This window comes from Oryzias latipes, chromosome 22 (genome assembly GCF_053564925.1).
Source record: "Oryzias latipes strain Hd-rR chromosome 22, Olatipes_Hd-rR_3.1".
In the NCBI taxonomy this organism is placed as follows: Eukaryota; Metazoa; Chordata; class Actinopteri; order Beloniformes; family Adrianichthyidae; genus Oryzias; species Oryzias latipes.
In genome coordinates this window covers 13,484,320-13,772,677 of record NC_136258.1, presented here as the reverse complement: position 1 = coordinate 13,772,677, position 288,358 = coordinate 13,484,320, and the positions used below count along the sequence as shown (strand labels likewise).

At 39.6% G+C, this 288,358-nt stretch overlaps 7 protein-coding genes and 1 long non-coding RNA gene across 31 annotated transcripts; 5 read left to right on the top strand and 3 right to left on the bottom strand.

Annotated features, from left to right (window-relative positions):
* Positions 1–24,844: 24,844 nt before the first annotated feature.
* On the bottom strand, positions 24,845–70,867 carry kiz (kizuna centrosomal protein). Of its 12 annotated transcripts, XM_078940717.1 has the most exons (16): positions 47,370–47,526; positions 46,874–46,936; positions 46,219–46,381; positions 45,229–45,303; positions 43,311–43,953; positions 42,919–43,177; positions 40,278–40,397; positions 39,502–39,666; positions 38,390–38,540; positions 36,474–36,627; positions 36,083–36,145; positions 34,230–34,334; positions 32,081–32,150; positions 31,537–31,578; positions 25,788–25,819; positions 24,845–25,133 (listed from the first exon to the last, which is right to left on the bottom strand). In XM_078940717.1, coding segments are annotated over exons 1-15 (2,148 nt in total). In that variant the 5' UTR covers positions 47,444–47,526; the 3' UTR covers positions 24,845–25,133; positions 25,788–25,818. The 12 variants fall into 12 exon arrangements, with proteins under 12 accessions (XP_078796843.1, XP_078796837.1, XP_078796839.1 ...); XM_078940711.1 differs by lacking the exons at positions 31,537–31,578; positions 47,370–47,526 and adding an exon at positions 70,542–70,867 and having other exon boundaries at positions 46,219–46,421; XM_078940713.1 differs by lacking the exons at positions 31,537–31,578; positions 47,370–47,526 and adding an exon at positions 70,542–70,867 and having other exon boundaries at positions 43,311–43,926; positions 46,219–46,421.
* Positions 70,868–85,136: 14,269 nt separating this feature from the next.
* Positions 85,137–100,139, top strand: LOC144989055 (uncharacterized). The gene is made up of 3 exons (XR_013653195.1): positions 85,137–85,356; positions 85,438–85,501; positions 99,074–100,139. It is a non-coding gene; the product is annotated as an uncharacterized LOC144989055 (long non-coding RNA).
* Positions 100,140–122,841: 22,702 nt separating this feature from the next.
* On the top strand, positions 122,842–236,851 carry ralgapa2 (Ral GTPase activating protein catalytic subunit alpha 2). Of its 11 annotated transcripts, XM_023951549.2 has the most exons (43): positions 122,842–123,424; positions 137,684–137,794; positions 138,498–138,547; positions 146,384–146,441; positions 147,559–147,602; positions 148,335–148,515; positions 148,623–148,738; positions 150,168–150,306; positions 150,395–150,603; positions 151,059–151,292; positions 151,507–151,689; positions 152,116–152,241; positions 152,927–153,075; positions 168,926–169,037; positions 170,209–170,446; positions 170,649–170,828; positions 175,422–175,568; positions 175,966–176,088; positions 176,966–177,051; positions 177,150–177,240; positions 177,407–177,580; positions 178,075–178,248; positions 178,786–178,979; positions 179,075–179,173; positions 179,666–179,821; positions 182,973–183,101; positions 185,597–185,719; positions 186,029–186,087; positions 187,451–187,559; positions 192,187–192,297; positions 192,466–192,534; positions 192,800–192,937; positions 195,509–195,686; positions 196,998–197,826; positions 199,493–199,564; positions 200,197–200,320; positions 200,406–200,561; positions 203,171–203,329; positions 204,798–204,925; positions 225,617–225,738; positions 231,132–231,191; positions 232,078–232,120; positions 234,518–236,851. In XM_023951549.2, exons 1-42 carry the CDS (start codon positions 123,319–123,321, stop codon positions 232,107–232,109), a joined length of 6,078 nt encoding a protein of 2,025 aa, XP_023807317.1. In that variant the 5' UTR covers positions 122,842–123,318; the 3' UTR covers positions 232,110–232,120; positions 234,518–236,851. The 11 variants fall into 11 exon arrangements, with proteins under 11 accessions (XP_023807317.1, XP_078796834.1, XP_023807319.1 ...); XM_078940708.1 differs by lacking the exon at positions 175,422–175,568; XM_023951551.2 differs by lacking the exon at positions 231,132–231,191.
* Positions 236,852–238,335: 1,484 nt separating this feature from the next.
* On the bottom strand, positions 238,336–241,185 carry insm1b (insulinoma-associated 1b). The gene has a single exon (XM_023951923.2). It carries the CDS (start codon positions 240,876–240,878, stop codon positions 239,388–239,390), a length of 1,491 nt encoding a protein of 496 aa, XP_023807691.1. The 5' UTR covers positions 240,879–241,185; the 3' UTR covers positions 238,336–239,387.
* Positions 241,186–257,298: 16,113 nt separating this feature from the next.
* Positions 257,299–263,179, top strand: gale (UDP-galactose-4-epimerase). 2 transcript variants are annotated; one of them, XM_004082379.4, is made up of 11 exons: positions 257,299–257,472; positions 258,000–258,129; positions 258,210–258,325; positions 258,534–258,647; positions 261,134–261,310; positions 261,382–261,495; positions 261,590–261,656; positions 261,723–261,808; positions 261,892–261,969; positions 262,097–262,211; positions 262,859–263,179. In XM_004082379.4, exons 2-11 carry the CDS (start codon positions 258,009–258,011, stop codon positions 262,921–262,923), a joined length of 1,053 nt encoding a protein of 350 aa, XP_004082427.1. In that variant the 5' UTR covers positions 257,299–257,472; positions 258,000–258,008; the 3' UTR covers positions 262,924–263,179. The 2 variants fall into 2 exon arrangements, with proteins under 2 accessions (XP_004082427.1, XP_078796827.1); XM_078940701.1 differs by lacking the exon at positions 257,299–257,472 and adding an exon at positions 257,561–257,877.
* A 284-nt stretch (positions 263,180–263,463) lies between these two features.
* zbtb8a (zinc finger and BTB domain containing 8A) lies at positions 263,464–270,968 on the top strand. Of its 2 annotated transcripts, none has more exons than XM_004082380.5 (4): positions 263,464–263,690; positions 268,926–269,788; positions 269,878–270,047; positions 270,138–270,968. In XM_004082380.5, the coding sequence occupies exons 1-4, from the start codon at positions 263,626–263,628 to the stop codon at positions 270,453–270,455; spliced, it is 1,416 nt and encodes a 471-aa protein (XP_004082428.1). In that variant the 5' UTR covers positions 263,464–263,625; the 3' UTR covers positions 270,456–270,968. The 2 variants fall into 2 exon arrangements, with proteins under 2 accessions (XP_004082428.1, XP_011488822.1); XM_011490520.4 differs by lacking the exon at positions 263,464–263,690 and adding an exon at positions 263,763–263,936.
* Positions 270,969–272,355: 1,387 nt separating this feature from the next.
* On the top strand, positions 272,356–277,218 carry hmgcl (3-hydroxy-3-methylglutaryl-CoA lyase). Its single transcript, XM_004082381.5, has 9 exons — positions 272,356–272,514; positions 272,727–272,810; positions 272,931–273,038; positions 273,127–273,222; positions 273,921–274,069; positions 274,161–274,224; positions 274,321–274,509; positions 274,640–274,765; positions 276,779–277,218. Exons 1-9 carry the CDS (start codon positions 272,419–272,421, stop codon positions 276,878–276,880), a joined length of 1,014 nt encoding a protein of 337 aa, XP_004082429.1. The 5' UTR covers positions 272,356–272,418; the 3' UTR covers positions 276,881–277,218.
* A 396-nt stretch (positions 277,219–277,614) lies between these two features.
* gjb3 (gap junction protein beta 3) lies at positions 277,615–280,235 on the bottom strand. Its single transcript, XM_004082639.5, has 2 exons — positions 280,032–280,235; positions 277,615–279,464 (listed from the first exon to the last, which is right to left on the bottom strand). Exon 2 carries the CDS (start codon positions 279,395–279,397, stop codon positions 278,537–278,539), a length of 861 nt encoding a protein of 286 aa, XP_004082687.1. The 5' UTR covers positions 279,398–279,464; positions 280,032–280,235; the 3' UTR covers positions 277,615–278,536.
* Positions 280,236–288,358: the final 8,123 nt, after the last annotated feature.

The following is a 288,358-nucleotide window of genomic DNA, read 5'->3' as shown; positions in this document are numbered from 1 at the left end:
GCACTACTGCTTTAGATTTCTTTTTTTCCTTTCTTGTCTGCCTGATTCCTTAACTGTGGAGCAAGAAAACTAACAGTTTGTCAATCCTTTGCTTTTGTGCTCATGTGATATGCCCAGGTCACGACAGAAACAGTGTGAAAGTGCATTTCCTGTTGGTTAGTTATGGAATAATATACCTCCAGAGCTGTATGATGTCAGGCGTAAACAGTTTTTTACATCAACTAAAGACTTCCCTTTTTGGAATGGCTTTTAATGCTCAGTAGCTGGTGGTATCTCAGTTTCTTTTACTCATTTTATTTATTTATTTATTTGTCTGCCTTTCAAGTATTTTACTGTCCTTGTTAATTTTTTGCTGTTATTTTTAATTTTTTGTTCTTGATCTGCCCATTTTTTTATTTTCTCTATATCTATTATTTTTGATTTAAAAACACACTATCACCCTGATGGGGTTGTAAAGTTGTTTAAAAAAAGATACATTTAATCATTCATACATATTATTCCTACTTAACTATACAATTTAAAGAAATGCTACTTCAACTCGAAAACCATTCAAAACAACTTTACACAGTTCTGGTTACAGAAACTTTGAGGTTTTGTTTACAAAAAGTTGTCACTTGCAGTTTCCAGAGGTTTTATTACAATTTTTAAGATTAACTTTGGTCCAAAACTTATAGAAATCAGTTAAATAAACATCCTTTCATTTAATCACACAATGCCGCTGTTTGTGGCAGCAAATCAGGGCAAGGTCAAAAGTATGAAAAGGTGGCTTCTAAACCTCTAAAAAACAAGAGACCAGGACGACAAATCCTGAGTTAGCTTTACAAAGAAAAATATCATTTGATACTCAAAGTGCTTTTTGAATATACATAAAAGACTTCAAGTAACAAAAGAAATGGCAAGAAACACAGATAGAGGTGCAATTAACAAACAACAACCAGTTATACTGATTAGTAAATACACTGTGGTGTGATTGTGACTGAGATTGGAACATGAACAGAAAAGCAAACAGCTTGACAAAGAAATTAAATGTATAAATCTAACAGACAACAGGAGGAAAACTGAAAAAGGTAAGAGAAAAAAAGTATCTAAATGAGATCCTATCTTTAAATTGGTGTGACTTACATGGCAGACAATTTATAGTGTTTTTACGATGCTACTGCCCTTCACACTGAAGTAATAATAACAAGTTTAAAGGAATTACGTCGTTCTAAAATCTTTGAGTCTCATTTTTGCAGATTATAGGAGTTTCCTAGTAAAAATTTAATGTAATAGTGAATGCCTGTGTGTTCTGAGTGCTACGGTGTGGTATGGGAGCTGCACTACTCAAGACAGGAAGGACTTGGCCTGGGTGGTGAAAACCGCACAGGAGATTGTGGGGGGGATCTCTTCCAAAACTCGACTCAGTGTACAACAGACGGGTCCGACAGAAGGCTGGTAATAGCTGCAGTCCCCACCCACCCGGGACACCAACTGTTTGTACCTGTTCCCTCTGGAAAGAGATACAGGAGCATCAGAACTCACACAAATAGACTGACAAACAGCTTCTTCCCAGAGCTGTGAGCCCCCCCAATCACACAGTTTTGTGCCCCCCTCCAAGGGCTTAACATAACCCACTAGTCCCCTGTCATTACACTGTGACATGCTCTGGCTGCACTTTAAATGTATGTGCAATAACCATTCCTATTTTACTGCACAGTCTTTCTTATTATGTATATGGTAGGTATTCATTGAAGAGAGCTGCTGGAAATAATTTCATTATGCACTGCATAATGTCATTAAACGATTCTGATTCCGATTCTGATTCTGATGACTAAACTTGAATCATACTGAACACTCAGAGCCTTGGACTGTAATGATACTTTCTCAAACTGCGAAAGCAGTCATAATGCATACAGTTGTTTCAGTGCAAAAACTATTTTAAATTAGTGAAAATGGTCAGCATAACATGTTTAAGAGGTTAGAGGAACATTTTTACAGTTCTGAGAAATGTGGTACTTTTGCATTAATTTCTGTTCAGGGCTGAGGTAAGAGCGCATTGTTTAGAAATCCTAAGCATGAGTAACAAAGATTCTACCCATGTTCAAAGTATCCTGCACCTGTAAAGTGTACATGCACAGTTGGATGTTATTCCAACAGTTGTTAACCAGTTTTAAACATGGATATTTTACTTCTGCTGAGATGACACCTTGTATATGATATAAGTTACCTGCACATTATGTATGTTACAAGTTTGAAACAGTGTCATTATTTTAAATGGATTATTTAGTGTCCTTCTCCCTCTGATTTTTTAAAATTATTTTTATAGTTTTAGTTCTAAATTAACACAAAGGAGTAAAGGAAACATGTCTTTTTTAAATCTCATTTTAGCAGTGAAAACCAGACAAACAACTAGTCTTTGCGAATACTATAACAACCCGAAACTGCTTAAATTGATGCAGACAATTGTTTACTTCAAAATAACTGGTATTTTTGATAATCAACAACATTACAACTCCATGGCTATGTCCGAGTTCCCACCCTAATCCCCAAGTACTAAAAAAACATATAGTGCGGGATTATGTAGTGCCCTGGATTTTAAAAACAAATCAGACACCACGCTCACAACTTTTCTAATTGATATGAGCGTTTTGCGACGGCCATTTATGAATCCACTGTGTTCTGAAGAGGACAACGATATTTTATTATAAAAAAATAGATTTAAATACATTTTTGTTGAAAAACTTGTTCCAACACAATGCATTGTGGTCTATATTTGCCAATCTGATGAGCATCGATGCACACTGGTTTTTCACAGAGTCTCCTGGGAAATTTCTGGGCACTCAATTTTGGAATTGTAGATTCGGACCGCACTACAAAATGGGAAACACATTATATAGAGCACTATGTAGTGAGTAGTGAAAGAATTCTGAGTGCCCACTCAAGCCAATGTGGGCAAACACAGGTATGGCCACCGCAGAAGCTGCTGAAAACCCCATTTTCTGACCACTTTTAAAGCACACGGGGCCCACTTGGCCTTGCTGGCTGGGTACAGACCCAACATGTTAAAAATGGACATTTGGGTGAGAAAAGGTGAAGTTCAACATTTATGTTGAGTAAATCATTCTGCCAATCAAAGAAACATTCCCATAATAACGTACACATTTGAGCTTTAAAAATATATAGAAAACTGATAAACACTGGAATTTTCTTTAAAACAAGATTGTGAATTTAACTTTTTTTCCACATGCAAGTGAATGGAAAGTTCTTCTCTTTGAAACAAGTCCCCTACGGTTATTTAGGGAACTGCAACACGACATACTTCCAGGATTATTTGAGACCTGAAGGTGTATGCCTAATCTGCCCGCAGTTCCTGCAAACATTTGGTTTGTGCATGGCCATAATCTCCAGACAAGGTGAGTACTCAACAGCATATTTGGAATTCTCTGGATGTACAATAATAAGTTCCAGTTTCTGCCAATATAGTACCTTTTTAGAGATAAAAGAGTAGACAAACATCTTATAGGCCACAATCATCAGATTAACTCTTTGCATAGGAAATTCAAAACAAATAAGTGGTCACACTGACACGTTTTCTGACTCAGAAGACGCAGTAGAGCTGCACATTTTGGAATTTTCTTTGATTTTTTTTGTCAGCACACGACTTCCTGTTAGTTGGATGCAAAGATAATTTCACAAAAAACCAACTACTCCTTGACATCTCTTGTGGCTGTAAAAAAATGTCCCCCTGTGCCTGACCTGGGACGTTTTTTTTCTTTTAAGTTTGTGTTTGCTCAGTTTTTCTGTAAGTCAATTTGAATAAAAGGATCTGCTGGATGTTGGTGAAAAAACATGCAGCCAGGTGAGGACCATGGCCATAAGGCAGTGCATGCAGCAAAATCCCATCCAACATGGCAAGCCTGAAAGTCATGCATTAGTTTAAACCCAGAACACAACAGGCTAATTCCAGTTAATGCAGGTACGAGGTGAAGTAATTATCCGATAGGGAAGAAGACCTTGACAGTATGCCGAGATCACGAGAGCTCTGAGATATAGAGATAATTACACATGCCTTATTCTAATATAAACTGAGCTGTCCCACACTCCTACTTTTTCAAGATGGATCAACATAAAGTTGTGTAATGCCGTTTAGGTTAATTACTATCTGCCTCCCATTGATTTCTTTCCTGGATTAATAACAGGAATTCACTGGGTACAGAAAATATTCACGATAGATTCAACATCTTGGTTAGTTACTCAAATGTAATTTGACCTAAATACAGTTGTAGAGGACCTTTTGTTAGTGTTGTAAAACCAAAAATAATTTTAGACCAGATATAATTTTCTTCACAAAATATACCAGACTTCATATTGTGTGCTGAAGAAGTTAATAAAGGAGGCTTTGGACCTCCACTCCAGTATGAATTTTTCAGTTCTTTTCATGGTTTCCACTTCAGGTCATTTCTCTTGGATTGTGCCTAAGCAGAAAGTAGAATTTGGAAGGAAACGAAATAACACAAAATTACTGGTTTGAAAAAGCAGTTTTTATGAGCGCAGTGATTCTGTCTGCTTGATTTTTTATGTTTTTTTTTTTTCATTTTAACTGAGGCAATTGAGCTGAATTATTAAATCCAGCAAATTTCCCCATGCTGGGTTCTCATTTTACTTCAATGTTAAAATTAGAAAGCCGTCACTGCCCTTAGTAACAGAATGGGTGTGCCAACAGGGGAACAAAGTATGAATTAGCTAATGGGTAGAAATATGAATTGTTCATTTTTATGTCACATTATAGGACGGTATTAAATATAAAGTTCTTTGATGCAAGTTTTTGTCATCATAATTATTTATAAAAAAGAGCTGTTATTCTGAAATTAAAGTGAATCCAGCAAAAACATACTGGAAATGTTTGTGATTTTTTGAAGACTCCCTCCAATGAAAATAATGTTTTTGGTCTTTTTAACATGTGAATGTGCATTTTTCTCATGATAGAAGACATGTACAAAGAAAATTAAGCTTAAATTGCATTTCTGAGTATTGCATTTTATTGAGTAGTGCAATTGCAACAGTTATGAATTCTGCTTTTATCTTGTCCTTAAATGAATTAGTAGATTCTATAAGCTCTTTGGAACCCATACATATTAAATGTAAGTACTACTTAGTTACACATTAACCTATTCAGTTTTTGTTGCTTTGTAGTTATCCAAGAGTTTTTTTCTCAGCTGGGTCAAGGCTGCTGTAATGTGATTTTAAAGCCTCTGTGTATTTGAACTTGCCTAACTTGCCTCTGCTTTTGTGCCTCACTTTTTACGTGTTTGAGAGTCAAAACTACAAAAATAATTAGTTAATTCATTTAAATTAAAACTCAGGTGTTGAAGTTGATCTTCATTTGAAGCAGAATGTATGATCTGACTAATTATACCTTGACAAGAGACTTGTTAAATAAGTGTGTGCAATGTTTCAATGTCAAATCCATTAAGAATCCTGTGGTCAACGGTTTGTATGCGAAGTCATCCATTGTTTGAGGCGTTGAACTGTGTGACTGTTCAGAATTTTGTGCGCCAAGGCCAAACTCTGACAGATATTTCAAATTATACACTTCAATCTGCTATTATTTTAAAGGTTTGCTCTTTCCTAATATTCTACTGACAACATACACTCAATCAACCTGTTTGTGTGTGTTTTCTAACAGATTTTTCTGATACAGCTAAAAATAAATGCAATTTTCAGCTATTGTCATGATTTAATATGTGAGAGAATAAATAAAGGATGTTACAATGTGCTTGCTGACAGTGTGTACAGCCAGTAAAAATGTCAAATTTGTACTCTAATGGGAAAATATTAACTCATCAAAGAAAACAGTCTTCGGCTTTGGGAAAAGCTTGTGTATGTACAGTACAACGACCACTGATGGTACTTGTGTTTTGATCCAGGGAGTATCAAATTCAGAGAGTTAATTTTTAAAATACCTCTTTCTCCTGAGCACTGCAAGACTTGAGGATACTTGTTTGCCTCTTGTGCTCCAACAACACAATGACTCCAAAACCAGTTTAAAGCCCTGGAGCGTCAGTTTTTTTATGTGTGTGCTATTGGCCTTTTATTTTTTGTTGTTGTTGTTGCTGTTATCACAGTAAGAGCTGAGGGCGCCCTGAAAGCTCTCAGAAATACTGCTGTGATCTAACACTGCATCCTTACCTTCATGTCAGTCAGTGCTTTCAGCATGTCTGATGTAGCCCCATGATTTTCCTGTTTGGTGGACCCTGGACCTTCAGACAAAAGGCTATGCCTCAGCTAAGATTTGAGTGACCCTGTTTTGTCTTTAGCAAGTACTTTGCAAGCCTGTTGTAGAAAGAGTATACCTGTTTGTGTCACAAGATAATCACCTCTTTGAAATTCTCGTAAATAAATAGCGGCATGCAGTCAGAGGTTCATCAATTTAAGTTGAGCATTAGCATTTGTGCTCAGTGTTAATGTCTGACCATGAGTTCCTCCTCTGAGCATGCCAGAGCCTAGATAACAGCCTTTGCTAATAACAAATAGTTCAAGCATTCCCTCTGCTGTGTCTTGCGCTAATCTACTTTGATCACCTTTGCAAGCATTCCTATTATCAACAGCTTTCAGTCATCAACAAGGAATTAACTCTAATGCCACTTCCTGTGACCCAGGTGCACAATGCACAGACACATTTGAGCACACGGGTTTGTTAACACATGTATTCCCCTGAGGAGAAACTAAGAGATAAAAGATGGGAAGGTGAAAAAAAATTGTGCATGTAATAACACTTTCTTGATTTAAATTATGCATTGTCTTCTTTTCAAGAGTTGGGGACAACTGACTCGCACACAGATCTCAAGGTCCCTGTATTCATGGAAAAACAAGAACCCTGCAGATCATTTAGTATTATTTGTGCATTCAGGGTCGGATGTGGAGCAGGAAATCTGTGGATGTGTGGCGGTTGGGTGCAGACGCATATCCATTGGATGTGGGAGAGTGTACCATGAATAAATTTAGTGCTGTCCCCAGGAGATTGCCTTCAATCATGGAACATAAGGTGTCAACGCGGTGCCCTGTTTGCATGCAACAAATTATCTTTCAGCAGATTGCTGAGCTGGGTCTATTAGGAATGGTCGAATAGACTGGAGAGGGCAGTCTGCTAATTACGCTGGCCAAAGTCTGGGCTCATGCCCTGGGACTGCTGGCAACACGTCAAGATGAGTTTATGGCTACATATATTATCAAATAAATTATTCTAATGCATTTTTCATCCTATAAACAGAACTAAAATGGTCTTTTTTTTTGTTTTTAAACAAATATCTGAGGATCAAGTTGCATTCATGAAATATGTATGTCTTATGCCAAATAAAAACCTAACAGGGATGTTGCCACACAGCCACTGATGCATTTTGTGTAGCAAAACAGTATCGCATATTTGCAGGGAATCCTATGGTGTATGAGCCATAACATTAAAGGCCATATCCAGTATTCAGCACAAGGAGTAATATTAGCATCTCAATTTACATACAAATTTTCATGCATCTGAAAGCGGAAAACTCTTTACCAAGCCATTTTCCCATTTTGAATAATAGGTGATTTTCTGAGATTCGACTGATTGACTAAACAAGACATGCCTAGTGCATTAAAGCAATTGTTTATTGCCTCTGAATCATGGCATATGTATAATTTTGCTGTAAACGGTTATTAACCGACAGAGAAACCATGGCTTTCTATAATAGCTGGTAATCATTCCACCTCTGGATGTGTTTTCTCCCTCATACAGGGTTAAAGAATTACAGTGTAGTCAATTACATTTAGCAGGTCACAAAAATTGATTTATTGCCTAAGGAATTTCCTTTTTTTATTTTTGCTCGGCTGTGGCTCACAGTGGCATTCTGCTCGCATAATCAAGGACAAGGCTTGCATGTCTATCCAATCTACTGCTCGGTCCCACAAGAAAAAATGACTTGCAACTGGAAAACCTGCATGAATACTAATTCGCCTACTTGGCTTTAACAGCTTTTGCAGGCCAATCTCAAAGGAATTTGTAGAATCTGATGCCTTCCCGTCTTTCCATATTAATTACCCAACTGAAAATAGGAACGGCGAAAGATGGAAATGGAAGAAGAGATCAACAGATGAGCAGAAAAACTGAATCACAAGGTAAAATTCAAAGCAGGAACTCTGTCCTTCATCTTAAATTTCATTAATTATAATTTGATTTGAAGCATCTTAAGCTGGAATCCAGAAATTTAGATTAAAAGGTCGTTCCTGGCTTTCTTCAGATTGACAAAACTGGACTTAATGTTCATAAAAATACAACAAGGATGATATTAGAACGTACCATTTTGTCAAATCAAATGTATAGTCATTAAAGTCTGAAGAGATACCTTTTCATGAAGATTCTTCAAGATTCATGCTCATTGTGTCTTTATAGGTGTTTCAAAGGATACCTCCTGTGAGTGTCAATGATCTCTTTCATGGTTTCTTGGAGAACATTCATTTTTCTGATGTGTGAACATGACACAACTTGAAAATGAACGAGCCTCTTATTGTTGATGATCATGACTCTTGCTATCTGTGTCATTCCAACAGTCATCTCTATCAAGACTGACACACAGTGAGCTATGAAGAACGGAACTTGACAAGAAGGTCAAATTTACAACAGAACTGGCAGAATAGGTATGCTGAAAATAATTTACGTCATGTTTATGAATGTGTTTCATTTAAACACAACGTCTCTCAACTCTGTTCTTTCTCTTTTACTCTCAGTTGTAATAATATTCTTTCAAGAATCTTAGGATTCTGATGCAACCTGCCTCTACTTTTTCTGCATTAATGGAGTAAAGAGCATCATATTTGTCAGGGAAGGGAGGACTGACTTCAAGTCCTTTAGGCCTTTCGCTATAAACTGCAGAAAAACAACCAACACATCTTTGTATATAGAAGCAAATTAGGCTTGCTTATGGTTGTGGGAAGGGCATCATTTCTTCATCAGTTTTGCAGAAGGAAAAAATGATTTCCTCTCGTGATAATTCTTTGGCTGTTCAATAGATCCTGGGCCTTGCACTCATGGTAACTCTCTATCCTTAGTTTGGATCTTACAAGCAAACATTTGTCTTTCTTCATATTTGTTCATGTATTAACTTAATTTAAGCATGTGAAAAACAAAGTATGATGCATTCTTTTACTTTGTAAAAACATACACATCTATTTGCATTCTGCACCACTTCAAACACATATAATATAATATAAGCAAGATCAGCAGACTTTGTTTTTGTTCTCCCAAGTACATAGAACTTTTTGATGGTATTTTGTTTTGAGGTATCTATTCCTATTACTGAAGGTATGACATATTACAAATGCAGTGCTTTTTGTTTCAAACAAACATAGTTGCAATACTATTTATACTTTGGCCCATTTTCCTTGAGTAACCCTTTTTGAGTTAATGCCAAAATATGTTTTAAAAAACTATTTGGCCTTTTGTTTGTGAGCTAAATAAAATGTCAGATATATTGGAAATTATTTTGTATTTCTTTGTATTAGAATTTGTATTATAGTTGGTGATGGCACAGTTGTTAAGGAAGAAAATCTGAATTTGCCCTTCATGTCATAAACGTTGCTGACCCCTGGTCTAGACATTTAGCACTGTGACCTCTTCAGAGTATTCTTCTTGTTTTTATCCTTATCATAAAAGCTAAACAGGTGTGCTTAACAAATTACTGTGATTCCTGTCACTGTCCGCTTATTGTGGTTACATTTTTAAATAAATGTCCACATTTTTTTAAATTGCACTATTCTTGTAACCTGGGAGGAGATTTTAAATGGTCACTGTTTATATTTGACGGCAAAAGATCCTTCCTCTGTTGTTTTAATCACTATTATTCCTGTCAGTTCCTTCTGGTTTGGTGAATGTCCTTATCCAAAAGTCATGATAATGATTCAAGCTGGCTGCTCAATGGAACTTTATCCTTAAATGGCCAGAAATGTACAGAGAGCTTTGTCAAAAATTCATCCATCAAAAAACCTCAGGGTTTGGCTCTGGATATATATTGATCATAATGAATCTAGAATATTTGTTTAATATGTATACAAATAGTAATGATTGACTGTTGGGAAGTTAAGCATTAAACATTGGCTTAGTGTTAATTAAACAGCTCAATGAGAGAGTTGGCTCCTAAATCTTTATAGACGGCATATCACTGTGGTTCAGTGACAAAAAAAATGTTGTTTGGAATGCAAACAGGAACTTCAAGCAAAACATTTTAAAAGGCTTGAAAAATACAAAATTGCAAAGCACAAGGAGAAAACAACTGGTTTAGAACAGGGGAGTGACACCTGAGGCTTTGGAGCAACATGCGGCTCTTTTAAACCTTTATTTGGGATTATTTGGGTTTGAAGAAAAATGCTAACGATTTGATTTATTTTGGTTCATTTGTTTGATTTAATTAAGTTATTTCTGTTTGTAATTTTATCATGTCAGATAACTGAGCAAACTGATGACTAACGGTTCATACTGTTTTTTATTAGAATGAGTTTAAAGCCCACATTCAACAGAGTCAAGTTGTAGTTCATTTACATCTATAGATTATTTTAAAAAAATAAATAAAATTCTTAACCAATGTTGTCATGCCTAAATTTGATAGTAAAAGTAGAAAAAGGTTGAAGGTGCACTGTTATATCCCACCCCAAGGGAGGGAGAAAATAGGTAAGATAAAGAAATAAAGTTAAGCTGGTAGGGGTTAAAAGCTGTCAGTGCAGCCGTTTATTTAATTGACAGCTGCAAAGGTGAAAGAAGGTAACAAACTCAAATGCTCAGTCACTACTGCAATAAATAACAAAACCAAAGTGGGACTTAAACTGGAGGGACATCACCAAGACACAAAACATAACCGAAAACAAAGACCACACGCAAGAGGGAAAAGCCAGGCCGTTTCCACATGCTTCTAATGCCAAGTCTGAAAGCAGGGGCAAGCTGACAAAACGGATTCCTCCCAGGAATTCAGCTGCCACTGGAACAGGGGTTGCTTGAGGCTTTTGTGCGTCCCGCCCAGCCTTATGATTGGAGGAGGGAACGAGGCTGCAATCATCTCATGCAGGAGGTGAAAGCAGACGGTGTGGTGGAGGCTTCTGTAAAGGACACACACACAAGTGCACACACACACACACACATATACACACCAAAAGGCCTGGGACCGTAACATGCGCCAAAATCATTTAATGGCTTAATGGGCACAGAAATATAAATAAGGTGTATTTTGCTGTCGGTGAGGCGGCTTTAGCTGGGTTTTGATCTGTAAGAAACTGGCCTAAATTACTCTTTCAGCAAAAAAAGTTACAGTCCCCTAGTGTAGAACAAATCTGTACATGAACAAAAGCTGGAATTTTAAGATGTCAACAAGAATCCTGAAACTCTTTCTAAAGTGTTCTGGGTTCAGGCTTCCTGGAAGACCTTTTGTGGATTTTTCATTGGCCTGGTGTAATGCCTCACACAGAGGCACTTCAGAGTACTCTAAATTTGGCAAAAAGTTTTAAAGGGTTGTCCTTTTTTCCATTGAGACAAAAAGCAGAGATGTTTGTACACAACTTTGTTGCTTTAGAATGGCCTTCAAACCCTTAATACTGCAAGGAAGAATTTCATTTGCAGAAGTATAGTCTGCTACATAACAAATAGATTACTTAAAGACTGTTATTAATCATGCAAAAAAAAAAAAAAAAAAAAAAACAGGCTAAGAGTAAGATTTTAGAAAAATGTTATCAATATTCTGGTAAGTCCCTCTTACAGTTCAGATCAATCTCTCAGAAACTGTACATTTTGTGCCAAGTTAATAAAATTTTGCACCAATTTCTTACACTTAATGAAGCTGTTTTCCAAAGGTATAAAGTTATTAGGAAGGAACAAAGAGAATCTGTTGCAGTTTAGCAACTGCCTGAGTCTTGTATAAAAAGTCAGAAAAGACTGAAGTGAAAGTATGGGTCAAAGTCTGCAAATGCAAGTTAGCTTAACAAATCAAAATTGATTATCAAACTTAAAATAGATGGTGAAATGTGGAAATTTGGAGGCCAGCTGAACAAAGACTTCTGCTGCAAATGATGCTTCTATGCCTTAATTTTCATTAAAGAATTAACAAACAAAAAAATGACAGAGCATCAAAATCCTTGAAAAAAATTCTGCAGCCTATTACTGTGAAAAGGTTGACAGATTTAAATGTTCTAAATTGTTCAACAAAACTGTGAGAGTCCTTGACAAAAAGCTGGATTGTTTTAGGTGATTTTGTTTGTCAAACTGGTAAAATGGTTGATTTAGACAATTGTACTTTAGAGTGCTTGATGCAGAGGTAGTAAAAAAACATTAAGCAATTGTTTACATATTGTTACTGAAATGGAATGGAATTGCAGCAAACCCGGACTAAATAAATGACAACCACATGTTAAGGACTAAAAATGTTGCTATGATGTAAAAAGGTTTTGCTGTCTTATTGGTGCATACAATTGGGGAAGCAAAACTTAAATATGATTATTTTTGTACCTATAATTATAAAGTAACATTACTCATGAGCGGTTTTGCTAAAGAATGAGTGGAAGGTTTGATTTGATTCCCATAATAAACTGTCATATAGTTTGCCTAATATATATGAGACATGAAGATATAATATGAAGATCAAAGCCCCATGACCAAGTGACACCAGTATGTAAACAAGTGGCATCCAGCTGTAGATAGGAAACTCTCTCTGTTTTTACTTATGTCTGCCGAAATCTTCCCGAATTCATCTTCATAATGGGAATTTTAGAGGTCTTTACGGAAAAGATTTTCTCTTGGCCCTTTGTGGCAGAGAACCTCACCTGGCCCTTGGAGTGGGGGCAGAGGGGAGCGGACCTTGTTGGCCCGAATGCGAGAGACAGCCGTCCTCTATAACACGCTCTCATTCACAGACATCATTCATGTGTAAATCATCCTTGAACCTATTGTTCACCTGGTGCGCTCTCGGATGCACGCCGAATCAAGAGATTAATATAGCAGGAGGTCTGCACATATATTTGTATTATGTTGAGGTTATCAGACTTCTCTGAGGACGATGTGTGCAAAGTTGTAATTACTACCTTTATTCAGCTAGCTGCAAAAATACCACACATCAGAGTAACTTTTTCTGTTGTTTTCACCAAACTTTTAAAAATTCTGTTGTAAGCTTAGTTGTGGTATTACAGGTTAACCACGATTAACAATCACCACATGTTATTTTATCTAAAGGGACTGCAATTGCAGGGTCTTCCTACTAAGCTGTATTTAGAATAGAACACACAATGTTTTGACAATATGTTAGGTAACTGAATACTTCATCAAATTGTGTTAGCACTTATAAGCATAAACATGAAGTCTGTTAACTCAAGCTTAAAAAATTCCGACAACAGAAAACAGTTCTGCAATAGTGTGAAAAAAATGTTTTTTCAGCTGATAGAAAAAGCCACAAAAAATCCAGAAAACAATGACTTTTCAGGACAAGAGCTAAAGATTTTATTAATTTAATTTGAAAATTCCTGCATGTCCTTTCCAATGGTATCTCTACCAAGGTGAAGTATTTATACTATTGTGATGGTGCTTTCTATTCTTTTGTTGCACTTTTTCTTTAATACATACAGTAAAGTGCTTGAATGTACTTATAAAGTCTCCAGTGTTGCCAGATTGGGCAAAAAACAGCCAAATTTGAGCAAGAACCAACCCAATTCATGTGGGAAACTGCCCAATTTGGAAATAGTGTTTGTGTAAACAATGCACCTCTGTGGTTGGCCCTTTTTACATCAAATCAACACCCTGATATCAGGCATTTTTAACCTAAGCTAGTAATGTCAAAAGCACAGTTAGTTAACTTGAGACAGCCAAAAATGTGAACTACTGGTAGTTTAGTAATGTTTAAAAATGTGCATTAGTTTATTAGTGGGCACTATTTGTCATTACTAGTTAATGAGTGACAATCTAAAAAGGCCAAAAAATAAGACAGCCTGATTCCAAGGATATCGATTTGATGTTAAAAAGGTCACACCTTGCCTCTCTCCGCCCTGATTCATTGAAGAGCGGAATCAATAAAGGGCCCCATACTGCAGCAATGGGAGGATTTTTTTGCCATGTTGTTTATATTTTTATATTATATTGCATATTATGATATGTCGTTTCTATGTTTATATTGTCCAGGGTTTCCTAGAAAAAGAGGTGAAAAAAATAAATATTTATTACAGTGTTGCTTTTGTTTACCTTTTTCACTTGTGACTTTGATATTTTATCACTGCCTTTATTTTTTTATACTTTATCGTAGTGCTGTTATACTTACAATTTAGTTACATTTTAGCTTTTTCTTAAAAATCTTGCACTTGTTACTGTTTTCTTATTACTATTTTATTATGTCATTATTAATATACATTTTCTATATTTGATGTCTATTCGGTTCAGATTGTTGTAATTAGTTAGTTAACATTTTTATTTGCCAAAAGTCTCTTTCCTGTGTTTTGTCATACTTATATAACAAAAGTTTGTGTATTTCCAAAATTATTCTATGATCAAACATTTCAAGAAAAAAGTATCAATATAGGTATTGATATCAACAATACTGGCCCTGTAATTACTTGATTAGTTACTTATTACAAAATCCAATACAAAAATTACAAAAAAGTATCACCCCCCCCCATAAAAAAGTATTAGGCATATAATATTATCTGTGTAGGCATGTAAATATTTATATAATGATGCCCAAATCATCCAAATTGCAAGACATAAAGGCTTCTTTAAATTTGTTTAATGATTCTACTGTATATGAGTTTCTCTTTTTTATATTTCCAATAATTATTGAATTTTCACATTATGCTAATTTTTCAAGATCGATGACATGAACTGTTAATATAAATATGTTTCAATGTTTAAATAGACACAATGCTCACCATGTTCAAGAACACACAATAGCACAAACAACAAATGCAAAATTTCATCTTAAAAATCTCTTTTCAATCTTTTGTTAATTGAAATTATAAGCTATTTTAAATCTGCGAAATAGAGCTGTCAAGACTTGTGGTATTTTGGAGTGCGTTGAGTTTGTGGATCTAGAGTTTACTGTTTTTTAATTTTGTTTATATGCATTCATTTGTTTCATTTTTTTTATTATTGAGACAGCTTTTTACTGCTATTTTCTTATATATCCTCCTGGCATTACTGTTTGCTTGTCTGATTTGTTAAGGTATATTTGAAAATTAACAACAAAAATAAAAATGAAAAACACAGACAAGAGGAGACAGAGACCGTCAGATGATCTGGGCCACATAAAGTCTGATAACAGAACAACTTGTTTGGTTAAAGAAAGAAAAGGCAGATCACAACCCATCCTGTTTTTATAAAGATTTTTCAATATGTTTTACGTAATAACAGTTACTGTTGCATTTTAGGCTTTAAATCAATTTCTTCAGAGTGCACTCCTATTTCAGACCTTATATTCAGACCACCATAGCACAAAATGTTTAAACTAGCACATAAAGAGGATGTGAGAGGGAACATTGATCGCATAGGTTCACCTTTTTAAAATGCTTTTGGCTTTCATAAAATCAAGGATAGCATTAAACATTAAAGCATTAGCCTTGGAGACACTCAGCTTTCTGGCTAAAGCAAACATTTTATCAAATGCAACTGATCAGTTAAAAAAAGATTGTTCAACCTCACATAATAGTGCCTGATCCTTTTGAAAAAGCCCAGACTCGTATAATCCAAAGCAAAAACCCTTTTGTCTCTTTAACGCACATTCTAAAGAAGCTGCTAAAGAGGCCACGTCAGGATGAATGAATATTTAATTGAAACCCATTGAGGCAAAAGATCAATATGACCTTGTTTTAAATGATTACTCTGTTTAAAAAAACATAGAAGTTGCATAGAGGAGAACAGAAGCGGCTCACTGAAGAGCCATTTCACAACACCGCTGTACAATCAAACATGGATATCAAGAGAAGGGGAAACACTTTTACCAAAAGTGATGGACCATAATGCAACCATAAGATGTGTTGTATTTTTGAATAATGGACTCAAGTGCAATCACATGGCTGAGCATCACTACACATCTCAACATTTTCGCATTTAAGGAATACATCTGCTGATATTTAAAAGCGTAATCAGCTGGATCTTGGCTTAAATCAGAAGATAGAGTGAAAGCCCGGGGGCCACATGAATATTTTAAAAAGAGGGCGGTGAGAGAGAACACCTAAAAACAAAAATCTATGACAGGAACAACAAAACAACCTCTCTAGATGAATAATTAGGTTGCAAATAGTGGGATGGGTTTATTATATAAAGCATGTTTTGAGAATTTGGGCACACTTTATGAAATCACTGGGAGAACTAGTTAGCATAGGGTTCATGTGCAAAAGTCTGACAGTCATCTGTTCCAGAACATCTACCCTAGACTTGAGAAGCACACAAACACTGTAGAAAAACACGGCTAATAATATTTAGAATAGCTTGATTTATTATAGCTGTTTCAATACAAAGAAAATAGTTTAATTAACTACCCAGAAAAACAGGTACTTTTAGTATTCTTTCTAGAACAGCTTTATTAGTTGCTGTGTTTAGACAAAAATAAAATCATAAAGATTATAATGAGGATTTCAGATTTTTTTTCCTCTTTTGAAACCCCGGTTGTTCACTGGTTATGTTTCTTGAGTAGCCAATTAATTCCATGTACACAGTTAACCGGCATTTGATATGCAGTCAATATGCTAAACGCAGGTTCTTGAATGGGTTTTTAGCTTGCACACTGGACTGGTGCCACCCCATACTAGTGCCTGTACTTACAATTGGAAGAGGATTGGTGTGAAATGTCAAAGCGGTGCAAATTTCATCAATCTTGCTCCAGGTTTTTCCTTTTACAGCTCCATTCCGATACACTTTATTAAAGACTTGGTGCCAAATAATTGCGGCCCAACACAAATTGCAATTATTAATTTCTCTTTCATGCGCAATTTTAAAATGATTGGCACTTCTATGAATCAAAAAGGATGCTACCCATGCGTCATTAATGAATTAGAGTCCTTGATTGGTCTTTCAACACACGTTCAATGGCATTGTACGTAGAGCCCAAAAATTGACTTAAAAACTTTCGTACGTTTGTATGCAAGAGTCTTGAACGCTGAAGCCCGTGACGCACCTAAATGCACCTTTACAAAGACCTTTGATTGACAGTGACTGCTTGAGCAAGCGTCGCTTAAACCAGCGTGAATGTAGCATAAGAGTTATGAATGGTTAATGTTAGATGAGAAAATTCTCTTACTTTAATGTCCTGTTTTTGCATCCTATTTGGACTCTGTTGTTGATTGTAGAATCCACTCCTTGTTAGCTTGTCAGCTTCATTAATTTTCTTGCTGTTTCGATACTTGGAACATTCTTGTTATACTTCTGATGATCTTACATTTTTTGTTGTTCACTCGAGTTCTCTTTTTGAAGAGTAGACAAAATGATGTGAACCATGTGAGCTTAATAATTGGCATAGACTTGAATAAGCAACTTGTGAGCATCTCTGGTCTTAACTCATGGTTGCTTACACATTAGCAAAACATGTCCAAATCTAACATGTGCAAACATGCATTCCAAAGACTCAGAATAGTCAGGTCTGCTCTGTAATTTGTTGGCAATTTTGGGAATTATATAAACTATGCATTTACACTTGTACCACAAGGACCTCAAAAAGCAGTGTTGTCATTATTTTGAAAAATGGTAACTGTTTATACCTAAAAATACACTGCTCCAAACAATAAAGGGAACACCTAAAAAAAATTCAATGTTACCTTAACTCAATCACACTTCTGTATAATCAAGCTGTCCAATTAGGCAAAAAACAGTGCTTGACAATAAATTTCACATGTTTTGTGCAAGTGAAATAGACAACTGGTGGAATTAACAGGTGATCACCAAAACACTTCCAATAAATGGTAACTACAGACAACTTCCCTACGGTATGTCCCTATGTTTTCTGGCTGATGTTTTTGTAACTTTTGAATGTGTTGTCACTCCACCAGTACCATGTGAGGCCATCTGCAAACTACATAAGTGGCCCAGGTAATGCAACTTATCCAAGACAACACATCAATGAATTCTGTGCAAGAAGGTTTCTGTGTCTGTCAGCGTAGTGTCCTGTGTATGGAATGATATCAGGAGAGAGGCCAGTACACCAGGATATGTGGATGAGGTCATAGGAGGGCAACAACCCTGCATCAGGACCACTACCTCCTCCTTTGTGCAGGGAGAACCAGAAGGAGAAATCCAAGAGCCCTGCAAAATGACATCCAGCAGTCCACAAATGTGCACGTGTCTGCTCAAACTGTTAGACACAGACTCCATGATGGTGACATGAGGTCCCAACGTCCACAGGTGGGAATTGTGCTTACAGCCCAACACTGTGCAAGACGTTTGGCATTTGCTAAACACCAAGATTGGTAAATTCATCGCTGGTGCCCTGTGCTCTTCACAGATGAAAGCAGGTTCACACTGAGCACATGTGACAGACATTAAACATTGTGCTGCTTGCAACTTGGTCCAACATGACCGGTTTGGCAGTGGGTCAGTAACGGTTGGGGTGGCATTTCTTGGAGGGCCGCACAGTTCTCCACGTGATCACCAGAGGTAGCCTGACTGCCGTCAGGTTTACTGAGATGAGAGTCTTAGACCCCTTGTGAGACCATATGCTGGTGCGATTGGGCCTGAGTTCTTCCTATTGCAAGACAATCCTAGAACTTCTGTGGCTGGAGTGTGTTAGCAGTTTCTGCTAGACCACAGTACTGATGTAATGGACTAGCCTATTACCAAGATCTGAATAGAATTGAGCACATCTGGGACATCATGTCTTGGTCCATACACCAATGCCAGGTTGCACCACAGACTGTGCAGGAGTTGGCGGATGCTTTGGTCCAGGTATGGGAGGAGATCTCCCTGGAGACCCGCAGTGTCCAAAAGTAACACTCACTTGGCGCCAAATACAACCAAATTTACTTTTTGAGGAGTATAATCTTGAATAACAATTGCCATATGGCTAATGAAGGTTTGCACTTAATTAGAAGTCTTGTTAATTAGCTTATTGATGGATTTCTTCTAAGACCTTCTGACGTTCTCATATATAGTCAAGGGGGGGGGGGGGGGGCAGTGTTTCGCCCAGGGTATCAAACTAGCAATGTTTGACACCTCTGACTGGAGGTTATTTATTTTAACTTTTGTGCTATCTTAGATGACCCCACCCTTACATTGACGTGTTCTCCCTACCATGACAAAGGTGGATAAAGGTGGAAAGATTTCATGTAATCCATGGACACCAGTGAGGTTCACAAATCATTGAAGAAAAAAGGTTCAGCGCACTGTCTAGTGGGTCTAAATGACCCAACTCCCAATGTTAAAGTGCCTAGGATAGCACAAGGTTTATGCGCGTGCACGGCAAGCAGGTAAAAGCATTCTCAATGGAGCGCCGATTTCCGGAGTCAGCATGGAAACGCGTGGAGAACAAAAGAGCTAGACGGAGTCCCAGTCAGTGATTTTAATGACGGCAAATGAAGATTATAAACCCATCAAAAAGTAATACGGCTGCATCAGCAAAATAAGAGTTTCTGCTTGGAGAAAAATAATGGACAGAGTAAACACACGATTTTCTGATCTTAGTTCCAATTACATTGTGATGTATATATATATATATATATATATATATATATATATATATATACAACTTTTAAAACTTAAATTAATTGATTTAATTGGCAACAAGTAATTGAGTTAAATTTTTTCAACCTAATTTCTTATGTCTATCCAACTCAATAGTTGTTTATACAACTCAAATTTACCTATTTATCTAACTAAATGTCATATTATTCCAAATAAATTAAATTATTTTCCATATTAACTTATTGTACTTCTTGAACTCCCATATGTCTAAGTTGGAAGCTACAGATTTTGTCATTTTTATAAATTAAAAGAAATTATAATTCATGGATTTAGAACATGCCCTACATGAAATTATCATGACTCTGACTGTTACTTAAGTTCTTAATCCATACTGATGCACTAGAGGTGCTAAATAACCTCATCATTCTCACCCTCCCTCTCACTCATGGTGCAGAAAGAATTCAACATAACAGGGTAAAATAACTCAGTAAAACAGCTACAACTAAACATATTTAGACAAAAGCCTACACTTTTACCCAAATCCATCAAGACAGGCAAAGGGAATGGTATCCCACAATTCCTTGCGCTGCGGATCTAACAGCAGCACCAAAGTTACACCCACTTAATTGAATTAATTTGAATGAAAGTAAAATAAATGTCTGAAAACTATGTGTTATTTTTAAGTTGACTGAACTCAAAAAAATATTTATCTTAACTGAAGCAAATAATGAATTTAGATTAATGTAATTAAGTTTCTCTACAACATCGATAGGTGGTCTTATCATGCTCTCACCGTGGAAAAAGTATTATCTGAGCATCTTCATCTACTAAATGATCTTCAAATGGACACGCCATGCTCCTTCACCTCTCTGAAAACAAACTGAACTTCAACTAAACCTGCTCCAGACCAGGTTATGTTCAGAGCATGAGTTGCTGGGGACTAAGCATACCCTGAAACATACCTCTGTTTTTGGAACTGAAAGCTGAGGTTATCCGCTTCCTTGGCCTCAAACTTACCGTGGTCGCTCACATAACCTGCTTTTTGGAATACCACCCAGGTATAATCAACATGAATAAAGTTTTATACAGATGGTAACATTTTAAACACTGATTTCTTACAACTTTAATCCCCAAAATGCTGGAATCATTAACAGGATTGACTGTTACGGGCGGCAGTTTAGCTCAGGTAGAGCAGGTCTCCAACAACTGAGGGCTTGGCGTATCGATCCCCGCTGTCGCCCCCCGAGCGCGGCTAGTCTGCAGCTCACCGCTCTCCCCAGGGGATGGGTCAGAATGCATAGAAGAATTACCCATTGAGGGATAAATAAAGTATCTATTATTATCATAGTGTTGCTGTGAGGATTCTGGGGTTTAGTTCAGTTTTTTAGTGGTGTTTTTGGTCATGTTCTGTCATCATCCACAGCTGTCTTCACTTCTGTTAATTGTCCTCAGTGTATAGAAGTGTCTGGTTTTCAGATCTATATTATCAGTACATCTGCTTAATCTCCTTCTTGTTTCTCCATAGTTTTTGTCCTGTTTTTTTTTTTAAATTAAATCTTCACGTTTCTGCCTTCAAGCCCAGCTTCCTGCATTTTGGCTCCTACACCTCCAGTTCCTGACAGTTACACCTAATGTGACTCCTGTCCTAAATGGGGATTCACAGCCAGATAAACTCTCTTTGGCAAATCTAATCTGAAAATATTAAAAGATTAATATTAAGATTGATGCACAGTAGTGTCAGACATGTTGTGAGGAAGCTCTAAACTGGTTATAACTGTGGTTCATTTATTTTGAAAATACACCCAGTGTTTTATTTTGAACTTGGTACCCAACTTCCTGTCCCAGCACGATCTGCTTTGGGTTGAATTGATGCGCCGTGCTCAGACGTCTGCCAAAAGTGAAAACTAACTCATTGAGCATTTTTCTGACCTTATAACCATATTTAGGGTCAATGAATCAGTGAACAGCAACCAATTAGACCAGAACTCATAGGTTCAAGCTGCTTCACTGTCATGTCTCTTCAGGTCTCTGTGGAGCAGCAGTTTCTCTTGCTGTCTCTCACGCTCTCTTTGTCTCTCTTGCGGCTCTGAGTCCAAGTAGAGCCACAAAGCAGCTCAGAACCCCCGTATTATGAGAAAATTATTATGGGGAAATGGCTATGATAAAATTCCGGTGGGATTTTGTATCAACCTATTTTTGGCTTGTATCTCTAACAGGTATTTATAAATATTAATACAAAAAACAGAGGTCACCAGGACACTTTTTATTACGAGGCAAAGAGGGCAGGAGCTCAAGCACCCCAGTGGGCTCTATGAGTGCCTGACCCATCGTACAGTTTTGAAAGATTACATCCTTAACATATGGATTTACTACACAATATTTAATAATAATTATGTTACAGTTTTTTTCCATTGGTTTGGCTCATTTCTTGAAACAGAAATTACATTCTGAAAATTCTAAGATCATTTGGCAAAACAGTCTTACAGTTCAGCACAACACTATAGCTCACTTGCAAAATAATAAATCTCCCAAAACTGTTCACTCATGCTTCAAAACTAAATTCTTTTCCCATGTAAAGAATCAGAGCCACAAAATGGCAAAGATTCTTCTCAATTGCTTTGGATCATTTCTTGAAGCAGACCGGACGTTCTCAACACTCTTGGTGCTTTTGCCAAAATAATGTGGATGGTTCAGCACAACACCATGGTTCACCTGCAAAAGCTCATATCTCTCCCAAAACAAGTCACTCATGTGTCAAAACTAAATTTCTTTCCCATTTAAACAGTCAGTGCCCCCAAAATACTTTCTTCCTTTGGCATTGTGTAAGCACTGCAAGTCAAAATGATTAGATGTTTAGTCACTATTGCAGAGGACCATTGAAATATGCCTCATGTCCACCTTTCAGTCTTAGCTCGGCCCTTTATTGACAGTGGTTACTGTACTGTTTTTGTATAGCTAACAGAATACAATTTTGTATAAAACTGAAAAAAAGAAAAAGGATTTTAGGGTGAGCGGGCCACGGTGGATTTCACATTGTCCCGTACAATAACATATAGTGGTAGGTGAGGCCCTACGAGACCTCTCTCATTTTCAGGGATCAAATCAAAATAATAATAAATTTAAATTTTCCAAGGGATTCATATATCGTATTCATGGTATCATGTTCTTGACAATTTTTGACCATTGAACAGACTATTGTGCATGTGATGACTTACACAATGAAATGATGCTGACTCATTTTGGAGCGAACAACCATTAGACTGAGAATCAACAATCAGTTTAGATCAACAAGATCTATTCACTTGGAAATTGTGCTAAATGTGGGCTACCTGTACTTAATCATTTGCAAAGATGTACTGAGACATTGAGACATGTACTAAGACATTTGCAATTTGATGAAATTGTTGAGAAATTCCATTCTGTTGTGAAGAATTGCCAAGTGGTTTGGAGGTTTGTCCATGTGGTTTTGAGAATGTAATTTCTGTTTCAAGAAATGAGCCAAACCAATGGAGAAAAACTGTAACAAGAAAACTCAATGGTTCTAAACAGAAAAGGCTTATATGTGTATCATATAATTTACATATAGACAGGATTTTTCAGCAATACAAATGTGATTTTAGTTACTTTAATATATGGAAATACAACACTTAATGGCACCAACTATAATATTGACATAATTTTCTTTGCAAATTATTGAAAAACATCAAGTTTGGTCTTTTGAATTTCTATTCACTCGCTTTAAATGGGATTTCAAATGAATTATAAATCAACACTGGGAAAGACATAATTGTTAAATGTTGCCATTTTTGGGAACAAAGATAGCCACCAAGATGACTTTGAAATTTTTGACAGTATTGCTTTTTAAATTCATCAATTGCTAATATTTCCAAAAATGTATAGTTTATATAATCCACCAAATATGTTATTCTGAACATAAAAGACCTGACAAAAAGAGAAATGCAATTTTTAAGAGACTTTTATGGCTACCTACCTATGTAGGTTTACATATCTGCATGTATTTCTACCTCTATGAATGTATACTGAAGGGTACCTTAAAGACATGACAAAGCTGTTGTGATTTCAAATGGGACAGTGATTATCCACAAAATTGTCAACAATTAGGTAAAGTCCATGTAAAACTCCAAGAGAGGAAAGAAAATGTAAACAAATATCATAAAAGAAAAGCAACATGTGCTAAAAAAAATTCTAAATTAGAGCAGCTAATTTATAAGTTAAAGTATCCATATGTGTGTGTGTGTTTTTTTTAACATTTCATTTCTTTCAGAAAAAAAAAATATATGTTTGTTCACAAATATCAGTAGGGTTACTTTGCAAGATTTTCGTTGTTAAATATAGTATTTTATTGTTAGTACACATTTGGAAAATGTAACTGCACTTCTGCAGTGAGCCATCTGCCAGACACAAGTATCTGTTGACATGCTCCTTAACTGGATATTATGTTAGGGAGCCTTTTAGCAAACTCCAAATTACTCTGCCACCATTCCTTTCCTGTGTGGGTCAAGGCTGTCTGAAGCCATTATTGGTAATGAATGTGGAGTCCTACTTTAAAAGGTTCAGGCATGTAAAGTCACCAGAATCTGACTAATGGAATCACACTGACACTGAATGCCAGCGACTTTTACCACATCCCACAATGGCAGTTTTGGAAATAATGAACTATAAATGTAAAGCTTGGAATGTAACCTCCCACACAGCAGCACACAGTTATTAATAGATAAAAAAAAAAGTGCTGAAAAATTCTGAATTACTGGACTCTTTTGTGTGGTTTCTCCATCTCATCTGGGAATTATTTTTAACATGTAAGGAATGTAAACAGGCCTGTTTATAACCAAGCACAATCACAAATATTAACAGAGTTGCTGTGAGGATGAGAGCATTTATTGGAGGCTCTAAATATTGTGAGTTTGCTATCCCTGCATCACTTGGTGCCCTGGGAGATGCGCCTCTTCAACAGGATCACAGGTCGAACAGAAGCGTGCAGAGTGGCCATTGTGCTTTGTCATTTTACAGGTGACTCACATCACTACACTCGAGCATACTGGAGGCAGAGCACTCGGAGATGCTTGCAGCATTCAAAATGCATGATTTTTAGCCTAGTGCAAACAAATCGCTTTAAAAGATCAGTTTAATCTATTTCGAGCTGTTATTATGAGCTGGGAGAGTCGTTCAAATAAAGAGACTGAAGCAGGGTTAACATCAGTGCGTTGGACAACTCTTCACATTCTTTACCTAGAATGAGAGCTGTCAACTTTATTATTTGTTTTTACAATATCATGCTGTACGGTTTACAATGCAGGCCACTGAAAGGATGCCGATGAGGTGAATTCCCAAGAGTCAATCTGATCTTTAGATGCACAGTTTTATAATGCAGCACATTTGAAGGGTCTCACAGGAGAGATCAGTCATGACGGTTGTCAGTTTTGAGGACGCAAGACTGCTTCAATCTCTGAGTTGCTGTCATCCGATTCCAGCCAGAAACCTAAAACAAACAAAAAAACAAACAAATGCAAAACGTAAAAATTAAGTAGAAATGTAGCTGAATACGTTTAGTTAGTTAAGAAACTTATTTCATTGTGAATGTTGTCAGCCGTTGGGTTTTGAGAGTCAGAGTCACTAAAAATATAGGTCTCTCACACTCAGAGGGAAAAAAACCCACTCTTTTTATGAAGAGGGATTCACGCATGCAGAAATATTTAAATGAGTTCTAAAGCAGAATGATTCAATTATGTTTGCTCCTGGTATTGTTTCAGAAGAAAAAATAAAATCCTCAAAATGTCTTTTTTTCCCCCAAGTTTTAGGGAAAACAAAACATGAGGATGAAGAATGTTCCCTTAAATGGGTTTTAGTTGTTTGCTGGGGGAGTTGAGAAAGCTTCAAAAGAAGCTTTCAGTAACTTGAACTTGGCTTCAAGGTCATTTGCTTTTTTTTCCATTTACACATCCTCAAAAAAAAAACATGTGCAATCAGAGAAAATTTTAATCAAACCAAGGGTTTTGTGAAGCATACATTTGACTATAATTTCAAACATGTCAACACACGAACCTCTTTGTTGTGATCAGTTTTCTATAATTAACCTTTTTTGACATTGTGTCTATGCAACCAATGGGAAGGATTTGCCAATGTCTACACTCACCTTTTGATTGTGGGGCCTTTGAGTTTCCTCTTCTGAAAAAACAAAGACAGTCAGTAGCCTTGTAAAGTTATTACCTTAAGCTTTCTTTGAGAAGGAACTTTTCCACAAAACAATACCTAAAGCGACAAATTATCATCCATAGATGTAAAATCAAATACTTGAAGTACGAATAACAGATTAGAAAGTATTAATTGCCACTAGTTAAAACATTAAATACACAATAAGTAAGAGTGTGAATTAAAAAAATATGTTTAAAAAAATGTTTTAAAAACAACACACACACAAACCATTGGGCACAAATGTAAAACAGAAACTGGTTTCATTCCAGCGATTTAAATTTACTGGCTTGGCTCTGTGACATTGATGCAGAGAATTTTTATTTTATTTGTGCTAAAACACTTCTAAAAGAAGCCCATTTAAAAATAGTCCAAAGACGGGGCTGCCAGGTTCCCATAGCTCTGGTCATATCTCTATGTAAATGTGTGACCTCGGAAAAGGCTTTGATCTACCTCGATGCATATGCAATAAGGCCCTCCTCCACTCTTAAAGGCCCCCTTCCTTAATTTACATCATCACAGAGCCTATTCAGGACTTGACAACGTATCTTCATCATCGCCCAGGTTAGCATTCATATCCGTATGGCTTATCCGAGTCTGCATCAACGCTGTGTTGACACTCTTCCCCTGGCAATAGTCCCAAAAATGAAGCAGAGTTTTCTTCCAGCAAAAAGAAGTCATAATCTGCCAGCATCATTTCAAACCAGTGACCTTTTTGATTGTCCCCCTCTCAATCACCCTCATCTCCTCATCTCTCCCTCAGCTAAATCTTGGCACATGTGACTGTACATTAAGTATAAGGACCAAATTACTTTGGCTCTGCTCCAGATTCTGCCTTCTAAACTATATAGTGCTGCCATGCGCCACTCAAGACGGAATGAGGGAGAAAGACGCACCTCGCCTTCCTAACTGGGAGCAGATTGCTTTGTGCTAAAAACAATATACCACCAGCCCAGAATATTCATCAGACTATAACCTTTAAATTCATCTGCTGATGGAACTTCCTACAGGACAAGTGGAAGATTTGTGCATGCTTTCAGACAGAAAACCAAACCTCTGGCACTTAAATGACAAGAAAATGAAAGCAGCGCTCAGTAGGAAAAAAGCAGAAGCAAACAGCAAAAGGAGCAGAAGTCATCATCCTGCCTGAAAAGGGACAGCAGGTAACAAGCTTGTTTCAGTTGAAATTGAGGTTTTTGTTTGACAAATTGTTGGTAAAAGGTGTGTACAGGGCATAAACAGAATCTTGCACTGCAACACACTTTTGAGTCCAAAATAATAGAAGTACAGTCTTCTGTTTGTAAAACTAAAACAACTATTCCTAAAATGACTTTGGTACGAATAGAATCTAGAATCAGATGAAGGGCTTGTAACAGTAAGCATTAAAAAAGGACTTTAACACACTTAAACATATCATCAGCATCTATTTATTGTTTTCTATCACACTAACAATTTACTTCTCTCGTGAAAGAAAGTCAACGGTTCTGCTTCATAAAAGAACAGGACTGCTTTCAAGATGGGACTATTTTCACAAAGAGCCAGTCTGGATCAGACCAGTTCAATGATGTGTTTCCATAAACATTTATGGCAATTATCTTCTCCTGAGTTTCCCTTAATTAAGGCAATGATCTGAATATGTAAGACTGAGATGACCAGAGGGTTTCAGTCTGATAGGCAGAGGTGCACATTATGCCAAAAACTATAAAACTTACAGTTATCTTGATATTTTTGAAGCATCTCCTATTTGCTTTCTCTTTATGTCAAAGTTCAAATAAGCTTAAAAATTGAATGAACTACTTACAGATTGAACAGAAACTGGTTGTAGGTAGATATCTATCACTTTTTGACATGTTTTACTCAAATCTTGTCTTGTTTAACCAACTTTTAGGTCAAAAATGTTTTGCATGAATGATGTGTCTAATACAGCAACACTATAACTTTGTAGAATATATGCATCATATTTTGGAAAATGTATGATCATTTGCTTTGTCCTGAATGTAGTAACAAGTAGGGCCTGTACTAAATGTCAAGCTCTGTAGTTTTGATTTCAAATTATATTCCTCTAAAATCTTCTGACTGTTCCTCATCTTTGCCGATGCTAGAGCATTACAGGGAGTAATACATGATAAATAGCTAATTTTTTATGCATAACACAACTTCATTCCATCGCAGACCAGAAGGTTTTAACTTGATTCTTTTAACAGCCTGGATGCTCTTTTTTTTAAGTATCTGATTATATTTTAGAAACAGACTAACAGCACTAATTTCACTTTTAATTTCTTATTTTCCCTTTTTTGTGGTGATATCTAAGAGATGTGCTGGAGTTTTAAGATCTTGACCCATAAATATGACAAGTTAAGAAGAATAACGTTTTTTACACTGTATATGTTTATTCCTTTTTTACGGTTCTCTAAGCTCTAAGTGCTTTACAAGGATTTCCCACAATGACCCCTTATTTGTGTAATAATTTCAGCTCAATCACAGAAACTACAGAAAAGTTCTATTTTTAAAATAAAATAAGTTGTTTTTTTAAGTATAAGAACAGCAACAAAACCTTTTCAATAATCAACTGTAATCAACCGTGTTTTTAAACTTCTGTTTAAGTGACCTAAACTTACTGTTAAACTCCCAAGTTAACAGAATAAAAGCACTGTCAGAGAAGATTCTCCTGACCGGGAGCTGCATAGTACCAAATAGGTAGATTTATATATACATATATATAAAAATACATTTATTTACTCTGGATTTTTTTTAACTTATGCCACCCACACAAAAATCCTAATAGCACAATAGCACTTTTGCTTGGCTTTGCTCGTCTACAGGTAAAGGGAGACCCATCACATCATTTGCATCAACTCCTACTCCCGTCCCGGCTGTGACCCGGCAGAAACATTGTTTAGGCTCTGTTTAGATGTACTGTACCAGGCCTGAATGCTAACGGGATGCAGCCCTCAATGGGGCCAAACACTGAAAGGCAACTTTGAGTGCAATGTGAGTGGGCACTCTCTTAACATGTGAGTGCTCTCTGCTGGTAGTGAGTGAGTACTGCAGCTGACAGGAAGATTTCTGGACAAACGATTTCCAGACGATTTGCTCTGCCTGTGACTGGTGGCAGTCTAGTGCAGACAGCCAGAGCAAGAACCAGAGGACAAATAGTTCCCCTCACCTCACAGTCTTTGTCTTTCATCCCACAATAAAGGTAGGTGAAGTTGCAGCAACATAAGCTTGAAAAATAATATCAACATAAAAACTGATTGACAAAACTCTCCTTTTTTAACTTATGCATTACATCGTTACAAAGTTTGCAGTCAAAAACCTTAGACTTAATGCAGACAAAAACATGCACTCATCAAGATTTTTAGGTTAAAAAAAAGGAATTTTAAATATTAAAATTTGAAAAGTTAATATTTATTACAATAACCTCGTTTGATTGGAGTTTCTGTGCTGCGTGCTTACATTATTTGTATTCTTAAATTAGAATTTAAAAACTGGATTGTAATGCACATTTTTATATTGTACCCCAAATGTTTTAAACAACTTGAATAATCCTCATACTTTTCCTTGTTGAATGCATTTCTTAGCTCACTGACAGGACATATTAGTTGTTTAACCTACATCCACCACCTTTTCTATCTAGTTTCTTTGTCTCTTTCCATCTTCAGCTGTATTTTATCATCTTTTCCTTTTTTACCTACCCGTGCCTGCTTATGTCCCACTCATCTCTCCATCTGTGCTCCCATTGAATTCTCAGAGATTCACACAGCTTTTCCCATGAGGGAGGTGGAGAGAGATGGACCTTCTGATTTTGACACAGAGCGATTTGAGGTCGGATGCTTGTACTCATCCTGTTGTCCAGAGCAAATAGATAAACCGCTAATTGTTAAGTCAATGTTTTTGGTCAAACTGTCTCTGAGCACAATGACCAACTTCTCCGATGGCAAGTTTGTCTAATTGTTGATTATTTTTGTCTTGGAAGTGTACACATATAAGTTTGAGAAATTATCTGAAAGACTTGAAGATTATTTAAAAAAAAAACTCAAAATAGAACAATCAGGAGTGGCATCTGAAATGCCTGTAGTAAAGAGGTGCACAATCGTTCTTTTTGCACAGGAGGAAGCCGTGGCATGCAATCGCATACAAAGGGAAACAAGTGGCCTTTACATGGAGTGCAGCTGCTTATTAAGACTCACTCCTTCGTGCATTATTCCTTTCATCCCCACTCAACCACAGAGTGATTTTACTTTGCTACTTACAAAGACTGCAACAGATTTATAATGGAAAAATCCTTAATAAATGCTGCAGATCAGTCGCTTTTACAAGTTATAATACAATATATAGAACATACCATAAAAGTATCTCACTCAAAAACACTGTGTGGGAGAGGGAAAAAAAAGAAAAAAAATATGAAAGACCCAATTCTCTCAAAGTTTATAATAGTGAAATGAACACATATAAATGTGTTAGGAGTATCTCTTTGCATCTTGTATAGACTGCATGTATTTAATCTGTAAAGCTTATTAAGGCTCTAGTCATTGCTATGCAAAGCAGCACCCAGTGCTTTTCTCTCGCTTTTCAGCCGGGAGCAGTGTTTGGCCAATAGGACTGGCCCCCCGCCTCTCATTCGGCATTCATAACATGCAACATTTGCACAATGTATCTCTCAAAGGCCCTGAATAGAAGGCCTTAATACTCATGTAAACAACTGCAAACCAATTACTTAATGAATCGAGCCCACACATAATGAGGAGCTTCACAAAGGGCTATAAATGCATTTTTTGCACCAAAGCCTCTGCTTTAAACTACAATCCCTCTGCTGTATTCCAGGCTTAACCAGCAAATCATAATTATTGTCTAAGACAACAGAGAGGAAGCCATTTTTGTATTTTGAGTCCAGCTCCATTCCTCTTTTGAAGTGACTCATCAGCTCGCTGACAAAATAAAGCAAATAATTAACAAGTAGAATGAAGAGGGGGACGGGGGAAACACATGAAAACAGAGAGGAGGAGTGGTAGAGAGACACGGAGAAAGGGCACGAGAGAGTGAGACGCAAAGACGAGGGGAGAGAAACGGGGCAAGAGCATGCCGCAGTGTTATGCTTTTGCTGAAGTGCAGAGCTTCCAGGCCACTTGTGGATGCAATAAAGCGCAAGAAGTGACTGTGGTAAGTGGAATCCTTAAATGTAGGCACTGAGGAGGAAAATAAAAAAAAAACAGCAAGCTGTACCCTGACCAAAGAGCAGATTTTGAAGGTAACTCCATGTTCAACAGCTGTCCAAATTTTTCACGATATTATAGTTTCAGGAATGTGCCATCTTCTTTACAAATAACTTTCTTTTCATATATACTTTAGGTTTAATAATTACATTTTATGAGTCTGAGTCCTTTTTGTACTCTTAACGTTGTTTGATCACACATAATGTGTCCTGTACAATTGTCAAGGAAAACTACCTGAGAGGGAATTGGCTCATGTTTATAAAAGAGGCTGGTCAGTGGGGCTGGCAGCGGCGAACATCAGCAGTCATGGACCACAATAGAGCCAAGCCATTAAGCCCTTTCCTGGACTAATAAGTGGACGGGGAGCGCCTGTCTGCCAGGCCAGGGAGGTACAAAATTCTGCCCTCTTGTCAGCGTGGTGCCCAGTAATCACACGAAATCAGAGAAGATTATTCCTCATAACGTTTACCCAACCATTACCACAGCCCAAATGGGTTTGCAGTGAAGAGGTGCTCCGAGAACCTGAAATGCAATTGCAGATTTGATGAAGTTGTGTTGATATTCAAATGCTCTTCCATGGAGCTATTGAGAATTAGATATCCTTTCCTTAGCCACTCAAAGCTCTGATTTGAGCGACCTATATAATGTTTCAAGGGTGACAAATGAAAGGACATTTGTCCTTGTCAAACTGCCCCCCCCCCCAGAATGTCAGTGAATCTCTTCTTGACACGATCTTTTGTATTCTGACCACAAGACTGAAAACAGGCGTGCTGTGCCTTCAATTTTATATTTGTGACGGCTGATTTGCTCTTTGGATTCTAAAACCTGGTTGAACCTAGCTAACGTAGAGTAAGAGGGGCTTTAGGGGCCTTTTGTCTTAGTAAGCGAGTTAATGGGTGGCGCCCCCTTGATCTTATGGAAATGAACAGGGAATTATGAGAGCTGCTATGCAAATGTACATCAACCACTTTGGTGTCTGGTGGCCCATTTCCTGTGGCCCGCTGAATAATAACAATGTTCTTACCCAGGGTAAGGGTCTTGATGTGACGAGCGTTTGGCCCTCCCCAGGTCCTCTTCATGGCCCTGATTTATTCCTTTAAAGAGCAAACAGGACCAGATAAAACCGTTTGATTTCTTGATTGATCTCTTCACTAGCTAATTTACCATGCATATTTACATTGAAAGTTATGATGAGACACACCACAGTCTTTAGAAGACTTTCTCAACATTCTGGATATTGACATAGAGCAGACATAGGATTAACATAAAGAAAAATTCTTGGTACAGATCGGTAGATGAAAGAAAAGCCCCACAGAGTCACCAAAATTACCTGAAAATAATGTGTATGCAATAATATATTCAACTGAAAAATCCACCAATACAAGACATTAAATTGTTTATCATAACCGTTTAAAAAATAATAATAATAATAAAATAGCCCTGGACAACAATGCTAGTTAGGATTAAAGATGATGTGACCATGGGGACATGTTAAATGAAGGTATGTCTCAAAATTAGCATCACAGGTGTCATCAATAGTCAGTCGGCATGTTCAGGGGTTTACAATAGTCAGTGTGAAGTTTGTTGTCATGTTGTGAACAGTGTGGTTCACAACATGGGTTCAGCATGGAGCATAGAGGGAAAAAAGGGAAGGTTGCTTTAGGAAATTATAAAGAAAATCATTGACAAGCATGTTTAAACACAAAAGATATACAATTTTGAGGTTTGATACCCACTCCAATACAAATGGTGTTTTTAACACGATCTTTCTGATGAGGGAGGACATAAATAATATATTTTAAGATTAACACTGCATTTCTGAGTACCGGTATTTTGTTTTCCAAATTTTGATGGATCAGGAGCAGAGAAACTCAGTTGTGATGCAGTTAGTTAAGTAGTCGGGCCAAAGTCTTTGTTTTCTTCGGCCTAGCTGGAATCTGGTTTGAAACGAAACAGTTGGATAGGATATGCTCGCCGTTTTTGCAGCGCCACTGATGTTAGCTTGGGGTTGTGAGGGGCTGTAGGCTAGCGGGGGAGAGTATAAACAAAGGGATCATGGGATATCAGCAGTGGGTTACAGTGAAACCTCAGGGCCATCAAAGCATTCTGGGGCAGAATGTGATGCTTGGTCACAGTTGCAGAGGGTGCATCTTTACAAAAATAATGCCTAAAATATCTCAGACCTAAAGCAAAACACAGGATTTGACTGAAATTGCTTTCTACGAGGCCTAATTTACATCCTGTGAATCATCTGTGAAAAAAAGCTGAAACGTAAAATCAGGAAAATAAACTTTTTACAGGTAAATCTGAAGTGACTCAAGTTAGTTTGTTCATTATCAAATGATCCAAAAAAAAAAAAAAAAAGGTTGACAGATCCAGAAGTTCATTGACGACTGCAGAAATCCTGTAATTGCACTGTGCAGCAAAATATGAAGTTATGGGTTCAAAACACTTTTGTCCGGGCTTCTTTATTAAATGAAAAAAAAAAAACATTTGTTGACCACAATTCAAAATCAATGCTAATTATCATTGGTCAGAAAGATTTCATCACCTAGAATTAGTTTTAGGTATTTTCTGTGTTAATTGTGGGGTTTTCATTCATTAACAGAGGGATTTTTCCATCCACTTTAGTACATATCTGTATATGCATTGTTAAATAAACAGGTTGATACATTCTTGGGAGTTCAAATCAAATCATTTGATAAAACTGCAATTAGGGCATTCAATTTTAATTTGAGAGTATAATAGTTAAATGAACTGCATTTGAGTATTCTGTCACTAAGCAGAGATTTGTTATAAACAGCCATCTAAGTACAGCTTCAGTTTAACTGAGAAAAATCAGATGAAAGAAGTCAACAGACACTCAGAATCATAACCTTTATTGCCATTTAGAGAAAAATAAATTGCAATTCAAGTGAAAATCTACAAATTTTTCTTCATTTAGGTACATAAATGCAGGTAATATCCCCTGCATCCCTGAATTCAAAGAGTTCAAATTTTCTATTGCAGTAAACTGTTTCATCATTAACTGCAAGCCCACTTAAAGAAAAAAAAAATTAATTAAATCCTTTTAATTAGACTGCTCTACTTTACATCACAATGACAGGTTTTCATTATGACAAATAATCAGGTTCCAATTGCTTTTTACCCTGCTGATAAAGAAGGAGCCTTACCTGGAAAGTCCTCCTCCTCCTCCTCCTCCTCCTCCTCGTCGTCCTCCTGCTGCAACCGCCCCTCCTGCATGGCTGATTGTTTAAGTGACTGATATGCTTTTGACTCTATTTGAGGGCGCAGACAAACAAATGGACAAGCACAGACACACACAAAGTCAAGGTCAAATATTTGCTCAGAACCTTTCCAACTTTTTAGAGGCTTCTGTGTTTGATGAGACAGCACGCCTCGGTAGCTGAGGTTTTTCTGGACTTAACGCTCAATCAAACGGGTGAAAGCACTGATCAGTCGTCTAAGCTGTTGAGTCAAGCCTACTGAGTAGTGGATATGGCAACAGTTTCCACGCAAAAGCAATCAGCATCATACACTGCCTCGGTATCTAAGGCTAGGTTGGCAATGACGGTTCATGTAAGAAATTTAATAGAAGAAAATAAAAAAATGTCATTTGAGTCAATTACGAGACAAAAAAAATAAACACCAAAAATCTGTTTTTGGTGTTTTTCACACTTTCCTGTAGCATTTTTCTCATGATGGATGTATAAATAAAATTCTGCATAAAATTGCATTTCCGACAATTTCTTCTATTCAAAGTGTTGTGATTTAGGAACAGTTGATAAAATGCAGCTCCACATGCATCTACTATTAGACAAATAGATCCATGTACGTCTGCATTTTCCTCGTCTGAGCTGGCATCTGGCTCAAAACTGTTTAGCTGGATAGCTCCAATATTTCTTTAAGGGGCTGGTGGGAGAGCGTGCAAACAGATGGATAACAGGAAGAAGAGGTGGGCTTATTTGACTTCAACAGTCCCGCCTACAACCGAGCGGCCAATTTCTAACGAACTTCTGCCGCTCTGCAGAAACTATGGCCTACAACGACACAGGTTTTCTTGATTTTTGCTAAAACTGGCCTAATCATAATTGAAAGTCAACAGGGAGCACTTTTATAATAAATCAGAGTGAGACTTTAATGGGAGCTGATTTAGAGACATACAAACTTACTACATAATTGTGATATTCAGTGACTAAATCTGAAACTTTTAGAATAGTTTTAGTACTACTTTTCTCAAAAGTGTGCTTTTCTTACAGTGCATAGCAATCTCCTTCATTTAGGTAGCTTTCTTCACTTCATAGCCAGCCACTGTTTTTACATGTGGTCTACAGGCTGGCATTTCTCTGTAATTACTATCAGTTCTCCCAGATCTTAGTATTGGATTTTGACACTGATGTCACTCAGCACAGTAAAATCCTTTCACTTGCAAAAAGCTTTAGTCATTATTTATTTATTTGTTTACAGCTACTATGACTCTTTTGATTAAGTACAGCGATTGAAAACTGGACTCATTTTGCTGGCTGTGCACCTTAGGAATGCAGCTACATGAAAAACCCAGTTGGATATGTGAGAGCTCTGGGCAAACGTAGGACTGCTTTACATTTCAGAGGTGCAGCCAAGGGATGGGCAAGCCGACTGTTTCCAGGAGGCCGTTACATCTAGTATTTTTAAAGTCCAGTCTTGCCCGGAGTATTGTTTAGAAGATAATGAGAACCGACGACAGATCTCTGGCGCTGCCCACCCTGGCGCCCTGACAATTAAAGCAACCACATTATGCTGGGACAGCGAATTAAGTGTCTTGCTCAAATGCAGCAGACAAGACTGGAAACACGGCTAGTGTTTTCTCAGAGATAATTACAGAGAACTAGCGCAGCTCTTCAGGTGGGACTTTGACCCTGGATTCACCTTGATCATCCTGCCTCAGCCATTGTGCAAAAGAGGCCATTATTCACTGCAGTGGGAAGAAAACAAACCACAACATAAGGACAGTGTGAAGGCTGAGGCACCAGCAATGCCTTTTTACCTCTAATAGGACCACTTTCCACAGAGCTTTCGTCCGGGCTGTCCTCTTCAGTTCTTTGTAGTTCTGTAAGAAAGGGAAGCGCATACGCAATGGCAGGGAGGAAGGGAGTCTTGGACAGAAATAGGAACGGGGGGTCCTTTTTAGCTCTGAATGGAAGGCTTTATAAAAACTGGATCGTAAAATAGCTCAATAAGGGAATCGGTTTCTTTGAGCAGAGGACAATTCTAGTTTCCTGCAGTTTGTAAAAATGTATAAGCAAAAATAACAGCAACTTCTACCCGTCCGAATAACATTTTTACACATAGCAAGGTGATGCAAAGGCTTAATCTTTGGGATGTCTAATCACACAAAAGGGGATTTTCAAAGATGCACTACTCCCTTTTTTTGTTACCTTGGATTTGCCGCTTCTGTTTTGATCCGACAGGCTCTGCATTTCTGTCGGCCACAGCTGAAGGACTGCACAAAGAAGATAAGTCACTCTTGTCGTCTGCTGAGGGTCTCTTCTCATTGGAGCAGGAGAGAAGTGTCCTCAGCAACACTTTGGCCTGCAAGCAACACAAATTAAAACCATACTCTTAATTGTTCTCATTTTGGGAAGCATGTGTTAAACTGCACCCTCAATGATTAAGCCAGCTATTCATTTTGGATGTGCAGCAGGGTTTCCTGCTGCAAAGGAGGAGTGACTTCAAATTATTGAACTCGTTTACTAAAAAAGAAAGAAAAAGAAAAGATTATTTCACACTTTTGAAATAATTTGCCCCAATCACACTTTTTTTTTTTCTCTGCTTCTCTTTTCATGCATGAGATTAGAGAGTTGCCGAAAGAATGCAATCACACTGCAGTTAATGTGCACCACATTCCAGATATCTTCCCTCCAGGTTGAGAGGACTGAGACAAACTACTCTCATCCACCCTCTCCAGCTCATTTTTATCTCTGTGGAGATGAGGATACACAATTAAGAGAATCGGCTGTGGGAGATGAGGAGCAGGGAGATACCGCACACTGATTTCTTTTCTCTCCTCTTTTTTCCCTCCCCCATATCAAACCCTACCATCACCATCCCTCTTTTGTGATCAAAGAATACCTCTCAGCCTCAGACGGTCATTTGCAACTTTTAATGAATGTTAATATGAAGGGGATGATCAGGAGGACTTTGACAGTGACAAACTTTAAGTACATTGTAAGTTTTTATCAGTAAGTCACAGACAAGATAGACAATGCACATGCTTTCATTTTCTCAGAGAACAAGAGATGCAAACACGCCAATCTGAATTTGCCACTTGGGATTTGATGTTGTTGGACAAAAAGGACTGTCTTGATCCTTGTCCCAGATATCGCTCTTTGTTCCCTTTTTTTTTTTCCAGATTTAGTCAAATGTACCGTGAGTTGAGGGCTCTCGCAGATCCACTGCATTTTAAATATCAATGAATGCAACTGTTAGCACTTGAATATTCAAAGGGCCTCTTTGAGTGTGTGCATGCGAGCTGCATGCGCCCATTTGCCGTCGTAGCCAGGCTGCGTGGCAAGACGTGAATGGAAATTCGGTTTCCTCTTGTGTAGGAGAATAAGCCGTTGTACCAGGACAGAGGGAGACATAAAGGGAGAGATGAAGAAATAGAGGATAGGAGAGATAGACGGAGCAAGACTTAGACAGATAAAGGGAAAGAAGGATTTTCATTCGGTCTTTTCCTGATGCACTTGGACTCACTAATGTGGTGGTACCACTCTTTCTTTTGTTATGTCATATTTTCAAGAGGCTCTACAGTCTCCCTATTTGCCTCTCATTGCATTATGGGCTTTGCAGCAAGACCTCAATGCCACAAAAAGCCCAATAAGATGAGTCTGCACAAACTAACAACCTGCATTAGCAGGTGAAGGATGATCATTCCTGCAGATAATAAAGCACACTATACATGTTGATCAAACACTTTGGGCTCTAAGTTTTTATTTAAATATTATTACCAGTATAGTCATTGAGAGGAAATTTTAAAGCTGACCAAAGTTGGAAAATTGACTTATTTCTGGCTAAATTTAATTTTAAAACAACTGTTTCTTTGACAAATAAATTGCATTAGATGTAAAAAAGACAATAACCGGGGTAAGCAGTTTATTTGTAATTGGATAGTTCAGAAGCTTGTGGCTATAATAGACCAATAACAAGGTATTTAGTGCCAGCAAAGAAAGATAAAAGATGCAAATGTTAATTTTTTTGCAGTTAGTTTGTGTTTATATTTGCTCTAGCAAAAGTCTATATCTGTGTGACCTCTCTTATGTGCCTCCACAAGTGTACGTTCCTTTAACGCTACCTGCTGGCTGTAGGTGGCATGACGCTGCAGCAGCAGCGGCGTGAACAGATGGACCAAGCGCTCAGTGCTGAGGACGCGATGCTCCTTGAGCACAAGGGCGTGCTTGAACCAGCGGTCCCACAGACGAGCAGCATTAGGCGGGAGGCTGGCACTGTGACGAGTGTGGGGGTTGGGATGCATGAAGAGACAGAAAAGCTTCCTCACTGACTATGCACCACAAAATAAACAACAATAAAGTTTAGGAAAACTTCCCAGCGGCGGAAAAAAAAGAGTTTGTTTGAAACATATGAAAGATAACACATTTGTACCACCAAGACTGTGTGACACTGAATGTGGACTATTGATGATTTCCTGTAAACACTTAACAGGGCGAGAAGTGATGAAGCTTCCAGCTGAAAAACTGGATAAAAGGTCAATTTAAGTTAACAGGCATCTCCAGAGGGAAGAGCAAATTGTCTTTTAGAAATGAGTATGTCACAGAAAGTCTCAGTGAAATCAATAGAGTAGTGAAGCGGAGCATGGATTTGGCTCAGAGTAAAACTACTCATTATCCAGAGGACTGGAAGATAGGGCATTTTAATTTACTCATGACATTCACCCATTCAGTGTTACCAGGCGAGGTGACACCAAACATGACCTTTTGCTTTTAGGACGAGAGACACTAGCTCAAATCATCGCTTACAATATCTCAGTAACAGCTGTAGGAGAGGGAAGCCTGACTGTAATCTGAAAACATTTAGAAAGAAGAAAGAGTGACAAAAAAAGGACGACTAAACTACTTCCCCCTACAAATCATTTTTCAAGAAAGTACTAGGGGGAAAAAATATTTGTGATTTGTAGCACTGCGAGTTCTGAATTACTTTAATGGATATTATAGTTATTGCGAATTTAAAATATGTCTAAACATAATATCCGATGTCTTAAAAACAGAAACACAACACCAAATTGTAGATCTGGATATTTGTGCACTTAAAACATGAATACAACCTCCCATTTATTGCATTTTTGCAATACATTTAGCAGGTAAAAACGAAAGAACATGACATAACATCCGTATGACAACAAAAATAATAAAATAAAGACAAAATGTAAAAAAAATCTAGGAACCTTACCTTATTTCATAAGGCTTAGTGCTGGACTGATGTGCGCTCACAACATCCTGTGGAAGCAGGCAGCCCTTCTCTGTGCTCCATGACAACCTCTGAAGCTCACGAAGGACGAGTGCTCCACATGCTTCAAGGTCCTCATCATTCAAGCCTGCTCCATCGTCACAAAGGCTGCCCAATATATGGAGTGCAGTCAGCTATTGCCATGGTGCCCTGGGTCTGAGCCCGCAGTTCAGGAGTACACAAAGTCCACCCAACACACACGGAGCAACTTCAATTGTACATTTCAATGCAGCTAAACATTAACAGGGGTCACGTCATCAGATGGCCGCTCTCTTCGTAATTTAGGAGAGATGGGTATAAGTTTATACCAGGTTTAAAAAGAATGAGAAAGCTTTCCTCTGTCTGACATTTATCCTTTTATGCTTAACCACAGAAGCAGCAATTATGGCAAATTAATCAAGCTATAAAGTATAAAGAGCTTATGAAAAATAAGCCCAGCCTAATGAAACACATTCCACATCCTCTATCTCTCTGACTACCGATAACAATTCAGCTGGGCGGTTACTATAACAATCCCATGTGTCTGAAAACCCCTCAGAAATAAAGACGCATGCCTGATAGTGATGACACTTCATCTAATGTGAGAGCCCTTAGCAGAAGGATAATATGTTTTCCTCGACTCTGCAAAAGGCTCCACGACCATTAAATAAGTTTACAGGACATTTTGATTTTCGATGGAGAGAAATAAGAATTTGGAGAAAGACAGGAAGAGAGTATACCTGATCATTTCATCTAGTTGTCTTCCATCAATTGTAGAGTGCCTGTACACACAGGTCTGTTCACCGTGCAGTCGTCCTTCAATGCCGTCCAACAGATTAAAGAGTCCCTCTAAGGAGAGACTGGAAAAAAAGAAAACATACATCAATGTGGTGAAAAGACATAAAAGTGAACGAGGTCATTTGATCGATACACCTGTTTGGGAAGAAGTGGGAGAAAAGTACACAATGTCATCCATAGGTCTGTGCTTTTCTTTCCCAAGGAATTTCCTTGAGCACCTAGACTGCTACAGAATATAATCATCAAAGTTCAATGCTAACATATCTGTGAGTTTGTTCTCTTTAACGCTCAGTTAAAGTTAAAATAAACCTACTTATGATCAGTAAAATTATTTTAATGGGTTCAAAAATACAGCTAAAGAAAAGAGCCCAAAACAAAATATCTTTAGGTGAATTTTTTATCCTTTAATCTGCTCCTGTATGAGGCTAAACAAAATGAGAAATGGATGCCCTGTGCATGTGGATTTTAACAATCCATTTCTCTCCTGAGCATTAAGCTTTGGGTGGCCCTCATTGAATTCCCCGATAATAAGCCCAAGCCGAGATGTTGAGCCGCCCTCCATAAAGAGAATCCAAAAAGAATTTATGACAATCTGTAATAGGCTCAAAGGTTAGGGGTCAGCAGACAATAGTTCTGCCTTTTCTGCAGGTTGTTTCCTAGTAACATTCTGATTTAGTTGGGGGCTTGAATTATATCCATGACATTTTTGTTGGGTGGAATCCATCCTTGCCAAGCCCCCTTTGGTGTGCCAGAAATAGGACAGGCAAAAGCTGTCCTTTTTTATTATTACATCCAATGTGGGCCTTGAAGTTGTACTCTTTCTATGTCTACTTCATTTATTAAAGCCCTTCAAAAAAAAAAAAAAGAGGAAGAAAGTGAATTCATTGTGTATTTTCTTGAAAACCTCTTTTTCTGGTATTGTTGCCAGCTTCTGCATCAAGGTCTTCAACCTCACTTTAGATGCTGTTGTTGTCGGCATGTCAACATCATGAGGAGTATATTGTTAGCCAGAGGGAAGAGGTCCCTGGCATTATTGCTTCACATCATCCAGTTCTGGCTCTGGGGTCATTTTCCACATGTGGCCGAGAACCGCCTCAAAACTGAGCGATTGGGGAGAAAGCAAAGATAACACACGAAGGAGCTCAAAAATCTAGCTACAAATTGCACTAACACAGCAAAAGTTGGATTAACTACAGGTTATGAAGTATTAACTCTTCACTCAACAGATTTATTTCTTAAGACTTGGGAAAAATTAATCAAAACTACTGTACCCCGCAGTTTTCTTAATGTCATGCCATCAGAGTTGGAGTCTAGTTTTCTTTGTGTGACATCCTGTCAGCAAAGAACGCCGCGCTATTATGTGGTTCAGAGACAGCATGTTTGTAAGTAGCACAAACTGGGGTCATTAGGAGCCGTCTCGCTGGAAACTCAAAACAATTTTTCAGACTCACTCACTTTTGCCTTGCTGGAGAAGTAATATAATGGGATAATCTAATGAATTGCTGGGGCTTGATTTTCCTGACAGTGCGCTGAATGGAGGTAGCGGAATAAACTTTAACCTTAAGGGAGAGGATGCAGACTGGTTGCTCTTTGAGTTTTACATCAAAGCCTCTGCTTTTTTCTCCTCATGCACACAAGATCTTTGCGTTAACAACAAAAGCGACAGCCCCCGCCATGCTTTCCCCAGCACTGGCTAACTGCATGCAGCTTTGCTTAGGGTCACACCATAAGCAGCAGAGCAGACCACACAGAAACAGACATATCAGAGAAAATGTACTGCTCTAAATTACTTTCAAAATAATCTATATAGGCACATCAAACAGGTTCTTTATATTTTTGAGTGCTTGAAAATGGTTTTATATTAAATGCATTTAAGAGAATATAAGCAATCTGATAGCAGGGAGTTAAACAATGGGCACAAGATTGCTTTTTTCCCTCGAAAGTGGTTCTGCTCGTGAAATTGTGTACTGTGAGAGAAAAAAAAGAGGAAGACTGCAAATGATCTCACAGGATTTTCTGAAGCTCTGACCCTATCCAAAGTGATCCTTGAACTCAGAGGCCATCACCGCGCTAAGGAATTGTGGCTGTGAGTGTCGTCCACATGCCTACCCTCCAGAGCACTCCTGGGCGCCACAAATTTCTTCCTCCACTGAGGACTTCCTGAGGCTTCTCAAGCAGAAAATTGCTCTGTTACAGCATTTTCCTGGATTACAGCCGTACTGCTGTGGACAGGTCCTGAGCTCTCCCTATTAGTTACATCACTTCCATCAACTCAGCTGCTGCTGATCCGCAGTAGGAAAAAAAAAAATGCCAGTGGACCGTGACAGTTCTCTCTGACATCCACCGACATAACGGCTGTAAAGAGGAGCATGTAATGTATTCAACCACCATTATTTACAGCCCTTTGAGGTTTGGCATAGCAGTGCAGAACAGTCTCCTATTTTCATTCGTTCTCATAAAAATACAAATAATATTGAGCAAAATAAAGCAATATTGCCACTAAAACAGTTACAGTTTTATTCAAATGACCCAATAAAACAAATCTAAGAAGAAAAAAGAGCAATGAGTGTCAGAATACTGCACCCTTTTGAGGTCACCGCTGGTCCTGTTGATTCATTGTCCAACTGGGATGTGTTATTAGATCCGTTAGAGTTGAGGGATGTTTGAAGACAATGCTCTTTGTGATGATCCCTTCCTTCGAATAAAGACTCCCTTTCAAGTTCTGCTTCATCTGGAACATCGTCTTCAAGCTCAGATTGTGTCAGAGATAATGTCAGGTCACTAGCACTGCTTTCTGATAACTGCACATCAGAACTTGATGCACTGAGACTCTCATGAGTACCTGCATGGAAACACAGAACAGCTTGTGTCACTAATTCAGAGTCTGTAAAGGGTAAAAGAAAACGCTTTAACTTCCAACTTTAGTAAAACCGAGTAAAAAAAAAAGATAGTCAGAAAAAAATATAACTCCAAACCTGATCTCTCTTGAGCTTCTTTTTCCAAAGTGGTTTCAGACATCAAATGACCAAGACCTCTCTGTTCATCTCCCATTATGAGTGGTTCATGAACAGCCTCTTGGGAGTCTCTGCTTTCTGCAGGGGGATGCTTAGGCCTCATAGGGGTATCGTTGCTCGGAGATGGATTCTTCTCCGACCCCTTCAAGGTCACGAAAGGTGAAGCTTCCTGTTGATCATCACTTCCAGAAGCTATGCTGCCAGCTGCGCCTGTTAAGGCACGAACAGATGGGAGCAGCCCCACCGTTCTTTCATGTTTGTTACTCCAATTACAGCCATCAAGGGAACCGTTTGAGCCTGAAATGTCATCTGATAAATGTGTTTGCTTGCTGGCACCATCCTTTCCGCCAACTCTGAAGTCCTTCAAAAGGCCACTTGGTGTACGTCCGTGAGAGTGCACGCTGCGATTGGGTGAACGAAGAAACGCTTTGTGCGAGCGAACACTTGTGTCGGCTGTTTCACTGTCAGAGTCTCTGGAGATTTGGTGGTCCGTGAAAGTTTCCACTGTTGACTGAGGAAAATGCCTGCCTGGATGAGAGATGTGGCTTTTTGGATGCTGGATGTGCACGCCTTCATTCTGAACACCGGGGGACAAAAACATACCCTAAGATCCCAAACAAATAGCATTGAAGCATCTTAAATACAGTTTATTTGGAATTTTAAGTATAACATCCATTACATAAAGGTTAGTTATTAAAATCAGCTCAATTACACCAAATATCTCCTTCAAGATTCATAAAAAGGTGCAAATTTTTGGGCCAAGGTCAAAATTGGTCTCTGAACATTTTCTGAGGAATGTCTCAAGATCAATGTTTTACTTTTAATCGTATTAAAAAATCCTTTAGACAAGTTTTGATTCATGTCGGCAATGTCACCAAGGGGGGAGAGAGACGAGCAAAAAAAAAAAAAAAAAAAGAGCTTCCCTCCAAACATAATAACAAAAAGCATGGCTTCTGTTTCTTTTCTGATAAGCGTCTTAAATACCAAACAGTTAGCTGCTTAATAACATTCACTGTAAACCATGCAGCTTGCCCAGCAGATCCACAAAGTAGGTAAAAAAAGAGGAAAAGTTAATTTCTTGGCTGAGTGATTCCATCGGTAGCTGCAGGGCAAAGTAGAAAGTGTTTCACTAAAGTAGCAATTGATTCTTCTATCAATCTGCAGCACGCGTGTGCTCTTCCAAGGAATGTATTAAATATGAAAATCATATCCCGTTATCATCTGTCTCCAGCTTTCAGCCCGGTAAGCTTCCCTTAATGAATGCTGCAGCCTGAGGGACATGCACACTGCCAGCCAATGGCTTGTATGCATAATGGAGTGACGGTACCATTTTGCTCATTACAATATCGACAGGCTGGGGGGGTGTGGGGTAGGGGTGCGGGGGGGGGGGGGGTTGCTCACAGTTACAAGTGACTGCTCTAGACAGCATGCTCCAAGTTATTATGAGATGTCTTAGACATTTCATCTAAAAGAGCTTTAACTGCTTTAAGTGAAGGGAAAAAGCAGCTCCGGACTTGAACTACACTGCTTTCACAGATTCCCCAGCTAGGATTAGACACCTGTGCTATTATAGATACACAGTTTAAATGCAGACTCTTCTGCAGATTTGCCAGGCATAATGTCAACTTTCCTTTGTTATTCTAAACCTGGAGACACAGCTGGATGGAGCCGGAATTAGCATAAACCTTGCAAACATTTCAAATGAAAGGAAAAAAAAAAATTTTTTTTTTAAATGAAAGGATCGTGCAAGAAAAAACAGGGTAGTGCCGTGTTAAACTACAAGAAACTAAGCAAACATATATATATATATATATATATATAGACATAAAATATTGCAGCCGCAGCTTCACTAATTGTGTGTTTCTGGAATACATGTTACCTTTGATGCTTCATGCCTAGGTGCCGGTTTCTGTTTTCCTTTTTTATATTTTGAAATCTTTTTCAAAAAGTCTGCCTGTAAAGAAAATCAATAATTATAAAATAAAACAGAGTGAATCGACAGCTTTTTATTTTCCAAACAGACATGCTTGCAAAAAATTTAAATTCCTTCATGTTTTGATTGTGATATTTTTTGGCAACGCATAATATTTTCACAGATTCCATTCGAGACCGTCAATCTAATAGTTTTCCAAAGCGAATCAGCTCTGAGTAACTACTGTTACTGACAGGCCGTTTTATCCCAAAAGCAAACACATTTTAAAAATAAAAATAAGAATGACCAACGATCACATTGACATTTTTTAAAAGAATCTATATTTGTAATACCAGGGGTACCAAACTAAAGAAAAGCCTGCAGAATAATGTGAGTTTAAGACAAGGTAAAACAAAGCAGACTTGTGTACCAACATATAGGACTCTACGCTGCGACAGGAAATAAACCAACTGCTTGAGGGGAGAGAACAACTAAACCTCTGGAGCACTTCAGATGCTCTATATTGGGCAATTAACTCAGTGAGTCATAATTAGCCAATTTTGTTAATTTGATATTAAGCTGTCAAGCACTGTCATTGAGTTTTAAGTGATAATCTGACTGGCTCATTGTTTTGTCCCTTGTTCATTTGCTTGTGGTGATAAATTGCACCGTTTGAGTGTTTACTACTATCACATCAGGCCGTTGCAAGCAAATACGCCTTCTATAAATGTTCTGTTTATTAAATTTACAGCATAGCATTAAAGCAAATTTGTATAAAGCGTGACCACATCACATTTACAGAAGTAAACGGTGCTTTTTAATAGCGATTTAAAAAAAGCATCATTATCAAACTATTGGAAAATTGTAGAAACGAAAATATTGCAAAATGCTTTCACACATACAGACTAAGCAACATGGGAATTTGTGTGGGTGGGTGGGTTTGTGTGAGCGTCTTACCTTTTGTTGTTGCAGGGAGCCACATTCAGGATGATACTCCCTCATGCTAATTTCTATGCTCTCCGCAGCTCTCTGAAGCTCAAGGTTTCTCATTTTCGCTCCTACTTCTCTGTCAGTGATTTCTTTGAGATAACTGCGCAGTTTGGAACTGTTTATCTGTGAGCTAAAAGCATCGGAAAACCACACTTCAGTGGAAGTAGTATCTAAAGAGCATTGTCAAAAAATAAGAGGCAAATGTCTTTCAGGAAAATGATAATATAGTTCACATTTAAATCTTGATCTTAAATCTACAATGGCTGCACTATATCTCCTATAGTGATGGGAAAAATAAATGGCAAAATCAGAGTAAAACTGATACATTTTGTCACATTAAAATATATATAAGATTTAGGCATAATTGGCTATTTTTCCTAGTCTAAATGTTATTTGACCAATCAAAATCCAACCATGATTATATATATATATATATATATATATATATATATATATATATATATATATATATATATATATATATATATATATATATATATATATATATATATATCAAATAGTCTAGGCATTTTTGTAAATTCCACATTAGTAAGAATACCGAAGCTCAAATAACCTTAGATGCAATTTGGAAAGAAAATGCAGGAAAAATGTAAATACTTACATTCTTTTGTCTGATCTCGAATAAACAAAGAGTTCCCTCTCCAGCTGCAGTCTCCGTTTTTCTCTGCATACAAACAAATTTGTCAATAAAAAAGAAATAATAAAAATAAAGCAGTCGATCACTCAAGCTCTGCAGTATCTGCACGCGCTGCTTATGGGCTAATTAGCCTTACTGTTATAGCACGGCTGCTAACATGGAAAATGCCACATGAATACGAACGAGACCGGGGGGAAAGTAAATCTTGGTGCGCATCTATGCTATACTTTATGTGGCAGCTTACACCTTACTGGCACACCAAACCAGCCATATTTGTCTAGGTAACACCACAGCAATCAGCTACAGACTAGCCTAGCTAACAGCTAGCTAGTGGTTAGCGGCAGGAGGTCGCTCGGTCTAGCTGGCTGTGGATAACGAAGTAGTACCGGTTCGGTGTTTTCATTAGACTGAATTCTGGTTGGTTGGTTAAAAAAAGGGGGGAAAAAACACGAGAATCTACCTTTCATAAATCTCTTGCTGAATTTCTGTAACCTTTTTATAATACTGGTCTTCGCTGCAACTCAATCCTGCCATCTCTCAACGTCAGAAAAGGGGCAGGAAGGGGGCGGCTGTTCTGTTTACGGTGGTTACCATGACCACCGCTTCCCACAAACCCCTGCTGTAAACAGACTGCGCACATGGTGAGAACCCCCCACCCACCCACCCCCGTTAAAATAAAAATAAAAACAGTACTTCTTTTTAACTACAATGTACAGGCTCTTTAATTATTAAAGGACAATCATTAAAATAATTGTATTCTCATTCAATTGTTATCAAATCACTTTCCAAAATCATTTCCTAAATAAAGACTATTACAGTAGTGTTTTAACTTAAGTTACCCAATCTATTTCAAGAAAAGGGGTTCGTAATAAAATTACTATGTATATAAACAAATGTTGACTTAAAAGTTTTAACTTGGTTTTGATCACATTGATCATGATAGAAAAGTTTGGAGCAAATCTATGGAGTTCTATACTGTTCATAATTAAATAAATAAATACTTAATTAAATAAATAAATGTGACCTCATGCAAATACACAATCGACCAATAAATCTCTCATAAATATATAAAGAGATCATGAAATGAGGAAAAAGCTGCACACAGATTTTAAATTAGCCATTATATTATTCAATATATTTCATTTTGCTTTAAAAACCTGTTCATTATTTTAAAACAGCATTTTAAAATATTCATTTTATTCATGTGGGATATTATTATAATTCTACGTCTTTTTTCAGAACCTTGGATTTCAAAATCAATATTTTCCAAAGTAGCTTTGTTTTTATTTCATGTTGCTGTTTTTCACAATGGCTTATTTATTTCATGAAGACCTTTTTCAGGAGAATGAGTCTATCTGTCAATCAAACTAGACAAGGCGGAGACACTTTTGTGATTGGCTACTCCTTTGCTCAGACATGAGCAGCAGCAACCTAACTACATCGATCGAAGATGCTTCACCAAACGTGACGGCGCAATGCACACCCCTCAACACTAGGGGGAGTATGCACCTCAACACATCCACAGTGTTACACGAAATTGGGCAGTTTTGGTTCTAAATTTGTGGATAAAAGTGGCTTTGGGCGAGTGTGCATAATTCAGTTGGTTTTGTGGTCGGTTCGGCAATTTTCATCTTCTCATTAACATCTAGTAGTGGCCTGTTGGAGTTCCACAAAACTTCTATGAACTGGAGTTCCATGAACGCAACATGTTGCGTGTGGGAGGGGCTACCAGTTAATGCTTTAGCCTGATAGCCACATGGAGCGGTTGCCTGTGCTTATCTCAGTAAAAATGCATGGATGCACAATGCACATGGAGTGTTAAAAGATCAGGTTTATTTATTTTGAATAGTTCCACATGATGACAATGTTTCCATGTTTGAGTTCATGAGATCATCCCAGAGAGCCTCTGCTTCAGGTCCTGCAGTCAAACTACGTCTTAAGGCCTGTACACACCGGGACGAATATTTGCCAGGCGTTATTCGCCAGCGTTTTCGCCACATTTTTTGTGTTTACACCCAGGCGATTTTCGCTGACGATGAGCCGAGTGAACACGCAATTTCATTCCCTGACATTAGATGGCGCTTAATGTAAAACAGAAATACTCCTGTACACAAGGTGGCGCTGCGCAACTTCACGCTTCTTAAAGTCGCTTTTCGCTCAGAAGAAGAGAGCAAGTATTTGCTTGTCAGAATCATACAAAGAAAACATGAATATTTCAAGCACCAGTAGCTCCAACTGGTGCTTGGTTCGGGGATATTTTAGAATGTCCGTCATTATTTCTTCGCGGCAGAGTAGACGCTACTCGGCGTCTATCTTCTTCGCTGGTATGTGTGCTCAGCAAGGCAGTTTTGTGTTTGAGCGCCCCCAAGTTGTGTTTTACTGTAACTTCAGAAGCTCCAGACACGTGTGCAAAAGCGCCATTCTCATTGGTCGAATAGATTTCGACGCGAGGCGTCAAAAAAAACGAACCCGAGGCGTTTTTTTTTTGACGCTTTGACGCATGCCGTTTTTTCGCGTCGGTGTGCACACTCTCATTGGTGCCCTTTGTTTAGTCACGAGGCGTTAAACGTCGGCGAAAATCGCCGGTGAAATTCGTCCCGGTGTGAACGGGCCTTTACGTGTAAATCAGAGCGCCCAGGCAGCGCGAGAGTGAGTGTGTGAGCGCAAGTTAAGGGTCTCTTGCCCAGTTCCCTGGAAAAGTAATAATAAAAAAATGTTTCCTCCAAAGTACAGAGCCTGATTTTTGGAGTAAACCCTGGCTGCAGAATTGCTCAATCAATCCCGGATCTCCGCTGCGTTTTCCGACCACGGTCAGAAACGTCATCGGGAAAAATAAAATCAGAGGACCTGATTATAATAATTTTCTCATTGAAAATAGAAAAAAATCATAAGGTTCATGAGGCCTGAGCAGGTTTGTCCCGCTTTGCGCAGCTGCCTGGTCTAAGTCTGTCGGTCCCCCAGCTCGCCTCCTGTGAGCCGACACAGTGTGAGGCACGATGTGAGCTCTGAGTGAATGGCGTAAGAATGAGGTATGTTTCAACGGGGGACTTATAGACGTGGACGACCGGAGCTCCTCTTTGGTTTGGTTCACACAAACCCTCAAACTACAAAAACAGAGTCATCCATGTTTGCTGCAGCAGACAGATTGTTTGTCTCTATTTGATCTCTAATGTCAGCAAAGCCGTGCATATATCACTGAAACATGTAATCTCTCTGACTGGCACACCGCTGAGCGGGTATCGAGGTCGATTTCCATGGATGAGCCAATGAGCGTTTAGATCCCGCCCACTTTCACTGATTGACAGATAGACTCATTCTCCTGAAAAAGGTCTTCATGAAATAAATAAGCCATTGTGAAAAACAGCAACATGAAATAAAAACAAAGCTACTTTGGAAAATATTGATTTTGAAATCCAAGGTTCTGAAAAAAGACGTAGAATTATAATAATATCCCACATGAATAAAATGAATATTTTAAAATGCTGTTTTAAAATAATGAACAGGTTTTTAAAGCAAAATGAAATATATTGAATAATATAATGGCTAATTTAAAATCTGTGTGCAGCTTTTTCCCCATTTCATGATCTCTTTATATGTTTATGAGAGATTTATTGGTCGATTGTGTATTTGCATGAGGTCATATTTATTTATTTAATTAAATATTTATTTATTTAATTATGAACAGTATAGGACTCCATACAAATCAAGGTAAAAAGTCAATTCAGCTTTTAGCCATATGTGAAAAGGTCATTTTAATTTATTTTTGCCTAAGCTTTACTGTTCTTTATTTTTCACTTTAAACTTTGTAAGTTGTGTTAAGTAATCATTCATATGGACAATGAACTTATAGCAATATTTAGCCCTAGATAAATAAAAGGTGCTTGCTGTAAAATGAAAATTGATCTTGAGAGAATGGTTCATTTGCAGAGATGTGATTGATTTGCAAAGACATTTGAAATAATACCACATACATGTTTGCCACTTTTAATTGCATTTTTAAGCAGGGTTTTAGTACGATTTTTTTTCTGTTCTGCTGCAGACGTACAATATAATGTGTATGGCCATTGATATACCCTACCAGAGGTCACAATTTGCATGAGAATTAACAGCTAGTAAATTAAATGTATATTCAGAGCACATCTTCATTTAATTCATCAGACTTTTGTTACCGTGCTTGGCAGAACCTGTCCCGCCTCCAGCTAGTCAGAAACATCTGTGCAGTTAATAATTGTGATAAAAAGCTTACACAAATGCTAAATTATCTCCTCTATCCCCTCCCTTTTTCTGTTTCCCCCTTGTGCAAGACTTGAAACAGTTGATGCACCTCTGGGCGGTGTTTGGTTTATCTGTGTTTCATGGCTATTCTTCCACAACTGTGCCTTTCACGGCTCAGTTCTGAAGCTGTGTTAAGGATTATTGCAAAAGCCTTTTCCTCATTTATAAAAGAAACGTGCCCTCTATGTAGCCTATTGTGACACTTAGCATTTATTAAAACATTGAAGAACTGTGACATTTATAAACATATAATCTTGACACCAATGGTCGTGCATCAGACAGACAATTACCTGTAGGCTGAGGTTACATCATGTGCACTTATGAAACAGGATCTTCAAGAGAGCATTCTTCATCTGTGCAAATGCTTTCAAGTTCCATGAGTTAATTCACTGGTCACTAGTTTCTACAATTACCGTAGCTGATAACACATCTAAATATGATTGCTTTTGTTATTATTTTGAAATAGAGGGCATTTATGGTTTGTGCAGGTGTGATTTCTCATGTCCAGGATCAAATGTAATGTTGGACAATAGTAGCATGCCTTCAAATTTATCTGATTCAATTTTTGAAAAAAGGAAAAAACACATTTTTTATGCTTCTGTAAGTGTACATGTGTGCCAACATTTGATTTATTTGTGTGGTTTTGTCTATGAGAGGACAGAAATTAGTTAAGTGCTTTCAAGTGGATTGAAAGCTGCAACAAATCCCTTTCATAATTTCATGGAAAAGAAAGCTGACCAAATAAAGTGGGATTGAGATGAACTAGTTTCCAATGGTTGCCTTTTTGGTTGCAACTTTAGAAGAAATTGAACACTAAGTGGCTGTGCTAAACTGTGTTAGAGCAATTTGTAACTTATTTTCTCAATTTTGTCTCCTTTTATGAAGAAATGTGAGCTAGGGGATCAAACTCATTCCGATGCAGTGCTTGTTAGTGTTTTGAATAAACATCAGTGCAGTCTCAAGTGCTGTCTGAGAGCACAATGTTTCATTGTGGTTTTAACAAAGGCTCCCAGGTCTACTGACAGTGCCTTATTGTTGGCACATCCATGCCTTGTGATACAGCATTCACTCATTGTCCGGCTAGGACAAAACTTTTCATCTTCATTTGTTTCTTGTGCAATCAAAGATTGATTTAGCCATTTTGAGATGCTCTTTTAGTGGGTGTGGTAGTTGATGACAGATAAACAAAATAAAGAATAATCTTTTATTTTGAAATCTGTCTTTGAGTTCAAAATTAGAGTAATTGTTACTTCCAGGTGCAGCATTGGAAGTAAGTGCTGCTTTCAGTTGAACAATGGTTAGACTCTTGATGTTCAAGTTTGTTAACCGGGAAGGATTGATGTTTTTCTCATGAATACAGTGGTGGACAGAATTGTTTATACCCTTCAGTTAAAGAAAGAAAGTCCACAATGCTCACTGAAATGACTTGAAAAGTTCAAAGGTAACAATAAATTAAAATTAATTGAAAATTAAACAATCAAAATAAGCCATTACTTTTGAGTTGTTGATTAACAGAATTATATTTAAATGAAAAAAGTAATGAAATAGGGCTAGACAAAAATGATGCTACCTCCATAACTTAATATTTTGTTGCACAACCTTTTGAGGCAATGACTGCAATTAAACAGTTTCTGTAGTTGTCAATGAGCCTTCTGCACCTGTCCACAGGTATTTTGGCCCACCCCTCATGAGCAAACTGCTCCAGTTGTCTCAGGTTTGATGGGTGTCTTCTCCAAATGGCATGTGTCAGCTCCTTCCACAGATCTTCAATGGGATTCAGATCTGGGCTCATAGAAGGCCACTTCAGAATAGTCCAACACTTTTCTCTTAGCCATATTTGGGTGTTTTTGGCTGTGTGTTTGGATCGTTGTCCTGTTGGAAGACCCATGACCTGTGACTGAGACCAAGCTTTCTGACACTAGGCAGCACATTTCTATCCAGAATGCCTTGATAATCTGGAGATTTCCTTTTACCTTGGACAACTTCAAGACTGCCTGTGCCAGATGCTGCAAAGCAGCCCCAAAACAGAACTGAGCCTCCTCCATGTTTCACAGTAGGGACAGTGTTCTTTTCGTTGAATGCATCATTTTTGAGACTACGAACATAGAGCTGATGTGCCTTACAAAAAGCTCCAGTTTGGTCTCATCTGTCCAAAGGACATTTTCCCAGTAGCTTTGAGGCTTGTCAACATGCATTTTTGCAAATTCCAGTCTTGCTTTTTCCTCGGTCGTCTCCCATGAAGTCCACTCTGGCTCAAACAACGACGAATGGTTCGATCTGAAACTGATGTACTTTGATCTAGAAGTTCACCTTTAATGTCTTTGGAGGTTGTTCTTTGGATACAGTTCAAACTACCCGTCTCCTCAATTTGTCATTAATTTTCCTCTTCCAGCCACGTCCAGGGAGGTTTGCTACTGTCCCGTGGGTCATAAACTTCTGACTAATATGTGCCACTGTTGTCACAGGAACTTCAAGCTGCTTAGAGATGGTTTTATAGCCTTTACCTTTACTGTGTTTGTCTATAATTTTGTTTCTAATGTCCTGGGACAATTTTCTCCTTCGCTTTCTGTTGTCCATGTTCAGTGTGGTTCACACCTTTTCACCAAACAGCAACGTGACTATTTGTCTCCCTTTAAATAGTCAGACTGACTGATTATGGGTTTGAAAACAGCTGTGATGTCAATTAAAGGACATACCTGAGTTCATCATGACCCCGTGGACAATTAGTTCTCAGTCTTTTATGGAGGTACCATCATTTTTGTCCAGCCCTATTTCATTCGTTTGTTTTTTTAAATACTTCTGTTAATCAACAACTCAAAAGTAATGGCTGATTTTTATTATTAAATTTTCAATCAATTTTAATTTATTGTTACTTTTGAACGTTTCAAGTCATTTCAGTGAGCATTGTGGACATTCTTTCTTTAACTGAGGGGTACCATCAATTTTGTCCACCACTGTACATTATAATACTTCACTGTGCTTAGCTGCATTCCTCAGTGTTAATGTTTAACATCTATGCCTCGAAAATAATGAAAAGACCAGTGAATGTTTTTCTTATTTTGGGGACCATGTACAAGTAGGGTGGTGCAGAGGTTGAGTGGGGAAACCTCTGATGGGAGGATTGTAGGCTCTGTCCCCTCTTTGCCTACCCATGTGTCAAAGTGAACACCAAACGCCACAACGCTTCAGGTGGTTACAGGTTGGTTCCCTTTTTTGGAGCAGAGCCGCCATCAGGTGAATAGGACAATGAATGTAAAGCACGCTCTGGGCCTCAACAAAAATAGAAAAGGGCTAGCAAGGGGGCCCTTGCTATATCTCGGTTCACCTTTTGTTTCTCCTCCATGCTGTGTCTGCTGTACAGAATGCATTCAGCTTGCAAATTCTAGATTTCCACCAGTAATCTTTGCCAAGGATCCTTAGCTTCAGGACTTATTTTCGTTGGTTTTGAACTTTGAGAGTTTAAAGAAGAGAGAAAAGTGAGAAAACATGAAATTCTGTCTGTGTAAAGTGTGTTGAGTGTGCAGTCTTGGGTTTTCCAGCTGTAAAACATCTAAAATAATTTAAAAAAAAATAAGTTGAGTACTCACTGGATTTCACCTATCGCAGGTTATTTTTTAAAATGTTACTCCCAGGAAAACAAGGGAACACTATTGGTATATGCCTATTTACATTAATGTTACCAGAGAAGAGATGTTTTGTACTAAATATAGCTCCAAGCACTTTATATCTCAAATTCCAGATGCAGATGTTTAACTGCAAAATGTACCAAGGTCTCAAATTAATTTGTCTCAAATTAAATTTTAATTCACTAAAACAATCCTAAATTTAAATATGTCAAGCAATCTATCTATCTATCTATCTATCTATCTATCTATCTATCTATCTATCTATCTATCTATCTATCTATCTATCTATCTATCTATCTATCTATCTATCTATCTATCTATCTATCTATCTATCTGTCTGTCTGTCTGTCTGTCTGTCTGTCTGTCTGTCTGTCTGTCTGTCTGTCTGTCTGTCTGTCTGTCTGTCTGTCTGTCTGTCTGTCTATCTGTCTGTCTGTCTGTCTGTCTGTCTGTCTGTCTGTCTGTCTGTCCAATCTGTGTTTGTGTGTGTGTGTGTGTGTGTAGATGTGTCTTTGTGAGACAGAGTTTAGTGTTTACTGTCAGGTCAATAACACTGTTTTACATCCACATTAAGGAAGGCTTTATTTGTCTGTGTGAGGGAACATCCTCTCGTCTATTCCAGGGGTCATGCTAGGTTGACTTCACCATTGGTAGCCATTACTCTTTATATCTGTTAGTCTTCCAGGTCAAAATATCCTTCAATTTTAAATGAAATTGGGAATGTCAGGGGGCAAGGATCAACTCGTGTTCTGGCCCTTTCCACAGTAATAATCTGTCGTAGTGTTGTGTGTTGAGCTTGTGTCATGAACCCTGTGACCACCATCTTTGTGCCAACATCCCCACAACACAGCATGCATATTGATTGCAAATCGGGAGTGAGAAGACGTGTGTGTAATGTATGCATGCATGCTCATGCAAGTTCACCTTTTTCAAGCGAGTAGCAAGGGAATCGTCTTACTCTCTGGCTGATTAGAAAGCTCATGCATAGGAAATCACGACAGAGACACTGCTCCCCATCTGCTTGCTGTGCAGGTGAAAACAATTTACACATCACCAGGCTAATGGATACATTCATAGGGAGCACTGAGAGAGGCAAAGAGTGATTGAGCAGGATAGGGAGAGAATAACAGAAAGCAAAAAAAGAGTCAGGTTTGTAATGGGCACAGGCCAAGGCAGTTCACTACCCCTGCTCATGTGGCCAAGTCAGATAGCACCCTATCAGATAACAGATAATCACCTGGGTCAGGGAATAATGAAAGCGGTCACGGCCCACCAGAGCAGGCTTTTGCCCGTGCTAAAGACACTTGTAAACAATTCGACTGGGTGAAACATGGCAATAATATGTTGATTCAGCAGGTAATGAGGTCTTCCCTGAATCAATACCCTCCGCTAACCCCCTTTTCTCAGGTGTGCGAATGAAGAGCATTGAGCCAGGTTGGTGATCGTGCACCTATGACGATGACCTTTCCGTGGCAGTAAGGACACGACGCAGTTTGAAGAGGACTATTCTCGCATTGCACAAGGCGTTGAGTGTCAGAACTTTCATTCGCAGCAAGCAAATGAACAGGCAAGCGCTGCATGCTAATGAGCGGCAGGCTATTTTCCACCTTTTTTATCTGCACATTATGCTCTTGACTTTGGAGAAGGTGGGAATTAGGTTGGACCTCAGTGTCAGGCTGCCTGATGGCTCCGCTCAGGAAAAACTGGTAATTGAAGCCAATGGCTGCCGCGGAGGAGGTCTGAATTTGGAAATAAACAGTTTCAAGCACTGCACGTCATTTCTAGAGAGATGACAGGGGGAATGGAAATGAGCTGTCTGGATCTAATGTGCTTTCACAGCAGGGAAAAAGGGGACCATCTTTCAGATAACAATTCCACTCATTAGGACTTCAGTGGCACTGTAATGACAAGAGACAAAGTTGCAGAATTCAGGGAGGACAATTAGGAGATGCTGGCACATAGTCAAACCATATAAACAAGGACACATTCTGCATAGAATCTGGCTTCACACAATGAGTACATTAAATCGCTTTGTAGGGGAGTAAAAAAGAAAAGAACATTTTAGGATCCTGCTGAGTAATTATTGTTTATGCATTAATGTCTTCATAATTGCTTGTTTATTAATAAAAGAAAAACTTAATTTCCCTCTTGTTGTTAAAATAGCTTCCTCATATCTGAGTTTGTGCTTATAAAGGAACTTGCATGTTTTCCATGCATTTTCAATTGATATCAGCATTCAATTCCTCTTCTTTTAGTTTTTTAAACCATTGAATTTTTGGACCTTTTTTTGTTTTTCTTGTCTAAAAAAGCTACAGTATCCTTTAAATTTAAATGTAAATTTTTTTTCGATTATCGATAATCTGTCTGCGCTTGTATTTTCAGTTTAAAACGTTGCAGTAGAGATGTTGGGGACAAATTTAAGAAATTGACACATTCCTTGTATGAATCTTTACTTTTTCCTATTTTATTCCCATCTTGTTTTGGCCTTTTTCTCTAACTTGAACAAACTGAACCATATCTGGCTTATATCATGTTCCAAGGAGAAGCAATTCTAGTGATTCGTGTTTACATACTACTTTTTTCTAGTTTTGGAGTCACTACCTTCTTTTATCTCAATTTCCTTAGGGTTACCAATAACAATAACAAATTATTCCCTTTTTGTGCAGCATCCCTGCACTCAAAACCCTTCATACTGTCTTTTCCTTGCCCAAACAAAAGTTCAGAAACCCCCAAAAGGGTCATATTTGAAGCAGGACTCCAGAAGTGGAACGTAAACTTTCAGAGCAATTGTCTGGAGGATCCCTCTCCTTGGACTGAATTTGTTTATATTCTTATGGATGACTGTAGCTGGTTATCTCTGATGCCTTTTAATGCGCCATCTGTAAAAAAAAAAAAGAAAAAGTAAAAGACAAAGTCCTATGGACATGGCACGCAACCTTAATGCAGCTGGTGAGACTACAGGGGTTTCTTATGCTCTGATAGCGTACATGCTCATGAATAAAACAAAGGGTTTAGGGGGCTTCCTGTTCAGCTAATTCACAATGCAGGGCTTCCAATCGGTTTTTATGGTACTTGGGCAAAATAGTTTTTCTGTCTCCGCTTCTGGGCTGTGTGCAGCGCAGGGAGTGGATTCTCAGGGGCTCAAACAGGGAGAGTACCATAATCAGTTATTGTGCACTGGTGAAGTTAACACAAGCTGAGACACATACTGTATTGTAAATTTTTCATTTTATGCAAACAAACAGAGCAGTAGAGTTTCTAAAATGCTCGTAGTACATAGGAAACTTTGGGAATGTTTTTTTATTGAGTTGTGTGACTAAAATTCCAATAACTGAAGGATCACAGAAGCTCATCTCTTAAGACCAGACCTTTTGCTAAAGGTAAGTCTCTACCCTGTCTTTGCAATTAGCAATGACAAGCATGGCGTCCTTCCATGTGAGACCTGTTTGCAGACTCATTACCAGGCCCCGCTGGTTTCTGCTGCAGTGAGAGGAAGTTAAACAAAGCGCCACTCACACTGAGCCTTTCTGCGGTGACAACAGGCTCCAAACCCATCTCCAAATGCTGGGAAGTGAAGGGTCTGTGAAAACAAACCTCTGTGACACCCTTCCCTCTTTCTTCTGCTCCAACACACTCTGTCAACGTGCGAATCGATCACTTGTACCACGAGCAGCTGTTATAACTGAGAAAACAAATCAAGAGAAACCAAGGGGATATAAAGCCTGGAACCTCTCTATCCTGAAAAAAAAAAATTTCATTTTCATGTGAAAGTTGGTTGCTCTTTACTTCTGTGCTGCAGTCAGCAACAAACTCCCTGATGTTACATGAAATGGTGTAAATAAATAAGGAGCCGCCAGAGCTTTTGGTCAGATGTATATGTATTGGTTTACTGTATGTAAAGCATACACACACAGTACACACACACACCAGAGGTAAAGGGGACCTAATTAAATACAGACAGTGACTGTGTGGACTGGCGTACAGTTTAGCTCGGCCTCAAGCTGCCACAGCAACAGTTCATCTCGGCCAATTAGATGTTACATCAAAGCCAAAGCGACCATGAAGCAATGGGTTCACAAACGACATTGTTGTGTGTGTGGTCACCAATCAGCAATGCCCCCCGCTGGGATGTACCGTCGTTGAAGCTGCAGAGAGAGTCACCTGACGACAGCTAGTGGAGCAGAGGCCTCCCCGCCCGCTGTGTGATCTTCTCCTAATGTGCATGTTGCTGAGCCACAGGCCTCAGAGATGAAATCAATGTGATGTTTAAAAAAAAAAAAAAAAATCATCTGATCCTGAAGCAAGTTTTCCATCCACTGGTCCTCTTTCTGTCAGAGTACGTGTGCGTTTGATCTTCACAGTGTGATGTAACCAAACTAATGATAAAAGTACCTACTTCTGCTCAAATTATTGACAATTCAAAGCACCTTTTCTCCGCCTTTGTTTGGTTCGACCATGAGCCAGATATGCAGTAATTATTTCCTTGACCAAAAGCTAAACTTGGACACTGTCTGATGCCTAAATTTAAATGTAGATAAAAATTGATTTGGAAAATTATTTTTCTAATTTTTTCTTATTCTTTTAAAGACCTTTATCTTGATGGTGAGTCCTGTATCTTGTAGAAATTGGTGGTCCCATAAAATATTGGATTCTTTAAAATATAAGACAGTGCAGTCAGAAAAAGCTCCAGTTAGTTCATTCAAATGAGCATGAAATAAAATAAATATATCTTGTAATTAAATTTACTGGAGCTATTCTGACCCACTTATAAAATATGTGTGAGGTTACTTATTGCTAGTATTGGAAATGCGTGCTGGAAATAAACATCCAACCTCGCCGTCACGAAGTCATTTATTAAGTAAGAATATAGTTTTTGATAATTCTGATATTTTTTACCTTTGGGTGAAACATAATTACTGGTTATGTAACATTAAGGCCCATCGTGTTGATTATTGTTCAGTGTTTGAAAGGGTGCAGTTCTCCGTGAATTAATAGATGATTAATGCACAGCAGATATACTTCATTCGAAATTCCTTTATTAACAGTCAGTGCAGTGGGTGCCATGGTTAAAAGCTCTTGTACCTCGCATAAGCCTCAGATGTAACTACACTCTTAATTGCTTGCCATGGATTTCTTTGAAAGGCTATATTTAATTAAATGCCTGCTATTTCTGGACTAATGGAACTTATACCATATGTAAAAGATCTGATGAGAATTCCCCTCGAGCAAATATTATGCCAAAACTTTTGTTTTTCTGACATGGAAAATTGGGATAAATGTGACTTTTTTGTATTCAAACTTGGTAAGCACATTTATATTTCTATTAATTTTTAGCAAAGTTTCACATATTTTAAAACTGTTAATCTGATGCACTATATGGGAGAGTGTACTAAGACCAATAGGCATTTATCAGTGCTTCCAGGAGAGCATAGGGCCACCTAGTGTTAGCATTTAAAACACAGGAAACTCAGGTTTTAGATTACTTGAAGTAAGGGCTGGAAACACTCATAATGTGTGTAAACATTGGTTCAACTACCTTTAAAAACTTTTTGGAAAATTAAAATAATATTATACTTCACAACATAGTTTGTTCTTCATTTTAAACAAATATGACTTCAAGACCTGATTGTTTTTGTGTCATCTCTGCTCGTCTAAAAAGTTGAAGAAAAAAAAAGGGGAAAAACAAAACAAAACACTTCTTTAAAGATCCTTGTGTTATTATGTCAAGTTGCCCCCCCCCCCCCCCCACCTCATGGAATATGTTTTTTTAAATCTTGGGTAAGGGTGCCCCCATCTGGCCAAAGGCTTACTGAAATGTTCACTTCTTCCATGAAACACATCTCCTTTTCCACTGGTTAATCATGCTCTCATGCAGTAATCTCAACTGCAAAGGATAATTGTCAGATGTTATTGATTTGACAGATTTTTAGTAATTTTTGTTACATTTATTTCCTTTAATTCAAAAGAATACTATACACATATTTTTCTCATTTCTTTCTTTTTTTTTGTATCTTTTCCCCCGTTTGACACACACACACACACACACATACAACTTCAGGTCCTATGCAAAAATGCTGCTTCAGGGGTTGATTGAAATAACTGCGGCCGCGCGCTGCCATGTAATTTGCCGTCTTGCCGGAGGAGCCCATTTTCTGTCTGTGTGGTCACTGGGCACAGGCTGCTGTTCATCAGTATGGAAGTCTACGAGGTGGGGAGAAATTGAAATGATGGACACTGAGCGGCGAGAATCAGCAGCTCGATAAGCCCCCCCCTAATTGCTTAGCAACGGTGTTCCAGGGTCGCTCATTTGAGATCAAGAGTTTAGTGGACTGAAGACACCGCTTTGGAGAAATAGAGCTTGTGCCATTCGATAAGACAGGGAGAAATGGGCTCTATCTTCTACTTCCTCTCTGCCCTTCTCTTCTATCCGTCCACCTCTCCCGTCTCTCACTCCTCATTCTCCCACAGTCTCTCTCCCACCTACTAGCATCCCCCCTACCCACCCACCCCACACACCTTCTCCTACCAGGATGATTATGTTACCTTTCAACTGCATGATGTATTCAGTTCCCCAGATTATTTTCTGTCATCTCAGTTAATTGAATTCTGTCCATCATATATTGATGTTTTCACATTTGCATAAAGGTTAGAGTGGTGAAGAGTGTCAAACTTCAATTTAGACAATGTCACTCAAACAAATATACCGGCCTCTTTCTCCGACCCCCCCCCCATATTTTGGCTCTCTGTAGGTGGCTATTTCAAGATTCACTGTGAATTTAGATAGATCTGTATTTGATGTATATGTGTCAACTGTCATATATGTGTAAATATGAATAAGAAAATGATTCCCTGGTGTGTTGCTTGACCGGTCTTAATTGGGTGTTGGCACATATTTGATGTCCATGTCCACATGGTGGCCCCATCCATGAAGGTATATAAGCATCGCTGGTGGCAGAAGCTTCATGTAAGCACTTCCTCATACCTTCCTACTCATTGTGAAGTGTCTCTAACGTCCAGCTTCCAAATGTCGCTTAAAGATGTGGGGGGACCTTGGTGGGAGGAGTAAGAGAAAGATCTAGAGGAGCGTGATGCTCAATGTATCCTGAGACGTAAACAGATGCATATGTGAAAACATAGACATGTTGACACACTCTTCCCTTGAGATGTCCAGCAGTCTGTTAAATGGGTACAACTGTTCAAGCGGAGCATAATAGCGAGTCACACAAGAAGATGTTGCTAAAAAAGGAAGGAGACTTCCCTCGCAGACAGTTCACATTTAATGTTAAGTGTCCAGGAATATCCAATTATGTTGTGTCGACGATTGATTTGTGTGTTTCAAACATCAATTTTCATATTAGCCCTTAAAAAAAACATCTATTAGGTTTTAAAAAATCACATTGGCATGTGACGACAGTGTGAAGCCGGAGCTAAAAGAAAAAAAAGTCTGTGTCAGTTAGTCGATAAATGGGAGCGTGGAAGACGACGGACAGATTAGAGTGCTTATCTCTTTTCATCAGCTCTGAATGCCGGCTGAATTGAAGGTCAATATCTGAGGATTCTCCATGCCGAGCAGGTGTCTAGAGAGTATGGATTGGTTAGTGCTTGCGGCGCCTCTTCCCGTCTTTGTGGACAGGCCAGGGCCAATTTCAAATGTGTCATAGCTGCATTTGAGCCAACAGTAACCTGGACAAAACCACTATACATTATACTGCTTTCCTCTTTAGCACTGCTTCCCCCTTCGCTCTCCTCTTTATTCTCCCTTATCATCTCGCCATCTCTGAGTTCTCGCCGGTGGTCTAGATATGTCAGACCTTGGGCTTTGTCATGCCTCATGACACAAGGTGCGAGTTATCAGTGGAAGAAATGTCTGCTGAAAGACAAGCAGAGGTCTGTTAGTATTTATGATAACATGAAAGACAAATTTGTGCTGATGTTTACTAGAGGATGTACAATCTGTTTTCCGCAACAGATGTGGTAAAAGGCTCGGCAGTGGGGAAAACGTCTTTTTTTGATTGTAAATTAGAAAGCACAAAAATAGAGAAGGGGAAAGTGAAAGCATGCCTCGTTTCAATAAGCCATCTGTTTACAGCCATTTTCAAGGTTGTTCATTATTGATTACATCTCTATTTCTCCTTCCACGGTTGCAGTTAAAAAAACACTGCAGATAAAGAAGTATTTAAAACTTCCTCAGACGGTGCTCAATTCTATCTATCTTCTTTTCTCTCCCCTGGTTTGCAATGAATGCAAAAGATTTCCCATGGAAATAAATGGTGAAAAGCTTACAGGCTGCAAAGGGGGCAGATGGCGCTCCGCTGTTTTGTATTTATGTTTAGCACTCTGTTCAAACTCTACAAAAGCGGTAGATAAATATTGGCCTTCATGTGTTGCCATACAGGATCGTATGCAGAATCTATGTACGTTGATGACGAGGCCAGGGAGGTGGTGCTTGTCTGTTAAAAGGTCTTGTCCGGCGTGTCAGAGGGCCCTTTTGGCTACTCTTTTCTCAGACAAAGCTTTGGTGAAGGAGCTCACTCCAGCAGGACATGGCTGCTGGGGGGGAGAAAGCAGCAGCAGCACTCCAGACCTACTCGCCTGCAGGAGCAGGCTATCTCAGCCACCTAGTCTGCTCCCCGGGCTGTCCATTACCATCCACTCCCGTTACCACTAACTACAGGGAAAGCTATATCTGACCTTATCTTAGCATGTGTGCAGCTGTCTATCAGTTTGCACTGACAGAGACAGAAAAAAAACTTCTCTCAGAGAGCATAGGGAAATCTTAAAATCAGCAGCACTTGCAAAAGTGCACTGCCGAGCTAGTGCAGAAAATGGATATAACAGGGTGAGAAAATAGCTTTACGTAGTCAGCGGTCTCACAGAGTAAGTGTCCAGACTGAAGATGATGGGTGAAATTGTAGAAATGATTTTATGTTTGCAAAATGAATTGAGCCGCAAAAAAAAAAATCATATAGTTTTGGAGCATAAAGAGAGAGCTCCTGCAGAGTATTACAGAGAAATGAATGGCTGGCTTTATTTGTGTATGCATCTGTAACGTTATTGTGGCCATTTTTATTCATGCGGGCAAAGTTGTGTGTTCACCCTTGGCTTTTATTTACATGGTAGTCTTTCGTCAGCTCAACGGGAGAGCCTAGCGCGCTGTAGATAGGTCCTTTCAGAGACCCACAAAGGCCGCTTCAGCAGCTTTTTGTTGCCGTAACTACCTCTTTCTTCCTCACATTCCAAATATCTTTGGTTCAGACCTGGTGGCCTTGATGAACAAGGTTCTATGGAATCAATCAACTGCTTCTCTCGGAAGATCTTAAAATGGTTTAATGTTGGCCTTGCCACATTGTCCTTTTAAGATATAAACCTCATCCAACTTACGCCTGAGATCCAAGTTTCTTTTCTGCGGGGTCTTTTTGTGTGGAGTGGATTTCAGAGAGGCCGCAGCATGAGGAAAAAAAAAACACAAGCAAAGAGAGACAAGCAAGGCTGAGGTGTATTGTCCCCACTAATAATGAATAATAGCATACCTCAAGTATTTTTTGTGATTTCTTCATTAGACGCAGTCAAAGAAACATCTTTAAATCATTCTATTTTATTTTATTTCACATTTAACTTTTCACACAAGATACATTACTTCTTGTATTACAAAAAATTCTATCATTTTTTTGCACTGATTTGAACACAATTCACTGTGGAATTTTCACTGTGGCTTTAATATAGGGTAGGATTACTGTCAATACATTTATATATGTGTATATATAGCCTTGCAGCATTGAGATCATAAACAAGAGAAAGGGTGATTTAAGGGTGTATTCAGATTGGACTTATTTGGTACACTTAAAATTAACCAGAGTTTGTTTCCCCCGATAAACCGGAACAAAGATTTAGTTTGAAAACATCTAAGCGGACCCATCTTTGGAGGTGGTCTCGGTACATTTTCAATTGGCTCGAGCTTCGGTTTGCTCTGTGATTCATCAGTCTAAATACAATCCCTCCTCGGAGCGGAACAACTGAGCCAAAACAACCACTGTAGCCAGTCATCACGTGATGTAAACAAAGTAGGAAAGAGGCAAAGGGTGAGCCGCGGACAAATGTAAAGCAAAGATTGTCGTGCTATCCAACAGCAGAAAGAGTCCAACTCCTTGCTTGTTAGAACATCTATTATAACACAGCTAAAAATGCTTCTTACATACTTTTCTGTGTCTGATTACACTGCATGCGCCCAGCGCTGCTGTGATGCCATCCTAAAAGCTACCTTGTAGTTACTTAAAAGAATTGTCTTAAAAACAATGCCATCAAAGCAACTTTTAAAGGGATACACATTGCTTTCACTTTTTTCCTGACAATTATTATGTCATAAGCCCTTATCAGCGTACATTCTTAGTCATCTTCTTCCCAGTAACCACCTTGCAGAATGCCAAAACAAAAAACAAAGCGACTAAAAGTGTTGCGCCTGACGTTGATACAGGTGTTAAAAATTGGTCAGCGAAATATAAAGTTTGAATAAGTAACCTATCCTGAAAAGGATTGCAAGGCGCAGGACTTCCATAATTTCTGCCAGTAGTTACCTTGCACTTGTAATTCCTGGCCAATGACTGAAGAGATCTTTAGTTGTGTGGCTTTGTTTACAAGCTTTTGTTCGGAACAAAAAAGTCAGCTGAATACAGATCAAACGCAAGGTACAGGGACTCGGTCTGGACCAAATAATTTTCCCAGTCTGAATACATCCTAAATAACGAATAATGCCCGACAAAGTGTACATTATCAGAAATTAGCAGACGTTGCAGAAGCCTGAACGTGGAAGACAGTTGCTTCTATATCACTGCACAGCGCAGTGATATAGAACGTTTGGGCTATGTAACCGGAACTTCTTTTTTAGGATTGGAATATCACTTTTTAATCCAAACCCGGCAGCCAATCAGAATCAAATATTCACCCAGACCATGGTATAATGGTCTCGGTGTCTGGTAGAATGAACAATACCATCTTTAGGGCTGTGTAGATAAAATTAAAATTAAAATAATATTGCCATGTGTTAGCAAGAATTTTCATAAAAAGAAAAAAGTTAGCTATTTTGATCATAGTGATATGACTTTCTTTGTTAATCGGCACCACTGTAGGCTGCCAACTACCTTAGCCCTTAGTTAGCTTACCTATTTTGTTTCATTATAGATAGATAGATAGATAGATAGATAGATAGATAGATAGATAGATAGATAGATAGATAGATAGATAGATAGATAGATAGATAGATAGATAGATAGATAGATAGATAGATAGATAGATAGATAGATAGATAGATAGATAGATAGATAGATAGATAGATAGATAGATAGATAGATAGATAGATAGATAGATAGATAGATAGATAGATAGATAGATAGATAGATAGATAGATAGATAGATAGATAGATAGATAGATAGATAGATAGATAGATAGATAGATAGATAGATAGATAGATAGATAGATAGATAGATAGATAGATAGATGACTTTATTAATCCCACAATGGGGAAATTTCATTTATCTGTGGCAGCAACACGACATTCAGAAATAATCTATATAATATAACATCAATAAAGGACATCACAAATTACATTTATATTAGATAATTAAAAATATTACTAAAATTATTATGAAAAACTATTATCAAAAATGAGATTCTTATTAAATAAAGAAATAAATATAAAATAAAGCTGCAAAAGTGTAAAAAAACATGCGGTCTGCAAAATATGTAAACTTTAAAAAAACATTACAAATGTTTTCAAAATACAGAAATAACTAATGAAGTTCACACCAAGAACAAAAACAAACAACTGTTCAGGAACAAAAAACAATTTGAAATTGAAAAACAACAACTACAACAAAAGTAAATGAATCAATGACTTTTACAGTTATTATACTTTTATTATCAACCTTTTTCGTAAAACATAGACTTTTTTTCACCCAATAAGTGTATTGGCATGTCTACTACTCCTCTTTGGACTATTTTCCGCCACTTCTGGGTCTGAAACGGTCTGCGTGTGCATTGTTTAAACGATCAGATGTTGTTGCTTGGCAACAAAAAAACACTATTGGAAAAGTGTTAAAGAATGCTTTTTTTTATTATCTGTTATTTATTTTATTAGAGTTATGGTAACACATTGTTTTTCTCACTGTGGCATCAATAAAGTTCGATTCTATTTTATTCTAGTTTAATTCTGTTCAATTCAGTTTTAATTGCATAGCCCAATATTAAACATAGTTGGATCAATGGGCTTCATAACAGTAATTATATAAGAACATGAAATCAGTCATGAAGTAAAAAAGGTAATTGCTAAACTTAACTAAACAGACTATGCTAAACTGGGTATCCCTGCCCTTAGACCGTCCTTCTTGGTAAGGAAAAACTCCTAAAAATTAAACGGATTCCAGGAAAAAAAAGAAGAAACTTCAGGAATGTCCCCCAGGACAGACAGGAAATGTACCAGGACTCTTAGAGAATAATTAGCTTATCTAACTCTACAACTACATGGCTGAAAAGTAGGACAGTAGCAGATGGGTTTCATCCAGATGAAACTAGGTGAAGACTGGGGACGCAAGACGAGCCAGAGGCGAGGTCCACGGCCAAGTGTAGGAGCACAGACCAGTCAAATGGAATCTGGGAGTGGGAGAGGGACAACACACTAATCGCATTGCACCAAACAGGGCCATGGACAATTGAATGATAAATAAAAGATCAAGAATAGAGGAGAGGAGAAGAGGAGTAGTAAATGAGAACAGAAGACAGAACCCCAGTGCACCATACTTCCTGAGCTTATAACTTCTAGCAGCCCACATGCGCACTTTGCTACATCGATGTTTTGCGGCTTTATATAAATGCCCCAGTAACAACTGGGGTAATGTTGTATTCAAGAAAAGGAAAAGTCATATTCAAAACAAAAATTCACAACAAACTTAATGTTGCAGTCATATTTTTTTGCAAAGTTGTGCAAAACTTTGTCTATGAGCATTCTTTCACAAACTTGTTTTGTTTTATACTTTTAGGTGTAGAAAAGCTAACTTTAAAAGACAAGCAAATAAATTTTTTGTTTAGCTCAAATCTGCTGCTGTGAAAGAGACAGTTATTCATAGTGGACATATGTGCAAAGCCTCATCAGTGTCTACAGCCTCTCCTAGCTTTAGTAAAAACCCAACATCTGCCTTCAGTTTTTATAGCCCACAACATATGTCCTTTCGTTGGTGACAAAGCTGGCTGAGGCTCTCATGCTGTTCCTGTCCCCTCGCCAAACATACATCTTTAGATACCTGTCAGCCTTTATTATTCCATCCTCTGTTGCTGCAGATAAGGGAAGTTAAAGTTTAATGAAATGCAGGCTGGCTACAGAGGCCCTGCTTTTATAATTTGTCACAGGCTGTGTGCTGGGAGACCACTCCTATGTAAACATGGGGGTAGTGGTCACGGCCATTACTTCTAAGTGGCAGAAATGTCAGTCCACACCAGCCATTTTCCTGTTCTCCCGTGAACCAAGTTGGAGATATCAAAAGCTGAAAAACACAAACTGTAATAAAGCCTGCGGCAATGCTTTCCCACCAAATGACATACAGGAGCCATATCCAAATGCAGTCATTTCCAGTCTGTGTTTTCCCATAAATTTCATATCCAGCATGTTTCTCAGGTAGTCTTTTATTGTATCCTCTGGAACAACCAATGCCATTGTAGTTGAAGTGATGACAGTCCTGCAACTATCTAACTGCTAGCAGTCTAATACACTAGTGGCTCCCTACCCTTCTAGAGGAGGGTGTAGGTAAAGATCATAGGGGTGGTGCAGTGTTTTTACTGTACACATGTTCTCTAAATTAGATTTGCTCGACTGCAAAATCACAAAACACATTTACCAGAGTATCAAATGTCTTTGGGAGGTCGAAGCACATCACCTCATGCTGTTATTTGCTAAATTCGTTTGCGTGGCTTATATTCTGTAAAATTTACCAAAATAAAACAATAATTGAGAGTGCATCTGCAGCTCTGTGCAAGCCATCAAGTGATGCATTTACGATTAAAGCCACATACCTTTCCGACACATTTCATGAGGCTAGCAAGCTGATGCTGCATCCTGAATGCAACACTAATCTAACATCACACAGTGCAAAAACAACCCATGGAATAATGTCAGGACGGAAACCTGCAGCAATTCCGCAAGCACAGCAACTGGGTATCCATAGATTGGATTTTGTATCACTTTTCATTGCAGTTTTCCTTGTTTGTGAGGAAATTAAAAGTTGCATGTTAAAAAAAAGTCAGGAGGCTTGAACATTTAATATCTAGCTTTGAGAAAATGGAACTTTAAAAATCTGCTTATCCACCTTTAAATTGGTGTGATCAACTTAAAAAAAAATCAACATAAGGATTTGACTTTCCAAATAGCACCTTGGTGGAGATCATTTAAATCAGCATTTTCACAACTTGTTTAGAGAATTCCTTTTTGTAATACATCACTATAGGCAAGGGTGTACTACGGTACTTACACAGTGTACTTTTATATAAACCTTAACCTTACATTCATCCAGTATTAGGGGTCACATGGATCTTGTGCATTTGCATTTACCAAAATTGAGGATTTTGGTAAATTCGCTTGGATTCTTTAATTGCTGGGTCATTTTTAGATACTGCCATGTCAAAGAAACAAAAATAGCAGAAAGGAAGTGTTACAATCATTACTCTTGTATTTTTTTTAAAAATCCTGAGAGCAGAGGAGAACAGGAGTCCCTTTTGACTGGAAAACGCTCATTCTACCACTTCATGTTTGAGCTCCATTTTAGCCTGAACTGCAGTCTAACTGAGAGCCGGGGTCCACACACACACACACACATGCGCACACACACACACACACACACACACAGAGCACACATGTACACCCACTTCAGCAGCAGTTGATGTCTTAATACAGACAGGATCTAATTTAGCTGATCCTCTGACATTTATCCTTTCGGTAAACTCTGGCCCTCCACTCTCAGTCCCAGTGGCACCCATGCCAACAAAACGATGCTGGGATATTTAAAGGCACCAGCTTCGCACCTCAATGTGCCCTCTGGGGCGCAGAGAGTCTGCTCCCTGCTGTCTGGTGAAATTCTGCAAATATTTTATTATTTCCAAGGCCCTTTATGATCAAGCACAGGAAGTTAACAGAGAGTACAACCTTCTGGAAAAGATAGAGGTGGAGGAATTTTATTTATTACGTTCCAAATGCAACAATTTTCAGGTGTTGTAGGACCTGATCAACAGCAGAACACATGCAGCAAGGCTGTTGAAAAGACATGCGCAAATACACTCAGAGGTGGGCTGCTTGTGTGTGCACTGGCAGGGGTTATAATCAGTATCTCTGTGACAAGGAAAGTAGGTGGCAGCTGGCAGAGGGGTAGAGGGGGGACAGAGGGACAGGCGTGATAACAGATTGAGCGACTGTGATAAACTCTCCTCTAATGGTACTGCCTGCCTCCCCTCTTCCCTCCCCTCCTCCATCCCTACCTATTTAGTGGACTCTTTCACTGGCGGCGGATTAGAAACCTGGATAAGGAGAAGCAAACACTGGCAGCATCTCTGTGTAAGCAATGGAGAGGGGGAAGCAGAAGAAGATAGAGAGAATAGGGGGAGAGAGTTGAGGGAAGGAAAGGCACAAGAATGATGGCTAAAGAGAGAGGCAGGGTGAGAAGGGGGCTGGAGAGGATATTTAAGGAGTGGCACTTACCAATCGCCATCCGCCGTCTCTCCTTCTACACAACCACCAATCTCTTCATAGCCCTCTGCTTTGTTTTTGTTTTTTGACCAGGCAGTAGCAGCTTACAAAGCACGGGAGTTGCACTTTGAGACCGAAGTCGATGATGGGTTCAAGTGGCGGGTTGCAGGAGATGTCAAACACAGCCTAATTCTGTGTGGTTAACAGCTAGACATGACACATGCAGCACAGTGTAAACATGGATTAGGTTGATGTCTCAATCACAGCGTGGCAGAGTGACAGACAGGCTGCTGACAGCAGCAGCAACACCTGCTACTGGTTCACGGGAGTCCTCAGAATGTATGCAAACTGTCACTGATTCAAACAACAACAAATTATATTATGAATTGATTTAAAAATATTCCATATACTAATAGTTGGCACTTTTTGGGATTTGTCAATCAACCACTCATGATAGAAAACAAGTTTGGAAATGATCAAATCAAAGTATTTGTCAAAAACCTAAAAAATTAAAGGTCTTGCAATGGAGACTTCAAGGAAGCCTGGCAGTTTTAGCCTGATAGCATTTGAAAATGCTAATTTTAATAGCTGCAAGCTAAATGCTAAAGGTTCTTGTGACACAAATTGAAGAACTTCTATACATAAAAGGATTATGTCATAAAACTAGTCCCTTCCTCCCAACTAAAATAAATAGCTTAACAGAAGAATCAGTTAGTTGAATTTATTTATTAATATCACATATTGTAAGTGAAAATTAATTCAAACCAAACTGAAACTGTGTATGAAAGGTCAAATAAAAATATATTGTATGTATAGTTTAGAATAAGAACAGACCATGGTAAAACAGAATTCTGTCTCGAAAAAGATCTCTTGCTTTTAAAGTTTAATTGCTTGTGTACGAGCATAGATTTATTTTACTGGAGCTGTGGTTCTCAAATGTATGTGTGCCCTTGCTGCTACTAAAAATGTAAATGTTAAAAAAACATAGTAAAGACAACACCCAAAAATAATAGGAATAAACTGACTCAGAAATATGTTCATAACCAATTAATATTTAGAAATTATGCACAATAATATCTGTTCTGTTTTTTCTACTGACCTTCACCATGGTTTCTTTAAATGAAATTCTTTAGGTGTTTGCTTCTTATACACATATATTTAATTTGATCTTCTTTTTATTGTTTCATTGTTAAATAAACATTTTGTTTTTCTGTGTACGTTGTTGATCTGCCTCTGTTGGTGATATGTGCCAATCAATCAAATTGCCTTGTGCTGGTTAGAGGGTATACGTGTAGAACAATTTATCACAAAAAACTAAAGTATAAATCAGTTAAGCAAAAAAGCATTGCATAATGTTAATTAGTAAATAAGAGAATTTTTAAAAGACAGACATTAACAAATTTGATATAAACATTTTTTAATGTACTAAATCATTAAATATTTTTTTAAAGTACTAACTTATTTTATTTACACTCAACAATATTTACATTTTTTCAGGTCAAATGGGGAAAAAAGGACTGATGATAAGCTTTTAGATTATCCATATTATTCCTTGTTTCAATATTTGTAACAGATTTTAAGGAATGTTAACATACAAAAAAAAATTTTTTTTACATTTTTTATTTTAATCTTGTTATTTTGATGTATCAACTGCCAAAATCAAACATTTTTCTTTAATATTTAAACTTATAAATGTGAAGTTGAAAAATCAGCCCAAAATATTTATTTATATACACTTCAAAAGAGCTTCTTCAAAATTAACTATAAATCTGATAAATGGGAAACAATAAAATTATAAAACATTTTCAACAGCTGCTGAAATATCAACCAAGCAGAAGTTTTTTTTTGGTCTTTTTTTTAATATGCTTTGTTATTCATTATGGCTGGGTAGCAGCAGAATCTGGCTACTGTTCAATTGTAAGAAGGCTCACAATAATGAGGGATAATGTAACCATGCAAAATAAAAAGCTAACAATTATATCCGGCTTTAGAGCCTCTATTAGTACAATTCTGCACAGACAAAAGCGAAATGGTGCACTTAGTAATTTTTCCATTTTATTATGACTACTGAGTATGTGTGATTAAAAAAGTGTAATTATATCTACTGTATTGCATTCAAGCCCAGAAAAAGAAAAATATCGGACAACCGTGTGACTGTGGAGAGAGTTTGATTAGCTGGACACAATACCATGCAGCAGTAAATTAATACATTTGTTCCATTTTCTAAATTGATCCATGAAAAGGATTTACCGTAAGAGAATAACAGTTTAAACAATCACGGTGTTACAACAGCTGCTAGGGTCAAACTATTAAACTACTGACTTTAGCTTGTGTGTCTCGTCAGGGTGCATGCATTTGAGCACCACTCCAGACAGCAGTTAAAAAGGAAAAGTACTTTTGCCATTGAAATTCTGCCACTGAGTCAAAGAAGAAAGAACAAAAATTGTTTCACACTGGTTTTGATTATCCTGCGTAGTCTGGTCGACAGGGTCGTATTTCTCCACATGCAAGAAAACGTCACTCTTGTGAGGGCTAGTGAGTAGCTTCTCTCAGCTCATGCTCCTGTGTCAAGTGCTGCAAACAATATGCACTCACAGCAAGCACCGCTCGACTCAGAAGACGATGAGCTCCCACGATTATACCTTCACCACAACTGTTTGTGATTGACAAAGGCCCACGTAACCCACCACTAACGCTACCTCTCGGTCTGGTATCTCTGTGTGTCTCAGTGCAAGAGCAAACAAACAAGCAGTAAATAACTGTCTGCTTCGGCCTCTCAGACCGTCAATCAGATGGACAACTGAATACAAGGAGCTCAGAGCTGAACTAATCCAGTAAATACAACAATAGGCCCAGAAACAGACATATTCAGTCTCAAACCTCGAGATGAAATTTGGGAACAGTAAAATCTACTGACTCCAGAGTAGGCGTGAAGTGTGAAATCCTCCCCATCCTCTGGGAAACAGCTGAGCCTGCAACTGAGACGTGCTTCTATTTGTTGCTGGTCATAATTTATTAAAACAATGAATAGTTATTACCTCATTAACAGTAATACTAGCCAGTATTGTGTTGAAAAGGATGTTATTTGAAACACATAATCGCTAAATAAATGCCACTGTTGCCAGGCTTTGAAATTCTGCAATGGTTGTTGTGCCATCTTTACCACTCGTTGCACCAGAGTATAACACTAAACAAAAGAGCTAAAGACTAATTATTGCAAGATCTACGCAAAGTATTGAGCTTGCTTAATATTGTCAACTCCAGCCAAATTCCCAATGTGCCTCTATTAATTAAGCTATTTAATCATCCACCACACTAATTGCATAATTAAATCACTGCCTCCTGGGTGCTACTGATGTGCAGTGGGTAATCTGGCACAAAAAATACCACTCATCAACAATGTGGGCTGCTTGATAATGGTAATAGATGGCTCAGACCACAAAAACTGGAAGAGGATACTTGCTAATACACACTATAGCCAAGAGTCTTTTCTTTATAGTGTCATACTGTCTGAAAATCCTCACAGTTGTTGACAGGTTGAAAAATAACATTTAAATATCTTCTAAATATTATAAAATCATCTATTTTTTAGTATTTTTTCTGTGCTAGTATAAACATTGGTGTCACAACTTTAGTTCTGTTTTTTCTAAGATTTTTTTCCAGTTAAAAAAATTATTTGCAAGAAACTGAAACAATGTGTTTTGCTTCCTCTTCTTAATTTTGTTATTTATTTTTGCAGGGAATGAAAGCAGGGAATTATTTTTTGAATTTCTTTTTTGCTTTTATTCCACTATCACAACATTAGAATGCAGGCCTCTAGTTCAGCACAACTCAGGTCAGTGTACACAAACACATGTACCTTGTGTGCTGCCATTGTCAGGTCCATTTATTCCAGCACAAGACTCTGCAGCTCCGGCCAACTGTTTCAACTCCTGAAGAGCCTCCAGAAGAAATTAGTATGTAATGGCCACACTCTGCAAAAGAAAGAGCTATTATGGCTTTCCACTGACTGTACTTAGCTTTCATTTATGAGCTAAATGGATGCATGTGAAGGTGAAAGTTCAGTGGCCATTCAAGTTTTTGGCTTTAACTGGCTCCAGCACTCTTGGTTTAATTCAAGCAGAAGGACAAGTATGAATAATCACTCTGGAAAAGACTCATCGCCGCAGTCAGCATGAGACTTTACCACCACCACTACCAATTCTCTCCTTAAAACGGGTGCTGAGGCTTAATGACAAAATACCATCTACATCATGCCATTTAATTTGCAATTTGCCTGCTTTTGTTGCTGCTATCTGATTTTGGTTTGTTAGCCGCGCACTGTGTTATTTTGATGCAAATTTCGCCGCAGCTCATCTCAACTGGTTCTAATTTCCTATTTGTTTATCAAGGCTGGAGAAAATAGCAAGGGAGCAATGGGTAACTGTAATCAATGTAAAGTGCAAACCTCAAAATATTCAATGATTGTAAATTTTAGAAATGCTGGTTGGCAGCAGAAAATTGAGACTCCAGGTTTCAAATGTCCATGTGGCATTAGAGACAAAAGACCACACCCGGCTGATGCCTTGTAGAATGAGCTGGAAAAAATCTGAAAAGAAATTGTCGCTGTTGGAGTGACTGCAGAGGGATAGCTGTTTTTTTTTTTCCCAACACACAGAAGTGTACTGCCAAACCTGCTAATATGAGGTCCCAAGGGTGTTAGTCACATGTAATATATGCACAGGCTAATTTATTACACCAGGACTAATTTCCATTGCTTGTGCTTGGAGTTGCCTTGCTAATTATGCAAGGTTTTTTTTCCTTTAACAGTTTTTTGCGTCCCCCGATTCATAATTGCACATCCACATTCAGGAGCAGAGTCTTTGGAAATGAGATGAGGCCACGCCATTTGGCATTCATGGCCCCCCACATCCAGGTGAGCCCACAGTCCACACAGGGCACAAGCAAGGCTCCCTTTCCCTCTGAAAAACACCCACCCTCCCAATCACAAACGCTTGGATCTTTGATGGGCTCTGCCCCCAGAACTGCTATGACCATCTCAGAGAAATCAGATAGGCTGGTGTGTAATTAGACTTGGGACTTTAATTAGGAAAAGTTAACTGTAAGATGAAAGCTGTCACATCTGTGATGCGTGCTGCTGGTTCAGTGGATGGATCCCAGGGGGGTCTGCATCAAAAAGCCCTCCCCTGCTGAGCAGGCCCACTCTAGCATGTTCTCATGTACCCAATCAGGCTCTCTGAGTGGCATCGAATGTGAGGGGACGGAAAAACAGAAGCAGAGACACAAGTTAACTGCACAGGAGAGACGAAAAAGAAGAAGGAAAAAGGAGGAGAAGGAAAAAGAGAGAAGAAAGAAAAATGTCAGCATGCTGCTTCTTTGTTTGTCTCGTTAAATAGAGTACACGGCACCGACACAAAAGGATGCGAGGAAAAACAATATCACTTAACAAGACATCACTGGCTCATCATTAGCAATTTGTTATAGGCATAATTTCCCCCTGCCCCTTGCATAATAGGTGCCCTGGGATATCGCCGATGCCTTTGTGTGCCCTCATTTGGCTATTTATTTACTTGGCTCGTGTCACAAAAGCGATCTGGCCACCTCAAGCGAGAGCCAAACTAACGTGGTTATGGCTCCACATCACAGTTCTATTAAGATGGAGCTCCTTTAATTGACTCCCCCAGTTCATTGCCAGAACTAGAGTTTCACAGATCCCACCCGACCAATAATACACTTTGTCTCACGGGACCAAATCTAGAGCCATCTGATGTTTTAGGAAACTTGCTTTGCCTGATGTCAAATGATTGCTATTTGGTTCAAAAAATTTTTTTTTTGTGCTCTGAAAGAAGGGTGATTAGCATTTGCACCGGACGGCCCACCGGTATACGAATGCAGAGGCAAACGGATAGCAGTGATAAATATGGTGACACAACTTCACTGTCGTTCGTCAAAACACGAGGACAGTAAGAGGAAGGCCGGCATTTTTCATTGTGTGTATTTCCTGCATAACCATCCCCACAGATGGTACTGCCAGGGCTTCACTGAGGAGCTCTCACACAGCTCTTGCTTCTCCTCTGCTTTCTGTGGCTCTTTGTAACAGTATAGACATTGAGCTGTCATTTACATTCACTCGACACATGTGCTGGTGATGGATAGTCAAATGGATTGATGACTTGAGTCATAGCAACAGCGTAGCTATTTGGAAAAAAGAAAGTTTTGTGGAAAAAAGTCATGATGCTGGCTTGGTTTAGCTCTGACATACTCTGTTGAGTATAATGATGTGCATAGAGTGGCTAGGCACCCCCCAGACTTCCTGTTATTTGCCCCCTTTTCCAGACCATCATTCTCTTTCAATGGCAGCATTCACATGAGCGTAACTATAACACGATTGTATCTGTTGTTCAGGAAATGAAAATCAAGTATTTGACCTTTGTATCCCACAAGTGGCTCAGAGTTGTGCTGTGGTGGCCTTCGAGCTGACGGTACAGGAGAATCCTTTCACAGCAAAATACTGTCTTAATACCTTTACAGTTCTTAAAATTATGTACTATGCTGCAATATATTCTGTTAGTAGCAAAGCTGGATATTTGTGTCAGTTTTTTCTCAATTTTTTTTTTAAGCTCACAGTAAAACTGCTCCGTTGTTTCTGTGGAGTGTGTCAAATGCACACACACATAGACTCACAGCCGCTTCGCGCTTGCAGCTTTGACATAAAACTGTTCCTTGGCAAGGCCAAACGAGGAGATAGTGAAATCGATTTACACATTGTATTTCACACCCTTTCATCAGGCCCGGCCCTTGTGGCTGGAACGCTCGCGATTTCAAAAGCACTTAACATACGCCAGCCCCTTTGTTCAAGAAGCAAACTACTTCTGAGTAGACATCAATGCAAATAAAACCAACTAGCAGAGCGGAGGAAAACTCAAGCTGAAGAACAACCAAATTACCCGTAGTTAATACGTCTTCATTACAATTTCTTTCTCCTCCTCTCTGCTTCTCTCCAGCATACCAAAGATTCTGAGCACTAATGATTTTCTGGGTATTAAAGAGGCACCCACTGCTGTCACTCTGGATATGAAACAAGAAAACAGATTATTGTTGAGATCGCCCACTGTGAACACCCAAATGATACTTAAAATATAATGATGTTCTTAACCATACTCATTAACTGCACAGTGCAGGAAAGAACAATCCTCTTCCACAAAGCACAAGCAGATTTGAAATTACAGCATGAAGCGCATAGGCAAACAGTACACAGAAACACTGTGGATGGAAACAAAGCAGGCACTGATATGTTTTTGTTTTAAATGTAAAAGACTTGTTTAGACTTGCTGGGTTTTAAATTACTAAACTTTTAGCTGAGGGCACATCAAACTTTTTATCATTTGACTTTTTTTTGTTACCAACATATAATTCAGAATAGCTGAAACCAAGATTGCTGATTTATTTTTTGTAAAATAATATTGGTTTGTCCTCAGTTTTTGCATTTTAAAACTCAACTGCTGTTTTTCCTGATTATAAAATTGTAATGGCATTTTTATAACTGATTGATCTCTTTTTGCCCTTTTTGAAACCTTAGGGTCAGAGCTCAGAGGCTGGCACCGTTATTTTAGAAGCACAAGATGCTCCCAATAAAAGACCTCATTTTCACAACATATGGGAGCAATTGCAAACAGACAGCAGCGGAAATCTAATGTTCTATAATTCGACCCTTGTCAAGACGAACACTTTACTAAACAGGACAACTAAGGGACACAGTGGGATTGTTTGCCTTTCACCAAACCAGAACAAGTCTTTGTCAGCCAGGCATAAATAACACAGTGCTGATTGTTCTGTCAAAGTTAATCTGACAGCTCCAGGAAGCAGTCATTTATCTAATGACAGAGTTTCTATGACGACAATCGATCCTCTTGCAGCCTTGGGTGTGTATGTTTGCGTGCTATAGTGGTAAGAGGGAGTGACAAACATTTGCTTTCAGTTGTTTTTGTTAAATACAGTGGGATGCATTCATAAAGAGGGAACACAGCTTCGTTGTTGTGCAGTCTTTGTATTTATAAAGTTTTACTTCAATGCAATTTGGGGTTGTTTCAAAGCTCCAGTCTTCCTTTTTATTTTGGTGTTTTTTGAAAGAATCCGCACAATATTTGGCATTTTTATGTGGGATGAAAAGCTATAAACTTTGACAACACAATACCCCAGATTTCTGCAATTACATCACAACACTGCACTGTATCTAACCAGTGAATTCTCTGGAAGTCAGCACTAATTACTTCACATTTAGAAATGTATTGAGGGGTGACACTGTCACGTATCGTAATTCTTAAAATTTTCTATTACATTTTACGGCAGGTGGATCTTTTGCAGCATCTCAGAAAAAATGTAGTGACTGTACCATTTAAGGAAACTATTACCTGATGTAATAAACCTCTCACACATCGCGTCACCTTTGCGGAAGGCTCCAGATCACGACGACATTCACTCTAATTGTTATAATCTCATTGAAACAAGCCAGGTGTTATTTATCAAATGAGGAAAGGGGTTGAACAGATTGTTGTGAAAAGACTATGTGGTCCAAAAGTGTTATTTCCTTTAAGTTATTGTAAAAAAAAACGACATGTTAGGAATGTAAATCCATCAACTAAAGGCATTCCACACAACTCAGAGACACTAATGCTGTGACATCACGTTGGTGCTCTCAGTACTTGCCTCTTTCTTTCCTGCAAGTAACATTTAACGTAATTTAAATTCAAATTCTTCACCGCTCTTGTTTCCTTTTGTTAGGAAATGAAAAAAGAATTAAGATAGACTCTTTATCTTTGTCTGGTTAGGCTAATGTCTAAGTGTCCAAATACCTTGACAGAATCTCTCCAACAGGGTACAATGTTAGAAAATGAGGAGAGTTGAAAGGAAGAATACAAAGACAGAAGCTTGACAAATATCATCCATAACGTTAAAATGACTCCTATTGTCATTATGGACATAAAGATTAAATTCAACTCATCAGACGCAAGCATGACAGGTGCCTCAATAGGCTGATGCCAAGCGGCAGGCATAAGAGATTAGCAGGGCACTGATATCATTATTTCCGCCTATCAGGGATTCAGCAGGGAGGCAATTGTAATTTCTAGGCTTATTAGTCCACACTCGGGGAAAGAGAATGTGCTGCGATAAAGCCGACTGTGACAGTCAGGCATTCCAGTAGCAAGTGCTGTTACGGTGACACTGACCAAATGCCAGCGTGCCTCTGTCCCTGTAATCCTGCCTAATGGAGGTTAACACACAATACAAAAAAGGTCCCCATCAACGATCATAACAATCCACACATTTGCATTTTTAAGTTATAAGAGCGGTCACAGAGAAAATAAAAATGAGAGAGGTGTTAACTTGTGGAAATGAAGAGGACGGGGGACGGAATGTGCTGGGGAAGAAAACACACACACAAGTGTTTTTTAAGGTTGCTTGGAGAAGTGGTGCAGCAATCTTGAGGTTAGCAGGCAGGCAGATCCTCTTGGCAATTCGACACATCTGCCTCTCCTGTATGGGTAGTCTGTGCGACTGCCAGCCCCTGGAGAGAGACCTGTTCCCAGCACACTAAAGCCCAGAAGTGTTTGTCGAGCCTAATAAATATTGCACAGCGCTTCCTCTTAATCTCATTAATGTTTGTGCATGTCTGTTGGTGCCTGTAGATATAAACAAGGGATGAGCATTAAGCCCTTAAGAAAAAGAGACAGCCGCCATTGACTCCACTGGGCTTCCCCTCAGATATACAACTGCAGTTGGCTTCCGTTTTAGCCAAACAGAATTGCTGAAAGACTTAAAAAAAACATGCATTGCTCCACAACACTGCAGTTCATCCTCCTATTTTCTTTTTTTCTCCATCATTTGAGGCTCTAAGACCTGTCATATTTGGACCAGATGAAGATATCTGCCTCTGTTTGGCAACTTGTCTCCTTAATTATGCCTAATTTATAGACCAAATAGTGCTTATCAGTGCGACTGTCTGTGACAGCTTAATAATCTGTAACCTCACCGTGGGGGTGTGAAATGAGAGAGCCGTAGAGCGTGACCGAGACCTTAATATGATTTGTGTGTTTTTGTGTCATGGTTTAACGGTTTTATAAGCCAGCCCTGTGATAAGTATCATGTTATTAGGGAGTTACATATTTGCCTTTATTTTTCTCTAAGGAACTCCATTGTGACCAATTGCATTACAACGCTGACATTAATCAGGCTCTCTTGGGGGGGGACTAGGAAGGTGATTTGCATTGCAGCAGCTGACAGTTTTCCATTAAAATTGTTGTGTGCACAGTCAGCTCCCAGTATATACTGCGGGAAAGGTTATTGGGAGAAAATATGAAGCAAACGAATAGACTGAGATTCACATAAAAATGTATATGCTTTGGGATTTTGACATGGTAGTAATCATTCCACTGTTTTGAATCATGTGCCATATCCTACTATTGATAAGAATCTACTGCAAAGCTATAGACTATTGAGTTTTAAAATGTATCACATTGACTTTGTCAGATAAAAGTTAAGGGTTAAGAGTTTATTCTTCAATTAGTCTAGACCAGGAGTGTCAGAATCCAGGCCTCGAGTGCCGGTGTCCAACATGTTTTCCGACCAACTTGCCATTGAAGCTCCTTATTGGCTAAATACACCTTATCCAGGTAATCAGCAGCAGATAAGGCAGGATTTCTGAAAATCCAGCAGGATGCAGGCCCTCGGTAAGATAAGAAACATGACTAGTATTCAAAATACATATGCAAATACATATACTATTATGTTGTGCAGGGAAGAGTCCAATTGTAAATCTGATTCCAGAGAACATAGAGCTTCTCCAACCATAAACCTAACAGTACCTGTCTGTAAAAATGTTTAATTCTGTTGTAAAGTTGACCTATTATACACTTGCTCCTGTTACTTTTGATTTTTTAATGTGCTTCAATCTTGAAGTCAAAGCATTGCTCTTTTGCGTAATGTCACCTAAAAACTAGGATTCACACGTATGATGATGTACTCTTAAAACAATTACGTATCAAATCCTGAAGACAATTCCAGATGATCTAACCTGAATATTAGGTTGCATCTCCCAAAGCCATGCATGGTGTTTAAAAATGGAGGACCCAGGAAAAAAACACCATGAAACCAAGAAACCCACTTTAAAACTACTAAAAAGGAAACTTTTTGATGGTCAAGATATGTAGGACAAATCTTTCTATTCACTCCTAAAACCTGAATATTTTACACAAACTCCAGAACAAAAGGACAACACTGACTATAATTTATTAAACACCTGAGGTCAACATAAGATTTAAATAGACGGAAGCAATTTGTTTTCTTTGTCCCTGAACTATTAAAAATGTAATTTGTAAGAAGCTCACATCACTGTAAACATGTTTCATAGATTTCTTTTGAGTTTCTCAGGATGTCAAGGTCTACTTTTTTACTGTTGATCAGTATCTGGTCGATTAAAAAAATTAAAATGGATTTTTTTTTTGTATTTGTGCCTTAAAAAAAAGAAACTAGTTTTCATACAAACACGCTGTGTGTCTAAATACCTTGATTTAATTACTTTGTCAGTATGACTCTTTGAGGCAGTTTGTTGTCATGACAAAACGTGAAATCTGGTTGTATGAAAGATTTCTGTCAGTGCCTTCTCAGTCATGCTGATGTCTGTTGGTGTGTACGTAAAACATAAGGTGGGGGGTATGGGAATGAAAGTAGAGGTGGGCGAGTGTGCCTGATGACCATGCAATGAAATCTGCTTTGTTTCTACAGGCTGCAATTATCATTAAGCCTCCAATGGTCCTGGTCCACTCCAGAGACACCTAAAAGCCGCAATAGGCCCACACATAATATTGTATTAAATGGGACCAAAAAAATCAATACACAATGCAAATGAAAAGCAGGGGAGTAGGATCCACTCAGTATGCATATTTCCTGTCAAGTACACTTTCTGACCCGCTGAGCGTCGTTCCTAGCGAAACTCAGTACTTTTGAAAATTACTGATGATCTCTTGTTATGAGCCCCTATCTGCCTGCCTTGCACTATTTGTGATACGCTTGTCTAGTTGTATGTACTGGAAACCCGCTCGCTTCCTCGCTGAATTAAAGAGTTTGTCCATGAACTGAGAAGAATGCGCTGCTTATGTCCTTTTAGTCCGCAGTAAATGGAAATGTTGATAAATACCGCCTCCCGTGAAGCACTTGTTTTGTGGCGGCTCTGTGTGACGCACAACAGTACAAGAGAGCTAATTATAAGAAGGATGAGGCAGGGTGAGGAGAAGGGTGGGAAGCTACTTATTTTGCAGCCTTTCGTTCTATTGTGTGACATTATTTTTGCAGTGTACACTTGCGTTTACTTGAGCATGTGAATGCATTGCTGGAGCCCGCATTATGTCCAAATATGAAGATTTTTACCACAGACTGTGTATGTGCCTTTAGTGTAAATATCTAAGATGTTATCATGCACCTGCGCTTAGAAGGCCATACACAATATTTCTGTAGAATAACTGCAAGCTGATTCCTCTGGTTCAATCAACAATTTTTCTCTCAAAACACAGAAGCTTTCTCTTAAATTTCACTTTCAAAATGATTTGCGCGCTTTTAATCCATGGTGTTTACACTGGATGAGCAGAAAGGGAGATTTTGTCTTCGTCTTCTTTTTCTGCTGCTTACTAGCTCATATCTGTCACCTACAGCTGGAAGAGACTTGGTCCAAAATGCCAAAGTGGTGCAAGTCTCACAAATCGAGCTCCATGTTCTTTCTTCGTACATCGAAAGCTCAATTTCGATATATGAAAGACTTGGTGTTAGGACTGCACGATATAAGGAAACTCGCGATATGCAATATTAGTGATCAATGGCTATGTTCACACTTCAGGCTGAAACGACCCCATTCCGATTTTTTTTGCCCCTATGCGACCTGATCTTTTCATGACAGTCTGAACGACACAGATCCGATATTTTCAAATGCGACCCAGGCCACTTGAATATGTGGTCCTGAATCCGATACGTATCCGATCTTTTCAAATGTGACCGCCGTCTGACCGTCCAGGCCACATGAATCCGACCCGTACTTCATCGATACATCACAAACTTCATAATTCTGCGTTGAAGTAGGCGGGAACGAAAACATAAACATCAACCATGGTGAACGATGCTGCTGAGACCAGTCAGTGGAAGGGAAGCGAGGTGACTGATTTGATTCAAATTTGGGGTGACAGCTCCAGGGCTTTTATCGCAACCGGGCGGTTTTTGAAAACATTTCCAGCTAAATGGCCGAGCGTGGTGTTGAACCTTTCCGGTACTGACTTATTTTCCTTTCCGACCGTGGTCAGAAGCACAGGGGAGCCCTTCTCCAGGGCCGAAGGCGGATCCTCCCTTGGGGTTCACTTCCCCGTTCGGACCCTCAGATTCTCCAGAGCAGGGTAATAAAGAGTCAATAGCAGTTATTTTGGGGGAAGCCTTCTTTTATTACCGTTCTCCTTCCTCCGTAACACACAACATGAATGCGCGCCCCCAGCACACCTCCGCTGCACCCTCTAACTCCCTCCTGCGCTGAATGCTCTCTCTCTTATACACATGCTCGCGTGGCCCTAGTACACATACACATCCCCATCCCACAACAGTGAGTACAGACGATCCTGGCTCCAATGCCTTCTTTAAATGAGAAGATTGTAATTGCGCTGGCTCCTTTGTAAAAAAAAAAGTAATAATGCAAAAAGAGCTCCGCTGTTGACAACCCTGTTATTGACATCCATTGTTAACGTTAGAGATTTCTGCAAACAACAAGTGACGTCGTTCACCGTTGAGGACTCTCCTGCGCATGCGGGTCACTTCTGGGCCATTTCACGTTCACACAGGAGATCACAAAAGTTCGCATTTAATTGGAAATGTAAACGGCCTTGCAAAAAAATTGAATTTTTACAAAAAACGGAATTGAGTATTAAGCCCTGCTGTGTGAACGTAAACAATATTGCAATTAAGATATAACTTGGGGTATATAAACAAATAGCAAAACAACAGAAAACATAATTTTCGTTTCCCTTTTAACAGTTTAATTTAAATAAAAGTCAACATAAATAAAATGATACTCCTAATGACCCTTGTCTACATAGGAGGGGAACATTTAACATAAAAGAGTACCAAAACATAAACCGGTAAATAAATAAATAAGGGCTCCATCCAATTGGTCAACAATATAAAGGCGTCCATCCGATTGTTCAAATGCATAAATGGTCGGTCTTCAAAAATGACTGGCTTGTGCAACTTTCCAGTGGACTTGGAAGCAAGGCAACAGTTGTTGAATGCAGCTGGCATTGAATCCAGAGAACTGTCTCCTGGTGATGGGATTTGTTATGAATGTTTCACTCAGGATAGTTTGCTAATACTTTATACTTATTAGCTATGATGCTAGAGTCATCCGTCACCGGTCCCTATGTTTTGTTTTGTTTTTGTTTTTGAAAATTTGTCTGAATTTAATTATTGTTGTCATGGCTACAAAACAAAATAGACCCAGATGCAGAAACCCGGAAGAAGACACAGGTGAGAACGGGCGTAAGTAGCGAATGGATTTAATAATCAGGTAAGTATTAATGGCAGCAGACTCCGAGGTGTCCACGACAGGGAGACGGTTCCTGTAGGCTCATGGCGTCACTGGTGGATCTGAAGAAGGATCTACAAACGGCAGAATCGGTGCAGGCTCGTGAGGAGAGGAGAATCGGCAGAGGCTCGTGGTGTGACCGGGTGAAGTAGACTAGGCGAGGTTCCAGACTGATGCAGGCTCAGGCGACCACTCGTGGCTATAGATTCCTGGAGACAGGTAAGAACAAGCTTTGGGTTTAGGCTTGAGGCTTAAGAGCAAAATGTAAGCAAAACGTGACGACCAAATATGCACCATCAGGGGCAACGAACTGGCAAAGAATACTGGTCCTGGAGCTCCTTATGAAAGCAGGTGATGAGATGAGGTAAGTGGTCGCAGCTGTGTCGCATCAGGAGCCAAGCAGAGAGGGGAGGAGACTGACCGTGGCACCAATTATATTTCTTTTACAGAAAGACTTTTGTATGTTTAGTCTGTTTTAATGTTATAAAGTTCTTTTTACAAGCTTTATGCTTTTATGCTAAAAACCTTCCTCACTTTAGATAAGGTCCTGCAAAACATTTAATAAACTGTTAACAAAGTTAATTAATACATTTGTAAGGCTTATAAGCAGTTTAGTAATATGGACTTTGAAGACAACGGTCTGACTTCAGATGTTAATAAATCTTATTAACACTTTCAGGTATTTGCAAGACATCTATAATGCCATTAAATATCTTACTAGCATCTTACACATTAATAAAGCCTATTAATATTTTAAGTTAGTTAGTAAAACTTATATGCTTATTAACACGTAGGCTTGTGTGAGACATCTTTAATGCTAATAAATGTCTTACTAGAACCCCTAACAATAATAATACTTCTTAATTTGTTAAAAAAGTTGTTAATACATCTTATTAAGTTTATTAACACTGACAAATTTGTTAAGCATCTATAATACCAATAAATGTATCATTAGCATCTTAAAAACATCCTAACAGTAATGCTTGTAAATGTGTTACCTAAGTAATTTAATAAACCTTATTAGACTTATTGTACTAATAAATGTCTTACTAACATCCTAAAAATTCTATTATAATGCTTGTTAATGCGTTAACAAATCTTGTTAAGGAATCTTAATATAAAGTGTTGCCGACTATTTACATTTAATTCACATACCTACAGTCAGGACCATAAATATTTGGACAGAGACACATTCTTACTAATTTAGTTTATGTACATTACCACAGTGAATTTGAAATAAAACAACTCAGATGCCATTGAAGTGCAGACTTTCAGCTTTTATTCCATGGGTTGAACAAAAAGATTGAATGAAAATGTGAAAAACTAAAGCATTTTTAAACACAATCCCTTCATTTCATGGGCTTTTAAGTAATTGGACAAATGAAATAACTGAAAACAATATGATCATTACTAATATTTGGTTGAAAACCCTTTGTTGGCAATGACAGCCTGAAGTCTTGAACTCATGAACATCACCAGATGCTGGGTTTTCTCCTTCTGAATGCTCTGCCAGGCCTTTACTGCAGCAGCTTTCAGTTGCTGTTTGTTTGTGGGCCTTTCTGTCTGAAGTTTAGTCTTCAACAAGTGAAATGCTGCTCAATTGGGTTAAGATCAGGTGACTGACTTGGCCATTCCAGAATATTCCACTTCTTTGCTTTAATAAACTCCTGAGTTGCTTTGGCTGTATATTTTGGGTGGTTGTCCATCTGTATTATGAAACGCCGCCCAATCAGTTTGGCTGCATTCACCTGGATCTGCGCAGACAGTACGTCTCTGAACACCTCAGCATTCATTGGGCTGCTTCTGTCCTGTGTCACATCATCAATAAACACTAGTGTCCCAGTGCCATTAGCAGCAATGCACGCCCAGCCCATCACACTGCCTCCACAGAGTTCTACTGATGATGTAGTGTGCTTTGGATCATGAGCTTTTCCATGCCTTCTCCATGCTTTTCTCCTGCCATCATTCTGGTAGAGGTTGATTTTGGTTTCATCTGTCCAAAGAATGTTTTTTCAGAACTGTGCTTGCTTTTTTAGATGCTTTTTAGCAAAGTCCAATCAAGCCTTCCTATTCTTGAGGCTTATGAGTGGCTTGCATTTGTGGTGTGCCCTCTGTATCTATTTTAATGCAGTCTTCTTTTTATGGTAGACTTGGATATTGATACGCCTTCCTCCTGGAGACTGTTGTTCACTTGGTTGGCTGTTGTGAACGGGTTCCTCTTCACCATGGAAATTATTCTGCGATCATCCACCACTGTTGCCTTCCGTGGACGTCCAGGGGCCTCATTTATAAAACTTTGCGTAGGATTTGCGTCAGAAGTGGCGTACGGATGAAACATAGGACGTGCGTACGCACAGAAATATTCAGATTTATAAAACCGTGCGCACGCACATCCTACGCATCTTTCCCTTAATAAATCACAACCAATTCTAAATGCTGCGCAGCTTTAGCGGCTTCATGACACGCCCATAGTTGCCCATAAATAGTCCGTGAAACGCCCACAAATGAATATTCATTGATTGCGAAACCATGCCAAACACGGAGAGAAAATCAAAAAAACGTAACTTCACTCAATGTGAAGTAGAAGTTATCGTTGGCGAGGTGGAAAAGAGAGGAATAATGTTGTTTGGAGGGCACAGTGTGGGCATTACTAATGCCTAAAAGCCACGTGAGTGGCAGACGGCGGCAGACGCCGAAAATGCTGCAGCCTCACAACCTCGGACTGTGGCCGAAATAAAAGAAAAGGTCGGACATCAAAGTCAAGGCAAAAAAACGTCTAGCGCTGAACTACTTTGACCGCATGTTGTCTGTTCACAGCAAAATCTTCAAAATGCAAGCACGAGTCCTCTAATCAACTCCAGGCCTTTTATCTGCTTCACTCATAATGACATAACAAGGGAATTGCCCACACCTGCCCATGCAATAGCATGGAAGTCAATTGTCCAATTACTTACGAGCCCATGAAATGAAGGGATTGTGTTTAAAAAATGCTTTAGTTTTTCACATTTTTATGCAATCTTTTTGTTCAACCCATGGAATAAAAGCTGAAAGTTTGCACTTCAATGGCATCTGAGTTGTTTTATTTAAAATTCACTGTGGTAATGAACATAATCTAAATTAGTAAGAATGTGTCTCTGTCCAAATATTTATGGTCCTGACTGTAGATGCAGCCATTTGATCTTTATATTGTCTTATTGAATTTATCAGAGAAATTAGTTGATTAAATACAATAAAAACAAAATCTTATATAGGTTTTAAGTGATTTATTGAATTTTGTCTATCAGTTATTTATTTCATGTGTGAAATGGTAAGCATCATGATAAAAAGGAGGATCTTTATCACACATCGCTTTCATCTGCACAGAAAAGAGATAAGCTCTTACCTAATTAGCTGGTAGCGAGCGTTCTTGTAAAACGAGACTTTACACTGGAACAATATTAGTCATGCTCTCTGATGTGGTTCCTTGCTGGGTGATTCTCTTGCCAGCTCGCTTTCTCACACTTTTTTTGGTTCAGCTGCATCTCAGCAGTGGAGAACATTTTGTTGAATTTGTTTTAGGTCAATGCTTATGATGTGCACTCATTATAGGAAAGGTCAGAGCCATATATAAATGTATTCGAGGCTATCATGGCCCGTTTCTGAGAAGGATCTTTACTTAAAGGGGTTCACCCTGGGAAGAGTGAAGGGCAGACCTCACAAGAGGTTCACACAGGCTTACTGACGGTCTCAACCAGCCAGCCAATCCCGCGTCTGACTGATTATGTTCACTTTCCAGACTGCCCAGGAGATACTCCACAGGGAAATGGGTGAATGAAGCAGGCTTTTCCACGATGTTGTGTCTAAATAATGATGCCGAAGGTTGGAACAGTGGTGCCCACAATTGCCTTTTAGACTTCCAGTCCATGGCCTTTTGTATCTACTGTTAAGACTTCTGTCTGTAATGACCCATGTCAAACACTTTGGCGCTGGTGTAATGATATATCTCAGTTCACCACTTACACCCTAAGGTGACAATTATAATCACACATATACCTTTTACTGCTGGATCAAACTACTGTTTTGACAAATTGGTATGGTAATAGGTGCAGGTAGGATCGAGGAGAATGAGGTGGTGGAAGAGAGGGTAGGACAGCACTGAGGTTACTGAAGACATGTATTAAAGAATTTCAGGATCAGTTTTCCCTCCACAGAGTTTCATTCTTCACCAAAGTTATTGTTCATTCATCCAACAGACCCTTTAAGAGTTATATCCTGCCCTGTTAGGCTAAAGAGTGCTTTCTGTATGTATGGACCCTGTCACCCCCTCTTGTTTCCTACAATGGGGGGTCTTAAGCTGCCACACTAGACGTGTAAAACTCTTCCCTCCCCAATGGGACAAGGGCAAGGACCACCAGCATGCTTGGCCTTTCTGCCTTATGATGCACACAAAACAAAAGTGCATTGAAAACTCCTTTTTCCCCCTCCTCACCATTGAGGTAACACCCACTAGACACTGAACACACTTCCTGTGCTCCTTCCTGTGCTTTGCTGTACATTTATCACCCTTTCCTTACAGAAGCATGTCCTTCAAGCTCCATGATGGATATTTGCTGAGTGAGATGACCTTGTGTGTGTTAGACAGTAACTATTGGATGTCCAACTCTTTGAGGCTGAGTTGACACAAAGAGGCTTGTGTTCATAATTTTGAGCCTCCTTTTCTAGTTTGTTTTTTAACTATTAGGTCCCCACATTTCTTTTCAATAACAAAATATTTAAAGCAATTTTTAAGTACTGGTATGCAGTTTTATTTTTTTTTGTTTATTATTTTTTTCCAATAGTTACTAGCCCTATTTGCAGCCTTACCCCATAGCCTTGCCTGTCCTGCAGCAGATTTAGCTTTTGTTGGCTGGTGTTAATAGGATTAAAAGGGGTTACTAGCTCAATCACAGACAGCTTCAAACCATCTCTAAATGTAAGTATCTCATGGGGGTCGAGGGGCATTTCGGCTATGCTGTTCCCCCCTCCGGCAGCCCTCCTGATCGACGGACAAACCCTGAGCCTAATGGGGGTGGCAAAGGTTTGGCCTCCAGGAAAATCTGCAGGATTATGTCAGCACTCATTACAATGTACACAAAGACCACAGGATCAGTTAGAGCACAAACGGAGCGGTTAAGTCAAATAGGGTGGGCCCGGGTATTTTCTGCCTCCACCCTGACATTGATTAGCCTTTGTGGTTTGTGATTCCCCACATTATGGCTACTGGGTAACTGATTGTCTAAACTTCAGCACCAAACTAAACCTTCTGTTGACTAAAAATTGTATTTCAGACACAGTCTCACTTCGAAATGGGACCTGTTATCACGAACTGGAGTATATAGGCTGATGGAATATCAAAAGTCACAGATTTTCCCAAGCATACAAAAACAGATTAAATCAATTCAGCCTTGGCAAGATGCATTCAGCAGGAATGGCACATTGTGCCCAGCACCCATACATAATTAGATAGTGGATGAGACCAGTACTGGATCCACTGTGATAATGTGAGGTCACATCACTCTTGAATATCCATGATAATAACCGTAGTCAATAGAGTAGTATCTATTAGGCATGCTGAAGTGTCCAGTACCACATTCAGACAGCCTCAAATGTCACACATATGTTTACCTTGGTTTGCACAGCACCTTAGATAAATAAAAAAAAATGAAAAACAGACAATTAGAGACAATTAGAAAATAAAACTCAGAAACTATGAAGATAGAAGATTCTGCTTGTCACTGACATCCCCAGAGATGCACACTGGGTGGAGCATGTACGTGACAGTAGTGTCACACTCCAAGGTTGGACACATAAAGGGCTGGCCAGCAATTGATGTTCTCATTTGAATAGACTCTCAGGGGTGGTGTTCTATCCCATGTTCAGCACAATTCTCACTGGTGATGATAACACGCTCATCCACTCCTAGACACAAACGCACTTGAAAACAGATGTGCATTGGACTCATGTATGCAGAGAAACATAACACAGTTCTGCAATGTCCAGATGTTTTTTTTTTCAGTGTGCACACTTGTCTCAAACTATGCAGTATGGAAGCAGTTCACAAGTACTTGTTAAAATAGGCCGATGTGCCATCAGTGTTTGTTTTCCCCCATTGACAGATTGCTGCAAATGCTGTTACAAAACACGCACAGTTGCTTATTCCACTGTGTATATATATATATATATATATATATATATATATATATATATATATATATGTGTGTGTGTGTGTGTGTGAGAGTATATATTTTTTACTCCCATCTTCTCCTGTCAGCGTATTCATAAATGTTTCTGGAAAATGTCTTATTTTAGCAATCCTCCAGATAGTCAGAGCCCATTTCCATGGCTTTAAATAATGTCAATCTGGGCAAACCCAGGATTGAAGCTCCTGAGCTGGAAGGCACAATTTCTCCTTTCGCCCACAGTCTGATAATTTTCGAAGCTATTGGCAACTTGGGAATTTTGCAGCCTTATCATTTGGGCTCAGAGAAGTTCACCACCACTAATCGGTGCTGGGATCACTCATTCAAGGTTTGCAAGATTTTTTTTTCACAGCATTGACAGCTGTCTGTACTAAAGCATTAGCAATCCAGATCAATCAGCCTAATAGGTTAATACCTAAAACAATAAAATTAGGTTTAATCCCTATGTGAAATAATCTTGACATTTTTTTAATTATTTGTTGTGGGAATAAAATTGACTTTTCTTGTGACTCAATTAGGTGCAGTGTGGATCAAAGCACATTTACCCAGAGCATTTACCCCGGACCCCAAATCCCGGCATGTATGTAAGTAAATGTGTGACAGTTGGGGATATGGCAGAGCGCCTGTCCTCATAATGCTGCAGGCAAACCCCAGGCAGCAATATCATCATCATGACAGGACTCTGCCTGCTTATTTATTCCTTTTAGTTACCTCACTGCTCAAATAATGTCAATGCACAGGGGCATGGACAGGCTGACACACACACACACTCGCACAAGCATTTGAAAATGAATAGCCTCGGTGGCGGTACCTGCGGAGAAGTGATAACTGAGATGGTGTGAGCAGCCTCCGTCACAGCAGCAGTGTTTTCAGCCTAATTGGAACTAAGGACCAGACACATGTGGGAGCAAATATATGTGGTGATTCACATGCATGTGGTCAGGTTGGGATGCATTTCTTATTCAAAACTAAATTGACTCGGAGCTGGATGAATCTAGTTCAAATGTAGGACTAATGTTGTATTCTATCCTGCATCATGTTGCATGATTACTATTAACAGGCTCCCACCATGTTTACGTTTGGAGACTCCACACAGTATTCTGTAATACAGATGAAGCTTGTGTGTTTTTGTGTGTGTGCATGTGTTAGTGTACATGTGTCTATAATTAATAGGGCGCATTTGACCACAAGGGTCCCAGGGTAGGTGTTGTTTTGATCTTCTCCTCATTGTAGTCGCGGCAGTTATTCTCTAATGTGTAACTCTGACCACTGGCACTTTGTTAGAGGACAAACAGCCCTTTATTATAACCTCTCACACAAGTGTGTGTGTGGGGGGGGGTGTATTTGTGTGTGTGCATGTGTGTGTGAAGTTCAGACTGATTTTTCTAACCAGGTAGAGGATAATGAAAGACACACTTAGCCTCCACGAGTTGGCAATCGAGGCACAAGAGGAGATTTCAGAAATAAATGCTGTTTTGGGATGGGGAAGCATCAAAAAGCTCAGATAGTTACCGCTCACTAAATTACACACTGAAGACACAAACTGAACAATCAGCTACAACTAGCTATCAACAATTGAGTAGAATATGCAAAAATGGCAATTAAATGTATTAGCATACGTATATTTTTTGTATGATATCCCAACATCTGTGGCATTAGCCATGGCTCTCTTTATGTAAAATAGAGATGGGGAAATGAATACGCAATCTACCACTGTGTTTTCATCATTAGTGCGCTCCAACTCATGGCTCTGCCGCCTTCCAAGCCGCCTGAGTGGAGAGCAAGAGGAACATTTGTGTGCCCTCGCATGCCAAATTAATTCTTGTCTTGACATCTTAATTCTCGGTTCTTGTGTGTGGTCAAATCAGCCTACTATAGAAAAGCAATCAAGCAATTATTCCCAAATTATATTTGCCCAACACACACTGATTGGTTATTCTTTTCTTATTGAGTAAGCTCATTAATTCTGAGCAGCTTGCTTGTTATGCCTCTGCCATTACTCCCTTCCCCTCTCTTCCCTCTCGCTGTCTCCCACCCCTTGCTCCTCATCATGCACACTCACTCCCAGCTTTCACTTCCACCTCCCCCCATGAGTCCTTGCCACACACACCCACTCTTTCTCCTACCCAGCAGATGCACCCTATCTTCCAGCCCCAGCCTGCTGATGTTTTAGAGATGACATACACTACAAAAGCCCCGTGATCTGTGGCATTGTCTAGTTGGCCAATTACTATTCCCATCTCTGATTAACTTTGATGTGAAACCTAATGAGATAAGGCAGCTTATCAAGGCAGCGGCTGATAGTGGTCTCATTTATTCCTGTGCCTGGCACCCAAGCAAGTGACAAAAAAAAACTAATGACAAGGAGTTTGTCTGTAAAGTCAGCTCTAAGCGAAGTGCAACATTTTTCATCTGCAGTTCATCAGCTCTTGCCTGCAATGGCTCTGCCATCATCAGCGTGCAGTGCCGAGGTACTCCACACAAACGCACTGTGGCTTGCTGTGGAACAAGAGCCACCAAGTTTTTCTGTGTCTGACACTCTCACTTGCTCTCCACCTCTCTGCAGTGTTTTTCTCTTAACAGCTCCTTTCCCCTTCTCCAGGCTCTAATGGTGCAGCTAATTGCTCAGGTTGTTTAGTTGTGAGGAAGGCAGGAGTGGCTGTACAAAGCCGTTATGTTTGCCTGACTTCCAAGAGGTGAAACCTTAATTTTCTACCTCTGCCCTCTGTTTTTTTTTTTTATTATTAATATCCTCTGGTGTGTGCACACAAGATTTTTCCCCTGTTTGCACAGAAACACAATGATAAGAAACAGTGAAGCAAGAATATACTCCACTGTATATTCTGGAACATAGATTGGAATTTTGTTTGCTTGCATGCAAATATATACACACACACACATACACACCATACACACACACTTTATATATATATATATATATATATATATATATATATATATATATATATATATATATATATATATATATATATATATATATATATATATATATGTATATATATATATATATATATATAGTTGTATGTAAAAAAGTTATTTTAAATTTCAATTCTGAACACATCAAAGAAGCATCTTCAAAATTCATCATCTTCCTACTTATGAAATAACATTATAACTTAAAAAAAATAATATTGATGTTAATTCAAATGTTGGTTTTGCTGTCTAATTTAAGGGGGATAAAAAGAAACAACCCTAAAATGAGTCCTATTGTTCACTTTCCTGTGCGGACTGACTGTAGAGAGGCAGGAAGTGCATGCCTTTTGATTTGGAGTATAAAAGTAAATAATATTTGTACATCTAACACATACTCGAAGTGAATGAGCAGCCCATGAATGTGTTTCTATGAGCAAGTGGAGAGCTCTACAGACTTTAAAGCCAGAGCCCAATTAAGCCTTGCCTCATCGGGAGAGGGAGAGGAGCTGAAAGCTGAATACATAAGATAATACAGCCGCACTAAAGCAGCCTGTGCGCTCAGTGTAAAATTAGAGAGGGAAGAGAAAATCTTGATAAAGAGGGGGGAAAAAAATGAGGACAGACAGTAGGGGGAAGAAGAGAAAAAGAACTTCCTTTGGGCCAATTTCCTTTGAAACTGTTTAACCGAGCACAGCTATTCATATTCTACACAATTAATAGTGTCTCTTTCTTGTTCAGACGACACATCATAACGGATAGAGGGGGAACAGAGAGAAGAGGATTTCTTTTTCCATCCAAATTGTAACCAATTTAACGACAAAGCGTTACCCTTTAGTTCCCCAGAATAGGAGTCGCACTCATAAAGAAAGACTGACAGTCGACATCTAAATCTCATTCAAGGACGCAATTTCCAAATGCTAATCATAATCTGCAGATGTTGGCCACTGATACATCCCTTTATTTATTTATTTTGGAAGCACGTCTGTGCCCATTTGGACAGCTTGTGAAATTTGAAACAAAGAGGGAAAATCCCTCCTTTTTGAGGCGTCTTGAAGAGCAAGCGACAACAGCCACAGCCTGGACATCTGCACAGTCTTTATGTGGTATGTCTCTGCAAGCACACAAAAAGCAGTCACATTAACACACGTGTACACAAAGGAACACAGGGACAAGCATGCATGCGCACACATCTTTTCCCTCTCTTTTACTTCTCCTGGTCCCTCTTTCTCCCTGGGTTGTTTTAGAGTGCCTCAGATGTGTCATCAGACATTGGTTTCTATCTGAACCTCAGAGAAAAAAGAAATACTTGACAGAGAGGCATAGAAAAAGAGAACACTCTGAAATTTTGACATTCTTCGGACGGCCGCCTTAGTGATGGAGTGATGGAGAGGCAAGGAACTCCAGAATGTGTTTTTATTTACTTGCTGCCTTTTTCCCTTTCGCCTTTCAGGGAAATGGAGGCTAGCACGAGGCCACTCCTCGTTCATCCTCGTATAAAGCGGCTCAGTGCAGGACTTTGAAAAAGAAATATGTTTTTTCCTGTTTTGATGTCAAATACAAGGTGAAACCCAGCTCATCAGTTAGGTGATATAAAATGTAATTGAATCGTAAAGTAGCTACTAAACAGCAAAAACGTTGCCATTAGTATTTAAACATTCCTCCGATAAGTGGAACATATTATCCACTTGTGTTTTATTCAATGAATGCTGGAGTTACTCAACCAATTCAGGCCCAGTTAAGATTATGAAGTCACTACAAAAGCCACAAAGTGAGATGACACTGGAGAGATGAGCATTTTGTTCATATTTCCTATATTTCTTGTCGGTTTGGAGCTGTCATATTGAAGCTTGTTTCCTTTGAAGACGCTCTCTGGACATTTTCAGAGCCACTTTTGGCTCCTGGCTCTCTTTGTTGATTTTGTTCTCCCTCTCCACCAATACACAATCCTCCCAGCTGATAGCAAGCCAGTTTCTGTGTGAAACAATCAGAACTCGTGCCCTTCTCAAGCATGCCAGGCCAATCAGAAGGCAAGGGAGAACAAACAGAGCTGTGCAGCTGTCCTCTGGACAAAATAAAGCACTTCCGGGGCCAGTCAGAAGGGCCCGGGGTGGCTGGGCACACCCTAAATCAACCATTGTGCTGTCCCAGAAAAACCTTCAAGATCACAAAGCGTGCGATTGTAGGTTAAAGACACACATCCACATCCACAACCTTACAAAAAATACACCTCCATCCATCCCACAGTGTTTATTCATTTATTCCCTCTATCCCTAATCACTGTGACTTTTAGTTTCCTTTCGAGAAAAAAGAAAAGAATTGCCCTGTGTAAAATGCCTGAAAGGCTTAAGTACATCCACCTTTTTCTACAGTGAGCAGCCAACTCTCAAGGAAGCATGTATTGCATGTCTAGCCGCTGAGACACTCAACACGCTGTAGCAGCCTGACTGCGAGCTGAAAAGGTTCTGTGGTTTTTTTTTTTTAATTCAGAACACCAATTCATTCACATGCTATTCGCTTTTACAATAGAGACTGAAGAGGCTCTGACCCTGTAGTTCAGCAGATCAAGGTCAGTAACCAAGGAAATTAAATCTGAATTGCATCCCAGTGCACAATTGATTCTGTAGCCCCGTCATATTCCCGCTTAAGAAAACAAAATCACTACATTCACTTTGTTCTCAATGAAGATACTCTGGAATGAAAAGACCATGCTTCAAAAATAAATTATTTCCATCAAACAATATGAAAGGCAAATTCCTCTTGAGGACAAAGTACTTCAAGCATAATGTAATAGTGTACATTTATAAATTTCTTTATGTCGTTGTTTAGGCTCCACATCTTGAATTGGGGGGCATTTAAGTACTTCCTACATTGTTTTTTATAAAAAGTCATCCACACTATTTAGATCTCTGTACATGTGGACACACACACAATAAATCTAACTGATCGGTCGATTTTCTGATTGGGTGCTGTGACAAAGGCTGAGCGGGCTGCTAACACGGTCCCTGTCAGTAGAAGGGCTATACGTGGGCAGACACAAAGCCTCATTAAAATACATACAGAGCTGGTGCTGCTCCTGTGGGTGGGAAAGATGCTCCATCAAGATGTCGTTACAACAACCCTATCTCCACCCACTGGCATGTATCTCGCTCACACTGTCCTCCCCCATGCCTGGACAGCACAATGGCAGTCTCCTTTATAACCAGTGTGGGCCATTCCCTCCTTTCCCCGCGAGGTCAGGGCCTCATCCTTGGGGAGATCTCACATTGTGTTTTAGCAAACTGGGGTCAAACTGTTTGGAATAAAGGGTTTTGTTAAACATCAATTAGGCAGGTCCGGTGCTCTGGCGTGAGCTTTATTTATGTGGAAAGCTATAGTGCTCAGCTGTCTCGACACTCAGCAGCATGTTGGTCTGCATGTTCCACTAGTCTTGTATGTGTCACAGCGGACAAAACAATCTCACGGCATACACCGGCGTGAATGAAAATTCCCTCACCCGATGTTCACCTCAGCATAAGTCTGGGTACAAATGCAACATATTTTCCCCACAGTCGAAGTAAAAAGGAGTCAGAACAGTTCACGTGTCTGTCTTCCTCTTTGCCACTCAGAGGCGCTGTATTGGGGGGAAAAGGGGGGAAAAAAATTAATGAATAAAAGTTGAAAGTGTAGCTGTGTTGTCAGTGGTGCCATGTAGGCCAACTGCCCTGTTAGTGAGGCTGACATTCAAAGGGAGCTGGGATGCCGACAACAATCCCACAACCTCCTGCTGCGAGAAGACATTTCGCGTGGTGGCAAAGTCCTTTGATACTGCTCTTGTGATCCTCACTGCCCTGCCTTTGAAAGAGCACACACATACAGCACAAAATGCAGGCCATCGCCATTATGAAACATTTGAACACTCTGCCTTTTTATTCTGTGATTTTACATTACTGTTACTGTAAAATATCCCTACTTTTAGTTGGATATTAGACATCTTTTTTGGAATTTGGTTCACTCAGCATCGTTTCTGCAGACCTATCTGGAATCACTCACATGTGAAGTGATAATAAAAACAAAAATTTCACAGCTATAAAATAATGTGGCTTTTTTTTATTGCAAGTCTACCTTTTTATTCACAGTGAAAAAGAGAACAATTACACGTGGAACTGCTGCTAATGCTGCTGATTAATAGCAAGTCTGACTCTGTGATAGTACAATGTGACTGCAAGCAATAAGCAGTAATGCAGGTTACTGAATATAACACCCACTTTCAAGAATGAAGGCAAACAAGCTCCACTAATTACTGAGGCACTATGCAGTCATTTTTGCGAGCAAGGGTTACTGAATGGTTGCCTATTACTTCACTTCCCTGAACTAAATGCTTAAGATAATGACCACTTACTAATTGGTGCTTATACCTTATATCAGTTCCTGCAGAATATAATTGCAGCTATTATGGTACTAAATAATCGCTGGAATTAGTATCCTTAAAAAAAGTGTGCTGAATAATAGTATGGTGTATTTTCCTGGAATAGGTCTTAGTGTCAACACACCACCAGTTGATTCATCATTAACTAGAGGGTTCGGGGCAAGCAGAAAGCCTTTCCTGTTAGGTTGGTGTCAGCACATCTTCTGCTCTGGCAAATAGAGAAAATCTGTTCATGCAACCTATGTGTGTGGGTTCCTATGAAGTATAAACACAGCAATTGAGAATGTAGATATTTGTGTGTGCACAACATGAAGTCCACAAGCAAGGGAGCTCTATATTCTATGCTGATCACGCTCCCCTCTGCTCTTCCTTTGTGCAGGCCCTTCCGTCAGCTGTTGACTTCCTAAGTGTCTCAGACAGCCGTGTTTCTGTCTGCGCCTCTGTCCACTGCCTTGTCCTGCTCACATTTCTGAAGTCCACTGACTGCTAATGGCTGTATACAGACAAAGAGCCCACTCTGTTGCCACTCGGCCCGGCCAAGCCAGGGGCCAGGGACAACCAGGAGGAGGAGGTGATGGGGAGAGGGCTGGGTTTGGGAAAAGGGAGGGCTAAAGCTGGGACGAGCACCCGGCACTGCCTGCCTTTCTACACTCGTGTCACGCTTGTGTGACAACCACTCCTCTGTGCTTGTTTGAACTGTCCTTCCCAATTAGCGCTAATAAGTCCCTCTGTAAGGATGAGCAAGCATAGTGTGCTCAATCGCCCCCAAGTTCACATATGCGTAAACAGATTTGTGCACAAAACACAAACACCGTCTTTTCTCCCAAAGCTTATAGAATTGAAAATCCCAGGAGCACAACCTTGCTAATAGATATAGGAAACCCAAAATGCCTCACGTTCCCAGCAAACAAGTGCCAGTAAAGAGGCAAATTAATGACAAGTCGTTAGAGGGGTTTGCCTAAGAATAATTTTGCTCTGGCTCCTCACTACCACTGAAGAATTGATTAGATCCAAGCTCAATCAAAGTGCATGAATCTATAAAGAGCCAAGTAGACATGCTCCAGTCCAATTTTTTCCAAACAACACTCCGGCATAAGGATCAGAGTAAAACAGAGAGCTTTTCTTCCATGTTAGGGTTTAAAAGCTAGACTTAAAAGCGACTGTCAGTAGCAGAGAGGTAGACAGGTGTTGCAGTTCGTGTCGGCGCACTTCTCAGTACATTAGCTCTAATGCTTTTGCCAAGGAAGATTTGGTACAACGATAAATCACAGGAAAAGGGTTTCGCACAAAAACATATAATTCAGAAAGTACACAAACGCTGCGGAAATAATAGACGTCACTCTGTTTCTCGATACAGTGTTCAGCTGTCTGAGCTGAAGGAAAACTAAAGAACTCCGGAATAATGATTTCACTTGTGTTTTCTCAAAGTAAAGACTTAGTCAAGCTTGGCTGTGCTCGGCTGTTTATTGTTGCCCGCTTGTTTATTGTCATGCAGAAAGCAGAGGAGGTATTAAAGGCAGATTTTGCCCTTATTTTAAAATGTGGTGCTGAAGATTAGAGCCACTGCCAAACACTGGGGAAACACTTAATTGATTTCCTTTGGACTGTTTACCTCTACTGTAGCCCTCCTGGAGCCCAGCACACACAAACATGAACGCATACGCACACAGAGTACAACCCTGGCCCCATTTACGGCTACACGGGCCTGCCAAGAGCCTCATTAGTATTCACAGCAGTGGCATTTGCCAGCCTGAGCGTTGCCGTGGTGATGCTGCCCACACAAGTGATGATAAATGGTGCTTTCAGCTTCTCTGCCTTCCATAGAGCAGAGCGGGAGCTGAGGAGTTGCTGGCTTGGACCCAGCTACGGCTATGGCTATAGCAGGGCCGCTTCCCAGAGAACAGGCAACCCAAGCATGACTACACAAGCCCGGGGCTGCTTGAAGGCTTTGGGTGAAGGGGAGTGGTGGGTAAGGGGGTTTTGGGACCGTGTGGGTTGTGGGGGGGGCAGACTTGAGGTTTTAAAAGATGGGGAGGGGAGAGTCCTGGTAAAGAGGGTCTGCTTGAACTTGTTATTGTTGGCTGAAAAAGCGGTGTCAGCTTCAGGTTTTCTCGTGTGAGTTTTGTTTGCCTCACGTTTTGGTGTGGTTTTAAAAAAAATTGCTATACAAACCATATTTAAATTAAAAAGCCATAATTAAATTTAAGATAATTTTCAGTTTTATATTTTTTCATTCATCCAATAAAATGTCATTTTTACTATATTATATGTAACTTAAAGATATGTTAATGTTTAAAAAGAAAGGAAGAGAAGATATTAAATGTAGCCACAATGAATAATTGTTGGCAGCTTCAAAAAACAAAATAATAGCTACTAAAAATTAAAATTGAATTTTACTAACACTTAAATATTTAATGTAAAATACAAAATATTTTTACATAAATAACATGATTTCTTGACTTAGGTATTTTGTAACCCATCGTTTTTCAGGATGAACTATTTACAGATATTAGTAGCATAAATACACATAGAACTTAAGATCAACAATTTTCTTGGAATAAAAGTATACAATTTTCCCAGGTTTTGAACATGCGCAAAAGGCTTAAAAAAAGGCAAGTATTGTGCAAAAACATAATTTTGAACTGTTCCTTCACTGTGACAAATAGAGTGTGAAATGATCTCAGCAAACACTGCAGTCCCTCCTGTGCTTCTTTTATTGCAGCTTTAACAGCAAAAGCTGTTTGAGCCTTAAATCAGCAGAGAATGGGCGTTTAGGTATCCAGCTACACAGAAACAGCCGTGGAAGCAGTGAGGATAAGGAGGATAATGTGAAATCGCCTTGATCCTTTTTAAACACAGAAGTACGGTGTTATTCCCAAACTATTTCGGGATGATGTATGACATTTTTTATTTTTTTGCATGCTGATTTGATGTTATTCCATAAAAAAGCCAAGCTTGAAAGTTTCCATGTTGCATGCACCTGAACCTCATTTGGTACACTTATTTTTTGTGTTTCCTATTGGTGGCTATGTATAAAAAGCTAAAAAAAAAAAAAAACAGCTTTTAAGAATTTGCAATTTGCAATTTACAATGACAACATTCGCTGTTGATGGTCAATTTGAAGACAAATATTTGTGGAAGTGTTAAAAAAAGCAGAAACTACAATGTGTCATTAACTTCAAGTACAACTTCAATATTTTTTTCACTATCTATTTTCTGTCAAGGTTTCCTTTGTTATTTTTTGAAAAAATTCCTCTGCCAACAGCAACTTTTAGAAGGAGTGTTTATAATATTTCTGCTTCCTGTTGGACAGTCCTCTCAAATACACTGGCCTGAGTGTTTCTGCTTAAAACACAGTGATTCCTGCACCATGAGCACAGCTGAACTTCGGGATGACCGCTCCTTCAGAGAAAGCCTGACCCTTCCAAAATCAAGCCTGATTACCCATCTCTAGGACACTAAGCAGCGGCTATCTTCAAAAGGAGCAGAAACAATCACCAGTTGGGGGGGGGGGTAGTATCGTGTGTGTGTGTTGGGGGGGGGGGTTGGAGAGCTCAGCGTTGTGCAGCGGCAGTTTGGGCCAGACTGAACGGTCTCAGCCAGGGGGCCTGGGCTATTAAAAGATAAATGTATTTCTTTGTTGCATTATTCATGATTTGAGGAGGTGGGGAGGGAGCTGGGAGCTAGAGGCTTAGCGCAGCAGTGGCTTCCTTCTCGGCCTCATCAAGGCCAAGGCCCCCACTGCACCTTCAGCCTGATGCAAGAGAGGGTGAGTGGGAAAGGGGAGTAGGAGGTGGGAGTGGTGGGCGGGCGACAGCTGTGATGACAGAGAGAGAGAGAGAAATGATTACAGCTGAAGTTCCTAAATACAAATATCAAACTTCATATTTCCAATTTAACCTACATGAAATATAGCAACAGCAGAAATAGGCATTTATTTTATTATTTTACATAACACAAAAATCCTGTTTTACTTATTTAAATATTCTTTCCACAATAATTTTTTCATAATGAAATAAACAGGAGAAAAAAAACAAATCAAATCAACATGGAGCCCAAACTGTGGTGCTGACAAACCTCTTTGATAAAGAGTTTGGGCGAATATTCTTGGGTAAGAATTTACCTACCAGAGTAAATAGTGAACTACTTTGCGACTCATCTCTAATCCTAGAGTTAAAAAAAATACCAAATATTTATTTAAACATATATATTTTATATATATATAGATAGATAGATAGATAGATAGATAGATAGATAGATAGATAGATAGATAGATAGATAGATAGATAGATAGATAGATAGATAGATAGATAGATAGATAGATAGATAGATAGATAGATAGATAGATAGATAGATAGATAGATAGATAGATAGATAGATAGATAGATAGATAGATAGATAGATAGATAGATAGATAGATAGATAGATAGATAGATAGATAGATAGATAGATAGATAGATACACACCCATTTATATACTGAAGATATATATATTTACCTCATAAAATGTGTTTAATATCAAGTTTTGCAAATGTGGTGACAAACATTTTTTTTTAATAAACTTAGAATTTCTTTTAATTATTTTTTTTTTTTTCTTTTTCAGACAAACATTTTTTTGTGTTGTCCCAAATGCATTTGTGGATATGTGTTGATGTGTAAAAACCAACAACTAGCTTTTCCTTTTCCCTGTGACAAAAGTGTTGAGTTTTTCTCTCAGTAAGTACATTTGCTTAAAAGTTGCTTCTGAATGAAATTATTCCGGCATAAAATGCGCACTTGTGCTTAAAAGGAAAGACAAGCTCTGTGACAGAGTGGAGGGTGGTCTGAACACATCAGTACTCCTGACTCCATGCTGGGATCATTTGTTTACAGACAAGAGGCCACAAGGGTAGGGGGGAAAAATCCAAGAAATCCAGAAGATGTGTGCAGTAGTAGTTCACGGGCTGTGTTAGCTGGCGCTGACATGTGTGTTTGGGAAGATGAGTGCACCTTTTTCATCACTGTGTACTTGTTTATGTGGATCGCAATCCTTGCTTTTACACATTCTGGCTTGAGTTAGACACAAGAAACAAAGGCGTCATATTTGTGCTTGCATGTCAAGGATTAGTTGTTCTTTTGAAAGCCCCCCCCCCCCATTATCTGCTTATCACTCTCTGTGCTCTTTAATCTCTTTCTTGTCTCTGCTCAATAGCTTCCTCTCACTGTCTCGCCATTACAAATGTAGCCTTTCTCCTCTTCTATTTTTTAACACTTACAAAACTGAAAAGGCCTGGCCTGGTCCGGGCCACCTGGAAGCACCAGTGAAGCTTTCTCCCAGGCCTGGCTCCCTGCCACTAGCCAGCTGTAGCATTGTGAGTGGCCCATCTCAGTTAATTCCATGCATTGCAATTGTTGCCGGGCACTGTTTACAGCCACCTCCTACTCCGCCTGGGTAGCCTCTCCGATTGTCCTGGGGCCTCCCTTGTTTAATACTGTTTTGCAAGTTATTAAGCCCTGGAAGTCCATTAATCACAGTTCACGGGCTGTGTAAGCCCACACAAGGCAAGCAGAGGTGGGGGATGGGGGAGCACACTCGCTATCCTCAATGGGCTTAGACGGTGGTCCATTCAGATCCCTAACGAGATCATTACCACTAACTAAATACAAACCTGACCCCACGACCTGCTGGGAAATTACGTAGGAGCTCTCTGGTGCAAGACATTAATATACACCTCCTCCCCACACCCTACTACCCATCTCCACCCCTCCCATTTTCCTGCAACAGTGCGTAAACGCCCACCCCCAAAGTCTCCCAATGCAACCCAACCCCGCTCCCCACAACCCCACCTCTTCTCTTGTCCTTTCTCACTTTCTTTCCAATGGACAGAAAACTAAACCTGTCATCAAAAGAGCCCTAATCACTGCTGTGATTGTGGTAAACCAAGCCTGACAGACATTTCACTGAGGCCTCAATGGGTACATCAGTGCCACCTCCCTTAGCCAGCCCCCCTTCTTTCTCTTGCTTCACTCGGCCCTCCGCTCTCCCTTTTTACCAGGCCTCTGGCCAATGCGCAACAAACACCCGGGGGCTTTTCAGATTACTTGACACACTGTGTCCACTTTTGGGAGAGAGACCACCTGGTAAGCTCATTTTAATACAAACCCATTTCAGTCTCTGCTCTCTTTTTCTTCCACTCCTCTAATTCCTCCTCTCAAGCCAAGCTACCTCCATGAATTCTGTCTAATCCAGTGACCCCCACAGAACATTCCTGGTTTTACACTCCTCGGAAGAGGCTGGATTTGGGCGGATTACATGCTTCCAGTTCTATTTGGAGGCACCTGTGGACTGGAAGTGGAAAGAAGGACCAAAACTAAGAAGACAAAAAAGTTATCTTGTTTTTTATAAATTAGTTAACCTCTCATTTTTACATTTTGCATATCACACCTGCTCTGTAAAAACAAGTTTTCCAAGTTGGTTGGATGTTGGTTCCCCACCCAGGTTTGTAGTGCGTAGCCAATGACGAAATGATGCGTTGGGAGGAACGACAGCATGAAAGATACGGGTACAAGAAGGGGGTCTGCACTGACTTTCACTTATGCCCCTCAGCTTATGTTAAGATGTTGTCACTTTCACCATCTCAAGTGTTGCCACTTCACATGCTGGAGCTTAGTGTTCGCAAAGGGCTCTGGGGTGCCAGAGTGAGGGCGGGAGGGAGGGCAAGAGGGAGGAAGTCTGGAAAGATTTCCATTTTAAACAAGCGCAACTTTGTCACACTGTCACCTGACAACCCCAACTCACCCTTTTCAGCATTTTCCAACTTCCCATCTCCCCGTTGCTCCTTTCGTGCGTCTCTCTGTCTTCAGCTGCCTCCCTTTAACTTTGTGAAGAACTGTAAGTCAGCATTTACACTGAAATCTCCTGACAGGTTGATGAATCGTGTCTCACATCCTTTTGAGTTTTGTGAGTGCTTAATTGCTCTTCTTCTCTTCTTCTTTTTTTTACTCCACAATATCATAGCGGATGCTTTGCCGGTGTACGCAGTTGAGATGTGCATATTTTAAATTGAATATAATATCCTCCACTTTAATCCTTGATAAGATCTCAATTGTACCACGATGTGAAATGGAGATTCAGTGGGCTAAATTAAACGGGAATCTTAATTTACCTGGATATTATTCTTCACTGAAATATAATCACTGACTGAACAAGAGGGCATGCCAGAAAATCCTTTATTGGCCCCTTATGCATGCTCGGTGTAGGTGCCGATGAGGAGAAAACCATTCAGTTTATGGAAAAAGCGTAAAAAAATAAATAACTCTCCAGCCAAAACATGAAAGCATGACCGCATACAAACATGCACTCAAATTATCCTCTCTAAAAAACACAACTATAAATACTAAATTACTCATAAAATCTCAGAGCGCGGGCTACTTGTTGAGTGTCTACCTGGCACTGCATTGATTGTTCCTCAGCACTGACCAATTGAAAGCTCATAATGATGATCTCTGGCATGACAAGTGATTTTAACCTGCATGTGGGCCGCCCCCGCGGAAAGTCACAGATCAGCTGCCCCACGTAAACAAAAACATTAGGAGAGTGTTCCACATTTAAGAGCATGCTAATTACAGTCATTCCTATCTGAAGTACTTTCTGCCGCAATTTGCTCAGATCACCAAACCTCCAATCCCTTTCATGTAAACAAATAAACCCTCGTGCAACAAAAAGATAAAGCAAATAATAAAATATACACTGGCACTATCGGAACTCGCTGGGAGAACTGTGTTTGAAGTGGGCTTCAAATAGTATCATGCTACTCTGTGGTGCTGGGTCCTACAGTTCTACACATCCCCACTGAGGAATAATTACAAGGGCTGCTGTTGATGTGCTCAGGAAAACAAATCCTTTACTTACTAATGACAGGAAGAAGACAAACACAATAAGAAACACAAAAATCTAATTATTTTTTTGTTTTTAGAAACTGGAAAGAGTTTCTACATGAACCCAAATCCCATCTGTTTTCAGACCAGTCGAAATGAAGCCAGTCCCATTTGACATAACAGGTTTCAATTAAAGCAGTTGATTTTTGTTAACAATTACCTAATAACCAGTTTTCACCCAGCATCTCTCCACTCATTCTTGGTCTTAGCCTCTTGCCCTGGCCTATAGGCATCAAGGCTGATCCACGGCAACAAATGTGTGGGGTTGGATGGGGGGGGGTGAATGTCACTGCAGCCCTCTCCAGCACTCCAGGTGAGTGTGTTTCTCCAGCGGTGGAGGAAATGAAGCAAAAATGATGGAGTGTTTGTTTTCTGACATTTTGTCTCTCTGCGGGCTCATCAGGGCTGAGCCTCGCCGACGTCAAGTGTTAATTTAGGGCTCCTGCCGAGCGTGAGTCTGTCAGCGGCGAGGCTTGGAGGAGGGAAGTGAGCTCTTGCAGAAAATGACCCTTCTGGTCTGATTGTCTTCTGGCCTGCAGACTGGCACTGAGAGGAAAAACAAAGACACCGAGAGAAGGAGAGAGGTGTCTGAGTGCTAATGCACCTAGCAGCAATTAGAGAGGCTTACCTGACTGTGTGAGCACAGCACGCAAACACACACATCCACAGTGTACACACAGTACAACAACGCCTCCACCACTGCTCGCCAACGCTTTCCACCCTTGCACACCAGCTGATTTCAGCATGCACACTAGCAAAATGAAAGACAGGCACTTTTTGAAAGGACACACACCAAATTTCCAAGTGGACTTCCAGCCACTTTTTTGCCCAGTGATTAATTGGCCCAAGCTTACGATAGTCCAACCCTTTATTTTGTGAAACTTAAACAAAAAAAGACAGGCTCCTCTAAAGATTACAGCAGCACATTAACTTCAGAGTGAACCATGAAATTGCTTTTTCCCCTCCTGCGGTGTTATGACTCCATAGCGGTCACTGCCAGTCACAGGAAGGTGTGCAGACATTAGTGTTACATCACTGAAAGAAAACAAAGCGGAGCACGTGGCTGGGGCCCGGCCAATGCAGACCAGTTTGGGCCAAAAAGAGACAGGTGTGGCGGGGAAATTAGATACCACTGTTTTTATTCGTAAGAAGAGTCAAGTCCAGCGTATCAAATTCATTGCGATAAAGAGGATTTAAAGGACTGTTACATGGAAAAGAAAGGTTAACTTTGCCATTTCCATCAATTCCTAATTTACTTTGGAATTCATTTTCTTCTTCCCCTCTTTTTTCACTCCGCATAGGCCAATTCAATCACTTGAGTTCATCTGTCTGTGTTATGCAAATCTGAGCGGCTGAGATTGAACCCACCGGCCCCCTGTTCAGCTCATGAGCAGAAAGGCTGATAGAAAAGATGAATTCTTCCATTTCAACGTGCCTCCTTTTTTCACCCAGTCACATAGTATCAAGGCTAACTTTTTACATGGTGCTCTCATTTATTTTAGCTTGGGTCTGGAGGATTCACTCTCTTTCTACATCCACGGTGATTATGAAGATGCAAGTCCTTTTTGCAAGATGAGGGAAAGCATGATAGTTTCTTTTTTTTCAAATAATAATTTTTTGAAAAATTACTGCTAAATGGTATTACAAAACATTAAAGGACTAAGTTAAGTTTTACACAATTCTGATGGACAGAACATCTCAAATACCATAAAAGTATAACTTTGTTATCCCAGCCTATCCCTAGGAATAAGACCATGCAGACAGGGACACAGCAGGTCTCTAATAGACTAGTGTGGAGGAACCCCCCTGAGGCTTGATGCATTGTGTTAAGGCCTTGTATACTTCACGCATGTTAAGGATCACATGCCACAATTTCACAGTACAGCAGGGGTAACAAGCTCCCATCCAAAGCCCAAATTGGCTAGTGATGGATGGTGTTGACAGTTACAAGCCGTATAGCGAGTGGAGCAACACAAAGGTCAAGGTTGAAGCCGTCAGCCAGCTCTGGATAACAATGAAAGGTCTCCATGGCAGAAGAAGCTGTTTCTACGTGCTCACTAAGCAGTGAAATATGCCGTTTCAATTTGTTTTATTAATAATACTGTAAAAGCAAAAACGTTTGTAGACAATAAAATCTCCCTAAAATGTGAATTAAAAAGATTTTAATTGGGTTTTTGATGTTTTTAACATATTCTTGTGGCATTTTTTTCTTATGATGAAGGACATAAAGCAAATTGAGCTTAGAATTGCTTTTCTGAGTATTTCTTTATTCAAATCATTGTGAATCAGGAGCAGATGAAAACATTTTGTTGGAAAAAGATTGTAGTTGTTGTGTACAAACTACAATCTCCCTGCTCTGTCAATTCTAATGCATCCACCTGCAGACACATAGATTCATGTACATCTTAGTTTTCCTTTGGCGTCTGGCTTAAAACTGTACGGCTGGATTGCTCCAGTATTACTCGCCATTCAAACGTAATGTTAGTATTAGAAGCTGGGAACTAGCAGGAAAGTGTGTAAACTGGTGGATGATGGGAAGGGAGCGGGCTTACTCCACCCCAACAGTCCCACCACAATTAACAGGCAAATTTCTAATGAATTGCTGCTGTTCTGCAGAAACAATGTCCTAGAAAAAGACCCAGTTATTGGGTTTTTTTGGACTAAAAACGGCATAACCACAGATCAAAAACCATTGAGAACACCTTTACACCGATCAAAAGATAGTAGGACTTTAATAAAACTGTGAAAGTAAAAAAAGTTTGTATGCATAAACCAAAAAAATCTGCCAAAAATGTCAAATTAAATTATTTAACTTAAAAAATACTGATCCCATCCTGGCAATGTGGTTATTATTTGCTGTTCCACATCAGTCCCATGTGCTGAATGAAGCAGTTATTCCTATTGTAGTGTCCTGCAAGAATGAATTTTTTTTCAATATAGCCCTTCAGGATGAAGACATTTCTCCTGTCATTTTCCTCCCGTACTTCAGTGTAATTCTTTTTCTCTCTCCCCTCCATTTTTTTCCCCGGCGACTGCAGTATGCGGCAGTGTGAATTGTGTGTTATTACCCAGCAGGAGACAATATCATTACCACATATTTTCTGTCAAGGGTCTGCAAAGAATGGTGCCGTCTTGGGCCTCAGTGATCTAACAGCCTCACACAGGGCTCCAGAATTACCCACTCCTGGCTTGGGGAAGTCAAACACTACCAGTTAGAGAGTGGAGTGAACAAAAGAGAGGTATCCCCCACCACTCCCCTACCCCACCATCCTCTTGTACTCTGCGGCTTCTTTCCTTTCTTGTCAAGGTAGAAGTGGACACACCTCAACGCCAGAGGGAAGATGCCTTTCTTTTTGCGCCTTGATAGAAATATATGTTTGCCTCAAGTGCTGAATGATATCAGACTGCAAGGTACACACAGACAGGCAGGCAAGGTATGACAGTATGTGATTTCAGATAAACATCTTAGAGATGTGCAATTTGTTTTAGATGAGTAGCTTATAATTACCAGCACTCGTGTCAACTTTTTGATTGACTCTACCCATGAGTCTACGTACTCGTACACTGAAGCGCAAGTTTTGGCATTGCATTCGTGAATGTCAAGTTATTAGTTCCCTTTCTTTTCTCTTAACACATCACATTGTGACAGGGGTGACAACAACTGAAAGGGTTGGCGCACATGTGTCATAAAGTGTGTAAAGAAAATAACTCCAGAATAAACATTCCTCCTTTTGGGAAAACTCAGACTTTGTAATTATGTCTTCCTCATGAGACAAATAGAATTGCTATCATTTTCCATTGACAGCGTACGACAAACAGACCAATGATTTATGCATACTGAGTGACAAAACCATCTATTTTCTTTCCAGAAAAACAGGCAATACACTTTGGCAATTGAACAGCAAATGAGAAGTGAAAAATTCAGACATTGGCCCTCTCGCATCAGCCTCCATCATTTTCAGAAGTCATAGAAACATTTGATAGTGCTTGCATATCTTGTGCTTAAGGATGCAGCCAACCAAAACACACACAAAAAGGCAAGGGACTCTCATGAGTCTAACGTTTAAAGTCCAACTCCGACCATATGTACCATATGTATAAATGACCATATGACCATATATACCAAAGCTATTTTTAAAATAGTTCCCAATGGTCTTTTTTATGATGACGGTATGTCCTTTTTAGTCCAAATTTAAAAACCTTTTTCGTTTTCTAGGACATACAAGAGGCCGGGGTTCATTAGAAATTCACCTCTAAGTTGTGGGCAGGACCATTGCTGCAGAGCAACCTCCCCAATGCTGAAAGCTCTCTGTCTGCATGCTTTGCCACTAGCTTACACCCCCTCACACCCCGAACCTAACATTAGGGGTGCAACAATAATGGTGAGCAATATTGGAGCTTTCCAGCCATATTGAGCTAAATGCTAGCTCAGACTAGGAAAACAAAGACGATCATGGATCTTGTCATCTAATCGTCTACAAGTGAATGTATCAGCAAAGCAGGGAGCTTGTGGACCACCCAACGTATTTTCCCCACTATAAATAAGCAATCATGAGCCTAATTTCTTAATATATCTTCTCCAACATGACAAAAATGCCACAAGAATATGTAAAAAACACCAAAAGGTGTTTTTTTTTTCCATCAGACTAGTTCATTAACCAAGCTATCAAACAATCTAAATGTAGAGGAAAATAAACTTTGAGAAAGGATGCTTCTTACCAGCACTTTGGAGGTATAAGCAGACGCTTGATTAAAGTGAGATGTATGGATACCATGCCTCGGCATAAAAAACAAAAGTAAAAGTCTTCAGGAAGCTCTTCAGGAAGACACACTCACATTCAGAAGTGTGGTATAGTTTGGTGGTAAATGAGGTGGAAGCAGCTGCTTCATGAGAGCAAGAAGGCCCTAAAAGTTGAAAGTTAAAGAAGCTTTGTTTTCACCTAAGCACATGGAGGATTTCAGTTCTCGCAGAGTCACATTTGATTTATTCAAAGTGGGAACATATCGCAGACTCATTACAACTGAGAATTTAATTAACATAGGTCTCCTATAGTCCCCAATATGTGAGTGATATCCAAGATCACCCAAAGGTCAGATGTGGTGCCGGGCGTAGTATTAGAATGAAAAAGTTACACCTTACAGAGAGCACTCAAAGGCAGCAGCTGATAGGATGGTATGATAATGTTTTGAAATGGATGCCATTAAATTAACCTGATTCTAATAGGATCTGAAGCAGATAACATGGAAAATCACTGTTTTCTTTTCAAGACGATATACAAAATGGAAGCGTGACAAATTGATTTCTATTTCCTCCCTAGATACCCTCCCCTCATCCGTACATTTTCATAATTTGAGATGAGGTGATATGGCGTTAATATTCCCTATCTTATCTTGTCACATCCTGAAATTGTTGGAGAGGATATGATTAGCTGAACAATAGCATGAGAAATGCACTTTATGAAGGCTATCCAGGTTTTCATGACAAAGAGCGGCAAGGCAACGAACAGACCTGGATGCAGAAACAATGACAGTCGAGCGCTCTTGCTTGTTGCAGCGGGTATCAAGGCAAAAAAATTGGGTCTTGAAGATTCATGCATGCCCACTGGTATTTGCCAATTACATGAAATTAGCATTTTATCATTGTTTGTTGGCCATTTAGAAAGCAGGAAGACAGCCCTGACTCAGTGGTGCAAGGAGGGCTCCAAAGCAGCGTGTTTTGGACTGCTTAAATGCACCATTAAGCCTTTTAAAATTAGCTCCACCCGTCAGAGAGTAAAAACAAACGTGGCTTTCTGGCTATCAATGGAGACCACTTAGAGGAAACAATGCCCTGTTGAGGCCCACCAGTTTCCTCATCAATGAACATCAAAGATGAATGAGGCCTGGCTGACAGCTTTTTTTTGTTTTTGTTTTTGACTGATGCCCACAAAGCCCAGCTCAATATCATCTCGGTCCTGCTCCTCTGTGCTTCCCCTAACAGGTGCGACCCCTCTACTCAATGCGCCATTTGACAAGACCGCGGATGGGCCGTGGTGGTGGTGGGGCTTTGGTCGACATCCTCTTTAATCCCTCCTACTTTAAAAACACTTTTTAAAAACAAACGTTTGTTTGGCCAAAGTCAAAGCCCTGGAGCCTGGGGCTCATCTGCCTTTCTGCCCAGGCTTTCTTCCCCTTTGTTCCTGCCAGAATTTTTCAAAGCTTCAGCTTTTCTCTGCTTACTTGGACAGGACATTAAACAGGACCCAAGAGGATCTGATTGCCAGCCAGACATCCCCCATAAGAGGAAGACATACACTCACTACAGCCAGATCTCTGGATTACCATATTAGAGGCTCATTGTAGGGAGAAAAAAAAATTGTACTTTTTTCTTTAAGAAAGAAAAGGAAACAACTACTAGAATTTTAAAAAGAGATTAATATGAATGAAACATTAAAATAGTTCAAGTTTTCATTTAAATCGGGCCATTTAGAGACAGCTAGTTTCTAAGCTCACCCATTTCTGCTTCTCTGCCAGCGATAGGCTCCTGCTACTTCATGGGGAGATTAGAGCTCCTCCACTCAGGGACATAGAAAGGTCTTCAGCCTTTGCCGAAAGACGGGGAGAGCCGGTGTTGAGCATTTTAATCTAGAGTCACGAAGATAAGATGCAATGACAGATCAATATGTGTTCAATGGTGGCAGATCCCTGAGAACTTGTCTCTTTTTCTGTGTACTAAAACGACTTTGCCCCGTGTGCCCCCTCGGCTTCATTTTTTCACCATCCAGCTATCTGTAGTGACTGTCTCTCAGTGACATCTCACACGGGGACATGTTTAACCCCAGCCCCCATGCTAAACAGACGGTGAATATCTAAATAAGATCATGCATGAAATTTGCCTTGATAAATCTCTCCAGGAATCAACTGGTTTGAATATTAGATATCCCATCAGCCCTTGGCTACCTCAGGGAATGAGGCATGCGTGATAAGGGATATTCATGGAAGTGATCTGATAAAAAAAAGGAATCTAAACTCTTTGGATTGTGGGATATGCATAGCAACAATATTTGCACTCTGCCATGTCTAAAGTGACTGAAGTTAAGTGTATAGGGAACACTCAGGATGTCATTTTTACTTAATTTGCTCTCCTTTATGTCATTGCCGCATTCCATCGTTCATACACGATCAGATGAACTGTCACTTTAAGCATCTTTAAGAAGAAAAAACACAAAAATAAATATTTCTGTACCGCTTGGATTCTTTCAAGTACAACTCCACTCACCTTGAACTTGTTTTTTTTTTTTCCCGGCTCAATGAATCCCCCCACTTGGCCCCCCCACTGAGTGCCCTATATTTAGAAATACACAAAACTTTAGAATGCGTGCACTCATACTAACATCATTAGCACACACAAGTGAGTTACAACTTGCCCCTTTCATTTTCTTTTGCAGCTGCTGAACTCCGTCCTTCACATGTCAGCTTCACGCCTTTGTCGCAAAACTGAAACAGATCATTAAAAGAACTAAATGTAAGGTATTGTTCTGTTTGTTTGTTTTCATCTTAAGGCAGAGACTGCAATGAGCCAGACATGGCCCTGACAAATCAAAGCAGCAAACTGAATCTGCATTTGCGTGCACAAAACATGGCCTGCAAAACACAACTGCAGGGCTTTGGGCAAAAGGTATACGACAGTGAGTTGTTTGTGTGTGCGCTTTGCACAGACGCAAACGCGAGTGTTTGAATTCCTGCGTGTGTTATTTGACAGCAGACCTTGCTGAGGACTAGCAATCGCTCCATTCAGCATCTGCTGCCACACAGCTCATATTGTCATTCCCCAGTTTAAAGGAACCTTGAGCGGCTTCAAAGATCTTTTCAAAGCCTTAATCCTAATAGGTCGCGGTTTGTTCTGTCACATCAAAAGGGGCAGAGAGGAGGCAGGGGGAATAATGCAACAGGGCTGGCAGAGATTCTTAAGGGTGGAAGATTGGCAGAGGATTTGCGGTGTGGGGAGGACTGAAATCTGAAATATCGGACACAGAATGCCTGCTGTAATAGATATGAAATAGGTCTTCTCAACAGCATGAAAGGCTGACATTTCCAGAAAGTTTGTCATGAGAAGGCCCTTTTATTCCCCTTCATCTATCTGCGCTTGTACTGGCACCATGTCCATAGTGGAAATTCGCAAGTGTCACTTTAACAGGTTAGGGAATAAGATTGGACATTCAAGATTTTTTTTCCACCTCTTTCCTTTTTATTGAATGTTTAGAATTTCCTGTGAGAGACCAATTGAGACAGAGCTGTTTAGAAAACTGCCTTCTGCATGGTACTCCAGTTAAAAATCCACCTTTGGCACTCGTTTCCTGCTACTGTGTCGCAGCCGACTGAATGAAACCTGGCCTTGGAAATAACCATTTCACAGCACCAGAATATATTATTGGATGTACACAGAGTGTGCATTATGAATATCTTTGGAGGAATTTATGAGATAAGAAAGCCTTCTTGTACTGCGTTTGTTGCCCTCAGTCTAAAACGCTTGTGAGATAAAGTTCAAATCAAGTCTGCCAAAAGCATGTAGTGGGTGTAAGACGTGCTACACCGTAAGTGTCACTTATGTGTTTACTCCTCACCCCCTCTGACACTTTATCAGCTCAGGAGGCGTCTCTCTTGCATTTCACCTGATCGACTCTGCAGACAAAGAGACGTTCCCCGTGCTTCAACAGTGCACAAGTGTCCAGCTAATTAGGTGCTCATGGGAAACTGAGCATTGATTTTCTGTCAGCGCATCTGTGTGTCCCCACCCCCACCCAGAAGAAACTGGGCTGTTTGTCTTTTTCTTGTGATGCACCATTGATAACACTGATAAAACAGGTCAGGGGTGTAGCATAAGCAAACATAGACACGCTATACCCGTGGGAAGCCACATATATAATGATGCAGTTTAATTGTATCAGTTTTTTGGAAATATGTAGGCTGTGCCTTGTTGGACCACAATAAAGTTGAAAATGGACAGAGTCTCAGGTCTGTAAAAGCACGAAATCCCTCTTGTGCTTGTTATTTCACACTCCTGTGGCTCCAAGCTTGGGCTAGCGGTGACACAGTAAACACGCAAAGCACACACACAGTATACTAAAGAGGAAACGGTTTGGGCAGGGAACTTACTAATGGCCTCGCAGGCACCAGCTCCTTACCCAAAAGGTTTCGTCATCATTCCAGCACAGCACCTTTAATATAAAGAGAAAAAACATGAAATTATAGCTTTTGGAAATATGAAAATGTTTTTGTATTCCCATGAAAATCTCTCTTGCAGAGCTGAAGTAGCTTGCTTTTGAGCATGCAGATAACTGCTATGTATAAATAATGGTTTCGGTATCACACTGCACACGGTGCCAGCCACCTGCTGATCCAACCACACACAGGTAGAGCCAGCTCGGGTGACTCGGGGCTGTAGACACAGGCATTCATTTTGCCAGCAAACTAATCAGCGAAAGGGATGAACTCCAAGCTTATCAGAAGGGGTCATGGATGTAGGTGGAGGAGGCAGCAGTGGGTGAGCAGGGATGTTTTGCACACAGCCACAGCAGGGTGACACAAGCTGAAGAATGGGAAAAATCCACAAATCTCAGTGTGGGAGGTTGGGAGAGCACAACCCTTAAGGAGGTAAAGAAAGCGTTGCTGTCTGGGGCCCACACATTACCTGAACGTGTCAGAGTGTGAGGAGAACACCTTCGGCCCAAATATGATATCATGAATGGTGGGTTCACACTTGCCAGCCGTCGTATTGTTAGTGATTGACGTCTGTGGGTGTAAATGCTGTATCATGATCAACAATCCTATTACAGCTTCTGAATCAAGACTTCTTACTCGAGCTTTTAATATGTTTCATTGTCTCTCAAGAACTGCCCCTGTTTCAAACAACAATTCATTATTACAGATAAATGCTGCTCATTGAAATGAGAGATGGAACAGTTAGTGTTTAAATGCACAATTGTGCCTTTGCCTCAGCACAGAGATACACCGCTCAATAGAAGCATTATTTCAGCTTCTAACCGATTGCTGTTGGAAACCATTCTGTATCGGCATTTAAAGGTACAAGACTGCAATTCTGGAAGTAATTTCACATCTTAACAGAATCCAATTAAAAGCACAGATATTTCAATTAAACTTCCCCCCGGCTTGCCTCTGCAGTGTCACACCACAAGTAAAATTGCAATCAGATTACGGAGAGAATCTGAAGAAATATTTCTCTGCGCAATAAGGATCACGTATTCCTGATAGAGACCCCTGTCATGCATACAGCAGGAGAGAGAAAAAAAAAAAGAATCTTTGCCCACATTAGTCATTTAATTCTCCCTCCTTATTAATTTCACAGAAGATTACCTGAGAAGATACAAAATGCTGTCAGCAAAGAGTTTTAATTAAGTATGGGGTATGTTGCCACAAGTACTTTATGTGAAACTGCTGCCTTATAATGCTCTTGTTTTAATTACCTCAGATTGCCCCCTTATTAACCCCTATGGTGGTGCGCTCAAAACTACAGTGTCTATTACAGCCACTTAGAAGTTGCCTAAATCTGTAATTCATTTTTGTATTTGTTCTTCTTCAAAGCAAAAAAAAAAGGTTGTGGTTTTGTTTTAGGAACATCTATATTTTCCTAACAAAAGTTAAAACAATAGGAGGAACAGAGATATAGTTGTTTAACTATAATTGTTCTTGCAAAAAGAATGGCAGCTAGATGTTTTGTGACGACCCCTGGTGGGGGTGCAGGTCTTTATTTGTGTCTTCTTTCTATAAAGCACAATTTACAATTATGTAGTGATCATACAAACTACGTCACTCTGAAATGTTCTATAATATAATTCAAATTAGAACATTTAAAGGGTTTCATTAATTTTACAACAAAAAAATAAAGGCTAAACTTTTTCTTGTAGAACAGTGGCATCCAGAGGCTTTTGCTTCATCACTTACTTCCTGAAGCAGCTTGTTAAGGTACTATATCAACATTTTCTGGAGGTTTTACCCTTTGATTGAAAACTTCTCCTAAGCTGCTCCATTAAGATTTAGAAAGAGAAAAGCACCACAAAAAAAAAAAAAAAGACAAGGGAACCCTCGGATCAGAAATATGTGGATTTGCATCTGTGCCAGTGTCCATCCTCAAACCTTAATTCGGTTTAACAGAGTACATTAGCTTTTAATGGCACTTAATTGTTCAAAAAGGAAGTCTGTAACCACATAAGGAGGAAAGTCAAGTATTTCCAAGCTCTTTATAAGAACAATTTAGAGAAGACAAGTGCTTTTCAAACCTTGGATTGGAATCAGTTTGACAGTCTGGCTGTGATGATGTTATTTGTGAGCCTATAGTGCCACCATTTGGTCATTCTAAGCAACTCTTAGCAGGCTTATGCAGCTTGCAGCAACAGGAAAACAACATTTATGTATTTCTAAACATCTTTTAAAACTGCTTTTGATTGCTTAAACTGATTTGTTTCTTCAGAACAATTCATAAAAACTACTTTTTCAATCGAGGTGGGTTAAAATAATCCCAGATGCAAAACTAGAGGGAACAAAAATGCTATTTTTAATGATAAAAGATTATCATAGGTCCATGCCATCTTAGATAATTAATGAACAATGACTTGCACTTCAAGGTTTGCCAAAAAGGAACAGTAATTACAATCAATTAGGACTGATGACGGAGCACCAGCAGCAACTCTGCATGTTCGTGTGAAGCTTGTTTTTTGTTCACACATCCTTCCAAACAACCCTGTTTTGTGTAATCAGCATCTGTTGTAACAGGCAACCTCCTGCTTTCTCAGAATGGCCCACTTCAGATAATGAGTGTCATACCAAACTGCAGGGCAAAGGCTGATTTTATGTTTCTTTCTTTTTTTCTTTTTCCTACGCCTCCTCTTTGGCCTCTGCTCTCACACCCCTCTGTTCCCGCTCCAATCATTTGAGACATTCACGGTGGAAAACTTTGAAAGACGGACACAAACAGCCTAACAACAGGGTCACAGCGAAACATGTGGGGGTGGAAGATGAAACAAAATACTATTGTTTTCGTGAATAGAACTTGTTTCTACACAGCTTTCTGCAAAAACCTTTATAACTGTTCTCACATAAAAGCAAAAAAAAAAAAAAACTACTTTTCCTGCAAAAACTGTGCTTTATTTGAGGACAAGCAATGAACCATTGTGCAAAAATAGGATGTCTTTCCAAATTTAATGTTCCATGCGCCATCTTGTGGTTGACAGTCGCTCTTCTGCATCTGTGAGGGAGTAATAAATTAGGAATCTGCTCTGCAGACTATTTAAATGAAATATTAGTGTTTCAGAGGATGATATATAACAGGAGCAGAGTGACGCAGATAGCAAATTATTTCTATTAGCTTTGTATGGAAGTTTTTCTGTTCCATCAGATTCTGAATTTTTTTAAACCTAAAATTTTCATTCTGAATTTATTTGCATTTTTATTCTGATCAAGGCTTCAAAAAAATCAGAAAGAAAATGCGAAGGTTTTAAAAATTCAGAAAAAATGCAAAGGTTTTAAAAAATTCAGAATGACAATTCAAGGAATAAAAAAATTCCATAGCTTTGCAACATTAGTATATTTCACTTGTAGTTTGAATTCTATTTTGGGTTAGATTAAGATGATAATATCTAAATACAATTCAAAGACTTTCTTTTGAATTTCATTGTTAAGATTGTTAAGCAGTTTTAAACCTTACTATATCTTGAAAATGTTGAAAAACGTACAAAAAGACGCCTTATCTTCAAAGTTAATGTTTACCTCGTGCAAAACAAAGCTGGATTTTCTCTAATAAAATCAGAATGATAATATAAAAAGAAGTTTTAACCTGTAAGTCAAGTTATCTTATTTATTCATGACTTTGTTCAAGTAACTGGTGCATTCAGGCATTCAAATGACTCTGAGAAGATCCAGCATTTTTGAGTTGATAGAGCTATTATGCAAATGAGTGCAGCTTTACAGACACTACACTTACTGTGAATCTTTATTTAGCTCACGGCAAACACTAAATTGTCATTCTTAATATGTATGTCTCTATTTTTTGCTTCACTGTGTTTTAACACCACTAGTTATGAATCTACAAACCAAAGATGCTTGTGATAAATATTTTCATTTTACAGCTTTTTTTTTCTTTTACGATAAAGATTTTTTTTACTTTTGACAGCAAATAATTAGTTTTAGAATGACTCTGTTTCACCCACATGTCCTATGAGTCATAGTTACAAGAAAACTTACAGTTACTCTTAACTCTCAGCCATTAAAAGAAATCTCTTAAAGGTTAGACCTTCACTACTAATACCTGTTTGTGAAAAAAGTAAAAAAATATATAAAAAAAAGAAGAAAAAAATGAGCTAAATGTTCATAGTTTAAGAGTAAATAGTTTAATAGTAAGTTAAACACATACACACCAGTGTTTACATGGTTGATGTTTGTCTTAATAAGATCTAGACTGAATTATTTCATACATTTCAGCCCACCTGGGAACATCGTGTCCTGCTGGAGCCTATCCCCACTGTTTCTGATTGCCATCAGGTTGTTAATCTGGAACATGGACACAGTAGGTCAATTATCTACTGCTTCATTACAACTACATTTAGGTAATTGTAATTATTTAGTCCAACTTGGAGAGAAGTTACATAAAGGACTCAGATATAGTTCAATGTCCAACCTGTCTATTGCTGTTCTTGCTGTTTTATTTGTATTACTCTACTGAATATGTGAATCAACAAAGAGTAGATTCACATTATATAGAAATATGTTGGCAAAAGCCAACATATTTCCTGACACCTTTTCAATACTTTTTATACCAAATCTTAAAATTTGCTTGAGGGGCCATTTCACCAATTTAGGTCAATCCCTTTTTAACAACAGGCTCCAAATCTTTTCAGAGTCTGGGTTCAAAACAACCAAAGGAATGAAGGATCAAACCAAACGTCTAAAAAACAATATTATCTTTAGATTACACACACTTATTTAGAAAGGGTCAAGGGGACACAGTCCACATAATTTTGTTTGTATGACAGGTAAACAAAGGAAATATTTAGGATTTAAAGTCATTCACCAGCTTTGGAGACATTACTTAAAGTCTCACAATAAAAATAGGTGAAGTTCAAAAGCAAACCAAAAACAAAAAAAACAAAAAATTGTGATATTTATCATAGTTATTATTTAATAAATTTCAAATGAATTGAAAGGAGGTGCGCTAGAAGTTTTCGCAGAAATGTTTCTCTTCATGTAAAAAAATTAATTGTTATGCAATTAATTGTTATTTTGCAAGTGCTATCATCAAGTCACCAACCCTTTGCTTTGCACCTTAGGGGTTTTGTGCGTTATACATTCTGTTTTAAAAACTATATTGAAGTCCATATATTTGCCTCATGTACTAAATGTAAAGATGTAACCCCTGTTCAAAAGCAGATGACAGAAAAAGCTTTAATAATGAAACACAGTCCTAAACCTTTAAATTCTTGTAGAGATTTTCTGAGGGTCAATTTAGACAACTGTGCTTTTTGAAACCATCCTGCAGTGGCTTTTTTTTTTTTAATTTTCTTGGAATCAATATCAAGTTGAAGACTTTAACTTTCACAGGTAGTGTGACATTTCTGTCCTTTTCTGTGAACTGTGACTGTTACTTGGTTTCCAAATGCTGCAGGTTTCCTTTGCTGGAAGAAGCAAAGAAGCAACATATTTCACTGTAGATGGTGAGTTCACACGATATTAGATATTTCTATGGTTTTTGGGCACCTGGGACCCAACTTTTCCTTTCTTTTATGGTCAGCAATGATTTCTGCTGTACAGACTTCATTGTTTGCTCCTTATGCCAGATTCTGGTGTCTTTGCTTTTATCTTTACATCACTGTGCTTCTACTTTTATACTGAGGAGTATTAAGGCAAGGCAAGTTTATTCGTATAGCACATTTCAAGTGCTTTACATAAAACATTCTAAGAAACAGCCAAAAGTATATAATTATATTAAGGGTGATCATAAAAATACGTCAAAAAGAGCTGAATTTCAATCAAGAATAGATAAACAGCGCAGATGTAAACCTTTAAAGACAAACTAATCAAATGCAGCTTAGAACAGGTGGGTCTTTAACCTGAATTTAAATAGTGTTTCAGCTGATCTAATGCTTTACTTGGTGTCTTATCTCTCTCATTCTAGTTCTTTTTGTTTGATTCAGCCATTTATGCCATGATTTGGGCGAGTTTGTGAACAAATTGTCTGCCTAATTTAATGTCTTGATTTTAATTGGTGTTTTCATTCCCAGTAAGTTCTTTAAGTATTTAATCAAAATAAAGCACTTTGGTCTTCAAAAGCCCTCTTATATTTTAATGTCATTAAAATGATACTAATGTTCATCTTTTTACTTTATTTTATTTTAAACAACAGATGCAAACAGGTTTGTGATTTTTTTTTTAAAGTTTTTGTTCATGATTAATTGGTGCAGAGGTAGAGCGGTCAACCTCCGGTTGGAAGATCGCAGGTTTGGTTCCAGTTCCATGCGCTCGTGTGTCAAAGTGTCCTTGAGCAAGACACTGAACCCCACATTATTCATGTGGGTCATAGGTTGGTGCTTAGTGGTGCTTGGTGTTTAGCAGCAGAGCCACCATGAGAGGGTGCGTGTGTGAATGGGACTGTGACTGTGAAGCGCCTTCTAATAAAGAATTTACCATTTTCCACAAATTATGGAAATATTAATCTTATATTGCCATTACTATTCACAGAACATACAACATCATTTTCATTACAACTTCTGAGATGTTCAATTGCAACGTTTAAACAAGTTGGGAAAAACATTAAAATTTGTTAATAAATGGAAATGTGTTTTGTTAGATTTTTTGTGTTGATGTTACAACCCATTCAATTCTGCTATAAGACCACAAGCAGGTTTGACCTTGTTTGTGGAGTGATGCATCTAATGTGTTTCACCGATCTATGCTTTATTAGATCTCATGAAAAAAAGAAATATAAAATTAGCAATATAATTATGTTGCAAAAAATATAAATTTCCAACAAAGAAGTCATCTCCTTAGGATTATCTACTAAAATATATAAATAACAAACAAAATAGACAAAGGAAGCCAATTAGATGAGTCGTAAAATGTTAGTTAATATTCCAGCTTCATTGTTTTCTTTTTTTTTTTTTTTTTTGCTATTCCATCATTGTATCAGTTTATCATGCTTAGCAGTAATAAACGCATACACCAGAGGGCGCATTTGAGCTATAAGGACGGTCAATATTTTTCCTTTTCGGGTTAAAGTCAAACCCCTTAAAACAATTTATTTTTTAAACTTTTACAATACACTTCTTTAAAACCCAATTTTATATCAGATTTGTATTTATTAAGTCTGGAACCTAAAAAAAAACACGATCCAAATTAGGAAAAAGCAGACACTGCCTGGGATAATTAGACAAATACAACATAAACAATAATGACAAAAGAAATTATCAGTAAAAACGTAAAACGTATCTTTACTGTATAATTAGCGAGTTAGATGTAACCTATGCTTTCTGTCAAATTGCGCTTCCGTATTTACACACCCACTTTCATAATGAGAAAAAAAAATCAGCAGCGGCTGCCGGGTGAATGTTTACCAAAGCCAGCACAGAGAGGTGGAGAGGAAAGTGACAGTCACGCTGGCTGGAGGTTCGCTGTATGGTGAAACACAGGTGTTTCTGTTTCCACGGTTGAATCTGGGAGCGGAATGTTCACTCGAAGGGGGCATGGAGACGTCAAGAAGTCTACACAGAAAGTTCTGGACCAAAAGAAGGATGTTCTGACCCGACTCAAACACCTACGGGCACTGATAGGTAGGTGAATTGTCGCTGGGAATGGGATGCTGCGCCGTTGCGGCTAAGCCATACAGCTAGCTAGCTAACTAGCCGACAGCCAACGTCAAACAAGGCGTCAGGTTAGCTGGCTGAGTCAGTCATTTCACCTAGTTGACGAATATCATGCATCTCTCTCATTACAATAAAACAACCTTCACTCTTTAAAGTAATTTTTACTTATATCAGGTGCCTAATAATTTATTAACAATACAATCAGACCATTTAGGCTTGTAAGGATGCTATTAAAGGGAAGCTAGCCATCCGGCTGCTAACTAGCCAACCAATAGATATAGCTAACTGATGCTCGGTATTATTTCAGGAAGATGCATACAAATACCCATGTTTAAATTGAATTCCTTAATTGCAAAGTGGCTTTAAAACAGGAATATTTAATCAAGATTCTTTCTTATTGGTTGAAATGAAATGTGGAATTTGCCCTGTCCCTATTACAAATCGTCAACACTTGATGAAATTTTAGCATGCTGTCTTTTGCTTCTTATCGAAAAAGGAAGTGTGTATTTTATGTCCACAATATAATAACTAGCTGTTCTCCTAACCTTGATTTCATGCAGAGCAATCAGTCAATGACAATATTTTGTTATGATCTGCTTAGAAATCCTGCCAGACTGTTTCCATCGAAATAATTACACCTGCCCTGTATTGGTAAAGCTTAAATCTGCACTTTTAAACTTTATTGCTGACAAAACATTAAAAGAGCAGAGATGAACTGTGCAATTTAGAAAGTGTGTGCTAGGTTTGTGTTGTGAAGGGCTGTCGATGATGTATAATAATAATACCAATGCAATGTATTGTTCTTTAAAGACCTCATGAACTGGACTATACTTGAAGACAATACTATGAGACAGTAACATCCTTTCAAAATAAATTAAAATAGGACAATGTTTTCAATATTGAAATAGTAAAGGTATAATTTAATTTATGTATTCTGTTTATTTAGCCTGATAATTCAGAAATATATATGCAAGTGGAGATGAAAGTACTGGTTATTCAATTAAAATAATTAAAAATAGGAGAAAATAATGTTATTTTCTTGGCATTATAGTTGAATAGTCAGCATGAAAATAAAATACTACACACAATTTATATAATTTTGTTCTTTCTACTTCCAAAAAAGTACGAATTCTTCTTGAAGATCTTTAACCTTTAAACTTACTTTTTTCCACATTCTCATTGTCAACATTGATTATCGTCCTTGGCCCACATTTTTTTTTTTATGGACATAAAAATTGTTTATATAAATACATCTGGCTTCTTCAGTGTCACGACTTGTACAAGTGTAAGGTGGAGGTCAGCAAAGTGCTCCTCGTGTGTTTTTCTTCCCCTCATGTGCAGCTGCAGATAAGGCCTGTGTGTTTGTCCAGAAGCTGATAGCAGAGCCAGCATGTTGGTATCCTCCAAACCTCCAGATTTCACAGCGCTGCCTTTTAGCTGAAGAAGGATTTCCTCTTCATCATAGTTATTCCTGTGTGAGCAGGAAACAGTGATGAGAGAGAAGAGGTGGTTTGGAGGACGGGACAGGACCCCCTGTTTTTTTTAACATTTTTGGAGTTGGATTGGCAGATAAATAAAACATATGAAATAAAACAGCATTTTATAATTTCACTTTTTATTTAACGTAATGGCAAAAGTCAGCTCTTAGCAGGTGATTTAGCAATTAAGCTGGAAAATATATTTAAAAATAACATTTTAGCTGTAAGAATTATTAATTTGTAGACTGTGTAGTCAAGTTTGTAGACAAACTAGAGTAGGTGGCTGCTGTGTGTAGCCCTGTTTCAACACTATTCCAACTACAACCCTGTGTTGTATTGGGTACTGAATAAGCTGTCAAAAAGTATGTTGAACTGGTGTGTAGATTAGAGACGTTTAATGATGGAATTGTACTTGGATGGGCAATCGGTGGCTCTGGCTATTTTCAGAGTGACCCTGTATTGGTTTTCTGTTCACTGAGCAGATCTGTGGGATAGTGTGAAAGCTGCTGCATGTTAATTTGCCGGTCATGCCTGGCTGCATTTGGCTAAGGTTGTTAATTACTAGAGCCCAGCAAACCACCTGATCATTTACTGTTTGCACAGAGGGCATTTCCAATGACTCTGTTAAAAAAATAAAGCTTCAGACGAGGATCCCAGGTCAGTACGTGCAGTGGTTTGAATGCCCTCTTACTCTGAAGGGAAAGCTTGTGAAGTCATAGGGCTATATTTTTCTTTTTTACAATCGCTGTTGGCCTAAGGTCAAAGCTCAAACTGCGATGCAGTTGTAGTCATTGGAGATAGTATTGTAGGGAAAGTCTTTGTTATGAAAGACGACAATCTCCATCACTTTTACAAACTACAGAGATAAGGTTATATCCCAAGTGTTTATTGTTCGTTTACTCTTGGCCTCTTCAGTTGGTGTAAACATGCTTGGTGATATCTGCTGCTGAATTGCGTGGGAACAACAGTACAAGTGTTGGAGGTGTTTCTAATGATAACAGTAAAGGGTGCTTGTGGTCTTTAGAGTTTGCGTCCGGTGTTGCTCTCTCTTTGTGAAGGGAAGCTCTTTAGTTACTTTTTTTTTTATAAGGAACAAAGACCATAATGTCACAGATGCTTACCTTTCTTTTACCTTCTTGGTCAGGGTCAACTGAAAGTAGCACTGTAGCACCGAGGGAAACAATTACCATTCTAATACAGGGGCCCTTCAGAAGGTCCTCTATATAGCTGAAGTAAACTCGACTTGTGGTTTTCCCTCTTTTCAAGTCAAAGCTATTAGATGATAAGAGGCTGGTGTGTTCTAAGCCAGAAAAGACCACTGAATAATCAGAGGGCATTACGTTATCACAGCTTCAGATAGTAAGGAAAAAAGAATATATTCTATGTCTTACTCTTTGTCCATCCTTTTTTCTTCTGTTTATGACCTCCAAACCAGTGATATTTTCAGAAGAAGTCTTATTTTATTCTTATTTTTTGCACAAAGAAGTACTATGCTTCACTTATACTGCCATTAGAATCACAAATGAGGCTGTGGAAAACAGAAGCAACTTATACACCGTACGGTTGGTAATACTGATGCTAGATCACCACACCTTATAATGATTGAACGCTTTTAAAGGATTTAAAGGCCTTAAGTGCATTCATACCAGAGTACATTCAGGATTGTTTTCTCTGCTGGGTTTCTGCTTTTTAGTCCAAGGCAGTCTTCTTGTCATGCGTTTTATAGTTTTTGCAGAGTTCAAACGTTACAAATGACAGAATCACGAGGTGTTGAGTTTTTAAATTATTACTGCCTCTGAGCCTGCCAGAAAAACCATAGAAAGAGAAACACTTTAGCCTTACGCCCTGCAGTGCATGTTTGCCTGATTTCATACAACACGGTGGAAAACCAGTTTGTCCAGTTTCACTGTTTTCTTGTCTGGCTGTTGTAGTGACACAGCCCCACCAAGATCTGTGGTTTACCCTGACTACATATTATCAGTGGTTTATATCAAAGCTATATAATATGATATTTTATGTAGTTTATGTAGTTTCAGTTTACCCTGAGTGTCCAGTATACCACTACTTATAAGTAAAGTTCATAATATAGAAATTAAAGCACTTATCTTAGGCCTGTGGAATAATTTATTTCTCTTCAGATTAGGGTTGTGCCGATGGACGATATCATCGTCCATCGTGATGGGTGACTGACATCCCGATGGAGAGACCACCATCGTGATGCCACGCCCCCGCCACGTTGCGCGTCGACACCATAAGCCGCGGTTACATGTACAAAATATCTTGATCGGATCAATGGTCGGATTAGAATCCAACCGTGTAGATGGGCCCAGAAAAATGTTTTCAGAATATAAAAACGTTCACTAAGGTCACAATTTCGGTCGGACTAAATCATTCGCACATGCGCAGTATTCGCACATGCGCAGTTTGAAAACCGGAAGGGGATACAACTTCCGCCGAGCGGCTTTTTTTCCAAACTTTATTGAAGGTAACAATTCGATACAAAACGATAACAGCGCCGAGCGGCTATATATATTGACATGTCAGCTCGGTAATATACGAGATGATCTTCTAAACGTGCTTTTAATGATGTTACGGTTATTATGAAACACCTGTTCGCTCATCATTTGAATTTTAATCCGTGTGGTCAGTGATTTTTCTGAACGAAGCCAGGATTAGCAGTATGCTAACACGGGCTAACAACATTAGCTTTGGGTGGCGCTGCATCCTGTGAATAACATCAGCCTTTATTTAGTCGGGACACGACTGGAAACACAAATCCACGTGATTGCTTGAATGTTTTCTAAGGACTGAGCGACATTTCTGCTTTGATGCTCAAACCTCTGTCTGCTGACGATCCGTGCTGTGCTCAGACACACACTTTTAGACCCGGTTCTGAGTTCGGTAGCTAGTACCCCTAGAGCTGCGGGACGGATCGCAGTCTTAAATCTCTCACACATACCGCTCATGTACCCCCCCCCCCCTTCCCATCAAACACAAAGCTGTAAATCCGCACTCCGGCGGTCCACTCCGCTAAGTGCGGGAGTGGACTACTTCTTTTCTATTTTGTTTGTTACTTTTTCTGTTAAAGTCACTTCCCTCAGTTTATACTGGATCATCGCGGATTAACCATTAGTTGGGAAATAAAATGAAAAAAGCAAAATAACGAATAGCAGTTATATAAGAACGAAAAATGTAAACCCCCCCCGACGATGTCATCGTCCATCCCGATGGTTGACAGCAAACATCGTCAACGGCCAAATTAAGGGACATCGCCCAACCCTACTTCAGATAAAACTCTAATGGAGAGAAAATGGGCATAAGTTGGTCGATGGCTATCTTGTTTATAACATACATTATTTCTTTAGTCAAGAAGATATTCTTGCAATCTCTTGATACAGTTTTACATTTTCAGCTGGCAGAGTTAAAGTTTCTGGCCGCTCAGTGATTGGTCATTGAGATTAGCCAGTGCTCTAAGTGGTCTCAGACTGGGATAAAGTCAGGCTTCAGCCGTCGAGCCATGACTGTTTCATGCTGCGCCCTGTGTGCAGTCCCACTGGCCCCAATCTGTCACACAGTTTGACGGCGACTGCAAATCGAGCGGCAATGATGCAGCCTTTGTCACAGTAAAGTAATAAAATTACTTGTCGCTAAGAAGTGTGTTAAAAGCTTCAAAACAGTGACATGCTTTTTGAAATTCACCTGTTGTGAACACCAAACTGTTACATTAACTATAATGATTCCCTGGAAGTGCTAAACTGTTTTTCAAGAGGGTTTTTCTGCATGTTAATTACAGTTATTTCAACTTCTTCCTTTGTGTGAAGCTTTAATCTGACAATAACTTTTATCTTTGCAGCCTAAGATCATATTGGCACTGCTTGACATAGGAATTTGTTGACATTTTGGGTATTCTGCTTGCTTAGCTTTTGGCTTGCTTAGCTTTTGGGGTCAAATGCCAATGTTCCATTTCAAAAGGTCATTGAATTCAGATACGTTGACTTGCACTTTGAAATGAAAATGACTCGTAGTTTACATTATGGTAGTACAGTTAGTTTGTCATTCACTTCCACAGGAATATATTTACTTTTAGCATTTATATAGACTGCATCTGAATGGAAATTAGGATACCAAGATTGCAAGATCTGTACTTGATGATATGGACCCCCCCAAAAAACAGCAATACTGGACATTTGATGCTAGCTCTATGAAATTATTGGAACTATAAATTGAAACATTCAGAAAATCCCAACTGAAAATTCATATCCTCTTTATCAACTATGCATAATAATGATTGGTACAATTAACAGTTAAACAAGTATTACAATTTTTGATTTTATGTGATTTCCACTAACACAGACATGCTAGAAGTGTATAGACACCTCTAATTTTCAAATTTCTTATTTGAAAACACAAAGCAAACAATTGAAATGTAATTGATTGGTAGGACTTTTTGTTTGTAGACATTCTCTTTGCAGTTTTTGATTAAGAAAGTCTTTCTTTTGGCATTGAACTGATGAGCTTTGTCGGTATTTTTCAAAGGGGTTTGTTTTCTGCAATTCTCTTCAAACAGCACAGTTTTCTGTCCGAGGGCCCAGGTCATCCAGGACAAGAATCTGTTGATTCTTTTTCTTGGCTTTTGAATTGTATTAAAAATTCTATTAAGAAGAATTTCAAGATTTCTGGCATTTTTTCGCTGTTCAAGACCAACCCCAAATTGCCCAACGATGACCTCTTTAAAAATCTGACAGTTCTGGCTTTTTTTTGAGTGGGATGTTAGTATTCTTCGCAAATGTGTTATATAATTTCACTCGAATGAAAAGAATAATTACTTTGTAATCTAAATTAAATATTAATAAAAACTTAATTTTTAGAAAAATTTCCAATCAGGTTTAAAGTCTTTATAGTACAGAGATGGCACTGGTCACGGTTATAAATGCCTTCAAGAATAATGCAGGCTAGAAAAAACTCTGTCCTGGTTTACTTGATCTCATTGCAGCCTTTGACACAGTTGCTCCCTCCATTCTTTTAACCAGACTGCATGAATTTCTGACACAATTTTACAGTTTTATGTACTGATGATTGGTTGCATGGTGGTTTAGTGGTTAGCACTCACACTTCACAGTGACAAGCAGCCCATGGAAGCCCTCCTCAATTATGTACGTAAGTTAATGGCCGACAAAGTATGTATTATCAGTAAGTCATTTACAGTAAGTGGCACAAACTCATATTGACCGATCATATGCAGGTAGTGAGTTTGCGCCAATATATATATATATATATATATATGTGTGTGTATATATATATATATATATATATATATATATATATATATATATATATATATATATAAACACACACACACACACACACATCAAAGAGCCTTTTCATTTTGAGATCGGGGAGGTGCTCTGCTACCCACCTGTAGCTCCTCGAGGAAGGGAGTCTGACACTCGCAGCATCTTCTACTCTTATTGGACTTTGAATTTAAGCAATGTGAATGCAGCAATATAGGCGTATCTGTACTCTGACATATCCCCAACTGTGCAGCGTGCATACGTACATATGCATCAGTTACTCGTTACGTTCCTCTGTTACTGACAAAAGTAATTAAAGTAAATTAATCAGTTACCCCCAACACTAAGGTTTTTAAATTCTTTTTTAAATTGCATTTTGTTTATTTATTAAGATTTAATTTCTGATTTTATATTGTTTATTTGGATTTCGTTACACAAGTAGCTGTTTGTGTTGAATATGCTTAAATGAAAAGTGGTATATAAATGGTTTGGTTGAATTAAAAAAACAGGCATGTTTTCAGTTCCGGAATATTGGTGTAAATGATACTTTGTAACAGGGCAACACGGCTCAGGAAGTAGAGTGTTTTTGTTAGTCGGCGTTGTGTTTACTCCAGTCAAATGTCAAAATGGGAAAGACACTGAACCCTTTGTTGTCCCTGTAAGTTTAGGTGAGCTGCATGCAACTCCATCGTTGTGTTAATGTCTATACTGTATTTGTGTAAGGAAAGCACAAGCAGGTAGAAAAAAAAGACAATTTAAGCACAATTAACTCACACTGCAATGAATATTTTTATTTGTGATGTTAAAGACAAATCCTCTGGCAATGATGATCCAGAACACCAGGTTCGTTGTTTTGATAGTCCCTTTACTGAGTCTGGTTCTGTTCATGAACTCCTTATTTGTACAGCTTATGAATGTCATTCTGGATTCACGATAATGGATGACTTCACCATGTTGTGTCATTTGAAAAAATTGCTTTCCTCGGCAGCGGTTTTGTTATTAACCACTTGTGCAAGTTTTCCATTTTATTATTTTATCTCTTGCTTGGGCTGTGGCTGTGAGACCAGACACCGGCACACAGTAGTAATTCAGTAACAAGCACGTCACTAGCTGTTAGTGCGGAAAAACCCAGAATAGCTGCTGCCCAATCTAATGGAAAATATTTTCCTTTAAAAAAAAACAACCAAAATATTTTTGGTATAAACAAATCCAATGTTTGACTCCAATAATTTATTTAATGCCTAAAACATGAGCATCTGAAAAGTAGAAAGTAGAGCAATTCTTTGTTCTGTATAATAACTAATTTTGATGAACAAATCATTTTATGTTTTACAGAGGTCACAGTTGTATTTGTTTGCAATGCTTTATAAGTACACATGATTTAAATACAATTAAATTACCTTGCATTGTTTTCTGGGTAAAGAATGTACATATTTATGAGTTGGAAAATTACATCTGCCTGTCTTGCTTTTCTGTAGTTTTTCATTGCAAAGTTCTTTCTTGTGGTACAGTGTAAGGCCATTAACCTTTGATCTGAAGGTTGCAGGTTCGACTTCTGCCCTGCTGGTTTATGTGGCAATTTGAAAATACACTGAACCTCACATTGCTGGTGGTTATAGGTTGGCGCCTTGTGTAGCAGAGGTTTGTGAATGTGGGTTTGTGTCGTCATTGGGTGTAGTGAACTATGACTGTAAAGAGTTTTAAGCCTTAATCAAGATAGAAAAGCACTACAATGAAGTCTTATTACAAAGCCGGATTTCAGGTTTTTCTAGGAGAAAGGTGTGTTGGCCACAAAGCTCTGAGAAGCAAAAGACAGTCCATACATTTAAACTTTGCTTACTCTTGACATTGTCATCTGCAGACTTCCCAAACTACAGCCTCAGTCTGGTTCAATAATAATACAGTCCTTTGCACTGTTATGTATGTAAATCCTAATTTCAGAGCTATACAATGAGAAAAGGAAGCAAACATGTAACTAAGATAAACAGTTTGGAAAGTGGCAACTTTTGTTTCTTGCACTAATTCTCAACCAAGGTAACCAAGTTTCTACTTTTACAAAGGCAATCTACTGCTTTAATGACTTTTCTGTATTTTGTCCAACAAAGAGACATTGGATTTTAGACAAAAGCCCTACAGAGCTGAAATATGATATTATAGTCATGGTTTAAAATGACAAGTGTTTTTCTTATTTACCTTTAGTACAAATGTGCTGCAACTAAATTCCAAATTACCAAACATTCTGAAAATCTTTCGAAGTATTTATCTAATTTACTTTTTACATATTCTGTAGATTATTCCCCCCCCCCCCCCCCCCCCCCCCCCTATATTTTCCATCAGTTTTGATATTACTTATAAAGAAAAGGAAAACAAAGTCCCATCAATGTGGTATCTGTTTGGCTGGTACATTGGTTTTTTTTCCTACTGTGTACTGCAACAGAACCCTCAGCTGGGCTTCCTTAAAGACTCCTCTGTGTTGTTTTTGAGCATGTAGCCAAAGAAAACACGCACGCTTTCTTCTCTTTCAACTTCTTTCTGGCATGAACAGAGCGCACCTGCAGTTCAGTTTTAGTGCTCAGCTACTGAAGGTCTGAAAAAACTTCTGTATATATACTTGTACATTGATGAATTAATTGGTTTTTGATTTAGTAAACTTGGAGTTTCCTAAGGGAAAATTATGATTTGAAATGAACTCTAAAAGTTGTCTGGCTAATTTTTGCAGAGTGGAAACTAAATGAAGCATATTAATGTTGCAAAAGAAAAGCATGCTATTAATATATATATTGTTGCTTCTGGAGAAGGTTTGTTTTTTTCTCCTAGGTTAATAATACTAAACACTGTTCACTTTACTTGCTGACGTACTTTCTTTCTCTGGCACAGAAAACCTATACAAGTAGTCCATTCTTACAAACTCAAGATGATGTTAATAAATTGAATTATATGAAGACTATTTATACATTCGTGAATAGGAAAATTGTGACAATCTTTTCTTTATAGAGTTTCTTGGTTTTGGCTGTAGAAGGATATTTGCCCTCCTAGAAGATTATAAAAAGTTTCAGTAAAACACAGCTTTGCAAAATGTTAAAAAATCGCCTTGGCTAAATAGCAATTCTTTAGCTGGTATGTAAGTGAAACGCCTTTCTTTTTGTCAGTTAACAGAAAAACTATGCTTGTTACTTGTAAGTCATTTTAAATCATTGAAGGTAAGACGACAATGTCATTGGTCCAGAGTTCAGTTCTAACTGGGAAAATCTACTTTGTTTGACTTCTGAGAAAACTCTTCAGAACACTGATGTGAACCAACCAAACAAACTCTAGTCTGCCTAAAATATGCATTTTAGTCCATTTTTAAGTCGACCCTAGTGCGGTTTACTTAGGGCACAGGTGTTGCTAAACTTCGGACCTCGAGAGCCAATGCCCTACATGTTTTACATGCAAATGGAGCATCATATATATATTAGCAAAACACACCTGATCCAGGTCAGTGGCAGCAGAAAAGGCTGGTTTCTGATAAACCTGCTGGATTTTGACCCCTGAAGGCCTGCAGTCCAACACCTTCGGCTTACAGTTTCCTAATGAGCTATTCTGTTGAGCAAATAGCTGACATGAAACAAAGAGAGCGAATGGCAAAAGCAGAGTTCATTGCAAGTTTAGAAAAAAGAGCCCTTAACGATAATCAAACGAAACACAAATCCCAAAATAGTTGAAAATGTCACCAGAGAAAAGGTAGTGTGGTGAATATCTAAATTTCAGCGTGATAGTCAGAGGACTTGCTAAACTATCCAGTTTTCCTCCTTTTAACTTTTCTTTTTGTTGAATCTTTATTGGATTTCCAGACAGTTTCACAGACTCGCATATAAAAGCAAACCAATGAAATACCGCATCAGCAGTGTGTAAAAAAAACAACACATATATTTATATGAATCAAATGTGAAAATCTTTGGCATTCATCATTTAATCAAACTAAGAATACAATCCATTCTTCCTAATGCTGACTTACAACAGGCTTAAATGTTTTGGAAAGCTACAGTGTCCTTTGTGTCCTTAAAATGATTTGGTATACCATTAAGGATGCCATTGTAATTTCTCTTGCTCTAAGACTTTGGTGTTCTGTTGATGCTCTGTATACCAGTTTTGCTAAAATAATAAACCTGTCATTTTTGCTATATCTTTCATTGTTACTCAAGTTTAGGATTCAATGATGGTGCTTTAGTATATAGAATCATAAAGCCATTATCCTTACACCTTTTATAATAGGGGGAAAAAAAAACCTTTGGATGTTTGTCTAAAAGTTGCCTTTCTAAAATGAATTTTCTCAATTATGTCAACAGCAATAAGATTGGGGCTACTAACACTATTGGATACCATATGCTTTTTACAATTAGCGTATTCTAAGTAAACTTTTGTAAATAGGGCTTTAGTCTTACGCAAAGAGAGGAGTTATGACTTCTGCTTAAATAATTTTTGTGGCAATAGAAATACTTTTTAATTGTATTTGCATAAAAACTGTAGTATTAAACCAGCTTTTTAACTAAATGATTAACTGTCCTTGGTGAAAAAACCACAGGAAGTTGGCCAGAAGAACACAAAGCAGGTTTTGGACCTTGTTCATTGCCAAACATTATTGGTTTTTTGGAACATTTTGATGTATATTTACATACCTTAAGTTGAACTCCTCTCATTTTAAAGGTTTCTGCTCCAATCAGCAAAAAAGTATTTGCTGCGGATGTGGGTCAATGTCATGTCAGGTTTTACTTCAGTGGGATCTTGCTAGAAACTCTACTTTCTTAAAGATTTATCCTAAATGTTTAGTCATGCATTGATGAGTCTATTTGAAGTAAGTCTATTAAGTGCTTGATTGTGAGGCTTTACTTCTGTTTTGCTGGTTCATTTCTCCTTTTGCGCAGTGTTGCTTTTTGCACTATGGAAGCACTTCTGTAGCATAATCAAAACCAGAAATGCTTTTTCATTTTCAAAATAAAGCTACATTTTTTGACTGAAACTTAAAATGAGAAAGCAATCCACCAAAATGCTTTTCCCTTTTCTACTTCAACACCGCTAATTCTGTCACGTAATTAAAACGATAATGAAAATAGTATTTGACATTTCATATTCAAAAAGTTCTCTGGTAAATGTGTAGCAAAATTTATTTAGAAATGTCTAATTTGACTATTAAATGGATAAACAGAAATGCTTTTTCATTTTCAAAATGAGGCTGCATCAAATTAACATCCACACTGCAAACACCGTCTCATAATTCAATTCCACTTAACATTTCCAGCGCGGAGGCAGGACGATGTCATCAGTGCTATCTCCGTGTGTCCGGCTGCTAAAAGACACAGACAGACTAGGAGCAGTGCCGCAGTGGGGCCAGGCTTGTAGCTTTGTGTTAGCGGCAGAGGAGAGGGCTTTGTGACGGCTGTGCACTCCTGATGATTGTACCCAGCTTCTCAGGACTACGTAGCAGCATTTCTGCCTGCGACTGTGTTCGCAGTGCGAATGGTAAAATGAAAATGCAATCCCCTCTTTGCATTTTGGTTTTAATTATGGCACAGAATAAGCAGATTTTTAAGTAGAAAATGAAAAAGCATTTTGAAGTATTGATTTTTCATTTTAATTTTGAGTCATTTGATGCAGACTCATTTTTTAAATTAAAAAGCTTTTCTGTTATTCCATTTTAATGGTCAAATTAGACATTTCTAAATGAATTTTGCTACACATTTACCAGAGAACCTTTTGAAAATGAAATTTTGAATACTATTTTCATTATCATTTTAATTAAGTGACAGAATTAGCTGTGTTGAAGTAGAAAATGAAAAAGCATTTTGTTGGATTGCTTTTTCCTTTTTTCATTTTGAGTCAAAAATGCAACTTCATTTTGAAAATGAAAAAGCATTTCTGGTTTTGACTTTTTTTTTTAATTATGCTACAGAATCGCTTCCATAGTTGCACATGTTTCCATTTGCTTGCCTTGTAGATGCCGTTGCCTTGAGTGATTCCACGTCTGAGTCAATTGCATCAGCATGTGTCCTCATTATCACAGCATTAAGTCCTGGCAAGATGACTCTAGAAATATGGGACACAAGTCCAATTCTCCCTAGGACCTGGCCAGTTCTTGCGATTCCTGCAGTTAGCCATATGGTACAGGGGGAATAGCAACATTAGGTGAATGTTAATTTTTGTTTTCTTGCCCTGTCCCAGATTTGATAATTTACACCAGGCCTAGCACATATTGTGTCAGTATGACAAATTACAAGTCTTCTATACAAGGCAAATTTGAGCGTTTTTTTTTATTTTTATAGCTACATTCAGAATGCTGGGTTTCGGTATATCCAAATTTTGGTACAATAAAAGGCATAGGTTTGCTGAAATCTCACTGACTCTCTAGAATAGATTGATTAGAAGCTTTGCCTTCGAACAGTAGAGATATCACTGGGATTCCATATTTTCCACAACATTTAGTTGCCTATTTTTGACAAGAAGATATAGAGTTTTTAAAATGAAACAGCCTAGAATTCACTGTTGTGCATGTGTGTGTGTGTGGGGGGGGGGTGTTTAGGACTCAGGCTTGGTAAACGTGCATCCTGCTGGTCTGAGTCAGAGGTTTGTTGTTCCACACCCCGTGTTGGTGTAAGGCCATTACAACTTCAGCTTTAAAATTCCTTCCGCTTACTCCAACATTCAAGGAGTAAAAGCAGTACCGGTATGTGTTATGGGAGCTCCATCGTCAGCAAACGGTAACTTGCAGATGAAAACCCACAGCACCTTGGTGGGCAAATTTGAAAACTTTGTCTGTCATCAGTTCTAGTGAGAGAAAGTCCCCCTTGGTATAGTCGGAGAAGAATAAAGAAGAAAGTTCCACAGACGGTGATCTGAATAGGTGGACTGTTCTGTTTTCCTGTAAGATGTTTTGACCATGCTGTGTATAACTGGAGGGCAGCCAATCCTTTATAGGATCTTAAACAGCCTATCACTGCTACCAGGTCAAATAGTGTGGTCAGGTCAGTGAATCCTAGAAGCATTGGTTGCTAATGGCACTTCTCTTTCAGCTTATTGATTGAGAAGATGATATCCAGCTCTGATCAGCTGGTCCTAAAACAGCACTGTAATTTTAGTAGCAATCATGGTGGATACAGCAACAGCTTCAAAATTTGATTTTTTTTTTTGTCTGGCAGAGTTTACTCCCTTAATTTTATTCACCAAATCAGACTACAATGCAGCAGGAATGTCACAAAACGGCAGGAGCGTCTGTCTTCCCCACTGCCCTACATTAGTTCTATAAACTACTGCATTTCAAGGTTATTCTCAAGTTGATCTGTTGCCACAAGATTAGATATCTACCCAAATAAACAGATGTGACATTGTTTGTGATGCGTTAAAGTACATGGCTTTTCCTCGATAAGCTGGGGATATGTTTATGATTTGTATTAATATGAACGTTTTGCCTCTTTTTCCCTTAGATATCAACGACAAGACTGAACTAAAAGCATTCTTTGAGGGCAACTGCTCCCAGATTTATTTTATCTTCTATGAAAATTTCATTACACTGGAAAGCAACCTAAAACAAAAAGGTAAGTAAAATATATTTTTATTTAAAGTTTTTTTTTTTTTTTGTTTAAATCAAACAATATTAGTTGATTAGTAAATTTGAATGATTCCCTGTAGGATTTTGGGTCAACTCTGTTGACATTCTTTTTTATTTTATGGGCTTCATTTAAATTAACAGAATTTTTTGGGTTACTTTGTCCTTTTCTCAGCTATTGTGCTGTGCCTTGCTTGCTAAGCCAATAAAGAAGCTAAAGCCAAGTAGCATAGCGTCCCATTTGCTCACGTTGGAAGTAAAATAGCAGCCCATTTGTTCTAAATTTAGCTGGCAGGAGTGTAAGCTAGCAAGCAGTCTCCCACTATAGGATTGAGTATCGATCCAGTGTTTTTTTTAGCAGACTGTGTGAAAATGGCTTTATTCAAAATGTTGCAAGCAGGAGAATCAGATTTCACTGTAGACAGTCAAGCTTGAAATTATTCATACCCCTGGAAAATTGGAATTAAAAGTTAGCCTTTATTCAACCTGTAAAAATATTTCTCTTTTCCGCCATTATGCATCTTGTACATTGACTTGTTTGTGCTGTATTATTTCAAAGTTACATTTTTTCTTTTTGATAATGCTAAAAATAAACATTTTTATTCTTGCAATTTTTTATACTCACTGCAACTTTGTTTCTGGACATATCTTTTGCAAACCTGCGTATTGAACGGATTCTGTTTTCATTTTAGGGAACAAATCTCAGAGGGAGGAGCTGGACTCCATCCTCTTTATTTTTGAAGTAAGTCATCTCAAATTTTCTGTTCTGACATTTTCTGCCTATTGACGACTTGCACTGCATCAGCCTTTTTTTTTTTTTTTTTTTTTTTTTTTAGTTTAGCTGGGGTGAAAACATCAAAGTTCAAAGTATTCCTTGTAAGATTCTAAATGTACGTTAGAAAATGTGAAAATCCGGGGATATGATCAATTGAAAAGAGTGGTAGCTCACTCATCCCCTTGTGACTATCATTTTTAAGCTCTAAGTATGTATACAACTGCAGCAAAAGATATGGACCGTGTTTGTGTGTGCAAAGCAAGTTGGATCTGCAGGTTAAAGTACCTTAGTACCCTGTTTTCCCACCTGACTGCAGATGCAGCTCAGGTTTCCATTACAAATGAGCAGTTCTCTGGTTGCATTTGCTTTGGGCAGGTCTTTATGGATGGCAACAGATCACATGGAAGCCAGACTGGTTTTTTTGTCTGGTCTATTGGGTTTTAGTGTGTCTGATCACTAGGGGAGCAATGATCCTTAATTCGTGGTCAACACTGACTGAAGACAGTCCTTGGAAGTATTTCATGTTAGTATAGGATTATTTATAATATAAATGCTTAATATAGAATGGTACTAAACTTGAGTCCATTCATATATTAATTAGTAGCTTTTAAAACTAATTGCAATACTTTTTAAAGAAAATTTATGTTTTCTGGCTGTTTGTTCACTACAGTTGAGTAAAAATAATTCCAATAAGTATTTTAAGTGTTAATTGAAATAATTGGGGCTTATTACTCTGGTTTCTTAAGGTCCTTATTATTATTATTACGTCATAGTTTGGTTTTTTAGCACTTTGTGTACATCCGAACGCACATACATCAGTAATTTTTTTACCCCACTGCCTTTTTTGCCACTGTTACAAAGAAACAACTCTCCTATTAAAACGTACTGCTATTAGATGGGGTAACGGATGCTGAATCTATTCCTCCTTAATATTTTCCTTTCAGAAAGAGCTAATATTAAAAGCAGATTAACCGTCGTTTGTCCCATTTTAGCCCCTGACTGTGATAACGTGTGCTTTTACCCTTGTCCTCAGTAGATGAGTTTACTTTGAGTTGTGTTGACAGGGCAGATAGAGGGTGGCTTTGATCTTTAGCTCTGGTACTTTGTGGGCTTTCACTTACCTTATTGTGTGAGGCACGCTAGACCATATTTGATCATAATTTAAACCTCAAGAGTTACTTCCCAAAGATTGCATCAGTAACACGGGGTCATATTAGAGTTTTTGTGTGGCCTGATAATTCTTCTTTTTGTAATAGTGCAGTTATATGTGAAGTACAATGAATTTTAATACATCTGTGACTCTAAGGTTTGTAATATTTGTGTCCCTCATCATTTTCACAGGGTATGTCTAGGGATGCAACGATTTGGTTCAAACCTCAGTTTTGTGTTTCGATTCGATATATGATTTGTTGAATACAAAACAACAAAAAATAAAACCTTTTTAGAAATCCTTTTTAAAAATGTGTTCATAAATGAGCAACAAAGAAAGACTTTTTAGTTGGCTTATAAACCTGGTGTCATGTTATAATGGTATGCAACACTTACCTTTCCCCGTGATTCGTATAATGGTGTAACATACGGTTCGGATTTAAACCAAGAGTTTTTCCTAATTATGTCTTAAGCTCTTGCGGCTTCTGTCCAGCTTACTCTAGACGACAGAGTAAACTGATAATGTCTGTGACAAAAGCTGGTGTTTGTGGCATGCTTTAATAGTTCACAGCATGCAAAAAATCAAATATAAAGGAGCAAAGCCCCTGGTTTTGTTGGTTTCCCCTAGAAGCATGTGTTCATAACCTTAGAACATACAACAGGTAAAACGATTGTCCCTTGAAATTGTTTTTTTAACCTGAGCAGCCTCTTTGCGTTTTTATTTAAGAAATACAACAGCTTGCGTGCTCAGTGCGAGTTGGTTATGACATTACCGTCAGCCTGAGGTGTGTTGTGACCCCTTTAGGTTGTTTGCTGTTGGGGAGTGTGATCTCAAATGCCGATCCCTGCTGTCTGCTGTTAAATGTTACAGATGCACACCACCCCGCTCAATGAATAGCATCACTGTTCCCTTCCTGGTTTTCCTTTGTGTCTGCTGCCATTAAAGGCATCCAGCACTGAAGCTGTTGATGCTGCACCATAACTGTCAGACACTTGACGTTTATGTAATTCAGTAAGTTACTACATTTTTGCTGCAGTTTTTCGTCTGATCTTACTGGGTGGTACATTTTATTAGTCATTGTGTTATTACTTTAAATTGGTGTCTGCTTATTTCACAGGTTTTTGAACCAAATTAACTGGGGCAATATGCTGTTGAGTTGTTAAATAACAATAAGAGGATAAAAAGTGAACGATGATGTTGCGTCATTGTTCTTTAGCAGAAATATCTAATCATCACTTGAGTTTTGATTTTAGGTGTATTACTATAGATGTTTTTGGTTTGGGAATCAACCAATAATAAAATGTAAATAATACATCTGCTTTAATAAATAACTATAATTTAGAAAACATTGGGCAAAATAAGAAGAAAAGCTTTAAATAATTTTTACGTTTTGTAAGTCTAGATCTGATTTCAGTCTTAGTTCAGTTAAATAATTCTCTGTCTTGATCTGAAAATATTTTTCAGCATTGATTATGGTTAAAAACAGTTTTTATTTATACATTATTAGGAAAAGATTTGCGATTATAGGCTATGCAAATTGCAGAGCTGAGCAGAGCTGCTCACCACAGTGACTTTTCAAATTTTGTCCTGCGCGGAGTTTAACAATGCTGGTACGTCTAGTTCTGTTTTGTTTTTATGATGATGATTTAATATGGGTAATTAAGGATGGATTCTTTATGCCTCTCCTTAGAACTTTTTTTTATAACTCTCTAAAAAAAATCTGCTGTAGATAATCATTGATTAGTCAGTAAATGTTCGAGCTCTCTCTGTTTCATAAGTGTGCTTTGACAGTCACAAGACTGAATTGAGCTTCTCAGGCCTTAAAAGGTTTGTTTGTAGTCCCCCGTGACTGCAGATGCCCTCACAGAGTCTGAGGGCGGTGTGATCCGCCTGTCGCTAAGGATGAGAGGCAGGTTAAAGGACAGTTTTGGCACCAACAAAGTCGGAGGGAAGTCTGAATCTCCCATGTTCTCTTCAGGATATGGCCTCATCGTGACCTTTTTCTCTGTCAGCAGGACTTGACGCAGCATTCTTTAATCCTCCTGTCATTCTCGCTGCCATTTTTTTCAATGTTATACCAGTAAAATGAGAACTTTGCTAAAATAGTTTGCTGGGTTTAGATTAAAAGTTGGATTGGGGAGGTACCGAGTGTTGTTATGTTTAGAGTCCACATGTAACGGAAAACTGTGGTGTACTGAGAACCTTGGCTTGTTTACTTTTCTTTTTTAAATTGGTTTAAGTAAATAAATATTTATAGATATATTATAAATATTCAGTAATGCCTCTGGCAGAATTTATTACCCAGTTACTTAAAATATAATGTGGTGGCAACCAAAACAGAGCCTTCTCCTTTAAAAAAAAAAATTCAGTGAGGTATAAAAGTATTTGTCAGTCACAGATTTTGTAAATTGTTCAATTTAAAAAGTGAGAAAAAAAATCTGTATTAATCACAGATTCACCTTAACTGTGAGAGACAGAATTGAGAAAAGAATCCAGGAAATCACATTTTAGGATTTTTAAGCAATTTATTTGTAAATTGATTCAGAAAATATGTATTTATCAGCTACCGACAAGCAAGAATTCACTAAGAAGCTCTTCTATCATCCACTTGTCACCTCTGTTAACTTCCCCTGTTTGAACTGGTTATCTGTTTAAAAGCCACCTGTCCACATCCTTAAACAGTCAGACGGCAAACTTGACCATGACCATAACTCTTGTTTACATTTCTGTCTCTTACAGTCAAAGTGTACTTCTGATGAACATTACACACCTCTCTCGTCTGTTTCAGTGGGACAACTTGCAGATTCTGACTGACAAAGACATTTTTTTCCTTTCTCTAAGACTGAAGATCAAATTCATGTGTTTGCCTATTGGTAGACGTACAGTGAAGCCTGTGACTTATAATTAATTCAAATGTGTTTATTAATGAACTAGCTAAGCTGATTAATGAAAAGCAAACTGGCCGATTGCAGACCAAGACATTTTAACAATTTAGTTTGTAGGCCCATTTATTTACTATTTATTTACAGATTCTAGTAGTTAAATTAATGTGGAAACTGTTATGGTAATCTAAACGTTTTTGTTAAATTGTTGCTCTAAAAATAGTAAAACTTTAAGTAAACAGTCGTGATGAGAGTTTTAAAAAGGTATGCAAAGTGTAGATGCCGTGATTCCACTTTGTGACATCATCTGAGTGAATGAGAACCTTCCTTGACATCTTCAAATGAGCTTCTTTTCTCCACCTAAAATTAGTATGGTTTTATTGTTTCAAAATGTACACATCTTTAGCAATTACAAAGGTAACTTGAAACCATTTGTATTAAGACCTGGGAAAGGTGCCAAGTTGCACTATGCTGCCACCAACTGGCTCAATCAGTGAATAAAAGCAGTATCATGGTTCTACATGTATATAAGGCCGCCTTTTCACTGCATGGTTCAAGTGACCCAATTCCGATCTTTTCCTCTCATGTGGCACAGATCGGATATGACCGGTGAACGTGTAAGCAGGAAAAAAGCGCATGGATTCCGTTTTTCTCAGATCGGATACAGGCCTCTCTCATATGTGGAAATAAATCGGAAACGAATCGGATACATGCATTTGCGTGTGCCATGTAAGCAGACAAATCGGATATTCCCCAGTAAATGCGAGTCGTACGTCAGTGACGTCAACTCAGGACACCACCAACTGAGATCACATGACTTATTAAGGTGCTTTTGTGCGCTGATTTTGCTGTCAGCGTGTTACCTTTCAGCCTCAGGCTTCAGACCGTAGTTGGAAACCGCTGTTATGTCCGGTCCATTACCTTTGTAACTAACTTCATTAGTTACCAAACGGTAACTAATGAAGCGGGACACCGTTGCTATGAACAGGCTAGAAACCGTTTATTTCTTTGGGGGGCGTGTATGATGGGGACTGTGTGTGAGCGCGCGCGCTTGCGTGTGTGTTTGTGTAAGGAGAGAGAGTGAGTGTGAGCGCGGAGCGGGGGACTGTCGGAGAACCGTAAATTAAAAATAAGGTGTCTCCCCCAAAAGTTTTGGAGTCTTTCTTAACCCACTCTGGAGGCTGAGGGTTCAGAACGGAAAAGAGAACCCCGAGGAAATCTCCCGTGTGTTTCTGACTACGGTCAGAAAAGAGAAGTCATCCCGCAGGAAAGGTTCAACACTTGGATCAAACTGTTCGGACAGCACAACGTCTGCAAACACTTCCTCATTCAAAACTCATAGAGAGCATATAAGACGGCCGAGCAGCCCTCCTTTTTCCTCTCCCCTCTGGAGCGCCCAAGGCAACGCCTCCTTCCGTCGCCGACTTGCCTCCATGACAACCGCAATCACAAACATCCGAAAGAGGTCCGCGGAAGGCGGAAATGCTGCTACGTATTCCCTCAGAACGTCTAAGTTTGATAGTTTCAGCAATGTATAGTGTAAATGCAAAAATCAGATACGGGTCACTTTTAAAAGATGATGTAAGCGGGTCGTCAAAAAAATCGGATATAGTCAGAAAATCGGATATGAGCATTAAGACCTGCAGTGTAAAGGAGGCCTATGAGAGTTATTCCATCTCAGAGGTTTGGGTTTTGCTCCTTTTTTTTTTTTTACGTCATCTTACCAAGGGTTCTATGTAAATGAAGGAAAAGGAAAATGAATGGATCGTGGAAAGACATTTGACTAAGATGCAAATATGGACTTGTAGTGCTCACACAGTTGGGTGGCTAACAAAATGTCTTTAAATAAGAAGATAATAAAGTTAAAAAAAAAACATTTTACACTGTAGAATCAGTTGGGCTGTGTGTAATGGCCACATTTCCATCATGAATCCAATGAAATTTCCGTGACTAAATTTTATCCCTAATTTTAAATTGGTTGGCAAAGTTTTAATGCTGCATGTATTTGCATATTGATAAGAATAGTTATCCTTTACGTATGTGTTTAAGTTCATCTTGTTCGTAACTTTGAGTTCTCATTGCCCTTGTGTGTTTTAATCACTTCCACCTTGTCAAAAATCTTTAATACTTTGTAAATGACAAGCTTTCTTCTTAGAACACTGCAGCTCTACTGCTGTCATCAAAAGCCCTTGTAGTCCACAGTATATTCTGTTCATGTTCAAGCTCCACCACTGGAAACCTAAGTACGGATCATGTAAATGTGTTAAGGCTGTAGTTGCGCCACAGTAATGCTCCTATCTTTATGCTGGAGTATGGCTGCGCATTAAAGAATCTCCTCCAACCTCCTGCCCAGTGGACTTTGCATTTGCTTCATATCAGCCAGTAAATTCCTTATTGTTGCCTCCATTCCTTCTCCACAGGGAGGTTTTCTGAGCAAGCTTCTCCATCTTATTCCCTTTAGATGCTTTGTAAAAAGCTAGACTGTTTTTGTGTCTGTGTGCACACAAACCACACACAGAGAAAGGCTTAGGAAGGCTACCCTGCTGTGTTACTGCCTAGCATAACATCTCTGCTGGTCCAAGGAGACAAAGTGAAGGAGACCAGAACAGCGCCTGGAAAGAACTGGAATAATCCCATGTGGGATCAATCCCAAGACGTAGTCTGAAGCTTGTACATGCATATCATCACGTTTGTGGATCAGAGAGAAGTTGATCCTCACGTATTATCATCTTCCTCTTCTTTATGGTTTGTATAGATTACTGTGCCTCAGCCTTCACTGATAATGAAAGGATGTAGTCACAAAGGACATAAGAGGAAAGTTAGAAGAAATAAAAGATGATCAGGAAGCAGTTGTTGACTCAAATGAAATGGAGTTAAGCAAACTTGTTTCTAATCTGTTTCCTGCTTCAATGTGGTGCTGGAAATGTTTTATTTGTTTTTCATTTGAGAGCATTTCATTTTGCTGCTATGCTCTGAATCCTTTTTCCGCTCGTCTTCCTCAGTTTTCTGGACAGATAAACCCCTTAGCATGCTGCCTAGGATTGCCTGTCCGGTTGAGTGAGTCAGAGCTGCATACATAAAGCAGTAAAGATGGTACAGACTTTGACATTTGCTATCGTGAAGTCAGTCAGGATGATGAGAAACGAGCCGGAGGGGCATCAGTTGCTCACAGTGAAATCATTTTGAACTAAAAGTCCAAACATGTTTTTCTGCAGTCTTTCCTTACCGTCTCTAAAGGGACCTGGGGAACCCGTCACTACTGTCAGTAAGGAGTAATAATGATAGGCTGCGGAAAGGTTGGAGTGCAGCAGCTGAGTTATGAAGTGGTTACTGCTGAGGGGTTGAGTGTTATAATGTGTCAGAAGGTTTTCATGTTTGTTGGGAAAAGAAAAAGTAACTACATCTTTGTAATGTCTTCAGAAATGTGTGTAGATTATAGGGGTGTAACAATTCATTTCAATCCATTTCAACAAAGATTCAATTCATACAAACACTTTTCACTCTTTAGATTCAGTAAATCAGAATAGAGTACATTTCTTCCTTGAGATTTTAATTACCAGTCCTAGAGATCATTAACTGACTGAATCTGTTTAGAATAAAGCAGAATTAACCCTTTCAGTTGGAATTTATTGTTAATTGCTGAAGGTGTGTTTCATCAGAAGTCATAGAGAAGCAACCATATAATCTGTTCTAATTTTTTATGAATCCTACTTGATCTTTTCTATCTAGCGTGTCTTCAAATGTAAATTCAAACTTGTTATTTTTCCTCAGAAAATTCTTCAACTTCTGCCAGAGAAAATCTACAACAGATGGCAGTTTCACAGTATAGGTATGTACTTTGAAAATTTGCTAACATTTGAATGACTTTGTTCACCTTTCTGCATATCCCTTTAAGGATCGCCACAGCGAATCAGCTTTCACCGATTCCTCTTTGCACTGCCTAATTCCGTTTTATTCTGTTTTATGTTTAATACACTGTAGAAAAAAACTGTGTTAGCATCGTACATACACAGTCTTGACCTCTTAAAGACCTGAGCTTTTGCTTGATATGCCATTTTTAATTTATAGTCACAGAGCCCCAGTTATGCGGAATTAGCTACTGTGATAATGTAACCCAAGATGTGATGTCGACACATGTGGACACCAGGTTTTAAGAGATTAAGTAAAGTTGACTGAAATGAAATAGTGGAAAATTGCTAAAAAATAATGTCAAAGTCCCCTTGAAATACTCTAGAAAAGTAAAATTGGCTCACTTCAAGTGACAATAAAAAGAAAGTGTGTTATTCGTTAAACCTGCCTTTCATATATTTTATCTTACAACTATTTATTTTGTTTTTATCTATAATTAGGGCAGATACATTTAAGAATAGGGGCAATGAAGAAGTTGTATTCTCCTACATTTTAAGCATGAGACATTAAAATCAATACAAAAGCTTCATGACAATTTAATGCTTTTACCGAAAATGGTCTCTACTACCATGCACAACCTTTTATATTTCTTAATTTTTTATTTCTTTTAGTTTGGACCTAGGACAAATCAAAGTTTTGAAGCCATAATCCTAATTTCCAAATCACTTCAGGGATCAGTCAAAATGACTATCAGCCCACATTGTCCTCATAAGCAAACAGCTACTTTCAGCTTGTCAAGCATAAGTCCTCCCGCATACTAACCTCATCTGGTTTGTAATCAGAGCAGTGTCTCGTTTGATTACAGTGGAACCAGATTGCCTTCATAATTGTGTGTTGTTTTCCAACTGATTTCAATTTTCATCAGGAAAATGTGAAGCCTTGTCACTCCACCCACAAGTTGACAATATTGCACATCAAGGTCAATTTATCTCAGTGCAGATGGTGATTAGTGGGATTTTTCTGCCTTTGATTGTTGTATGTGGGGGAAAAATCCTTGTTTTAGTGTTGTTTTTGACATTTTGTACTCTTTCACACAGGTTCCATACTGAAAAAACTACTACACACTGGAAATTCATTCAAGGTGAAAAGTTTTAGACAATGTTACCATATCGTTATGATTATTAAAGACCCATTCCGATTAAAAAAAACATGATTTGGATATTTTTAACATGTTCTTGAAGCATTTCTTTGATGATAGAGGAAACCATATTAAAAAAAAAAGCTACACGTGGCATTTCTGAGTATTTTCTTTATTCAAATTGTTGTGAATCAGGAGCAGACAAAAAAATGCAGTTAAAAAAGATTGTATTATTGCATAGAAAATATACTGAGCGGGCCACAAGCTCTCTGCTCCCCTCCATTGTGATGCATGGACGACTAGATGCATCTATGTCTTTGTTTTCCTCATCTGAGCTGGTATCTGGCTCAGAACTGTACGGCTGGACAGCTCGGATATTGCTCGCCATTTCTGTTGTACGAGTAATGTTAGGTTGGGTTGTAACAGAGTAACAGAAAGGGGAAGGGGGACGGAGCTGCTCTGAGCCAACTGTCCAGCCCATGACTCAGAGGCAAATTTCTAATGAACTACTGCAGCTGTGTAGAAACTGTCCTAGAAAATGAAAGTTTTTTTTATTTTGGCTCAAAACAGCTTAATGATCATTAAAAAAAACCACTGGGAACACTTTTACCATAAATGAAAAGATTATCGAAGTGGCTCTGTCAAGGCAATGTTGTTGCAGTGTTTGAAACATTTTTAAGATTAGCAGCTAAAGTGTGACTTCTTGGTGTGTGCGTTACTATAATTCCTGTTTAGATACGCTGTGAGGGGATCCGTCTTTTCCTCCTATGGCTTCAAGCCCTACGGGACAACTGTGCTGAGGAGCAGTTCCTCATATTTGCCTGCTTAGTGCCTGGCTTCCCTGCTGTTCCATCCTCTCGAGGACCCTGCACTCTAGACACCATCATCTACAACCCCTACTCCACCGCCTCAGATGGTGAGACGAGACACGCACGACATTGAACCATGTTGTGTTCACTTGTATGATAATTGAAGCTCCTGAAGTCCAACACAATGTCGTTGTCTTTCTGTTTATCTGGACAGCTAAAGTGGTGCCAGAGGAGATTACGCCCCTGGTTCCAGCTGTTGCAGGAGAAAAAGCTTCAGATGACCCGACATGTTACATACTTGAAACACTGCTGAAATACATGGTCATTCAGGTAACGACAAACTTTAACATCACAACTTGCTCTGTGTATTTCATGCTCGTGCTGCTTTTAAATGACACACTTCTCTGGTCAAATGTAAACTATAGGATGTTGAAATGAAAGCAGGTAAACGTTAGAGCTACATTCATCCAAAAAAATGTTGTCTCTGTTCTAATTTCTTTGCTCCGTAAGAGTTTTGAAAAATAAGCTAATGAAATAGCCCCGGGCGCCTAATATTTGTTGCACAATTGTTATGAGGCCATCACTGCCTCAAAAAAAAAGTTTCTGTAATTGTCAGTGAGACTTCTGCAGCTGTTAACAGGTTTTTCATCCACCCCTCAAAAAGATAACTGCCCCAGTTGTCTTGATTTAGGGGTTTTTTTCTTCCCCCAATGCGCTGTTTGTGTTCTTTTCAGAGATGTTCAATAGGATTTAGCTCATGACTAGAAAAGCTCTCTTTGGGTGTTTTTAGCTGGTTGTCATTATCCTGTTGAACTCTTGTAACCGGTGACTGAAGCCAAGCTTTCTGAGACTAAGCAGCACATTTGGCTCCCGAATGTCTTGATAGACTTGAGATTCTATTACATCCTGCACAGATTTAAGACTGTGATAGATGCAGCCCCAGACCAGAACTGAGTATCCTTCATGTTTCAAAGTAGGGAGAGGTTTTTTTTTGTCTTTGTATATTTCAGCTGATGTGCTTTCGTGAGGATTTTGGGGCAGCTTTCTTTAACAACAGCAATTTAGCCTATGTGTGATCGTGCACTAACTTTTTCTGCTGATCAGTCACCGATGTTCTTAAATGTATATATCTGGCTTTTTATGAGGTGATTAAAGGGGAAGGGAAATATTATTTGTTACCTATTGTGGTTGGTAAAGAAATGAGAATCTGCACATAAATGGAAATGTCTGACGTTGGATCGTGCTTTTCCGATTTATCTCACGTTCATTTTTTTTTTTTTCGTTTTGGTATCAACCACTTTTGCTTTGAAGATCATAGAAATCACACAATAGTTGTTGCATTGCAAACGAGAAAAAGAGTTCAACAAGGCTGATTTGTTGGCTGCAACGATTCCAAGTATGAGCCATTAATTAGGAGCCTTAAAGAAAAAGAATAGAAAACCACTTTAGAAATCAGTCCTTTTTAAAACTCAACTTATGTGTTCATTTTTTCCTAGTTTTTATAAAGACTCCTAATAGTTGATTAACTATAAAACTTCATAACCCTTTACAGTTATAGCTTTATTTCTTTACTGAAATGTTATTAATTACATGATACATTTTAATGATACTTTAAACCCTTTTTCTTTAACTTTGACATAACCTGCCTGTGAAGCAATTACCATGTTTTTGTTTTTTCCTACTAATATGTACTTACTAGTGTGCTAAAGTCACTCTGAAGTCATTTTGTCCACCTTTCTCCCATCTGTCTGTCTGTCAGGCATCCAGTTTAGAATGGAGGATCAAAGAGCATCAGGACTCGGGTTTTAGGTTTCTCTTCAGCCTCTTCAAAAAGTACTACCTCCCACATCTTTTCCCCTCCTTCAGCAAGCTCACAAACCTTTATAAACCTTTACTAGGTAAGCAAATTTTCTGAAATTGTGACTTGATATCAATGAAAGTTGTGTTTAAAGCTGTAATAAGTAATGTGATTACTTGTGCCGCCAGAGCTTCCTCACTACAGACCAAAACCCTTGTATGTGCCGGTGACACGGAACAATGAGAGCACCTTCTGCACTAGGGACCAGTACCTGGCCCCCCGTGTAGCCTTCATCAATTGGCTGGTCACCTTCTTCCTGGAGAAGAAGTATGTCAGCTGTGCTGCTGCAGCGCAGAGCACCAAGAACGGCACAGAGGTCATTCCCAAACTCATTCAGGTGAACACTGCAGTGTCCTTTTCGATGTCTTTCATCTTTTTGGGGTGAAATTAGGACTTTTACAATTTCAGATACTTAGGGCTGTTGTAGCATTTTAGTAGTCTAACAAAGACAATGTAAGATTTAGAAAAATTGGCGGATTTTGTTGAAAGTGTGAATTTTTAGATTTTATTTTGGCTATCCAATGATTTGAAAGTAAGACATGCAAAAAAGGTGAATATGTTTTTATAATTTGAGTATAGATGCATAACTTGGACCTCAAATAAATGTAGGATTTCCTATAGTTTACAGTGATTTTCGGATTTGATTCATAAAGTTTACATTAAACCAGAACTGTTCTGTACTACAAACAAATATTTGTTTTTAGAATAATAGTAACATGGTTATAAACTGCTATCAAATTGGTGTCCTGAAGGTGTTATGGTCGCTATTCTTACTCTCTTTGCTATTCCCAGACTGTCACTGCAGGCAGTAGCAGCCAAGACAAGGAGAGGGACGCTGATTCAAATGGTCCAGTAGGAGAACCGGAGAAGAGTCATTCAAACAGCAGCACACTGTCTGATCGACGGCCCAGCGACTCTAGTTTGTGTAGCATTGAGGAGGAGCACCGGCAGGTCTACGAGATGGTGCATTCGCTCCTATTGTCCACGCGAGATAATGTGAACTTTGTCAATGAAATCTTCCACCAGGTACTGTGGTGTCACCGCACAATATTGTACCTGTAATTGAATGTATTGAGTCAAGCTATAATAGAAATTTAATTAAACAAAGAATTGAGCTCCTATAGTTAGTTGTTTGTCGCCCTCTGCTGGTGGTTAAATAGTACTTAGTGCAAATGTCGTACTTGTGTTTTTTCCTTGTAAAATTTCTTTTTTGATGCAGTTTTCTATTTGTCCTCCAAAGGCTTTCCTGTTACCTTCCTGTGAAGCGTCAGCAACCAGGAAGGTGATCAAAGTATACAGAAAATGGATCCTGGAAGAGAAGCCTAATTTCATGGCAGAGCCTGATACAACTATACAGGGAGATGAAGTGGATGATCACCCTGAGCAGATACTCAGCTCAGAGACAAACCATGAGCTTATCCAGGTAAAAATACAAATATCATCGACGTAAAGTAAATTTGCATTTCCTGCCAGCAGTGGAGTTACAGTGTAAGTAGTTTTGTTGTGAAATTGCTCTGTCACAGGTGATAATGCAACTGCAATACTGCTAGAGGTTTTATATATTTTATGACAAACCGTGTTTGTAAATTTAAGTTTCAAAAGATACTTTTTACTTAATGCAGTAGGAAATATAAAACAATAGATTTCTTTTTGACCATTTTGTGAAGGTTGCCATGGCTTTTTATCAACCTGTTACACTCTGACAAAACATGCATCCCTTTACTAAAATACAGCAGTAATTTACCATCATCCAGCGGTTTTTGGTGGCATCTTTAATTTTTCCTTTTGATCCTTTATGTTTACTAAAAATAACCAAGCTCCCCTCTATGTCTTGGCCTCAACGTTTCAGGGTCTTGGGCACAAACGTTCATCCAGCTGGGGAAGGACTTATTCCTTCAGTAGTGCAATCAGTCGCGGCTTTCTCACAGAGGAGCAGAACATGGACGTCAATGCTGGCATCCAGCCCACACTACAGGTCTGTGCCCACGGTTCTTTTTAACTCATGACACCATCCAGGAAATAAAAGAAGTTACTGATATCTTTTTAAACCCAGCAGCATCAATTTCCATTGTTGTTGCCAAGATGGTGTAAAATAACACTCTCCCTCTTATTAGATTGCATTAATATTATATTATTAGTTGGTATGTTCCTGTAACAATTATTACTTTCTAAAAGGAAAACGTGTCCAGCTGTTCAGAGAAGTCCATTCAAGTTCGATCATCAGCAGTTCTGATTATTTAATTACCAGCATTGCTTTAACCCTTTTTACTTGTAAAACTGTTTGATGGTTAACTTTAATATCAAATGGATTTATTGTGTGAATTAAGACAAACCTTATTTATTGATATGCAGGGTTTTCCATTAGTATCTACTTAAGATTCCAACATATATTTTGCTTTTTTATTCACACCCAATGATATTTTGTGTAAAAAATTGAGCCATCATTTTGATAAATGCATTGATAGCAACATGTTATGAAAACTTCAGCAGAATGTGTTTTAAATCTTTGTAGTGTTGCATTTAGAAAGAAAGTAAAGTTGCTTATTTAAAAAGGTTGCTTATTTACCTTCTGTTTTATAAAGGAGCAATAAAATATGTGTCCCCCTATTACTTGTTATTTTAGATCTGGTCTACCTTTGCTAATCTGTTAATGCATGTAGGTGTTCCTGACCAACTCCTCCAATGTGTTTCTATTGGAGCCCTGCCAGGATGTTCCAAAACTCTTAGAAAACCAGGTTGAGGTGTGCAAAGGAGTTCTCAGCATCTACAGACACATGATAATGGAGCACACTATGATTACACAGACATGGTTAGTACAAAGACACACATCATCTGTTTTTATGACTTTATCAGTAGTGTTTTCTTCATGTTGTTGAGCCAGGCTGTGAGTAAAACCAAACGACTGAAGCAGTAGTGGCATCTAAAATATTTTATTTTAGCCTGCCTTCCTGACAAAGTTCTACTTACTGCAAATCACAGGCTTTTCTGGCCGGACTAAACCAAACTGTGCTGCAACGTGTCAAACTCTTTGGGCACAGCAAACTTAATCCATGCAAACACAGTAAATGTGCACCTGTAAAACTGCATGCAAAGACAGAGTACCGGCTGGGCACTACTTCGCCACAGGCTCAGGAATAGGGAAAGTGACAAAAGCATAAAATGATTTAAATGTGTTAGTCTGCTCTAGCGATCTACAGTCAGGACAGTAAATATTTGGACTGAGATACATTCTTTCTAATTTAGTTTATGTACATTACCACAGTGAATTTTAAATACAACAACTCAGATGCCATTGAAGTGAAGACTTTCAGCTTTTATTCCATGGGTTGAACAAAAAGATTGCATAAAAATGTGAAAAACTAAAGCATTTTTTAAGCACTATCCCTTCATTTCATGGGCTCATAAGTAATTGGACAATTGACTTCCATGCTATTGCACGGGCAGGTGTGGGCAATTTCCTTGTAATGTCATTATGAGTGAAGCAGATAAAATGCCTGGAGTTGATTAGAGGACTCGTGCTTGCATTTTGAAGATTTTGCTGTGAACAGACAACATGCGGTCAAAGGAGCTCTCCACGCAGGTGAAAGGAGCCGTCATAAAGCTGAGAAAACAGAAAAAAAAACATGCCAGAAATTGCTACAGAATTAGGAGTGGCAAAATCAACAGTGTGCTACATCCTGAGAGAGAGAGAAAGAAAGAAAGAAAGAAAGAAAGAAAGAAAGAAAGAAAGAAAGAAAGAAAGAAAGAAAGAAAGAAAGAAAGAGTTTTGAGTTTCAAAACACCTTTAATGACCAATCATCATTAAACAAATAAAATATTCACATCAAAAAATTAAAGAAAAACACAAAAACAAAGAAACAAACTCAAAAATTTACCACTAAAGAGTCATCCTTGACGAAACACAAAACATTTTGTACAGCCCAAATATTTTCAAAAACATCAAGTGCATGTGTGAGCCTATAAAAACCAAATTCGACGTTCAACCTTGCCACCAAAAGTCTTTTAAAAAGAAACAGGACATCGTCAGACCCAACTCCCCGTATCCGATTTTTCCTCGTCAACCATACCGCCAACTTGGCTTCACCGGAAAGAAAATTTAACAAAACATGGACTCTCCGCTTTCTGGCCAAATATTTTGGCCCATAAATGAAACACACAGATGAAAACTGTTCTCCCAGCCCCTCAAAAAAAGAACGAAGAAGAGAAAAAAGTCCAGTCAGACGTTGACACTGCAAAAAAAGATGTTCCACAGTTTCTGCAACAGAACAGAACGGACACCCATCCCCCGCGCCAGGATTAAGGTGTACCAGATATCTGTTCGTGGCTATGATCCCGTGTACGACCCTCCATTGGAGGTCACCTACCCGTTTCTCAACAGGAGCTTTGTACAGGGATCTCCAACAGCCCCTCGGGGAAGACCCCGTGCCAAACAACTCAGCCCACCTCGACACTCTGACATCCATCAAGGAGCGCAAGTTCAAAACTTTAACACATAAAAGATATAAAGCCTTCTTCCCAATCGTTTCAAAAGTTCCTATTTGAGGAGTAGTCCAGGACAGGAGTTTAGTTCCGTCCTCCTGCCGTCCCTCGCAGGCCGGAGAAACCTGCAGAGGAGGAAAGATGAAATCCACACCATCCACCCACTGGCTAGATGCAGTAGGATCCATCACATAGGTTTGATAGGACACAGGCAAGGAGAGACAAATCTCCTTCACGAGATTTTCCAATGTTCTGAGAGATCTTATTCCGGTAAAAGCAGAAAGCTCAGGAGCAGGAGTCATTAGGAGATGTCCAAGCTTCACACAGCCCGCATCTCTCAACTTCGACCTCATGGTAGCAGAAACCAGAATCTGTGAGTTGAGGAGGTCGTTTCCAAAAATGGGTTCTTCGAACAGCCATATTCCAGGTGTTGAAACTATTTCCCTTTTGCAGAGCAACAGTCGCCAGGCTTGTAGGACAGAGCAGTAGAAAGGTGAAAGTCCAGTCAGGTCCAAGGTATGAAGCTGGGGCAGAAACAAATGTTTGTCAAATCCATAACCCCCAGCTTTCCTCAGCAGCACACATGCAGTATCCAACCACGGCAGTCCAAAACCGTGGAGCAGACGCTGCGCTGTCCGCAGTCTAAAGGCAGCTACACGGGCCGAAATATCAATCAGTCCCTGACCGCCCTCCTCAACCGGCAGGTAGAGAATGGCAGCTCTTAGCCAATGATGACCAGACCAAAAGAAATCCACCACGGTCTTTTGAAGTGCAGTGATGAGGCTTGCAGGAGGAGGCAACACCATCATACTATGCCAAAGTGTCGAGGCAACCAAGTTATTGACAACAAGAACTCTACCCCTGAAGGAAAGCTGAAGCAGCAGGTATTTCCATTTAGACAGTCTGGCACACACTCTCTCCATGACACCCTCCCAATTCTTTTTCTGAAAAACGTCACTGCCCAAATAAACTCCTAAAAACTTCATCCCCTCCGTTCCCCAATCAAGATTCCCAGGCAAAAGAGGCAATGTGGAGCCCGACCAACGTCCCAACAATAGAGCGGTGCTCTTACCCCAGTTCACCTTAGCCGAAGAAGCCCTTTGGAAAAGATCCAGAACATTGCACAGAGAATCAATATCTGCCTGATGTCGAACAAAAACCGTTACGTCATCTGCATATGCAGACACCACAAGAGACGGTTTGTGGGACATTTCTGGTAACATCAATCCTGTAAGCAGAGTACGTAGCCTATGGAGAAAAGGTTCAATGGCAATAGCGTACAGTTGTCCAGAAAGTGGACATCCCTGTCTAATCCCTCTCTGAACCATAACAGGTCTGCTCAGTCCGCCACCAATCTTGACTAAACAAAAAGCCTCCTTATACAAAAGAGCCAACAAAGACGTAAAAAACTCTCCAAAACCAAAAGCTCTCAAAGCAGAAAATAAATAAATATGATCAACCCTATCGAAGGCCTTCTCCTGATCCAAGGATAATAGTCCAACTGAGGTGTCACAGTGTTTGCAAACATCAAATAAATCACGTACAAGAAAAAGATTGTCCATAATAGATCGGTCAGGCACACAATAGGACTGATCTCTGTGAATGATTACACCTAAAACATTCTTAAGTCTATTGGACAGGACCTTAGAGAGCAACTTATAGTCTGTACAGAGCAAAGCAAGCGGTCTCCAGTTCTTCAGGAGAGTTAAGTCTCCTTTCTTAGGAAGAAGAGAGAGAACAGCATGACGGCATGAGAAAGGTAACAATCCAGTCTGTGAGCAATCCTTGAACACCTCTAGTAGATCCGGGCCCAGGCACTTCCAGAAGTGTTTATAAAAATCCGCCGGCAGCCCATCCAAACCAGGAGACCTCCCGAGCGCCATCTGACCCACAGCAGCAGTCAATTCCTCCATGGAGATTGTAGAGTCCAAAAGATCCCTGTCTGCGTCACTCAGTCGTGGGAGTCCCTCCATCAGCTGATCCACACAGTCGCTGTCGCAGTCCTCTTTTCCGAATAAGCCGCTATAAAAATCCACCGCAAGAGTTCTCATGGCAGCCGGACTCGTAGTAACAGTCCCATCAAGAAGGCGCAGACAGACCATCTGTTTCTTCCTAGAAACAGATTTCTCCAGGTTGAAAAAGAACGACGTGGGAGCATCCATGTCTCTGATGGTGGTAAACCGAGCTCGAACTAAAGCTCCCTTAGCCCTTTCACGGAGAAATGAACTCAGTTCACCCCGTCTGCTCTTAAGTAATTGTCCTTGTGAAGCACTATGAGTTGAACAAGTGTTTTCTAGCCCAGAAATTTCTTCTTCCAAAGCAGATATTGCTCTCTTAGTTGCAACTGTGGAATGGCTCGTATACTGCTGACAGAAAACCTGTATTTGTGCTTTACCCACCTCCCACCACTGGCTAACAGAAACAAAATCAGATCTTCTACATCTCCAAAGCTCCCAAAAAAACTCAAATTTCTCACAAAAAACTCTATCCAGTAGAAGCTTCACATTGAAATGCCAGTATGAACTTCCTTTTGTAGAAGATCCAAGGTGTAATTCTAGTGTTATCATATGATGATCACTAAAAGCAACTGGATAAATGGAACATCCATAAACCCTGTTTCTAAAACTGTCTGTGATATAAAATCTGTCCAGTCTAGCGAGGCTCAATTTTCCACCCACATTCCTGGCCCACGTGTATTGTCTGGTTTGGGGATTATTAAGCCGCCACACGTCAACCAAAGAAGAGTCAGAAACAATCTTTGATAAAACCGATGATGACTGGAAATGAGGTTCTGCACCTGTTCTATCTAAAGTAAAATCTAACGTGCAGTTCCAGTCACCGCCCATCACTATAACGTCCCCTGGATCACAGTTTTTCAAAAAATCCTCTAAAGTGAGGAAAAAAGGGATTCTGTGAGCACCTTCTGCAGGTGCATAAAAGTTAATCAAACAAAATTTAAACCCGTTCAGTTCAACCCTCACAGCGAGGAACCTGCCCGCGGCCACCTCACCCTCCACCACAGAGCCCATTCTGCTTCAGTTGTTACATCACTATGTGTCTCCCACACCGTCCATGCTGACGCCGCTACCAATCTCCCAGCATGCAGTGCAAGAAAGAAAGAAAGAGAAAGAAAGAAAGAAAGAAAGAAAGAAAGAAAGAAAGAAAGAAAGAAAGAAAGAAAGAAAGAAAGAAAGAAAGAAAGAAAGAAAGAAAGAAAGAAAGAAAGAAAGAAAGAAAGAAAGAAAGAAAGAAAGAAAGAAAGAGTTTTGAGTATCAAAACACCTTTAATGACCAATCATCATTAAACAAATAAAATATTCACATCAAAAAATCAAAGAAAAACACAAAAACAAAGAAACAAACTCAAAAATTTACCACTAAAGAGTCATCCTTGACGAAACACAAAACATTTTGTACAGCCCAAATATTTTCAAAAACATCAAGTGCATGTGTGAGCCTATAAAAACCAAATTCGACGTTCAACCTTGCCACCAAAAGTCTTTTAAAAAGAAACAGGACATCGTCAGACCCAACTCCCCGTATCCGATTTTTCCTCGTCAACCATACCGCCAACTTGGCTTCACCGGAAAGAAAAATTAACAAAACATGGACTCTCCGCTTTCTGGCCAAATATTTTGGCCCATAAATGAAACACACAGATGAAAACTGTTCTCCCAGCCCCTCAAAAAAAGAACGAAGAAGAGAAAAAAGTCCAGTCAGACGTTGACACTGCAAAAAAAGATGTTCCACAGTTTCTGCAACAGAACAGAACGGACACCCATCCCCCGCGCCAGGATTAAGGTGCACCAGATATCTGTTCGTGGCTATGATCCCGTGTACGACCCTCCACTGGAGGTCACCTACCCGTTTCTCAACAGGAGCTTTGTACAGGGATCTCCAACAGCCCCTCGGGGAAGACCCCGTGCCAAACAACTCAGCCCACCTCGACACTCTGACGTCCATCAAGGAGCGCAAGTTCAAAACTTTAACACATAAAAGATATAAAGCCTTCTTCCCAATCGTTTCAAAAGTTCCTATTTGAGGAGTAGTCCAGGACAGGAGTTTAGTTCCGTCCTCCTGCCATCCCTCGCAGGCTGGAGAAACCTGCAGAGGAGGAAAGATGAAATCCACACCATCCACCCACTGGCTAGATGCAATAGGATCCATCACATAGGTTTGATAGGACACAGGCAAGGAGAGACAAATCTCCTTCACGAGATTTTCCAATGTTCTGAGAGATCTTATTCCGGTAAAAGCAGAAAGCTCAGGAGCAGGAGTCATTAGGAGATGTCCAAGCTTCACACAGACCGCATCTCTCAACTTCGACCTCATGGTAGCAGAAACCAGAATCTGTGAGTTGAGGAGGTCGTTTCCAAAAATGGGTTCTTCGAACAGCCATATTCCAGGTGTTGAAACTATTTCCCTTTTGCAGAGCAACAGTCGCCAGGCTTGTAGGACAGAGCAGTAGAAAGGTGAAAGTCCAGTCAGGTCCAAGGTATGAAGCTGGGGCAGAAACAAATGTTTGTCAAATCCATAACCCCCAGCTTTCCTCAGCAGCACACATGCAGTATCCAACCACGGCAGTCCAAAACCGTGGAGCAGACGCTGCGCTGTCCGCAGTCTAAAGGCGGCTACACGGGCCGAAATATCAATCAGTCCCTGACCGCCCTCCTCAACCGGCAGGTAGAGAATGGCAGCTCTTAGCCAATGATGACCAGACCAAAAGAAATCCACCACGGTCTTTTGAAGTGCAGTGATGAGGCTTGCAGGAGGAGGCAACACCATCATACTATGCCAAAGTGTCGAGGCAACCAAGTTATTGACAACAAGAACTCTACCCCTGAAGGAAAGCTGAAGCAGCAGGTATTTCCATTTAGACAGTCTGGCACACACTCTCTCCATGACACCCTCCCAATTCTTTTTCTGAAAAACGTCACTGCCCAAATAAACTCCTAAAAACTTCATCCCCTCCGTTCCCCAATCAAGATTCCCAGGCAAAAGAGGCAATGTGGAGCCCGACCAACGTCCCAACAATAGAGCGGTGCTCTTACCCCAGTTCACCTTAGCCGAAGAAGCCCTTTGGAAAAGATCCAGAACATTGCACAGAGAATCAATATCTGCCTGATGTCGAACAAAAACCGTTACGTCATCTGCATATGCAGACACCACAAGAGACGGTTTGTGGGACATTTCTGGTAACATCAATCCTGTAAGCAGAGTACGTAGCCTATGGAGAAAAGGTTCAATGGCAATAGCGTACAGTTGTCCAGAAAGTGGACATCCCTGTCTAATCCCTCTCTGAACCATAACAGGTCTGCTCAGTCCGCCACCAATCTTGACTAAACAAAAAGCCTCCTTATACAAAAGAGCCAACAAAGACGTAAAAAACTCTCCAAAACCAAAAGCTCTCAAAGCAGAAAATAAATAAATATGATCAACCCTATCGAAGGCCTTCTCCTGATCCAAGGATAATAGTCCAACTGAGGTGTCACAGTGTTTGCAAACATCAAATAAATCACGTACAAGAAAAAGATTGTCCATAATAGATCGGTCAGGCACACAATAGGACTGATCTCTGTGAATCATTACACCTAAAACATTCTTAAGTCTATTGGACAGGACCTTAGAGAGCAACTTATAGTCTGTACAGAGCAAAGCAAGCGGTCTCCAGTTCTTCAGGAGAGTTAAGTCTCCTTTCTTAGGAAGAAGAGAGAGAACAGCATGACGGCATGAGAAAGGTAACAATCCAGTCTGTGAGCAATCCTTGAACACCTCTAGTAGATCCGGGCCCAGGCACTTCCAGAAGTGTTTATAAAAATCCGCCGGCAGCCCATCCAAACCAGGAGACCTCCCGAGCGCCATCTGACCCACAGCAGCAGTCAATTCCTCCATGGAGATTGTAGAGTCCAAAAGATCCCTGTCTGCGTCACTCAGTCGTGGGAGTCCCTCCATCAGCTGATCCACACAGTCGCTGTCGCAGTCCTCTTTTCCGAATAAGCCGCTATAAAAATCCACCGCAAGAGTTCTCATGGCAGCCGGACTCGTAGTAACAGTCCCATCAAGAAGGCGCAGACAGACCATCTGTTTCTTCCTAGAAACAGATTTCTCCAGGTTGAAAAAGAACGACGTGGGAGCATCCATGTCTCTGATGGTGGTAAACCGAGCTCGAACTAAAGCTCCCTTAGCCCTTTCACGGAGAAATGAACTCAGTTCACCCCGTCTGCTCTTAAGTAATTGTCCTTGTGAAGCACTATGAGTTGAACAAGTGTTTTCTAGCCCAGAAATTTCTTCTTCCAAAGCAGATATTGCTCTCTTAGTTGCAACTGTGGAATGGCTCGTATACTGCTGACAGAAAACCTGTATTTGTGCTTTACCCACCTCCCACCACTGGCTAACAGAAACAAAATCAGATCTTCTACATCTCCAAAGCTCCCAAAAAAACTCAAATTTCTCACAAAAAACTCTATCCAGTAGAAGCTTCACATTGAAATGCCAGTATGAACTTCCTTTTGTAGAAGATCCAAGGTGTAATTCTAGTGTTATCATATGATGATCACTAAAAGCAACTGGATAAATGGAACATCCATAAACCCTGTTTCTAAAACTGTCTGTGATATAAAATCTGTCCAGTCTAGCGAGGCTCAATTTTCCACCCACATTCCTGGCCCACGTGTATTGTCTGGTTTGGGGATTATTAAGCCGCCACACGTCAACCAAAGAAGAGTCAGAAACAATCTTTGATAAAACCGATGATGAATGGAAATGAGGTTCTGCACCTGTTCTATCTAAAGTAAAATCTAACGTGCAGTTCCAGTCACCGCCCATCACTATAACGTCCCCTGGATCACAGTTTTTCAAAAAATCCTCTAAAGTGAGGAAAAAAGGGATTCTGTGAGCACCTTCTGCAGGTGCATAAAAGTTAATCAAACAAAATTTAAACCCGTTCAGTTCAACCCTCACAGCGAGGAACCTGCCCGCGGCCACCTCACCCTCCACCACAGAGCCCATTCTGCTTCAGTTGTTACATCACTATGTGTCTCCCACACCGTCCATGCTGACGCCGCTACCAATCTCCCAGCATGCAGTGCAAGAAAGAAAGAAAGAAAGAAAGAGAGAAAGAGAGAAAGAGAGAAAGAAAGAAAGAAAGAGTTTGAGTTTCAAAACACCTTTAATGACCAATCATCATTAAACAAATAAAATATTCACATCAAAAAATCAAAGAAAAACACAAAAACAAAGAAACAAACTCAAAAATTTACCACTAAAGAGTCATCCTTGACGAAACACAAAACATTTTGTACAGCCCAAATATTTTCAAAAACATCAAGTGCATGTGTGAGCCTATAAAAACCAAATTCGACGTTCAACCTTGCCACCAAAAGTCTTTTAAAAAGAAACAGGACATCGTCAGACCCAACTCCCCGTATCCGATTTTTCCTCGTCAACCATACCGCCAACTTGGCTTCACCGGAAAGAAAATTTAACATAACATGGACTCTCCGCTTTCTGGCCAAATATTTTGGCCCATAAATGAAACACACAGATGAAAACTGTTCTCCCAGCCCCTCAAAAAAAGAACGAAGAAGAGAAAAAAGTCCAGTCAGACGTTGACACTGCAAAAAAAGATGTTCCACAGTTTCTGCAACAGAACAGAACGGACACCCATCCCCCGCGCCAGGATTAAGGTGCACCAGATATCTGTTCGTGGCTATGATCCCGTGTACGACCCTCCACTGGAGGTCACCTACCCGTTTCTCAACAGGAGCTTTGTACAGGGATCTCCAACAGCCCCTCGGGGAAGACCCCGTGCCAAACAACTCAGCCCACCTCGACACTCTGACGTCCATCAAGGAGCGCAAGTTCAAAACTTTAACACATAAAAGATATAAAGCCTTCTTCCCAATCGTTTCAAAAGTTCCTATTTGAGGAGTAGTCCAGGACAGGAGTTTAGTTCCGTCCTCCTGCCATCCCTCGCAGGCCGGAGAAACCTGCAGAGGAGGAAAGATGAAATCCACACCATCCACCCACTGGCTAGATGCAATAGGATCCATCACATAGGTTTGATAGGACACAGGCAAGGAGAGACAAATCTCCTTCACGAGATTTTCCAATGTTCTGAGAGATCTTATTCCGGTAAAAGCAGAAAGCTCAGGAGCAGGAGTCATTAGGAGATGTCCAAGCTTCACACAGCCCGCATCTCTCAACTTCGACCTCATGGTAGCAGAAACCAGAATCTGTGAGTTGAGGAGGTCGTTTCCAAAAATGGGTTCTTCGAACAGCCATATTCCAGGTGTTGAAACTATTTCCCTTTTGCAGAGCAACAGTCGCCAGGCTTGTAGGACAGAGCAGTAGAAAGGTGAAAGTCCAGTCAGGTCCAAGGTATGAAGCTGGGGCAGAAACAAATGTTTGTCAAATCCATAACCCCCAGCTTTCCTCAGCAGCACACATGCAGTATCCAACCACGGCAGTCCAAAACCGTGGAGCAGACGCTGCGCTGTCCGCAGTCTAAAGGAGGCTACACGGGCCGAAATATCAATCAGTCCCTGACCGCCCTCCTCAACCGGCAGGTAGAGAATGGCAGCTCTTAGCCAATGATGACCAGACCAAAAGAAATCCACCACGGTCTTTTGAAGTGCAGTGATGAGGCTTGCAGGAGGAGGCAACACCATCATACTATGCCAAAGTGTCGAGGCAACCAAGTTATTGACAACAAGAACTCCACCCCTGAAGGAAAGCTGAAGCAGCAGGTATTTCCATTTAGACAGTCTGGCACACACTCTCTCCATGACACCCTCCCAATTCTTTTTCTGAAAAACGTCACTGCCCAAATAAACTCCTAAAAACTTCATCCCCTCCGTTCCCCAATCAAGATTCCCAGGCAAAAGAGGCAATGTGGAGCCCGACCAACGTCCCAACAATAGAGCGGTGCTCTTACCCCAGTTCACCTTAGCCGAAGAAGCCCTTTGGAAAAGATCCAGAACATTGCACAGAGAATCAATATCTGCCTGATGTCGAACAAAAACCGTTACGTCATCTGCATATGCAGACACCACAAGAGACGGTTTGTGGGACATTTCTGGTAACATCAATCCTGTAAGCAGAGTACGTAGCCTATGGAGAAAAGGTTCAATGGCAATAGCGTACAGTTGTCCAGAAAGTGGACATCCCTGTCTAATCCCTCTCTGAACCATAACAGGTCTGCTCAGTCCGCCACCAATCTTGACTAAACAAAAAGCCTCCTTATACAAAAGAGCCAACAAAGACGTAAAAAACTCTCCAAAACCAAAAGCTCTCAAAGCAGAAAATAAATAAATATGATCAACCCTATCGAAGGCCTTCTCCTGATCCAAGGATAATAGTCCAACTGAGGTGTCACAGTGTTTGCAAACATCAAATAAATCACGTACAAGAAAAAGATTGTCCATAATAGATCGGTCAGGCACACAATAGGACTGATCTCTGTGAATGATTACACCTAAAACATTCTTAAGTCTATTGGACAGGACCTTAGAGAGCAACTTATAGTCTGTACAGAGCAAGGCAAGCGGTCTCCAGTTCTTCAGGAGAGTTAAGTCTCCTTTCTTAGGAAGAAGAGAGAGAACAGCATGACGGCATGAGAAAGGTAACAATCCAGTCTGTGAGCAATCCTTGAACACCTCTAGTAGATCCGGGCCCAGGCACTTCCAGAAGTGTTTATAAAAATCCGCCGGCAGCCCATCCAAACCAGGAGACCTCCCGAGCGCCATCTGACCCACAGCAGCAGTCAATTCCTCCATGGAGATTGTAGAGTCCAAAAGATCCCTGTCTGCGTCACTCAGTCGTGGGAGTCCCTCCATCAGCTGATCCACACAGTCGCTGTCGCAGTCCTCTTTTCCGAATAAGCCGCTATAAAAATCCACCGCAAGAGTTCTCATGGCAGCCGGACTCGTAGTAACAGTCCCATCAAGAAGGCGCAGACAGACCATCTGTTTCTTCCTAGAAACAGATTTCTCCAGGTTGAAAAAGAACGACGTGGGAGCATCCATGTCTCTGATGGTGATAAACCGAGCTCGAACTAAAGCTCCCTTAGCCCTTTCACGGAGAAATGAACTCAGTTCACCCCGTCTGCTATTAAGTAATTGACCTTGTGAAGCACTATGAGTTGAACAAGTGTTTTCTAGCCCAGAAATTTCTTTTTCCAAAGCAGATATTGCTCTCTTAGTTGCAACTGTGGAATGGCTCGTATACTGCTGACAGAAAACCCGTATTTGTGCTTTACCCACCTCCCACCACTGGCTAACAGAAACAAAATCAGATCTTCTACATCTCCAAAGCTCCCAAAAAAACTCAAATTTCTCACAAAAAACTCTATCCAGTAGAAGCTTCACATTGAAATGCCAGTATGAACTTCCTTTTGTAGAAGATCCAAGGTGTAATTCTAGTGTTATCATATGATGATCACTAAAAGCAACTGGATAAATGGAACATCCACAAACCCTGTTTCTAAAACTGTCTGTGATATAAAATCTGTCCAGTCTAGCGAGGCTCAATTTTCCACCCACATTCCTGGCCCACGTGTATTGTCTGGTTTGGGGATTATTAAGCCGCCACACGTCAACCAAAGAAGAGTCAGAAACAATCTTTGATAAAACCGATGATGACTGGAAATGAGGTTCTGCACCTGTTCTATCTAAAGTAAAATCTAACGTGCAGTTCCAGTCACCGCCCATCACTATAACGTCCCCTGGATCACAGTTCTTCAAAAAATCCTCTAAAGTGAGGAAAAAGGGGATTCTGTGAGCACCTTCTGCAGGTGCATAAAAGTTAATCAAACAAAATTTAAACCCGTTCAGTTCAACCCTCACAGTGAGGAACCTGCCCGCGGCCACCTCACTAACGGATAAGATATTAAGACTCAGCCGAGGTGAAAAAAGAACCGCCACACCAGCAGAGAAGACTGTACCATGAGAAAAGAAAGACTGACCCCTCCACCACAGAGCCCATTCTGCTTCAGTCAGTACATCACTATGTGTCTCCTGTAAAAACAAAATATCCAGAGCTTTATCTTCAAAAATGTCTTTAATAATCGCCCTCTTTTCCGCATCCCTCCCACCATTAATGTTTAAAGAGCCTGCCTTAAATGTAAACATAGAGTGAAGAAGGAAAAGTGAAGAAAATAACAGGAAAAGAATCATCCACACACACACAGTCATAACTACGTCAGTGTTTCACCCTTTTTCTTCATTTTCAACCTTCTGGAGCTTTTACCCTTCAAAGCCTTCAACTGTTTACGAATGGTAGTGACATGTTTCTTTAATCGAAACCGTTTCTTTTCATCAAGTATATTAAAGTCAACCTGTTTCTGCAAAGTTAGTGACGTCAGAATGAACTTCTCCAAATCTGGAAAATAATCAGCCACTTTAACTGGTCTACCAAATGAATCTTCTAGGAAGTGATTGATTTCCTCAAGTGAATAAATGTCATCGGACGATATATGGGACTCTGCCAGAGAGACACAGTCAGAGTCTGAATCCAGCTCCATGTCTGTGGTGACAGGAGGAGGAATCACAGCAGAAAAATCATCAGTAACAGCAGACTGTCCATCTGCACACTCAACCCCTTCACCAGTCACCCCTGTGCCCATTTTATCACCACTAGAATGGTCAGAAATACCGCCAACATTCTCAACACTGACACTCACACCACCTTCAGACTCCTCCTGAAGCTCTGAGGCAGGAGCAACAGTGTTGTCTCTAACATTAACCTCACTATTGCTGCTCTGAACAGCCTCAGAGCTGCAACCTTCACCAGGATCCGTACCAGTTAGAAGGGCGGGGTCCCTCACACCCACAGATTCTGCAGCGGCAAGCCCCTGCTCCACCTGAGCGGCCGGAGCGGCCTCATCAGGCCGCCCTTCAGCTGCCCTGTGAGGGCAGGCGGCGCGCTTATGCCCAGCGTTTCCGCACTCAAAGCACTTCATATTTCCCGTGCTGGCATAGACCAAATAACTGCCATCCCCGTGCTTCACGCGGAAGGACACGTCCAGAGTCTGAGCAGAAGAGCTAAGAAACATGAAAACCTGTCTGCGGAAGGACTGAACATGTCTCAGCTTCTCACTCCTGCAGCCCAAACCTACAGTTCGGAAACCGCTAGCAAACTTTCCGTAACGCTGCAGCTCTTTTTCCAGAGCGTCGTTGGGAATGAACGGGGGAACCCCCGAAACAATGACACGCGTCGACGGCACCGCGAGCGGGGACACCTGCAGGAACTCCCCGCCCACAGTGACGCCACACGCGATCAAGTCAGATACCAAACGCTCCTCCGTCAGAAAAACTATCACTCCTTTGTTCATCCGAGAAGCATAAGTAATGTTGGCGTGACCAACTAAGTCTCCCACGGCAAGGAGAATTGTCTCCACAGACACCTGTGGGTCGGGTTGGACGCGGATCCCATGCCTCAGGGACAAGGACGGCGTCTGAGACGCCATCCCGGCGAGGCGGGTGAACCGCTGATCCCCCAAACTCACCAGTGAAAGTCGTTAAAAACAGTAAATAACTCAAAATAGAAAACGAACAAAGGAGCACTAAACCACACAAACTTTCTGTCAAACTCTCAAACTCACTCACTCACCCACACCGTCCATGCTGACGCCGCTACCAATCTCCCAGCATGCAGTGCAAGAAAGAAAGAAAGAAAAAAAGAAAGAAAGCAAGCACTGGTGAACTCAGCATCGCAAAAAAGACCTGGACGTCCACGGAAGACAACGGTGGTGGATGATCGCAGAATCATTTCCATGGTGAAGAGGAACCTGTTCACAACAGCCAACCAAGTGAACAACAGTCTCCAGGAGGAAGGCGTATCAATATCCAAGTCTACCATAAAAAGAAGACTGCATTAAAATAGATACAGAGGGCACACCACAAATGCAAGCCACTCATAAGCCTCAAGAATAGGAAGGCTTGATTGGACTTTGCTAAAAAGCATCTAAAAAAGCAAGCACAGTTCTGAAAAAACATTCTTTGGACAGATGAAACCAAAATCAACCTCTACCAGAATGATGGCAGGAGAAAAGCATGGAGAAGGCATGGAAAAGCTCATGATCCAAAGCACACTACATCATCAGTAGAACTCTGTGGAGGCAGTGTGATGGGCTGGGCGTGCATTGCTGCTATTGGCACTGGGACACTAGTGTTTATTGATGATGTGACACAGGACAGAAGCAGCCCAATGAATGCTGAGGTGTTCAGAGACAGACTGTCTGCGCAGATCCAGGTGAATGCAGCCAAACTGATTGGGCGGCGTTTCATAATACAGATGGACAACCACCCAAAATATACAGCCAAAGCAACTCAGGAGTTTATTAAAGCAAAGAAGTGGAATATTCTGGAATGGCCAAGTCAGTCACCTGATCTTAACCCAATTGAGCAGCATTTCACTTGTTGAAGACTAAACTTCAGACAGAAAGGCCCACAAGCAAACAGCAACTGAAAGCTGCTGCAGTAAAGGCCTGGCAGAGCATTCAGAAGGAGAAAACCCAGCATCTGGTGATGTTCATGAGTTCAAGACTTCAGGCTGTCCTTGCCAACAAAGGGTTTTCAACCAAATATTAGTAATGATCATATTGTTTTCAGTTATTTCATTTGTCCAATTACTTAAAAGCCCATGAAATGAAGGGATTGTGTTTAAAAATGCTTTAGTTTTTCACATTTTCATGCAATCTTTTTGTTCAACCCATGGAATAAAGGATGAAAGTCTGCACTTTAATGGCATCTGAGTTGTTTTATTTCAAATTCACTGTGGTAATGTACATAAACTAAATTATTAAGAATGTGTCTCTGTCCAATTATTTATGGTACTGACTGTATATAATCACACACACGTCTGCCTGGAGCAGACTAACGACAAATATTTAGTCATGACCAAGCAGTTCAGAGCCTAAACTCAAAGGACAGCAATAGCGCTGGTCGGCCGTCGATCCGTCACACCCAGTCCACCATCTCATAAAAATACAGATGATCCCTAACTCGCTGAGGGAGCTTTACATACAGCCTGGTCAAATACAGGAAAACTGGTATTATCTTATTTGCTTTCTCAGCCTTTTATTAGAGGGTTGATGATAGTGCCCTCATGTGGTGATGTAACAATATGTATTATCCGTTTAGTGATCAAAGAAAAAATTGATTGATTGATTTGATCTACAGGGAACAGATGCTACAAGTACTACTGAGGATCACAGAGGCAGTAATGAAGAGGCCACAAGAAAACCAAAGAAAAGACAGCTTTGCAGAAAGCTTAGCGTCTATACTTTTCAGGGTATGCCTTCATTTATTTGTAAACAGAGTTTGTCAGATGAATTTAGTTCATTACTTGTGCATTAAACAATAGTTATCATAATCTGCTGAAAATGAATATATAATTTTAGTATTGGGTGTTTAGTAGTCTCTCTCAGAACAATAATGATGACAACAAAAAAATCACATATTTCATCATTTTATAATTATTATTTGCTTATATTATTATGTTATTTATACTATATAATATAGTATTAACATAAGATGTATGTATATATATGTGTATATATGTATACATATATACGTACATACATATATGTGTGTGTGTTTGTCTTTTTTTTAGGATATGTAAGTTATTTATTTATTTATTAGTCAAGGTTTAGTTTAAGAATAGATTTTCAAACACACAATATGTATGATCTAAAACTGTAATATGAGCAAAGCTGTAGAATTTTAGTTTTTATTTTAATTATCCAATTGTTTTGTACCAATGTATGTTAAATTTTTAAAGATAACCTAATTTTGTCTTATTTAGAGTACTTTTCACAAGTTTACTCTTACAAAAAATGGTAGAATTAAACATTATATGTTCTGACTTTAAAGTAGGAGATGAAAGCAGTGAAAATAATTAGAAATGTTTATTCTAACTTGTTAGTGTCAAAACAAAAGGACAATAATATGTATTTCAGTTATTTTTTGTTATGATATGTTGTTACCACTTTTTTGCTGTTTTATAAGTTTTCTCTGTGCAGTTTTACATTCTTTTTTTGTTTTGCTTTTTTTTTTCACTTCCCCTTGTGTTCTGTGTCTTGAATGGCCGTAGACCTTGTCAATCTCCTCTGTGCCATATCTCTTGTACAGAATGTGTTCAGTTTGCCACATCTACATAAATCTTTGATCGCAATCAGATCTTTGTTTTCTTTCTATGAAATTAGGTTTATTTTTCTACGAAGGTTTGAGAGTTTAAACAAGAAAGGTTGAAAATGTTCTTGTTTATTTGACAGAAGTGTCTAAAGTGTGTAGTAAGTTGATTGCTTCAAATATCTGTAATCCTGCTATGTAGATCACACCTATCACAGGTTATTTATGGAACCTGTCCCCCACAGGGTACACTGTGATGCATTTTAAAGATTTAAAATTGTAGCTCTCCTTGCTTGCTCCCTGACTTTTTTTGTTTGTTTTCTTAAATTTAGACCATCATCGTGGCGTGGGTGCGAGCAAACCTCAGCGTGTTTATCTCTCGAGAGTTGTGGGATGAGCTGCTGGTGGTGCTCTCCTCTCTTACCTGCTGGGAGGAGCTGATCACAGAGTGGGCCAGCATCATGGACTCACTGACCGCTGTGCTGGCCCGCTCCGTTTATGGTTTGGACATGGCCAACCTGCCTTTGGACAAACTAAGTGAACAGAAAGAGAAAAAGCAGAGAGGACGTGGTGAGAGGGAGCTTTACAAAAGTCTCTTTTTTGATTTAAAATGATGTGAAATTCCAAACATGGTTAACTGTTTATATACTTTTGCTGTTAGAAACTTCCCTGTTTCTTTCACTGCAAAGTCCTAAATGTATTACTTAGCAGTATCACTATATTAGCTGATTGACACTTTATCACACTGAACGCGTCGTGTCTTCCATGTCAGGAGTGATCCAGGATTCCCAAAAGGCTACAGCTGTTGCACGTTCGTTCTCACTGAGTTGGAGGAACCAAGGGGAGCAGGGGGGTCCAGGGTTCCAGGAGCCCATGAGGATCCGCTCAGCAACCACTTCAGGAGCACCGGGTGTGGAAAATGCTCGCAACATTGTCCGACAGAAGGCCTGTGGTTAGTACCATCATTTTTCTGTTGGCTATAGCTCCATCAGATTGTTATATGCATTCCTTGTTGTCTGTTGGCCTTTTTCAGTGATTGTCAGAACTCCCGAGAGCCCAGCCTTGAGTCACACAGCTGATTTTACATTTTCATTGTGTGTAGGGGTCTTCAGACGTGTACACGGTCTCAGATGGCATTGAAAAGGCCTAATGTTATGGACAAAAAGGCCAGCAGATGGTCTGCCTGCATTATTTCCCAACTCGCCTCTGACCAGTGTCATTATTTTTTCGTGTCGACACAGTGTGCCTGGTGGCCTGTCAAAGGCCAGCTTTGTATTCTACAAACAATCCTTATCTGATGGGAAAGTGGCAGCTAATTATAAGAGGACTTGGTGAGCAATGGTGTTGTTAGCAGCTACAATGCCCGTTGTGCATATCTTAATTTCTTTTTTAGACAAAATCTTAATTGAAAAAATAAAGGCGCAAACATTCTTTTAATATTTGTTGGCCTTTTGCCCACAAAGCATTTTAAAAACAGTGCTGTGTATTGGAGGAAATGTATTTTTAATGTCAGGGTCAGATTATTACCTGTATTGGACATTATATTATGTGATGTCTCTAACATAGTTAACACTTGTCCCACATGTTTAAATGCATCTGGTTTGTTAGTCAGTGCCTCTCTGTGCAAACAAAGACAGGCATTACACCCAACCGCCTCAGCTTCTCTCCCTTTCTTTAGCCTAATTGGATTTCTCTTACATTGATCTTCAAAGGATCAACAGCCATTTTGTCTCCTTGGAAAAAGAAAGCCTACACATCAATCGCACTGCTCTTTTTTTTTATAGTTTCATTAAGAGTGTAATTAATGCTTATTAATATGCATAAATGGGGAAGAATTGGTGAGCCGTAGCCCAGATGATGCATCGCTCTCACTGAAAGGCGTAATTAAAGTGTGCTGAAAGCAGTGAAGAGATGCTCTGCTTTCAGAGCGCTCCGAGAGTGAGCCTGAAGTGCTGTTCAAACACAATGGCAGTGCATTCGCATTGACAACTGTCAAAACTTGGTTGCTCTTACCCATGCAAATAATAGAGGTATTATTGTGAGATCTTGCATTGATATCAGTGCAAAAGTCCCCGTGTTTCATTATCAACCTCATTAGGCTTCTGCAGCTACAGAGACGATTGCTGGAACGATGACCAGGATGTTATAAATACACTCAATTATTTGTAGATTTTAACTTTGATTAATAAATGGGGTTTTTGTTAAATCTAACATAGGGTTTGACCTTTAAATGGGCAATTATTTGTGCAGCATAAGATAAAAGGATGTAGTCAAAGTTCTAAACTGGGAATACCCGTCAAAGCACCAAAAAAACGACACAAGCTTTATAAATCATGTTAAAACAAATTCTAGTTCAAGATAAAATGGCCATATGGTGACTGAAAAGTTTCTGTTGATTAAGACTTTAAGCATTTTGGAATCAAGTCATCTTTCTGAAATGGATAATTTACTACCTGATTTCACATGCTGCTTCCATAACTGACAGAAGAATGAAGACAAACATTTAAAATTCGATGTGTTTGAGTGAAATATTGTGGCATAAAACTTATTTCTTTGACATTTGTAGATTGCAACATTAAAATGTCTTAATGGGAGTCATAGTGTCTTTAGCAATAGACTATTTTATACTAGTCAGAGTGAGATAAAATTCCTATTGTGGTATTAACAGTGTAGTTAGGACATGTTGGACAGAAAAATGAATCATTGAAGAAATTGCTAAATAAACCATTTTCATTCGTTAGTAAATAGTGAGACTTTTGAAAAAGATTCTTCTTCTTGTAAGTGGTAAAACAATAACCTTTTTATCTATTCATCACATTACTTTTTAATGCTTTTAAATAAAGCAAAAGAATTATTTTCTGAACAGATTTATTAGATATGTTTTTAATTGGATTTTACTTAGATGCAACATCATCTAATAGCTCAAGCGAGGGGGGGCCTGTAGTAATCCTTTCAGTGTTTTATGTAAAAAAAAAAAAAAGAAAGTAGCACATTGTGAGCATCCAAGAGGTTTGGTTCTAATGCTTGATGTAAAATAGATTCAACTTTTCATTTCCAAAAAATGTATGTTAGGATCAGGGTCAGGACTCTTTGAAGGCTGGTCTTCTACATTAAATCTCACATGAATGACTATTTAGTTTTGCTTTAAGAAAAGGTTATGTGCCAAATAGTTTTTTAGGTTAAAATCATAGTTTTAAAAAAAACGGTTATATAATATAAATATTGCCCTTTAATGGAACCATAGCCACTGCCCCCCCTCCCCCTTTACTGTTGATCTAATGCAGCCTGACAAGTAACCAAGCAATCAACAAACTAACTTTTTTCACCTAAGATTCTTCTTTCCTCTTCCTCAGATTGTGTTTCTGCTGCTTCATAGTCTTGTTTCGACCTGCTTTATACAATTGGTTATTTTTCCAAACAATGAAACATTTGCTTGAATGAGATGAGTTTGAGCAAAGAAAGTAGTAAATCCTGCAGAGCAGAGGACCTTGTGGACAAATACGGCTTAAAACTGTTTTCAAAGACGTTTGCATGCAGATTTTTTAGCTTTTCTAAACCTGTTCCATGAAGTTCCTAATGAAGTGTTGATGTTGAATCTCAGCCGTGATTCAGCTGTGGTGTCAAATTTAGGAGATCTTGACTCTGTTCTGTACATCTGCTATATGACTGAGTTTTGTTTTGTTTTTTTAATGGTACTTATGGTTTTGTCCATCCAGTAACAAATCTTGGTGTCAGCTGTCCAACATGAAACCTTTCAGCCTGTTTATTCACAAACCCCAATGCTAGGTAATTGATTATTCCATAACAAAGCACTTGATGAACACATGATTTTTGTGATAGTGTTGGAATGTTTAGAGTCTTTTATTTGATCATTAAATGATTTTATTGTTGTTATCATTAAATAGAAATTGTCAATTAGTGCAGCTTTATATATATATATTTATCTTGAAAATCCTTTCCCAGGGAATATTTTTTTCTCTTTTAATGAGAATCATGAGGATCATGGAATTATCAACTCAAAGAAGTTAGAAAATTGAGAGATTAAAGGGATAGTTCTTATTATTTAGAGTGGCTTTTCTCTCTCTTTTTTAATCCTTATTTTAGATCAAATTTTTAAATCAAAGTTAATTTAACTTTTAGCTAATCAAAGTTAACAAAAATTTCTTTTGATTAGGGGACAATTAAGAACAATTTCAAACTGTCTGAAACTTTTCATCTAGACTTATGTTGTATGAACTTACTCAATCATAAAGTAGCATTTTCCAAAAGTTTCTTTCTTGAGACTTTTCCTGCAAGATCTGAATGTTAAAATTGTGACAATACAATATCTTCAATAGCTGAGATCAAGGATACAATATTTGTCAAACAAAAGGGCTTTGTCTCATTTTAGAACCTTTTGTCACATCAATGAACAGAGTTTCAACCAAGTTTAAAAAATATAAAACAGGCAACCAGAAAATTCACATTAGTGAAGATTTGAACAATTATTGATTGAGTATGATTACATCATTTAAAAAATCCTCTAGTTCGCAACTGAAAACATAGACCTAATTAGAAAAACAGATCAGTAATCCACTCAAATGGATGACATTAAGATGAGTCCTAAAATTCTTAGAAATGAACTAAATGGTTGCATTATTGTGATCAATATGACCCAAATAACATCCAAAGTCTTCATGCACACGTGAACCTAAAGATGTGGATTTTATGGATCCACTGGCGACTGATTCATAGATTATAGCTAGATAGTTTAGTTTTTTGGGCCAAATTTTTTTTTGTTCTAAGAAGTAACAGTACTTATGGGACATATGTTATTATATTGTTATTATCTTTCTGAGCTCCTGCAGAGCCATTGTCCTCGTAGAGCTCTGCGATCTGTAGACCAGATGCTCTTAGAGGTTCCAAGGACTCGACTGGTGACCAAGGGGGACAGAGCGTTTTCAGTGGCTGCTCCCAAACTCTGGAATCGTCTCCCCCTGTCTATGAGATCTGCCAGATCCTTAAACGATTTTAAATCTCTGCTAAAAACTCATCTTTTTACATTGGCTTTTAACACCAGAGAGAATGATAATTAGACAGTTTTTATTTTTTTGTGTGTGTGTTTTCTTTTATTGATGATTTTATTATCATTTTACTGTGTTTCTTTGAATTTTACCTATGGTTTTAGTGTAGTTATACGTGTGCAGCACTTTGGATGTCTGGCAGATGTTAAAGTGCTATATAAATAAAGATTTGATTGATTTGATTGATATGTTCTTTTTGTGTTTTAAAGTGTACGGTTCATTACTCTTTGCTGGAATTTCATTTTTATTTTATTTTTTACATTTATTTTTCATTTTTATTTTCTCCCAATTCTCAATGCATTGTTATGCTCTGTATTCAACTTCTGCCTCGCTGTGCCTTGTTGACTTCCTGGTAAAAACTGTGTTTATTTGTGGAAGAACTTCTGTTATGGGATTACTGAAAACTGTCTTCTTCCTTTTACCTCCTCTCTATTTCCACTATCTTCCCTTTTTTTCTCTGTTTATTCTTTCTGTGATGGAAGCTAAGCGAAGCCAGTCCATCAGCAACTGTGTCCATCTTTACGAAGCTTTGCCCACTACTAAAAGCGTTCCAATGCTGCTCCACACTGTGAGCTCTTTCTTGCCTGGTATCTCTTCTGGTAACTCTGCTTGCTCTCACAGGCTCTCAGGTAAAGTTGATTGTGAGAGCTTCCTGCGTTTGTATTTGTCACCTCTGCATTGCATTTCCCATCAGCCCCTCACCACATTATGATTTTATGTTAGAATTAGGGCTACATTCTGCTTTGCTGGACTAAAAAAAAAAAAAAGCATTCACCAAATGTGTACAGGTCAACTTTATATGGTGGATAACAAGAATATGTGAACCGTTTGCATCACCACTGCATGTGACTTGTCATCATTTTTTCTCACCGTTTTTCATTCCTGGAAATTCTTCATCTTCACCGTCTCTCTAAATCCCTAAAAATAACAAATCATATCCCAGTGCATTTCCTGTTCAAGCCTTTGCTTTAGTTCATAACCTGTTAACATTGAATCCCACTCGTGACTGTTTTCTTCTTCTGGAAGATGTCGAGGAGTGTCAGCTGTCAGAGTGTGGAGGAGAGGAGGAGCTGGGGGGCAGAGACAGCCCTTTGCAACGCAGCAGCAGCACCTCAGACATTACCCAGCAGTTGTCTGATGCGTTACCAGGTAAAGGTTTATGATCTGTTTCAGTTCAGTTAATATTACTAATGTTCCTCTGAGTTTCTCACCTCATTTAAAGAGTTCTGTCAGTTCAGCAATCACAACTTTTCCTATTCAATAGGTTTATGTAAAATGCTTGACAGCAAATTTCTTTTAAACTTGTCAGTTGAGGTTTTCCATCACATTTTACATGTTAGGCCTGCTATTTTAGTGGAGGAGCAACAATACATTGACACCAGAATAAATAGATATATTTAATGGTATTTTTTAAAGATCCAGAGATACAGATAATGGTGTTTGAAAGGAGAGAGAAAAAAGTTCTTAAAGTTTATTGGATGAACTAGATTGTTCATTGAATAACAGAAGAGTGTTCTATTATAGCCGGTTATGTATTTTATAGGGGTGCAACGATTCATTTTATCAATGAGTCAATTCATATCATAATTTGTGGTTGACATTACGGTTCATAGTCGATATTGGTTCGACTTTATTGGTTTGAATGTTCCAATTCACTGATCTAAAATCAACATCTTTGGCCAAAACTTCTAGCAGTGTGACTCAGAGATAAATTCCTGGGTACTAAACAGTGCATCTGAAGTTTTCCAGCCAGATTCCTTGTATTTCTTCCAAGATTACCAAGTGTAAATTTAATATCTGTACAAATGAACAAGTAAAGTTTTAGTTTTATAAAGTTCAGCCCACTGTTGTTTTTCCACATCAAAATATTCCAAACATTAGAACATTCTACCACACTGAATGGTCAGGTCTTTGGCAAATTTAAAGTGTTTCCACACATTGGACTGTAATGATGGCTTAATCATTTTTATGTTATAGTAAAATAAACCTAAAGTGCCCCAATCCAAGTTGCATCATGTCTTTGCAGCCCAAAAAAGAGAACACTCCCCTACTTCATGCGGTTCTGACAGCAGGATGTCTGAGGGCAGGACTGAGAGTAGTGACCCACCAGTGGTGAGGATACTCAACCAGTTCCATAATTTCCTTCTAAAGTAGTAAAATTCGGGTTACCTGTTCAGTTTTCACTGCCGTGGTTGTCTTCATGGTTGCAGATCCTCATTCGACAGAGCAGCAGTCCAGCTGAGATGGAGAACAGTGCTGAAGGACTCCCTAGTTATTCCAGGTCCAATCTCAGAGACAAAAGTGAGAGAACAAACGCACCGTTCTTTAAACTTTTTGTACTTCTACTAAAGGCTTCTTATGTAAAGAAACATCACACAGTGTTGAACTGATTGACAGCTTACTTTACATTTTTACTCTGCTCTAATTCTTTATGAAGGTCTAACAAAGTTTAATCTTTCTCAACTAGGTGAAAGTATAAGTAGTGAAACATCTAATGGCTGCATCAATGAAGCAGAAGTTACCTGGCAGGCGTTTGATGAAGAGGCCGACAGTCAGTCCACCCAGTCAGCTCACATGGATGTGACCGCTGACCCCCACAGCCATGGGAGCCTGCTGCTAAGCCACAATGAGGCTCTAGCAGGTATGGAGGGTTATATGTCAATGCACCCACCTAAAGCAGAAGCTTTCCCTTTCGTTCATTCTTCTCTGTTTTAATGTCATTGCTGATATAGCAGGGCTGGAAAATACTGCAGACACACGTTAAGAACTTTAGTGAAGCTTGTTTTTATGAAACTGGTTTAAATACTTTGAAAAGGGTAGATAAATATCGTCATCATAAACAGTAGTGCTGGTAAGCATTCAGAATACAGAAGGGTAGATGTTTAGAGTTCAGTATTTAACGGTTTCTGTATAAAGAAAGTGGTCGTACGTCCTTGTGATCATTTTCCAGTTACTTCCAGGCGTCTCAGAGCAATTTTTGTCTTGTCTTCATTATTGATGAAAAGATGTTCTAACCCCCGCTGCCCTTCCTGTCCTTGTTTGGTAATCTGTGTGTCTGTGTACATTGTGATCATCTTTATTGTGCTCCCTTCCTCAAACCCAGTTTTATCCTTTCCCTCCCCATGTCATTTTTAGGTTCCGGGTGTGCCTTCCCTCCCCACTCTGCACCTCCCTACCACAATCACAACTTCCACTACCCCCAGAACCCCCCCTCTTCACCAGCTTTGCTGGTGCACACAGAGTGCCCACGTGACTACCCCTTGGATGACACTATTCATCACTCTGTCTTGCACATGCCACACCACTTGGGTACTACTGTCCAGCTCTTAACTATTTTAGACCTCGGTTTCAACTTTTTCTTGCTTTGCACTATACTCAACCTTGTGCACCAAATTTAGTTTTTTAAGCAGCTTTTTTTTTTTATTAATCACAAGTTTGTTTTTACTCTTCAACCCCTCCCATCTAACCCTGTTCTTCTCTGTATTCCCATTTTCTGTTGCTATCCACTAGGTGGCACTGTCCTCAAGCACTTCATTGTAATGATGCATGTGGTTTGTGCCCTTTTTCCAGAAGTTGGTTTTGTGCTTTCAGTCTGTACAGCAATTTTTTAAATAATTGGAGACATTTGGAAAGAAGGCACAGACGGTGTTTGACTTTAGTCAACAACTGCTCAACCCACATCATAGATTTGTGAAATTTAAGTTCCAGAAAACAATAGTAATCCAGCATTTGTTGACTGAATTCAATATAATTAAAAGCTAACCCCCTTTCTGTTTGGCACAGACTATTTAAAAAGCGTCGTCATATTCTGTACCTCAAACCAAATCTCTATTTCTGACTCTATAGACAGCAGCGAGTGTCTGGCTGACGATGTCAGCATCATTGCTGGCGGGACGCTGACTGGCTGGCATCCTGACTCTGCCTTTGTACTATGGAGGAGAATTTTGGGTATTCTGGGAGATGTCAATAATATCAGCTGCCCTAAGATCCATGCAAAGGTCTTTGCTTATCTCTATGAGCTGTGGCACAAACTTGCCAAGGTACAGAAGAGACACAACTAATGATAAAATCTAATTTTTTAAGCTATTTTGGTGGGTTGCTACTTTCATAAATCAGAACAATCGTGTTTTCATAGATCAGGGACAACCTTGGGATCAGTGTGGATAACCAGTCGTCTCCTCCCCAACCTGCATTCATCCCTCCTCTTCGAATGTTTGGGTCCTGGCTATTTAGGGTATGGACACATTGACTCAGCAACATTCAAATACTTCATGTTTTATATGCAGATTAATGAGTAATTAAGTTTTTAATTTTACACATTCATTTTAGGTTTGCACATTTATTCCGATTGTTATATTCTAAAATAATCAAATGGAGGCAGATGAAAACTCAAAAAAGGGAGAAGCCAAAATTCATTTGTTTAAATGAGCTTATAAAAATCATAAGCTTTCTCAACAAAGTTTCATTATGTTTATGATGAAATATTATTTGTATTTGCCAAATAAACTTTAAAATTTTTAGAAATCCAAACCAAATTTTAAAAAATTCCTTTTAAAATTACAGATAAGTTCCTTTCCTTCTTTAGATTCAGAAATATCATATCTGTTTACTGACGTTTTGTACAAGGTGTAATTTATTCTTCAGGCAAAGTTTTGTTCTGTCCTAAGGTGTCATTCCTAGTTATCAGGACTTCATATCTTCTTATTTTGGTGCATGCTTTCCTCAGGCCACCGTGCTGCCAGCAGAGTACAAAGCAGGGAAACTGCAGGCCTACAGGTTGATCTGCGAGATGATAACCAGGCACCAGGATGTTCTTCCCAGCAGTGATTTTTCGGTGCACCTTTTCAACGTCATGCACAAAGGCTTCACCAGTGATGATCAGGTACATCCAGCTTCTCAGACAGTTTTCTCTTCTCTCACCCATAGATGGCACATCAGACAAAGTCATGGAAAATGGCCTGTTGGTGCTGAAATACACTCAGTATTTGTACTTTGCAATTTTGCTTGTAATTTTTTCTGAATGATTGTTGTTTTTAATCAGTACAACTTTTTATACATGTTCTTTCACCAAATAAAGGAATTCCTGTTCAGACTTGTAGAGTGTTAATTAAGCTTTGAAAATGGAACATATTAAGATCGACCACAAGTTATGGCATTGTGTCCAAAAAACTGACTTTAAGCCATTGTTGATAAGACGCACTGGTCTGTTTTGGGATTGTCTGACTCATTTCCCCACACTGCTCTTTATGTCAAAATCTTCCTTAAGACAAATGTGTTAGCCTAAAAACAAAACACAACGAGCAAAATTCATTTCATGTTTGACTTATACAGTTCATACTTGATTGATGTATTTCTAATAAACCTAAATGTTTAATATATAGATATGTCTGTGTGTATGAAAACATAAATTGTCCTGTAATGTCCCCTTTTGGCATGGTTACTATTGCGCCTTGGCACTGCAACAAGCTTATTAGAATGTTTTCCATGTCGTTAAATAATGTTTTGACCCCCTGCTGTGTATACATGATTAATTAAGGATTGACGTCTGTCGCGCTCCGTTAGACTGACACGTCAGCAAGGGGCCCCGAGTAGACTGGCCTGCCTGCCTGTGGGTGTTTCTGTGTGTGTAAAGGAGCGGGAGGGGAGCTTGGGGAACGCAGCGCAAGAGTAGAGCAATGAGGGGGGCACCCTGACAGACCAGGCAGCATTCTCCAGCTTTTGTTGGGGCTCTGTATAATTCGTTGGGGGGCCAGAGCCAGGCTGGCCACTGAAGCATGCTCAAATTGGCCAGAGAAAAGAGTCCTCACGCCACACAATAGAGGACAGCCGCACGCCTGCTTAACATAAGAAAGTGGCTCTTATTCCACCCCTCCTCCTTCCTTCCTGCCTCCCGCCCCCCCTGCACTTAAAGAAAAAATCATATATGTGAATTGAATTTACAATATTTCACATAACCTAGTCAGTCAGCAAAAATGTCTAAAACAGTTGTTTAATCCTACCCAACTGTAAAACTTAGTTGATAAGATCTATTTACTTCTAGAGTTTAACATGCTTTGATGTTGCTTTTTAATCAGGTCCTAAAAGTCTTAAACAGTCATGCTTTTGTGAAAAGAAGGGGGGTATCATGGTTTCTGCATCTTCAGAGAAAAAATGAAGGGGGATTCTCCCTCCAACTGACAAAGTGCCAGGGTCGGGGCTATTGTTCTGGCCGCCTGTCACTCACCAACCACAAAGACATGAAGACAGCATTAAACCTGCTTAATTGTCTAAAATGTACAGTTGAATAGTTTACCACAGACTTTGATGATTAGTAACCTTTCAAATAGTGAATCACATTTATGAGTGTATGCAAATGTTTGTTGACTAAAACGGGTCACATTCACAATTTATACAAGGAAAACATTTTTTTTTATGCAACAGGAAGTCTATTCTTGACCAAAACTGAAAATGACTGAGTGTAGTTACTGAGACAGACATTTCTATGAAGTGATGAAATGCCAGAATGAACCCTGTTACCCCCAGGGGACTGGCAGGTGGAAAGCGCATTCTTTCCTGGAGATGAGGCCACATATAAAGGCGTGAGGTGCCTCTATTCAGAGTTGTGTTAATGCACCTTTTGTTAATGCGAGAGATATTGCTTCTGCCACCAGCGTTCAGTTTACAGTTATCCCTCGTTTCTTAATGCTGATTTTTGTACACATATCTAAAGCCGGGTCCCCTCCACCGGCACACACTGTTAAAAGCATTTTGCCCTCCGCATCTTTGACTTCTTCTGAAATGCCTGTTTCAGGCAATCACATTTGTTGCTTTCTCCAAAATGCTTATTTCAGGAAATCAAGAAACAGTTTGTTGCCTGCTAATTACTTCTGACTGCACCACACATTATGCTTCAGAGGTCAATTACCAACAAAATGAGGGTAAAATTGGCCCTCAATCGTGAAGCTCTTCCCTCCAATTTTCCACATGCAGCGCTGCTCTGCTGCTTTGACTTCCTGCTTATTTCTTACTTTTGTTTAATCTTTTCATCTTTTGTTCATCTGCTTTTCCTTGCTGCTAAAGCTCTGGATGATTTGTCTAAGGAAAACCTTTTTTTTTCTTTTCTTTTTTTACTGGGCATGCATTTGTTTGTTAATGGGCTCTTCAGTTCAGGTGGAAACCGACTGATGTTTGAACTGTCCGATTTGCACAAGTTTACGACCAAAAAGCCAGGTGTTACAAGCTTGGACCTTGGCTTTGTACACAAATATGCACATGCATTTCTTAGATAAGAAGAGCAATCTCTTTGCCTTGCTGAGATGCAGCATTCTCATACCAGTATTAATTTTTCCCCCCCAAAGAAACACATTTCCTCTAGTCAGTGAAGAGTATATAAATCAGCCTATTTATTGAAGGTAAACATGGCTTTGAAAAGCAGTTAACATCTTTTAATGCTCCAGCTTGATGTGTTGGTGAAGAACTCGTTGCTGTACAGCATATGTCGGCACTGAAAGAGCACCCATCTGCCACTGAGCTGCCTGTACCTCACCAAAACAATACCTCGTCACAGGCTTTAATTACAGGTTTACTTGTTTTTATGTACATGAGACTCGTGAAAGTTGAGGTCTTTTGTTCTCCATCTTTTCCTCCATGAACAATCCATCTGCTCCCTCTCTGCCTTTCTTCTCTTTTTTTTTTGTTTCGTTTTTTTTTCCCCTACTATTCTTTAGTGGCTTGGTGAGTTCTTTATTTTCCTCTACATGATTAAAATGCACAGGCCAGTTCAAGTAAAAAGCTTTCTCCCGACTGTCTTTCTCATCCAGTCGCTTTTGTGTTACAAAATATTTCTGCTAAAATACGAGGCTTACAACAAATGCAAAAGCTGTCGTTCTAACACAAAACATGCTAGAGGTTTGGTCAAATTCATAAATATTCATTTTAGTTTAGTATTCAACATATATCTGATCCTGCACAAGATGTGTTGTTTGTTGGAGTTAAAATTTAAATGTTAACCAGTTTATTGTGCTTCTGTTAACATCTATGTTTGTGTCTGGTAGGATGTTCTGAACACTCTCATCCACTCCTGCTCTCCACGCTTCTTCTTCCTCGGGCTTCCTGGCTTCACGATGCTTATTGGAGATTTCATCAATGCTGCTGCCTGTGTTCTGACTTCTGACTCCCCAGAGGTACAGATGGATTCTGTAAAATGTGCAAAAACTAAAGGCAAAGCTACAAAAGTCATCAAATAGCTAGTTTTTGTGGCAATAGAAAACAACTAAATCTGACCAAATACTTACATTATTTTTGATTTTTTTTGGGGGGCAATTTGCCTTTTTATGATTAAAGTAACCATATCTGTCATATATATTTCTTTTTTTGTGGACTTAGTAAGTCCACAGTATTAAAGGGCCTATATCATGCTTTTCGTAAGCCTTTCAGAGTAAACTATATCCATTTATATGATAATTTGTTACCTTTGGCACACTGAAGAATGATTTTTTTCAATGTAATATGAGTTATTTTCACAGTTCATTTTCCTACCCGGAAGTAAGACGACTCGATCTCTGAGGCACCGCCTTTCGCTCCTTGTGGGTACCGCCCCTTCAAATGATGTTATTCTAGAGCGTTTCTGCATTTCTCCCACGAAAACAAACATCCGAACTTTTGCAAAGATGGATGTGCATATTGTTCATTTGAAATGAAACAATATCTGATCGTTTTTGCCGATCACTGCTCGCTCCATGGAGAAAGTGGGTGTGTGTGTTAGCCTTGGGGGCGATGCCGGCAGCACAGACTCCCACTTAAAGGGGGCTGTTCCTCACTGTCAGACGTATGAATGTGAGAACCCGCTTGTTTTCGTGGTTTGGGAGGGGCTGGTGCTCAGAGCGCAGGTTTTTAGAGGAAAACTCAGAAATGCATGAACGTATCAAAATACCGCTTTGGGATTGTTTTTTGTGATGAATGAATATTATAATACCCTTAAAAACTTAAAGTTGATTTTGCATGGTATAGGCCCTTTAATTTCATGCATTCATTTCTATTCTCTAGTATAATCTAGAAGCTAAGGCGACACAACTTCTTCTAATTTTTGTGAAGATATAAATTGACCTTCAAATGTTGCTCATTTTGCTATAACAATACGATTGGTTTGGCCATTAAGGTTAGATGCAAGACCGTTTTTTTTTTTTCAATATCCACCCCAACAGGTTTCTGCAGGTCGTGGAGGTCAAATTTTTTTTTTTTTTTTAAACATGAACATTAAACATGAAGCTTTTCTGTAACGTCTTCTGTTACAGACATTGTAAAATAGCTCAGTTATAACGAAAATTCATTATTCTGGGACTTTATTTCTTGCATTTTGATTGGAAAAAATATTCTGTTCATTATCTTTCTTTTAACAATATCCTGTGGCTAAGCGATAGCTAAAGCATTATGAAAAACCAGGAAAAATTTAACAAAATAAAAACTTATTATATTAATATTAAAAGTTTGGAACAGAACATAATAAGTGCAAACTTTATTGATAAGTGATAACTGTGATAACGTTTCGAAAAAGGCCTTTGAAAATAAGTAAGAAGAACCTTTTCTTGATTTTGTGATGCAAAAACTCTTTACAAATTGAGGAAATGTGAGATAATAGATATAAACGATCTTTAGTTAGATGTGCTTTGGCTTTTCAAACAGCATCTACGTCTTAATCAGCCATGTACTCTTACTTAGTGTACTGTTATTTTTGTTTCTGATAAATTTGAGGTTTTGCTCACACACACAAAACATTAGCTGTTCAGTTATTTTTTTATTGGGTTCTAATGCTCTTTTATTTGAACCCTGTTTTTAAACTGACTCTGACCTCATTTGGAACAATCAGGAGGCCAGGCGAGTGAATGCAATAACCCAGGGTTTCCCAACCCTGGTCCTCAAGGCACACTGACCTGCATGTTTTCCATGTTACTTTGTTTAAACACACCTGAATCAGCTCTTCATCACTCTTCAGAAGCCTGATGATGATGACAATCATTAGAGGCTTGTGACTTAAAGCAGGGAAGGACTAAAAACACGCGGGACAGTTTGCTCTGAGGACCAGGGTTGCAGTTACCACTTACAGAATTCAATTGGGCTGGGTTTAAGATAATTGATAAATCAATATTAAACAGATCTTTCCTTAGAAAATCAATAAAAATTCATCAAATCTGTGAATCAGCTTTCTTATGAAAAAAGAACATCTTTTATTTTTTCATGTAATAACTGATTTAGTTGTTTTAATGTGCTTTTCTTTATAAAATTCCATCTCCGCTTAGTTTATGTGACCTTTTTGTAAAAAGATTCTTTCACAACTAAAACAGTTTGAAGAAATTATTAATAATTTGCAAAGATGTGAATCTTTAGTATTTTGGTAATGATATCCAGCCCTGGTATTCACAGAATTATTCATATTCCTTTAGAAGTTTCCCATTTATCATTTATAATGTTTTGTATTGTTTTCATGTTTTAGATTAGGCATCTCCATCTTCTTCCATAGATTAATGACATTTTCTATGTCAAATGTATTCTGAACCGACTAGCATCCATCAACACATGGAATTATTTTGTGTACAACTACTTTTGAAGTACAACCCTCTTCTTTTGTGTAAGGAAGACCTTGTTACTATTTTTTTTTCTTTTTTTCCCCCATTTCTCCCAGGCTCCAAGGATAAAAGCTCAAACAATCTTGGGGTCCCTCGTGTGCTTCCCTAACCTGTACCGTCAGATTCCTATACTGCTGCCCAGCTCCAATGACATCAACATAGGAAACATGGACATCAAGGTTAATGACCAAGAAATGCAGCAGTAGGAATACAATAATGACATTTCATAACAAAAAGTCCTCAATGAAAAACTATTAGTGAATTATTCATCTGCTACTTAAATGCATGTATTTGAAATGAAATATGGAGTTTGTTAGATTTCCACAAAGCATATTAGGACCATGAAGGTTTACCGGTAATCTGACTTAATTTAGATTTAGTTTCACTGTCAACTCATATGTTGGATTGTTGTGTCACATTTTAATAGTCAATCATGTAAAAAAATGGATTCGATGGATGAAATATGTTTTATTTTGGCTTGTGTTTAGAATTATCTGGTCAGCATTCTGTTGGAGGCTGCCACTAAGGAACCCTGTGAGGGGGCAAGGTAACATTTAACAGCTTACTTTTCCTTGTTTTTTCCATTTGTTAATTTTACTCTAATTTATCTATTAATGTTGAGAATAAACATTTGATTTGGTGATTTTTGCTTTGGGATTCAATTATGGAGTAGTTGTCTAAACTAAGTAAATACTAGTGGTGTGTATCGGCAAAGGTCTGGTGGTACGATGCGTATCCCGATACGTGTCCCACGATACGATACATACCACGATATTGTACCCGAACACATTTTCATTTCTTTTATCAAGAGTATGACTTAAAAAAAACTCTACCTGAATATTAATATGCTTTTTCATGTTTTAATGATCACAATGTGAAGCACTCCAACTGTATCTTACAAGTTGCTTTTACCCAAGCAAATCCATAGTGCTTTTATTTTGGTAACTTAAAATAATATAATAAATAATTTGTTCTTAAAGGGCACAGTCAACATTGTCTGATTTTTACAACAGATATTTTTTAGTATAAGAAAAAATAAATAGAATGAATGTGCCTTATGCCACGTTTCTAAAAGTATTGAAGAATTGAAGTATTTAAGTATTTGATTGAGGAATTAAAGTGCTGTTTATTTTAAACATTGATTACTTTTAAACGGTTCATTAGCCTGAACGGTGCTTTCAAAATAAAGGAAACTAAAAAAAAGAAAAAGCCCCTATTCTTTCCAGAAACATTAAAATGGGATGAGGCAACATGACAGGGTGAAGGAAAGTTTCTTTAATGTGGCAAACATGCTTTATTTTCATGACAGTCTGCACTGCAGCTGCAGCTTCGTTTTCACACTCGCGGAAGTAAACGCGTATTTCACCGCTCATCGCCACGACGTTGGCCTGCATTTCAGAGCGTTGTACACATTACTCAGATCCATCAGGTCGCTGAACTAGAGTCTATTGCTGTGAGTTTTTGCAGAACTTTGGCCCACTTTGCCGACAGCACTTTGGCCAATGCTTCGTGCATGACCCGCTGCGCAATCCGTTTATATGATACTGGCAGCAACATGGCACAGAGTTTCGGTTCGGTACCCATCCCAAGTAAAAGCTATGTTGTGCATGTCTCCTAACAACAAACAAGTTGGTTCTTGCTGAGATCTTGTAGTTTTGTGTGGTGTAGAGCTGCTCAAAGAGGCTCAGTGGATGATGAGGCCAACTAGCGGTCAGAAGTTTAAGTGGAAAACAAGAGTCAGATGCTGAAGGACGTCCATAAGTAAAGCCTTTAAAATTGATACAAATATCGAAAAATGAAATACCGAGATATATCACCGAATCAATTTTTTTCCCCACACCTCTAGTTTAATACAGTCCAAATGTCCCGTTTTATTTTGTAAGTGCTCATGTTGCGAGTCTGTCTTTCAGGTGTATTGCTGTGTGCAGCTTGGGTTTGTGGGTGTGCGAGGAGTTAACCCAGAAAAACATTCATCACCAAGTGAAAGATGCCATCAATGTTCTGGGCGTAACACTAAAGGTTTGTAACTTACAAACTCATTGTTTTTGTTTGTTTGTTGCGCTTTTGTTGTCCATTGCTTTCAAATTCAACTGCATGTTTTCAAATTACTTCCATTCAGAGATGTGTTGCACACCATAATTGTTGGGAGGAAAAAGACTGAATTAGCTACCACTGTGTCTTAGAATAAGTAGTTACATTATAACTGCTGTTATTTTTCCATATAAACCCTATGGGGTTTAGTTCTACCAAAAATGATAGTTGATTACATAAAAGGACTGCAGAACAATTTTAACATAGTCAAGGGAGAAAAAGCAGGAGGGAAAAAAGATGCCCGGGGATGTGAGTCATGGCTATATTTTGGAAGAGCCCTCTTTTCTCCCCGACTGAAGAGATGCAGAGAAACCAGTGGAAGCTGCTGTATTTTTCATGGAAAAGGATTTCGGGGCGGTGGCGTAATTTCCAGGCTGCCTGCTTTCAGTAGATGTGGGCCAATTTAAGCAGCTACATCTACCAGCTTCCTGCTTGAGCCCCCACCGCTGCCTCCCACACCCCCCCTCTCTAATGGAGCAGTAATCACTCCCCTGTACAACTTGACACACAGACTCAGCCAGCCCCAAAATAGAGGGTATAGGCTGGGTGGGGGATATAGGGGGAAGAGTGGTACTGAGAGTCTCTTTTCTAAAAGCAGGTGCTGAACTCTCAGGGCCCCTTTTTGTGTTTGGCCATTTCTGTACTCCCCACATTGTCTGCCCTTGTTACATGTTGAGAGGCATTCAGTAGGAAGAAATGGGAAATTCTATTTCTTCACAAAGAATTTTGAATCACTGAAGAAATCCACATTTGAAAGGAAATTGTCAACAGTCCAATTCTGTCTTCCAAAGAGTCTGGAGAAAGTGAGCCATGGTTTTAAAGTGAAATGAAATTATGCTGATTATCAGCAGGGCAAGTGGAAAATCTCCATTTAGGGAAAATTACCAGGAATTTTACCACTGAAGTGTGTCTTTGCCTGCAGAGTTTTCACCATTTTTCAGCCATTGGTGCATTTTTGGTGCATTGGGTGTCTGGTATGTTTAGTAATGCCCCAATGCCCACTTGAAAATTCAAACAATTAGGAACTTTTACATTTTGGAATATAAGTCGCATTCTGATACAAGTATCTATTAAGGCCCCTACCTCTAAACATCACAACCAGAACCACAGGTTCCACTCAGCTAACAGGACCCAATATAGGTCACCTCTAGATTAACTGTTTTAAGAGAATCTCATGTAAGTTACAAAGTCAATGTGTGGTTGTTCTACAAAATGGTAACATCTGCGTTGGCCAGATGTCTTGACCTGAATTTGTTAAAGAGAACAAAATGTTTAAGGATTGTGTAATATTTGTTTATGGCATAGCAATAACTAATCATAAGAAGTGTTATACTGATTCAATATGTTTAGTTTTTATGTCCAACAAATGTCTTTTCCAGTTTGTCTTGAGAATTTTTAACAACTAAAGATTTTATCTTTTTGGACAATTTATGGGCAGTTAAAGTGTGATGTCACACAGTAGCTCCGGTTACATGTACAAAAAAATTTTGATCGGATCACAGATCGAATTAGAATTGAACTGTGTACATGAAGAAAAACTTTATCCGATTATAAAATACGTTTACATATGCCACGCTTTCGGTCGGAAGAAATAATTTTTGGCCAGTGCTTTATTCTTGGCCAAATGGACCCGGAAGCAGGGTTAGAATTAGGCTGATATGAACCAACAACAACAACATTTAGCTTTGGATGTAGTAAAAAACCAATGCGGTCAATACCGCAATGTGCATCTTGGCTGCACGTCAATATTTTGGAATAAGATCAGCCTTTATTTTGTCTGGACACAAATTCACATGATCGTTGACACGGTTTCTCAGGACTGCGCAAAGCGGCATTTCGCTATTCAATAGCCAGCTCCGCCAGCTCACACATCGTCCCAAAGTCCCAAAGAGACATGGTTCTCCTGAGTCCAGCAGCAAAAAAAACTGCCCGATTGCCCGCAAACACGAAGCTACCAGTCCGGCTGCTGTGCTCAAAGACATGCTTTGCCCTAGCAGAACAGGCGGCTGGTCCTGTTTGCGCTCCAAAGCTTTCTCTGGAGCGCCACACTGTCTATGCATGACGCAAAGCTAGCGCAGTAATGAACCACGATTGGAATAAACTGCTTATATGCACCACGATCGGCTCAACAATCGACATAACCCACCTATCTCGATCGGAAATACATTTTGATACTAACGAGTCTGATTAGGGCAGAATATTTGTGTGTATAGTGTTCCCTTGTTTATTGCGAGAGTTATGCAGGGTATTCCAAACGGCGTGTTTACATGACACATTTTTATTCTGATCAGAATAAAAATGTGTCATGCGTTTCTCAGATTACTCAGATTTACTCAGATTATTTTTGTCTATGTAACCGCAGCTATTGTCAATCAATGTCCTCCGTGGTGCTTCACCTGTACAGAATACGTTAATCTTGGCCCTATTTTTCTATGAAGGTTTGAACTTTGAGTGTTAAAAAAAAAAAGTGTGAAATTGTTTGTGTGTCTGAGGACATATGTAGTAAGGGATTTTTACAGCCCTAAAACATCTGCAATTGTTAAAAAATACAGATGACTACTTCTCTGATTTCACCTTTCGTGAGTTATTTTTAGAAGGTAACTCTCTCAATAAACAAGAGAACACTATACACGAAAATCTTCAGTAACTCAATTGAGTTTAAGAGAAACTGAGGAGGCAACATAAAATGACATTTTGCGGTTGAAGTGAAGTAACTATAAATAGAGATGTCCCGATCCGATTGGAAATCGGGCCCAATCACATAGTTGACAACTCGATCGAAATCTGATTTTGTAGCCTGATCAGGGATTGGATATTTAATTCATTTCTACTATGATCAGCGATTTATATTTCACGCTTATTATTCCAGATAAATGGTCTAGAAGTCCGCATGTCACTAATGGACGGACACTTTTTTTTTGTGGCCATAGTTAGAGCAAGAGCTGCACAAAAACAGTTCAGCTGAGCTAAGCTAGTGAGCTATTCACAGGTTCAGACTTCTGGGATTCATAACTCTTTAAAAATGTTTTCTACTGAAATAAAGTGTCACTATTTGGTTTGTCTTAGTACAAACAACAACCTACAAAAGTATGCTAACTGAAATTTTTTTTTGTTTTGTTTCTTTCTGTCTTTCTTTTTAAATGGAAAAGACATTCTGTCCGTGCACATAGACGCGGTGAGATGCTACTGCTGGAGAAGGGGATTTAACCCTTTAAGACCTGGTCATTAGTTATTTCTCTTTGACAGGGCCCAGTTAAGCAGAATTAACTACCTGCCAGGTCTTAAGAGGTTAAAATTAAATGAGTAAATAAATGGTTCCATTGAAATGAGCCTGTCATTAATACTCATCTTCATATTTATGCTACATCATCAATTTAAAAAAAAGTCATCATTCTTTTTTAAGAAATATAATAGAGATATGAATCCCATCTGATAGGAATCTGTTTATTAAGTTTATTCACTTTTCTACATGTGTTACATAAGTATCGGATCGGTACTCAGTATCGGCAGATACTTAAAATCCAGTGACTCGAATCGGATCAGGCACAAAAACACTTGGTCTAGACATCCCTGATTATAAATATCATATAGCTTACACCGAAAATTCCAGTTAATGAAAAATGTAATATTGTAAATTATAAATAAATAGAAAGGATAATTGGGCTTCATCTTTAAATGTTAACAACATCTTGAGTGGACCCCTTGCTCACAGCTTCACTTTTCTGACGACATGAGAAATTTGAATGGAATTTTTTTTTTTTTGCAAAAAGCTTAAAAATGTAGTTTAATATGTAGGAAAATGTTAATCAACCCTTTAAGCATCACTTCTCTGAACCTTTTTCCCAATCAGAGGAGGAACAGTTGAAGCTCATCTTTTAGTTTCATTAGAATTCTTTTCTCTTCATATTGAAAATATTTTTAGTAATTTTAAATTTTTAGGGTTTTTATTTCTTACTTGAAAAAAATTCCAGAGGTAGTAAAAACACTAAAGGATATAAAAAAGTTTTTATTTATGTTTGATAAGCTTTTATTGCATTTGTTAACAGTTAAAATAACTTAGATAAAGCTTTCAAAGTAACCATTTCTTTGCCGAAATGTTTATAAAAACCATAAAACTACTTTTTTTTCAAGAAACACTTAGATTTAGATTTTGGTGTTTTCAACTAGTTTTGTGCAGTTTGCTACCAAAATGACGCTGACTAAACAGGAAAAGGCTTGATGAAAACTTGGCAAGAACTTTTTATCTAATTCCTCGTCAATTAATGAGGTAAACCTGTAACCTGTTGGTATCCAACCAACTTTAAAGATAGCTTTAACTAATATGTAAATGTAAGCCCTCACAAAGCTAAAAACTTAGCTTGTTAACGGAAGTACATTTGTAGTCATTTTAATATCATGAAATTTAAATTTAGAATATTTTTTAATTAAAAAAATGATTTCATATACTTTTATACTTTGAAATTTTATGTGATTGCAGCCTCTTTTGGAAGCAAATTGTGGATGTTCAGGGTTTTACTTTTGTTGCTAATTATACTTTGTCTTGTTTTATTGATAGTTTGGAAATAAAGCAGTGGCTCAAGTAGCCTGTGATGCTTTTCAACTGCTTATTTCTCACTGGCAACATCTCCAGAGGCTAGAAGCAACTCTACCGAAGAAAATTATCGAGGTAAACGCAAACATTTTCCCATCTGACTAAATCAAAAACACACTTAATTTGGCATTATTTATGTAAATAAATGCTGAACAATCCATGCTTTCATACTCAATTTAGCACACAGCTTTTATTTATCTGATGAATAACACCCATCTTTCACCTTGTTTTGTCTCAACACAGATCTTTGTGGCCACAATAGCCTTTTTGTTGCCAAGCGCAGAACATTCTACAGTGGAAGCAGACAAAAAGGTACATATTGGAACGGGAGATGATATGAAACGCTAGAGATCTAAAAGCCCTTTATCTGTCGTGATGGAATGGTGCATTAGCAGAGGAATGTATCTGTTGAGGTTATTTCTTTTCATTGATTTCACTCTTCTGAGTCTTTGATATATCTCTTCTATTAAATATTAGTTTTTTTTCTAAATTATGAATTGGGTTATATAGGTTGTGACTAACTGAACAAATGAGGTAGTTATCTCTTAATTTTCACTTTCTTGTTTTCATTTGTCAGTTGCTGGTGTCACTGCTGCTCTGCTTGCTGGATTGGTGTATAGCCATTCCCCTGAGTCTGTTACTGGAGACCATCACCATACGTTCAGTAGGGGACCACACATCCCAAAAGGCCCCGCTGTTGGACTACATCTACAGGGTGAGTGCAGATGTTAGGTGGTAAAACCTGAAAGTGTTGCAACCATTGACTGTACGAGAACTGGACAGAGTGTGGCATCACTCATAGGACATGACCTACTACCGGTTCCATCCATTAAATAAAGTCAATTCAGTTGGCTTTTTTTTTTCCACGATACAGATGCCACCATGTTGGAACCAGACAACGTCAGTGAGTTGTTCGAGTTATCGTTTCTATGGCAAACACTCTTGCCAATCATGAGTGAGGTTGTTGGAAGTCCACTCCCCTACCATTTGAAATCTGTCAATCAACAAGAACATGTTAAAAAAGTTTGCCGAGCAGGAATTGTCATTCTGACAAATAGAATGACTTAGTAATAGCTGTTTATTTCTCAATAGAAGTCTATGGGATTTTTTATTCATAGAACCAGCGGGTACTTCCTGCTTGGAATGTGAGGTGGGAGGGGTCACTGTCCAGTTCTCAATGTACAATCGATAGTTACGACCTATTACAGACTTCACTCTGAACCTTTTTTTTTATTTCAAATAAATAGTTTTTTTTCCTTTTTTGTGAGGATGAAAGAAACCTTTGACCACAGAAAACAACTAGACCCCCCCAAACCCCTTCCTGACGCATGGGCTTGCTGTTTTAATGAGACTCACCTCCACTGAGACCTCATGACTTTGCCTCATTTAACATTATACTGGAACAACAGTATAGAGGTATATCTACTTTAGCTGACGTATTTGCCTTTTTTGTTTGATATGTGCAAACTGTTGATGACACCCCTTAAGCAGGTAAAAGCATTGTTAAATAAAATGCTCAAATTTACCTCCTGAATTTAAATGTCTTGTTTTCATCCCCCTAACACTTTAATTTATGGTCTGACCCCGTGGATGAGGGCCAGGCTTCAGGCACAAATGAATGAGGTATTATTCATTCCCTCCTGTCTGGGCAGATGCGGTCAACGGCAGATCTTTGTAAGGATGTCACCCCTGATAAGAAATGGTCCAATTATTCAAACAGGAGCTATTGTCCAATTGATAAGCTCGGGCTCTAAATGCTTGTCCTGCAGATTTGAATGGAATATGTCTTAATATGAGAGAGACTGCAGCTGCTATAAAAGCAAACGCAATTAGGCAGCATTGTTTGTGTCAGGCAAAAAAGGCAAGAATCCACAAGGTTTTTTTTCAAGGTGTGTGAAAGTTGGAATGCAATGGCGAAACTAAATTGTGTACATTTCTGCACACTTTGGCTGTTAATTGTTCTGTTTTCCAAGCAGAAAATTGAATTGCCTTGTATAAAAGAATTCTATGTAGAGGTTTCTATTTGGAGGAAATGTTGAAATTTTAAGTGTATCTGCAAAGTCAATGAATCAATGAATCATCATCATTTCGCTGCAAAAAGGTGGGAAAGGCCAGTCTTGTTGACTAACAGCATTCGCATGGCTGTAAAATGCAACAGTTCACAATATCTCGTTGGTTCATTGGACAAGCTTCTCCATCTGCTCACTCCGTCTACATCAGTAGCCAGCTGCACCATGCCAGTGTGTGTTTGCTTTATTGTGTACACGTGTTAACAAGAGAAGGGATAGACAAATAGAAGCATTTGTGCTTAAGAGCATGTCTTTACTTTTACTGGTTGATTTAGATGTCTATGTTGCATCTCCATACATTATGTGCCATTGGAACTGCAGTACGCTTGTTTTACCGAACGTTACCTTCCAGGAACTGTTGCTATGCAAGGTGCAGTCACTTAGTTGTCAGGCACAGCCGCGGGTTTTCCCCCTCCCTTTCTACCTCTCCACTGAGGAAGCTCTTTGGGGCTTTGGTGTAGCAGCTGTTTGGTTCAGGTCTTTTCAGCATCAAGCCTCCGATCCCTCCCCCATGCACTCAGAGTTCTGCTCGGTAGAAGCATCCACATACTGTCTACATCTCACACAATACAGTTTCACATGGCAGGGCCAGTCTGCGTCTTTCAGCCAAGTGTGAGCGTATGCATTGAATGGGATTACCCAGTTTGCACGGCTTTACCAAAGTTGCTGCAGTCTGAATAAGAGGCACCCTCATCTACATACATTAAGCACATTTTTTCAGGTCCTCCGACAGTTTTCACTAACATTTAATGTGCATATGAGCACACATCTACATGGCCAAGCATCCGTGTTTGCAGTGAGGTGGGAGCACCGGGATAAAGTCTTAATTAAATCAAACAGTGTAAACCTGTCCAATGGCTGTAATCAACTGCCCCACTGCGTCTTATCTAGCACTGCCAACGGATGCTCTACCATCTGTTATGCAGATCGATACACTCGCACATCACAGGAGAAACGGATTAGTGACAATGAAAACTCTTTTCTTTTCACCCCTCCCACCTTCCTCTTATGATGTAAATGGACGTTAGATTCTGTATTCACTTACTCCTACATTACGTCTGCAGAAATTTCTCTCTATATGAATCTGTTCCAAACTGGATTTTGATTATTACGTTTTTTAAAAATGACAAAAATAAATCAAAAAATGCATTTTATGATCAACATGGGAGGAATGTATCTGAAAAAAATCACTTTTGTTATTTTGTGATGTTCCACAGGTGCTGCACTGCTGCGTCTCTGGCTCCAACCTGCACACCCAACAGAGTCACTATCTCCTCAGTTTGTCTGACTTGTCCAGTGACTATGACCTTATGTTAGGTCAAGTTAGAAGTTTTGAGCCACCGCCCTCCCAGACTACCAATGTAGAGTTTGGCAACCTGCTAACTGTAGCAGAGGGTAAGAAAAGCAGCACACACTTCAAGTACCCAAGCTAAAAAGTTTCACAGAGCGATGGATTTAAAAAAAAACTTTTTTTTAAATAGCTGTTGTTATTTTTTTAAATGCATAAAGGGTTCAAATGGCCAGGTCTTTTTACTATTGATTAAATCAGAGCTGACTGTAACGATGCATATTCTTTTAATCCCTTACACCCCCCACAATTTTGAATCAAAAAAGAAAATCTGGTAAAGGGAATTTTTATATTTAAAGCCTCTCCATTAGATGCCTTTTCCTATTAAAAGTAAGAAAAGAAAATCAACTGCCACAGGAAGCGGAAAACTCACATTAGTGCTCAGACCAAAAGGTAAGGCCCATTATGAGGTATAAATAAAAATATTGAAAACTCTTCCCCTTCTCTTTTGACCTTGTGATTCCATTAGGCAAAACAGTCCCCTTTCAACAGTATGTCCTCAACTTCAAAAAAAAAAAAAGTATTGAAAGCCCCAAAACACTTCAAATGTCGACATGATGTACATTTCTTTAAAACAATAACTTTTGTCTAAAACATTTCACCACAGGTCTGCTCGGAGGTGCACTGCTGTACACCACCCTGCTAGACATAACAAAATACTATCAAAAGTGCCAAGCAAAGAGTGCCAGCCTAGTTATATTTGGGCACTAACCTCATATTGATCAAGTCACATCAAAGGGCTGGTGCATCTCTAATGCAGCTTGGCCTGCTCTCAAAAGAGCTTTCTCCACTTTGATGGAGGATGATGGTATTGATAGCACTGTCACAATGCAGAAGTGCATCTTTTTGTTTTTTCCACATCCCTGCAAAAAAAAAGAAGCTTGGCATGCCTTTCACTTGGGAGTGAAAACGTGTGCATTTACATAAATGAAATCCACAGAGCAGGATTCTATTCATCGGCCTGTAAAGATGGTCGTTCTCATTAGCACTTGGCCAGTATCAATGCTTTTCTATTGAAGGAAGACTCAATGGGCTTTTCAAACTTGTCTCTTATGATTACAGGCTACCTACTTAAAGGTGTGCTGGCCAAACTATTGTGAAAAATGAATAAAGTATCTCTATTAGTACTCATGGATGAGATTTGGTTTTTGTGTAAAAAGAGGTAAGAAAGAGGATGCCATTTCTACACAGAAATGTGAATTCTGTGTGCGGCATGTTATGAAAGACTGGCTTGCAGCTCTGTTTTAAAAAGCATTTTTTCCCCCACAATAAGCCTTGTTTTACATTGTCTCTTATGCGTTTCCCATCTGATATTGTGCCAACATTTCAATCCCTCTGCTTTCATTTTCTCCTCACAGAAAAGCGTAGACGAAACATGGAGCTAATACCTTTAACGGCTCGAATGGTCATGACTCACCTGGTGAATCATCTTGGCCATCATCCGCTAAGCGGTGGCCCTGCTCTTCTGCACAGCCTCGTGAGCGAAAACCACGACAACCCATACGTGGAGTCGTCCGAGCTCTCCTCCGAGGTCTTCAAGAGTCCCAACTTGCAACTGTGTGTCTTCAACGACAGCACCCTGGTGTCATATTTGCAGATCCCTGCGGACACAAATACTGTTGGTCAGCCCCCCCACCCTTCCTCCCAGGTGCGGGTCATTGTTCGTGACATTTCGGGAAAGTACTCTTGGGATGGTACAATCCTATACTGCACTACACAAGAAGACTGTGATGTGGGAGCTTTTTATGCAGCTGACCACTCATTTTCAACAACCACGAGCACTCACAGCAAAAACCTGCACTTCTCTCCAATACAAGGACCAAGTAAAAACCCTTGTTCAGCCTTAGACTCTCTGTCCAACTGTTCTGAAGAGGATGAAGTTGACGCTCTGGATAAGCTTTTGGAAGACCTAAGCCACAGCAGCCCAGAGTGCTTGTCTCAGCCTCAAGTCAGACTCAATCAGCCAGCTCCCTCCCCTCATGGCATGAATTCAGAGCAAGAAAAGGCCATTCAGGATGCCATTGTCCATCAAACTCAACAAGAAGAGGAGCAAGTCAGGAGGTGGGATGCTGATATAAGCTTTCGGGCTGACTGCCAACAGAAACCTATCCACCAGGAACCAAAGTCTCCCTTTTACTTCTGCCGATTGCTACTCAATGACCTTGGCATGAACTCTTGGGATCGCAGGTATTTTTGTCTGAAACTAACTGCTTATTTTCATTGTAAGATATGATAATGTGTTTTTGTAAAGTGCATGAGAGCAACTTAACAAGACAGTAACAAGGGTTTGTCAGCCTTTTTGCGCATGGACCACATAAGTACTGGTAAAGTTAAAACAAAAAGGGACAAGAGGCATGAAACACCTTAAGAAAAACCTTTTTTTCAAGCATCACTGACCTTTCTAGGACTGCTTTGCATTATATTAATGCAAAACAGATTTTTGAAATACATTTCCAAACCTGAGTTTCCAGAAAAATGATTGAACTTGCATTTGCATTGTAATTAAACTGACATTATAAAATATTGGAAAAAAGTTTATCAGATATTTATCCATCAAAGAAAATGGCCCAACCTCATAAGCTGTAAAATCTGAAGACAGTTCAGGAGAATGAGAATCTTCAGCGACATTTCAGGAGGGAGATAGTCTCAGCTGTTAACAATTAATGGAACAGTTTGTTCTCCTTCAAAGTCTGCTCTTCACCACACATTTCAGAGGACCGCAGTCACTTACCCAAGATTTGTGATAACTACAACAAGTTATTGATGCTCTGTGAAACAAAAAGATCAACTATTAAGCTTTTATACAAATTAACACGATTTGCTACCACACATAACCACATACTAAGTTCTTAAACTTGCATCATAAAAATGATTACAGTTGTTTTTTTTAATCCTTTAAAAACATGATTACACTAACATACAACAATCTCTTTTCCTACAGTAAATTTTTTTTAAAATGTTCCAATTCTGGCTTAGTTCAATCTCAAGTTATGTTATGAAAATAGAATTTGGTTCAAGGTGCCTTGTGGTTTATCTCTGGTCGATCTAATGAGGTTATTATTTCTGAGATCAGATGCTGATGGCATTTTTTTAGAACCTTTACATACTCTGAGTCTCATTGTTTGTTTTTTACCTGACATAAAAATTTATTAAGAACTGGTGCCTCACAAGCAAAGATTATGAGACAAAAAAGTAGTGTTAATTTACTTGGAACTCTAAATTAAAATAGTTCAAGGTTACCAGAAAAATGTGGCAAAACATTTTGACCTACTTCTGCCAAGTTCAAAGTCTGAATCTCAAAGGCTGTTAGCCAAATAAAAGACAAAAATGATCACATTTGCTGTATTTACTCTGCAGGTGGGGGGTGGGTGGGGGGGTGCCACTTGTTGAATTGATAAAGAAGTCATCCTGATGCAGATTTCTAGAGGATTCACACATTTTAAATCCAACTTTAACTCAGCTGTGGCCTCTGGGTTGAACAGAAAAAGTAAAATTAAATGCACACTGGAGCCTGTTCTAATCCCCTCTCCACTGGGTAAAAGCACACAGTTATTTTCACTAGGGTCTACAGGGCCACATCTTTGCTGTGCTGCTCCGTAAATTAAAAGCTTACGCCTTTTAATGGTGACAGCACATTATACACAGCAAATAGAAGATGGTGTTTTGCACCTGTGTCTCTTTTACTTTCTGTAATCAAAAGTAGAGCACAGCTTTGGCTAGCATTCATATTTTTCTTAAGTTTGATCAAATTAGCCTTTAAATTGCTCTTAACTTTATCATGGACAAGGCTAATATGTACATTTTTGTATGCACTTTTGAAAAAATCTAATCGAGATTATTTCTAATCAAACAGGAAAAGCTTCCATTTGCTGAAGAAGAACTCTAAACTTTTAAGAGAGCTGAAGAACTTGGACTCCAGGCAATGGTAACTCTTTTCTCTTCTGACTTTCAACACATCCAAATAATTTGCGGATTTTTACATAAAACTTTTCTGGGGTAGTAATGAGTAAACCACCTTAAGTGAAGACCACCTGTGTTCTCTGTAGCCGTTTTACACACCTGCTTGAGTCTAAGTGTTCATTTCAACAAACAGCTTTATTTTTCCTCGTTATCTTTCTGCTCTGTGTCAGCCATCGCTGACCACCGCTCCCGAGTGTCCCTCCAATCATTTCATTTGTTACTTTTCTCCACTTTTTTGTCAATACAAACTCAAGGGGCTTACCTAACAACTCGTCATTTTGATTGTTCTTTTTTTTTCTTGATGGATGAACTTGATTAGAAAAACAAAACCTGTGCACAAGAATGCCAAATGCCCCAAATCTACACCTGCCCAGTGTAGCACCATGGCAACAAGAAAGGTGGTTTGAAAGACTTTTCTGTGATGCCTTTAAATTGATTCCTTCTTTCTGATTTTAAACACCCAATTTCCTATAAGTGTCATTTTTAGTCTTTGGATTCGCACATGGGATTTTTTTTTCATTTGTCAAAAATGGTATGCAGTTACAGTTTTTGAAGCGGTTGTTAATTTGTTTTTGGCATATTTTGCTTTATTTTCAGTCGAGAGACACATAAAATTGCCGTCTTCTACATTGGAGAAGGACAAGAAGACAAGTGCTCTATTCTTTCCAACAATGCTGGCAGCCAGGCCTACGAAGACTTTGTGTCTGGACTTGGATGGGAGGTGCCAAAAACATTTCCTTCACACCTATTACAAAGTTCATGCTTCTTAAAATACAGCAACTTATCAAGCCAACCCTATCCTTCAGGTGGACCTGGCCACACATTGTGGCTTTATGGGAGGCCTTCAGAGGAATGGCAGCACAGGCCTTACAGCTCCTTACTATGCTACCTCCACTGTGGAAGTCATTTTCCACGTCTCCACGCGCATGCCATCTGACTCCGATGACAGCATCACCAAAAAGGTAAAAACAATGAAGCAGTCTGGTGACACATGTGCCTTCTGCGTGCAGAATGATCAAACATGCTTCATAGCTGCTAATTAGTAAAAATATCAACGTTACCTGATTCTTTTGCACATTTGGTGCACTGAAATGGCTTCACAGCGAGGCCTGCCTGGGGCAGTGTGTTGTAGCTTCCAGGTCTGTGTTAAGCTGTGATCAGGAGGTGTGACTTCAGAGTACGGGCATTGATTAGTGACCCTGCTCAGAAAAGCCTAAGGAGTGAAAAATCAAAAATCGCAGGCGCGTGAGTGAAGAGAGGGCATGTGCCGCTGTGGTAATGACTATGATTCTACCAGTCCCTACCCTCCTCCCCGTGTGCTGTGACCAGGACCTGGATTCGGCCATTAGCTCTCTCTGTGAGGGCAGGCGCCGGCCGGATGCCGGCAGGATCCTTTTATCCAATTCCTGCTGCCGCCACAGGAGCAATCGATTGGGTTCTGCGGTGGGATTCTAAGCTGTAGTGCAGCAATAGCAGTTAGCACGCAGAAATGAGCCGCAAGGCCCCTGCCCGCATTGCCAATCTTCTCATACAGTACCCTGCTGAGAAGGGAAATTCATCAGACTCTCCTCATATCCAACCACAATACTGTTCACAACTGACTTGCCCTCTTATCGTTTCACAATCTCAATCCTAACTCATCTTAAAGCTATTGATATGGCCTCAAATGTAAGTTAGGGGAAAGAATTTGACTTGGCTAGGCCAGAGCGAGGTGCTTGAGAGGTGCACATACCCAAAGCGGTGTGTGATGCCACTCCACCTCCATTTATTTTAATAGGAGCCTCTGTAATTGCTCGTGCTGAACTCTCTCTCAAAGCTCCACACCAGCAACAGGGCCTGACAAAATTGGCAGGCCAGCTGCTTGTGCAAAGGCTTTAGAAAAAGACAAGAGGAAAAAGAGAAGAGTAAGTGGTAAGAAGAATTGGAATGAGAAACAGGCTTTGTTTGTGTCCGAGTTGGATATTTCTTTGTCAATTTAAAAATAACACTTGGTTCAGCAGTCATCCACTTTACAGCCTGTTACTATAGAAGCATACCATGGGGGAGAGATGGATGGGGTAGCTCTTGCTGAGCAGATTGCCTGTTTGAGGAGACCAAAGGGGGGGGAAAAATCTAGCCCCAAAAGAAAAGAGGCAAACCATGAATTTTTCAATCCAATTGTGGGTTTTGGGGCAACACAAGCTGCAGCAGCAGCAGCAGCTGTCTTCAGTAATGCGGTTATAGAAGCGACCTACAGGGTTAAGGTCAGGCCGTGCAGACGTATGTGCATGTGTGTGAAAGCGAGGAAGATGGGCTGGGGCCTTCATCGCTCTAACCCTCAGGCACTACAGCTTAACCGGGCTGGTGCAGGTTGTTTTTATAAAGGGCAGCTTTTGTTCTGTGGTTTTTCTGGTTTTCTGTTTCCAAGTGTGTAAATCCCTTTGACGAGGTGGGAGGTCAAAGAGGAGTAATTGACAAGAACCTTTGACTTGGATCTGCTTGTATTAAAGAAGTCCCAAACATTTGGATGTGATTAATAGATTGGTGCAAAAGATGAGCGACTAGTGCATAAGCATCCTCATTAAACTTGTCATTCACTTCATCCAAATGCAAATTTTTTAACCTAAATTAACATCGCAGTGTTAATTGTCTCCTGCGAATGCATATTCAACATTTTCTCTGAAATTGTCCCAGTGACTGACCCAGTTGGTACCTGCTGATCCTTGGACAGACAGACTGAACTGGCGGGCATCCATAATCAGCATGCCGTGGATTTGTTTAAGATTACTGTATTACCATAATTAAGGGCTTATAATAGAATGTGCTAATTGCATTTTTGGTGGCGAGGGCATGTTTCTTAATGGCTCATTAGACCAACAGTACATTGGCAGATGTTTTCTTCTGAGGAGAGGCTCATTCGTCATTGTTCATGATACCCCAGAAAATCTGAAGGGGGCTTGATTAAACATCACTGAACTACCTAGTAATAGGTTAGCTTCACTTGTCAGAGAATATAATGCAACACTGTTTGCCTGTTTTACTTTGGAAGGGGCAATCTGTTTACCTTCTTTAAACCAACATCAGCCAATTTCCTCTCATTTAAGTGCATCGTCTTGTCCTCCCCAGTTTCATTTGTGTTTGTGAATAGAGTGGAAATGGGAAGCAATTTAATCTCTGAAGGGGGAGGTTAATTGGATTTGAATTACTTGGTTTCGAAATGCTCAGTTTTGTAGGTTTTCTGGTTGCCGTTTGAATTTATAATGAAAGAACTATGGAAAAATAAGAGGAGCAGCTCTCCAGCGTATTGTCAAACCTTTCAGAGTTACTGGTTTGGCTGTAAACAGGCACCTGTTGCACACAGCGATGAAAGCTTGTTTACTTTCAACAGCATGACTTTCCTGTAAATTCGATTTCCTTTTAAATATTACCTTTTTTTCCTGCTGATTCTTGTTAAGTATTTTTGTATGTCATCTTTCTTTGTTAACTCCTCAGTTTAAACCCCTTGTGAATACATAATCCATCCCAATTTGAAGAATTAAAAATGCAAGCTCTTGAAAGGCTCTTGATTAAGATAGTTTGGTTTGTTTTGCAGCTGCGCCACCTGGGCAATGATGAGGTGCACATCGTGTGGTCTGAGCACACCAGGGACTACAGACGTGGCATCATTCCAACTGACTTCGGAGACGTGCTCATTAACATCTACCCAATGAAAAACAACATGTATTTCATCCAGATTATGCAGAAAGTACAGGTACATTTACAACGGGTTATGTTCAAATTACATTTACTATGTATTCTATTACTTTTTTATTACTTTTTTTGTACTGTAGAGGACTTTCAAACAATGAAGGACTGTTGTCTTTCATTTGCAGGCATTTTATGTTTATTCTTTGTCTTCTGTAGATTGATTCAGTCCTGCATTTTTTTGCTCATACTTCCCACGGATGTTATGGGTTATAGCTGCTGTTTTGTATTCTGTCTGATGGCTTTGAGTTCCCCCCATTCCAGCAGTGCATTATTACCCACACTGTGGGTATGTGCTCTCAGAGATGGTTACTGTCCTTTGCTGGCTAGCTTTCATCTTGGTTACTTCATAGTACAGCGTTCGAAATGTGCCCACCCAGACACTGACATTTCCTATCCTGAAATGACGCCCTACAATGTTCAGATGTTTCCATACCGTCTTTTTCCGTAATATTAAACAGATAAATATAAAATATATATATTATTACCTACATTATGTTCTACAAACTTTTTTTTACCAATATTTATTATGTCTTTGACTTAAAATCATAGGAAAGGAAATAGTCAGATTTAAACAAGCGAGTTATGGCTTTTTTTAAGTTCAAGTCATACAATAAATAACTACAAGGGAAAATGTACATGGAATATATAAATATTATGAAAAAAAAAGTTTCTAAAATACCTAAACTATTAGAACTACAGCATCCATATTTTTTATAGAAACTCAATAAGCCTAAAAGAGATCAACTAACTTTTGTTGTTGCTAAAATGCGTCAAGCGTTCAGTACAAGGAGAAAAACAGAAGACAAGTTGCCGATTTAGAGTCATCCAACCCCATCCTGTGCAATCTGGCCAATTATAATCAAATAACCATCTTTTAGTAGTTGAATCAAGCTTTTTAGTTGACTATCTTTCCTACTTATAAGCTCTCCTGTTAGTTTGCAGATCAAATGGTTAAGTCAAATTCTGTCCGTTTTTGTAAAAGAACTGTTTTTATTGTTTAATTTAACCTGAGATTTTCACCCCTAACTCCCAAGATGAAGACAGCAGGACCTTTTGGAAAGACTTTGACATTCACATCAACTTCCAGGTCAATGACTATTGAGCTACGGTGATTAAGGGCCCCTTTCCAATATGCATGGACAGAAGCGTGCACCCACACACACACTCAAAAAATTTCATATTGCCTCTTTGTATTTGCTCAGCAGCTCAATAAGAGCACATTGTATAGTATTGATTGTCATTTTAATTTCATTTACCCAACATTGATTCACATTAGATATGTGTGGTTGTCATGCAAACTTAGGTAAAATCCAATTTCTACTTGAACCTTTGCCCTAAACAGATGGAAGGAAGGAAGGGGTTTTCTGAGAAAAATAGAAAAATATAGAATATTAAGATTGCAGTAGACTTTTTTTCTTGCATTTATTTTAACATGGATTTTTTTTCTATTCTCTTTTCTTATTTTTCTCTAGGTTCCTTTCTTTGGACCTTTATTCAACGGCGCCATCGTGAGTGGGATATTATTGCCAAGTTTGGTACGAGCCACCTGCATCAATGCCAGCAGAGCTATCAAATCCCGGCTCCCCCTTTACCAAAGCTTGTATCCTTTTAAGTTTTAGCAGTTTGGCTTGTAGATCATCACAGGTAGTTTGAGAATAAATAAAGCATGATCTCAATTATCTTTGTTATTGATACTCTAAAATATAGTGACAGTAATAATAGATGCAAAGCCGTAATACGTCCCAAAATTTTCTAAAAACAATAAAGTCCCTTCTAGGTAAATCCTTTGAGGCATTTGGCTAGCTTGTCCTGTTAGCTTGTGTACACAGCTGAGTACTGACAGTGATCTTTATATGCTCCCTGATTTACATTGAAGCATTAAACTGGGGCTGTTTCACCACCTGGAGGAAAATGGGAGGTTGTGGGGCTGTTTTGGGGTGTGCATGTAGATAATGTGTCATCTATCACTACTATTTTACATAGGAAGAAGATAGCCAAAATAAAAGCCCCATGAACTTGTACATGTAAGTGTAGAGTCACAATCACACACACCATCACTTGCATCTCCAGCCATCCAACAGTGTGCTGTTAAGAGCCTGACTCCAGCTGTAGTTGTCAGTTGGTTTAAAGAGAGTGTAATTACCAATGGAGATGAATTAGCATGTGAATGCCAGCAGCTTGGAGTTTGGGGGGGGATTGGGATGGCCCCTTGAGCGGGAAACCTGATCTCCCTTAACACCCATCTCCTCCTCGGACTGCATATGCAGAACTGCCTTAAAAGAACAGGGCCGTCCCTCTGGTATTTGCTATAGACAATTCGTTTTCACAGATTATAAGTTTCTAAGATGCTAGCTTACCTCAACCTTTTTCTTTTTAAATAAGAAGTCTGTGTATCATTTGGTGTTTATGGTGTGTGTGCAAGTATGCACCCATCTGTATGTGTTTCACAATGCATCAAAACGCATTTCCCCCCCACACCCAACCCAGTATCAGGCTGTGTCTGCATGTCCCTTGGGGCATCCTGAGTGACAGATGTCCGTTACCCAACGCCAAGTGAATTGGTCTAGTGTGACTCTCAATGCCAGAGGGTGGGGCAGCCACAGGCCTGTCTGCCTCAGGGAGTGGGGTGGATAAAGCAGAGGAGGGAAGTGAGTAGCAAGCCTGTGCTGTACCACAAAGCCTCACCTGGCATTCCTTAGCAGAGTAACAGAAAGCACAAGGACACGATCTATAAAAGGAGATAAGCACAGTCTCTGGAGTTCTGGTGCTGATAGGTTGCCAGACCTCACACGCTCCAGTAGATAGAGAGGGGATGAATGAACGTGCCAGGCAAAGCACTCTGCCAATAGGATGTTGGTCTGCTGAGCCCCAGTTCTTAGGCGATGTTTGAAACAAACAAAAACGCAAAATTGTTTGGTGTCTTCTTTACTTATTTAGTTCTAATGCAACATATAGCATGGTCAGTCTGAAATAGTAAATACTATTAAGATATTTTATATCACTGAATATTACTGAATATCGTAAAATAGCAAAGACAAAATTTGGTGTTCTGAGGTTGTCCCTGAGATACTCTGATTGTTGTATTTATTTTGGGCTTTGTGCAGCCTGTTGCACTTTTTCAAACCCCTTTGTAATCTTAAAAGATTGTTGTGTGCCTCTGAGGATATGCAGCTCTTTATTTTTCACAGGTTGGAACAATGACCCGCCTTATTTTTTTCCAGGATGTGTATGTGTGTGTGTGTGTGTGTGCGTGTGTGTGTTTTTGTCCTAGATGAAAATCCTCATCCTTAGTTTACCCCTTTACAATGCCTTAACAATCCACAGCCTGCTCTCTGCCTGTGAGGCCACTCTCCAAGGTAATTAGTTGAATATTTCTTCAAAGAGAAGCTATATGACCCCTGTGTGTCCAGATAAAAGGCCACTATGGCTCTGCAGCCCCCTCTCTCGCTCCGTCACAAGGCTCGAGAGGACTCCAGCAGTCTGCTGCAACGCTCACAGAATCTCTCAGGCTAATAGGATTTGATATTGAAAAATGACCACCAGCAACAATGTCGGAAGGAAGTATACACAGATGGGCAAGATTTTTTTTGTAAAAATGCTAGCCCTTTCCATCTTGTCCCATTATGTCCGATGTTTGTTGTCTTTTCCATATCTCTTCAACCAAATTTGCTTAGTTGTGAAAGGTTTCTTGCGTCGCATATAGGCCTTCTTACTAGTTATAATTTTGTTAATTTTTTCTGCTCAGAACAAATTGGCCTCATACTGTAGGCATCATCTAACCAGATTCCCACTGACTGCTCATAATGTGTCATTAATTATTTATATGTCTGAGAGAAATGCAGCTGGTCTGTCATTGTGGTCTTGGAGTGTTGTTTGCATTCTTACCCATTATCCACAGCTAAATTGTCAACACTTGGAAGCATACAGAGATGGCTTTCATCATTTTAAGGATCAGGTGTTTTTGCTCAACCAAATTTGCAGTTCTCCAAAATATGGCATATTGGCCCAAAGGAGACAGTTTGTTGGTGGCAACTGAACCCACACTACTGCTAGATGGCCTTGCTGTCCGATCCCATTTACTGTATGAAGAAGGTCCTTTATGCTGTCATTATAGAATAATGTCCTCCTTCTGGAGGTTAGATGTGTCTCTCTTTTCAGCAAGCTCTCAAGTTTGATGTGCTGTCCATCACTTTCTGATGGTGATATTGTTAAGGGTAAAAATGCTTTGTGTGTGTGTGTGCTCAAGAGATGGCAAGTTACTAATAGGTGAGACAATGCGAAACTGACCTTGAATCAGAGACATAGCCTCCCTACTGGACAGAATCAATATTTTCTGCACACTGCTCTTAGTCACCATCCTTTGCTCTGGCACACAAGTAAACACACACACTCACAGATCCATCTCCAGGCAGCGATCAATAACTATAATCTGTTTCTGCCTATTGCCAGTCATGCGAGCCAGGCTTTTAGAAGGCATGTGTGTACATGTGTGTATGTGTCTGTAGCAGAAAGAAAGACGGGGAGTTTTGACCCTTTCACTGGAACCCAAAAAGCTGCTGAAGTCTGTCAAGTCACCTTATGTGCTCGTGTGTCCACATCTTCACTCTTTGTGTCCACAGCTAAAATAAAATGTACAGTTAAAGGATGTACAGAGAAAACTTCTCAGATGTGATTGTACAAACTCCTTTTGTGTGATGTTTTTCGTCCTCACACTCCCATCGTAATTATTCCAGTCCTTGCATAGACGATGACATATTCTTACGCCCTTTCAAAATAAGTTACTGTCCCACCCTCCAGTCCGCCTGTGTTTGTCGGAGCGGAGCATACTCTTTTGTGTACTTTAAGATTCTTCACCTAGCAGAGATGAAAGTGCGCCTGGATGCATGATAGCGTGTCATGAATAGGATCTGCCATGTTAGTGTTGTCTCACATGAATTATTTAGCATCGTTGATAGGTCTAATTTGCCAGCTGTTGTGCCATAACTGTCAGCAGTCTCATAGATAATACTCAGCAGTCTGTATCACTGTAGAACAGGGGCTTGACTGAGCACAGTGAGACGCCAAGCTAGTCATTATAGCCTGGATCCCTGTAATGGCCTGAGCTGATGCGAGTGTAAATAGCCAACTTCCTGTTAAAACGGAAATGAGAAAGAATTAATTTGTTGCATGCTGTAAAAGTTGTAGAGGGACTTTGTTATATTTCTTTAACGTCCAGAGGATTGTCTCGTGTGCTGTTGAAGGCATTTAGCTGTTCACTAAGTTGGCAGTTTGGGGGGGGGGGGGGGGGACTTGCAGCTTGTTCCCTGTTGAAGTGTCATGGCCTGCATTTGGCACGTCTGTAGGTAGAGGTTGGCATTGGCTTTGATAGGGTGGTTGAGGAGTTCTCCATTATTTGTGGGGCTACCAAAAGAGGAGGGGTCTCTCCTCTGAATGTTTTAAACTAATCCCATTATCAGTGTAGCGCACTGCCTCCCACCTCTTCCCCTCCTTATCCCTGCCTCCTCCAACCCCTCTCTCCAGCTGACCAGCTGTTCCTGCCGGGACTCACGACAATGTCCGATGTGTTCAGATCACTGGGTACCCCCCCCCCCCCCCCCTGCATTTCCAATACACACCCATACAGAATTGAGCAGGGCTAAGACCGTACACAACCAAAATAATTGCCAACCCTGTTGTTGGAGCGTAGGAAGGAGGGTGTGAGTTTGGAATGAGGGGAGTATCTTTGGAGGGGGCAAGCTCAGGCCTGTCAAACTGAGAGCCCTGACTCAGGAGGCAGCCCAGCTCGGATGGCATATGGCGTCTAGCTTCATACAACATGCAAAAGTATTCTCTCCCTCCGTCCCCTCTCATCGACCACCCCCCACCCTAAGTCTCCCTCTCCTGCTGCTAATGCAAAATGACTCATAGCCTTACTCTTTTTTTTTTTTTTTTAATTCCACCCCTCCCACATTAGTTGCCCCTCCAATCGCCACCCATTCTGTAACAAAAAGCGTACACTGCATGGCACCCACACCCCTGAAAAGCCCTGGAGGCCCAGCCCAGCTTGTACTCTGGGGGTCTGTCCATCTGAGGAAGGCCGCTCCTTTTAAACACAGGTACAGCAGGCACGACACCAGACGGCCAACAGCAGGAACCCAGAGCCCCGTCTGGGGTAGCATGCACACACTCCTGTCAAACTGTTTTGCCTGTTGGTGGATTTATCTTTCTGTTGTGTATATGCTAAGCAAGATTAACCTCTTTTTATACCTTAATATTTGCGTACAAAGTCTCCAGTCTTTGTATCCCAGAACCCCTTCTTGAACATCCTGATAAGTCTATTTTTGTTGGCATTCGTTTTCACTGGCTTTTATTTTTGCCCAAACAATCATACTCATTGTTTTTTTTCTTCGAATATAATAGTCTAAAAAGTTTTTAAGTTATAATCCTTTAAAACCTCAAGAACGTGACAATGCGTGTTGTTTTAAACTTGACTCCTCCCCCACACCCTTCCTTTCTTCTCCGTCTGTCATGCATTTGTTTCTGACATCTGTCCATTGTTGAGCTCCAAAGTGAAAACTAGTTGTGTATGAATTCGCTCCTATCTGCCTCATCTCACCCTGGGGTAAATGATCACCATAATCCAAACGGTTGTAGTTAAACTGACGAGGGTTTTTCTGACTGCGTGGTATTTTGGAGTATAATGATGCATCGTTATGTCATTCTCATTGAACCTCAGTTTGATTTTCATTAGGAATTGGTTTGCTGTAAAAAAGTTCACAATTTTTTTCAGCAAGTTTATATGGTATACTTGAAAAAAAACATTACATATATTTAAGGTTTTAGGTAAAGTTAGTATGTCAGACTTATTCATTTCTTATTTTTTAGCCAGAAAGTTTTTTAACAATGTTTATTTTGTGGAGTCAAAAACAAAAAAATACTTATAGCTATGATGTATTTTTTTTACCCTGGTGTCAATCCTGGACCAAATAAAGGCTGTAAAGTCATTGAGTTCATTGTGGCGGGTATGTGAGGGTGCTGCTTCTAGTCCGGCTATGAAAATCTGTCTGTCCAACTACCCGTTCCATCTGTTACCCCCAGCCCCGTCTAATTAATGAACTTTGTTTACCACCCACCTCCAGCCGGTTCAGTAGCTTCTGTACTATCCCTCTCAGGTTATTGTTGTCACCTCTCCACACCTTTCCCCTAGGATGTTTTCTTATTTAGCAGTAATGTTTTGTTTTATCTACTTAAATCTTGGGGTTCTTGTAAGGAGGGGCTAATGTGCTGAATCTGAGAATAAATAAGAATTTCTGTTCTTGCGCGATGGACTTGGCAGAGGTGTGAAGCTGGATGCCACCTTGTGTGCTTGTGGAAGGTGTTGATGTATGTTTGTTTGGATGTGTGTGAATAGATTTGAGGTGGGATATATAACATTTCATCCCTGCCGGTCCATTCTTCTTCTGGAGAAGCAGGGAATCTGCAGGACTAACAGTTGGCTGCGTCACTATTCCTCTTCAAAACCATTGCAGCAAAAGTCCTGTCCTGTCCTCCTGTTGCCACCAAATAGTCTTTTTTTATCTTTTATGTCCCCTCTTCCTTCCATGTCTCTTGCTACAAGGTATTGAACACCCCTTTATCCAGCTAAAGCTGCCCTCTTTTGTTTGTGCGGCCCTTTTTATCCTCGTGCTAATCGCCATGGTCGTGTGCCTGAGTTGGACCCCATATTTCACGCTCAGCTCTCCTTTGTTTGACACACCGCCCCTGATAAGAATCCCAATTCTAGGGCCCCTCTGATATTGAAATCCAACAGCGGAGCAGAAAGAGCCTTCAATCATCCATTATCTGTGCTCCAGTGATTACCATTCAATCTCCCAAAGCCCAGGCTCCTCATCATTGGCCCCAGAGCTGAGGCCATCCCCTGAAAAAACCCACATCCCATAACGGAGGTGTTACATTCAGGCATATCCATAGATATTTCTGAGGCCACCTTGAGGTAGCCTCACATTGAATGCTGCTGGGAAATGTCAGTAAAATGTCACTCATCATACTCCGCTGGCATCTTTTAGTCTCTGATGTAGCTCTGGGTTTGGGATACTCTTGGGAAGAAGCCTTCTGGCATTTTTGGGTGACCATCCCTAAATGTCTTTAAAATTTTCTGCTCATTTCTTTCTTTTCAGACTGTTACATTTCGTTTTGCAATCAATGCTTTTATTGCTTAAGACTTAATTAGGTGTGTTAAGAAGGAATCATTTGTTTATTAATAAGTTCCACATTAATGTCTCTTTAAATTGTTCAAAGGCACTCTCTGCTTCTCTGCCGGCCTGTGCCATTGTTCTCTTTCTGAGGACGTCCTTGTGCCTTCCAGCATTTGCATTTTTGCACTAAACGGAATTTCCTGCATTGACGGTCAGACAAGGCAAACAAAGCAACAAAAACAAAACATTTAGGTGTGCATCGCTGTGCATTGTCTGCCTGGTCTTACAGAAAGCCGCCTTTGATGTGTTAATGCTGATAGTCTGCCTTTTATTGTGGGGTGATGGCTGAGAGAAAAGAGAAGCAGTGAGAAATACCGGATCAATTTTCCTGTCTTGCCACTGTAATAAACTCTAGTAACACAGGTGATGATGAAAAACACAAAGCAAAATATGTTTGGCTTGGAAAACTCCAACTAATTCAGTTCCGTTCAGCTCTTTTCAAAAGCACCGAGCCAACTAAAGTCATCTCAAAATGCTGGGAAATTTACGAAAGAAATATGTTACAATATATTCAGTATTATTAATGCAATAAAATCTTTTTTTATAACCCATCCTTTCCACATAAATTTTTCCCCTTTTGTCAATAAATAACACTTTCAGGTACTTGATAATTCAGGGGCATATTCCCCCTTTTTTCAGTACAACAAAAGTGTCATAATATTTGATCTTTTATTTTTTTATTTTTTTTATTTTGACTGAACATTCTTGTTTGAAATGTAAAAAAGCTTCATTTATCTCCTCATCTGTTACTCTGGGTTTAGATAATAACTACTCACACTTGTTTTTGTGAAGTGTTGTGTGCACATCTTCATTAGTTATGTATAGCTCTTAATTACTATTGATGAGATTCTAGCTGATTTGGGTACAAATCTATAGCTTTTGTTATTCTAATGAGCGTTATTTACCCTCAGATCTTCAGGCCACAGGGCTTTGGAATGGGCTTTTTCTTACAGGCAGACCTAGCCCGGGTTGCTTCAGAGAACTCCCACTTGTTTTTGTATCAGCCGACTTTGACAAAATCCAGCCCCCCCCCCCCCCCCCCCCCCCCCCCCCCGCAGCATCACCCCGTCTGCATGGATGTATAGCACTTCCCGCTCCTCCATCTGTTTTTGTCCACCCATGAAAAGGTCCATTATGAGCTGCAGGATGCACAGTTGACGGGCTGCAAGCCATGCTTCAGCCAATCAAGACAGTGCGCCGAAGTTCAACCACGAATGCTGGAGGCTCTAAACCCCCCCACCCCCGATAATTTCACTTAGTGAGTCTCTGTCAAAGATCTTCAGTTGAACAAGTTTTTCTAACAACATTGTCTTCGTCTTCCATATTCACTATAAAAGCTTTCAATCTGAAAGGGGCTCCATGCTTTCCCACTGGCTAATGGCAGCCTCCTGATTAACCTTGGAGTGACTAGCTAATATCATTGAAGACGGACCACCTGGCTGTGAGACTGTACAGTCAGCTGCCATTGAAGGGCCAAAAGAGGAGACAACCAGGTGTTGGGCTCCAGCCCCCCTAATTGTTACCATGTAATAGCCTGCTTGACTGCATAATATAGCCCTAGGGTAAGGATTAGGGAAAAGCTGCTGCCAACACAGAAGTGTATTTTCTTTTGTGTGTGAGAGCGAGTTTCTCTGTGCATGCTTATGTGTAGTCTTGTATACATCAGGGCTCGACATAGCCATTTGTCCGCTGGCCCGGTCCTGTTTTTCGAGCAGTGCGGACCACAAGACTTTATTTTTTACTTGTCCGCTCGGGCCACTAAAATATCTAACGGTTTATATATTCTTCACCTTTTTCAATAAAGTAAATTTTGCGAAAACGTGTAGATTTACCTCGTCTTCATAATTTAGTTTTTCTGCTAGTCCTGTGTTCAGACTTCAAGGGTTTCTATGGGAAACCTTTGATCACTTCTCCTTCTCTCCCGCCTGCGCGCGCGCGGCTTTCACTGCCGAGCACCACGCGGCACGCGCTCACTACTTTTTTTTTTCAAACTTTATTGAGTGTAACAATTCAATACAAAACAATGTTAAACAGCAACAACGAAGGCACAAGCCAGTGGGTTATTATTACATTTGATTATAAATCCGACACCGTCACTGAAGAGAGACTGAAGCATGTCAGAGATGTGGAAGACATGGCAGGAATAGATAGGAATATGTTGGATGGAGTAGTGGGTATAATTAGTAGTATGGACAGCAAGATATTTAATGAATGCATTGAAGATGAAACTGTATCCACTAAGCTTTAAGATGAATGTCAAAGAATCAAAGGCAACTCCAAATACCTGAATCTCAGACTCAAATGCAGTAGAATGTTAAACTACTTAATTTTGTTTTTCTTTACAACACTGTAAGCAGTAAGTATTTCTAGTTAGCTGAATGATCTCAGTTAGACCTGCACAATATGAGGAAAACTCGCGATATGCGATATCAGAGATTAAAATTGCGATAACGATATAATTTGCGGTATATAAACAAACAGCAAAATAACCAAATAACCATTCCCAGTTTAAAAATTATACTCCAAATGACCCACGTTGACATAGGTTACAAACATCTAACATAACAGGGCTCCATCTGATTGGTCAACAATGTGAAGGCGTCCATCCGATTGGTCAAATGCATTAAGGGATTTATTTGATTCATTAAATGGTTCAAGCTGCCATTAGATTGTTTTAACACATTTAAGGTTGATGATTTATTGCGATATTTGCCGTTAGAAGCACCATGAAAACCTCTGAACTAGTGTTACCTACTACACTGCAGTGCTCTCTTCAAAACATCTGAAACAGACTAGAGCAGATTTAAGTTTGATGTGGTCTATTTTCAGTCATTGAAAAGTGTAGAAATAAGTGATGTCACCAGAATGCACCAAATTGCACCATATTAAAATTTTCCGGGGGGGCATGCCCCCGGACCCCCCTAAAGTTGCAAGCACCTGCGGAGCGGCGGGTCCCGCTATGCGCGGTGTCGGGCCAGTAACTTTCAGGCAGGGCCAGTAAGTTTCAAAAACTACTGGCCCTGTGGGCCAGTGCAAATTTCTGGGCTATGTCAACCCCTGATACATCTAGAATCACTTTTTTGCCCCCCTTTAAATTAGGGTTTTCCTGTGTCTCCGCCCAACCCGACAGGGTTTACTGATAAACAACTGTTGTGCAATAATGTTTAACAAGTGAACTGACAAAACTTTTTTTTAAAAATTCTATTCGTTTTTTGATCCCACCAGCATTTCTAATGATCATTTGCATGGTTTGTAGTAAATGTGATTAACATAATGCTTTTCATATTGTATAAAATTTTCAGACAAGAAGTTAATTATGGTATTCATTGAAATGTGCTTTAAAGCCAAATTGTTTTCCCCTTGTCCCCTGGTAACTAACCCAGTGTGTCTTGCATTTAACACATGAGAGATTCTATGTAACTCACATCCAATCATTATCATTCCCACTAAATGTTTGGCATTTTGTACGAAGAAAGACTGCCTATCTGGCACAATGAACCTTTTATGACGGGGCAATGGAGGTGCGAGATATATTACGTGTGGCATGCCTTTTAGTCGAAGTAGCCAGAGATTTTTGGCATCGATGCATTGCCTTTATTGTGTTGTACATGCCACATGCATCATTAAAACTGCAGAAGGCTTTGCTCGTTCAGTTTTAATATTTCATCAGTTCCTGTCTGAGCCGTGTTTTCGTAAGGTTGAAGTTCAAGTCGTTTGGCATTACCTAGAGGTGGCCCCCTAATATTCTGATTTATGTGTCTGCCCTCTTTTTCTCAATGTGTCAAATGGATTATGTACTTTTGTCTCCTTTACAAGAAGTAGAGGAGACCAGAGACAGAATAGGTCTGTAGCAGAAAGTACCTGTCACTCAGTAAATTTAATCAGGAAAGTGGAAAAAAATAAATAAGAGGTGAAACACCTAATGAGTATTCAGATGGACTTCAATCACTGTCTAGGTTCAGCATGCCCTTCTGTGTTTCATCTGTGGCTTTTTATTAGAAGTTCAAATTGAAATCAGATAGATGCTGTTGTTCCCTGTCACAACCCTAAACGAGTCAAATGTCAGGAACTGAAGAAAAATATGACACATATTCAGTTCAGATAGCTCATATCATGCCCACCTTTGTACTGACCTAATAATGTTTCCATAGGGCTCAGATATTTATGCCACTCTGGTGATCATCACTGACAAAGGAAACCTTCTAAGAGAACTCTCCCTCAGCTCCTCCAGAACTGTATCTGTTAATCTTCATCCCTATCAGCCTTTTGTAGCTCATCTTATTATGACTTTCTGTTAATACACAGTGGAGTCCGGTGTGACTGCCTGGTCATAATGGGTCTGTGTTTGATTAATCATGTCAATCCTTTGTGTTTCACATCTAAGGCTGCTGTATTAGGACTCATCAATGGCAGCCAGAGTCCTTTGAAAAAAAGAGATTGGTTACAGACTTAACTCTTCTGAATGCAAAAGCCCAACAGGCTTTGATGGCAGTTGTGTTGAACAAGCAAAGCTGCAGCAGATGATGTCACCAGGGCTTCTTGTGGATATCCTGTCTGGCCTGTGACAGTGACTTGTTGCTTCACCTTCTTTATTTTCTGATCCCCCCCCAACAACCAGTGATAACACTGACCTTAGTTTGGGTGCTGCGCTTTTGATTTACTAGTGAGCAGAAATCAATTTTCAGTGCCCCCTAGAGGAACTGTAGGCTGCTTGGGACCTGGGAAAATGGGTGACTACTTTCTCCAGTCAGATCATAAATAACCTAGTCATGCCAGCCGGCAGACATCAAGTTTTGTCTGTAGCTTTTCCCAACCTGTGGGAGATCACTGATAGGCAGTGATTATGTCACAGGTTAGGAGTGATGTCACAGCCATTACCCCTATCCTCATGTCTGACTGCCAGATGGACGGTAGAGAGGTGTGGAGGTTGAAGCTTAGAAAGCTCTTGCTGTGGGAAACTTACCCCTCAGGAGGTGTCATTAACCCAGGCTTAGTGTTTGACCTGACTCCTTTGGGGCTCCTGAGCTCCGCTTTCGTGGTCCCACTAATTAGGCTAAAACTCTCTGGAAGCAGAAACCGGGGCACAGCACACACTGTTGTGCAAGTCTATGCCCACCTTGAAAATGGACACACAAACACCTCTATTCATCCTAATGCATTTGTGACACATTCAAAAATATTCTGCACTACTGCTAAAGCTGTCTATCCAAAAAAATAAGCTGTTTAATGAGACACCATGGTTTGAGTAGCTGCTATATAAAATTCATGTAGCACACACACGCACAGTCACCTTACTGGCTGGCTTTCTGTCATACATTCTCTCACTTTATCCATCTCAATCTGTTGTTCTTTCCCACTCTGCCATTATTCCTGCAACCAGCTTTATTGCCACATTCACTCTGTGCCCGTGTCTATCTCTCTCCTCGTGTCTCTCCATCTAAATTTTTCTGTCTTCCTCCTCGTAATCACCTCACACCTCTGAGGGCCTCTGCTGAGACAAGCTTCACACCTCAACCCTCGCTGTGACAACAGGTACCGCTGGCACTCACCGCTCTGCCTCTCTCCAATCAACACCTGCACGGCTTTATATCTTTTTTCTTTCCCTCCTCTTTGCCACTCCCCCACACTGCTTCCTTCTCTTTTCCCTCTTTTTTCCATAGTAATATCTCCTATTTTGTTTGTCTGCTTATACTTCTAACAATATATTGACACCTTATTTTTGCTTTGTCGTCTTTGTAAACTAGTTGAACAGATACATTTGAGTTCTTCCAAATGTTTACCAATTTCTTGTTATATAGTTTTTAACCTCAAAGAAAAATTACTTTGGTTTCCTTTGTGATGTTATTTTAACTAAGTGCATCTACTCTGTATTATTTGCATTTCTTTAGAGAACAGTGACAGTGACATTCTTGAAACAACTTAAAGTACCAACACATTAGGATTATCAGATGGTCCATCTTCAAATGGGTGGAGCTTGCTAAAATTGTCCTATCCTACCTTGATTGAATTTGATTCACATTGCACTCCTGAGAGTGGATTGTAATGAACGCATCATGCAGTTACACTGGTTGTTTGGGGGGATGGTGGACATTGCCTAAGACTAGCACTGACCAGAAAACAAAACAATTATGAAGACCAAACTAGCTTGCCTTGCTACTATTGTTCAACGCTAAGCAATTTCACCTCTAGCTAAGTTCACATTGCCACTGGCACCGCAAGTTCAAGCGACCCCTTAGGAAAAGTTATTGTAAGTGCACGTTTCGGTTTTCTGCGTTAAAAACTCTCAAGTTTACGTGTAGCTATGCACATATTTTAATACAATATTTGGGCTTTTAAAAACATGCGTCTATTGAACAGGTGTTGAAAGTTAAACCAGGTCGAATCTTAACCAATCACGGACTCAGATTTGGTTGCAACAGTCCAGTCTGAACACCAGGAGCTAGTGCATCATTTGCTTGATGTGAATGCAGCTTCGCTCCTTACCCCAGCCCAACACGACATTTTCTGGCCAGGTTTTCTTCACATTCACTCAGTGTCACTTTGCACTGCTGGACATTCGCCTTTCTCGCAGTCCCTTTAAATTATTATTATTAAATATCAGTTTTTAGGAGACCATACATTCTCAAAGAAATTAAAACATTAACCAGAGCAAATAACAATAAAGATTTAATTCATTCAGGTGACGTCTTGAAGTTGATGAAGAGCATCTGGACTATTGCCTTCTTGAGGGTTTCACATTTCATCCATTTACCTTCATTAAGGCCCGTACACACCGGGACGAATTTCGCCCGCGATTTTTGCCGACGTTTAACGCCTCGTGACTAAACAAAGGGCACCAATGTGAGTGTGCACACCGACGCGAAAAAACGCCACGCGTCAAAGCGTCACTTTTTAAAAAATGCCTCGGGTTCGTTTTTTTGGTTTCACGCGCCGCGTTGAAAACTATACGACCAATTAGAATGGGGCTCTTGCACACGTGTCTGGAGCTTCTGAAGTTACAGTAAAACACAACTTGGGGGCGCTCAAACACAAAACTGCCTTTCTGACCACATATACCAGCGAAGAAGATAGACGCCAAGTAGCCTCTACACTGTCGCGAAGAAATAATGACGGACATTCTAAAATATCCCCGAACCAAGCACCAGGAAATATTCATGTTTTCTTTGTATTATTCTGACTAGCGCGTAAATACTTGCTCTCTTCTTCTGAGTGAAAAGCGACTTTAAGAAGCGTAAAGTTGCGCAGCGCCACCTTGTGTACAGGAGTATTTCTGTTTTACATTAAGCGCCATCTAATGTCAGGGAACGAAATTGCATGTTTGCTCGGCTCATCGTCAGCGAAAATCGCCTGGGTGTGAACACAAAAAACGTGGCAAAAAACGCTGGCGAATAACGCCTGGCGAATATTCGTCCCGGTTTGTACGGGCATTTAGTCTGAGTGAAGTTGAGTTCAAATGACCTATAAGTTCCTTTAGATATACTTATAAGCTAGGACCAACATTAATCTTATGATACAAGCTTTTAATTGAAAATTGCAGAAAATATTAAGAGTTGAGCTGAGTGTTTTGAACTGTTTCAAATGAGGTCTTTGCTCTTAAGCTGCTGTTTCTTCAAGGTTTTTTTTTTTTTTACCTAAAAAGACCAGAAAAGGATTCTCTTGTAATGTTACTGTGAAGGCAGGGTCAGCCATACATTTTAAAGCTGCTATGAACCAATATCTTTGTCTAGTATATCAAGGGATACAGTATTGCTTTAGCTAACAATTCAGCCTTTTTACTTACAAGAGAACATTGTAAATGTGCCATGATGTTTGATCTAGAAGAAAATTCCCCCATGATGTTTTAAGTGAGACACTAAACAGTTTTTAATAAACAACACAAATACCAAAATAAGCAACTTATATTAATTGATAGAAAACATGCATGAAAGGAGCACTATAGTCTGCTCTTCTAATCATTGTTTGGTGTCTGTTTTTCTTCTCTTATATACGTCCATTACATCAAAATGCATTGTTTTTTAAAACACTTTTTTTTTTGTTAAATGCTGTTTACATTGGCATCCCATCGCAATCAAACATCCGCTCCAATTCTTTTCTCTTAACTGGCCAATTTGTGACTGTTTAGATTCAATAGCACTGTAAGCTACTCCTCAGCTCCTCTTCCGCACCAAGGTCAAGCTGATTGGTCCAGGTTAATGGGTAGATGTTAGGCTGGGAGAGGAGGGGGTCAAGCACCTAGAGGCACCCTCTGGATCTCTCAGCCATCCCTCTTCACTAAAAGAGCCCCTTTTTTCCAGTAGCGCTTCGACAAATTGAATTAACCTTGGCTGCTGCAATGAAGCATTGCCATGCAAACAGTTTTGTCCTCATGTGAGACTGAACTTTTCCCGACCGTTCAATTTATTAATCCATGTTTTTTTTCTCTTTTTAGAAATAATTTCACTACTAACAGATAGTCGGTTGTGTGGAAATTATTTAATAAATGTCATATGCTACTTTCTTTCTTAGATTTAAAGCTTTGCATTTAGATAATTTGTGTAGATCCTTATTCATCCTGGTTGATTCCAAAAACTAGTAGTTGAAGGTTAGGTTTGCTTATAGTTAAATAAAAATCCATATGAAAAATCTAGTAAAAGAGTGTTTTAGAGGGTCCTGGCTTAAACAGATCAATTTAGAAAAAGCACTAATATGCTGTTAAAATTCATTTGCCTTAAGCAATATCTTTCCAGCTTTGAATTTTAATCCATGTTTCATATGCTCCTCCATTTTTCAGTGCCTTTTTTTAGTTTGAATATTTCCTAATTAGGAAAAAAAAAATCACCTTTAGGCTATTCACTAAAACCCAATCTGATTAGGATGTCTTTGCAAAAGGAGTAGAGGGATTCACACTCTTTTCACGCAGCGGACTTCTTTGATTGAGAAACAGAAAAATGTATAAATTAAGGAAAGAAATGACTAGATTCTAAAGACTTCAAATTATGTCACCCCATTAAATCTAGACTTTTATCCATTTCCACAGATTACTTTGTTTTATTTTTTTATGCTAAGGGTTTATGACATTAATTATATTGTTGCTATTACATCTTTCCCATCTTTTTTTTTTAGTTTAATGTAAATTCATAAAAAGCAAACCGTTGTGAGTAAATTATCATTCTTTCAATTTGTTGGAGCTGCAGAATACCAATAAATATGACAGTTTTAGCACATTTATAGTGATCAATCTTTGGTTTGCTTGGGGACTAAAGGAAAAACAAAGATTACATAGATAAACTAGTTAAAATCATAATTTTGTTTTGACTTTTCATTAATCTTTCATGTGCATGACTTAAACTGAGACGGACAAACGCCAGTGCTCATTTAGCTCCATGGTTGTCTGTTGCAAAAATGTAATTACACCTCACACCTTGACTGACATTCCTTAAATTTCCTGTTTTGTTTTTTTAAATTAAGTTAATTTCAAATTAATCTAAAATTTTCAAATTATCTTCACAGTGCAAAATGGCATAATTTCAAAATGACGCGACAGAAAAACCCTTATTTCACTGGGTTGCTTTCAGTCTCTTTTTCTTTTGCCTTTTAGAGTCAGCTTTCATCATAGTCCTCATCTCTGGAGCCCTTAGTGTTCAAATTCCTAAACACGCACTGACAAGTTGACCCTACACAATTTTTCTGAAACTTCTGATGCCGTCAGGTCAAGATTTTAGTGTGTCTGAGTTTTTTGGAAGTGCTTAAAGTCTTGTTAGGTGTTATATTTTTTAATTTGTTTGCTCTAGATGCATTTTACTGGTTTGTCGTTGTCATTTAGGTGCCACCCCAATAGAATATCCGTACCTATATGCTTAGGGCTGACATTTTACCTCTTGTCAACAAGATATGAAAGTACAATGTTAACCTAACCTTTCTTTAGCAGAGGGAAACTAATGACGCCATGATTCATAATCACCGCTGCAGGTTGTGTGGATATGTGTGTGTGTGTCTAACGGCTTAATTTGTTTGAATGTGTGTCAGAGGCCAGTGATTGTGTGAGGACTTTTGTCAGCAGGGAGATTGAAGAACACAAAGATTCAGGCTGCTCTGATGGCTGCGATGCTTTCCTCCAGAGACACACCAGTTCAGAGGTCAACTCGGCCCTTTTTTTTTTTCTTGAAACTGCTTGCTTGGATGGAGGGTGTTATTGTGCATCTTGTCCCTTCACACACACCAGTGTGGATGTGTTAGCATGCATACATCTCTGTAAGTGCTAGATGCGGTTTTTCACACCACACAACTGATCCCAGTGGACAATCCTTTTCAGAGCCAGTCCCTAAAGATGGAGAGGGAAAAAGAGAGAAGATGATGGTTGGTGGTTGGCGGATGAGGTCCGGGGGGGGGGGCAGCCTGTTAATGACGAGCCATCTGAGGCCTTCATTCACCTTGAACGTGGGCCACAGAAGCTGCCCTGACCTTGGCTTTGATCCACAAAGATGCCTTGACCCCCACCATTCCCCCAGAGCTACCTCCCTACCATCTGGACAGCATGTATGCATATGTATACATGCCATTTGTCCCCTCTCATAGATGCATATGCATGCACATGTGTATTGGCCAGGATGCACACGTGCATATGTTTACACAGGTAGAGGTAGAGTGTTAATGCTTCTGGCTTACAAACCTACACTAATGCCAGCCATGTCTTCATAGTAATGACAAAATAAGAGCAGGGACAAGAAAAAAGCTCCAGTCAAACACTTTATACCAAATGGGTGACTCTTGTACTCACTGGATTGAATTTGTCCCTTTCTCTCTTGGTTGTGCCACTTTTATCTGAGTGCCTCAACTGGTCTCAGCACATTGGATGTATCAGCCCAGCCACAGTTGTTGTGTATTTGCATTTTCAAGTATTTTTGTGCTTACTATTTCAGTGCCTGCCGCACTTTGTAGCAAAGAGAATTTATTTTTTCTCTTTTCTCTCTAATGGGAATGCATCAGCTTGGAACATAGGGGTTCCTCTGAAATTCCCAAGGTGGCTAAATGCAGTCCACTCCCACACTCTTGTTCGTCTTGGATGTCTGCCCAGTTCAGCTGTAAATGACAGTTATGTCACGGCTGACTTGAGTTGCAGTCCATCTGTGGAAATGTAGACCTGTCTGAAATTTCCCATTTGTGTTTTCATTTTCGGGCACGAAATGCAGCAAAGTCTTCTGTTACTCAGAAAAGCAGTTTATCAGAAAAGCTCTCTTAATGGGGAACACTTTGATGGAGTTTAAGTTTTGGTATGCTGTGTTTATCCAGCTGAGCATGTTTTCAAGCTGGCTTACCAGCCTCATCTGTAGATTCTTTTTAAATCTGAAAGTAGAACAGCATCAATTGGCTTTGTGTTCAAAACAGGGGCAGAAGCGTTGAGTCACGGTTGTGATTCTGCCTCTTGATTAGGTTACTGCTTGCAGGTACCAGCCTCTGTGCCTATGCTGGAGAACAAGCTGTCCCCTGTTTTTATAATTAGTCTTTTTTTTTTTTACGTGATGTCATACATTCAATCAGAACCGATTTATGATTCTCTCTTTTACACATTACGCAATTTTATTAATGTCCTTTATTCCCCCAAATGTCTTTCTCCACCAGTGTTTTAGCTTTTTTCATTTATTTTTCTTTTTAACAATTTCAGTCCATTTGTATTTTTTCTTTTATATTATAATCCATTTGCCTTAGTTGGATAAAAGGCAGTGGAAGGAAGTAGTGGAAGAGAGGCTTGTGTCAGAGTGTGTCTGCTCCAGCTGGAGTCAATATTTGTTTTAGGAATCTCAATAACAGGCCCACAGTCATCTGCATCTCTGATAATGGACCACCATATGGCTCTGTTGACCCACGCTGTGCTGAGACTCTTTCTGTTCCTTCCTTGTTTTTCATTTATCTCTTTCCCTCTAAGTTGTCTCACTCCTGCTTATCAAGTCCTTCCATCTCATTTTTTGTTTTTTACTTATCACTTCTCCATGCATCTTTTTATTTTCCAACTTCCTTTCTCTGTAGCCATCCTCCTGTAAATCCTTGCTATGACCCTCCATGCAGAGCTGTGACCTAGGTTACTATGGCAGCAGAGCCTTAGATGTCCACTCTTTGCCAAACACTGTTTCCAGCAAGTGACAGAAAATAGTGACGTTGCATGTCTGGAAGACAGATGTAAAGCACATTAGGAAGTGCTTTTACGTGCTTAAAGTCATGCTGCTCTGCAGCTCTCCTGTCAAGAATGGTCAATTAATAACAGTATGCAACTTGGCAGGTGTTTGTCTCTATGTTGTTATTTTATTGGGGTTTCATTCTACTCTGGAGGTGTTAATCGTAGAACATTTATTTCACTGGATTTATTGGTATTTTTTAAGCTCAAGCTTATTATCTCCAAACTGCTTTGAAATATCCTTTTTACCGATTTCTACATGTAGATTATATTCAGCACTTTATTGTAAAGGATCTTTAAAGTCATCCTTTGTCTTGGTCTCAGTCCTCGGTTCATTTCTGTCTGTTACCCTCAGCAGCTTGGCTATTATATTCTGTGGTGTTTCCCGGCACAGGTGTTCATCATCCTGACTTTGCCATGGTTCCCCTCAAAGCCATTGGTCATGGCTGCCTTGGCCCTTGCTGTGGCGGCATGTGCCCACAGCAGGCCTCTTGCCCATTCTCTGTCTTGTCTTATCTATCTAACCCAGACCAGCACCTCTCCTCCCCGTCCACCCTATCTCAGCTTAGCCTCATATTTCCTTGGCGTTTGCAGCAGCCTAGTTTCACTCCACCCTGGCAATCATAATGAGAAGTGGAGGAGGAGGGCATCCGGATTCAATAACAAAAGCAGCATGTGTTCAAGAGTCAGACTTTGTTTGTTCAAAATTTGTCAGGTTTTGTCTGTGACAGTAACCGGCTCAGGTCCCTTCTTATACAAACCCACTCTCATTAATTGTTACATATAAGTAAAAACAGACTTTTTTTTTATGTATATGCTTCTTAAGCCATATTTTATCCAGCACTTGCCTCCATTCTGCAACAGACTTTGCAGCGTATATATATGATAATATGATGACCACCCTCACTCAGCAGCCATTTTGTAGGCTTATTTATCTATTTACTTATTTGAGCCTCCCCATTTCACATCCAGCTATCCATCCTGCATGCTGGCTTCCCAAGCTTCAGTCACTTCTTGTCACTCAGAATTTCAAATGGGTCCAATTTTTCCCCTTGATGGCACGGAGAAGTGGCAGGCAGCACATTGGGGAGGATGGTCCTAGACGTGCTGCCTGCAGCGGGGGTTCTATTAGAGAGAGGAGAAGGACAAAAGATGGGAGGAAAGATTTTTAGCATCATAGCAGTTTTGTTTAGTTCTTTTTTTTGTAATTATTTTGGGGTCTCTGTCTTCATTTATGTTCATCTTTTGATCTATTTTTAAAGTGTCCCCAGTGGTCTTTTAATTATGATTATGCCATTTTTAGCCAACATTTAAAAAAAATCTGTGTTTTCTAGGACATCGTTCATGCGAAGGAGGAATAGTTCATCAAAAAAATCACCTCTGAGTTGTGGGCGGGACCATTGGCATGGAGTTAGCCCACCCTTGTAGCATCATCCACCTCTTAGCACATTCTCCCGTTAGCTAACAGCCCCTCACAAACCCATATAAACATTACCGCTGCAACAAAAATAGCGAGCAACATTGGATCTACATACAGTTTTGATCCAGATGCCAGTTCAAGTGAGGAAAACGAAGATGTTCATGAATCTAGTGGTCTAAATGGGGATGCATCAGAATGAAGAACATGCAAAAACATGTTAAAAAGTTCAAAAACAGCACTTTCATTGGACTGGGTCCTTAAGGCTTTACAAGCCTGATTGTGCTATATTTGGTAAAAGGTAAGGTCTAATAATAACCTTTTAGTATTTTGTAGCTGTTTCTAAAATTAGAAAAGAATATAATTAGGATTTTATGACCTCCTTGGAATATTTTATCTGAATTTGTTTAAACGTACTGATGAAAGGTTCTGCTGCTTTGTTGTCTTTTTCTCCTGTCAGTTCATGTTTTTCCTTTAACGAATCCAAACCAGCTATGAAGAGCGAGCGCTCTATTTGGAGGCCATTGTTCAGAACCACAGAGAAGTGATGACCTTTGAAGATTTTGCATCGCAGGTCTTCTCCCCCTCTCCTGGTTATCCAGTGAGTGGAACAGGTGAGAAATGATCAACACCGCACCTCTGTCTTCCTCTTTCTCCCATTCATTCCCTTTGTCTTACTCACTCTTCTTCTTCCTGTCATGAATTTTCCTCTCTCATCGTTCTTTTTTCTTAACACTGTCCACATCAGTCTGTCCTCCTTCACAACACACCTGTCTGCCCCTTCACCTCCACTTTTCCCCCTTCATTCTCCTCACTCTTCTTCATCGCCTACGCTCACTGATGAATATCAAACGATAGACCTCGTCTCTTCACGCGGTCCGACTGACTTCAAACACACTGCTTTCTCCACTTCCTCAAGCCTCACTCTACTTTGTTCATCTCCTCTTTTTTCAAACTGCATATTTCCATGCAATTACTTTCGCATGAATATAAGCAGCCTTTTAAATGGAAGGATATTTGTGTCTGTGTGTTCCTCATCAGCTCAGTCACTAACACTTAAAAGATTTGACCGACCAACAGCAGCTTGCAGATGTCAGCACAGCCTCTTATCAGTCCATGATGAATAGAATGGAAAATGTGTCTTATCTTGTTCTTCCTACTTGTACCAGCTCCAATCGATCTGCAACAGCACTGAAATCAATACAAGATTGCAGTTTTCTACTCTATTGAATCCAGACACGCATTCAGTTTTGACAAGGAAAGCACTCCACCAGACCACACCACGGATGTCCTGTCATTTTCAAATATGTCAGGGCTTATATAGTTTAAAGGGGCTTTAGAGTGTATGCAGTGTATGTAGGGAGTGTGAGAAAGTGAGAATTTACTGTCTTCTCTGTGTGTGTTTGTGTTGGACTCCAGACACTAGGTGTGATATTAAGGCAGGCAAGAGGTTGTCAGCCACATTTCCATACTGCCAACCAGCCACCCCTACAGAGGTGTTAACTCCAGTGGAAAAAGTACAGGGATATTTCTTTCAATCTGTTGCTGATTTTTGTTTTATTTTATTTGTTCTATTGTCAGTTCTTTCTGAATTATTTTCTTTCCAAACATAGGGACATTAGTACACAACCTCTGTAAATATTGCAGATCATTTATATCCACTTTACACCCCAACGTTACCTACAGTTGAGAACTCACAGCATTTAAAGGAGGAACAGAATAGAAGAAAATCCCTTTGCCCCTTTTTAAAAGCTGCGTTCTTAAAAACGGAGTCATAACACATCTATTATTTTATTGCTCAAAGTAGAATTATTTATTATCTCCTTCTTTTTATATTTTTTTATGTTTAGATATGTAATCAGGTGTTTTACAACATATTTTTGCTTCTAACCTCAACTGGATATGTCTTCTTGTGGTGACGCTGAACACTTAAAAAAACAAAAACAGTTAAGAAATCAAACATGACTAGGTTGGTAGTTGAACGGATAATAGGTATGTGTAAAAAATAAAGTAACAACAATTAAATCTGGAGGTTTTTCAGCCATTTGATCCCAAAGTTTAGACCTTCTCCTTTCTTAATTTAATTTTTACTTTACTTTCTATAGTTTTAGATAAAGTAAGAGACCGTTTAAATGAAGTAGATTATTGTACACAATGTCAGCTGCATTGACGACCCATCAAAAGGAATTGGACTAATTTGACTTTTTAAAATGTAATATTTAGGTGCAAAATAAATTATTATATAAAGTCATTGTAATACAAAATGGTTTGTCAACCATCAAGCCTAATTTTTTCATTTTATTTTAGTAAAACTTGATTTTTTTTTTATTTTAATAACTGAGGCTTTCACTGGGGTAAAACAGTACCTTTGTTTGAAGTACATCAGGGCAAATAAGTATACTAAGTACTTGTCAGTCAACGATTCTGCAAGTTTTCCGACTTGACAGGTTAAAAGGGAGATCTGTAATATACATCATAGATACACTTATACTGTGAGACAGAATGTAAAAAAATGGAACCAGGAAATCACGTTGTATTTATATAATGGTGCAGAAAATAAGCATTTGGTTCTCTTCAATACTTTAATGCAGGGGTGGGCAATTCCAGGCCTCGAGGGCCGGTGTGTCTGCATGATTTCCAGATAGTCTTGCCCTACTCATGGCTGATTACCTGGTTCAGGTGTGTCCAGCCAATTAGAACATGCCAGAGCAGGGTATGCTGGAAAACATGCAGGAATGCGGCCCTCAGTGCCCACCTCTGCTTTAATGTAACCCCGGTTTTAATGACAGAGGTCAAAGGTTTCCTGTAGGTCTTGAATAGGTTGGAACGCACTGTAGTGGCTATTATGGTCCATTCCTCCATGCAGATCTTCTCAAGAGCTGTGATATTTTGGGGCTACATGGACTTTCTACTCCCTCCACAGATTCTCTAGTGGATTGAGGCCCAATTCTCACTATACAAAGCCCCATTGATTTTTTTTTTCTTTCCATAAAACAGATCAGTCGTTCTATTCCCTCTACAGAAAAGCAGCCCCAAAGCATGATGTTTCCATCCCCGTGCTTCACAGTGGGTGTGGTGTTCTTGGGATGCAACTCGGCATTCTTCCACCTCCAAACACAACAAGTGGCGTTTATACCAACGAGTTCCATTTCTTTCTTTAGTTTATTTTACAGAGACTATATATAGAGGAGCATTAATCAAAGAAACGATGCTTTGTACCAAACTAGAGCTCTAAGAGCTCATTTCCATCTGCAGACCCCAATACATACAGGTGCAAGAATGAACAATTAGCAAAAACCAATACGATTTCGGTCTCATCTGAACACAAGATGTTCTCCCAATCCTCCTCTGGATCATCCAGATGGTTTCTGGAAAACATCCAGATGGTTTCTGGGAAACTTAACAGCCTGGACATGTACCGGCTTAAGCAGGGGGACCTTTGGAGCTCTGCAGGATTTGCATGTATTACGACATTCTGACAGTTGAAGTGTATCGGGGGTGTAACGAGTCATTTTAACAACGATTCGATTCACTTTCGGTTTCATTTTGGTTCATTTTAACGATCTGATTCGATCCAATTCACTGGCCTAAGATCAATCCAGGAAATTTTTATCCAAACATTCAACCAGTGGGACTCAGAAAAAAATACCTGTGTACTGAACAGTAAAGGTGAAGTTTTCCAGAGTCCTTTTATTTCTCCCAAATGCATCAAGTGTAACATGTTAACAAACAAACAAGTAAACAACAATTAGTGGAAAATTCATTCACATTTTACTTTCATAAAGTTCAGCTCACTGTTGATTTTCCACATCAAAATATACAAATGGAATCTTATTGCAACATTCTAGCACACTGTCTGGTCACATGTCTTTGCCAAAGTGTTTCCACACATTAGACTTTGATGATGAGTTTTATCAAATTTTGCTGATAGTCCGCCGTGATGCATTTGGTCATTTTTACATTAAAGTGAAATAAACCCACCATGTCTCTATCCAAATGGTATTTTCCAATTTTGATTCAATTATCAATTTCTTTCATTTTGAAACAATTTTTTAATAGTATTGTTCAATTCGATTCAGCCTCAGACAGAAAGATCCGGGTCAAACCAAGGAATGGAATTGATTCATCAATTAATCATTTAATTGTTACACCCTAAACCTCTCTCATCTTTTAAGTGGGATAATGTGCAGAATTGATGACTGAAAAATACTGTTTTGCCCCACTTTATGTTTTGGAAAATTATTATAGCTGCCTCAGGGTGAAATTCCTGTGAGCTTCTGATAGCAAAGAAGAGTTTTCTTTAACAGTTTCTCTGAAAATAAATAGGCTGGCCAATAATACCTGTGCACAGCTGGATATCATAAAAAATAAGATAATAATCAGCATACAGTATTAAATGGTAAATGCCATATACTTGTATGGAGCTTTCTACCTTCCTTGAAGGCCCAAAGCGCTTTACAGTCACAAACCCATTCACAAACACATTCACGCGCTGGTGGCGGTTCCGCTGTCGAACACTGGCGCCAACCTTCCACCAAAGGCAAGGTACGCTTCCATGTCTTGCCCATGGACACTTTAACACATGGGCAGGCAAGGTGGGAATCAAACCTGCAATCAGCAGTTAAATTCTCCCCCCATGAAGACTTCTCAGTTTGCATAGTGTTTGTGATTGAGCCTTTACTGCTGCAGTATCCTATTTTGTTGTTTTCTGCAAATAGTTAATGCAAACGGATTATTAGAAGAACTTAAGGACTTAAAAGGTACTTTTTTCACACATTATTCTTTTTCCATTCATTTTATTATTTTGACAGAGCCGTTGAGCAGTTTCACTTAGTCTCAAATGTTAACAGCAGTCATGCTGTCAAGCAGACATTTTAACAGTACAGTGAAGGATCAACACTTAAAGATGGACTTCTAGTTCAATCGTTGTCAGACCCTAAAATATTAGGCAACGGTGAAGAACCTACAAACCAAAGACTTTAAGGAATAACCTGAGGTGCTGTATCTCATGCTAGAAAACCCTAACCATAAGTGGCGTTGACAGAAGAAGTCATTTCTGTCAACTAATTAATACTGTTTGCACAAATGTTGTAAAAGAACATTTAGTAAAGAGCAGAACTGCAGCATTATCTCAATCACGAGACTGCAGCCATGCCAACAGCCAGTACAGCTGCTCCCCTTCTGGTATATTACGCCTAACTGTAGTATATTCTACATATTGATAGTCAAAAAGGATTTGGAAAATATGTCTGCCTTGCTTGATTTTAAAGTCACCAGTAATCTCTATTGCCATTATGCACCCCCTGCTTATCTGTGTTTATGGACCTGCCCTCAAGATTTATCAGGGCCTTCCAAGTTTAAGTGTATTTCTTTTATGGTATTCATTAGACTGATTTTTTTTTTTTGTCTGCCTGATTCACTAGCAAATTTCTGTTTCCTGAATTTGACTGAAAGGAGACCAGCGTCAGCAAGAGATCTAGTAAAGCCCTTCAGAATTAAATCACTTTTTGGCCTCTTTAAAATAAGTTATTTAAAAAAAAGAACCAACAACTTTCAACAATATCTTTTTTCATTAACTTTCAATTGTAAGATTTTCTCTGAAACCATAACTTGGGCCAACCAGTCACTGCTTTTGAATATAAAGGGTTTTTTTGCCACAAATTCTTGGATATATTCATATAGAGTGACGTTTCTCAGCTTATTTCCAAAATGACAAGCATGCTGTGTCCAATACGTTATGCCTCAAACAACCTAGACATTGGATCTAAACATGGTCTTTTGTATTCTGGTGTCCCATCAGCCATACACATGCTTTAAATGTGGCCGTGGCGGCTGACTGCTTTCCATCTCATACTTTTGATCATGCTGCAGCTGTCCCATTTCTTTACTTGGGTGCAGGATTGTGTGTACAGGAGTTTATGAGAGCTTGTCCATCCATCTGGCTGTCTGTCCGTCCTGCTATGGCTCACATTGCTGCCACTAACATGTCATCCATGCTTCATGACAGCGTGCAGGCGTTGGCCGGGGATGGTTTGGGACATGGAGTACCCCTGGGCCAAGCTGGACTGTAAGATTGCCTGCTTCCTTCACACTAGGCATGACAACCATTCATTTAGGGCACTGTGAGCCATCCAATTACATGGAGTTGCTCTTAATTTGTTTTTGTTTTTTGTAAATGTAATTCAGGTCTTGTGTTTGGCTACAGGTCCTGCATGCTGTTCACTAAATAAAACCCTAACAATTTGTCAGCAATTTACTGCTAACCTGAAGCCCTCATGTCAGTGTCCATCTCTGTTTTTGTAGTGTCTGCTCCTCAATAGCCTCAGAATCCATTCCTCTGATTGTAAGCTCACTTCAGTTTCAGTCCAGCATCCCGGCTTCCTGCATGAGCTAGTCCATTTATCACATGAACGCTCCTTCATCAGTGCTGTGCTCAGTGTTTTTGTTCTGTTTTGGTAATTTGCTCCACTTCGTAAAATGATAAGCCGCACGCTAAAAAACAAGTCCACTGTGTGGATAAAACTACATAAAAGCTCCCCTGACCCCCCAAGGTGCCCCACTATCTTTCAGCCTAACTACCCCTCTACTCATAACATTGGTGGTAAATGTTTTTTAAGTCTGTTGGGGTTTTTTTTTTCAATTGGTTCCCCAACTGTGATGCTTTTCTTCTTAAAACCTAAATTCTGTGATCTTCAAATCCCCAATTCATCAGGTTCCATCAAGCTTTTCACCCTGCGGGGTGTCTTCAGGAAAGATGCCTCTTGTTGACTAACTCATCCAAACCCAGTTAACCTACTCTGTCTTTGAAGCTTACAGTAATAACTAACTACAGCACCACACGCACCGGCTGAGTGGGACTTTCTGCAGCGGCGTTGTGTCGTGTTCTGATGTGCTGTGTGGGTATATCTCCACTACTTTCTCATGTGATGTTCTACTTTGTCTCTCCCTTTTAGATAAAAAAAAATGTAAAAGCTCCCAATGCTAAATGTGGTGAAGGTAAGCCCTGAGTCAAAGCACAGAGCTTGTGTTAGTCCAGCAGCCTACCTGCCCTTTGCTCGTTCACCCAACTTCACTCGGTACTAACAAAGCTTCATGTACTGTGGGTTCTGACAAAGAGAAAAGATTACGGGGGAAAAAAACAACCTGTTTGTTTGGGGGCGTCCTACTGTTTGGACCAGCCTGGTAATTGAGAGTGATGCTTGGTGGCAACAATTAACACTAAGTAGCAGCATGAACAATACGGCTACACTTCTGGCCCTCGCTTCTGCATGTGGCGGCTCTTTATCTCTTTCCCCAGCAAACACTTCGGTCTTTTCTGTCTTTCTTTCTTCTTTTTTTTTTTAACCCCCTCAGCTCCCCCCTCCCTCCCTTCTCATTTCCTCCTGTTGGAGTGTGACTGTTTGCCTGGGGCAGACTCGTAGAGCAACACCTGCCACGCTGGAAGACGTCTTTGTCATCTTTGGCCTAGTTTAAACTGGACTAGTGGGGACCAATGGGATTGTGGTGTAATTTAAAGACCAACTCAGATGAAAATCCTGATTTTTATGTTTTTAACATGGATTTATATAAAAAAATGAAGCTTAGAATTGCATTTCTGATTATTTCTTTATTTAGATTGTTGTGAATCAGAAGGAGATGCCCGTTTGAAAAAGCTCGTAAGTGAGACATTGAAGCTACTATGACAGGCCACAAGCTCCCTGCTCCGCCTCAGTCTGATCTATCCACTGCCAGACATATAGATCCATGAACGTCTTCATTTTCCTGGTCTGAGCTGGCCCCTGGTCAAAACTGTACAGCTGGATAGCTCCCATAATGCTCGCCACTATTGTTGTACCGGTAATAAGTTGGGTGTGTGAGGGGCTGTGAGCTAGTGGGAGAGCGTGTAAACAGATGGATGATGGGAAATGATCGGAGGTTCACTTCCAAGCCAACAGTCCCGTCCACAACTCAGAGGTGAATTTCTGATTAACCCCAGCCGCTCTGCAGATACTATGTTCTTGAAAATGACACAGGTTTTGGGATTTTGGCTCAAAATAATCATAATTAAAAGGCCACTGGAAGCCCTTTTCAAAATAGATCAAAGATTCCCTTTATTTTCATTTTTCCCTTCCTGATATCTAAAACCAATAAAGAGGCATGAGGCCATTTTGACAAACAAAATGAAGAGCAGGTTAATTACTTTTATAAAACATTCGTAATGAATTAATTTATGGTTTGAAACAAGATTAAGCATAATTGAGAATCTGATTCAGTCGGTCACTTTCATAGGGACTTTATATTAAAGATTTTGTTATCAGTACATGAAAATGACAAAGTGACACATTTTACCCTCGTATTTTCTAAAACTTTTAAATCTAAATCCTGCTCTGTCATCTGTGGTAACTGTTGGAATGAAAACAGGAATCGGGAATGCCAAATTGTCTTTGTTCATCAGTGCCGCCCATTTTTTTAGCCAAGCCCGTCCCTTCTTTCCGTTCATATGCAGATTTGAGAAAGCGTGTGCAGGCCCCCCTCGCCTCCCCTGCAGCCCTTCACAATGCGCACACCCAGCGTTTCATCTGCAGCCCGGCCTCTCCTCCCAGCGAGCCGCAGCCCTGGATGCTGCCGGTATCCACTGTGCTGCTGAGTGTCTGTTACTCCAGCCATCTGCCATTCCTTTTAGCCGCTGCAACTTGAGATGCCTCCGAAAAATGGCAGGAAATAAAAGGATAGGAAAGAAAATAGGCAACCAGATGCCATCCCAACAAAGCTGGAAAAGTTGTTTAAACTCGAGGCATGAGGCCTAGATGGGTGGAGGGGGGGTCATGGGGTTTAGATTTGCTCTGGGGCACAGTAAGAAAGTTGGTGTTGACAATACTTGATTGTCCTCAAAAGCGTATTACCGTTTGCCGTGCCGCAATCACCGATGTGACGTTTTGTGAAAAAGGAGAATGTTTGACAACGGGAAGGCTCCAAGAGTGGAATCTGTCATTTGTTTTCATTCATGCCGGTCTGCTGTCACACTGTGAGGCCAGCACTTTCGTTTAGCCACATAGGCTGCTGCTTTTTACATCTTAAACATCCGGACAAACCTGGCTCCTTTTTAACGAGCTCTGCTTTTCTACAGCATGTGACGGCGGCATGTCATTTCCCAAGTGTTTCAACTCAAATCTAATAAACTCCGGGACAATTCATTCAAATTCTAACCTTTGCTCTTAATGTTTTTGTTTATTGACAGTTCTCTCTGTTAATGTTGGTGAAAATCTAAAGAACTGGGGGATCTTGGGTTTCATGAGCCACATGCATGGCAAAGCATGCTGGGATGTGCATTTTTTTTAAAAACGGAAAAGCATGGTCTTGTCTAATTGTTTGTGATTTCTTCATTTTTCTGTCAACAATCTGCATCCCTCTCAGGATCGTTAACCGGCAGTGTGAGCACCGAAGGCGGAAACAACCCCACAACCACGGACTCTGTGGAACAGGTGTCTCCCACCATGCCCCGCTCCACCAAACTCAGAGTTTCAGGAAAGCTCCGCCGATCAGCCAGCGCTATAAGCAAATCCTCCAACTGAGCTCTTTCGTCCCCTTTTTCCCAGACTGGAGCCTTGAATCTTTTCTCTAAGAACCTCACGGCCAGCTGTGACTGCAAATGTTTTTCTTTGTTTTTATTTTGTGTCATAAAAACTGGAGCATGTTGAAGTTTTTAATTGATGTGGAGTTTGTTGGTTTTTGTTTCTACATTTCAGTGGGTTTAGCTGTTGGTTAGGATGGACAAACTCTAAACTATTTAAGTTCATCCTGGTGGTTAAGGCAACAAAGTTGACTTAACGTCTTTAATTCAGCTGCAAATGTCATTTTTATTCTCATTTTTCTAGAGCGCTCTCCAGGCTCTAGAGAGACAACGTTCTTACTATAGTAAGGGAAGCGGAGACTGCTTTGTGCCGTTTCTTTATCACCAATTTTAACAACAAAGCACTGAACTACAATATGCGAAACTGCACAAGAGATTGCTGTTCATTTATAGATATCTGCCTTTGTACCTTTTTTTTGTGTCTGTGCAAACTTGCTGAAGCTGTTGTCCTGCCTCGTAGCACCAGTTTGAAGCATTTGTGTGGACCATCATCATCATCATCTCAGTGAAACAGAGTGGAGACTGATTGCCTTCCATCCAGACTAGGGTATGGAGTCCCTGCAGTTTGCACCGTCACACACTTTGGTTTTGAACTGGGAGAGGACAATCACCGACGTCTCTCCAATTCCAAATGAACTGAAATTTGTTTTCCTTTTTTTTTTAATCCACTCTCATGTTTCCATTTTAAATGAATTCTGATGGATTTTGTCAAGCTTTGATTTGTGCATCTGGGCTGGAATGAGAAAGACTGCGTTTGTAATTGTCTTCTGACGTCGTTAGCGTTGACTCATGGCCCGGTAATTGGATAAGTTTCCCCTGTTTTTTTTTCATCCTCGATCCGTTTCCTTATCCTGTGAAGACATTCCGACATTCCCAACAAACATTTTTGCACTCATTATTGACATTGAATGTTCTTAGTTGTGTTTTTGTGAATTTTATCATGTGTCAGGTATATTTGCTAAATGTACAATATATAGAAAGATTTCCATTTGATTAATTATTATTTTTTGTGTGTGGTTGTTGTATTTATGTGGTGTTTTTTAGCTGAAAGATTACCACCAGAGCCTCAGGTGAAACTCCACACACTGCTGTGAGTGTGTGTTTATGTGAGGGTTGGACTGAGCTTCTCACAGTGCCAGCGTGTAAACGTCTGTCCTCTACTGTAGGATTATTCCCTACATCTCAAAACTTCTTTTTTCATATGATGACAGAGAAAACACGCCCCCCCCCCCCCCCCCCCAGACAAAAAAAAAAGCAGCAGATGGGTTCAAATCAGTGGAGACGACCACCTCTTTTCCCAGGATCCTCTCTTCCCTTCGGGCCTCCCGAGGCCTGATGGGTGTTGGAGGGTGGAGTTAGAGGGCATGCCAGAGCTGAGCACTCACTCCCCTTCCTAGCAACAGCCGAAGCGGCGCTCGCGCTCCTTCAACCTGCAGGTCGTCATGGTAGCCAGGTGTTCCTCCACAAACTCTAGTAGACTCACGCCCTCTGAGGTCTCCACCCAAGCTGCAACACTATCCCCATCTGTTCAACTCTATGCCTTACTCTCCCCATGTTCCTCCGTCACCTCTGCTCGGCTCCCGTGTGTCCATTCCTAAAGCAGAACGCAAGAAAACCAGGATGTTCGTTATTGTGTAGCAAAGAATGTAAAGATATTTAGCCTCGATCCTGTCTGTGTGCTTTTATTTTAATCTTTTCTTCCCCAAAGACTCTTTGGGGGAGAAAAACATGACCAGGATGCTGATCTGAAGATTGTAAATTATAAAAAGCCTCTAAAGAGATGTTCTCTTTTTAGATGTTTCATTGCTGGAGGTGTTTGGACCAAGATTGTGCGTCCTATACCTGTGAAGAAAATCAATTTGTCTTAGTTTTGAGACATTATTTTTCTCTTCTCCTTTTAGAAATCCTTGTACATTTTGTTAAAATTTGAGGGCCTCTCTGCCCTATTAATATAAATACATTAATGCCTTTATAATAGTCTTTATATAAGAAGGAAAAAAAAAGCTTGAAAATTTCATCTTATCAACATATCAAACTTTTTAATGATTGAAAATCCTAAGATGTTCATTAGAAATGTGAAAAATTCAAACATTTCATTAAACGGTTTTGAAATTTGCTGTTTTGTTCCGCTGTTTTTTCTTCTGGATGTGTCAGACTGGCAGTGTGGGTAGGGGCTGTCTGCGCTGTTTCCATGGGCTCCCTGACCCTGGCCCGGCCACGCTGGCAGCGGCAGCAGGGGTAACCTGACCCTCCTCCCATCTGTCTCCCCTGCTGCTCAGCTCTACTTAGAGGCCGCCAGCATAATGGAGCCTCAGCAGGAGGTACAGGTGCAGCAGCAGCAGCACCTTCAGGTGCCCTGACTCGCTTGGGCCACATAAAGACACAAAAAAGTACTTGACCATAATTGGGGGGACTTGAAACTGTGAGAAATAATCCTAATGTTGCCTCATTTTCACTGTTTGCCTTAGTTATAGACTTGAATGAAATGTGTTACAACAGAGCAGGCTGACACTGTGATTACCTTTATATATATATATATATATATATATATATATATATTTTGTATTACGTTAGACCACTGGCTGTAGTCAATTTTCACTCTTCAAATATCTCACTGTAGCTCGCCGTCACTACAGGAGTAGGAGATGCTCATTAAAAAGTTTTCCTCACCTCCTTCCTGCAGGTAGATTATTAATAATAAGGCAAAGGAAATGGAAGTTAGTGTGAAAGCCAAATTCACGATGTCCACATAATAAGCCCTCTCTGTGGTTTAGCAATCAGAAGCAGCAACGCCGCCTGGTTCTGGAGGAAAAGTCAGCTCAGCCCTGAAGCATCCTAAATCACCAGAAACCCCAGAAAAATCAAGTTGTGCCAGATATTCTGAGGCAGACAGATGTTTTACTGCTCCAGAGGTGAGCTCTGATCCGCCACCTCTTTGTCCTCCTGTCGTGTCCTGTCACGGTCTTAAGGGGGGGGGGATTTATGATGAGGCCCTAAGTGGCTCTCTGAGGCTGAAGCAGAGGTCTATTGAGCCTTTGCAACCATGATTTATGAGAAGGGAGTCTGATAAACGGTGTGGAGCTGCAACAAGGGATGCTCTGATGATTATTATTCCTGATATGGATTTTTTTGACATGTGCCTTTTTATTTTTATTTTTTTTTAAAGCTGATAAAACTACTTTTTTTAAAATAAAAAAATACTTTTTTTTTTAAGCCAAACTTACATTTTGTTAGCTCAAAAACCAGACGATTGCACAATAAAGTTCTTTAAAAAAATATTTTAAGAACTACTTGAGAAAATCAAGATTGAAGTTTTTAATTAGCCTTTCTAATTAAAAAATCTGAGGTTTATAGCTGTAAAATAAACTAATAAAAAAAACTGAAAAATGTGTTTCTAGATATTCAGTGGGATTTTAATACCAATTAATAGAAAACACTTTGCATAAATAAATACACAAAAATAACTTTAAAACTGTTATATATCAAAAGTTATATGAATTTTCTCATTAAAACAGATGTCAGTCAAAAAGTTTCTAAAAGTAGGCCTGAAGTTTCCGAGATTGTCAGGATTTCTGAATAAATTCCCCTCTCACACCAAGTGTCTTTTTGAAAATATTTTTTTTATTATTTCAATAGACAACAACGATATACACATACAATCAAAGCGCTATAAAAGCCAACATTTAAGAAAAATAACTTGTCATTATAAAAGATTGCATCTAAGGTAAGAGCTTTACGTTTTTTCCGTGTTTTTTTTCCCCTTAAACAAGAGCTGTGAAGATTGAAGATTAAAACCCAACCCACGACAAAAAAAAAAAGAAAGTTAAAAATCACAACTCAGAAATTTGACCCAAAAAAAGTGATAATCATAATAATAATTTTGGCTATTAGACGACATTTAAAACTGCCGGAACGATTCACAAAAAGGAAATCCACAACAAACACAATAAGTTACATAAAATAATTAGAATAAATAAATAAATAGTGTGAAAAATATTGCAACAATCTTCAATAATGATAATAAAATATGTGCCAGCATTCAAAATCAAAACAATTTGTTGACTTTTTTTAAGGCAGTTATACAGCGGGATTTGGATGTGTGTGTATGTAGGCTATTTCAGACTAAGCTTCATCTGCTCACTAAAGGCATTTGTGGTTCTACTAAACAGGGAATTTCTTAAGTCACACTTTGTTTCCACCGAGTTTTGTCATCCACAAACTAAGCGTAAAGCTACAGTGATACAGCAATCACGGTCGGGAAATCCAAAGAGGATTTGATGGGAAGAGGGGGTGGGACTCTGAGAATTTTAAGACATTTCTTAGGTCTATAAGCTATCATTGAGCATGTGATAGAAAAATACCCTTTAACAGTCAAACTAACGCTTTGTACGCTTCCTTTTCATGATAAACTAATTTGAGAAATAAAATCTCAAAATAGGCCTATTCAAATATAGAGACGACCATTCAACAATCACTGATTGGCATGGAAAAGACACCACTGAAACATCAAACAGCCCTGCCTTCTTTGGCGCAGAAAGATGGCAGTGAGCATAACAAACTTTTTTTTTCTTTTTTCTTTATTCTTCTTGCCGTTTTTTTCACTTTCTTTTTTTTTTCACTTCCTCCATTAAAGGCACGAGTTCTGTGTTGTCTTCAGCAGGCGGGGCGCACCGGCATCTGCAGCAGGATCACCTGCCTGTTCTCCGAGGGGTGGCACTTGTTTATGTGCCTGGTGAGCCCCGGTGAGCTGTAGAGGGTGGCGGGGCAGTACTTGCACGGGTAAATCTGGGAGGAGTGCATGAGGCGCAGGTGTCTCTCCTGGCCGGCCCTGCTGGTGAAACTCTCCCCGCACACCGGACACAGCAGGCAGTCCACTGGGCTCAGGTTGAGAGGGCTTTGGTTTGAGGCTTCCTCTGAGGATGATGAGGAGGAGGATGATGAAGATGACGATGCTAAAGAAGAGGAGGAGGAAGAGGACACCGGAGCCTGCTCTGTGGCGCGGTCGCTGGTTTGAAACCCGTGCTCTTCCAGAACTTTCTTCTGCAGGACCTGATGCCCCATGATGTGTTTTCTTAGGTATGCCTGGCGCTTGAACCTCTTCCCGCAGTACTGGCAGTCATATGAGCCGTCTTCAGAACCGGATTCGGACGGGCCCGGACTTGGAGTTTCTCTGTCACTCATGTCTTTGGCTTCGTCAGACTTAACGCCCATCGGCATTATTTTGGCCATTTCGGGTTTGATGCCCGGAGCGGCCGGCATCGCTGGCGCGCCGCTGGTGGTGCGCGGTTTGTGCCAGCGGCGGTGAGAGGCGAGGTTCGCCGGGCAGCTGAACATCTTGTCGCACTCGGGACACCTGTACTCGACCCTGACGATGCGGGAGCACTTGTGCTGAGCTAGGGAGAAGGGATCAGCGTACGCCTCCTTGCACAGCTGACACACAAACTCCCCTAACGGCTTGTTCCCTCCGGAGGATTGCGCCCTCGGCTTTACCTCCACCGGCCCCTCTTTGATTTTGAGCCCGAGCACCGGAGAAGTGGTCATCTCATCTTCAAAGTTGAGTTTTCTAATGGCTTTGGGTTTCTTGGAGGAGGACTTGGATTTGCGCTCTGCTGCATCGCCAGCGGATCGTTTGGTGGCGACCCGGTTGCTCGGTCCCGGAAGGCTGCTGCTGCTGCTGCTGCTGGTGGAGGTGGATGTGATCCCGCTTCGGCTGCTGTTGCTGGTGCCGATTTTCAAGTCGACTGGAGCGTACAGGATGTGGTCCAGGCCGGAGAGGGATGCGGGTGTTGGGAATGACTCTGCAGAAATCGGCGAACCCAGACTGAAACTTTGCTCAAAATATCCCTTGTCGTGCTCCTTGCTGATGGGTCGGGTGGGGCTGTAGAGGGCTTGGCACGCAGTCTCTGGGTTACCGAATTGCGTCGGCTTCTCCAGCCGCGCGACCGGCGCCTCCGCCGCGGTGAAATCCGGAGATGCCGAGGCGCGGTCCGGGCTGGACGCCACGGACATCGGCGGGGAGGGGTCCGTCTGACGCGGCAAGGCAGCTGGGGTTGGGGGCTCCTGGAGGTCATCTTCCTCTGATCGGGTTCTGTAGGAAACATGTGCGCATTTCTTGTTTCTTTTTACCAGGAATCCTTTGGGCATCTTGACGAGTAATAACAGCAGAAAGGCACTTTGGGGAGATGGCTAAAGTCTGGAGTATCCAGGTTGGTTGAAAATATGGCAACTCAAGAAGCTTTCGGGACTTTATCCCCCCAGTATATCGATCCTTCTGTTGCTGAAATGTTTTCGTCTCCAAGGCATAGCTCCACTCTTTTTATGCCGGAATGATGCTATTGTTCTCGCCCCCCCCTGTCGCAGCATCCCCGACCAATGGGATGAAACCGAGATCCCAGCGGATTTTATGGTGGGAGGGCTCAGAGCCTGGCTTTGGTGGATTTCGTTGGAGGATGTGCAGATAGCTTAGCAGATGTACTGGCGGTTTATTACATTAATGTGTGCGCACGGCCCCTCCCCGGCTGAGGCACACGCCAGGGCCCTCCTCTTTTTACGGTCTGATGGGCCCCTACACAAATGCACACGTGCCGCTGCTTTGTGGCGCTCCTCTGGGGGGCCCTGAGTTGCCAAAAGGAAATGTCCGTCACCGCTACAATCATCACAGTTTACAGCTAAGACAGGGGGATACAAGCTTGCTGAAATGCAAACTAAAAGCTGCTTCTTTAGCTGTCTGCTGTGATGTTGATCAAACAAGCAATTCCCCTAATAGTTGCCGTCAATAAACCATAGCTTCCCAACAATACGCCTGTTTACGCACGACTTTTACGCACACAACTCTCGAACCAAACCCTCATTTTTTATTATGTCTTAAATAAACAGCACAGAGTGAGCTTTTATTTTAGGCCACGTGTCCGTTTCAGTATAACTCGACCTATAAATCAGACCTCTCGCTGCATACATAAATAATAAGAAGACCCTCCGGTCTTTGTGCACAATAGCCGCGTCTGCCCGCGCTTGGATATCCCTTTTTTCTGTTTGAAAGGCAAATTGACCTCTTAACTGTGGAACGGGACCCGCGGCCAATCTGGTCCACAGCAAGGCGCGTGCTGACCAAAATCAGCGCTCCAGAAAAAGAAACTGCCCAGGCTTCTGGTATTCAGGGTTTAAATTATGTGCTGCCTGAAATTCAGTTTTTTATTATTATTATTATTATTATTTCTGTTAAGAACAAATAATTTTAATCACTCTAAAATGAATTTAAGTCAAAGAGAGTTTGCCAGTTTGTTCAAAATCTCAACAAACTTCGAATAATAAATACATGTTTTAGTTCAATTTCTGTCAATTTTGCTAAAAATGTCTCAATTGTTCAACAAGTTCATCTGAACGTTTCTTTACGCTTTATTTATTTATTTTCGTTTAATGCCTCGGTGTGCCACACTTGGCGAGAGTGCATTCTTTTCCCCTTTCAGTCAGCAGACCAGGGAGGAATTAATCTCCATCGTCGTTCATTGTTCCCCTCATTTGCATAAAGCTGCACTATGACCAAGTCAAATAATTGCACAATCGAGGCTGAGCCGCAGGCCTGCGACTTCCCCTCAATGGGCCTCTGTGTCCCGGTGCCTTCACCTGCCGAAAACACACCGTTATCTGTATCTGGGGGTTCTGTTTGATTATATGAAGGACAAATAATCGCAAGGAAAATAATATTTGATGATGGAGATCAACTTTTGATACAATGACCTTGTCTTCTGCATCTCCTAATTCCTCTCCACCTGCTCTGATGTCAGCCACGTGTTGTTTTCCTCCTCTGTTCCGGTAATCTGTTTGCCTCTTCGGCTCCATCATTTGTTCTTTCTGTCTGTACATCTGTTAGTTGTGGTTTGTTGGGACTGCGAGCTTTGATGGCATTTTAACGAGTTCCTCTTTCCCAGAGATATCTTCTGCGGGGAGCATGGGCCGAGTGCTATAGTCTTGGCTGCAGGGACGCATGCGCGTGTTTGCTCAGTGGCGTGTGCTGCCCTGTGCGCACGGGAAGCATTGGCGCCTAATTATCATACAGCTGCAGTTGCTGTAATGCAGGCTGAACCACATCCTCCTGAAGGTTTTTTTTTTACAACCTTTTCCTCTGCTAAACGGACACTTTCTTTGTTTCAAGGGTTTAATAGGTGTTATGGTATAGACAAAAACACAAACAAATAGAGATGAACGGGATTTCTGTGCGTAATGGAATCATGATGCCAAAGTTTGCAGAAAAAGCGGATAGTTTGTGTCTAAACTATAAATTCCCCTCTGTCCGTCCCTCTCAGAGCCTCACTGCTCCACCTGCAGGAGGAATATTGAATGCAGATGAAACAAGGGAAAGTTTACCCCCCAGTGACGGAAGGCTCACTGACTTTCTGTCAAACATTAACCATGTGGACTGAAGGTGCTGGGAGCAGACTGGTCATTTCAGAGTAATTAGATTACATTTACTCGCACACGGTAGCCTGCTGCAGTTCCCGGATGAATGATTGCTTCCACGTGCTGTGCCAAAACAAGCCGTTTTGAAGGTGCACTGGGACATGACTGTAATTGGTGTTCACCACAGGACCACTTTCAATGTACTGTCAATCAATTATTGTAATGGATTAGCTCAGGTCCTATTCTGGCTGCTTGTAATCTGATAGAGGGTTCTTTCAGCACCACGGAGAGAGCCAGCGAGGGATCCAGATTTAATCAGGCAGGCCGTGGACGCAGCACAGCCTTCAGGCTTTGTCCCCAAAACTGAGAGCAAAAAGGAAACAATGAGGCAGTAGAACAAAACAGTAATCTGTAATGAAGTGATTAGTTTTAAAATATAGTTTAAATCAGGCTTTTTCCCAAACATGTTTAAGACAATCCCTTTTCAGACAAATCTTTGGGTTTTCTGTCTAAGTCTTGTTTAGTCAAACACCTGTTTCCCAGCTGCCAAACCTTTTCAGTTTTGTCTCAACTTAGTGGTAACACGTCTGTCAAACCCCACAAGGTGTTTCTACAAGAACATCTGAAACTCAGACTGCAGATCATTTGAAAGATTCCAAGGTGCACAACCGCAAAAGAGAATGAGAGCCAAAGTTTTCCTGGAGGTTTCAAACTGCAGGACTCAGAGGGAAAATTAGGCCATCGCTTGTTTAGCCATGAGAGCCACACGGAGGTCACTGTCTAGACTTTAAAGTGTACTTTGGAAGGCTGCCCATGAGACCAGGTTGCTGTGAAAAGCTTTGTAAAGTGGTACGGCTCTGAGCTTAAGACTAATGGACCTCACTGACTCGGCTGGGAATGTCCCTGGTGTTGTCTCTAGGTTTGACAATGTCCCAGTGAGGACGGAGGCGGATGCTTTCCAGCTTTGATGATCATTCCTGAAAGGCTCTAGTGGTGGCAGCTTGCAAAGGAGTATTTCCGTAAAATATGCAATATCAGCTCTGTAAGTTGAAGTCTTAAGAGTAGAATGGAAGCCAAATAAAGGAAAAATAAAGCACAAAGTACAGCCTTCCACAGGCTAAAACACAAAGACTTCAAAGGCACAACACAGGATTTTCTATTCATGTAAAGAGCCTCCTATTAAAAAGACTTCTTCCTGAATATCCGGCATATCAATGCTGGACTCCCGGGGGCATGTTTAGCCCTAATTTACTCATCAGAAACACCAGAGTGTCTTTCAATAATCTCTGCAGTCCGTTGGTTGTTTGGGGTGGAGTCCTCTGTCGGAAAGCATGCCCTGGAATGTTAAACACTAATTCACCTCTGAGCTGGGGAGGTGGATAAAGTGATTGTTCTATCTGGGAGCTGATTAAAACAGGCTCTGGCCCGATTCCCCCCTCTGCGCTCACCTCTGACGTCCATCACATTCATTTCGGTATTCATGAGTGGAGGAGAAAGCAGGCAGAGCGGCTGGCGTATTACAGATAATAAGGCCAGCGGGCACCACATTCACTGCCACAGGTCCCCCCCCCCCAACCCCCCCAGCCCCAGCTCATTCAATTACTTCACAAGAGTTCTCTAAGGCACAGCTGCACTATGGGGGTAAAGAGGAGCAAATTGAGGTACATTCATGTAGACGCACAAACACACACCCTCACACACCTTGCTGCTACAAAGAAGTGGAGGAGGCATGGGCAGCCAGCAGATGAAGGTTCTCACTGACAGCCGTTTGCTTAGCAGCAAACACTTTCTCACACAAGTAAAATAAACTAAAGCTGCAGAAACTCTCTGTTAAGTTAAATAAGTTAAATCAAAAAGCTCAAACTTAATTTTGCTTTTTCTAAATGTGTTTTTATAATAACCTTTTTTTTAATCCACCTGCTGCTATTGCAGTTGGGATGGTAGGCGGCTCTCCATGGTGCTGAACATGGTGCTTAAGGTTTCAGCTTTCTCTGTGAAGCCATGCAGGTGACAGAATATGTGCTGACCTGATTGTGGTTTTAAAGAACTGAAGGGATTTCAGGTAAACGCTAAACTAGGGGTCTGCAACCTGAGGCTCTGGAGCCATATGAGGCTCCATTATGGCTCTTTAGCTTTGAAGTAACATCCTTTAAATAAACAAAATTGTAGTTTTAATCAACTTAGTTTTTTTCATTAGTGTTTATATTTTTAATATGTCAAATCAATGAGAAAAATGATGGTAAAAGATTTAAATTACTTTCAGAGTGGTTTATTTTTGTTTTGCTTTTAATACATAATTTTTGTATTATTTTCATAATTAAATAAAAGGTTCTACGCCAGTCTGTACATGTTTATAATAAAAAGAGAAAAAGGATGAAGGCACATCACAGTCATAATGGTAGAAAATGCCACGGTTGACTGGATTTTCTTCCATTTTTACTTCAGCGGGAGGATCATATTTGACACAGAATGTACAGTACTTTAAAGGGACTTGCAAGTGCTGCTGTCAAAAGTAAAGGAACTTTTATTCCATCATCCACCCCAGAAGAACATCAAGACTCACTCGAACACAGGTGTTAGCTCACCTCTGCACAAATAGTTTGCGTGACTGAACGTAGTGTTTTAGTCTGAATGCATAAGTATGCATGTGTGAACAGTGGTTGTTTTGTTTACATGTTGAAATGTTTGTATGTAAAGATTTTTGGAGCCAGCACGAATGCTTGTAACATTTGCATGTGTTTGTAGTCAGGCCCCGCCCCTTTTAGATTTTTTACACATCTACACCTGACACTAAAAATTATAAACTTCCAGCAACTTGTTGCTTTATGGTGCATTATGATTTTTACCCCCCCCCCCCGTTAATCACCCTCCTACCCCCCTCTCTAACATCCCTCTCTCTTCTTCCCTCCTCTTTTTTTCCATCCGGTCCAACACAAAAACTGTTACAAATATTATTAATATAAATAAAAAGGTCTAAAATATAGATATAAATACCTTGTGTGTGAGAATGTTCATAGCCCCTGTTGTACCAGTAAAGTATTTCCAACACAAGAGGCCTTCAGCTCTTTTTTGCTCAGCTGTTTGACAAGACAAGTTAAAAAAAAAAGAAGAAGAAAACATTTTAATTTTCATGTTAAATCCTTTTGGGGGTTTTTTCACAGTGATTCAAAGCTTCTGACTGGAATTTTTCAAATGTACAAATCAACCGTATTCCTGGCACACAAACATGAAGAGAGCAGTCTTTTCTTGACATTTGATTTGGGAATGCATCATTTCCCAAACAAAGAATTCCCAGAATCGACACACTCTTCATTAGAAGGCATAATTTGCATTCTCTTATAATTGTGCTGCTTCCTTGATTATTAAATGATCAGCCTAATTAGGGAGCATAATAGGGTTAATCAGACTCTGCTCGTCACACTTATTATTATTCCTAAAAAAAAAAAAAAAGAAGAAGAAGGAAAAAGATACGGTACTTGATTAATTATATCAGCCTTTTCATCAGCTGGGGTACCACTCCCCCCTCTGAAATTAATATCATGTTGTAAATGGAAGGAAGAAGCTGGCCGGACACAGACAGATGAAAGATTTCACTCAAATTAATTAAGCACTAATTATGCGGAGGGAGTTGGGAGCAGTTTGCATAATGAGCCCTATCAAAAGAGATCAGTCATGAAGAGGAGCTGCGGAGTTTCTATACGGCCTTCAGATGATGCACAGACACCGCCGCAGTGCATGAAGAGGGCTGCCAACCAAGTGGGAAGAGGGTTAAAGCACTTTAGGGCTCGAGTCGTGGGGTTGAGGAGTGTTTTGTTTGGTTTGTCAACATCACAAGCTCCCTCACTTGGACCGCAAACGTGGATTATTCCATTCTCACTTAAAGACATCCCATCTGCCCAGGGGCTGTGGGTGTGTTTTTTTTTTTTTTCATCTCAGCTTAAGAATCAGATAATGAATTCCCCAATTCAGCAAGAGCCGATAAGTACAGAATGTACCTTTAAAGTTAAGCTAATGACAAACAACCTGCCTCCTCGCTCCAGAGAGCTTTAAAGACCCTAATCACCTCCCAGTGCAATTCTAGTGGAGTTCAGTTATTGTTGATCAGGGACTACACTGCTGCGATCTTTTCAGACAATGGGGAAAGGGATTAACCGGACTGAAACTCTCCGTCTTAATCACCTGTTTAATCACTGCCTCTGTGCTGTGCAGTTACTGCAATAGTCATGGCAATCATGGCCCTGGCTGATCGGGGATCACTGCCCTTGAAGGTCCCCAAGTGAAATTACAAAGACTATGATTAGTTAATCAAATGAAGAACCCACTGTCCTTTCTCTATTTGTGTGCACACCTTATCTAAATGGAAATTGTATAGTCGAGACACTTCCAGAAGGACACATCTACATGTGAATTGAGCCCTCGGCAGTGAATACTGAATGAGATCTTTCATTCCCAATCATGGTGTTATGGCACTGTGGAGACTTCTGCACGTCTGAATGATATTTGTTTTCAGCGCTCGCATGAGTGATGCAATCACTCAGCCGCTTGCAGAGTAAATCAGGCAGCACTGGGCAGCAAATCTCCAAACGCACATAATAATGTGTGGCACAATGTCAAGATGCTGTTGAGGGAGAGGACACAGACAGAGTGGACCAGCATCTCTCCCAAAGTGCACCAATGAACAGAGGAAATCTGCTAAAAAAAAAAGGCCTTCACATGATCACTGTTGTAGCTTCTCCCTTTAAGTCCTGATGGAAACATTTGTGGGAGAGTTTTTAAAGATTTACTGTGAAGTTACACACTTGTGTTTCCTGGATTTTATAGAAACTGTACAGTCATGGTTTTACATTTTAATCAACAACTGTTAATACAGTATTTGATGACTTATAAGTGTGTGGTGCCAAATACCAATCCATGAAAACAGCAAATATAAACTTAAATAGCTATTCTAAATATTGTTAGAATTTTCATGCTAAAAAATGGACCCATAAAGAGTGTAGAATGTAAAGAAAATGGGATTCTACTCTGTTTGCACCCTACAGGTGGCAAATTCCACCTTTTCTTAATGCATTTACTGAAAAAAACTTACAAAACTTTATCATGAAAACAGTAGATCAGAAGGGTTTTTTCATCAGTGGTGTGTTTCTTTTACCTAAAGATAAAATCTAAACTTTTTTTATTTTGCCATTTAAAATGATAAATGAAAACTTATTTTAACACAGAAACCTTTTTTTTAATCAGCAAAAACTAAATGTCTTTAACATCTTTGCCAGCTTCAAGCATAAAATTGTGACATTTTGAACTTTTTAGGCTGTTTTGCTCTTTATGGTTAAAAACAATTATATTTTTTATTTATTCAGCTTAACTTTGAAGTGCTGTGGAAAAAAAAATCATAAATTTAATACAACACACATGCTTCACCTTGGTTCACCTTCAGCAAATTAAAATTGACCCAACTTGGTCTAGAAGCGAGCTTGTGTTTGGACATCTTTTTGTTTGCATCACATGTACATAAAAGGCAAAGACAGTAGAGACGAAACAGGAAGAGAAAACCAATAAAGTTTGCCAAAAAAATTACTTTCTGATCAATTTATACCTTTTTACTAACATAATTTTGGTCATATCTGTGTATTTGAACTGACACTGCTGTTACTTTCAGTATTTCTTTTATACGTATCTTTTACATCCCTAGTTTGACTTTAGCCAAAAAAGACAAAAACATGTAGTTTAATCTGCTCCAAACTCACATTTAACCTTTTGTTTCAGAAGTGTATTTAACTTAGGACAGAGTTTGTGATCCATTTTTAACAAATGGCAGAATCCAACAATGAAAAGTCCTCACTCACCATTAAAATCAGTGGTGGAATGTAAATAGAGACACATTGACAGTTTCTAAAGCTTATGCTAACCAAAATTCTGTTTAGGTAAACACTTAAAATCCTACTTTAACCCTTGTGCTATCTTAGATGACCCCACCCTTACATTGACGTGTTCTTCCTACCATGACAAAGGTGGAAAAGGTGGAAAGATTTCATTTAATCCATGGACACCAATGAGGTTCACAAATCATTGAAAAAAAAAGGTTCAGCGCACTGTCTAGTGGGTCTAGATGACCCAACTCCCAATGGTAAAGTGCCTAGGATAGCACAAGGGTTAAAACAGGTCAAATAATAAAAAAGTGTGCATTTGTTTGGATGTTTCCAGTTAAACTTTTTCTAAACATTGTTATTTTGTGCTTTTTTTCTAGTCAATTTCCTCAATAAACAGCACAGTGGCCGAGTTCACCTCAACCACCTGCCACCTGAACATTTCCTCTGCTACCAACGAGCCCCCCTTCAGAGCGATTAGACATAATCATTTTTTTAGCAGTAAGCGGAGCTTTCTGTGGCGTCTGTCAGACATGCTGTTGGACATTGTGACCGTTGTTCCTAAAGAGAAAGGAATGTCCATCCACGGATTTGTGATAACTTCCTTTCAGGGGCAGCAGACTTGACCTGCACATTCTTCCAAAAATCACAGCGATTATTTGTCAGTGACGGCAGCTCTTTGGAGGGCCGGGGGGGGGGAGGCGGGTCCCTGGAAGGTAGAGGGTCGTGAGCGTCCCAATCCATCTCTGTCTGCCAAGCCATTGATTGTGATTTAGGGCACGGTGCAGAAGATGGTGGGGTTCCTTTCTGATGAGCGATAGGAGGGGAACCCCTTTGACTCCCAGCACATGGCAAGCAGAGGCAGGGCTATGATGATGGGTCACAGGCAGCTGGTGGGGGGGCACCGCGTTTGTATGGAAGCAATGTGGGGGTTGTATTGATCACAAGATAGAAAGTGTCAGAAATCGGGAACAAAGCCTGCAAACAACCACGTGAGTCTATCACTTAACCCATCTATCACCCTCCCAGCTTTGTGCCAACGCTTTCTGTCTGGTTGTTTCATCAGTGTGGGACTCGTCATCAACAGAGCGATTCAATCAGAAGGGTTCTCTACATTTTTTGAGAATAAAACAAATTCACCAAGAAAACAGCAACAATTCTGAATAAAATCCCTTTAATAGACAAAACTTCGATTCAGGTAAAATAACCTGTTTTTGGAAAATGCTTCCAGAGTGTAAGTAATGTTCACTTGAAATATGTTTGTCAACAAGACATCAGAGTGGTTTTTATTTATCACAAATATTTATCTTTTTTGCCAATCTTTTGGTCAAAATTGCTTGATTTGGGTTATTTATTAAAAAGTGATTTAAACTCATTTATTGTTATTTTGTATTACATTTTTAACATCTCTGTCTTATATTTAATACAATTTATTAATTTGCATTCAATTTTGAACTTGTATCGGGGGAAAAAAACAATTCTGAGGAATTAAAGAGAATTTGGCTTAGATTCACAATAAAAACTTTCCAACTGGGCCTTTTTTTAATAATAATTTCAAATTTAAATTATTTAGAATCAGAGTTCTACAGTTTTTTACCCACTTCTTGATGAACCTTCTAGATTTTTTTCCAGCTCTGGGTCAGATTTTCCTTGGAAGGATGTTAAGCTCGGCCGCAGCTTCGCTCCATCAACCCGATCTGGCAGCTTAACTCCATAATGAACCTGAGACCGGCCGAGTTGGGAAATGCACTGTGCTTCACAGCATTTTTATATAATGAGGGGGGGTTATCTGCTGTTTACTCTATAGCATCCATCTAACCATCCATTAGCAATGCTCGCTTATCCTTTTAGAGGGTCATGGGGCAGAGGATCCACACGCAGAAGCTTCTAAACTTGCTGCTATGTGCCACACTTCAGATCAAAACAACCTGAAGCGAACACCTTGTTCCCCAAAGTATTTGGAAATGATGCGTTTATTGTTCCGAATGAGCTCATAATTCCACATTTCCCAGCGGTAAACAAACAGCGCTTGTTCTGTCAATCACAGGAAGTGGTGTCGGCCAGGTGGACATGTGGCCGGTAACCTGATCTGCTGTTGACAGAGCAGGGACAGGTGCTTCAGCCAAACTAATCCATACATGCATGCTAGACACAGGTCATCCATTAAGACAGATTGATTTGAAGCTTTAAAAGACCTTTCCTCAACAATCCCCGGCTGGCCTTACCTTTACTGTTGCCATGATACCAAATTGCAGTAATTCAGGATGGCCTGAATTTGAAAGGGAAAGGAATGTTGGCTGTTTGTGCAGCTAATGCTGGAAACATTTTGCCAGTTCACGGAAAGGTTGAAAGTTTGAGAAATGAACATCTATTGACAGCGTGGTCTTTTTCTCGATCAGAGAGGACGATTATTTACCAGAGGCTTCTGAATCTGCATTGTTTACGTTCTCATGGGAATGTGGAGAGAGGCGTCCGTTTTCCATAAAGCCCCTGTTAAAGAAAATAAAGTGTGATTCACTGTGATTCATTGTTATTATCAAACCCACTTCCGCGAGGCCCCAAATGCCAAGTAAAGGTTTACAGGCAGAGCCCAGACATCTGCTGCGTTCTGATTGGCCGAGGAGCCAGCAGTGGTCTCACCTGTTATCCACAGCTCAGTGCCTGGTAAACACCCTCAGCCGGACCTGCGGGGAGAAAGAGCCCATCTGGTCAGCAGCATTAACAGCCAGCTCTTTAACAATGGCTTCCTGCGATGGATGAAGGGCACAACAGGCCAGATCAGCCAATAAAAACAGGCTATGCATGATATTTAGCCTCAGACGCGGGGCTTAGTGGTTATACAGGTTGCCTACTGTCCGCTGAAGCAATAAAAACAAGAAGGCAATCTCCCAGAGAGGGAGGGATGCTGTGCATAAAGCTGTCTGCCTCTGCTATCCGGCTCATCATTTCTACATAAAAAAGGAGGAGTTCAAATGCAAAATGGAATTCATTTCCACCGAGCTTTCACATAAACAACAAGATTAACTGGTTAAAATCTTTACACAATTATTGCCCATTTTTCTAGCTTTCCCAGTTAGAGTGTCATTATTTGCCAGGAACAAGGATGGTGACAGCTAATTTTCTGGAAAGGGCGCAGAGGTTTTGTTTTTAATCGACTAAACAGTGTCACCCTGTGGCCATTTTTAATATTGCATCTGTGGGAGAAATTGTTGACATTGACAGATATTTGTATTTCATAAGGACTACAAATTTTGAGTCACACTTTGTCTTGAAGATGAGTTTTTATTGTAACCCGTGCTAACCCTCATGAGAGTCTTATTGGTTAGAAAATGTTTTATTAGAATTTTAAGGTGTTTTTTTTTAGGATAGAGATGAAAGAATCTGTAAATGAGATCCAGGGAAAACAAAGGGATTGTGAAGACAGAGAGGCTTGGGGTGGAGTTTGAACAGAAAGCAATGGGCTCTCTACAGCTGCCAGCACTAATGAGGATAATTACCCCAGTAATAACATTAGCCTATCTGAGGGAATGGAAGGGAAGGACAAGTGGTTGTCTTCAGTGAGTGTGTGTGCATGAGCGTGCACGTGCACGCCCTTCTATCTCACTTGTGGTTTCTTCCTCATTCCCTGAATCTCAATATCTCTTTGTTAGCCCGCAATAATTGTGTTTGGGCCTCATATCCGCCGTATCAGATTCGAGTTTGTACAAGGTAATTAGCAGAGGAAGGGAAGCCTCCACACCAGGAGGACAAATGCCCCCATGACATCATCCTGTCTCCACTCAGAAGGGGAAGCATTCTTTTTTTTTCTCCCCCTCTTCCTTACACCCATCTTCATCTATCTCGTCAGTCATCTGTCAAGGCGGAGAAGAATGGGGGCGTAAATTCGAGCAAAAGTTGATGACACTGGGAAGGAGCGGAGCTGGGATTAGGAAGATAAAGAAATGATGAGAGGAAGGAGAGTTAAAGGAGAAAATTGTGATCCGAGATGAGATGGAGGGCTGTGTTTTTGCAGCAGCAGGCCTGTAATCTCCAATCAGCTTTCACTAAAAGACATTGGGGGAAAGTTCCTCTGTGCTAATGCAGCTGCCATTCAGAAGGGGCCACTGCGTCCAGCTGGGAGTCTGAGGGATGAGGGGGGATTATCTGGCACTCAGGTGGAGAGAGATGAAGAGAATCAGACGGAGACCCTGCGGACGGTCACACCCTCTCTCAGTCTATTCATCAATTCTTCCCTCTCTTTTCCTTTCAGAGAACAAATGTAATGTACTCCGTCTTTTCTGGGTGGAGTGGTGGCAGCAGCAGGAAATGATGGAGGCTTTATCTCAGGGTGACTTCTGTCTATGGACAGAAAAGTCATTTTTATCAATCATGCCGGGTGATCAATTTCCCTGATAAATGTTCAACCATTCTGGCCTTGGGTGAATTTTAAAAGCGTAATTAGTTACTTATTTTAATGTATTCATAAGTTTTTTAATGTGTAAACACTTTTCTTAAATTGCTTTTATTGTTAGTCAACGGAAAAAAAACATGCAATTTTGGTGATAAAATAGATAACTGTTTTTGAGAAAACAATAAAGATGTTAAAGCTCATCCCGGAATTAAATCTGACCAATAAAATTATTATTTTTTAATTAGCTTTAACCCATTTATTACAATCTTCCACTGTTAGTGACTGTTCAATTGATTTATAAGAATTTTAAAAATGCACAAACATTTTTTACTGCCATTTTTTCACCAATTAACCAACATCCTTTTTCTGTGTAATTTTTTCCACTCATCAGCTGATCAGTGCAGTAAATTTAAGCATCAAGCCCTGAAGCCACCCATATCATCATTCCTCTTCCTCCATACATCAACTCAATGATATTGAAGATTCTCAGTCCTCTCTGTGCTTTTTATTCTTAAATCTAAATACAATTTTATCATAGTTTTATCTTCCAGATTAAATGCTGTTTTATAATTAATTCCAACATTTATTTCCCCCTTTATTTTTATTTCTTTAAATTCAGATAGAATTAAAAAGTTTGTGTTCACCTCTCCTGGATAATGTCTCATCTGTCTGACCTTTTTTGGAACATCTAACCCTATTTATTTATTTATTTAGAACACACGCAATAACATTATGTCACAAAAAGAAGGCAATAACAGAGAAAATATCTAGAGTATTTACATTACATACACAGTTAAACGTGCAGGGAGGTGAAAGACACCAGAAAGGTTATAATTGAGATCACCACCAAATAAAATTAATTAATTTAGAAAAAGAAAAGAAAAAAAACTTCAGATTTAATGCACGTTTTTTTAACATCTTATACTTTACTAGTTGATTTAGAAGAATTGTGTAAAATTTCTGCATTCAAGGAAATAGATTTCAAGTTTTTGCATGTTTAACATTTTAAAACTCAAGCTATTGTATGGAATAAGACAAAGACAAGAGTTCAGAATACAACCAAATGTCTCATGTTAAAGCCTAACTGTCTCATGTTAAAAACATTAAAAGAAACGCTCATATTACTTTCAGTCCTTAATTAGCTTTATTAGAAAAAAAAAGGTCAAGTTGTGCAAATTTTTTATAAATATCTCCTGACCCCTAAATCACAGCTTCACCAGCCATGATCCACAAGTAGATGAGTAGCTCTCAAAGCCCAAGAAAAAAATATCTGAAGGTTTAAAAAAAAAAATCCACTCAAGAATTATCTGATGTAATTAGGTAACGATAGGAACAAGTGCTGGAAGTTGAGAGTTTAGTTAAGATATTTATGCATAAAAATTAACATAAATTTAAAATATAAAAAGCAAAAATGTGAAAATGCAAACCCTTTTTGTGAATAATACAAAAACTCTATATTCATAAATATTATTTTAGTTGTTTTTTGCATATTTGTTGGTAACTCCTGTTGGCTTATCTATTACAGAAAAAAAGTAATTAGCTTGAAATATGTTATATAATTTAATTTCAAACTTAAAGATACTAATGTATCAAAGCTCCTTTGGAGTGAACATATTTTGCCTTATTTATCTAATGTAAAACATTATTGTTACTTTTATTACGTTGATTACTGTGGGCATCAAGAGTTTTACAGATATTACTTACAGGAAAATTCTATGTTTCATTTGTTCTGATTTCAATAAAAACAGATTTAACATTAAATCCTCTGTTTTTATTGGAAAATCCTCTCATTTTTTCACCATGAGGGTTTTGTTGAGCAAAAATGCATCATTGGGAGGAACACGGTGATCAAGTGATCTTTTTCTTTTCGTATAGTGAGATGTTTTTGGGTTGTCTGGGCCCGTGGAGGGTCACAGACAGGAGCGGCTGCATTTTAAGGTGAGCACTCTGGCTAATTCCTAAAATCTAACAGCAGACTGCACTCAAGGAGCGTGCACTTATGGAGAACACTAACGGCGCGTTGCACAATTTGACACATGGGTTTGGGGGGTTGAAGAAAGAAAAATGATGTACGACATTCCTGTGTCTCACCTACTTCACTCTCACTTTACTCTTATGTGTTGTACAAGTGTTCACTACGACCTGTCGCTCACAGCATGCCCATGTGCACGAACATTTTCACTCTCCATGACTCTCCACCCCATCACTCTCCTTCTTGGTCAAATAGCCCTTCCACAGCCTGGAGGTGTGGTTGGGGTCATTGTCCTGTTGAAAAATAAATGATGGTCCAACTAAACGCAAACCGGATGGAATAGCATGCCGCTGCCGATGCTGTGGTAGCCATGCTGGTTCAGTATGCCTTCAATTTGGAATAAATCCCCAACAATGTCACCAGCAAAGCACCCCCACACCATCACACCTCCTGCCCCATGCTTCACGGTGGGAACCAGGCATGTAGAGTCCATCCGCTCACTTTTTCTGCGTCGTACAAAGACACAGTGATTCTGCTTGTTGTCTTTCTTTAGCAGTGATTTCCTAGCAGATATTCTACCAAGAAGGCCTGATTCACACAGTCTCCTTTTGACAGTTGTTGTAGAGATGTGTCTGCTGCTAGAACATTCAAGAGAATATGTGCAAAGCAGTAATGAAAGCAAAAGGTGGCTACTACGAAGAATCTACAATATGACATATTTTCAGTTGTTTCACACCTTTTTGCTATGTATATAATTCCACATGTGTTAATTCACAGTTTTGATGCCTTTAGTGTGAACGTACAATTTTCATAGTCATGAAAATAAAGAAAACTCTTTGAATGAGAAGGTGTGTCCAAACATTTGGTCTGCACTGTATTACTTTATTCAAATCGTGGTGAATCAGGAGCAGACAAGATTGTAGTTGTTACGTACAAACTACAATCGCTGGGCCACAAAACTCCAGGTTGCAGCTGGAATTTGAACCAGGACCTTTTCTTTGTAAGACAAGAGTGCTAACCACCACCCCACCATTCAGTCTTTGAACCTAAATAACTTTAGAATTTACATCACAATTGTCAAATGAAAGTCTGAGGTACAATTTTTATGCCAAACTACTTTTACAGCATTCTTGGTTTGTTTTAAACATAAAAATAAAATTCTTTTAGTGAATGTCCATTGGAAAAAAAGCTCAAAGACCCTTCCTTATGTGTTTTCATTAATAGCTCTTTTTGTGAAAGCTTTATAATTAAATACTCTAAATATATACATTATTTTTTGCATTCAATTTGTCACAAGGATTAAATGTTTCTTATAATATTTCATAACATTTCATAGCCTTATTATTTCATAATAAGGCTTTAATTAAAGGGTGTAGTGTCTGACTGGGTTTGCCTCCTGCGTCACTGTGTGGCACAATTTGATTCACCTTTTAAATAAGAACTAAAAGATTGTGAGACACCACAAACATAAAACATTATATTTATTTATGCATATATTTATGAATTAACAAAGACAAATGGGAGCTTCTGTTCTGAATCCTCAACTCTCACTGCAATGTGCACAAGCTCTCTGCTTTGATGACGTGGCACTTTTTCAATGACATTTGACATGGAACACAGGGCAGGATATTCACAACAAACACTTCCTTGTGTGAGTCGGTAAAGGCGGGGTTTAATTATACTACGGTTTGCGTCAACGTTTGTGACGCACTCACGTTGCGAGCAAATTAAAGTTCAAATTAAACAGTACAATTAAAATCCGGTTAGTTCTTCAAAAATAAAACGGTCCGTTTTCCCTATTAGTCCACAAAACGATTACAATTTGATTTTAACTGCATGTATCTAAGATTGGATATACCTAACATATAGTTTTAGCTAATTCGTGAGAATATAAATATTTAATTTTACATTGAAGTGAATCTTGCTTTTATTTTGAAGGTTTACGCACGGGAACGTCGCGCACTGATTCACACCTCTTAACTCTTCTCCACGTTACACGGAAGTGAAATATGTTTATACCGAAGTCTACTCTGAATGAACTACACAAACCCCCAACTCTGCTGCTGCTGAACACATTCATCAAAATACTCTAAAGAAAACAAATAGGAGGAAAAAGTAAGTATTTTTTCAGTCTGTTTTATACTGTAAGAAGTGGGACTATTTTACGTTCGTAAAAGCCTAACTCCTAGTTCTTGTCGTGTGTACTGGGGTTTTGCTTAACTGAAACTGACAGAGTTGCAGAAAAAGTTCCGTAAAAATAAGATTTTTGTAACAAAAATCTGTGACGTTATTTTTTGTAGTTATTTATGAAAAACACGAGTTAATTTAAGGTTTTAAAATCGTGTTTTTCTGACTTTGGATACCCAGGAAAACAGTCTTTTTTATGATAAATTAAGAATATAAACACAAAAATGTAATTGACAAATTAAATTAAAAATGTTTGTAGCGTTTTATTTAAACAAAATATAATTGTTGATGTGGTCAGACAGGCTTGAACCTGTTGCCATGAGAATAAAACAGGTGAGTCAGGAGCTTACAAAGCTTAAAGAAGAATGAGGTTCCGACAGGGGCGGAGTCACACACCTGGGAGAACAAATATCAGCTATTTATGGATTCTTTTTCATAATGCATCCTTTTGACAGGCCCCAAAAATGGGAGAGAAGATTCTTGTCACTGGGGGAGCAGGATACATCGGGAGTCACTGTGTGCTGGAGCTTATCGAAGCAGGATACCACCCAGTTGTTGTTGATAATTTCAGTAATGCAGTACAAGGTGGGTTTCTTTTCTGTCCTCATGTAAGCATCGTTGGGACTCAGACACACTAATGTTGTGTTTTCATCCTGCTGGTGAAGGAGAGGGGACCGTGGCAGAGAGCATACGGAGGATAGAGAAGCTGCTGAACACCACCATTGAGTTTCATCAGCTGGATCTCCTGGACCGGCCCGGCCTGGAAAGCCTTTTCAAAAAAGTAAAATTATTTTTACACAACATCAGTATTATTTAAATGCTTACTTAAAATCCTCTCTAGATATTATTTCCTTAAAAGAAGGACCCCTCCTAGCAAATAAAAATTCACAGAGTTGGTTTTATTTTGTAGTTTTTCATGAAAATTAAACATCCATGGTGTATGTGACGTTTACTTTTTACTCATCTGTAACCTCATGCCTGTGCTGCAGCATACTTTCGCCGCTGTGATGCATTTTGCCGGCCTGAAGGCTGTTGGGGAGTCAGTGGAGCAGCCGTTACGCTACTACAAAGTCAACCTCACTGCTGCCATGAACTTGATAGAGGTCAGTTTCCACCTGAGCTTTTGTCATGCATTCAGATAGGAGTGTTCTGTAGTTTTTAAACTGCTTTCTAAGTCACTCTTTGCACCAAACCACTCCTTTATTGCTGACTCAACATTTGGAATGAGTCTGTTTGTATATGTACAGTAAGTGCACTTCTGTTTGCTTAAATTAGTCTTTTCATTTTTAAGGCAACCAGATTATTTTAGGTTGCCATAAAATAATCTTGCATTTTTATTTGGGTTTGGTTTCTCACTGCACTTTGGATAAAGGAGCATCAACCTAGTGTCACATTAGTTATACCAGCTGAGACATTATTGCCTGAAACAAACTTTGACCAAAAGGGAAAAAAATGAGCAGAGAAGAAAAGTCCATCTGCTTTATGTTGCTACTCGTCCGTTAGTGAAATAGCTGTGAGCTCCCATGTTTTCTCAAAACAGCACTTTTTTAAAAATAACATCTATTGGTTTGTGCTGCTTCTAATTGCACATTTACGGGTTTTTTTTGTGTGTGTTCATAGTAGGGGTGGGCTGATAAAATCAAGTAATCAATCGAGGCTTGGTAAATGTTATCGATCCATAAAAGTAGGGATCGATCTTTTATGCCTTTTCTTTTCCGGTGACCCAACGCAAAACAGCAGTAAAGCCAAAGTCCCTTAGCTTGATTCTAACGGATAATGCACATGTGTCAAACTCAAGGCCCGGGGGCCAAATGTAGCCCTCCATGTCATTTTATGTGGCCCGCAAGAGCATAAATTTTAATTTCCTAAAATAAAAATTTGGTGTGTATTTATTCATCTTTCTTGACGCATCATGTGACTTTAACCCTTGTATTATCCTCAGATATTACTAACACAATTTACCCTTGGGGTCAATCTGACCCCAGGGATATTTGCCTCCAGAAAATGATTTACATAAATTGTTAAGCAGCTGCTCTGACTGCCAAGTTAGTAGCCCAAAGCTAAAATCTAAGGAAAAAACAAACAATAACACCTATTTGGAAAGTTTTTTTGGGGGGGAAAAAAAAGAGCCAGTGAGGAATGTGAATGAGGGTCTTCGATTTTAAAGAAATATAAAGCTGCTGTTTATCGGCTAAACCAGGAAATTTCTAGTTGTTAGCATCCACTTTGACGTCTTCCTCACAAAGTCTAAGTTTAAACCAGCTGCAGACATTTTACAGTGAGTAAAGATTTGATCAAATAAAGTTCCTACAGGAAGCTAAGAAATGTCAGCACAGAAAATGTTCCTATTAAAAATAAATACACAACGAATCAGGATTTATGTAAAAACAAAATATCAAAAATCTTTTTGCCCTGAAAGATGATCTGAGTCGTATTTAGTTCTCAGTGTTATGAGATACTATGAAAAAAAATGTTGCTTTTATTGAACTTTTACAAATCAGAAACAACTTTTACAAATCAATAATTTTCCTTCATTGAATCCTCGTCATCTGCACACAAAAAATTTATTTTCAGATTTTTTTAAACTAAATTTCTTGTAGTAGAATTTAAACATTGAAAAATTGGGTTTTCAGCAACCGGAAGCTAAAAAATTTGAAACTGCAACTTGGGCCCCGTTCAGACCAGTCCAAGAAAATATCGTCTGACATTAAACTGGTCTACGGCTTGAAAAAAGTTGGAGACCACTGCTCTAAAGGACAATTTTTTGCTCAATTATGGAATAAAGTGTAAAGCGTGAGCTCCACCTAGTGGCCAAACTGAAACGACCTCCAGGAGAGGCAGAAAATAATGATCTGTGCAGTTTTGTTGGAGCTTCTCCTTTTTACAATTTTACAATATGTGAACTGTATCAGATTCATATGAACATCTTCAAAACATATATAGATTATTTTTGGTGTAATTCAAAATCATATCGAGTGGAACATGAATCAAATCCATCCCGGCTCTGGTGAATCAAATTGAATCGATTCTGGGAATCATCGGTGATACCCAGCGCTAGTACGTACCAGAGTTGGTTTGGATGAGTCGTCACCTTTTGTTTTGGAAGTTATTAAAGCCTATCTGCGCTTTGGTGCAGACCAAGCATGCAAACCACGGTGAGTTTGAAAACGTGGGTCATAATCGTGAACTCTGGTGCAGTTCACAACAGCGCTAACTTAAGTGGGCGACCATCAGACCAAAGAAGCAAAGTAATGCGAAAAAGTGCCAAAAGATTGGTGTGTGAATTTAAAAAAGTAGCCTGCAGTTCAAATTTTTTAAAACACATTGGAAAATGTCTCAGGAAATGACAAAAACAAACTTTTTTTCACTTACCAATCCTCATTTTGGCCAATACTGCCACCAAAGGAGCAGTTATGGTAAAGAGAGGTAGTTTGTAATCATGAGTGCAGTGTTAAAGGAGACCAAACCAAACTAAAGTCTACATTTTTGGACTAATTCCAAGTCCATTGGACTTTTCTGGTCTGAAAATGCTTATTATCGTCCTGCTGACTGTATGTTCCATGTTTCTGTACATCTCCACGTGTCTCAGGTCATGCAGGCTAACAACGTGCGCAACTTGGTCTTCAGCAGCTCAGCCACAGTATACGGAGACCCCAAGCACCTCCCCATAGATGAGCAGCACCCCGCCGGAGGCTGCACCAACCCTTACGGCAAAACCAAGTTCTTCATCGAGGAAATTATAAAGGATCAATGCAAAGCAGAGAAGGTGCTAACCACAGATTCAAAGATGCACAACCTTTTCTCCTTACGTGCTCATCATTAAATCCATGTGAGTAGGACTGGAATGCTGTGCTGCTCCGTTATTTCAACCCCATCGGAGCTCATTCCTCTGGTCTGATTGGAGAGGATCCTCAGGGTATCCCCAACAACCTGCTGCCATATGTTGCCCAGGTACCAGCAATCACTACCAAACACACAACAACATCCAGACAACTACACAACGCATAAAGCAGTCATTTGTTAAATGCGTTTTCTGTGTTGTTAGGTTGCTGTTGGGAGGAGACAGTGCCTGAGCGTGTTCGGAAATGACTATGACACGGTCGATGGCACAGGTACTGTGGAAGCCTTTCATTCAGCTGTCTTTTATTTTGAAGGATGCTAACACTTTTTGTTTTCAGGAGTGAGAGATTACATCCATGTAGTTGATCTGTCAAAGGGTCACATAGCAGCTTTAAAGAAGTTGAAGGAAAACTGCGGGTGCAAGGTGCTTAAAAAGATACTTTCCAACCATTTTTGAAAAAAAGAAATGACACTGATGCTCTGGAATATTTGCATTGCTCTGTTTAGGTTTACAATTTGGGAACTGGAAAAGGCTACTCTGTTCTTCAGGTAGTTAAAGGGATGGAGAAGGCATCTGGCAAAGAGGTGAGTTACACAAAAGTTGTTTTGCTTCAATACTTCACCGTATTAAATCTACTTTGTAAAATAATTTTATGGGCTTTAAAGATTTCTATGGCTGAGTCATGTTGCAAACACTGTTTCTTCTGTAAAGATCCCATACAAGATCGCCCCCCGTAGAGGAGGAGACGTAGCATCCTGCTATGCTGACCCTAAGCTAGCTGAGGAGGAGCTGGGATGGAAGGCTGAATTTGACATGGAGAGGATGTGTAAGCTCCACTTATTGACTCTAAATTAAAACTGGACGGAGTGTGACGTCACTCATAGAAAGTGACTTACTTCTGGCTCCAGTGAAAAAAGGTTGATTCAATTTTTCGTGACACGGACACTGGCACGTTGGAGCCAGATAACATCAGTAAGCAGTGATGGTCCGAGTCGATCTGAGTGATCATTTCTATGGCAAACCATTCTGGCCAATCAGGAGAAAGCTTGTTGAGAGGCCACACCCCTACCACTTGAAAGTGGGCTCGGGAGAATCTGTCAATCAAACGTTCAATCTGAGACCTCTGAGTCATCTGATTGCCCAGTTTAAAACTTAAATAACTACAGAAAAAATAGGATTAGCAAGAACATGTTAAAAAAAGGTTTTAGGGCAAAAATGGTTATTCTGCCAGATATAATGACTGAGTAATAGCTACTTTATTTTACTATAGAAGTCTATGGCTTCTTGGAGTCAGCAGGTACTTCCTGTTTAGAACCCAAGCAGGGATGGGTACCTCAGTCCAGTTCTCATATACAGTCAATGGCTCCATCACACCGTGCAGTCTGATAATCTGCAGAAAATACATTCAATTAGCTGCGATCATTTTTCAATAATCTGTGCCATCTTTATTTTTTCTTCCTCATTTGCATTCAGGTGCAGATCTGTGGCGCTGGCAGTCCATGAACCCCACTGGATTTTCCAAGAGCACCAGCTCTTGATGAATGCTGGGGGGTGTTATTGATTATTTTGTGTTAATCCACCAAAGCAGATACTATTTTTTTGTCATGTCATAAATGCAACATAAGGCCTCAAATTTGAATTTCTTTCTATTATTTTTGGAATTTGTAACTAAAATCTATTCAACAGATTTTTTGTCTTTATTTGGTTGTTTCTGAACAGCAGGGATTCTTTTCTTAACTTTATAATTATGGAAGCCATAAAAATGATGAATAAAATAATTTTCTAACAGTAAAATTGTGCTTTCTTTTGAAATGTATTAATTGGAAAAACCCCTAAGGACATATTCTTTAAGATTATTGGTGCTGTATTTTTTTATTTTTTGTGGGGTTTTTTTTTTTTCATACGGATGGAGAAAGAAATATGTTGTAATAAGAGGATACTGGAGGAAATCATGGTAAGGTGAGCATGAATTCCTGCGTGATCTCGAGTGGGTATGGTCGTTTTTAGGCTGAGGTACGTGCTGTTCCTGTAAAAAGGCACTGGGGCTTTAAATGGCTCCCTGAACCCTCGGGCACCCTGTTAATAAACACCCACGTCAGCACGGAGCTCCAGTCTCTCTGACCGGGTTTCGGTCTTTAGGGCTGAGCAGGAAGTGCCTGGCTGTGGACCCTGGACGGGGAGAAATAAAAAGCGGAGGGGGAGGGTCAGAAAAGGCACAAATAATCATTTAAATAAAAAAAATGGATATAGAGGTAGATGCAGGGGCAAGTAGAGTGTGCCGGGCGGCGGGTGAATCCAGTCACCAGTGAGTATCGATGCTTTTCTGACGGGGTATATATATCAGGGCGTCAGCGGGTCCTTGCCGACACCTCGCGCCTGCGAAGGCGTCGCTCGCTCCGGGCAGCAGGCGAAAGCTGCTCGCTGTGCTCCGGACCTCCGGAGAGGAGTGGGGGCGCCTCTCGCGGATGGAAACGGGCGTTTGTTTCATCAAACTGATTCGTGGTGTGGACATGTTTATCTGAGCTCGCGGCGTGCTTCGCCGCTGGAGGAGGTCGGTGTCTTTTCTTTTTTCTTTTTTTTCCATTGTGTGCTGGCTGGAGCCTGAAGTGGGCGTCGCTCCAGGACAGACGGGGCTGCTCCGGATCGCCGCTACCCGCTTTCCTCTCGTAGGACTGCAGCGTTCTCGTGTCCGTTTGGAGGTCGCGCGCGGCCGAACGAAGGGGAAATTGCTCGATTAACACACGAGACTCGGTTCTGAGTGTGATTTGAAGTACCGGAGTGTTTCAGGCGGGTGTTTCGCCGAGGGTTATCGGGCGCTGCGGAGCTTTTCGAGGCGTATCGCGATAATGAAGGACGCATTTAAATCCATCAAGTCAGTCCAGACAGGAAAAATGACTTGCTGGGTTTTTATAAAGTAGTCTGTCTTTCAAATATGAGCTTTAGGCAAATTATTAGTATGCCTTTCGTTGTTTTTTTTAATGGCTTCTATTAGCTGCAGAAATCTTTATTTATAACTGTACAGTATATTTGATTCATCATTCATTTAACCAACAGGGTTAAATAAAGGGTTTGTTACCCGCCCTTCCTGATAGAGTCGGGTGTAATCCATTATAAAGCATTTCCTGATTGATGGATCACCCAGCCAATCAGAGCGCAGAACGGTGGGCCGGTCTTCCTTCAACATGATCCACTGCACAAAGATGCTGCCAGAGTAGAACTTTAGGACATCTTATGCTTGTTTTTTAATAGCTACTTAATTACTGACATTTCTATGGAGCCCTGAACCCGCAAATTTATATTTTGTGCACAAATTTGAGGATCAGTTCCTTCTACTAATTTGTGGCCTACAAAAACAACATTCTGTGGGAAAAATACATGTGTGCACAAAATGCTAACAAAATATGGCTTTAAAATACAAATTTCTGTGCAATAAATACACATTTGTGCACACATTATGCCAATTAGTGTACACAAATTTGTGCACACTAATTTTTGGCCACTAGTTTTTCCTACAAAATTATAGTTAAATATTCATTTGTGGCCACGAAATAACGGAGCCTTGGAAATGACATTACAAAAATAAATAAATGGTTCCCTCACATGTATTTTTAGTTTTTTTTTGCACAAATTAGCATTTAGTGGCTACAGAATAGTATTTCATGGGGACAAATAAGAGTTTTAAGGGGGAAATTAGCATTTTGTGGCCAAATATTTGTATTTTGTGGCCACAAATTAGTAATGTAACTTGAAGATGCTAAAATACTATTTTATTTGCTAATATTAATTTTTGGCCATAAATTAGTATTTTCTACACACAAAGTAGCATTTTTTTTGGCCCACAAATTAGCATTTTGTGCGCACAAGTTAGAATTTTGAGGCAATGAATTTGTATTTTTTGGGCACAAGTTAGTATTGGAACTTGAAGATACTGAAATACTCATTTGTTTGTACTAAAATGTAAAAAAATAATAAAATGGTCATTTGTCTACACAAAATACTAATTCATGGTTACAATTTTTTAAATGAGTAAAAATTTTGTTTCATTTAGAGCTCTGTACATTTCCCCCGTGCCTTTTAAAATACTAAGTTGTGACTACAAAATGCTCATAAATTACTAATTTGTATCCACAAAATGCTAATTTGTGACCACAAAAGGCTTATTTGTGTGTACAAAATACTAATTTGTGGCCACAAATGATATATTTGCAAACATGGCGTAGTCTGAATATGCAGTCCTGGGGGGTATTCCAGAAAGCAGGTTATGCTAGCTCCCACGGTAAGTTTGAGGCTAAGGAAGTTGATAATCTGTTCCAGAAATGGAGGTATGTTTCAGGGTATGTCAAGTTGCCATGGCAACTCATGCTCATAACATAACCTGGGGCCTCATTTATAAAACTTTGCGTAGGATTTGCGTCAGAAGTGGCGTACAGATGAAACATAGGACGTGCGTACGCACAGAAATATTCAGATTTATAAAACCGTGCGCACGCACATCCTACGCATCTTTCCCTTAATAAATCACAATCAATTCTAAATGCAGCGCAGCTTTTGCGGCTTCATGACACGCCCATAGTTGCCCATAAATAGTCCGCGAAACGCCCACAAATGAATATTCATGGATTGCGAAATCATGGCAAACACAGAGAGGAAATGAAAAAAAACGTAACTTCACTCAATGTGAAGTAGAAGTTATCGTTGGTGAAGTGGAAAAGAGGAGGAAATGTTGTTTGGAGGGCACAGTGTGGGCATTACTAATGCCAAAAAGGCACTTGAGTGGCAAACGGTGGCAGACGCCAAATGCTGTAGCCTCACAACCTCGGACCGTGGCCGAAATAAAGAAGGAATGGTCGGACATCAAAGTCGAGGCATAAAAAACGTCTAGCGCTGCATCGCCAGAGTGTCTCTGCCACCGGGGGGGGGGGGGGGCACCGGAGCGCCAGATGCACCAGGTGACACGCGTGGTTCCTCCGAGTGCTCTTCTGTAACGCCGGGCCCAAAAGCCCGCAGAGGTCCAAGAGGACGGCTCGAGGAAGTCGGAACCGGCTCATAAGCCACTCGTCCTCGTTTGCCAGCTAGTCTTCTTGCTGTCTAAAGATGCGTTCACTCTGAATTCTTCAATTTGCCACATCTTCTAAGAGCGCAAGATCAGCCATTGTGCGTCATTACGCATTGTGATGGGGCATTTTATTTCCATCCATTTATTACATCTGACAAGCTACAGATGTCGGTAATAATCGACGTGGAAATGGGAAATTGATCAGCGCAAATGTAATTTCTTGTTGCTTTCTGAATGGTTGAGACATACGCCATACATTGTTTCATCAAAAATAAAACAAACTAAAGGCATATGCATGAATACCATAATTCCGTAACTGATGAAGAAGGTTTTACTATGAAAGCAACTTTCCCCAGTGGACAATTAGTACGTCTGTCCGTCCGTCCGCACGCCCGCAACTATCTGCTCCGCCAGACGGACACACTGACGGGAATATCAGTTTTGTACATTATTTCGTTCTGTTAACTATATTGTTTATGAGGATGAATTGCACAACATGCCAATATTGCAGAACATATTTCACTTTTCTTTTTGCAAATAAGTGTTCATTTGAATTTCTGTTGTAATTTTCGTTTGATTTTTTTTGTTTGTTTCACTGCTGAACGATCAAACGGGTGTTCGTGTAGGTTGTTAATTGTAAGACTTGCTTTGTGAAGTCGTCATGTAATTTCTGAGAAGCAGTGTTGTCATTTTCACTTTCACGTGTTTCTTCCATCTGCCGACGGTGTCGCCGTTTCTCATTTCACCCGTTTTTGTGCGTACGCCTGGGTCAGAGCTTGCGTGAAGGACCGCACATTTTCCCGTCAAGTTTGCTTTTTATAAATATCAATTATTGAGTAGAGAGTGGCGTACGCAACGTTTATAAATGAGGCCCCTGGTCTGGAGCAGGTTTAGGTGAAGGTTGGTTTGTTTTCAGAGAGGTGAAGCAGCATGACGTGTCCATTTGAAGATGATTTAGTGGATCAAGAAGCTCAGATAATACTTTTTCCACCGTGAGATGGTGATAAGACCACATATGGATGTAGGAAAAATAAACTTTTTACTTTGATCTAACTTTGCTTTAGTTAAGATAAAAAAAATTTTTTTTGTTAAGTTAGCTTTAAAATAACACTTAGTTTTCAGACAGTTATTTTCCTTTCATTCAAATTAATTTATTTAAGTAGGTGTAACTTTGGTGCTGCTGTTAGATCGGCACCGCAAGGGATTGTGGGATACCATTCCCTTTGCCTGTCTGGACAGATTTGGGTTTAAGTGTGGCTTTTGACCAAATGTGTTTAGATGTTTAGCTGTTTTACAGTGTTTTGCCGTGTTTTGATGAGTTATTTTGTCCTGCTATGCTTAACTCTCTGCTCCTTGAGTGAGAGGGAGGGAGAGGATGATGAGTTTAAATAGCACCCCTACTGCCAACTGCTGTAATGACAATGATTGAAAGTTTCTAAATGAATGTACTCATTTTGTGCATATTGTTTCGATCTTTTTATTTTTATACAAATGAGAATATCTGCCGGCTCAAACTTAAACATCTGAGAGTTCAAGAATTATAATTAATTAAGATGGGAAAAATATTAATTGAATTGGAGTAATATGACATTTAGTTAGATAAATATGTAAATTTGAGTTGTATAAACAATTATTGAGTTTTATAGACGTAGGAAATTAGGTTAAATAAATTTATCTCAATTACTTGTTACCAATAGAAGTAATTCATTTAAGTTGGCAAAATTGGATAAGTTTAATATATATATATATATATATATATATATATATATATATATATATATATATATATATATATATATATATATATATATATATATATATGCATCACAAGTAAAATGGAAATAAGATCAGAAACTCGTGCGTTTAATTTGTCTGTTCTTTTTCTACGTGCAGAAACTCTTCAGACGCCGTCATTAAAATGTCCAACTCCGTCTCACTAAAGTGTAGCGCTCTCTTTTTTTCACCACGCGTTTCCATGGTGACTCTGGAAATCGGCGATCCATTGAGAATGTCTTTATGTACATGCCGTGCACGTGCATTAACCCAGGCTTACCAAGTCGAGCGTAATTACACCAACTCATATCCGGTCTTTTGGACCCGACATACCAAGAGTAAGCAAGTTCAGGCGGATCTCAGCCAGAGTTCAGGCTTAAACTCAGGGTACTTTAAACATGCTTCCTGGAATACCCCCCTGGGGTTTCTGTCTTGCAGTGCCCAGACCTTCCAATCCAGATCCAGTCCTCTTGTCCTGCATGTTTTGTCGAACGTCTTTTTCTGTAAATCCTGATGATTTTAGTCCCTGTGGTTGGAATCAGGTGTGCTGCAGCAGGGGAATTAATAAAATAAACAGTGCATGGATCACTGCTCTGACCCAGAATTACAGAAGCAAGCTGCCGCTGATTTATTTTTTCTGTCTCACCAGATCTAGACATGAATTTAGAAAAGTAGTGAGCTGTGCGAACGCTGTGGTGTTGTGTCCTGCAGGCAACCTCAGAGGTGGTTCAACACGGCTGACATCACAGTGGCTCACCAAAGCAACCTACTGAAGCAGCTCAACCAGCAGCGCCGTCAAGAGCTGTTCTGTGACTGCAGCGTGCTGGTGGAGGGGCAGCTCTTCCTGGCCCACCGCAACATTCTGTTTGCCAGCAGCGGCTACTTCCGCATGCTGCTGTCCCAGAGTTCCGACAGTTCCCTCGAGACCGTCAATGCCACTTTTGACGCCTTCAGCCCAGAAACCTTCACCATTATCCTGGACTTCATCTACTCGGGTCAGCTGGACCTCTCCAGTCACAATGTCATCGAGGTCATGTCCGCAGCAAGCTACTTACAGATGAACACTGTCATCAACTACTGCAAGAACTTCATCAAATCCTCCTTGGACATCAGTGTTAAAGAAGAAGACAGCGACCGGGGCCTCAGCTTGTCTGAAACCTGTAGTTTTGCCAGCGGAGCAGGTGAAGAGTCTGCAGAACAGCCACAGCCGGGACCCGGTTCTGTCAGCCCGCCACCAGCACTCTGGACCCGCGACAACTCCAGGTCCCAGTCTTCCTTTAAAGACCCGGAAAGGGAGGTTTCTGCCTCAGCCTTGAAGACCAGCCCCAACAGTCCTGAGATTAATGCAGAGGCAGATGACCTGCAGGACCCTCAGGACCCTCTGTACACATTACCCGGATCGGAGCGCCGGCGTGGAAGAGCGGCGGCTAAACGGAGACCGTCCATCAGCACCCGTTCCAGCCAACAGGAAGACCAGGACCTTCAGGAGCCAAGGACACTAAAAGTTGAAAATATAGACGAGCTTTACGCCTCACTGCCACAAATCGTGGGTGTTGTCGGGCATTATAACAAAGGTTTGTTGGGAAATGCCTTTAAATAAAATAAAAATTTAAAAAACAAAAGAAATTCCTAATATTTGAGATTTTTATTGATTTCTTTTCAGATTCGAATCCAGTTATGCGCTTTAAATGCCCCTTTTGTACACACACGGTGAAGCGGAAGGCAGACCTGAAGCGTCACCTGCGCTGCCACACCGGCGAGAGGCCTTACCCATGCCAGGCCTGCAACAAGCGCTTCACCCGTCTGGAGCATCTGCGCAACCACTTTGAGACGGCAAGTCTACCCACAATCAATATTATGCGCAGAAAAACAATAACAAGTTTATACACCAAATCTCAATACATTTCTGGCTTTTTTTTACAGATTCACCAAGCCAGGAAGCTGGTATGCAGGAAGTGTAAGTGTCAGGTGACGGAGGAGACCGGGCACGTGGTGTGTGAAGGAACCCGACGCTACCGCATGTGCACGGCCTGCATCCAGGAAGTGGGCTGTGACGACATCCCCCTGGAAAGTCTAGGGGAGTCCAAGGAGGAGCCGGCCCTGTTACTAGGCGTGGATGGGGAGGAGGAGGGAGACAGCAAGAGAAGCTGGATGATGAACGATGAAGATGAACTTGCAGAGGACTCTGGGGCAGACCTCATCATCCAGCAAGTGGACGACAGCGATGAGGAGCTGCAGTGAGATGGGGACGTTGTGTGTACACATGTGCTCTGTGCATTTGCTAAAAAGAAAAAAGATGAAGCATCAAAATTGAAGCTGGTGATGTAAATACAAACTATTATGATGTTGTAAGAGCCAGTTAGTTACATACAACTTATTAATCTTTCATTTCAATATGGTTTTTGTAAATTATTTTAAAGATATGCAGTATCCAAAGCATGTATATTCTGTTTTTCACTTTATTCTGTCAATTATAACCTTTTAAGCCAGTGTTTTTAATCTTTTAAGGCATGAAATCACAGCTTTTTTGGAAATTTCTCTTGGCATTTATGCCGAACAAAGTGACTCAAACTGGATCGCTCAATGGCTTCCACGGAATTGTGGAGAAATGAGAGCAGATCTTCCTTTTTAAGTGTCTGTTGCAAATACTTGTTCTTGTTTATAAAATGCACTAAGTTTTAAATTTATTAAATTATTGGTTTAACTGTTTTTAGTTTTTTTTTTACTTTTTGACACAATAAAGATATTTTTATATTTTTGTTTCTTTGTCCTTAATTTTAAAAAACAGCATTAAATTAATTTCAATGTTCACCTTTGACAATACATTTTCAAAAATATAGAAAAATGGAAAAACACAAAAATTGGTGATCTGTTGGTTTTTGTTGAATTGTGGATCTAACTGTTTTGACTTTCTTACCTTATCAGTTACTTAATTTCAAACAAAAGCTAAAAGTTGCATCAGTCAAGTTATTGTATAAAGGAAGATTTGGGGCTTTGGGTGAAAACAAAAGCTTTTAGGTTCAGCCTAAAGTTACTGGGGGGGGGGGGGGGGGTAATTATAAATTATGGTTGCTTAAGTGTTGAGGCCTGGACATGACATTGAAAATAAATAAATAAATTGTTCCCGCAAATTAATAATTTGTTGCTATTATTTAGTATTTTCTGCGCACAAATTAGTATTTTGTGTGCACAAGTTAGTATATTGATTACACAAACTGGCATTTTATGCCCACAAATTAGTATTTTGAAACAACAGATTAGAAGTGGGAATTAAACATAATAATATTTGCACCCACAAAATACTAATTTGTTGCCACCAATTACTAGTTTGTGCACATAAAATGCTCATTTGTTCCCTCAAAACACTTGTTTGTTCCAACAAAATATTAATCTATGCACAAAAAATACTAATTTGTTCACAAAAATGTTCACTTCTGTGCACAACATTCTGACGTTGGCCAACAAAATCAGTTTGTTGTGCACACAAAATACTAATTAAAACTAATGTTGCTCATTTGTATGCACAAAATGTTAATTTATTGCCACAACAAGCTAATTTGTACTAACAAAACACTTCTTTCTTTTAACAAAATGTTAATCTGTGCCCTTAAAATACTAATTTGTGTACACACACACACACATAATGCCTGTTTGTGGCCACAACATGCTAATATGTGCACACCAACTGCTGATAAAAAACTAAAATGTGCACATAAAATGGTAATTTCTATGCACAAAATTTGTGCCCATGAAATTACTCATTTGTGCACCCAAATTTTGCCACAAAATACAATTTTTGCACAACAATATTTAATGTTTGTGCAACAAAATAGTTATGTGTGTCCATGCTAATAAAAGGCTCCTCTCTACCCACATAACACTTATTTATCATCGCAAAATACTACAGTATTTGTGGCCATAACTTAACTTGAGGGAAGAATTTCCCTTATTTATTTATTATTGGGATGGAGAATGGGAGATTGAATGTCACGTCTAGGGATCCCTTTGTATTCTTGGTGGAAATTATCTAAAAACCTTTTATTTTAGTCAAAAAACCTTTAAAATCCCAGCTAAAATGGAACTTCAGTCTCAAAGAAGCAAACAGGCTCCAGTTCCATATTGAACGGTAGTGGCAACCTCTGAACCATAGAGGGCGCTCCCTTGGTCTTTGCTGGTGGGCGCGTGACGTCACAGAGAGGCTGTCATGGCGGCTGTGGTCAGGCTGCTGAACAGAGGGATTTTAAGCTCAGCCATGGGTCAACACTACCTGGCGTTGAGCACCGTAGCGAAAGTTAAAGCGGTGAGTATTTCATTCTATTGACGGTCAAGTTTAAAATCACGCCTTTTAATGACTCAACGATAACTGGCACTTTCCCAGAGCTTAGCTACCAAGCTAGTTTTGTAGGAGGAAGGAGGTCATTTATTTATTTTTCCTACTTGTCGCGCTGTCAGGTTCCTTGTGTCTGTTTCACCTTTTTTCCTGCACGTTTTCGTTTTGTTGAATGTCACCAGACTGGTTTGAAAGCAGGCCACGCGCTTCCAGAGAAAGTGAAGATCGTGGAGGTGGGACCCAGAGATGGACTTCAAAACGAGAAGGTGACGTTTATGTGTTTACATTAGGACATTTGGACCGGGGTTGAACCTGTTTACAGTCCTGACGGCTCTACTGAAACACGTGCATAATCGTTTTGCTGCTGCTTTGACTTCTGTTTGCAGAGCATCGTCCCAACAGAGGCTAAAATTCATTTGATTGACATGCTGTCAGAGTCAGGCCTGCAAGTCATCGAGGCCACCAGCTTTGTTTCTCCTAAGTGGGTTCCCCAGGTCTGTAGCTGCCTCGTTGGTCTGTAAGGAGAGTACTGACACGCCCCTCTTTTTCGGAACTAACCTGTTTCTGTCCTCACCTGCTCAGATGGCAGACCAGGTGGAGGTGATGAAAGGAATTCAAAGGAAACCAGGAGTGACCTATCCGGTCCTCACGCCCAATCTCAAGGGTTTCCAGGCTGCTGTAAGTTCTCCAAGACTTCCTGTTCCCACCATGCTCCAAAGAGCTCTAAAACATGTTACATGAGACAGATGAAGCCCAAAATGACGGTAATTAGGATCACTGCCAGAGCAATCAACAGTTAAGATTCTAGTTCTTAAATTTACACTTCATTTTATGATTCTATCCTGACTTATTTTCTCATTTTCTCTCTATATTTGGTCACATAAAAATCATAATTGTGCAACTAGAGATATAAACCAAACAAAGGAGGAACTTTCATTATTAAAATCCTATTTGTTTACATTGAAAAAGTAACTGAAAGCAAATTCAGCCTAAAAAGCTTTTATTTAATATAGATATTTTTATCTACAAAAACCAAATGACAGTTGTCTATGTTACCTTACAGGGCAAAGAGTTTATTATCATCTGAATTTAAAAAAACAACAAAGCTGTCTAACCTAAAATTGAAATCCAGGGCCATTAAGCAAATTAATACAGCAGAGAATTACTAAAGAATCTTTTTCACTTTCATGATCACACACAGTTTGAGAGCTTCTTTATCACTTTTGCAGAACCTCATCTTTGCCAGCATTGTTAGTTAAGATAAAATCCTTCTTCTTCACCTCATCTTCACAGGAGACATGCCTCATCATGTTCATCTGTTTGTTCCGAGTCTGACGAGGACAGTGGTTTTTTTCCCCTCTCTGCTCTCTCTGCAGGTAAAGGCTGGAGCATCCGAAGTCGCCATATTTGGTGCTGCATCTGAGCTGTTCAGCAAGAAGAACATAAACTGCTCAGTGGATGAGAGTTTACAACGCTTTGACGAAGTCATGAGAGCAGCGAAGGAGGCTGCTGTGCCAGTTAGAGGGTAGGAATTCCGGTTTCCTCTCTACCGCTGAGACACTTTTAAATCATCAGGAGTTGTTTAAGTCTTGTATCTGTGTGTTTCATCACCGCAGTTATGTCTCCTGTGTCGCCGGATGCCCATATGAAGGCAAGGTGGCACCTGAGAAAGTTGCACATGTGAGTTTTGACGCAACGTATTCTGCCTTCTTTTTTCTTTTAAAATAAATCTGCGTTTTGGGACAAAATAACCGTTCATTTGCGTCCACCTCACAGGTCGCCAAGCGTCTGTACGCCATGGGCTGCTATGAGATCTCCCTGGGCGATACTATAGGGGTGGGGACTCCTGGTAGCATGGTTGACATGCTTGAAGCTGTGACCAGAGAGGTGCCAGTCAGTGCTCTGGCGGTGCACTGCCATGACACGTACGGTCAGGCCTTGGCTAACATCCTTGTCGCTTTGCAGGTACCGTTCACGTCTCATATTTTATTTAGAAATTGATTGGGTTTTTAATGAAATCGCTTTGGTTGTTAGATGTTCCTTCACAGGTTTTATTCTTTCTACAGTGATGTGCAGCTTTTCATCATTTTTATAGATGGGGATCAGTGTGGTGGACTCGTCTGTAGCAGGACTGGGGGGCTGTCCTTACGCTCAGGGCGCCTCTGGAAACGTAGCGACCGAAGACGTCGTTTATATGCTGCATGGACTTGGAATACAGACGGTAAGAAGAACCAGTTTGTTCGTCGTTTTTGGACATTTTCATTTTCTCTGTAGCTTTACAGTTTTTACTGCTCAGTTTTTGAAAACTGTTGCCTCTAAATCTTTAAAAGCATTTGCATCCTTAAGGGGCTCAGCTACAGAAAGACAGGACGGTGAAGTTCCTGTTTGTCAAAGTGTGTGTGAAATGTGTGCTCCGCTTTCACCCCCTCTGGGCAGAGCGGTGAGATGCAGTCAGAAAAAGATGGCATGGAGAAGGAAATAAGTTGGACAGGCTCTGGTGTCTGCACACCCGTACAAATCCAATAAAACAAAGTAATTATTTTCTGAGGATTGAAATTAATTCTTGGATCCATCCATCAGTCTTTCAATCTTCAGAACGCGCCGAATCCCTTTCGGGGTCATGGGGTTACAGGAACACTTGAGAGGCACAGATTAACCTTGTTTTATACCATGGTCCGGGTCAATACTCGATTCTGATTGGCTGCTAGGTGTACATTAAAAAGTGATATACCACAGGATAACCGCACGGTGAAAAAAGAAGTTCCGTTCACCTTGCTTAAATGTTTTGTATCACTGCGCCGGCTTCTTTAAAACAACCTTTTGCTTCATCATTTGGACAAAAACAAGCGGTAAGAGGTGAACTTTTTCTCTGAACTGATGCTTTATTCAACCCATCGGAAAGATCGGCAAATATATGTCGCAGAATCTTGACTGTAGCGGTGGTGCGGCGCGACGCAGAATATTTGTTACGTGGTGCGGTGTAACAAATAGTCAGCTTTTTGTGAGAAAAGCGTTCCAAATCGGGGAAAAAAACAAGAATTAAGGACTAAAAACTGGTTAATATGTATTGCTTTTGTAAGTGACCATGTTATAAGCGGGTTAATGGCCTTCGAAGTGTGCATTATTACTTTTTAACGCACTTCGCGGAAGCAACCGTCCGACGTGAAGGCTTCCACGGCGTGCGTTAAAAAGTAATAATGTACACCTCGTCGGCCATTAACCCTTACTTGAACTGTATGGAGAAGCCAGAGGGGACCGAAGAAAACCCACGTATGCGGGGGAGAACATTCAAACTCCACACAGGAGGGTTTCAGCAGGGATTTGAACCAGGAGAGGGCTAACCACTACACCACCATGCAGCCCTTCTCGGATACTATCTCTAAATCAGCTAGAAAAACTAAGGCAAAAGCGATATTTTTGTTTGGTCAAATGAATCAAGAACAAATACAAATGTTGTAATATTCATGTACAGTAAGATATTTTTATGAGTGGCTTATAACAGAAAAATGCCCCAGGAATGTAAATACAAAATTAGATTGGTTGGTTGATTAGTGCAGCTCCCATCCTAATTTGTGTTGGATTATTTTTATTTTAGTGAAATTATAAAATCATTATGTCAGTCAAGGATCTGTCAGTAGGTTGCAGGTCAAGTCCGCCCATTCTTTATCCTCCATATATCTGTTCGTCAGTATGTGACGCATCTTACCAGCAGGTGGTGTTGGTCCACAGCTCGGCCCACGTTTAAACGATGCAGCCATGGATCTTTGAGAGTGGATTATTATCTTTAAATGAACATTTCTTTTTGAAATCACTGAACAAACTAGTGATTATTCTCAGAAATCTTCTGTTGGGGAACTTTGTCTGAACAACAACAAAAAACTACCGTGTGTAGTTCAAACACACGCATCAATTACTGATCATGGTTCAACTTTTAGGAAAAATATTCTCTTGACCTGAGCTCTGAAAGTCACAGCTTCTGACTTTTTCATGGTCAGGAAAACACACTTTTTTATTTATTTATCTGGTCTGTAATATTCAGTGTGTGATAAAGAAAAGTGGGACAACATCGAGTTAAAAAGTCCTACATATTTGTAAGAATTATTCAAATAAAATGTCAATTTGAAAGAAAATAAATTTATTATTTATATTTTGCAGTCTGCATTGTTACAAATATTCATGTTATTGGTGTATTTTAGTTTTTCAAGCCTCTCAGAGTCTGACTCTTTCTCCTCAGGGAGTGGACCTCACCAAGCTGATGGATGCTGGAGCTTTCATCTGCCGGACCCTCAGCAGGAAGAGCAGCTCCAAAGTGGCACAAGCTACCTGCAAACTGTAGCAAACACCTCAGTGGCGCTCAGTGCCACTAATCTGCAGACTCATCGTCGTCTTCTGAGCTTCTCCAGTTGGATGATTGCCACATTTCTCACGGCGCCGACTCATGCTGCTTTTTACACGTCATGAATTCTATGATGACACAATGGTGACACACTGGACAGTGCCTTATATTAAGACAAGAAGCGTCACGTTTTCGATGATTGTTTAAGATGTTGGGCCTCATAGTGGTTAGTAAAACATGTCAAATATATGTATATGTGTATATTTTAACTGATTCTCTTAAATTACAGTTTGTACAGATTATTGTAGACTTTCAAAATAAAATACTTCACAGTAAAACCTGGTGTTAATCAATTTTTGGGCAGTGTAAACAGTTTTTTGTGAATCTTTGATTTTTTTTTTGTCTGGGATTTGATGTAAGACATTGAAACTGACTAGAAATTTTTCTTAGTCACAAACACAATTAATCCTTTTCAGTTCCTACTAAAAAACCTGACAGACAAGTTTACTTCCGACTTCTGCAAAAACCTAGAGAGAAAAAAAACCTAGATCTGGTGATTAAAGTTCAGATTGCTACAGAAAAATTCCCAACATGGAGGCAAAAAATAACCACAATGCAAATAAATAACACACAATCTACCAATGCTTATGTTTGATGTTCAATATAAACAATGAATTGACAACAAATTCTATTGACTGAACCTTAAAAATAAAAGTTACAGACATTTGCAACTGTTTCACAAATGTGCGGATTCACTTTAATTGTAATTTTGTACAATTTTATACAAAGAGTTGCAAAATAGGTATCCCACCTGTGTGAGCAAGAAGTCACAATGTATCACAATAGTTTAGCAACACACTTGTCTGTGCTGCGCTCCAACACCACATTTAAAGACAGGTTTTGAAGGATTTACATAAAAAGAAACTTCGTACAAGCACAAAAAATGTTGCACAGCATACAGCTATAAAGACCTGAGACCTCTGCAACATGCCTGCAGGATGACACTGTTAAAGGAGCAAGAAATGCAATTTAACTTTTTTTTTTTTTGCAATTATTTAACTTTCTTCAAGTATTGCAGTTTTACAGCAAACTGACTATCCGGAGCATCCACACTCCCATCGGTTTCATCTCCTCAGTCAAGTCCGGCAACATCAAATCATAAAGTTTTGATGGGAACAACAATTAAATACCAGCTGAGAAGAACTAGCCAAACCCTTAAGAACTCTAAGGGTTGTGATGTGTCACTGCGGAGACAGCCAAAGAACAGCGAATACCTCTGCCAGGTGTGTCCTCCAACCCTGAGTGACTGTTTTTTTCTGTTTCCCCTCCCTTATAAACTCCAATCACAAAAAAAGACTGAAACAACAGCAACTGGAATATTCTGTGGGGCAGAAGTCAAGAGGTGTTCAAGTTCAAGTGAAAAAAGTTCATGGCCGACCAATAAATACGAGTTTTTAGAGCAGATCTGCGAATGTTGTGGAAGTGGATTTGGAACCCTAGTTGAAACGATTCTTTCAGTCAGAAGTGAAGGATTCAGTCCTGATGACTTAACTTCCAGAGTTGTGCTGCAGTTTGGCTCGTGACTGAATCTCTTTTTTTGGGGAGGATTAAATCCAAATACTGCCCATCTGCTCTTTGGACTGGTGTTAGTTACAATTACAAAGCCAAAGACAAATTGGGAGCAGAGGCTCGGATCTTCTTTTCAAGCGCGAGGTTTCTCGGTGGAAAGAGACCATTGAAGGATGGAGGCAAGTCTTTCTCATCCTTCTGCTCTTCCTTTGAAATCTGCAGATTGCTCTTCCCCATGAGGTCATTGTTGTAATGGTCGCAGTAGATGGCCACATGGCGACGGTGCTTTTTGATCTTGTGTCCGAGTCTCGCGATGCGCTTGGCGATGAGATAGATAATCTCGCAGATGTTGAGAACAACGCAGAGGGCTGATGCTCCCACCATGAAGTATGTGAAGACCTTCTTTTCCGTGGGGTGTCCTATGTAACAGTCCACCACGTTGGGACAAGGTGAAACCTCGCACTTGACCAGTCTCGGCAGGTCGAAGCTGTCGTAGATGTGGTGGAGGATGTAAAGGAAGCCAATCTCAATGCCCGTCTTAACAAAGAGGCTGATTAAGTACGTCCACCACAGGCCGCCATGTTTCTTCCCCGTGTTATTGTAGAGCTTGCTTTCCTCGCCAAACTTGGCCTTGTGCTTACGTTCCCGGTCATTCCGATACGCCACATGCATGACCACCATGAAGGAGGGGCAGGTCACAAAGATGAGCTGCAGGGCCCACAGGCGAATGTGGGAGATGGGGAAGAAGTGGTCGTAGCAGACGTTGGCACAGCCGGGCTGCTTGGTGTTGCAGTCAAAGTCCTTCTGATCATCGCCCCACACCCGCTCCGCTGCCACCACATACACCATCACCCTGAAGACGAACACCACTGACAGCCACAGCCGCCCAAACGCAGTGGAGTATTTATTGACCCCACTGAGGAGAGCTTGGAAAGTCTTCCAGTCCATCTTCTGGGCTGCTGATCAAATATCTCTGAAGTATCTGGAACTCTTCTCTTTCAGCTGGAAGAATTTTCTAGAAGAAAAAGAAAACAAGACGTGTTGCTGTGGTCTTAAAGATCTAACTTTTAACACTCATGATCCAACAAATTTCAAAGCTGTTTTCATGCTAAAACAATTTCAAACTTTGACTCATCCAGGAAAAAGGCTCGGAGCAGCAATTCGGGAAAAACGGGCTCACAAGGAAACACATGGATCCTACGTCTTTACACTCACGCGCATTTACATTCAAAATATTTTTTTCGTTAAAAATGCGTGTTTTAGGACAAAATTTCTTAACTTGTGTATTAGTAACCATAAAAAACAAATGTCCAAAAATTCAAACTGGATATGGGCCAAAGACAAAGCCCGTTTACTAGTTTTACGCACGAGTGGGTGTCGTTTACTAACACTTTTACGCTTATTTGGAACAACCTTCGCTCTTCATATAAATACCTAAATTATATAAATAAAATCTTTTTACAGTTTAGCCAACGAAACACCGCGCCGTATACGACTGTGGAATCACTTCTGACAGACAGAGACGCACAGTCGGCACCACAAAACTTACTTTTCCAACATTTGATGCGAGTTTTACGCTTACCTTCAAATGTAAAAATCCACAACTACTTCAAACATGTCTCCTGGATAAATGTAACTAACACGATGTTGATGATTTAAAGCTGTTATTCTATGTTTTAGCGCACGGATTTGGCTCCTCAGCAGGTATTCGCTTCTGTGTAGAGAAATGCGCCTGTGGGAGTGGTCTAAGGAACTTCCCCAGATGTTCCTTCAGGTTGCTCCCTCCTCCCCTTCCTCGCAAGGACTCCTTTTGTCCTCCTTGCTTTCTGAGAAAAATCAAGGCAGTTTATGTGTCTACAAACTTTACAACACTGAGAAAAAAAATGACTTTTATCAAATCAAGCATTATAAACCCCAACTTTTTTTTGATGTTTGTTGGTTTTGGAGCAAAGGTTACGGAAAAATCCATATATGAAAAGGATACTTCAGGACAAAGGTTATATCTGTGGCTCTATGAAAAGTTATATCTAAAGGTTTGAGTGCAAAAATGCTGAACAACACAAAACAATGTTAGTGTCGTGACTTTCCTCTTCCTTGTTTCAAAGAACAGGACTGCCAACTTGTTTCAACTTGTCAACTGGTGTTTGTTACCTAAGAGCAGCCAAAGAGGCACACCTTCCCCTGAATAACCCATTTTTTTTAAGCTCTGCATGTTCTCTGATGCTCTCTTGCAGCCTGCTGGGCTTTCACATGCAAAACAAGCCGGTGATTAGTGAGGATGTTCTGACTATGATGCTGCTTGGTATGTTCCTCTTTCGTAGAAAGATATATGGCATCAGTTGAACTGACAAGACTGTACAAGACGAGCCAGCAGCCTATTCAAAGTTCTCAGATGTCAAGATTATCACTGATCTCCTGGGATCTCAGGTTCTTTATGATGTTGTTCTTTCCACTTTTATAACCACAGAAGAAGACACGCTATAGGTGTAACAGTAGCAGGATAACATGCGGAATCCATGGCCAAAGAGGACACACATTTCCAGACCTGTTCAGACTGTGAGAGCTGTACAGCTTTCTTGGAGAAGGCAGTCTTGAATCCATGGGAGGTCTCAGTGATCCTGTGCAGCTGTTCCTTATCTTTGCTGGATTGTAAAACAGCAAACTGTTCTAAGAGGAACATCAGAAGGTCATAATGCTACTTTGTGTCAGGGTGTTCCTCCTCTTTCATCCAAAGAAGTGAAGGTTCAGATCCACCAAAGTGAGTTCAGACTATTTTGCTTGTTTTCTGGTGATGAGTGGCACCCCACGGCCACATTTGTTTCCCATCCTTGTTCCTGGTTCTCCGCAGGAGGCTGGTCTGAAACGCTCACTGAACATGTGGCAATGCCCATTTTTATCTTGTGTGAAAACATGCTTTTCAAGCCTGATTGAGAATGAAAGAGTAAAGTGGAGCCAGCTCAGTTCAGGTCATGTCAGGTCTTGTGTTGCTGAAGTCTCTGGGGGGGCAAAAGCTCCAAAAGGACAGCTTCACACAATGACCCCACCCAGCTTGAAACAACTCTCAATTGAAATGAAAATGACTGAAACCCAGTCAAGCTGAATGGAGAGAACTGACATTGATAGTTTTCATGTTGAATCACTTTAGATCTTTTTCCTCAAAATCTCATAACAGCGTTGAGGATGTTTGACCTTTTTTCTTTCTCTTGCAAGTGTCACCTTATCTGCTGTGAGAGAGGCTGAGGCTTCAAGCTGAAGTCCAAGTTTTGTTTTTCTCTTACCCACTTTGGGATGAATTAAAAAGTTTGTATGGAGTCACGTTCAACTTTGAAAATCCTATCCATTCTTGTTCTTCCACTTTTTGGCCTTTGAAGAGATGCTGCTGCACTTTCTTTCCTTGTTGCTGTCTGATTGTAAAATGCAGTTGCAGGGAAGTAAATTTAAAACATGACACTTCATAGCTGACATGCCTTTGAGGCTTTGAGCCCCCCCCCCCCCCTTCCCCAATGTTTATAACCTCAAAGTTTAATGAAGGCTCTGTACGAGCAGAAGAGTTTTCATTTGACCATAATGTTTCCAGAGTTGGAACCCTTTCAGCTTCATTTCATGCTAGTATGGGACTAAAGAGCCTTTGAAACAGAAACAGTCAGTTAGTGCAGTTGATCTCCCTAACTTTGTAGTTTCAGCCAACAATTGTGCAAGGTCAGTTTTCATTAAGTTCATTTGAATTTTTTTCACTGAAGCATCTTCTTTTGTGGGTTTAGAGATCCACTCCAATCATTTTTTGATTTATTTTTCAAAGTGTTCCCATTGGTCTTTTAATTATGATTATGCCATTTTTAGCCAAAAAGTAAAAAAAAAACTGTAATTTTCCAGGACATAGTTTCTGCAGCAGTAAGTCATCAGAAACTTGTTTTTCAGTTGTGGGAGGGACTGTCGATGCAGAGTAAGCATGTACACATTTCCCATAGTTTAAAAACTCTCCCACCAGCTTACAGCTCCTCACAACCCCGACCTAAAACTATCGGTGCAACAAAAAAGGTTAGCTATATTGGAGCTATCCAGCTGTACAGTTTTGAGGGAGGGAAGTAATGGATTTATTTGTTCACAAGTGGATGTCTCAGGATGGAGCAAAGCATTCAGCTCCATTCTGCTTTGCTCCATAATAGAGCTTGAGTCTTGCCATGGTAGCTTCTAAGCCACACTTACAGCCTTATTTCATCTGCTCCTCATTCACAAAAAAAAGATATACTCAGAAATGCAATTTAAAGTTTACACTTCTCCATTATGAGGAAAATGCTACAAAAACATTTTAAAAACAACAAAAAAACAACACAATTTTCATTAGAGTGAGGCTTTAACCCTTGTGCTATCTTAGATGACCCCACCCTTACATTAATGTGTTCTCCCTACTATGACAAAGGTGGATAAAGGTGGAAAGATTTCATGTAATCCATGGACACCAGTGAAGATCACAAATCATTGAAGAAAAAAGGTTCAGCGCACTGTCTAGTGGGTCTAGATGACCCAACTCCCAACGTTAAAGTGCCTAGGATAGCACAAGGGTTAAGAAGGTCTTCTATGCATTTCCGTGATTTAATACGCTTTTCTTTTTTTATTAACAAATAAACACAGGACTTGCAGGAATCCAAACTTCTGCCTAAAAAAGAACCAGACCTTTGAAGATCCAGATTTCTCCAATTTTGGTTAATTATGTTGATCTTTCCAGTCTGAGAAAAGAAGAGTCCCTGATTGACGAAAACTGTTACATACATACTCTTAATTGCAAAAGTAAAAACCTGATTTAACCACCAGACTCAGTCTTTTTTTTCAATTGCATTTATTGTTTCCTTGAAACAATAAATTGAAACTGTATGTTTGAAGCAGCTCACAGTACGCACGTCCGTCCCCTGTGAGGAGCTTTGGCTTTCTGCCTGTTTGAACTGTCGACACAACATGCTGCTTCTTGCAGAGTCGTTTCTGCATAGAATCAGAGTAAAAAAGACTGAAAAGTACCTTTTGTTTGCCCTCAAGTTAAGCTTATTTGTTCCATTTGTTCTTTTTTTTTATCAGACTTCCTGCCTGGTTTTAGGCTCTCCTGGAATTTTGAAAAGGAAAAAGAGAAAGATGTGACAGAAAGTTGTTGAAGGAAATACAAAGATGTGGTAACTGCACAGAGCTCTGAGCTAGCAAAGGTTTAAGGAAGAGTTTAGTTGGCTTACTGTAATTTCATTTAAGTACAAGCAATGAGCAGCCTCCAGCAGTCTTTGACTCTGCCTCATTGTCTTTAACTGCTGCTGTGCTGTTTTATGTCAGGGAAAAAAACCACCATACTCAATCAGTCACTTCATACTGCCACAATGACATCAAGACAACTGTATTGTCTGTGATGAGAAGATGCTTTTTAAAGATACTCGACTGACCTGAATGTGGGGAGAGGTAGACAAATGGATTGTGTAACATCTATGAAGAAGATTAAAAGATGGAGTAACCAAACTGCAAACAGAACTGTGAAAGGCAGACCAAATGTGAGGAGAAAGCAAAACGTTTGACAATAATTTACAACTTGGATTTGTTAAAAAAAAGAGAGAGAAAAAAATTACCAGATTATTTGGAACAAGACAAAAATTTAACAAAATCATAAATATGTCACTCCTGCATAATTATTTATATTTTCAGAGGTAGGTTTATTCAAAAAGAGCAGCATAACTTCAAAATTAATATCACTAAAGTAGTAAAAATAAAAAATCACTATCACTAAGGGAGCGCCCAGCTACCCTACGGAGGAAGCTCATTTCAGTTGCTTGTATTCAGGACCTCGTTCTTTTGGTCATGACCCAGAGCTCGTGACCATAGGTGAGTATTGGAACAAAGACTGACCGGGGCTCTCTCTTCAACACAAAAGACCGATACAGCAACCGCATAACTACAGGCGCCGCTCCGATCCGCCTGTCAATGAATCTCACGCTCCGATCTTCCCTCACTCGTGAACAAGACCCCAAGATATTTAAACTCTTCCACCTGAGGTAGGGAAACTCCACCTACCAAGAGATGGCAAACAACTTTTCTCCAGTCAAGAACCATGGCCTCAGATTTAGCTGTGCTGACCCTCATTTCAGCTGCTTCACACTCGGCCGCAAACAGCCCCAATGCACGCTGGAGGTCCCAGCTCGATGAAGCCGACAGGACAACATCATCTGCAAAGAGCAGAGAGGAAATCCTGTGGTCCCCAAACCAGACCCCCTCCACCTGGGTTTTTGGTATTCAGGTCTCACGATATTCAAATAAAACGGGGGAAGGCCGCTTTTGCAAAGTCTTGGCGGTAACGCCATTAAAAATCGACAAACTTTAATATACCAACGTTTTTTCTCAAATAGCTTCCCAAAGTTGCTCGAAGAGTTTGGAGGTGATAGATTGAAATCCCTAGGAGTTTAAAGTCATAGAGGTGATTTTTTTAAACATTCAAGATGCCGGACTCTTCCTGAGGTACAAGATCAACAAAACTTCAACAGTGGTTGTAGACTTGAGCTGATGGCAATTGTGTGAACTTTCATGAAGATTTTCTGAACAAAAGTTTTTTTTTCGGATATTGTCCAAAAATTTGAAAACATTTCTAGACACTAGAAAACAAGACAAACAAAAATTTATTGTAATTAAATAAGTACTTAAAAAAAGAAAAATGAAGTTAATGTCTCTTTGTTTTTTCCACAATATATCTTTACAGCTGTAATTCATGGCTGAATAACAATGGATTCTCAGCTGTAAAGATCTGCTTTGCGCAGAGTGGAAAAGTTTTGGATTTGGATTGGTCTGTTTAAATGCACCCTATTATTTATCTTCTCTCAACAGCAAAGCTTATCATGTAAAAATCCAGGATGTACGTCAAAGGTTTCACTGTGGAACGTAGGAGGAAGGAAACATGCCAGGGTGGAGGAAGACATGCAACGCCTCTCAACTGTTTGGCACATTTACTTAATTATTTTTTATTTTAATCATTTAAACAGTCAGTGTCAATAAAAGACAAAACATTGGTGTTTATGATCTGAAATATTTTACATTCTCATATTCTTGCACAAAGAAACCCCCAAATGTGTTTTTAACGCAGCTAAAGCCATTGTATCAGGAAAGAAAACTCATTTTAACCGCTTTTGCAGAGAAGTTCATTTTCAAGAGAAGAAGCAAAAGAATAATTTTTTGTCCAAACACACAACCAGTGTTGAGTTTTGTTAGATTTTTTTTTTTTTAATTTTGGGCACTAAAGATAGATTTTTTTCTCCAAGTTTTATTTTAGAAAGAACAAAAACCCCAATAATTTGACCTAAGACTGTACTGTCAGCAGCTGTATCAACTGTAACAACTGTACTGCCAGGATTAAAAAACATTATAGTGTAAAATAGAAAACAGTTCTTAGAGCTGAAAAAGACAAAGATGAAAACCACAAATATTTATCACTCTCTCTCCAGTTACCGCGGCGGGGGAAGGAACCGTTCCATGAAAAATGTACGACTTGAGTTCCAAGAAAGAATGAAATGCAACTTCTTGTTGTCAGATCATTTTGATAATGTCTCATACCAGCTGAATTATTTGTGTTTGTGCAATGTGCATGTTATAACAGGTCGTAAATGGAAAGGGGTCATCCTGGCAACAATCTAATCTTCATTTATGAAGACAAAAGATTTAAAGATTTGTTTACATTTGACGGTCCTAACGTTCCATTCAGTTCCCAACAAGCCCTACTAGGCAGCAAAACATGCCCAAACCCTAGTTCCCTCACCCTTCACCCAACACTTGTGTTACCTCCTCACCAACAGACATCAGTCTAAGGATGAAATCACAAAGCTCATCCCTCTTCAGTTTTGGTGTCCCTCAGGGCAATGTACTGTGCCCCTTTCTCTAACTCTCTGACTGTTGCTCACAGGCATCAACCCAGTTAATCAAGGGCCTGTATCATGCCATTCTTAAGCCTTTGAGAGTAAACTTACGACGGAGTATTAGGGCCACCAAAAAAAAAAAAAAAGCCACCAAAAAAAAAAAAGTGAAATTACGAGTTTTTATCTCGTAAATTTAGGAGATAAAAACTCGTAAATTTATGAGAAAAAACTCGTAATTTTACAAGATTTTAAGTCGTAAATTTATGAGAAAAAAACTCGTAAATTTACGATATTAAGAGGAAGAGAGCATGCAGAGCAGCAGGTGAACGCCGCGCAGAAACAGAGCAGACCGACTAAACTTTGTTGAGCAGGTGAGCTGAATGAGGTTGAACGTTCCAAATATCTCGAAGCTCATTTGTTTGATTTACAATTTATTAAAGTTTTATTTATTGATGGTTGGTTTGCAGGATCCCTGCAGCCCGATGAAGCCATCGGTGTCCCTGCAGCTTTCCACTTCAATCCTTTCTTCCTCCACCAAAAACATGATCTCTACGTTTGTGTGACGCTTCCGTCTGAGGAGGAGGATCACTTTTTTTGGCATTTTCAACGTTCTAATGCTAATATAATAGACTATTTTCATTCATCTTTGTCGTTTGATGATATAACGGGACGTTTACCTTCCGCATTGGTGTTCGGATCTGATGACAGGTTCATGACGTAAGGTGACAGATGGACTTCAGGGTTTGTGAATGAAAAGGAGAATAAAAGCTGCAGCGATCCTCTGCACCCAAACGTGTCTCTTTTTTCGATTCATTTTCCCACCCAGAAGAAAAACGACTCAATCTCTGAGACACCGGCTTTCACTCTTTTTGTGGGTGCTCTTTCTTGACATCAACCTAGAGCCGGACTCGGCAGCTTGTCTGCGTCTCACCCATAAAACAATCAACATTAGATTTTTTGCTAAGATGCATGTTGTGCATGTAAAATTTAAGTGTTTCTGCCGATCCCCGGTAGTTGCACGGAGGAAGTGTATGAGTGAGTGTGTGTGTGTGTGTGTGTGTGTTAGCCTGGGTGGTGCTGGTAGTGCAGAATCTTCCTGGAAGGGGCTGTTCCTCACTTTGTGACGTTACAATGTGAGAGCCCGGTCGTTCTCAAAAAAGTTGTGAGAGGGGCTGGTGCTCAGAGTGCAGGTTTGTTTACAGTGCCTAGGATAGCACAAGGGTTAAGAGGAATGCTCAGAAATGCGTGAATGGATAAAAATCACTTAGGGGTTGGTTTTTTTGTGAGGATATGACATTATACACTTAAAAGCTTAAAAAAGTTGATTTTGCATGACATAGGCCCTTTAAATTTGCAGACAACACTACAGTAACAAGGCAACAAGTCCACATTTAAATGACTTCATCCTCAACAAAGAGGAGGGGGTTTGTGGTCTGTACTGGTTGGTACAGTGTGTTTGTCACATGCAAAACAGACTTGAATCATTTTAAATCTTTCCTGTTTTCCTGTGCCTCATCCTGAGGCTGAACCAACAAGTTCAACTGAATTTTAACAATGAATACAAGAATCTTTTATCTCCATGCTCCATACCAGCTAACTCCTGATCAGGAGGCTAACCAGCTACTGTCGGGCATAGGCGGAGCACGCTTTTCACTACTCCACCAAAGAGCTGCAGAGAAACTAACGACCAGACACACTCAAGGCACCATTTAGAAATGCCATTTAAACTATAGCCTGGAGAAATGCATGCGCAGAACATGCGCAGAAAGGACCCAGCTGGGATTTGAAACATTAAGGCAAGAGTGAGAACCGCCACATATCTCCCTTCTTGTCTTTGTATGATGTGTGCAAAGGAGCCGATGCCTTTCTAAATAGGACTGTTAACTTGGTTGCCCTGTAAACAAAAACAACAATTGCCGCCTGCCAAGCCAGTAAGTTGGGGGGGGGGGGGGGGGGGGGGGTGAATCAAGACGTGTCCCAAAATGGATGCCCGGGTTCCCTTTGTTTATGTTTTACTGACAAATCTGTGACACTTGGTGGA

What these genes read in the sequence shown, in the direction of transcription:
- gjb3 (XM_004082639.5), bottom strand. Translation starts at nt 279,397, where the DNA reads ATGGACTGGAAGACTTTCCAAGCTCTCCTCAGTGGGGTCAATAAATAC.
- hmgcl (XM_004082381.5), top strand. Translation starts at nt 272,419, where the DNA reads ATGGCGGCTGTGGTCAGGCTGCTGAACAGAGGGATTTTAAGCTCAGCC. An exon ending in CTCCTAAGTGGGTTCCCCAG is followed by an intron (nt 273,039 to 273,126) that starts GTCTGTAGCTGC and finishes TCACCTGCTCAG; the next exon opens with ATGGCAGACCAGGTGGAGGT. An exon ending in ACATCCTTGTCGCTTTGCAG is followed by an intron (nt 274,510 to 274,639) that starts GTACCGTTCACG and finishes TCATTTTTATAG; the next exon opens with ATGGGGATCAGTGTGGTGGA.
- insm1b (XM_023951923.2), bottom strand. Translation starts at nt 240,878, where the DNA reads ATGCCCAAAGGATTCCTGGTAAAAAGAAACAAGAAATGCGCACATGTT.
- kiz (XM_023951718.2), bottom strand. Translation starts at nt 47,443, where the DNA reads ATGGCAGGATTGAGTTGCAGCGAAGACCAGTATTATAAAAAGGTTACA. An exon ending in CTAGGCATGAAGCATCAAAG is followed by an intron (nt 43,954 to 45,228) that starts GTAACATGTATT and finishes TTGGGATCTTAG; the next exon opens with GGTATGTTTTTGTCCCCCGG. An exon ending in CCAGCGGTGACCTCAAAAGG is followed by an intron (nt 40,398 to 42,918) that starts GTGCAGTATTCT and finishes CTTTTTTTCCAG; the next exon opens with TCTCTCCTTAGAGGGACTCT.
- zbtb8a (XM_004082380.5), top strand. Translation starts at nt 263,626, where the DNA reads ATGGATATAGAGGTAGATGCAGGGGCAAGTAGAGTGTGCCGGGCGGCG. An exon ending in GCGGGTGAATCCAGTCACCA is followed by an intron (nt 263,691 to 268,925) that starts GTGAGTATCGAT and finishes TGTGTCCTGCAG; the next exon opens with GCAACCTCAGAGGTGGTTCA. An exon ending in TGCGCAACCACTTTGAGACG is followed by an intron (nt 270,048 to 270,137) that starts GCAAGTCTACCC and finishes TTTTTTTTACAG; the next exon opens with ATTCACCAAGCCAGGAAGCT.
- gale (XM_078940701.1), top strand. Translation starts at nt 257,833, where the DNA reads ATGTGGTCAGACAGGCTTGAACCTGTTGCCATGAGAATAAAACAG. An exon ending in TGGAAAGCCTTTTCAAAAAA is followed by an intron (nt 258,326 to 258,533) that starts GTAAAATTATTT and finishes CCTGTGCTGCAG; the next exon opens with CATACTTTCGCCGCTGTGAT. An exon ending in CTGCCATGAACTTGATAGAG is followed by an intron (nt 258,648 to 261,133) that starts GTCAGTTTCCAC and finishes CACGTGTCTCAG; the next exon opens with GTCATGCAGGCTAACAACGT.
- ralgapa2 (XM_078940704.1), top strand. Translation starts at nt 123,319, where the DNA reads ATGTTCACTCGAAGGGGGCATGGAGACGTCAAGAAGTCTACACAGAAA. An exon ending in GCTTCACCAGTGATGATCAG is followed by an intron (nt 179,822 to 182,972) that starts GTACATCCAGCT and finishes TGTGTCTGGTAG; the next exon opens with GATGTTCTGAACACTCTCAT. An exon ending in AACTTGGACTCCAGGCAATG is followed by an intron (nt 199,565 to 200,196) that starts GTAACTCTTTTC and finishes CTTTATTTTCAG; the next exon opens with TCGAGAGACACATAAAATTG.